The sequence below is a fragment of the Bos taurus genome, chromosome 13 (assembly GCF_002263795.3).
Source record: "Bos taurus isolate L1 Dominette 01449 registration number 42190680 breed Hereford chromosome 13, ARS-UCD2.0, whole genome shotgun sequence".
Taxonomy (NCBI): Eukaryota; Metazoa; Chordata; class Mammalia; order Artiodactyla; family Bovidae; genus Bos; species Bos taurus.
This window is the reverse complement of record NC_037340.1, coordinates 40,454,213-40,742,570: the sequence shown is the minus strand read 5'-3', so window position 1 is coordinate 40,742,570 and position 288,358 is coordinate 40,454,213. Positions and strand designations below refer to the sequence as shown.

Below are 288,358 nucleotides of genomic sequence, written 5' to 3'. Positions count from 1 at the left end.
ATGCGCTTGGAGACTGAGTTCGGGGTGATCTCCAAAATTACCTCCAGGGTCGGCTCTGGGTATCCCTTCCCCCTCCTCACCTGTGATCTCTCACGGTGGCAGTTTGGTCTTGATAAACCAAACGTTAAAGGCTACCCCAAAGATGAAAGTCTACGAGAGTGACGTGATGGCGGTGAGAGGGGCTGGAAGGAAGTGGAAAGCTGGGTGCTGGGTCAACCCCAGAATGCTCTTCCCTCCTCCTCCAGCTTTTAAACGTTTTTGAGACACGTATGAGATGAGATAAATGAGATAAATTTAAAATATGCTGTTTGTATCTTCATTTGTGGGTATTTATCTTTGTGTTTATTGACTGGAAATTTATTTCCAAGGATATAGCAGCTGGGCCTCAAAACAACTAAGAATGTGCCAAAGGTGGCCACAGACCTCTGCTCTGCCCAGGTTCCAGGATGGCTCCAAATACTCACGTTCAAGGAGAAGACCTTTGTCTCCGGTTTCCCAGGAGAAATGTGGCCAAGGGGTGAGGGTCATTTCTTGGGACACAGGGTATAAGTAAGCTTCCACCTGGAAATAACAAAACTTTATAAGAAAGAATCCAAGTTACTCAAAACCCACAGGGAGAGCAAAGATGGTTTTGATCTTCATGAGCTGATATTTGGAAATGAAGCAGATTGAGAAAAGAGTCACAACATGATCTGCCCAGGTCAGCTGAAATCCAAAGTCCTGATTCTCGAGTATCCTGTTGTTTCAGAGGGACCCTCACCTTGGCAAGGTGAGTTCTTGATATTGAAGAAGAGAAGTGATATGGGTACTGATTTAAGCTTCCACATTGTGCAGGGGGCTGTGTCTTTTACTGTGTTTGTAAACAAGGGTGGTGAGGTCACAAGTCAATTTTAGATGACAACTGTTCATCATTCTTTGAAAAAAAATAATTTTAATAATCATACCGCACATTTGTTTAGTATTTCCTATGCTCAGATACTGTTCCAAGTGGTTACTAGGTGTTCATTCATTCACTCCTTACTACAGCCCTGTGTGGGCTTCCCAGGTGGTGCTGGTGGTAAAGAGCCCACCTGCTAGTGCAGAAGACGTAAGAGATGCAGGTTCAATCCCTGGGTCAGAAAGACCCCCGGGAGGAGGGCATGGCAACCCTCTCCGGTATTTTTGCCTGGAGAATCCCATGGACAGAGGAGCCTGGCGGGCTACAGTCCATAGAATCTCAAAGAGCCGGACACAACCGAAGCAACGTAGCTTGCTTCACACACACACACATCCCTGTGTGGTTGGTACCTCTTAGTGCACCCAGTTTACAGATGGGAAAACCACATCGTGGGAATTTTAAACTACTCACCTGAAATTGCATAGTAAATGGTAGATGTTGGTTTCAAACCTAAGAGCTGGTATCTTAGTCTTCCTGCTCTACTAGCCACAAAAGAAGTGGCTTATCAGGTTATGCCAAATAAAAGGCAAATATTATCTTTTACAATGTGAAGTGTCAGAGAGGGATGCTCAGAAAAATCACCACCAGTACCGTCTATCAATCAAAAGTCTAACCTAAGTTGTTACAACTGTATCACATGAAGCATCATGCATGCTTCTTGGTGGGCTTACCTGGTAGCCCTGACAGTAAAGAATCTGCCTGCAACAAGCGAGACCTGGGTTCAATCCCTGGGTCAGGAAGATCCCCCTGGAGAAGAACATGGCAACCCACTCCAGTATTCTTACCTGAAGAATTCCATGGACAGAGGAGACTGGTGGGCTACAGTCCAAGGGGTCACAAAGAGTCGGACACGACTGAGCAAATAACGCTTACACTTTTCACGCGTCTTGGTGGACGGGTCCTCTAGGCCACACTGAAGGCACGAAGCAAACGTACATTTCACACCTTCAGGCCGGCTCACCTGAAACACTACTCCAGTCCTCCCCCTCCCCAACCCTGCCGCCTTCCATGGAGGAGGGAGCGTGGGGACCAGAAAGGATCCATTTGTCATCAGCAGCTCAGTGTCCTGATTGGCTCCAGACAAAACCAATCTAAACTAACACAAGGGCCGTTCTAATGAAAGCAAATCTCAAAGCAGGCAAAAGTTCTTTTAATGCAATTATTCTGGAGGATAGTTGTGGATAAGCGTGGGTTACAGTGATGCTACCAGAAGGAACATGCATTCTTTACATGAGTCTGGAGTCTCTGGGAGGAATTTAATCAGCCCTGGCTGTGGCTAAGTGGGTTTTCCTGCAGGTGATCCTGGAGATCAGCTGCAGCATTGCTGTCAGGGAGTCAGAACGGGAGGGGCCATGTCCAAGGCAGGCTCCCAGCCCCGGGACCACCACCTGAGGGCCCCTCACCCTCTGGATGAGGAGAGCCCAGGCAGGGAAAACCCCACAGACCCCTGCTGAAGAAGGAACCGCTGGAGTTTGCAAGGCATTGAAGTCTGGGACTCAGTGTCCTAGAGGACGAGGCAGGATGGGAATGACAAAGGAGAGGCAGATAGAGGAGGAAAGAGGTGGGGGGAGAGGTTGCCTGCCACCTCCTTCAGAGGGTCCAACAAACATTAACTAGATTTCCACTTGTTGTCCTCTAAAATGTTTTATTTCTCCCAGAGTAGCAGCTCTGAATGTCAGGAGGAAAGCAGTATCATTGAATTAATTCATATCATGGACAGAACACCTACCACTGAGAGGACTCCAGTTCTCTCAAGACCCTGCCCTGGGCTGGCACTCCAGCCCCTGAGTTCCTACCTCTCTTCAAAGGCTTCTTCCCACCTTATCAGCCCAGATTTCACTCTATGTGGACTATGAAAAACAAACAGGGACTTCCCTGGTGGTCCAGTGGCTCCGTGCTCTGAATGCAGGGGACCTAGGTTCAATCCCTGGTCAGGGAACTAAATCCCACATGCCACAACTAAGACTCGGCATAGCCAAATAAATAAACAAATATTTTAAAACAAACGAATGCAAAGTAACAAAACAAACCAAGCCAAACAAAAACAAATATGTAGGTATAGAGTATAGAGCAGTGGCTCCCAGGGCGGGGGGGGATAGATGTGCACGAGGGCGAAATGAATAAAGGGGGTCAACTGCGTGGTGATGGACAGAAACTAAAAGTTTGATGGAGAGTGCCTTAGAATGTATCGTTGTTGCTGTTTAGTCACTAAGTCATGTTGGACTCTTTGCGACCCCATGGACTATATAGCCCACCAGGCTCCTCTGTCCATGGGATTTCCCAGGCAAGAATACTGGAGTGGGTTGCCATTCCCTTCTCCAGGGGATCTTCCTGATCCAGGGATTGAAACCGCATCTATAGAAGCACAAATGTAATGTATACATGTAAAACATATAAGCCAGGGTTTCCTCAACAATAAAAAAGACACATTGTAAGTGTATGACTTGATGAATTTCTATGAGGTGAACACATCAATGAAACCAGTATCCAATCAACAAAGGGAACATTCCCAGCATCCCTGCAAGCTCCCTGGGCCCTATCAGTCACTACCCACCAAGGGTGCCCACTATCTTGACCTCTAACAGCAAAGATTAGTCTTGCCCAGTTTTGTACTTTATATAAATAGAATTCTATGGTATGTATTTTCCTGTGTCTGGTTTCTTCCACTCAAGATTATAACTGTGGGGGATTCCCTGATGATCCAGTGATTAGGACTCCATGCTTTCACTGCAGGGTGCACAGGTTTGATTTAAAAAAAAAAGATTGTAATTGTGAACTTCATCTACATAGTTACACGTGGTTGTGGTTCATCAGTTCCACTCAGCTCCAGACATTCACCCAGCAGCTGATACTATCACCTCCCTTCTAAATGCAACACCTGTGTAAGGCTGCTCTCAGCAGCAGTGCTGGTAAGAACAATCGTGGTGCTCACCAGCAGGACCCTGGACAGCTCCTTAAAATGGACTATTACACCGCTTTAAAAAATAAGAATGAAGAGGCTCCCTGTGAATTAACATGGAAAATCTGTAGAACACACAATGAAGTGTAAAAATGCAAGTTGAAGGACACCACAGAAGGAAGATGTAATATTTGTTTGAATTTATATATCAGGTCATCACTAACACCATGGACATGAGTTTGAGCAAACGCCAGCAGATGGTGAGGGACAGGGAAGCCTGGCATGCTGCAGTCCAGGGGGTCACAAAGAGTTGGGCATGACTGAGAGACTGAACAAATATATCAGGTCCACACAAGACACAAATAACTGTACTGGATGGTGGGGAGGAAAATGTGGGGACTGGGAAAGGGGAGATGAGCAGAGAATGTTCACTAAATATTCCTTTTGGTAAATGACCCCCATTGATTTAGGAGGGGCAATGTTTATGAGGTAGGTGATATTTTCTGTTAAGAAAATAAAGTCCCCAATTTTTCCAACAAGATTACATCTCACACAAATAAACACTTCTGCTCCAGAAAGGAAAGAAGGAATGGAGAAAGAAAGAGAGATGGAGAAAGCAGGTCAGGGACAGCGTAGGAGCAAAGGGGTCAGAGGGAGAGATGGAGGGAGAAAGGATAAAAGGAAAAATAAATGAGCAAGACCCAGAAATGAGTCCTTGCTCAGCCTCTGGAGCGGCCATCCACATCCTGAGTACAGAGTAAGTTCTTGAAACAGGGACTATGTTGAAGACTGATAAAGCTACTATGAAAGCCTGTCCTTTTTTTTTTTTTTTTTGCATGCTTAGTCACTCAGTCATGTCCAAGTCTTTGCAACCCTTTGGACTGTAACCTGCTAGGCTCCTCTGCCCTTGGGATTCTCCAGGCAAGAATACTGGGGTCTGTTGCCATTTTCCTTCTGTAGGGACTCTTCCCAACCCAGGGATTGAACCTGAGTCTACTGTGCCTCTTGCTTTGCTTGCAGATTCTTTACCCACTGAGCCATCGGGGAAGCCCCACTAGGAAAGCACTGGCCTCACAAACCCCTCCATTGGTAATGGCAGGGCAAACACAGAGATGCCATTTGCCAAGTGGCCAAAAAGGAAAAAGAAAAGGAATTTTCATTCATACTCCCTATTCCACCATCTGAAATTCATCCTCGCAGTCTCTGAGTGTAAGTCGTGTTGGCTCTGAGATGACTGTGCTGTCTAATGCTGTCTGAGCCCAAAAGAGGTGCCTTGAGAGTATTTGTTGCTGCTGCTTCAGAGGCTCAGAGCAATATGGAAACATAACAACCAAGAGTAGGTTTGTCTGGGAAGGACAGAAAATTCCAAATGACAGTAGCTTATATCAGATACAGATTTCTTTTTCTCCCTCATGAAATAAATCTGGAGGCAGACAGTACATGATGGCAGGGCTGCTCTGCACAGTCCTTGGGAGCCCAGGCTCTCTGGAGCTCTCTGTCCTTCTGTCCCTATAATGACCCTAGACCTCATGATCCAAGATGGCTGCTGGAAGGCCATCCATCACATCCATGTTCTAGGCCCACTGACAAAGTAAGGAACAGAGAAAGAGGTGCATCTGCTCTTGAAGAGACCTCACACAACACTTTTACTTTCAACTCATTGGCCCAAACCAAGTCATATGGCCATGCCCATCTGGGAAGTTGAAAAACATCACCTTTCAGTGGATCACATATTTGTCCTAAGTAAAACTGAACTTCTATTATAAAGGGGGAAGGAAAGAAGAGGTCAGTGGTTGGTAGGTAAACAGCAGCCGTCTGCAGAAGTCAACATATATGAAGAGTTTACAACAATTTTATCCTCAACACGTATTTATCAATACTAATAGAATTAGTTATATATATATTTTTAAAAAAAAACCTCTTTATGACAGCTCTGTTTGGAAAAGATGCTTATAATTGTTTTGCTCTTAAACTGATTCTGTGGAGTTGAAGCCAGGGAATTGTCTTCATAACAGTACTGATAACAGTGAAGCTCAGTATCAGCAAAACCCTTATATCCCTCTACTGTCAAAGGCTCACGCAGGGAAATGTAGCTTTGAGATTAAGGTAATACTGTTTTGGTCATGACTATGGCTTTAGCTGGTGGCACTCGTGGTAAAGTAGCACTCTTGGTAAAGAACCCGCCTGCCAATGCAGGAGATGTAAGAGACAGAGGTTCAATCCCTGGGTTGGGAAGACCCCCTGGAGGAGGGCATGACAACCCACTGCAGTATTCTTGCCTGGAGAATCCCACGGACAGAAGAACCTGGCGGGCTGCAGTCCATAGAGTTACACAGAGTCAGACAAGACTGAAGCGGCTTAGCATGCACCCATGCATGATTTTAACTAGAACCCATTTTCTCCTGTGACTCATATGGTAGTTGAACGAAAGCCTAAATCAAGAGTTTCTGATGCTTTTCTCTGGGAGGCAGCCCTTGGTTAGAGTTAGCTGTGGTTTACTTTCCAGTAGCAGTTATTTATGATTCTTCCTATTTATGTTATTCCTCTTCTAAACTCTACTATTTAAGCAAATTTACTTTCAACTCTCAACTGAGTTCACCAAAGACAAGTAATCCTTCTGCAACTGGCAGGGCTGAAGATTAAGCCACCCCGGGCGATTCAGCGTACCCCAAGGTTCAGCTGGTGTGCTGCAGTTTACATTAATGACAGGCATTTAGCAAGGTTCTGCAGCTTACACGCCTCTCTGAAGGGGGATTTGTAGCCTTCATTAGCATCCTGTACCCGGCTAGGAAGCTGTGGCATACGCCGCCGCCAGGCTGTGTCACAGTATTATGAGATTAGGGCTGCAAACTTCACCCTTCTGCTACCAGTGGAACCCTCTAGTACTTGGCCTCTGAGAGCAGCTGTGCCAGTTTTTTTGAAGGCAAAGCCAGAGAGGGTGCCAAGAAGGAAGCGCAAACAACCAGGGTTGATTAACACGGTTATGAAATTTGAAAATGGGTTTTGAATCGGAACCCTAAATGGGTACAAATGAACATGACTTTCAGGATGTCCAATCTGGTGTTTCTAAAAGGAGACTGCAAGTATGGTAGCAATATCTGTTAACTCTTACTGTGTAATAAATGTTCTCAGGGAAGTCTTAGTGGCATAAATAAGCACTCATTTAGCTCACAAATCTGCATCAACCAATCTAGCCTGGGTGTGGCTAGATGACTCAGCTGCCCACAGGACTCTCATTCTCCCCCCAGGGACTGGCAAGTTAGCCTAGGCAGTTCCTTCTCCTGATGATGGCGGATGCAAAAGAGTAAGAGCTCACGAGTGCTGTCCACGAGTTTGCTTGTGTCACGTCTCCTGACATCCCATTGGCCAAATCAAGTCATCTGCCCAGAGCCAAGACACATGGAAGTACGTCCTGCCCTGCAGAGTTATATGGTGAAGAGCACGGAAACAAAAGGGGATAAAGAAAGGAATATAATGTACCAGAGAGGACAAAGAGACTGGAAAAGACACACCTGATTAATGACAAAGAAAGGAAATGAAAAGTGAAGTCCCGCATTTTTTAAAAAATTACTGATAGAATACCAGCAGCTATATTTAGGACCTAGAAGGTCATGTAATGTACAGCTGGAACTTCGTTAATTTAGAGTCATCTAAACCAGTGGTTCTTAGCATTTTTTGGGTCTGGATTCTTCTTACACATGTGTAACAACATATAACATTTTGTAAGCCTTCTGGGGACTATCTGAAAACCATCTGTAAGCTCCTGGACATCCATAAGCCTCAGTTAAAATTGCGTTTTTAACCAGATCAAACCAGTCAATCCTAAAGGAAATCAGTCCTGAATATTCATTGGAAGGACTGATGCTGAAGTTGAAACTCCAATACTTTGGCCACATGATGCAAAGAACAGACTCATTAGAAAAGACCCTGATACTGGGAAAGATTGAAAGCAGGAGGAGAAAGGGACAACAGAAGATGAGATGGTTGGATGGCATCACCAACTCGATGGACATGAGTTTGGGTAAACCCCGGGAATTGGTGATGAACAGGGAGGCCTGGTGTGCTGCAGTCCATGGGGTCACAAAGAGTCAGACACGACTGAGGGACTGGACTGAACTGATTCAAAATTGTGTTTTAAGTCGTTTGTTAAGGAAACCATCTCTTGTGACAGGTGGGCAAACTGAATTACATTCTTTCTTTATGCTTCAGAGAGATCTTTCAGCTGGTGTAAAATAGGTGCACTTGTTTGGATTTGCTTTAAAGCCTCCAGAGGCGTTCCTTCACAGGGTGTGAAATCCCACCCATTCCTGTGGGCCTCAGGGCCTCCGAGAGCTGATACCTGCCCACCTCACAGCCTCACCTTCATCTCCTGTCCTCCCTACATCCAGCCACACAGCCTTCCATCCTATCTCCTGCACCTGCCAAGTCTGAGGCCTGTGCAGTTGATGTTCCCTCTGCCTGGATCACGTGTTTCCTGCAGATCCACACTAAATGAAGCGCTCCCTTGCTTCATTTAAGATGCTGAAGAGTCTGTCTCTAAATGCTTCATTTAAAGTGCCATCTCTCCATCACTCCTGCCTTATTTATAAGTCTAGTCGTTCGTTCTCTCTCCATCTGGGGGTCAGATGACCAGAGGGCAGAGCCTTTATCCTGTTTCCCATGCATTCTTGGCATCCAGCAGCAAGCCTGAGATAGCAAGGACCCAGTTGGCATTAAATGAGTAATTTGATCTATTACCCTGTAAGTTACACATCCACAGAGAAACCAAGAGAAAACATGCCCGAATACATTCCACAACCAAACTGTAAGAGAGAGAGTTAATAGACTTGTTCTTATGAAGAAAGTGGAACCCTCCCTACTAGTCTTCTGGATGGTTTTCCTTTAAGAATTTCAAAGTTTAATATCAAAGAAAATAATGACAATTCATTAAATCAAACTATTAGCTGTAGCTGACTAGCCCTCTCAAGGATTCTACAGGGTTTTTATTGAGTGATAGACTTGCTGGTACAAATGGGAATGTTGTCTGAATAAAGGTTTAGGGTATCAACTTGTAACTGACAGACCAAGGGGCATGCTGATCCCCTTATGGGAGGGTCCCATACGGCTCCATTTCTTGTATGGTTTTCTTCTGGATTATCAATTTGAAATTTGGAGCAAATTATGAAACACCAAATAGACATGATGAGTTGGCTGTGAGGAGGTTAGAATCTGTCCTCAGCAGTGATTTATGGGAGCTCTGACTTCAGAGGTTAACAAAGATTTGCTTTGGGTTTATGTGCCGTTTTCCAAAGTCATTCTGAGCTGAGAGATGAATATGCAGCCCTCTCTGCTGGCGCCTTTTATGGGTCGGTGCAGCTGGGTGAAAATCAGCTACAAAGGAGATCCTGGTGTTATCATTAATGGTGACTTTGTGTAACAGATGTTGTCTACATATTAGAGGAGGCTGCTTAATTTGTCTCTTGCAAACATGAAGCCTCTTAAAACTATTATGTACTAAACATTGTCGGGAAAATTCCATTCTTTTGTAACACAGTCCTCCTTCAGGAAGAGCAGCAGTTGAGAATTACAAGAATAAAAGCGAGACTCAAATGAAGGAATACTGCGCCATTACATTTGTGTTCATTGTGATTAGGGCAGAGAGAGACCAAGGGGGGAAGAAAGGCATTATAGCATTGCCAAAGGAGAATACGTGTATTAAAAACAAAAGTCTAAATGAATAGGTCCTGGGCAAATGATGACAAATTAGGGCAGAAATGGGGTTTTGCCTCCTGCCATTTGCAGGGAGGCATGGCCATTGACTTCGCTAGCTAAGGACAGAGTCATGACAAATACCTAGAAATCTTGCGCACAAATGGCAGGAAAGTGACTTCATCTCTCTCACCATCTGGTCAGCTGAGCCTGTCCTTCAGGCAGAAGAGTACCCTCTTGTTAGGTACATTAAGCCCCAACTCTCCACACTGCCCACCATGCACGCACGTGGGCACTGTTGTGATGGTCCTGTACCAAACTTCTCCACCTTTTCTTCTCTCTGCAGATATGCACAAATTCCACTTTGATTTGGGGGCTTCTCTGGGGGACGTATCATGCATATCATCAAACAAGTTGCTTTTACTCTTTTCTCAGTAAATAAAAGGAGACTTTCATGAGACCAACAAAAGAAGGTTGTAGATGGTAGACTTATAATATATACTGATTCAACCACTTTGGAAAGAAATTTGGCAATTTTATCAAGAACCAAAAAGACTTCAGTTTATAAAGCTATTGAACCACTGTCATATACCTGAAACTAATGTAATATTGTAAATCACTATACTTCAGTAAAAACAAAAACAAAAAGACTTCAAACATTGTGCCCCAAAACTTCACTTCTGGGAATCTAATTTTAAATAATTTAAAATAATAAAAAGACATGTCTCAAAAATACATTTTACCACAGCAAAAGTGGTGTTTTTATAATATTAAAATTGGAAGCAAGTCTAAATCCTTACATTAGGTTATATTTAATAAATTACACTAAATTACCCAACAAAATATTTTTCAGCAATTACAATTATGGCCATCAAAATTAATAACATGGAAATATTTATGCTAGATGTTAAATTAATTAAAAATTGACAGCCTTGTAAAATGTGAATACAAAAAAGACTCTAGGGAAATATACCATTAAGATAAACACTTTTGTAAAACCAAGAAAGATATAGAAAGGAAGCAGGGTGCAATCTTAAGAGTAATTATTTTCCTCAACAAGCAGCAGCTAGTATCTATCTTAGAAACAGCTTTCTGCATGTTGAACTACTTTACTGTCGTTCCTGGCAACCCTTCTCCCAGTGGCCATAATTTCAGATTGTTTGTTAGACCATAAGTGTAAACAAAGGAGTAAATGTTTGTATTAACACTAGTTTCAGCACTAAAAACAGCATTTGTTTCTTCTTTTGACTTGGAGGGGAGCGTGTAGAAGTCCCTCCCTCCTATTCCCAAGGAAAACATCCAAGAGTCTCAGAATAAAGGCTTTCCTGATGGTTCATCAGTAAAAAATCTGCCGGCAATGCAGCAGACACGTGTTTGATTCCCGGATCGGGAAGATGCCCTGAAGAAGGGTATGGGAACTCACTCCAGTATTCCTGCCAGGAAAAGTCCCAAGGACTGAGGAGCTGCAAAGAGTCGGACACCACTGAGTGACTGAGCACACAGGAGAGTTGAGGCAGTAAACTGTCTTTCATGGTTTCATCTAATTTATTCCTCAGAATAATGATTTCAGGGTGTGTAATTGCACTATCCACTCAATAATAAGGACCTTTCCACTTTGCAATCCCTTTCAGCATTCTAAATAGAGAGGTTGGTTGGTTGAAGAGATTAATAAGACTTTCAGAGGATTTCCCTGGCAACACAGTGGCTAAAAACCTGACTATCAATGCAGGATACATAGGTTCGATCCCTGGTCTGAGAAGATCCCACATGCCTCAGAGCCACTAAGCCCGTTAGCCACAGCTGCTGGGCCTGCACTTGAAAACCCATGCAACAAGAAGCCACCGCAAGGAGAGGCCCGTGCACCACAAGGGGGAGTGGCCCCGCTCACTGCTACTAGAGGAAGCCTGAGCATCAAGACCAGCACAGCCAAAAATAAAGACAGACATGATTTAAAAGAGGGGGAAAAAGGGCCTCCAGGACTGCTCACTCTTAGAGGGGCAATACAAAAACACCTGACACCCATGGGCCCTAACCGTCACCATGGCTGCAAGGAGCGCCAGTGACAGAGTATCTGTGGGCTCAGAGATGACAAGCCTCTGAGTCAAACATAACCTTCTAGAATTATAAAGTAGCTTACTTCTTGCTGTTGTTGCCAGTGTTGGGTGCTGTAAATAGCTTAGCTGAGAGATGTATTTGTTTTATAATAACCTCCCCCACCTCAGAAATCAGAGCCTAGTTTAAAACGAACGAACAAAACCTGCATCAGCAACAGACTAAGTAGAAATTAAATACAGCCCAGAGTGTAGGTGGGCAGAAGCCAGCTGGAGAAGCTCTCCTCCAGAAAGCACATGTCTGAAGGTCCTCTTCTATGTCCAGCACAGAGCTGGCCTCTGGCTGCTTCAAAAGCATTAGAATCACTCCCTGCCCTCGAGCTCCTTAAAATCTGGGGGAGGGGTGTGATACATGAGTCACTGATGATGAAATCGTCCCTGCTCATAGGTCACGGACAGAAATTGTTTTTTCTCCAGCCTCTGCTTCCAACCAGGCTGCATCAGATGCCCCTATTCTGGTCCTTAATGTCTTCAGTCCATCACAAAACTTCCCTAGTCCAGCCACCGTGGAAAACAGTATGAAGGTTCTTCAAAAAACTAAAAATAGAACCACCATATGATCCAAAGTCTCACTCTGGGTATATATCCAAGGGAAATGATAACAGGATATAGAAAAGATATCTGCACTCCCATGTTTATTGCCGCTTTATTCACAATAGCCAAGATATGGAAACGACTGAAGTGTCTGTCAACAGACAAATAAAGAAGATGAATAAAACAGATGAATAAAGAAGACGGGATACACATATGTGTGTGTGCGTGCTAGGTCGCTTCAGTGGTGCCTGACTCTTTGCGACCCTGTAGACTGTAGCCCATAAGGCTTTCTTGTCCATGGAATTCTCCAGGCAAGAACACTGGAGTGGGTTGTCATGCCCTCCTCCAGGGGATCTTCCCAACCCAGGGATCAAGCCTGCACCTCTGATGTCTTCTTCATTGGCAGGCAGGTTCTTTACCACCGATGCTACCTGGGAAGTTCTGATAATATGTACAATGGAATATTATTCATTAATGAAAAAGAAGAATACGCTGCCATTTGCAAACACATGGATGCATGTTGAGGGCATTATGTTAAGTGAGTTAAGTCAGGCTGAGAAAGACAAATATTGTATGATCTCCCTTATATGTGGAGATCTTATAAAGATCTAAATTTTTGGAATCTAAAAAAGCCAAACTTATAGGAACAGAGTAGAATGGTGCTACCAGGAGCTGAAGGTGGTGTGGGGGAATTCAGGAGATGTGGTTCAAAGACACAAACTTCCAAATATAAGAAGAATAACTTCTGGGACACAGTAGTATAATTATCAGTTCATTTCAGCTCATTTCAGTTGCTCATTCATGTCCAACACTTTGCAACCCATGCACTGCAGCACACCAGGCCTCCCTGTCCATCACCAACTCCCAGAGTTTACTCAAACTCATGTCCATCAAGTCGGTGATGCCATCCAACCATCTCATCCTCTGTCATCCCCTTCTCCTGCCTTTAGTCTTTCCCAGCATCAGGGTCCTTTCCAATGATTTAGCATTCTTCAGGGCTGCTAAGAAGCTAGATCTTAAATGTTCTCTCCCCACAAAAAATGATAATTATGTAATGTGATGGAGATGTTTAGTTGAAGCTACAATGGCAATCATGTTACAATATATAAATGGATGAAATCAATGCATCTTGCACCTTAAATTTACACAACATTCTATGTCAATTATATCTCAATTGAAAAAAAAACCTTACCCAGTTGCTTCTGATTATTAAACTCAGTACATATAATTCTATTGAAATTTCATTGTCCATGACAATTTCAGTTTTTGTATATTTGGCATTTGGTAAAATGCAAATATAATGTGCTGTATTTCTAATAAACCAAATCACGACACTTGCTGCTATGACAACAATAATGATAATACTGCAGCGAACAACCCTGTATTTCTGACTGAATTTTGGATAATTTGTCAGTAATCCTACTCTGGGTTCACATTGCCAAATCCTTTTCCAGATTATTTGTACCAATTCACTTCCCACCAGCCATTATGAAAGCCCCAATCTTAAGTGAAGCTGCTCAGTCTTGTGAGACTCTGCAATCCCATGGACTGTAGCTTACCAGGTTCTTCCGTCCATGGAATTTTCTAGATAAGAGTACTGGAGTGGGTTGCCATTTCCTTCTCCAGGGGAACTTCCTGACCTGGGGATGGAAACTGGGTCTTCCACATGGCAGGCAGACGCTTTACCCTCTGAGCCACCAGGGAAGCCCCAATCTTAATTGAAGCCTCAATAACATCACTGATTTTCAATCTTTCATAATTTCATCAGCAAAATGGTATCTCATGGCTGTTTTGATTGACATTTCATTACAGATGAGTCTGAATTTTTTCACAAATTTATTTTTTACTTTTATTTTTTCATATTATCTATTCTTGTTCTTTAGCCATGAATTTATCAAGATTCTAATGTATGAACTTTTTATAATTTAAAGTCATATTTGAAAGTCATATTTTTTCATACATTTTGCTTACTTTTAGTATTTTATCATTTCTTAAGCATAGAGATAAAAATTTATAAACTCAAAAATACTGATATTTTCCCTTGTGATTTTTCATTATGTTTAGCAAATGGTCTTTTCTTCTAGTGATCAGTTACATATTTATCGATTTTTTTCAAATACTATTACTTAATTTTCTTAAATATTTAATTCTAAATTTATCTGAAATTTATACATAAAGTTTTGGCAGAGAAGGAGAATCTATATTTTCCTTTGCTATTTCTGCAAATAGCTTGTCAACTTTTTCAAACCACATATTGAATTATTCTTTTTATACCTATTGATCCATGATGCTTCTCTTATCAAATGTTGTTTTCAAGTACAATTACAATCATGTAGCTAGCTGTTCTGCTACACTCATCTATTTGAATGCCTTAACCACTCTGTTTCAAATAGCATAGCTTTAACACACGCTTTTATATGGGATCTCCAATCATTGGCTTGACAATATCTGCCTTTTTATCTCTTTCAGATAAAACTTTAGTGTTACTTCCTCAAGATCCTGAAAAACAGACCTTAAATCACCTTAAATAAATGATCTAATTTAAGAAGAATTAAATTTCATTACTCATGGCCATTAACCATCCTTCTCAGAAACAGTGTCATTTATTTGAAGCTTTCTTTATATTTCCTTTTCATTACTGAGATTTCTTGTTAAGATTAGAGATTTATTTTTAAAATTAAGTACACTAATCCCATTATCTGCAATATTTTCAAATTAGATGTTATGTAAGTAGGCTTGAAGCTTTAAAGGGTAAAATGATTTTTTCCTGGTTGGCTTGCATGTATGTGCTTCCATATTAATTTTAATAATGTAAACCTCTAATCATCTTTTGGGTTCTATCTATACAGGCAAAATATAGTAAAGAAGCAAACTGAAAACCAAAAGAAAATTTGCATGGATATTTCAGATAAAAGGGAAGGAAAGGAGAGTGCAGCTTATTTCAACTGGATCATTGGTACAGGTCTTGACTTAACTTTCCATACATAGACAAAGCTTATTCAAAGATACACTACTGGAAATCCCCTGGGGTTCAGTGGTTAGGACTCCAGGCTTTCATTGCCATGGCCTGCATTAAATCCCTATTCAGGGAACTAAGATCCTGCAAGGCAAGCCGTGTGGCAAAAAATAGAAAAAAAGATAGACTATTTAACTTTGCAGTGATTTGTCTAGCTTAATATTCATGCATCTGTGTAGAATGTTATTTAATACAAAGTTAAATGTTCCAAGTGCTTGTTGAACATAACTTTTCTTCTGATGGCCTTCAGATCAGATTAGATCAGTCGCTCAGTCATGTCCAACTCTTTGCGACCCCATGAATCGCAGCACACCAGGCCTCCCTGTCCATCACCAACTCCCGGAGTTCACTCAGACTCACGTACATCGAATCAGTGATGCCATCCAGCCATCTCATCCTGTCTTCCCCTTCTCCTCCTGCCCCCAATCCCTCCCAGCATGAGGGTCTTTTCCAATGAGTCAACTCCTCGCATGAGGTTGCCAAAGTACTGGAGTTTCAGCTTTAGCATCATTCCTTCCAAAGAAATCTCAGGGCTGATCTCCTTCAGAATGGACTGGTTGGATCTCCTTGCAGTCCAAGGGACTCTCAAGAGTCTTCTCCAACACCACAGTTCAAAAGCATCAATTCTTCGGCGCTCAGCCTTCTTCGCAGTCCAACTCTCACATCCATACATGACCACAGGAAAAACCATAGCCTTGACTAGACGAACCTTTGTTGGCAAAGTAATGTCTCTGCTTTTGAATATGCTATCTAGGTTGGTCATAACTTTCCTTCCAAGGAGTAAGTGTCTTTTAATTTCATGGCTGCAGTCACCATCTGCACTGATTTTGGAGCCCAGAAAAATAGTCTGACACTGTTTCCACTGTTTCCCCATCTATTTGCCATGAAGTGGTGGGACCGGATGCCATGATCTTCATTTTCTGAATGTTGAGTTTTAAGCCAACTTTTTCACTCTCCTCTTTCACTTTCATCAAGAGGCTTTTGAGTTCCTCTTCACTTTCTGCCATAAGGGTGGTGTCATCTGCATATGTGAGGTTATTGATATTTCTCCCGGCAATCTTGATTCCAGCTTGTGCTTCTTCCAGCCCAGCGTTTCTCATGATGTACTCTGCATAGAAGTTAAATAAGCAGGGTGACAATATACAGCCTTGACGTACTCCTTTTCCTATTTGGAACCAGTCTGTTGTTCCATGTCCAGTTCTAACTGTTGCTTCCTGACCTGCATACAGATTTCTCAAGAGGCAGGTCAGGTGGTCTGGTATTCCCATCTCTTTCAGAATTTCCCACAGTTTATTGTGATCTACACAGTCAAAGGCTTTGGCATAGTCAATAAAGCAGAAATAGATGTTTTTCTGGAACTCTCTTGCTTTTTCCATGATCCAGCGGATGTTGGCAATTTGATCTCTCGTTCCTCTGCCTTTTCTAAAAGGCAGGAAGTTCACGGTTCACATATTGCTGAAGCCTGGCTTGGAGAATTTTGAGCATTACTTTACTAGCGTGTGAGATGAGTGCAATTGTGTGGTAGTTTGAGCATTCTTTGGCATTGCCTTTCTTTGGGATTGGAATGAAAACTGACCTTTTCCAGCCCTGTGGCCACTGCTGAGTGTTCCAAATTTGCTGGCATATTGAGTGCAGCACTTTCACAGCATCATCTTTCAGGATTTGGAATAGCTCAACTGGAATTCCATCACCTCCACTAGCTTTGTTCATAGTGATGCTTTCTAAGGCCCACTTGACTTCATATTCCAGGATGTCTGGCTCTAGGTCAGTTATCACACCATCGTGATTATCTGGGTTGTGAAGATCTTTTTTGTACAGTTCTTCTGTGTATTCTTGCCATCTCTTCTTAATATCTTCTGCTTCTGTTAGGTCCATACCATTTCTGTCCTTTATCGAGCCCATCTTTGCATGAAATGTTCCTTTGGTATCTCTGATTTTCTTGAAGAGATCCCTAGTCTTTCCCATTCTGTTGTTTTCCTCTATTTCTTTGCATTGATCACTGAAGAAGGCTTTCTTATCTCTTCTTGCTATTCTTTGAAACTCCGCATTCAGATGTTTATATCTTTCCTTTTCTCCTTTGCTTTTCGCTTCTCTTCTTTTCATAGCTATTTGTAAGGTCTCCCCAGACAGCCATTTTGCTTTTTTGCATTTCTTTTCTTTGGGAATGGTCTTGATCCCTGTTTCCTGTACAATGTCATGAACCTCATTCCATAGTTCATCAGGCAGTCTATCTATCAGATCTAGGCCCTTAAATCTATTTCTCACTTCCACTGTATAATCAATGGCTTTAGGTTCCTGAAAATAATTCCTATACCACAAAGTTTCAAAAAACATTTGGGTTTTACCTTATTTGAGCTGAGACAAGTCTGAGTTAATTGGACTCTCTAATATTAAAGCCACTGAAGAACACATTTCCTCCAAAATACAGGGGTCCATGAGGAAATATAACATTATATTATATGCTTGCCATTACTACTCTGTATTCATAGTCCCCCCAAATAATTTTGCTTCAGGGAAGCAAATCCCCCCAGGGAAGCCCCTCAAACATTTTTTAACTTGAGAGAATACAATAATGTTTTTTTATATATCAGAAAACTTCCATTCTTCACATAGAAGAAACTGCTTTCCAAATGCAGGACACTTTCCATTTTGCTAAAGATGATGGCACATAAGAGAAAGTGTTTTATAGAGAACACTGGTTTTTCATTCCACATGTTCGTAAGTTTGTGTAACTTAATATACATGGAGTTTAACTGCTGCAGGACCATGCTCCCACACGTCTCTTAATCTGCACTTGAATTTTCTACCTAGAGTCACAGCAATCGCAACTCTTTCTTCAGTACTTGATTGTGGGGAGTGACTTTTGAGGGTTTTTAACAGTTTGCTTAAGTTTCCACTTCAGACATACCTCGAAAGACGTCTGTATCAACTTTGCCCGCTTCCCTGTGATGTTTTTTGAAGGACATTCACAAGTCTTGATCACATCTCTGCTCCAGAGGTGGCTGAACATCAAGGTCCTTGACCTAAACTCAGGAGATCTGGATGCTGCCCCATAGGGGTGAGTCCAATTATGGTATTTTTTTATCCAGAAAGCTAAGCAATTCTCTCGAAGAATTTTAAAGAGTCCAAGACACAAAGGTCTTCTTGTGAAGGCAGCCCTCCAACCACATTGAAATTCCAAGTCATCTTTCTATATTGGCCATACTGCTAATACCGTTTTGAGTATGACTAGTTCTTTGAATTTCCCCTTGATGAAAGTCTATTAGTTCATTTTCTTCACTGCACCATCACCTTAGAGTCTACAGCAACCACGCCCTCTAGAAAAATTTCTTCCCAATAAATAGTAGTGTTTGGTAGATGGCCAGGGCAAGTTCCATGCATGAGGCAGGGCTCCCAAAGCTGGTGCTCTGGGACAACCCAAAGGGATAGGGTGGGGAGGGAAGTGAGGGGGGGTTCACGATGGAGGGGCACACATGTATAGCTGTGACCAATTCATGTTGATGTATGGCAAAAACCATCACAATATTGTAAAGTAATTATCCTCCAATTAAAATAAATTTTTAAGTACACATAATAGGCAAGGGTATAGAGTATGCATGCTATCTTAAGGCCAGGAAACAATTCTCTAATAATAGCATCTTCCTGATAGGATAATAGCCTGGCTTAAATGAATCGATTCATATAGCAATACTAACCACAGGGCCTGATATGTCTTGAAGAATATTAATAGGTTTTTGTTTTATTCTACATAAATGTTTTTGAAGCAGCTGGGAATATTAAATAGTCAAAAGTCATTTCCTCAAATGACCTTATAACTACAAGTCAATCTATATACAATTCCAGAATGAAAACATCTTTTGAGACCTCTTTCTCACTCAATGTCATCATCATCAAAACCATCAACAAGACTCACAGACATCTGTGCTATGTTTCCTGTGTGTCAGGCCCTATGGTTAGTATTTATATGGATTAATTCATTTAAGCCACACTATTATCCTTTCAGGAAGATGCTAGTATTTCCATTTTGCAGATGGGAGAAAGGTTGAGCTCTTGGCTGCACTTCTGGCAGGTAGGAAGCTGGAAGTGGGACATAAGTCCAGGCCAGTGAATATCTGAGTCCTCAGTCTTCATCACACATATGCTGGCCAGCTTTCTGTCCTAGAGGTTCAGTGAGCAGCGAAGCTTTGAATCTCCCTTTCCTCTGCCCCCTCTCTTCAATTACTCAAGGCCAATGGAGTGTAACCTGGCTCTCAAATCTCCATCCTCCCCTTGCTGGGCTCACCCTAGCTCTCAACACATCTCTTGCACAGCTGCTATTGCCTCCTGCCTCAGTGTCCCCTGACTTGAATTAATCCTCTGCATGGGCACAAAGCAAGGATGCAGTCAGCCCAGGTTCCGCTTAACAAAGGCAGAGATGTGATGTGTCACTCCTCGCTGATGACAGAATCAGGTTTCAGGCCCCGAGGATGCCCTTCGGAGCTGTGTGTTCAGGTTCCAACCCACCTTTCCTGATGGATTTTCCGCCACTCCTCCTGCCAGCTTCAGGTCTAGTGACCCGAAATTACCAATAATCACCCAGACGGGCTGGGGACTTCCCTGACTCCATGCTTTTGCTTAAATCCGTCCCTCTGTTTGGAATGTCCTTTTCCTCTCTCCTACCTCTAACCCCCAGTTTCTGCTAATCAAAGCCTATACCTTCCTCAAGGCCCTGCTCAGGTGCAGAGCCAGCCTTGACTCCTTGAGTTGGGAGGACATGCTCTCACAGAACTGTTTACATAAGCGCACCCCCCATTCCTTTTTTCACAGTTCAGAAATGTAAAACACTTAGAAAGCCCCAAACTTCATTTGATAACTTCCATGCAGACTTTTTTTGGTGGCCTCACCCAATCTGAGCTGACATGAGACTGTCATTTATAGTCAGTGTGAAATGTTACCTTTTTCTTTAGAAATGTTGGCTTCACTTTAGAAATAGAAACTGGGGTGATTACCACGTGCTGCCCCAGATTCTGCTGGGAGTGGTACATAATACATGGTCTATGCACCACGTTGCCCTGTGTTCTGAACTCCATAGCACCTCTGGCCTCAGTGATTTCAGATGATGGATCGCAGACCTGTACTTAGTGCTCGCCACAGTGTTTGGGATTAACAGTAGTTGTTACTACTCATCCTGCCAGCCACCTGCAGTTCCTCTTAACAGAACCAAGGACATGTGTGGCTGACGTCACCACATCCCTCATGTCCCCAGTGAAGGGCATCAGGAATGAGTCCCTGAACCTCCTGATGCAGCACCACCACCACCTCACCTTTTTTTCCCTTCTGGTTTCACACTGCTGAGTTCCCACACCAGTCTAGGACCAGCTTCTTCAATCTGCATCTTCATCCCACTCCTCCTTTAGACTCGATGGCTTAAATTACCCCCTGTTATTCCCTATGTTACTTACTGAGTCTTTTCATTCCATCTCTAAGAAAATTCATGTCTGCCCACCTTCTTTCTAAAAACATTTATCCACACTGATATAAATAAGTTAATAGGAGCTCTTCTTTATAGTAATAAACCAACCAATAAATGCAGAAGGAATACATTTTTTTAGGGGAAAAAAAACACATTTTATAACCATCATAGTAATAACTGATTCAGGCAAAAGTCATCAATGAGGGGCTTCTCTGGTAATCCAGTGGCAAAGAATCCCCCTGTCAATGCTGGGGACATGGATTCCATCCTTGGTCCACGATGTTTTCACGTGGCGAGGGGCAGCTACTGAATCCACCCCCTAAAGCCTGTGCTAACAACAAGAGAACAGCAACGAGCAGCCCACACGTGGCAACAAAGATTAACCCCCCGCTCGCTGCAACTAGAGAACGCCCCGGCGCAGCAAGGAAGACCCAGCACAGCCAAAAATAAATAAATAAATATATTTTTAAAATATCATCAGTTCTGTTCAGTTCAGTCGCTCAGTCATGTCTGACTCTTTGAGACTTCATGAACCGCAGCACACCAGGCCTCCCTATCCATCACCAATTCCCGGAGTTTACCCAAACTCATGTCCATTGAGTCAGTGATGCCATCTAACCATCTCATCCTCTGTCATCCCCTTCTCCTCCTGCCTTCAATCTCTCCCAACATCAGGGTCTTTTCAAATGAGTCAGCTCATCGCATCAGGTGGCCAAAATATTGGAGTTTCAGCTTCAACATCAATCCTTCCAATGAACATCCAGGACTGATTTCCTTTAGGATGGACTGGTTGGATCTCCTTGCAGTCCAAGGGACTCTCAAGAGTCTTCTCCAACACCACAGTTCAAAAGCATCAATTCTTCAGAGCTCAGCTTTCTTCATCGTCCAACTCTCACATCCATACATGGCTACTGGAAAAACCATAGCCTTGACTAGATGGACCTTTGTTGACAAAGTAATGTCTTGCTATTTAATATGCTGTCTTAGTTGGTCATAACTTTCCTTCCAAGGAGTAAGCGTCTTTTAATTTCATGGCTGCAATCACCATCTGCAGTGATTTTGGGGCTCAAAAAAATAAAGTAAGCCACTGTTTCCACTCTTTCCCCATCTATTTGCCATGAAGTGATGGGACCAGATGACATGATCTTAGTTTTCTGAATGTTGAGCTTTAAGCCAACTTTTTCACTCTCCTCTTTCACTATCAAGAGGCTCTTTAGTTCTTCACTTTCTGCCATAAGGATGGTGTCATCTGCATATCTGAAGTTACTGATATTTCTCCCAGCAATCTTGATTCCAGCTTGTGCTTCCTCCAGCCCAGTGTTTCTCATGATGTACTCTGCATATAAGTTAAATAAGCAGGGTGACAATATACAGCCTTGATATACTCCTTTTCCTATTTGGAATCAGTCTGTTGTTCCATGTCCAGTTCTAACTGTTGCTTCCTGACCTGCATACAGGTTTCTCAAGAGGCAGGTCAGGTGGTCTGGTATTCCCATCTCTTTCAGAATTTCCCACAGTTTATTGTGATCCACACAGTCAAAGGCTTTGGCATAGTCAATAAAGCATAAGTGAAGTGAAGTGAAGTCTCTCAGTCGTGTCTGACTCTTTGCGACCCCATGGACTGTATGGAGCCTGCCAGGCTCCTCCATCCATGGGATTTTCTAGGCAAGAGTACTGGAGTGGGTTGCCAATAAAGCCGATGTTTTACTGGAACTCTCTTGCTTTGTCTATGATCCAGCGGATGTTGGCAATTTGATCTCTGGTTCCTCTGCCTTTTCTAAAACCAGCTTGAACATCAGGAAGTTCACGGTTCACATTGCTGAAGCCTGGCTTGGAGAATTTTGAGCATTTCTTTACTAGCGTGTGAGACAAATGCAATTGTGCAGTGGTTTGAACATTCTTTGGCATTGCCTTTCTTTGGGATTGGAATGAAAACTGACCTTTTCCAGTCCTGTGGCCACTGCTGAGTTTTTCAAATTTGCTGACATATTGAGTGCAGCACTTTCACAGCATCATCTTTTAGGATTTGAAATAGCTCAACTGGAATTCCATCACCTCCACTAGCTTTGTTTGTAGTGATATTTCCTAAGGCCCACTTGACTTCACATTCCAGGATATCTGGCTCTAGGTGAGTGATCACACCACCATAATTATCTGGGTCATGAAGATCTTTTTTGCATAGTTCTTCTGTGTATTCTTGCCACCTCTTCTTAATATCTTCTGCTTTTGTTAGGTCCGTATCATTTCTGTCCTTTATTGAGCCCATCTCAGTGAATACTAAACACTAATGGTAGGTGATTGTCTAATGAGGAGTAGGATACTTACATAGTCTCAAAGTATCTTTTCATAAATTACTGATTTTAAAAGGAAAATAGCTTCACAGTGGAGAAACGTGGCAGACCCTGCATTATCAAGTGATCAAAGATTCTGTCCCTGATAAGGAAATAAGGCAACATCATGTGCCTCCTGATAGGATGTCGTGAGAAAACACATCGCTTCTGGGGCCATCCTAAAAAAATTAGAAAGCTTAATCGAGTCTTGAGGAAGCATAATCAAATCCACACTGAATGACATTCTATACAATAACCAGTCCATACTCTTCAAAAGTGTCAATGTCATGCAAGATAAGGAAAGCTCTTAAGAACTGTTTCATTTCAAGGAAACCAAAGAGATATGACAACTCAGTGAAATACACAATCCCAGCTTGGATCCAAATGAAGAAAAAATAACTACAACAGGACTTCTTAGATATAGTTACTGAAATTTGAATACAGAATGTATGAAATTATTATTCTGGTCACTTTACTATTGTAATGGAAAGTAATGTCCTTATTCATAAGAAATCTACATTGAAATGTCATCTACTCCCACTGCTTCCTCCTAAGCAGTTAATCCAGCCCTGGCTCTCTCCCAAATTTCAGAACCACGTTACCAATGGTCTATGAGCTTCTCATGGATGTTCCAGACTTTACCAAATTGAATTTATTATCTCTCTCTTCAAACCTTCTTCTGCAGCCCACGTCTCAGTCACTAACATTCCTAAGCATTTCGTCTCACTTGGAACGGCAAGGTGGCTGTAACTTCTCTTTCCCTTCCTCTCTTGGGTCCCTCATTCTCTCTTCTCCTATGGCCACTTACAGCAGCTAGGCTTGGCCACCTGGACACCTGATGGAGCAGCTGGTTGTGGCCCAGATCCCTTAGCATGAGAGTCAAAGCACTTCCCAGTTCAAGTCAGCCTCCCTTCCAGCTTTACCTGCTCCCACCTCTACAGCCTCCTTCTCCAGCTACACTCGGCCTCTCACTGGAACCAGGCACATCACATCGTCTCGTTCCTTCACCCCTCTTCTCATGCTGTTTTTTCTTCTCTTCCCTAATCTTCCACCTGAGGATCCTACTCACCTGCCAAGGAAAAGCCAGTTTCAATACCAGCTCCATTACAAAGCCTTCCTCTATCCTTCCCAGTTTGGTTGAACCAGATTTAATTCTCCGAGCTCCCACAGCACTTGATTAGATGCTTGTTTTAGTGCCATCTGCAAACTAAAGTGTTGCTGATTAGTGGTATACGTATCTGTCCATCCACATTCTAAACTCCCAGGAGACAAGGCTACATGTAATTCACTTTTGGTTTCCAGTAACTCCCAAGCACACGGTAGGCTCCCCACCAGTGTTGGCATGGACTCTCATGCCTGTTTGCGGCAATGATGGTAGCTGCCCTGAGAACATTTCTAACAAACGTCCTTGGATCTTACTTTGAAGCACCTTTGTTGGGAGCTTGTTAGTCAATTAATAACAGCTCGTCACTCCTTTCTCTGCTCCTCATTTTGGCTCCAGGCATAATCCTTGGCTTCCACTCCAGCTCCTACCCCTGCCCTGAATATCAGTCAGGCTGATGGTCCACATGTCCTGATGTCCCATCTCCCTCTTTCCTGCCTTATTCTCTGGAACCTGAGCTTCAGGAAGAGGTGGGATTATAATTTGACTGGAAGGATGCATAGAAGTAACCATGCAATTCTCTTCAGAGACTGTCACTGTGTTCTTTTGTCCCCATAACCTAGCCCCTGCCAGGTGAGCTGTGTTCTGCTTTGGGTCACTCTGGGTTAAACAGACATTGACTTTAAGCTCCCAGCGAGACCCCACATAGCATCTGGTAGAAACCCTTCAACAAGCAGATAAGAAAATTCAGACTCAGAGAGAGAAACAGACTCGGCTAAGGTCATCTAGGCAGTTGCCAGCAGTCTTTTGAGGGCATAGCTTTCCCCAATTTGCACCTGGGAAGAGGTTTACCTACCATCACTCGTGATTATGAAACAGTTTTCCCATAAAAGGCCATTTCACAGCACTGGCTTATCTTATTTAATACCAGGCAGTCATGTTCCAGTGTTTGATTGCTGAATATATTATATTTCTCTATGTTTGCTAAGTAGGTTTTCATGTATTGTAAATAACATGCATGGACAAAGTCTCACAGATGGGAACTGACTAAATATTGGTCCTTATTTTGCCAGATAATTGTAAAATAATAACCACCTGGGAAAAAAATCAGATATAGTTTTCTATGCCATATTGTCTTCAATAACACTGGATTTGATTAACATGGGGAAAAAAACCAAAGCTGAAATGAGAAAAATAAAGAGGGTTATTTACATCCTGCTTTGTTTGTGTGTCCTCAAAGAAGCTTTAATGCAGCACAATTTCAATGATTGTCAGAAAATTGGTAGTTCTCAGCAGCACCTAAGATTCTCCATTGACCTGATTGTTCCTAGGATTCATTATAAAAGAAAGATAAGGATAATTTTCCTGGAATTGTTGTCAAGCGTCTGATTGTATAAGCAACTACAATTTTCAGGTGTTTTCTGAGCCTAAAAGTACAACAAGCAGAAAGCAGCGATTAAGAAGAAATCCACAAAACCGTGTTATATTCAGACCGCCTCATGTATGTCTGTATCTGTTTTTTCTTTAGAATTCAAAAATCAAAGAAGGCAGAAACGATTTATTTTCAGTTTCACTGATATTTATTTTATTTTTTTTGGGGGGGGAATAGCTAGCTTTTTATATAAATCTACCTTTCCTGTACCTTACTTAAATGTTTTTTGTACTTGGCATGTACTAATTGCTTTTATCAAAAATGAAAATCTTCTAAACAATGCCTGAGCCATTTCCAAACCAAAATGTCTTTGCCAGTACTTGAGTACATTCAGTTACAAATGAGAGTTTAATGATGCCCAGTATGAGTTTAATTACCCAACTGTTGGTGTGATGACTTGTCTTCCTCACTCTTCAGTAAGTGCCATTAAGCATCAATATTAACAAACATTTTGGTTTGGCTTCCTCCAGACAGCGAAGTCCTGAGCTGAGGATTTTAGCGCAAGTGGTTTATTGGGGGGTGACCCCCGGAAGCACGTCTGGGAGTGGGAAAGTGATAGAGAAAAGAAGGAAGTAAAAAGAGGGTGTACTACTGAGTAGGTCACCACTATGGGCCTCTGGGCTCAGTGCCGCTGGGGACGTCTGGAATGCAATGTGGAACGTGCCTCACCCTTGTTCCCCTTGGAGATTTTCATACTAACCACCCCTAGCTGGGTAGCTTGAGGGCAGCTGGGGCAGGGCGGCATTAACTTTGCAGTATTTTTGTCCTGTGCTAAGTCGATTCAGTCATGTTTGACTCTTTGTGACCACATATTCTGTAGCCCTCCAGGCTCCTCTGTCCATGGGATTCTCCAAGCAAGAATACTGGAGTGGGTTGCCATGCCCTCCTCCAGGGGATCTTCCTGACCCAGGGATGGAATCTGCATCTCTTATGTCTCCAGGATTGGCAAGCAGATTCTTTACCACTAGCACCACCTGGGAAGCCCCATTTATTTTGTCCTGAGGACAAATAAAACCTTCAGCAAAGAAGTCAAGATGCTGGTGTTTGCAGCCATAGTGTCAACATACACAGGAATGGTACAAGTGCAAAGGACATCTGGGCAGGGCACCCACAGCTGAGCTGTAATAGTTTATGCCTATTAAGAAACATCAATGGATGTGTATTGAATAGGTAATACACACATGGTTAAACCTTTTTTTTTAAACCTTAACCATTTATTTTTCTTGAAGTATAGCTGATTTACAATATTGTGTTACTTTCAGGTGTACAGCATAGTGATTTGCCTTTTTTTGTTTTGTTTTGGAGGTTATATTCCATCATAGGTTATTACAAGATATTGGGTATAATTCCCTGTGCTATAGAGTAAATCTTTATTGCTTATCTACCCTATGCCTGTTTTTCATCATCACTGCATCACCTACCAGACAGTGTGCCATGTGGTAGGTGCTCAATGTGAAAGAAAGGAAGGATGGAAGGAAGGAAGGAAAAAGAGGGAGGGAGGGAGAAATAAATTGCCCTGCTAAATGTATATCCAATCTAAGTGTCACAATGAAACTGAATAATTGATGGATGGGCTGGAGAATCCCATGGACACAGGAGCCTGGTGGGCTACAGTCCATGGGGTCACAAAGAGTAGGACACGACTGAACGACTAACACTTTTTTCCTCAGCTGGAATGCTCATGGATGAGGCCACATCCTTCTCAGGGTATCCCACTGGAGGCAAACAGTGTCGATCTGTCCCTTATTGGTGGACAGATGGCCAAGGCACTACCTGATTTCTCCGTTTTCCTTCACTGAAATAAACCTGGGTTTGTTTTTCACCTTCTAAGTGATAAGCAATCTGTGAGGTGATACGTTAAGATCCTACAAACATACTCCTCCTCATCAAAATTTCCCCTAGAGTTGGTACCCTTTGGTGATTCTTGTCTAACCCTATGTTTACTGTAACAGTTGAAAAACGATGAGGCTGGCAGTGGTGAGTGGCAACCAGAAGGAAAGCTCCCGGAAGAGTCAGGCAGAATCTCAGTAACAGGACTTCTAGGAGTCGGGGGCTTCTGTTTCTGTACATCCATCCATTCAGAGTCATAGAGGACCAAGGGCTGTGGGACAAAGCCACGCTACTTCCCTGGAGCACAGGGCACTGGAGAAAGCTGCCACAGCTCAGTCACAGTCTGAGAGCTGCACATGCCGGTCAGCCACTTCCCCTGGGCTGGGTCTCAGGAGGAGGACAGAGGCCAAGCTATGGCAAGCATCCCCCACTCTGCTTCAGGACATTGAACTGGAACACAGTTGACCTTGTCCAAATGTAAGTAAAGGATACACAAATCCACGTGGAGCTTATGAAGAAATACCATGAAGAGAGGGAAAGAAAACTGCTTCTAAATGACCCAGAGGAAGATTCTTTCTCTGGGAATGATGTAATTCAGTATACAGGGGAAAGAAAAAAAAGGCTTTTAGTAATATTTTGTTGCTGTGCAAGAATCTATTACCTGTAGAGATGGTAGCAGAAATGTGTAAGGAAATAATAGGCTGAAATAAAAAGGCAACAGAAAAAGATGAAAAGACAGTGAAATAAAGTTTTAATAATGGCTGTCACTTATGGAGTATTTACTATATGCCAGGCACAGTGTACACATTATCTGACTACTGCTAAAAAATAATCTCTACTCTAAAAGACAGAGAGTTCGATAAGTGAAGTAACTTGCTCAAGGTCAAGCGGTTGTAAATATCAGAGTAGTGATCTGAACCCAGGTTTGTCTGTCTGACTCTAATGCCATGATATACAGGCTAACCAAAGGATAACTGCAAATAAATTATTAGAATTATATATTCAGCAAATTTGTTGGATTTCTATATAGCTGTATTTCCATAATGAACAATCACTAGAAAATAAAAAATTTTGAATACTCCTTAAATAATACATTAAAAAATCATTTTCCTAGAAATAAACCTAACAAAATATGTGCAAAAATCTTTACAAAATAAACTACTAAACATTGAGAAACCTAAACAAATGGAGAGATATATTTATGAACCGGAAAACTTATAACAAATAAGTCAAGCTTTCTCTCCATTTAGTAGGCTGTCTTTTCTTTTTGTTTATGATATCCTTTGCTATGCAAAAGTATTTTATTCTGATGTAGTTCCACTTGTTTACTTTTTATTTTGTTGCATTTCTTTTGGAACCAGTTCTAAAATAGTATCACCAAGACCAATGTCAAGAAGTTTACTGCCTGTGTGTTTTCTTCTTGAGGTCTTTTATATTTTAGATTATTTATTTTAAATTTAACAGTTGTAACAGAGTTCTCCAGATGAAGAGAACCACTGGGATATATATAGAGAGGAGATATATATATATATATATATAGAGAGAGAGAGAGAGAGAGAGAGAGAGAGAGAGAGAAGTTTATTTAAGGAATTGGCTCACAAGATTGTGGGGCTGGCAAGTTTGAAATCTGTGGAGCAGGCGGCAGGCAGGCTGCAGACCCAGGGAAGAGTTGATGCTGCAGCCCTGAGCCGGAGTACAGTCTGGAGGCAATATTTTTCTTCTGAGGACTTCAGTCTTTTCTCCTAAGGCTATCAATTGACTGAAAGAGGCTCACGCACATTAAAAAGAGTAAAATGCTTAATAAAAGTCTACTGATTTAAATGCTAATCATATCTATTAAATAAAAAAATACCCTCTCCACAGGTATTTGACTGGAGTTTGACCAAACGATTGGTAACAATGGCTTCACCAAGTTAACACATGAAATTGACCATTACACCAGTGGAGTTTTAGAATTTTAGAATAAAAGAGGATAGAATTAGTATGGATTCTATATACTAGAAACATACAAACACCATGGTACTCCTAACCCCAGCCTCTCCAAGTGCTTTACTATGCCATGCAATCACAAACTGAAATATGATTCACGATCAAGAGAAATATGTGATTATTTACTAATACAGCAGTCCCTGAAAAAGGCTTCATGATTTATTAAGGACTCTTAAAAGGCAATAGGAACATTCTAATGGTGAGTGAGATAATATTAAATATTGCCATAGTATCTTATGGATTTAGGCATAAACTAGAACATCAAATAGTAATATTTGAAGATTATTATATTGTATTAAAGTTTTACATTTTAGACACCTTTTCTTGGAAGGTATTTCTGATTACACCTTTACAGCATTATTTCATTATAATATTAGTAGTATGCCTATTTTCATAGGCAACAAGACATAGTTATCCTTCAATAATTGGTGTGTAGTTATGCTGAATGTAATTTTCAGGGAAGATTATAATGGTTACGTTGGTCATGTTATAGTGTAACTGCTGTAAGGATTGTATTGTACTTGCTCAAATATTTCTGAGTTCAGAGCTTAGTGATTTAATTCCATTTGACTAAAGAAACAAATCTAATCCATGTTAATGTTGACAGCACAATCTCTTTGTATTTTACTATCAAGTTTCTGGTTTATAGGGAGCAAACATCACTCTTTTGACTGGAAGATTTTTGTTCCATTTTAAGGGAAAATATACTCACCGTTTTCCAGGAAAACTGGACCAAGGACCCTTCCTATTTTTAGTTTTTGAGGTTTCTGTACTAACATTTTCTATATTTGTTAAATATGCCTGGTAAAAAATCCCTCACCTCGATGAACTTGATCTAAGTGTAAAATTCCTGTTGATCTCTCATAAATCTCCAGAATTCCCACAAGCAGAAATGTGGAATTTAAAGGATTTATGCAGTGAAAGGCACTTGAGTAATACCTCAAAAAAAAGCAAACTATTTGTACATACAATAAAAACCTAAGTTGGAAGCATGGATCAAAGGATTAAAGAAGATACAGTAGTATAAAAACAAAAGGAGAAGATACAAACTCTAAAAACAACTGCAAATGGAATTCATGACAAGCTTTCACAGAAGGCAAAAATTAATTACATAGCATAGCATTAAATAGTGGGGAAAAAAAGAGTAATATTTGGTTTTTCAGTTTTCCAAACCAATCATGTGGGCCTTGAAAATTAGTATTGGACATAAAGCCCAATTTACCTCAGAACTAAATGTTCACAAACACATACATAACTAATCAAAATCAAAGAACCACTGAAATCAAATGGCCATTTATATTATCAACAGAAGCAAGAGTATCTAAGAAATAGATACTCCATGATGTCAGTGTGTAGTGTTGAAAGTGCTTACCAAGAAAGCAGAAAATCTAAAAAGCAAATTGTCAAGGGCAGTAATGGCTGTCTAAAGAGACAGAATGAAATTACTGACAATGATGAAGTGATTTCAGGAGGAAATGAGAAAATCATATATCAACAAATAGAATTTTTACAAAAGAAAATAGTTTATCCAAGCTTTGATACTCAGCATACTAGAAATAAATGCATTGCTGACATCTGATTCATAGGATATTAGTAACTAAATCACCAAGTAATGGAAAAACTCAGGGCTGAGGCATTATCATCAGAGGAGTATAAGGTCATGTACATCAGTGTGGCTAAGGAAGTCATTTATTAATAAAATCTGTTTCAACATGAATATCTGGGCCATCAAGGAACCTGAGGTTAGATGTGATGAACACCCACAATGTGATTATCTGGAGTTCCAGACACATATTTTTAGCTTTCTAAAGGTGTTTGGCTTGTTGGCTATCTCCAGCTATCAGTAACTACAGAAAACACCTGAGTATGAACTAGAATTCTGTAGGGGTGAACTCTTGAATACACAAAGGTGCTCTCATCTTTCAGCACTTCCAGGAACCTAAGGATATGTAAATATAACTGTTCAGAGATTGGTGCTTACAATAAGGATTGTGCCTTCTATCAGCTTTTAAGCCACTCCCCTCCCTCTGCTGAGGCTTAAACCACTGCAGACGGTGACTGCAGCCATGAAATTAAAAGATGCTTGATCCTTGGAAGAAAAGCAATGACAAACCTAAACAGCATATTAAAAAGCAGAGACATTACTATGCCTACAAAGGTCCGTATAGTCAAAGTTATGGTTTTTCCAGTAGTCAAGTATAGATGTGAGAGCTGGACAATAAAAAAAGCTGAGCACCAAAGAATCGATGACTTCGAACTGTGGTACTGGAAAAAACTCTTGAGAGTCCCTTGGACTGCAAGGAGATCTAACCAGTCAATCCTAAAGGAAATAGACCTGAATACTCATTGGAAGGACTGAAGCTGAAGCTGAAGCTCCAATACTTTGGCCACCTGATGAGAAGAGTTGACTCACTGGAAAAGACCCTGATGCTAGGAAAGATTGAAGTCAGGAGGAGAAGGGGATAACAGTGGATGAGATGGTTGGATGGCATCACTGACTCAAAGGACATGAGTTTGAGCAAACTCCGAGATATGGTGAAGGGCAGGGAAGCCTGGCATGCTACAGTCCATGGGAGCACAAAGAGTAGAGAATGAACAACAACCACCTCCCTCTGACACCAGAGAAAGACTCGAATCAGGCAAGGCCCCTGCCCACATGTGGGAACCCTCTTCCCAACCACACCCCAGCCATGATAAACATGTGTCTCCTTTCTTTACACTCTGGAGCCATTCTGGACCTCCTTGACTACCTGGCCTTGCCCTCCCTAGAGACCTCCTATTAAGGACATAATTAAACTTTTCATACCCTCTTCATGTGTGTGTGCCTCCAACAGTCTTAACAACTGAGACAAATTTTAAGAGAGTGTCCATTCTGTTTCTCAGAGTGGCTGCATTGGTGTTGTTCAGTTGCTTAGTCATATCTGACTCTTTGTGAACCCATGGACTACAGCATGCCAGGCTTCCCTGTCCTTCACCACCTCCTGGAGTTTGCTCAAACTCATGTCCATTGAGTTGGTGATACCATCCAACCATCTCATCTGATAGGGTGAGAAGGGGACAATAGAGGATGAAATGGTTGGTTGCAACAGTAATTAATAACACATTGCTTAGCCAGGTTTCTTTCCCCTTATACAGAAAACTCTAGGCCAACTGGTTAGTGGTCTAAAATTATAAAGTTAGTACATATTTGGTCAAGGCTGGAAACAAAACATTCAGTTCAGTTCAGTTCAGTCACTCAGTCGTGTCCAACTCTTTGCGACCCCATGAATTGCAGCATGCCAGGCCTCCTGTCTATCACAAATTCCTGGAGTTCACTCAGACTCACGTCCATCGAGTCAGTGATGCCATCCAGCCATCTCATCCTCTGTCGTCCCCTTCTCCTCCTGCCCCCAATCCCTCCCAGCATCAGAGTCTTTTCCAATGAGTCAACTCTTCGCATGAGGTGGCCAAAGTACTGGAGTTTCAGCTTTAGCATCATTCCTTCCAAAGAAATCCCAGGGCTGATCTCCTTCAGAATGGACTGGTTGGATCTCCTTGCAGTCCAAGGGACTCTCAAGAGTCTTCTCCAACACCACAGTTCAAAAGCATCAATTCTTCGGTGCTCAGCCTTCTTCACAGTCCAACTCTCACATCCATACTTGACCACAGGAAAAACCATAGCCTTGACTAGATGAACCTTTGTTGGCAAAGTAATGTCTCTGCTTTTCAATATGCTATCTAGGTTGGGCATAACTTTTCTTCCAAGGAGTAAGCGTCTTTTAATTTCATGGCTGCAGTCACCATCTGCACTGATTTTGGAGCCCAAAAAAATAAAGTCTGACACTGTTTCCACTGTTTCCCCATCTATTTCCCATGAAGTGATGGGACCAGATGCCATGATCTTCATCTTCTGAATGTTGAGTTTTAGACCAACTTTTTCACTCTCCTCTTTCACTTTCATCAAGAGGCTTTTTAGTTCCTCTTTACTTTCTGCCATAAGGGTGGTGTCATCTGCATATCTGAGGTTATTGATATTTCTCCCGGCAATCTTGATTCCAGCTTGTGCTTCTTCCAGCCCAGCGTTTCTCATGATGTACTCTGCATAGAAGTTAAATAAGCAGGGTGGCAATATACAGTCTTGACGTACTCCTTTTCTACTGGGAACCAGTCTGTTGTTCCATGTCCAGTTCTAACTGTTGCTTCCTGACCTGCATACAGGTTTCTCAAGAGGCAAGTCAGGTGGTCTGGTATTCCCATCTCTTTCAGAATTTCCCACAGTTTATTGTGATCCACACAGTCAAAGGCTTTGGTATAGTCAATAAAGCAGAAATAGATGTTTTTCTGGAACTCTCTTGCTTTTCCCATAATCCAGCAGATGTTGGCAATTTGGTCTTTGGTTCCTCTGCCTTTTCTAAAACCAGCTTGAACATCTGGAAGTTCACGGTTCACATATTGCTGAAGCCTGGCTTGGAGAATTTTGAGCATTACTTTACTAGCGTGTGAGATGAGTGCAATTGTGCAGTAGTTTGAGCGTTCTTTGGCATTGCCTTTCTTTGGGATTGGAATTAGTTCAACTTAATAACAAGAGAATCATAGGTTCTACCTTTCATTTACTTATGAAGCATTTGGGATGCTTGTATTAACTTTGTAGACACAATCAATGTCATTAAACTAAGCTCTTGGTTCTACTCAACTTCTCTGGAGCTCAGGAGAGTCTATTTCAAAAGACCTGTCAAGAAGTGACTTTACACTCCCCACCTCCATTCAGCCTGGGAAATTATGCCACAATATTCTTTCCTTTAACAAAACAGCTTCTCCATGCTTAAAAGATTTTTTAAAATCATTAATGGCAATGCATGCATGAATGTTAAGTCACTTCAATCACATTCGACTCTTTTCAACCCTATGGACAATAGCCCGCCAGGCTCCTCTGTCCATGGGATTCTCCTGGCAAAAAATACTGGAGTGGGTTGTTGTGCCCTTCTCCAGGAGATCTTCTGACCCGAGGATCAAATCGAGTCCCCTAAGTCTCCTGCATTGACAGGCAAGGTTTTTTACTACTAGCGCCACCTGTGAAGCACCATTAATGGCAATAAATACAATTACATATTTTATAATCTTTGCATAGGAAATGAGTGAAAAATGAGAAGCCACAAAAGAAAATACTGGCACAGTTGGCTGTATACAAATTTAAAGTCCATTTAGCAAAAGACACTGGAATCAAAATTAAAGACAAACAAACTAGGGGAAATACCTGCAATACACACACAAGACAAAGATATAAAGAACTCTTACAAATCAAAACAAAAAAGATGAACACTATAGTAGAAAAAAAACTGTTGTTGTTTAGTTGCTTAGTCGTGACCGACTCATTGTGATCCTGGCTCCCTATCCATGGGATTTCCCAGGTAAGAATACTGGAGTGGATTGCCATTTCCTTCTCCGGGATGAAAAAAAGATATGAACAGGCAATTGACTATTACATATATGAAATGATAACCAACCCCATTAATAAGCAAAGACATGCAAACTGAAACAATAAAATACTCTGCCCTAATATAGGTACGATCTGAGACAGATGAAAAAGAATGATGAAGCTAATTCTGGGAACAGTGACCCTTTGGTACTGCTGAGGAGATTGTTAATGGTGCTATTTCTAAAGGGTGGTGTGTATCAACATATAAATGTTATTAGCTCCACCTCTAAGGATACACCCTAAGTCAGTCATCATCCAGGGGCACTGACGTGTACATACAGGGATGTTCAAGGGAGTATTATTCACAACATCTGAAAATTGGGGCAATGTGAACATCGGTCACTGAGGCTCTGGAGAAGCAAACCATGCTGTAATTATAGACTGCCATTCCATGCAGCCTACAACATGAAAAATGCCATACACACGAGGTGAATAAAGAAGACTGCAGTCTGTAAGGTGTCTATCACCCCATGTATGTTTGCTTTTTTTTTTTTTTTAACACATAACATAATCTAGAAGACTACACACATTTTAAAATGGCTGACTCTGGGGGGTCATGTCCTGGAAAGGACAAGAGATGGCGTGACTGAGGCCCTGGGATCATTTTCACACAGGCACCTTCCTGGGAGACTGAAGTTTGAAAAGCGAAATGGAGTGATGAAGGCTGCAGATAAAAATCAGTTGCTTCACCTCCAGCCCTGGAAGACTGCTGGTCCAAGTCCTGAGCCATTAGGGCAGAGGAAGGTGCCGCCCACCAACAGCAGCCCAGCAAACAAGGAACCAGGAGCACGGGAAGGGTGGGCGGCTGAGTCAGGAGGCTTAGCTGCATTTTCACTGACCACCACCCAGCTAGTTATTCCTGGCTATGCTGCCCTCAAGAAAAGGGAGATGAACGGGTCTGTTGTAGCTCTGGGGGGTACGGGGCTGGGAGCTGGGGATGCTGCAAAGTGCTAAAGAGCACCGTGATCTGCCTGAGGCTGGCTTAATCAGTGGGCTCTGCTCTCAGCAGAGGGGATGGTGAGGAAGACTACCCACTTTATCAGGGAAGGGGGAAATATGTTGAGAAAAGGGCAATGGCTTGCTTCTGGGGACATGTCGGGGCAGAGTCCCTTCGGAGGCTTGCTGTGAGCTGCCGACTGGAAGAGAAAGAGACAGGCTTTGGCAAGCAGGAAACAGCACAGTTTAGTGGAGGCAACCGAGTGCCACTCACTGAAGGGGCAGTGAATGTCATTATCTGCAAGCCTAGCTGCAACATTCTGGAACCTGGTGCTCAGCTGTGTGCATGGAGCCGTGTGGAAGGCCCCTACAGTCTGTGAGTGACCTTGCTCGTCCAGTGTCAAGGCAGAGGGGCATGTTTGCAAAGCTACAGAAAGCCCACTCAATGGCAGTTATAGAACAAGAGCCATTGAGGAAAACCCTTCCTCTCTCATTCCTCTCTTCAATAGACATGGGGTCCCAGGAGTGAGGACGAACTTAGACCCAAGACCCGGGAGGTGTATGGAGCATGGCTTTGAGTGGCTGGTGCTCTATCCTTTGCTTCTGTACCCACACCACCCCCAAAAACAGAGATAAAATCTACCTAAAGCTAAATATGGACTTGGAGAGAGAGTACTTCAGAAACAAAATACCTGATGAAATACAGCTCTTGTCAAGAAACCAAAGAAGTCTTGCTTTGAACGTAGGCAGGGGAGAAGCTAGGGCCTTCACATCTTGATGCAAGCACTGCAGTTCAAATTCAGGCCAGAAAGACGGAGTGAGACAAAAACAAAGTGACTGGAGTTCAAAGAAAGAAACAGTTCTACCCTCTTTGTAATGTTTTACTCCTGAATACTTTTAACATTGAAACAGATTTTCTAGAAACTAGAAAGTAATTATGGAACCAAAGACATATCTTAACCACATTAATGAATTTAAAACCTTTGAGATTTATACTCATGTAGATCAATAAAACAGAACTGAGAGCTCAGAAATTTTAGATATACACATATGTGGTGAATTAATTTTCAACAAAAACAGAAAGGCCATTCAACAAATGGTCTTCAAATAACTGGATATCCACTTGCGAAAGAAAGGAACAGAGACAGGAAGGAGGGAAGGAGGAAGGAGAGAGAGGGGAAGAAAGGGGAAGGAAGAAGGAAATAAATAATTAGATCCACACTTCCTATATTCTCACAAAAGTATCATAGACCTAAAAGCAAAATCTAAATCTTTATAAGGCCACAGTTGATCTTTTTTTGGTTAATGGAAATAGTCAGTATTTTTATTGTAGTGGTGATTACGTGACTACCTGACTACATGCGTTTGTCAAACCTCACAGAATTGAACACTAAAAGGGTGAATTTTAAGGTATCTTAATTATGCCTTAATTTAAAAAGTTTTATAATTACGACTGCTAAGAGAGGATCACTTTATGTAAAATCTATCAACTCTGCCACTAACTATCAAAAGTGACTTGGGCAAAGCCCTAAATTTTCTGGGCTCAACTCTTCAGGAAATACACTGGTTCCTGAAACATATAAATATGTTTACAAACATATCTGGGGTTGATTAGAGAAGAAAAAAACTGTATATAAATTATACAAAATTCAGAAACATCATTATTTCAAAATGATCTTTCTCAGCCCTTGAAAACAACATTTAAAAGATTTGCTTTATTTTTCAACATTTGGGAACATGATTGTTTCTTTAAAATAAAACAGTAAGTAGTAAAACAACCAACCAAGGTCTTTCTCTCCTTTGTCATTAACAATAAAGCTTTTAGTACAAAGGCAATACAAAATAGCTATATTGCACATAAGCTTTGTATTTTCAGCAAGCTTGCTACACGCAGCAGTTTACAGTGGAGTTTGGCAGTTTAGCAATGGAGATCACCTTTAAGACATCCTGAGCTTATCTCTTCTCTGCACATGCTGCTGCTGCTGCTAAGTTGCTTCCGTCGTGTCCGACTCTGTGTGACCCCATAGATGGCAGCCCACCAGGCTCCGCCATCCTTGGGATTCTCCAGGCAAGAACACTGGAGTGGGTTGCCATTTCCTTCTCCAATGCAGGAAAGTGAAAAGTGAAAGTGAAGTCGCTCAGTCGTGTCCGACTCTTAGCCACCCCATGGACTGCAGCCTACCAGGCTCCTCCGTCCTTGGGATTTTCCAGGCAAGAGTACTGGAGTGGGTTGCCATTGACCTCCTGCAAAAGGGGAAAGTCACTTCATAGGAGCTTGTGCACACTTTCTCTGTCCTCTGCCTCACAGGTAACATGAGCAATATCACCACAGCCCAGCACTGCTGGGTTCCATGCCTAACCCTTAGCAGCAAAGCTGGAATGGGGTTTAGAGCACTGAACATCAGCATCCTCTGCGCCATCACCATTAAAAGTGTGTAAATGGATTGAAACTCTAGTTAGACAAAACTTTGGAAGAGAAGTGGACTTCTCCCCTTTTAAAGGACAGTGTCTGAGAAACAAAGACTCTCCCCATTGGAAGTTACATAGTGCCCCCTCTCATCCAAGATAGTTTATCTTTTATCATCAGCACCTGAAGAGTTGTCATTTAACTTCTGCTTTTACCTACTCACCTGGGGGAACAGAAAAAATTTAGTGGCATCCCCAAATCAATTCACAATTAGGAATGGATTTTAAAATTAGTAAACTGCCACCTATATGCCCAACATTGTTGAATAATTTTCCCAGACTTTTATGTTGAATTAAGATCTGCCTACACACATAAAATTTCCACCAATAGATCTTAAAATTTTTTTTAATTGAGGTATAGTTGATTAGCAATATCATATTAACCAAATAGATCTTTTGATGCTACTGATAACAAATCCAATCTCCCTTTTATAACTCTCTAAGTATTTTAAGACAGCTTTAATTTTATACTAAGCTTTTTTAATGTAAGACGGTAATTTTCACAACAAAAAATAAAAATTTTAAACAAATACACAAAATTCTACTAATAAACTATTTAGTGGCTACTAAGTGCTCAGCACATTTCACCTCTAAAAGTAAAGAGCTTAGAAGTCATCATTCTCTTTTTTACAACAAGCAAAATCTGGACAAACTGAAATATCAGTGGCCTTTCTTAGACCCATTAGAGAACTGAGGACGCAAGGCTATCTGGTACCTTGAAACCTGGCAAGATGAGAGAGCCCTGGGAGTCGCAGCTGAGATCTGTCTAGCTGGAGTAGAAGTGCAGGAGCCATAGGCTGGTAGGGGCACACAAATAGCAATGTGGTGAATCGCTGGAGGCTGAGGGTAGAATAACGTAAGAGTGAGAGTCTCGTCGGGTGCTCAGCCTTAGACGGGTCCACACTTCTGTGGGTTTTACCGCCAAGAACCCCAGGTTCTGATGATAAAAAGCCAAGAAAGATCCCCCAGGGTTATGGTAGCGGGAGGGGAGAGTAGCCATTGTGAAATGCACCCAGACCGTTGCCCTACAAATGCCCATTCTCCAAGGGCAAGGACTTTGCTGGAGACTTCTCTGACCTGGGGGAAGGGCCTTTCTCCAGTCCCAGCCCTCTCTAGCTTTTTTGCCTCTCTACAGGCAGGGGAGAACTAAAACAACTTGTGAAGGTCACATCCAGGGACACAGCCCCACTGAAAGACTGAGATTTAATCATAAGATTATAGAACACTTCCCCCCACCCCATGACTGACCACCACATCATAACTATTATGGTATAATAACAGTGGGATTGCAGTTGAAAGAGCTTTGAGACACAGGCTCTATTTAAGAAAGTCCTTAATGAGGCCCTAAAACAACAGGAGTGACAAAAAGTAAGGACACTGGAGAAATATGTCCTACAACTGCAGAAAACATTAAACACAGCACAACTCCTAACCAGATTATCGTTAAAATGGAAACAGAAAAAAAAAGGCCAAGGTAGCAACACTTGTATCACACAAAACAGACTAAGAAGAAGATATAACAATTGTAAATATATATGCACCCAACATAGGAGCACCTAAACACATAAAGCAAATATCAACAGATATAAAGGGAAAAATTGACAGTAGCAGAATATTAGTACAGGACTTTAACACTTCATTTACATCAATGGACAGATCATTCAAATGGAAATCAATAAGGAGATACTGGCCTTATAGACTGTATGGACTTAAAAGATATATATAGAAAATTCCATCTAAATGCAGCAGAATACAAATTGTTTTCAAGTGTACATGGAACATTCTCTAGGATAGATCACATGCTAGACCACCAAATGAGCCTCAGTAAATGTGAAAAATTGAAATCACATCAAGCATATTTTTGACCACAACACTATGAGACAAGAAATCAGGTACAAGAAAAAAATTTAAAAAACACAAATACGTGGAGGTTAAACAATAGGCTACTAAACAACCAATGTATCACTGAATAAATCAAAGAGGAAACTTTTTAAAAATCTGAAATAAATGAAAACACAATGATCCCAAAATCTATAGTACACACCAAAAGAAGTTCTAAGAGATTAACTTTTAGTGACACAAGTCTACTTCAGAAATAAGAAAAATCTCAAACAAACAATCTAACTGTACACCTAAAGAAACTAGAAAAACAACAAACAAAAACCAAAGTTAGCAGGAGGAAAGAACTCATGAAAATCAAAGCAGAAATAAATGAAGTAGAGACTAAAAAATAATAGAAAAGATCAGCAAAATTAAGCTGGGTCTTTGAAAAGATAAAACAAACTTGATAAATCTTTAGCCAGATATATCAAGAAGAAAAGAGAGAGGGCTCAAATCAATAAATTCAGAAATGAAAAAGGAGAAGTTACAACTGACAGCACATAAATACAACAAATCATCAGATATTACTAAAGGACAGCCATATGCCAACAGAATGGACACCGTAAAAGAAGTGGACAAATTCCTACAAATGTACAATTCCCCAGGACTGAACCAGGAAGAAATAGAAAAGTAAGCACCTATCCTTCTCAAACTAATCCCAAAAATTTCAGGGGAAAGAATGCTTCTTAACTAATCCCGTGAGACCAGCATCACCTTGACACCAAAACCAGACAAAGATACTGCACACATAAAAAAACGACAGGCCAATATGACTGATAAGTACAGGTGCAAAAATCCTCAACAAAATGTTAACAAACTGAATACAACAATACATTAAAAAGATTATGAACACAAAGATCAATGGAACAAAATTAGTTCAGTTCAGTCTCTCAGTTGTGTCCGACTCTTTGCGATCCCGTGGACTGCAGCACGCCAGGCCTCCCTGTCCATCATCAACTCCCAGAGTTTACTCAAACTCATGTCCACTGAGTAGGTGATGGCATCCAACCATCTCATCATCAGTCGTCCCATTCTCCTCCTGCCTTCAATCTTTCCCAGCTTCAGGGCCTTTTCAGATGAGTCAGTTCTTTGCATCAGGTGGCCAAAGTATTGGAGTTTCAGCTTCAGTATCAGTCTTTCCAATGAATATTCAGGATTGATTTCCTTTAGGATGGACTGGTTTGATCTCCTTGCAGTCCAAGAGACTCTCAAGAGTCTTCTCCAACACCACAGTTCAAAAGCATCAATTCTTCGACGCTCAGCCTTCTTCACAGTCCAACTCTCACATCCATACATGACTGCTGGAAAAACTATATAGCTTGACTAGACGGACCTTTGTTGGCAAAGTAATGTCTCTCCTCTTTAATATGCTGTCTGCTGCTGCTGCTGCTGCTGCTGTGTCGCTTCAGTCGTGTCCGACTCTGTGCAACCCCGTAGACGGCAGCCCACCAGGCCTCCCGTCCCTGGGATTCTCCAGGCAAGAACACTGGAGTGGGTTGCCATTTCCTTCTCCAATGCATGAACATGGAAAGTGGAAAGTGAAAGTGAAGCCGCTCTGTCGTGTCCGACTCTATCGACCCCATGGACTGCAGCCAACCAGGCTCCTCCGTCCATGGGATTTTCTAGGCAAAAGTACTGGAGTGGGGTAATATGCTGTCTAGGTTGTTCATAACTGTTCTTCCAAGGAGCAAGTGTCTTTTAATTTCATGATTGCAGTCACCATTTGCAATGATTCTGGAGCCCCCCAAAATAAAGTCTCTCTCTGTTTCCACTGTTTCCCCATCTATTTGCCATGAAGTGATGCAACCAGAATACAGATCCCATAAGTAAACCCACACACTTATGTTCATTTCCTCTACAACAGATGAGGCAAGAATATATAATGGAAAAAAGACAGTTTCTTCAAAAAGTGGCGCTTGGCAAACTGGATAGCTACATGTAAAAGAATGAAATTAGAACACTTCCGCACACCACACACAAAAATAAACCCAAAATGGATTGAAGACCTATACGTAAGACCAGATACTATACAACTTCTAGAGGAAAATATAGGCAGAACATTCTTTGATATAAAGAGTAGTAATATCTTTATGAAACCATCTGCTAAAGTAATGGAATAAAAAAATAAACAAATGGGACCTAATTAAAAGGTTTTGCACACAAAATAAAAAGGGAACATACAGAATGGGAGAAAATACTTGCAAATGATGCAACTGACAAAGGGTTAATCTCCAAAATATACAAACAGCTCATACAGCTCAAAATCAAAAAAACAAAAATCCCAATCAAAAAGGGGTAGACGACCTAAACCTTTTTCCAAATAAGACATACAAATAGTCAAAAGGCACATGGAAACATATTCAACATCAGTAATTTTTCACACAGTTGTGTCCGACTCTTGCAACCCCATGGACTATATAGTCCATGGAATCTCCAGGCCAGAATACTGGAGTGGGTAGCCATTCCCTTCTCCAGGGGATCTTTCCAACCCAGGGATGGAACCCAGGTCTCCTGCATTGTAGGCAGATTCTTTACCAGCTGAGTCACCAGAGAAGGCCAAGAATACTGGAGTGGTTAACCTATCCCTTCTCCAGCAGAGCTTCCCAACCCAGGAATTGAACTGAGGTCTCCTGCATTGCAGGTGGATTCTTTACCAACTGAGCTACCACGGAAGCCCCAACTATTAATACTGGAGAAATGCAAATCAAAAGTACAATGAGGTATCACCTCACACCAGTCAGAATGGACATTACCAGAATCTCTACAAACAATAAACCATTGGAGAGGGTGTGGAGAGAAAGGAACCTTCCTACACTGTTGGGGGGAATGTAAATTGGTACAGCTACTATGGGGAACAGTATGGACATTCCTTAAAAAACTAAAAATAGAGCTACCATATGATCCTACAATCCTACGCCAAGGCACATATCCAGAAAAACCATAATTTGAAAAGGTATGTGAACCCATGTTCACTGCAGCACTATATACAACCGCCAAGACCTGAAGGCAACTTAAATGTCCATCGACAGATGAATGGATAAAGACGACGTGGTATATTTATACCATGGAACATTACTCATCCATAAAAGAGAAGGAAACAATGCTGTTTGCAGCAACATGGATGGACCCAGAGGGTACCGTGCTAACTGAAGTAAGTCAGAGAATAAGAAATACCATATTATATCACCCATATGTAGAATCTTTTAAAAAACAATACAAATGGATTTATATACAGAACACACATAGACACACAGACCTAGAAAACAAACTTGTTACCAAAGGGGAAAGGTTGGGGAGGGACAAATTAGGAGTTTGGGATTAACATGTATACATTACTATACATAACACAGATGACCAACAAGGACCCACTCTGCAGCACAGGAAACTATGTAAATATTTTATAATAGCCTATAAGGGAAAAGAACCTGAAAAAACATATCTATGTATTTAAAAGTAACTGAATTACTTTAACTTCTGAAACAAACATAACATTGTAAATGAACAATACTTCAATTAAAAAAATTTTTTAAGTACTTTCTTTATGCCTGAAGAGTCATGCTTTCTCCAAAGCGGGGATAATGTTATTCAACATTTTGGCTATAGAATGTCATGGGACAAGAGAAGAACTGAAGAAGAGATGTCAGGAGATGGTGAGAATACTCAGCCCTTAAAGGCATAAATCTCTCCACAAGCCCATATCCGTTATTATATTAATGTTACTTCTCATCTATCTCCTTTGACATATTGTGGGTTGCCAACCTCTACAATACTACATGGTATTTCAGGAAATATGTCTTTCTGTTGTTCTCAGAAAGAAAGCAGTGAGTGAGAGTAAAATAAAGGAAGCAAGAAATAAAGCAAATATTCTAGGGAACAGCTATGATCAGTGATTTCATCTACTATTTAAACCTATTTAAGCTACCCTTCACATTTTTACAGCTGGGAAAACTGAGTTCAGAAAGTTTTAGTAAAATTTGCCATCTAGTTTTACAGTTCAATAGAGTAGGAATCAACTGAAGTCTAATTCTAAAGCATGATTGCTTTTTACTATGCCATATTCCTCTCATAGAAAACTTACAAGAATGAAAATATGAATATATCAGAGCCCTAAGCTAAAATTTCTAGCTTGAATATTTATTTAAGCATGGTTATTTCTGAATGTTATTTCAAAGGACTTTCCCTTTGCACTCTATGTATGTCTTGGTTAATTTTCTTTCCTTCTTTTGGTTTTTTAAATGAGCAATAGTAACTTAGTAAATAGAAGACTATTAAGGAAATACTAAGTTACATATGTAAAACTGAACTAGACTGATTAAAAAACGCACTTTTAAATAATCATCCAGTGTTGGTGAGAGACAAAAAGTTACATCGCACATGGCTGCCATGTAAACTGTACAGGTTTTTGGGAGGGTAATTTGGCAACTTCTTCCACAATGTATAATAAACTTATCCTTCCATCAATTTTACATCTAGAAATCCATCCTGAGGAATTATTTGTACCAGTACACACAGATCTGCACGTACTCACCACAGCACTGTTTGTAATAGTAAGAAACAAGTGGAAAGGGAGAGGGAGGGATAGAGAGAAGAGGAGCGGAAGAAAGTACACTCGTTAACATGAGACCCATGAAATAAAATACAGTAAAACTATCATGGACCATTAATAATTAGAAAGAGAACACCTACACGCACTGCCATTAAAGCACATATTTGTACTGATGAGGAACGTATGTAAAAGTACTGATTTGCAAGCTGATATACAATACAGTTAAGTGAAGAAATCAGAATATATATGTAATGATGCCATTATGTTTTTTAACTGTGAATTCATAAGTTATAGATACATAAAGAAATAGAACTACAGAATATACGTGTATTCATACACACCTAGAAAAACATACCCAGAAAACCCTCCATAGTGATTACTTCTGGAGATAGTTGTGGACTGCATATTTGGAAAAATGACTTTCACTTTCAACTTGGCTGAGGTTGACCAACATTATCTGTAAAAGCACCAGCAAGTAAATATTTTAGACAAGTGGGCCATATGGTCTCTGTTGCAACTACTGTACTCAACTCTGCCACTGATAAAGGTATGCTGCTCTGTTCAATAAAATTTTATTTATGAACACTGAAATTTAAACTTTATACAATTTTAATGTTGAGTTTCAAGGCAGCTTTTTCACTCTCCTCTTTCATCCTCAAGAAGCTCTTTAGTCCCGCTTCACTTTTCACAATTACAGTCGCATCATCTGCGTATCTGAGGTTGTTGATATTTCTCCCAGAAATCTTGACTCCAGCTTGTGTTCCATCCACCCCAGCATTTCACATGATCTTCTCTACATATATTAATAATATTAAATAAGCAAATTATGTATTAATTAATACATAGCCTTGTTATACTCCTTTCCCAATTTGGAACCAGTCCATTGTTCCATGTCTAGTTCTAACTGTTGCTTCTTGACCTGTATACAGGTTTCTCAGGAGACAGGTAAGGTGGTCTGGTATTCCCATCTCTCTCTTTTTTTTTTTTAACTTTTATTTTATTTTTAAACTTTACAATATTGTATTAGTTTTGCCAAACATCGAAACGAATCCGCCACAGGTATACCCGAGTTCCCCATCCTGAACCCTCCTCCCTCCTCCCTCCCCTACCCTCCCTCTGGGTCGTCCCAGTGCACCAGCCCCAAGCATCGAGTACCGTGCATCGAACCTGGACTGGCGACTCGTTTCATACATGATATTATACATGTTTCAATGCTATTCTCCCAAATCTCCCCACCCTCTCCCTCTCCCACAGAGTCCATAAGACTGATCTATACATCGGTGTCTCTTTTGCTGTCTCGTACACAGGGTTATTGTTACCATCTTTCTAAATTCCATATATATGTGTTAGTATACTGTATTGGTGTTTTTCTTTCTGGCTTACTTCACTCTGTATAATAGGTTCCAGTTTTATCCATCTCATTAGAACTGATTCAAATGTATTCTTTTTCATCTCTTTTAAGAATTTTCCACAGTTTGTTGTGATCCACATAGTCAAAGGCTTCAGCATAGTCAACGAAGCAGCAGTTTCTCTGGAACTCCCTTGCTTTCTCTATGATTCAAAGAATGCTGGCAATTTGGTTTCTGGCTTCTCTGCCTCTTCAAAACCCAGCTTGTGTATCTGGAAGTTCTCAGTTCATGTACTACTGAAGCCAAGCTTTAAGGATTTTGGGCATAACCTTGCTAGCATGTGAAATGAGCACAAGTATACGGTAGTTTGAACATTCTTTGGCATTGCCCTCTTTGGGGATTGGAATGAAAACTGACTTTTTCCAGTCCTGTGACCACTGCTGATCTTTTCAAATTTGCTGACATACTGAGTGCAGCACTTTAACAGCATCATCATTTAGGATTTTGAATAGTTCAGCTGGAATTCTGTCACCTCCACTAGATTTGTTCATACTAGAGGGTAATGTGCTAAGTGAAATAAGTCAGAAAAAGACAAGTACTGTGTGAGCATTTACATTTATTCATTTACATGTGGCATCTAAAAAAAAAAAAAGAATCAACACAGCAAAATATATAAACAGAGAACAAACATGTTTTCCAGAGTTAAGGGGAGAAATGGCAGGAAAAAAAATAGGTGAGGGAGATTAAGAGGTATAAACTTCCAATGGCAAAATAAGTGAGTCGTGAATATGAAATGTACCATGTGGAGAATACAGTCAATAACTATGTAATGTCTTTGTGTGTATTAAATAATATATCAAAGCTAGACTTATTAATTGGAGAAAGCAATGGCAACTCACTCCAGTACTCTTGCCTGGAAAATCCCATGGACGGAGGAGCCTGGTAGGCTGCAGTCCACAGGGTCACAAACAGTTGGACACGATTGAGTGACTTCACTTTCACTTTTCACTTTCATGCATTGGAGAAGGAAATGGCAACCCACTCCAGTGTTCTTGCCTGGAGAATCCCAGGGACGGGGTAGCCTGGTGGGCTTCCGTCTATGGGGTCTCACAGAGTTGGACACGACTGAAGTGACTTAGCAGCAGCAGCAGCAGACTTATTAATCAGCTTGAAATGTATAAAAATATCAAATCACTATGTCATGTAACAGGAACTAACATAGTGATGTAGGTAAATTATACTTCAAAAACAAACTCAGAAAAAGAGATTGGATTTGTGCTTTAGCCTGGTGGCTCAGAGGTTAAAGCGTCCACGTGCAATGCGGGAGACCCAGGTTTGATCCCTGGGTTGGGAAGATCCCCTGGAGAAGGAAATGGCAACCTACTCCAGTATTCTTGCCTGGAGAATCCCATGGATGGAGGAGCCTTGTAGGCTACAGTCTACAGGATAGCAAAGAGTCGGACACGACTGAGCTACTTCACTTTCTTGTATACCTTAAATTTATACAGTGCTGTATGCCAATTATATCTCAATATAACTGGAAAAAGTATTTTTTTCACTTGAATCACTATCAATGTTGATCACATTTTAAGCTCCCTTCTACTATAACAATCAAATGAGATAAGCACCTACAGTTCACGCATGTATAAAGCATATTAATAAAAGATGATTGTTAGTGGGTTATAGGATTTTAGCCTTATCTCCACCTTACAAGGTTTCCCTGTTAGCTCAGCTGATAAAGAATCTGCCAGCAACAAGTAGGATATGTTCTAAAAAGTTCATTAGTAAGTCAATTGTTTAGAACCTGGCATGTATACATGTGTGTATACACATATATGTATACATAAGCATATGTTCATACATACATAAAACCTAAAATGATAAAGTAATACACATATATGTACATATAATTTTAAAGTGCCACAGGACTGGAAAAGGTCAGTTTTCATTCCAATCCCAAAGAAAGGCAATGCCAAAGAATGCTCAAACTACCACACAATTGCACTCGTCTCACACACTAGTAAAGCAATGCTCAAAATTCTCCAAGTCAGGCTTCAGCAATACATGAACTGTGAACTTCCAGATGTTCAAGCTGGTTTTAGAAAAGGCAGAGGAACGAGAGATCAAATTGCCAACATCCGCTGGATCATCAAAAATGCAAGAGAGTTCCAGAAAAACATCTATTTCTGCTTTGTTGACTATGCCAAAGCCTTTGACTGTGTGGATCACAATAAACTATGGAAAATTCTGAAAGAGATGGGAATACCAGGCCACCTGACCTGCCTCTTGAGAAATCTGTATGCAGGTCAGGAAGCAACAGTTAGAACTGGACATGGAACAACAGACTGGTTCCAAATAGGAAAAGGAGTACGTCAAGGCTGTATATTGTCACCCTGCTTATTTAACTTATATGCAGAGTGCATCATGAGAAATGCCGAGCTGGATGAAGCACAAGCTGGCATCAAGATTGCCGGGAGAAATATCAATAACCTCAGATATGCAGATGACACCACCCTTATGACAGAAAGTGAAGAAGAACTAAAGAGCCTCTCAATGAAAGTGAAAGAGGAGAGTGAAAAAGTTGGCTTAAAGTTCAAAATTCAGAAAACTAAGATCATGGTATCCGGTCCCATCACTTCATGGCAAATAGATGGGGAAACAGTGGAAACAGTGTGAGACTTTATTTTGGGGGGCTCCAAAATCACTGCAGATGGTGACTGCAGCCATGAAATTAAAAGACGCTTACTCCTTGGAAGGAAAGTTATGACCAAACTAGACAGCATATTAAAGAGCAGAGACATTACTTTGCCAACAAAGGTCCATTTAGTCAAAGCTATGGTTTTTCCAGTAGTCATGCATGAATGTGAGCTGGACTGTAAAGAAAGCTGAGTGCTGAAGAACTGATGCTTTTGAACTTGTGTTCGAGAAGATTCTTGAGAGTCCCTTGGACTGCAAGGAGGTTCAACCAGTCCATCTGAAAGGAGATCAGTCCTGAATGTTCATTGGAAGGACTGATGTTGAAGCTGAAACCTCAGTATTTTGGCCACCAGATGTGAAGAGCTGACTCATTTGAAAAGACCCTGATTCTGGGAAAGATTGAAGGCAGGAGGAGAAGGGGATGACAGAGGACGAGATGGTTGGATGGCATCACCGACACAATGGACATGGGTTTGAGTAAACTCCGGGAGTTGGTGATGGACAGGGAGGCCTGGCATGCTGCGGTTCATGGGGTCGCAAATAGTCAGACACGACTGTCTGTCTGAACTGAACTGAACCATTTCAAGATCAGGATAAGGATGACAAAAATAAGTTTCCCCTTTCTGGTACCAGACAGGTTCCATTTCCAATTTTCTAAAGCACTCAGGGCACTCTTGATAATCACTTGATAAATAGTAATCACTTGATAAATTCTTGGGTAATAACTGTGTATGTTCATTATAGATGTTTTTGTTCTGGGGAATTTTTCTGTGAAAAGGAGAGACACAGTATGATAATATGATTAATATAATACCTTCTTATATTTAGAGGGCTTTATGGGAGGAAACCAAACTTACAATGTGGCATCAAAGTATTGAACTGGACTGATACCTGCAAGTTAAGAGGGTCATAGCCTCAGTATAAGAACTTTGTAGTAGGGAAAGCATAACAATGTTGTGGTTTTTATGAGGTCTTCTTTGAAAGGTGTGGAGTTTATTCCTTGGCCATCAGAAGGTTACACATCTAGACCAGGCTGCTTACTTTGCACCCACACCTTGGAGTTACCTTAGTTGAGCTGGTGTTGAGGTCTCAAATTGTTGACGAATAGCCACTATAACAAGCTAACTTCAGGAAATAACTCCATCTGCTAGAGAACTATTAATAATTTTATATTCAGTGTTTCCTATGTGAAGCCCCCATGAGGAATTTCTTTCAGAGCACAGTATTAGGAAGTCCTTCTTTTCCTGAGGAATCAGAGGAGGGGGGTTGCTCTACCACCCCCCCTCCCCCAAAAAAGTTTAACTGGCTTTTCAGCTTACAACCAAGACTGAGGCTCAACTATAGGAACTCAATAGGCTTTATGACCCATAGAGTTGATGCTTCTTTCAGCCACATCTTAGCTTCTTACTTTCATGAGTATTTATCTATATTCTTTTATTGCCTATGTACTTAAATGGAAGTACATATGGAATACTGAATAGGTAAAAGATTCTCCATTTCTCCTTTTGAAACAGGTATAGAACAGACACTCTGATTTGATCATTTAAGATTCATGACCAAATCATCTCTTTATGCCACATAAATATTTTTTTTCAAGAGCTGAGCACTTAAACAACACTTATACCTACTAAATCTGGGTTTTATGTGAAAATGATTTCAGAGGGCACTGGAAACCCCAGGTTTCTTTTCGATCCTCTGGTGTCTTTAGAAAGCAATTCCTAAAGCACCATTTCCATCACCCTTTTAATCTCTGCAAATTGTTCATAAGAGCTGCATCAGGCAGACAGACGGTCATCAATTATGTTCATAGTGACAGCTCAATCATATATGCACTACCACAGATTATTCTAAAGAAACACTGCATTTAAGAGAATTAACTCCAGAAGAAATCTTCATACATACCAGACTATTTACAGAAAACTAAAACTTCGTATGTGAAATAGTTCTCTTTCAGATCTTTGAGAGTATTTTATATGTTTATAATGGTAAGTACATAAAACACAAAACAATGACCACATTTTCCATCATCTAACTCCTAGAATGACTTATGCACAACATTCAAGCATAAACTACGCTTCACAGATCAACATTTATTTATCCCATTAAAAAGTGAACAATTAAAAATTCTAAATTTCTTTTACTTTGTAATTAAAAACAATCTTTTACTCACTAAAATTTGCCATTTTCCTATAGTTAAGATAGTTTTGTTAGCTTTTTAAACTATTTTGCATGTACACATATGCTTTTTATTTTGGAAGAGATGATTTACTCCGTGAGAGAATTACTTATTTTTAAAGACTTGTTGTATACCAATGTTGCTTTCATTCAGGCTGTATTGATTTTCTCAAGTAATTCTTATGTGGCGTTTTTGGCCAAATTCCAACAGCTCTTGTCTCGTGATACTTGTTTCCAGTATTACCTCTGTAATTCCCTACATAGTTACAAGATCAAATTTAGGACTAATTTTCAAATACTTAATAAACACTAGTTTTACTGAAGAGTCACCTCACTGTTAGTTTACTTTACAAACTGGGTATTTTGAGTCAATATTTAGTAATTATCAAGTTCATCTGACAGGTTTGTTATAATTTAAGACTCATTTTACTAGATTTAAAAAAAAAATTTTTTTAAAGAAAACCTTACAAGGCAACTTTCATCAATTAGTTCTCTTCATGCCACTCAGTGTCTATATAAAGCACATTAATAAAGAGTATTTCATATCAAGCTTTGTAAATTATTGAACCAGAAACTAAATTGCTTAAAATGTCCAAAAACTGATTTTGATTTATGACATGAACACCAGACTATTGCATCAAGTACAATTCTCAACCTAGAATGCAGAGACCTCCACAACATTTGTAGTACACAGAACAAACACAACAAAATTGGGCAACATTTTCTAATTATATTACTGTCATAGTTGTTTTTCTTTTAAAATATACATCTTGTTGTTTAGTCGCTCAGTCCTGTCCGACTCTTTACAACCCCTTGAACTGCAGACCGCCAGGCTTCCCTGTCCTTCACTATCTACCAGAGTTTGCTCAAATTCAATTCATGCCCAAAAAGTATACACAGTAAAACTTTGTTAATAAATGTGACACATAGTTTATCAAAATACCCCAAACTGAAGTTTCTTTTTCAAGTAAGTGACAATAAGAAATAACCCCAGTACCTGACTCAGGTGGAAAGACAAATACGTTCCTTGATAATCACAAATTAATTTGTAAACATTAAAAGATACATCTTTAATGGGACTTGTAGGACAGAAAGAGACTTTACAGTAAATTCAATGAACCTCTTAGATTTGGAAAAATTAAGTGCACATGAGAATAAAAGTTATAAAATTGTATTTTTTAAAAAGTTGTATGTAATCCCTCAGGTTATGTGTAGAGATATAGTGCAAACTTAGACTAGCTTCTCACATAAAATAATAAATAGAAATACAATTTTGCTTAAAATTCAAATAATTCTTTCTTCCTATTAAAGAACAATTCAATTACATTCCAAGACATGTAAAAATGTCAGATAATGTTCAATAAAAATGCTATTTTAAAGTTTAAACATTCTGTGTAAGCAAAATATACAAGTAAACTTGTTGCCGCAATAAGGAATATAATTCCATATTGCCTGCCCTTGTTTCCCATATCATGTATTTAATACTTACTCTAAAAATAATTTTTAAAACACAGAAAAATTTAAATTTCTAGCCAAAGCTTGTAATCCTAGGGTAGGAGAATTGTGCCCTAGTGGTCAATTTTCATATTTTTGAAAACTGACTAATATTTTTACACCTCTGATGTAGCATAACCTTATTCTCTACCTAGACTGTAAAAGTTAGTATTACAATTTGACACTAAAAGGGAAGACTTCGTTTTTGTGTGTGTGTGTGTGTTTTTAGGAATCATTTAATTGGTCTCATTATTAGGATTCTAACAACAATCACATCTTTAACACCTACTACTCTTTCTCACATTGTACTAATAACCACTTCAATTTAAAATATATTCATTGATCAGAAAAATATTTTCAATCTAAAAATCTGATGATCAGGCAACACTGACTCAAATTTTTGTTTTAATAGAGGAGTTAAACTGCAAGAAATTTGCATTTGTGAAGAAATTATGAAAGAATGAGGTGTGGGGGGAGGTGGTTCAAGTTCTCTAACTTCTTCTTTTTGTCCTCCCAAGGAGAGTCTCAGCCCTGGGCCCTAGCTGCATTTCAGGGCATCAGGGAGAGCAGAACGGAGGGTTAAGACAAGGAACCCTGGTGGGGAAGCACGAGGGTTGAGGGTGGGGTAGAAATAACAGAGTCATTCTGTTAATAACAAAGGGTAAAATTAACACAAGAGACTCATAATAATTGAAATGAACATCTAAAACAAAGAGTCTTTTAGGAGGAATAAAAAGAGATCAAATTTCAGAAATTGGTGAAATTCATAAACATTTACAATTTTTAAAACTTTGTGTTTCATATCTATAGCAATTTTGTTTCCTCTTTATAATCTCAATTTTGCTACAAAATATTAGTATCCTGACATATTCTTTTTGTTCCTTCCCTACTGCAAAGGCGATATTTTAAAGGCACTTCCAAAGAGTAAGAATTTTATTAACAACTATTTTAAACTAGTCACAAATGTGGCAAGTGTCTCATTTCTAAAAGGCATGGATCTTGAATATTAAGCAGAAAGTTGTATTTTCAAACATTATTTTCCCATATAAGTAAATTCAGGACACATTAGATATCTACTTGCTACCTTAGAAAAACAACATTGCCCTTTAAGTAACTGACTGGTTTTGCAAGGTCTCTCAGGCCTCTTTCTCTGAGCTTCTGTTTGACAACAGCAAATCCCCTATTTGGGTAAGGCTCCTACCTCAGGACTGTTTTGCCAAATAATTGTGGCCCTAAGGTTAACTAATACATGAGAAATTTTCAATGAATACCACATTTTTGTCAGAAAGCCAAGAGATTCTATTAAATCTTTTTGTTTAGGTAATTTTTCTATGTCTGCCACAGTCCCAATTATTAAGTTTTCAGTGGTGTGGTATACAAACGTACAAAAACCTAAGCTATGAAAAAACTAAGGTATCAAACCACATGCCACCTCCCGTGTGTAAAATGGCAGCATGTTTCAAGATGTATAGACTCACCCAGAAGAATCAGGTAACCGTGCCTCTGAGGGGAAAGAAGAAGGCTGGAGGATGGGGAGGCAGGGCCATCTCTTTTCACCGTGTTCTCTTTGGTAGTATTTGTTGTTGTTGTTTTTTGCTGAGTGCCAGCATTGTTTTTAAGATAAGAAAAAAACCAACAGGAAAACATTTCTCAGAAATATATTTCCTGTGAAATCCAGTTTGGTCAACAGTATTTAACAATCTACTGAGTATTAATTTCCATACATAATTTAGGCAGACAATAATATGATGAAATGAATTTGATAAAAACCTTTAATGGAGTATCAATTGGATTATTCTAATTTGCATCTGTATATACACATCCTCCAGAATACATGTTTTCAGAATCATCTGCACACTTCCAGTGTTTTCAGCACGAAGATATGCAATTTCTGGAACGAGACCCAGACAATTGAGAGGAAGAACTGTTGAAGATTGTGGATATTTTCCATAACTGTTTACCTCTAGTAAAGGAGTACTAATTAGGGTATCAAGTTCCCAAGCAGTCAGAAAGTGACAGTCTGCAGAGAGCCTCCAGACACGATAAGGTGCTTTCTTTATTCAAAGGTGTGAGCTTTCCAGATGTCATTGAACTTGTAGCAGGAGCCACTACAGTTGAAAAACAAAATAAGCAACAACTTGTAGTTCAACCATCCGAGCAAACTGCTAAAGTTTATAAAAATATTACATGAGATGAAATGTATAGCCTGAAAACAGAGCAAATAATAACTGTCTGGAAAAAACTAATGATAAGTACTTTTGCAGCTTGGATAACTAACCAATACAAAGACTATGATAATAGGTTTCATTTTTGAAACATGTTTGAACTTTAAAAGTAAAACATAATGGTTCACAAATGACTTTTTCTGTCCATGGATGTTAAAACAACTATTTTTACTTACCCTGTTATCTTTGAGGAAAGTTTGAAATGAAAGACTATTATTTTTTATTTAATTGGATCAAGTAAACAATACATTTTGAATTAAACCAAAACTTAAAAACCAAAGTGCAGTTTTCAAGATTCCAGCAACTACTTAAATACATACATAAATGCTTCTCTGTAATTCATTAATTAAAAAAAAATTAAGTAAGCAATTCAACTGCAGGTAAGGATGAAGACCCAGCCCAAATGTTTCAAGCACAGGAAAGACCTGTAAAAGTGGCATGGTGTTAAAATTGTACCAATACTAATATTGCTAATAACTGACATCTGCAAATAATCATGGTACCTTGTCTTTTGTTCTTTCAGTATTTTAAAATACTAATACTCTACACACTTGCCCGGTTGACACTTTTTTCTCATAGGTAAATATGGGTCCCTTCTCCCCCATCCCCCCACCCATAGATTCTTTGCAAAACTCACTGAAATGAACAAAACAATGATTAAAACAATAAAAGCAAACCCATGGAAAACATTCCAATCAAAGTGCTGAAACCAAACAAGGAATAGGTAACTGTTCTTACCTTCAAGATGTGTATATTAGATTTTATGTTCTAATAGGTTAAACTGGAATTGTCTTCTTACATCCTGTTCTTCTTCTGTTTTAAACAATAAAATCTTGCTTAAGAAAGCATTCTCCCTGTTTTTCTTTCTCCTGCCCCAGTCTCCAGGAAACCTTAAAAACTGCATCTTCGTTTCCCTGGGTGTTTTAAGTGAAGGACTTTTCAATTTTTAGTCAATATGCTTCACAGACTTTGTCATATTCTTTGTCATGTTCAGCATTCATAGAAAAGTTCACAATGTCTAAGTTCTTCTATGCTATGCAGGTAAATTTACAAATCAAAAGCTGACAAATGTTTTTTTTTTTTAATCATTTATCTACAGTTGAGTATCTTTCAAGCGAAAGTACCACTCTCACCTGATTTCTGTATCCATTTCACATTTTTAAGCGGATTATATTTTTTGAACAGTAAAAAGGCCCATTTCGAATAGCTAGAAATTTTGGACTTTGGGTTTTGTTTTGTTTTGTTTTTGATTACTGTAGTGATAGGCCAGTAAACCCCAAGTTGGATATTTTCACTCGGGGGAGGTGGGGTGCGGGAGGAAAACAAAAGGGAAAGAAACCTGTACAGAACTTTACAGGTGCGAGCTGAACAGGAAACATTAGAACACATAAAAACCTAACCTCTTTCCCTTATCTAACCTCTATCCCCACAGAGCAGAAACAGAATACTTACAAATTAGCATCCGTGTATTTGTGTCTCTGTGTGTTTTCTCTTCTTTGGATTTGGATACTTTGAGCTAATTTGAAAGTGCCCGGTTGGTTGCCCACAAAATGATGCTTGAGAGTCTAAAGACGCATAAATTAGAAACCCTACAAAGGGAGAGGACGGTCATTGTACCTCATCTCTTTATGCGCTCTTACGGTGGGACCCAAGAGCTTTTTTTCTTTTTTTTTTTTTTAACACTTTAGATGATGGAGCAAGTGAGAGGCTGATAGCTGGAGAGGACTAGGCGAAACCGCCATCCGCTCTCAACTTAGCACCATTCTGTCCACCTCCCCCCCAACTCCAAATACACTGGACTTTGCTACTAAATCACTTTAGGAAACTGGGGTCTGATGGGCAGAGGCGCGGAGTCCTTCACATCCAGCCTCGACGCCAGCCTCAGAGTTCCTGTTTCTGATGCTCCAGGGCTAGGGTAACAGGAAGTCTGGATGGAAGCAGGAAGGATGGAGAAAGCGAAGGGAGTGATCCTTTCAAGAAACATCCAACTGCCCCCTTTACCTTTTTGCCTCCTCTATGGGGAGTGGGGGTGGAGTGGGGGTGTTGGCGAGGGAAAAAAGATGTCAAGGACCATTGTTTGCTCGTTTGGGATGTTGCTCCGCCCCCCGAGTCTGTCGTAAACCCGGCGCCGGACTAAAATAAACCCCAGATCCCGCAGCTCGGGGGGCTCGCCGCGCCGCCGACTCCTGGTCACAGGCGCAGCCGCCGCGGCCGAGGTGGCGGCGACCCGCGCGCGCCCCGGGCCCCCCTACCTGGCCGCCCGCCGAGCCATGTCGTTGAGCCCCAAGCACACGACGCCCTTCTCCGTGTCCGACATCCTGAGCCCCATCGAGGAGACCTACAAGAAGTTCGGCGGCGCCATGGACGGCACGCCGCCCGGCCTGGGGGCACCCCTGGGGGCCGCCTACCGCGCGCCGCCGCCCGGGCCCTCCTCGCAGGCGGCGGCCGCGGCGGGCATGCAGCCCCCGCACGCCATGGCGGGCCACAACGCGGCGGCGGCGGCAGCGGCGGCGGCGGCAGCGGCGGCGGCCGCCACCTACCACATGCCGCCCGGCGTCTCGCAGTTCCCGCACGGCGCCGTGGGCGGCTACTGCAACGGCGGCCTGGGCAACGTGGGCGAGCTGCCCGCCTACACAGACGGCGTGCGGGGCGGCGCGGCCGCCGCGGCCACCGGCTGGTACGGCGCCAACCCGGACCCGCGCTACTCGTCAAGTGAGCGGGGCGAGGAGCGCGGGACTGAGGGCCGAGGACGGCGCGGGCGTTCCCCGCCGCAGCCCGGGGCGCGGGGAGCGCTTGGGAATCCGGCCGAGGGTGCGCGGGGCGTCCTGGGGCCCTGAGACACTGAGCGCGCGGGGCGTCCTGGGACCCTGGGGCCCTGAAACACTGAGCGCGCGGGGCGTCCTGGGACCCAACCGGCCCCGCCGGCGTCGCGGCCGCCGCGGTGTGAAGAGAGCGGGGCGGCGGCTGCTGACTGGTCTTCCCCTTGGGCCCCTCCCCAGTCTCCAGGTTCATGGGGCCGTCGGCGGGCGTGAACGTAGCCGGCATGGGGTCGCTGACGGGCATCGCGGACGCGGCCAAGTCGCTGGCGCCCCTGCACGCTGCAGCGGCGCCGCGGAGGAAGCGCCGCGTGCTGTTCTCGCAGGCGCAGGTGTACGAGCTGGAGCGGCGCTTCAAGCAGCAGAAGTACCTGTCGGCGCCCGAGCGCGAGCATCTGGCCAGCATGATCCACCTGACGCCCACTCAGGTGAAGATCTGGTTCCAGAACCACCGCTACAAGATGAAGCGCCAGGCCAAGGACAAAGCGGCGCAGCAGCTGCAGCAGGAGGCCGTCCTGGGCCCGCCGCCGCCTCCGTCGCCGCGCCGCGTGGCCGTGCCCGTGCTGGTCAAGGACGGCAAGCCCTGCCAGAACGGCGCGGCCACGCCGACGCCCCAGGCCGGCCCGCAGCCCCCCGCGCCGACGCCGGAGCTGGAGGAGCTGTCGCCCAGCCCGCCTGCTCTGCACGGGGCGGGGGCAGGCCTGGCGGGGCTGGACGCGGCGGCGGCGGGGGACTACGGCGGCAGCGCGCTGGGCGCCAACCTGCTCTACGGCCGGACGTGGTGACGGCGCGGCTGGCCGGGGGTCCCGCCGCCGCCCGAGGGTCTGCTCGCGCCGACGGCGGGGCAGCTGCTTGCGAGAGAACGGACGGATCGCGGAGAGGGGCGGGCGCCGGGCCTCCGCTGCGGGTGGGGACGCGACAAGCCCCAGGATCGAATCCTGAGATCGCGCCGGCCAGGAGGCTTTGAGGTGATTTCCTCCTTCCGGAGGTTCCTAAATTGTGTAAAAAGCCGGCCGAGTCCACATCCACCACCACGTTCCTAACCAAAGCTCTCGGAGTTTTAAACGTTGGAGACTTAGGTGGTGTTTGTAGCTCTAAAAGTCAACCCAGCTTTAACAAGGTTTTCTTCTTGAAGTGGAACTTACCTTGGGAGATTAATTTTCGAAACCCCCCCCTCACCGCTCCCCCCGCCCCCGCTTAAGTGCAATTTCATTAATGTTTGATGGAAAGTAAATTGAATTGTAGCTCAAGATGGATCATGCACATAGCAACATTACTGCAGAGGAGTTATTGCCATTTAGAGAAATGGAATAAACGTAATCAAAATATTGCTTATACGAATTGATATAGCTTTTTAAACTTAATGCTGTTTTTAAATGTTTTGATCATGATTTGGCAATGAGTGTTTGTATATTATCCTAAAAGAGGCTTTTCCTCCTAAGATGCAGCTCATCAAAAGAAAGGATTGTAAGCTACTTTTTATATGGAAACTGGTCTCCCAAAATCAACGGACAAAATAAATTATACCCTATTCTACAGACATGTTATTTACTCTTTCTAAGGTATTTGATTATCTGAATTAAAGTACCTTGATAAAACACTAGAACAAGTAAGCAAAATTGCTAAGACAGACATCAATTAATCTATTTTTCAAAGCATGTCAAGGAAGAAAATAAGGTGACTTATTGAATGGTAATCAGTGTGTAAAGAATCAGTAAAATATTATTTTCTCATATTTAGAAGTTAATAGGGGTTACACACCGATTTTGTTGGTGTTTTCTTGTACAAATAATGTACTCTTTAATATGCTGATTTATATTTCCTATGTTTCAAAAGGATATTTAAATATAACTTAAAAGAATTCAAGAACTTTTTTTTGGTAAATGTCAAATGATCATTTCTTTTTCACTACGTTGTATAGGCTTTTTTTTTTTTTATACTAGTTGGCATGATGTGACAACACAGCTCAGTTTATTCATGATTTAAAGAACTGGTAGTAGATTAAAAATGCTAAAAGAAGGCTGGAGAAAGTGAGTTCATAAAATGAAGAAAAATTAAAGACATAACATGGATAATGCATGTTTTACAAATGACCAAAACATTTCCCAGAGACCCTAAACCTCTTCTACATTTTTGAAATTTTAGAATTATAGTTTGAAGTGAAACATTTTATTTCATTTCATTGCTTGGGTATTTTTCTGAACTGTGCAAAGTGTTTTTAAAAGTTGCACTTTCTCTATATTTTCTACAGTAAACAGTAATAATAATTAAAAACTCCAGTTCCTTTCACAAAGAGAAAAAAAACACTACAGAAGCAAGTGAATCAATCTTTATCAAGGGTCTGTGAATGCATTTTTGTAAACTGACAACTGATTTTTAACACATTTTACATAAAGAAAATTTGAGCAGAAAAAATATGAAAATGATGCAGTACACTTTCAGAAAATTCTCCCAGTTTGAGTTTTTGCATACTAATAAAATTGATTTTCAAAATGCTAGCCAGGCTAGCATAACTATTACCGATGTGCCAGGTTTAAAAATGCTTCTTTATATTGATTCCTTCAATTTCTGAAATTCTACTTCTAGAAAACATGTTACAAAAGTTCACATGGTTTGTAATTTTTTTTTTTTTTTTACAGCCCAATACTTAACAAAACCAGTAGCTTATGGAGTAAGGGTTCCGAGTAGCATATTTAAAGAAAATAAATCTTCATGCACAGTTTTTCCCTTGATAATTTCTGGAACAAAAAAATCCCTTAGACTAAGTGAACTATCAATCAAAAAGACCATTAAGAAGAAACAGCCTTCTTTATACAATATTTTCTGAAAGTGTATTTGGTACAGGCATATCTTTCTCCTTTCAGCGTTCCTTTAAATAGTAAGGGACTCAAGCCAGAGGTAATTGCCGCAGAGAGCTTAACATTCTGCACCCAGAAATGTACTGAGTTTATGTGTGCACATCCAGAAATTAGGATAAGGTTTGCTTTTGAAACATTAAAATAGAAAATGTTTATACTGTAGAATTCCACATTCTGATTAATGTGAAACAAAAGCTTTTTTTGCTTCTTTTGCAATTAGTGCTTTGCAGATCTTTTATAAAAACACAAACAGCCAGACTAGGTGAAACTCATTAACTGAAGAGGAGGATAAGTGTCTTCACAACCAAGAGAGAGGTTGGCGCAGGGTTTAAGTGGGAACAAAGCCCCTCCAAAGTTTAGCAGAGGCCACAGCAAAACTCAGTTTGAGAAATGCTAACTGAGGATGTCACAGTTTCCTAAAGGTTTTTGGGGTTTTACAACACTCTAACCTATTTTTTCCCAGTTGAGGCACAGAAACCAAAATCCAGAATCCAAGTTGCAGAGAGGAACGGCGGAGATTGCAGGTACTTTTCTGAAATCTGTGTTGGGATGTAAATTGAAGTAGTGTGTGTGTGTGTGTGTGTAAATTGAAGTTGTGCGTGTGTGTGTGTGCGCGCGCGCGCGCGCACGCCCAATGTTGAAAGATACAGGAAGGGTGTTTTGTACATGGAAGAGGGGGTGTAACCCAGTTGTCTTCTGTTTGAGGCTTTGCTTAGAACTAAAACCTAACAGTCAAAACAAGTAAGTCAATCAGACTTTTATCAACACAGATGTTGTGTCCAAACTCCATTCTGCTATTGACTGTTTACTTTCAATTTAAAGCAAATCAGAGACACAATCCTGTTCACTAAATGCAAGCACCTTCCAAAGACTTGCTTTGTTAGCTGCATTTCGCAATGATGACTTTTAGAAAGACTTAAATTTGTGAACTATAATCACATAAAGACCCATGACTGGATTTTAAGATATGAATTTGTGCATAAGATAATGCACAGTGTAATGGTGATAAAAGTTTCAGATGTAGTTGAGAATATGAATGATACCGCCCAACTCTTTAATGTTAACATTAATATGTGGATAAAACTCTGTATGTTAATTACTCAAGTCCAGTTTTTAAAAATACTGCTACTTGCCATGCTCAAATCCAATGAAACAGGGCACTAGGATACATTTTATTAAAAATGAATTAAATAAGTAGACTTTTGCTGCTAGTGAAAATGGGTGAGCATCTGGAGAAGATTCAAAGAAGACGAAGTCAGGAGTCACTCCAGTAAGTATTGAGATCACTTTGTGATTTTAGGATCACTTTTATGTCATTATTTTTTGAGCACGGAGATTTGGAAGCTTCTGAGAGAGGTGTTTTGGTTTCCTTTGTTTTTGCTTTAGAATGTTGGAATGAAATGCCTTTTCAGTTTCTAAATTTCCATGTAACCTCTTTCAGTAGTTGCTTAGGTGATTTCTAATAAACGTTTAATCACAATGTTACCTAAGTTTAAGTTGTGCAAACTGTTTTGCGGTAGTAAATGGTTCCATTCCCATTTCACACACACTAATTAAAGCCTGTTACCTCTGGCCCTCGTGCCATACATGCGGTATCAGATAACTAGCAATGCAGATGTTCACCTCACCCTGAGTGGAGAAGAAATCCGCCGAGAATGGGCCGCTTGCTAGTTAAATTAGTTTTGGCACTCGCGGGCCGAAGGCTAGCGAATCTGCTCCAGGCAGCCGCGGAGCTGGACGAGCCGGATGCAGACCACGCCCGGGACCGCGCCGCTTGCTAACCCGGCTTCCAGGTTACGTCGGAGAACGACTACATTCTGATTTCCAAGCCAAGCGAAATTCACTTACCTTCAGGCTTAGAACTGAAAAAAAACAGCAGCCTCGGAGAAGACCCTTTCCGCTGCCTCCTTCCAGGGCCGATGATCGCATCCATGCGGGGACCCAAGGAACCCAGGTGATGATGCCGCCGACGCGCGCCCCCCTGAGCCGCCCGCCCGGCTGTGGCTCGGGGTCAGCCTGCAGGTCACCTCCCCACCTGCTTCCCCGACACCGCGCGGCCGGACAGCGCTCCGGGATGGACGGATGGCCGTGTGCTGCCCTCGACCTTACCCTGAAGACAGACGCTCACCACCGGCTCTCAGCGCCGCGATAAAGTCGGGCTGTCCCCAGGTTCTTAAATGCTTAAAAACCTTCAACATGAGACCTTGAAAACCTTGGCCCTATTCAAGCATAGTAAGGTGGAGTAAACTACACAAAATCGATCCTTTGGCTTTTACTCCGGAGTGTGGAGAGGGCTAGTTACAGCTTTAAACGCGCCACTGAAAGTTCTAAAAAGCCTTTGTTGAAATAACGGGGACTTTTTCTGAAAGATTCAAACGTGGGGACAAGTTGTAAAGAGATGTCAGAGTAAGGAGAGAGAAGGAAGCAAGGGCTCACCACCTGCTATAGGAAAGCTAGGGGCTTAGTTTTCCCATCAGGCTTTTGCTTAGATAGATGTCTTTGAAACACTTAAAAACATTTTCAAACTTAATGTTTTCATTAGTTATGTGCAATGGTGCAAAAAACCAAGTCAAAATTACTTTAGATATGCTCATGAAAACTTAAAAAACTAGACCAAAATTAATGATCTGAGAAATCTAGGTCCTGTAGAAGCATGGCTATAGGGTACTTATTGAAGCTGTATACCCTAAGACGTGTACATGGGCTCCTTCTGCATATGCAATACTTGATTCAGGTGTTACACATTTTTAATACTCAGCAGATAAACAGCATCATTCCTTCATTCTATTGTGATGGTAATATATAATGGTTAATTCCCAGCAGAGACTCTTTATTTCAACAATAAAGAACTCTGCTCTATTCACCCATCATCAGCAATGAACTCAATAGCTTCAAAATACCTTCCTATCCAAGGTTAAGGTGGGATTTTTCCTGAAGAGATTTAAGATTAACAAGTTGCCTTTGTTGAATATTAAAGCAAAAATGTCCAAAGTCAGAAAGACAGAAATCTGATTTTACAATCTGAGGCTAGAATGGAAAAGGGGACAAATCTTCATACATGTGTCTAAATCTGTTGTGGAAAGCGAAAAACACATATGGAAGTGCTTGTGTGTGACCTGTAAGCATACATTTAAGGAATGAGTGTACTTACTAGCAAGGAAAAAATGAGTACAAATTGGAATCTATTGTGAAATAATGCAAAAATATACCAAGGAGCATAGGCAATTTAGCTAGGAATTAAACTTTTCAGGTTTTCTTTTTTAAATCCTTTATTTATTCATCTCTGGCTGCACTGGATCTTCATTGCTGCGCTCTGGGTTTCTCCAGTTGTGGTGTGCGGGTTTTCCTTGTTGTTGAGCACAGGCTCTAGGGCAAGTGGCCTTCAGTAGTTGCAGTGCTGGGGCGTAGTTGCCCCATGGCATGTGGAATCTTCTTGGACTGGGAATTGCACTGGCTGGCAGATTCTTAATCACTGGACCACTAAGGGAAGTCCAAAACTTTTCAAGTTTTCTTCTTTCTGTTCTTCCATTGTGGTTTTTTTTTTTTTTTTTTTTTCAACTAAAGTATAACTGACCTACAACACTGCATTAGTTCCAGGGGCATAGACTGATTCCAGATTTCTATACATTACAAAATGATCACCACAATAAATCTAGTTACCATCTGTCACCATACAAAAATAATATTATATTCTCCATGCTGTAAATTTCATCCTATGACTCATTTATTTTGTAACTAGAAGTTTGTTTATACCACAGTCTTCCTCACCTCTCTCTCATCACCACCCCCTGAACTTTTCTCAAAGATTTTTCTCAAACTTTGAGAATTCTCCAAGATTTAAAACAAATCTTTAAAACTACAGCACAAATATGCATGAAATTTGTAAAATGTAGATAATCTCATGAAGATTTTATAACTTGCCAAATTAGTAGTGGAAAGGCATACGTGAGTCGGATGGGTTGTCTTTCTGACCATATCCTCTTAAAATCTACTTCTTCATTGATTTTCTTTTGACATCTAATTGTAGAAAATTCTGATATAGTGGTAAAAAAAAAAAAAAACAACCATACACTTGCCAAGATTTTCAAAGTTTAAATACTGTAAAAGAAAAACAACAAAAGAGACCAGAGTTCTAAGTTTTGCATTGTTTTTTACTAAAGTCCAGAAATTTCCATATGACAAGTACATCAATGAAATGTTCCCAAAGAAATACTGAACAATATACACTCTAGTTAGCTGAGGGTTCCAGCTCAAGAGTTCATACTTAATTCTTGTGCATTAAAAATCAGCATGGATCTTAGATGATCTAGAATACACTGTGTTTTGAAATCCACAGCTGGTTTGATTTTTAACCATAATGAAAAACCAGTATTCCTATTCCATCAAATGTGTTTTACAAGCAATAATAAATTCAGATCCACTGTATTATGCAACACACATCTTTGGAAAGCAACATAAAACAGTGAGATCGGATCAGTAGAAATATACAGTTAAAAGAAATACACAAAGTACTGTAGTTTTATTAAAAACTACTACTTGAGAAAGAAATCTTTCCACAAATAGCATAAAACTGTAGAATGATGAAAGGATCTGGGAAAGCTTTACAAAAGCCTAATTCCAACTGTATCTTCCTGAGGGTGGTGGCAAAGGGTATTTCCTTCCTTCTCTGGGATATCCCTGAAGGAAAAAAAAAAAAGCAAAAGTTTACTTTGTGGATTAACACTCCTGCAAAGAAATTAATCTTACTTCTCAATGGAAAAACATACCAAAAAGAAAGGGACTATTTCTTATAGGTATATCACATGGATGGTCTCCATAAACACGTGTATTTGGTTTTCAGCCTTTTCCAAAGCTGCACGTGAGTGGAAATTAGCATAAATGCTATCACTGACAACTAACCAAATCAGCCTTAACAAGAACCTAAGAAATTCCTTAAAATGTACACAAATGAAGGACAGTTAAGTGTCTTGTGTAAAACACTTGTCAGTCTCGCCCACCACCAGCCCCTCCCCCAGCCCCCATGGTGTTTCAGGCCACATTGTGGGAAGGTGCCCATGTCATCCTCAGACATATTAGACTAGGAAAGCCATTTTGCTTAACCAAGGAAGGAGCTTGCTGCCTCAGCTGAAGCCCTTAGGCGTTTTTGTTTGTTTAGCTATAAATAATAGTAGACCACATTAGGTTATTACATAATCAATTATAGCGAACTTTCAAAACATTTCCTAGTATGCTTCCAAACACCATTTAGGTACAACCTAAAGATGAATGTGATGTGTCTGCCATCACAACTCCTCGTTTCTAGGGAGGATTCTAAAATGGACCCCTTTCCCCATACTGGCTCAGAGCACTTTACTAGTTCTCCACTAAAAATATACTGAAAGTATAGTTTTACTGGTTTTAACAGTGAGCTTCTACAATTTAACAGTGCTTCAAAATTCTACTTGAAAAAGAAATCTTTGCAGAAAAAAGGCTGAAAAAGAAATGTATTTCCAAAAGGTCCTAAATGATTTAGATCTCCTGAGTGAATAACAATTAGACCTCCTGGAACAGCAGAAAGCTCCTCTAAAGGGAGGGTCTCCCCTAAAGAAGGCAGGAGAGCCATTGAACTGGGGTCAGAAGTTAACAGGCACCCCCAGCTCTGCTGCTGAACAGCAGATATGAGGTTTTAACTCCTGACTTGGAAAATGAGGGGACTGGACTCAAATTTCTCCAGAGCAACTTCTAGTTGCAGGTACACCTTCCTTTCACCTTGACTCTAGCAGCATAAAGTCTCAATCTAAAGAACCTGCTGATATCATCTGTAGAGATTCTGGGCAGACAGTATGTAAAGTAATATTATACATCTAAAGAACTGTTAACAAAATTCTCTCAAAGGACAACTAAGATGATTATTTTCTTATAAAGTGAACTGAGACTTTTAAGAGTACACCAAAAAAAGTGTGAAGAAAAGATTTTTCTTAGCTGGCAAGAGATTCTTCTCAGTTGTCAGAAGAAAGGGACACATGGCAAGAACGTGAGTTAGAAAATTAATACTTGAAGCACTGCAAAAGGCTGAGGTAACACAAGGTAAGCAATTTAATAACCACTTCACATCAGCAACTCCACGAATACTACACACTCTGAATCACTGCATTCAGACCCTGCTCTCTGGCAAGCACTGGATTAAGGAGCATGTAAATACTGGCCAGGGTGTCAAATGGCTGAGGCACAGACTGAGGCAAACAGACCTCAGGCTTAAATGTTGCTATAAATGGATGTATTATAAAGAGAAGGAAATAAAGCTTCCTCTTACTGAATCTGTCTAGGAATTACTATACTCATTCAATGTATGTTTAAATTTAGTTTAAAAAAGTGGGAAATTAGGAGAGATTTCATTCCATGAAGACACAACAGATAAATCAAGACAGAAAACTCCTAAGGGGAATAAAAGTAACAGCTGAAAAGGTGAGAGATTACTTTCGGCTTCTATAAAATTACCATTCATTTTGAGAGATCCAGTTTCTAATACAACAAAAAGCAACATTATAAAGAGAAACAATATGTTTTGGTGCTGGACCATATTTGTGCTAAATATTGGACTGCTGTGATTAAAGGGGCTTTTGGTCTGAAAATTCTTCAGCATCTTCAAAGTACAACCTATTTAGTGAGGCAGATACTCACCCCATAAACATTTTTAATGAGAGATCCAGGGGAAACTGAGCTACTCTTAACAGTACTTACACAGAGATATTTTAAAACAACCAACCAACCATTGAGTCCCAAGAGGTACGGTTAGGACAAAGTGAGCAGTAAGCTTTCCACCCCAAAGCCCACACCACATCCATCACCTGTCTCCCTCCACGATCGTCACGTCTGGGTGGATACCCGCCCGGCCCAGCCAGCATCTGGTACTGGTTTGGCTGGAAGGCTGCATTTTGGGTTTGGAGCATCCGGTTCCATGGTAGCAGAGGTTCGGCCCCAACACCTCTGTGGAAAAGCATCACATTTACATTAAAGGTCAAAAATCTGGCAGGTACCATTTCCAAATTTGGGACAATCCAGTGCGCCTGGATTTGTCATATGGAATATATAGGACCAGAGTGGCCTTCAGGTCCCTCACAGCGAGTGTAGTGTAACATACTTCATGAAATATCAGCATCTGTTTAAAACTCAGTTGAATCAGAAAGATCTGACTTAAAAAAAAAAATTGTTCATCTTCAATTGTAAAGTTTCCTTTTTAGTCACTAAAGTTTTGGACCCAAGATCACCAAGCTGGCTACATTTTAAGATGCTATCCAAAGAGTAAACATGCACGAGACAAGAGAATGAAGCTTTATTTTTTAAAATGTCCAGGCTCGTTCTTCGAGTCCATTCTTTCTAGTTAATTGCATGCTGCAAATGAATTCTTACTGCTGAGTATTTTGAATCTAGGGTAGGGGACTTGGCTGTTTTTTCCCATCCATTATTCTGCTCAATATGTCAGAAGGTCTGATCAGGAGGAAACCTTTTCAAGTTCTATTGATGCGGCTTTCAATTGACCATGGTGACCTAGCAACATGAGCACTAATTGGCATGGACTGACTGGCATTTGGTGTACAGTTTACATGGGAACACAGATTCAAAAGCTATTATAACCCAGTTTGCTGGCCCGGATTACTGGTCAAAAGAAATGTTTTAATTGTTTTCAAGTGCCTATTTTAACTCTGCAGATACAAAACAACAGGTATGAAGTATTAAATCATAACAATTTAAAGCTGTCACATAAACAGTGTAGCAAAGATTTACCCTCTAAAGGCAATCACCCTGTATGACACAGCTTTCTTGAGGTATTTTCCTCAACTTCCATTTTATTCAACAGTCACTACCAAGAATAAACAGTAGCAAAATTCCCTAGTGTACTTCAGCAGTAGAAGCTTTGGGGGGTGTTACAGACACTGAGAGGAATTATAAGAAAACCTGAAATTTGCTAAAGCACTGAGTAGCTGGTATTAGCTATGACCACATCAGCATATGAATCTCACTGCCTAGGTCTTAGCAGGGAAAGCCCAAAGCTGGGCTCACCGGGTAATGCATTCTTCTCACAGCTATTCAAGCCTGAATCCATCCTCTCCACCCCCACTCTCCTTCCTTCACTTGGAGCTTGCCCTTTAAAAAAAACAAACAAAACCAGCAAAGATAACTATTTTTGTGTGATGTCTCCAAGAAGTGCTCTCTAAAGAATCCTAGAAAGGCCAGTGCTATTCTTCACAGTTAGTGGTGGGACCAGAACTCTAATAATATAATCTGCTGTGAGTCGAAATAAACTGAAAAATCTGTACCTCAGAAAGAATATGCATATATTCGGGGCTTTTACTTATTTCTGAATTCACTAATACAAATATATTTCAGTGAGAATGGCTCAACTGTCAAGCAGGAACGGCTCTGTATGCAGAGAAGACACGGTCTCTTCCAGTCTCTGCAGGACTGAGCAGTTAAGGTTCATGCTGTGACCAAGGAGGCTCGTGAAAATTGGGCCATTAATGCAAAACCCGCTTGTTTTACGTACAGCTCACATGCTGTTTATGAGCTGTGATCATGTTTTCTCCACAGTTTTACAACAGTAAAACTAAGTCAACTGAGTTTCAGGAAAATCAGCTGGCATGGCTAAAATACATTATAAATGCACTTCTCCATTATTTTATGACCTAAAGAAAGGAACAAGGCCACAATGTAGGAGCACAAAGTTCTCCTTTTGGTTTAAAACGATTACCTGAAATGGGTTTTGACAAAAATATTTATAAAAATAATAATCAAATAGTTACAAAAATAATTAATTAAATGGAAAGAGCCATGTAAGAGGGACTTGTATGAACTACCCTCTTCTGCTTGATAGTGGCAGAAAGGCCTTTATTTTACCTAAGTTTATCATATTTCTATACTAATTATATCAGTTTGCAAATACTTTTACAAACTGAAATCTGCCCTGGAAAATACATTCTAAATCTGAGATGGAAGTGCTGAGGCTGACACACATTTTTTTTAATGAGTAGCTAATGATTGAAGCAACTTATTTGAGGCATTCCGCACCATGGATGGCAAAAATATTCTTAAGTTTCTGAATTACTGTTTTGGAAAGTAGCTGGCAGTATGACATAACTATATACTACTCATTGTTTTAATTTATTTTAAATTTATTTTAAAATATTTTAAATTTATAAATACACACACACACACACACACACACACATATATATGTATATAACAAATCAGCTTTTAAAAATCTACGACTGAGCTTAGTACCTATTAAGTTAAAAAACTAAATGGCCACTTTGGATAAGATATGGCCAGAAAAGAGACTCCCCACTGGCAAGGACACAGACAACAGGGCAGCACCCAGGGGAGGAGGAGGCACGAGCTGGACCTGGACCTCGATCACCATCATGATGACGGCTAGGTTGTCCTTTTGAGGGGAGGCAAAGGTGGGAGCAGGGTGTTCCTGTTGTAATTTAAGTGAAATGAACATATGAATTATAAATACTATCTCAAAGTAGGAATTAATTCAATAAACAGTGTAGTTTATGTTTAAAAAAAAAAGTACACTTAAAAAATTTTCTCCTCTAATAGGGTTCTCAACCAAACACTTAACAGTGCAGTGGAAAAGTACTGAACTAATGATCAGTGAAACCTGGTTCTAGCAAGAATTCTACTTACCAGTTGTGACATCTCAGCAAAGGCAAAGTGAGTTTGTATTTTCTCCTCTATGTCATGTAAGGTCAGAAAGGTTAGACTGACACAGGCTACAGAAATGAGTGATGTATCTGCTGAAAGGCTGGCTAATGGAGAAGTTTAGGAGGCTAAATTCAAACTTTGTTTTCTTTAAGAATAAACAGTGTGTTTCTTAAATGACCGCGCTCTAAGACATAAGAAAGAATTCTATTAAGCTCACACGTAACTTCTGCCTTATGGCACGGTTTTAGTTTCTGACTGAAAGTAAACCAAAACTCCAACAGAACACACCTCACATCTGCTGGGTTCACAGAGTCAATCAGGAAGATACCAACTTGACTAGGGCACAGATCATAGATCAAAGAAAACCCCACGGATGTCAGGACATAAGTGACGATCTTAGGGGGGCTTAATGTGGAGAGGGAAGGAAAGCTGCAGAACTGAAGAAAGGGTGCCTCAGAAGGGGAAGGACTTCTCTGAAGTCCCTGTGGCTTCACGGGACAGGATGCTCAGAGCAGTTTTCTGATGAGTTTTGCTCGGGTGAAAAGTTTCTTGGTAAAGAACGGTATGGAAGAGAGACCTCAGATAAGCTACTGAACTGTGGGCTTCAGTTTCCTCATATGTAAAAGTAACAATATCTACTTCAAAGGGGTGACAGGAGGAATAAATGAATTCATGTTTCTCTGGTGATTATTAATATTGGTGAGTATTTAATAACAAGGGAAAAAGCAAGCAACAAAGTGGGGAAACCAAATCTTAAACATCAAACGTGACAAACGTTCTGCAGAAGACGGTCATCTAAGGTTAGATCAGTGTGAATGTGATAATATGTATTTAGAAAAATTCACCCCTCACTCATTTAGTGACGATGGTGCCACTCTGAGGGTGCTGAAGTGGCACATACCATGTGCCCTGAGCACTCACACTGAAAGCAGAACATAAACACAGGCAAGAGCAGCTGTTCTAAATTAAAATGCAGCTTGCACTAAGTAGCTGATACTATTAATAAACAATCGAATAACATAATTTCTTTTATCTTCTTGAAGAAAATAATGAAATGAGGTTTTGGAGTCTCTAAAAAAAGAACTTTCTTAAAGGGGGTAGAGGTTATAACCCTGTTCAAATAACAACACTTCATTCATTTCGGATGTGAACAGATCAGACTGCTAAAACGGCAAAGGAGAGGCGAACAAAACAGATTAGGACTGGGAAGGCAAAGAAGGAAGCTGTGCTAGGAGGAGGCTTAAACTCGTCTCAGCATCTACCGATGCGGGCAAGACCAGCATGAGACGACAGACTTTAAAGCTACCCTTAAAAATTATTCTTCAGATGTTAATATAATTATTCATAACACGCCTGGCTGCCTTGTCGTGCAGAGACCACCTGACTTAGGCGCGCACAACTTATCAATGAAAGAACACATGTCAAACATCCCTTGTTATTAAACCATGTCACATTCTTCCTCGTCCGTGGTACTTATTAGACTGCAGATCCCATAATCCTCTTCTGAGTCCCTTCTGCGTTTAATTCAGTTCAGTCTTAAGTAGTTGAAGAAACTGTTTTCAGTGGCAACTAATAACCACTGACCTACAGTGACACTGCACCACAATAAGCTTGTCAACCCTGAAAAAGTTGTACCAAAGAAGCTGATTAGGACTTCAAGAGGTCTGCAGCAAGGATCAATGGTGGGTCTGTACTGACACTGTGTTGCCGGCAAAGAAATGATAAAAGTGGAACCCCATTAGTTATGCCTCATTAAGCTGCACAACTCTTCTAAAAAGAAATTTGTTTAGCCTGACCAAAACCTAATAACAATTTTAAGCTCTCTGTGTTGCATTTTTCAGGGCACCTCAAAAGCATCAATAAAGTAAAGGCTAGGAACCAAGAAAAGCAGGAAACTATATAAATATGAATCTTTTGCTTCAACGTGTTAACCATGTATTTTCCTAAAGAACAGGCCCAAAAGAAATTCTTTAGAGGGGAGAAAGTACATTTCATACTACAGAGAAAGCCCAAACCTCAAATGCTGGTGTGAAAAATTAGTGAAAACTCATGTCTGCATTACCTGTCAAATCTTTGCTGCTGGAAAAGGGGAGGGGGACCTCGCCAGGAGTCCTGAGGCCTCACATCTGGAAGATAAACAGGAAAGGATTAAACAGCAGATTTTTTTTTTTTGGAAAAGTAATTATTACTCAGCTACCCACATATATTATAATTAACAATTCTTGGGAAAAATTGAGACTGAATATACTAACTAGCATAATTACACACCATGGAAAAGTGAAAAGATATGAAATCAACAAAGTCAACAAATTTGTCTGTAAAATTATTTCTCCTTTGATAAGAAAACATAGCTTTTAGTTTGAGAAGCCTTTCTCATTAAACTCACGTTTCTCCCTCCCTTGCTGTGTGTGTACGTGTGTGTGCAAAGACATATGTATGTATTTTACATTCATATTTTAAATGCTGTGCAAAACAATGGTATTTTGGCTTTATCCATAAACAAAAACTGAACAAATAAGTAACTTTAATAGAAAGCCTAAAATCTGCCCCTTAAACATGTCAACTTGAAAGCACCCTGACTTTCTGAGCGATGCCAACAGGACGCAGACAGCAGTCTCTCCAAAACAGGCCAGAGGATGTGCTCACAAGGGATCGCCTACTTTCCTGCTGTTTTCTGACAGTCAAACCTCTTCCCCTAACATGAAGCGAAGCCGGGAACACTGAACGAATGACAAGCAACAGGTAAGTGGCTGCCGGCCCTCTGTGTAAATGGGCTGCAGGGCACCCCCAGCGCGGCCCACAGTTGGTATCAACTGTCCGCCGCTCTGGCCCCCACTCTCGGCCACCTTCTGGCAGGGTCTGAGTGTGACCAGCTGTTCCAGGAGTTGTCTAATGAGGTCTCCGTGTGAGGACAGTAAGGCCTCCAGACTCCCAAGGCCCAAGGACAACAAGGCTTACCATAATGTATTCAAGCTCACATTTTAATGGAAACACAAACTAGAAACATGCTTTTCAAAATTACTTTCTTAAAGGAAAGAAGAAATGAAAGCTTATCTCTGGTTAGCAACCAAAAAGATGCAATCTGGATTTACTTGAGGAGAAAAAGAAAGAGAAGTAGAACGGTGTTTTAAAACCTCCTGCCAAGGAGAATCAGGAACAAGTAAAGGCACCTGGCTGCTCACAAGGGTTCCAGCAGGAAGCACCTGGCTGTTTCCGCTCTGGAAGCAACATGGCCAAGGTGCTGGCCCAAAGAAAGCCTCCGAGGTGGACAAACCAGCCTAGGGGAGCCACCCAGTCCCAGGCCAATGGCACGTGCATGAGTGAGGCCCTCACCTCAATCACTCCCAAGCAGAATGCCATTCCAAACTGAAAGAGGGATGGCATTTCCAATCAATCTGAATTATGCCTCCCTGTCATCTCTTTAAAACCAAACTGTTGTTTAGTTGCTCAGTTGTGTCCGACCCTTTGTGACCCTATGGACTATAGCCCACCAGCTCCTCTGTCCATGGGATTCTCCAGGTAAGAACACTGGAGTGGGTTGCCATTTCCTTCTCCAGGGGATCTTCCCAACCCAGGGATTGAACCTGCATCTCCTGCACTGGCAGAGGGATTCTTTACCACTGAGCCACCCGGGAAGCCCTAAAAACCAAATTAGTAGCAGCCAAACCGAGAACAATGCTGATGACCTTTCTCTGTGGTCATTTAATATTCAGACCTGAATGGAAACTCAAGAAGTTCATCACCACACAATTCACAGGAAGCAAGGCCAGGAACCCTAGTCCGGCCCGGGCCGGAGTAATGTCTGAATCACTATGCACCATCAGGAAATCTAAATCAGAGGAGGTAAAACCAGAACTTCTTACAAGACAGCAATCATTTCACCTGTGTGGTTTATTTCTATAGAGAAATCTAAAATACACATACCCCAAAACACTATGATTTTCAATGAATTACGAAAAAGGAATCTACCAACAGTAAAACCAACACTTGGGCCACTTTTTCTAATCATTACTTTATTAAACTTGTAGTCCATAACTATTCAGATATTGTACCAAACTTAAGTTTGTGAAAACTGGTAAAATGTTCCCAGAAGCATTATAGTTTAGCGTCTTATTTATACAAAGTTAGCTAATATGAGAAACATCACCATGGAACAACTAAGCCCAAGGGCCACAACTATAAGCCTGTGCTTGACAGCCTGGGAACCACAACTACTGAAGCTCAACTGTGCTCTGCAACGAGAGAAGCCATCGCAGTGAGAAGCTCACACAGCAAGGAAGAATCAGTACAGCCAAAAAATGAATTAATAATTTAAAAAAAGATCAAAAGAAATACAGTAAATTTCATTCGGACCCCTGTCTAACTCTGTACTTTACACGTTCCAAAATCACTGTGGTCAGCCCAGAAACAGGCCTCCTTTTTAACAGACTTAATTCTGCGATTTGGGTTGCATGGTGTCTCTTTATATACGGTGTCATGGCAGAGTACGCACTCTCCATGGGACTGCCCCCTAATACGAAGAAAACTGAATGAAGATAATAAAAAAAAAACAGTCACATTAAGAAAAGCCTTCAGAAATGTTTATTCTAAGGTTTTATGAAAAGTAAAGGTAGGGGAAAAAAGCAGGTGTATTTCCTCCCAGGAACACTGTAAGTAGAGGCAAAGTCTTCAACATTCTAGAATATGCACTACATCTGAATATGCCACATTGTTAGATTAAGCACACCAATATTTCTAAGGAGAACTGGAATGTAAAGTTCACTGGGCACAAATGTTTTCTTCGGAGAGGCAGAGCCCTTCTCAGTAGTCTAACTGTATCCCTATAAGTGCCCAGGAAAGCAGCCGGAGTTCCTACCCCACCAACTCTGGTATGCCAGGTGCTTTCCTCTGTTTCTCGTTCACTATTTCTTACCACCAAGACAATCTTCTTTCCAAACTCAGCACATGCAAAAACTATCGTTTTTTGTTAAAAACCTAAGCAAATTTTATACGACTTTTAAAAATTCTATCACATGACTATTAAAATACCTCTTGCTCTCAAAGAAGAAAACTAAAGAGGATTGACAAACTTCAAGGCTACCTTTAAACAAATCTCTTCATGTGATTCTGAACAATATATATGGCACGTAAGTGTTCATAAAGCAGAAATACTTCCTGGCTGAGAAGTAATGAAATAGAATGCAAAACAAACTTATTATCATTCATTTGTATGGCTCTAACAGAAGATCCATTAGAGAGGGAGAGAAAAAATTCTGAGATACTGAATTGCACTTCAGAAAGGTAGAAGCACAAGAGAGAAAAAAATGAGAGCTAATTTTTTCCCATGATCTTTAAAAACACATCCGTTTTCTAGAGCTCTCCGGCCACAGAAACCAAGGCTTTACCAACAGTTCCTCAAGTGACAATTTACCTAATCAGCGTGGCAATCACAGAAAAGATTTCATGTTTACTGATTGCCACGAATCAAAAATCACTTTTCAAATGCAGATAACTGACAAGTTTACGGACTGAAATGAAGAGAAATGACATGCCATGTTCTCCAGGCTGCAGAAGCGAATGCTTTATTCATGCCGAGCACTCAGGGCTGCACTTGACTCCCAACAGTCCCCGGACAATCACCCATCAGCCAAAAACTGACACATCAAAGACAAATCAAAGACCGACAGAGAGACGCCTGCAGCAGACACTTGACAGAAACTGGCTCTGTGACCAGTGGCTCTCCTTGATGGAACTCAGCACCACATGAAGAAACAGCTGTGATACTACAAATATTTTAAAAGACTGACTAACCAGTTTAGATCTCAATTTTACTACAACTATTTCTAACCAAAACTTAAAGTTCAAAATTCTATAGAGAGGAACGCTATATAGAGGATCATTTATCACTTAATACTTTCATAGCACGCACCATGTGCCAGGTACTGGTTCAAGTACTTAATAACTTAAACTCATTCACCATGGAATTTTGTGAGATGGGTGTTCTCTGTACCATTTCAGAAATGAAGAAACGCTGAGTACTGATCAGAGCCTGCCTGAGGTCACAGGCTGTCAAGGGGTGGAGGGGAAGCCAGGACCACGCCCACCACACCGTGCCCCGCCACGGTCCACATGCACTCGCGCTGTTGGCTGAGGTGAGTCTCACGTTATTTTATGTCAGAAGCACCAGGAGAGCTGCCTCCTCAACCAGAGACTCAGAAGCTCAGGATCTCCAGGAGGCAAGACTGGGGATCTGCACATTACTTTCAATATTTTCAGTTTAGAATACACACATCTAATTAAAATAGGAGGGGAAACAAGCACACTTCACACATGCACTCTGGGAGTGAGCGTCTTGACAACACAGACTCATGGGGAGAAAATAAGAAAAGATCTTATCACTGGTCTTCTTAAAAGGATATCTCCACCCTAAAACATTTGGTATTCAAAAAAGATATGAAAGTGTAAATGTAAAGGATCAGATACAAATCAGATAGGAAATATAGAGAGACATACAGATGGATGGACGGATGGATGGATGGATGGACGGACAGACTGGTTGGCATACATGCAGGGATTAGGTCTGTCTGCATAAACAGAAACTGAGAGGTCACAAGTGGCCATGAGATAAATATGCCATAAAGATCTTAATGACAGTTAACTTAAAAAACAAAAGAAAGAAGGAAAGCCAAATCTTATGTTGAGCTGTGTGTGAAGAGTATGGGTGAAAACTTCACAGGACATGGGATTTCCTTTCCTGACCGCTGCAGCATTTGTCTGTGCTTATTGTACAAGTGTGGCCACAGATGAGTGCAGACTTTCACCTCTCTCCCTAACCAGAACCACCACCAAGCCTTTCCACAACCGATCTGTGGTTCTAGAAATGAGATGTAACTGTGTACTTTTCTCCTTTAAAAAGCTTCAAAAAGCTCTTGCAAAAAAAGAAACTCACACAAACCACTGAATTCTTTGAAGGATTAAGACATGACAACAATCTCACAGTAACCCTTACTAGAGAAATAAAAATGTAGGAAACACTTTTTAACTTGTTTTATGAGCCCAGAATGTGTGAAGCTGTAAACTTGTCTCTCAAATCATAGATATGAATCAATATCCCACAAAATGCTAACACACACACACACACACACACACACAGATAAATCAACATTAATCTCATTCCAGTAATGCCAGGTTAGTGTAATAGTCAAAAATCAGTTTGTGTCATTCACCACGTAACAGAAGAAGAAAAAATAAAAAACAAAGAAACAAACATTATCACCTCAAGAAATGGAGGAAAAGCAGTTGATAAAATCCAACATCCACGAGAAACAAGGAATAGAAGGAAACTCCTCCAACCTAACAAAGGTTATCTATACATTAAGATTTTTAAGTTGTTAAAATATAAATTAAAAATTTACCCAAAAATTAAATTATAGCCAATATCATATTTAATGGTGAAATATAATAAGTCTTGCCCTGAAGACTGGGAATGAAACAAGGATGCCCAGCATCACCACTTATGTTCAATCACACTAGAGGTCCTAGGTGGTGGAATAAAGCAAAAAAAACCAAAGGCATTAAGATCAGAAAATGAATACATAAATCTATCACTACTCACAGATGACATGAATGAAAAGGGCAAAATCCAAAAGAACATACAGACAAGACTTCAGAGTAAATGAATTTTAGTGACACTGTCAGTCAATATTCAAAAATCAACTCTCTCTCTCTATATATACAAGCAAGCAACTGGAAAATGATGTTTATAAGTCACCAGGCAGGGAGGGCCACCTGTTTCTTGCTCAAAGTGAATCCCTACTCTACAAAGCCTATTTCCTATTTTTAATTTTTATTTTAAAAATTTTATTTATCTTATTTTGGCTGCACCAGGTCTTTGTGGCAGGATGTGGGATCTTCCATCTTCTTTGGGGTATGTGGGATGTTTAGTTGCAACATGTGCGATCTAGTTCCCTGACCAGGACTCGAACCAGGCCCACTTATACAGATTCTCATTTGGGTCTGTGATGCCCTGTTAAGAACTAATGACCTGGGTAATACTTCCCAAGTGTGTTGCATATCACAGGTGATATAAAAGATGGTTTATTGGAGGTCCATGAAAAAGCCTGTTATCATCATGGTTGTATTCACTTTGATGTATATTTGAAAAAAATACATCAAGGACATCAAACCCAGAATGCATTGATCGATGATGGAAGGAAGCTGCTTAACACGGAGCCCGTGCTTTCTTTCACCTGTGCTATTCAAACTTGTTTTCTCAAACCTCAGACTCTCTACTCGACACACTGACCTCCAAAATTCCCCACAATCACAACCGTAGTCTTGAGAATGACTGACTAAACCAAGACACAGTGATAGATGGATTACACCTGGGTCTAGCATTTGCATCTTATTTTGTTCTCCTCTTGGGAAGCCGTGATACCAGCAGATAGAAGTAAACAGCCAAGAGCCACAGAAGAAAGGCACTGACGAGGAGCGTGTGAGTGAAGAGTGGGCTCTAACTAGCCGCCGGAGGTGCCCTCACCCACTGGTGAGCTCCCGGGGCACAGACAGCTCTTTCAAACTGATTAGATGCTTCAGTTGTATGTGGTACATCCTGATACATACTCCACATACAGACATAAATGGAAATGCTAAGAAACACTATTTGCTCAATTTTGGGGGGAAAGTAGCTAAAGAAACTACCGTACCAAGGAGCTCTCCACAGCCTATTAAACGCCACACCCTCTGTGCTTCCTTCACTGAACAGAAGAGAACCGTTCAAGTCCACAGACTTTACAATGGAGGCAAGAACGCTCCATTCACTATCATTAAGATTCACAGAGAAACATACAGACAGACGGAACACAGTGAAAACAGAACCCTGAGAGCAGGAGACTGTCAGAACTCCTTTCTTACAGGGCTTCAGGTTAAAAATGCTCTTGTAAATAAATTAGCATGAAATAATACTAAATACATGGCATAAATATTTCCCAACAATCATTACTTTAATCTGGTTCTTTGACAGGTGTAACTTTGATTTTAAAAGAGTTCTAAGGGTTCTCTGCAATAGAGTAACCCCTCCTGCTTTTTCTAAATTTAATGTTTCTTTGAAACATTCAGAAGAAAATTTAAATGATATGACACTTGGACTTAACAAAAATGTCAGCATCCTGGCCACACTGTATCTTCCCCTGCCACCCGGGGGCTGACTGGTTGGGAAGCAATCGGACAACCAGGAATGGAGATGCAAAGTCTTCATGAAGAAAAGTGGCTTTGAGATGGCCTGTACATGGCCTGTATTTTCTAGAAAATTGAGCACAGCCATGGAGCGCAAACGTAACATTAAATGGGGATACGAACTAAAATGAAGGCAATTATGTTGTTAGGTCCACCCTTTTAGCAATGCAGATCAGAAACCACCCTTTGTCGCAGTACTTAATCTAGGAGGTAGAACCCATTATGGGAAACATACTTGACATGAGCTTTGGAATCTGGGCTTGTCCTCGCAAGAGTGGCCGGTACATGTTCCCCTGGAAAGCTGCAGGTGGTGGTGCAGCGTTGCTGTAGACACCAGTTCCGGAGGAGCCTCTCGGCATAACGTGGCTGTGAAAGGACCCCCCAGCCAAAAAACAAGTTAGACACAGACACACCCATCACTATTATAATAAAACAAATCCTGGCAGCCATCTCGTCACTACTAGACCTGACCAAGACAAAGCGAAGTTGAAAGATTTATAATGAACAAAGTTCAAAACGTTACCTGATAATGAAGACAGCAAATGTTCATTTGTCACACCAAAGCTTCCTGATAATCATGTAACTATTTAGTACTTTATGCAAAAAAATCATTTCAGTCTATTTCTCTTTTTCTGCATTCTATTTACTTTTTCCCTCAAAGACCTATGCTGTGGCTGTCACTATACAGTTGACCCTTGAACAACACAGGTCCACTTATACGTGGAGTGTCTTCAACAGTAAACACCAGAGTCCTCCACAATCCATGGCTGTAGATGTTCAGTGAGTGAGCGTCCCTAATCCCACAGTCGTTCAGGGTTCACCTGTATATACTGCTACTCTATGTTTTACTATTTTCAGTTTATTGCATCAAACATTTCCATATACCTTTCATAGTCTTCCTAAGTGTAATGTGTATTAAGTATTACAGAATACTTACATGTTAGTGTCTCATACATTACTAAACCTGTCCACTCATTTAGTACTATTTAGTACTAGTAGTATAGACAGCAATGCCTAGAGACATGGGTGTATTACTAGGCTCCTTTAAAATATTTTCTCAGGATAAATTCTAAGAAGTAGGAATCTGAATCAAAAGTTCAGAGGATCCTCAGAACTTAACACCCTACTTAGAGATACTTCTACGTTGCTTTCCAAAGTGGCTGAAATAATGCAAAAAAGAAATCTAGAGAGTATTTTAGACTTGCATTTTTTTTTTTTTTTTTTACTATTAAATGAAGACTTTCAAGCAACCTGCCAAATACCTCACATTTATACAGTGGTTTAGAAACTATCCCAAGCAGTTAATCCCCCCAACTTCACGAGGCTGGTGTGATTATAACCTCCATTTCACACACAGGAAACAGAGGCAGAGAGAGGTTCTGTAACTTTAACAAGAATATCCAGTGGTAGACAAAGTGTCTGATCCAGACACTCAGGACTCAAAGCCCATGATGCCACTGTCCCTTACTAGTCACCACATAAAGTACATGCTACTGATGGTAACCTACTGCCTAAAGCCCACTTTGAATCTTAAAGCTTTCCTATGAATTGGAAATATCTATTTATGAGTTACCAACATCGATTCACAGATGATAACTCATTAATACATGCCCTAGCACTTTGCTCTTTTTATCTCAGCTTTATGTGTTTCTGCTTCAAAGCTCCCTCTTTTATAGCCAAGAAAAAAGAAAATTTGAAGCTAATGAAAGCAAAGAATAAAAAACAAATTCACAGCAGAGGAGATACAAAAGGCCAGCAGACACTTTGAGAGGCTTGACCTCACTAACACGCCAGGAGATACACTCAGGCATCACGGACGCCTCAACACACGGGCACAAGCCCAGGAGCTGGCGGCTCCTCATAGAGGGACTGTGACACCCAGAGGTTAACTCAGTCACAACTCTCTTGAGAGTAAAGAGCATGTTTCATTCTTTTGAAATAACGGTCAGAGACAGCAAGATCTCTTGAGAGAAAATAATGGAATTCTCAGGCAACACAAAACAATAGATAAACCAAAGACACAGAATTGAATTTAAAAAATGAAGAAAAGCAGAAAAGCATCAAAGTCATTAAAATAGCTGCAGAACAGTTATATTTAATGATCTCGAATATCTGTGGTGTAAGTGCTGAAAATGCTCCATGGAAGATTCCGAACAATCAAAATACACAGACAGAAAAACCTACCACTCACCCCAAAGCCCTGAAGGCTGCAGGATCCAGGTGGACAGGCCGCCGGTCCCGGTTAAAGCCAAGCTGGGGCTTCCACTGCCGTCCGTTGCTGGATTTCTCCCAGTCACTAGGTTTCAGGACCGGTGCGGGTTTTCTAACCATTTGAAAATACAATATTTAGTTACAGGGATGGACTTCACTTACACAAAATAAACTTTAAGAGTTTATATTTTCTAACTTGTACAGTTGTTACCTTGCTCCCGGAAGCATGACAGCTTTAAAAATGTAATCTTCAGCAAACTGTGGGTCTTTAAAATTGATACTAGAAGAGAACAAGAAACAATTTAATGATTTCACTAGATTAGCCTGCTTCACTACCATGTAAATTCAGGTACTTGTGACCTTGGTTCTATTTTTAAAGTTTTTTTATTTTTCTTTTTTTTGGCTGTTCTGCATGGCTTGCAGATCTCTGTTCCCCATCCAGGGACTGAACTCGAGCCATAGCAGTAAAAGCCTGGAAATCTAACCACTACACCACCAGGGAACTAGATACTGTGGCTCTTTAAACAGAATGACTACAATTCAGAAGTCTTCTCCCAAAATTATCTGAGTCAGCAGATTCTGCCAAACTGCCAAATGGCTATACATCTGTCTCACGAAACTGCCACTAATCCCCAGGATGGCCCTCATGTAACTTTATATGTAAAGTCATCCTCCACCTAACTGTAGGTGATCGCAGAGAAAGAACAACAGACACAGCCCAACTCTTGAGAAACTCCGGTATGATACCAAATACTGGTACAAGAGGTTTGCGACAACAAAAATAAAAACCACCTTTCCTTTTGTTCAGTCCATGGCAAAGACCCTCCCTCGAACATCTTCAAGATCAGAGCTTGTTACAAGAAACAGTAGAAACATTTGCAAAATCAAAAACAATGAACAGATAATCCACAGGGGAAAAAACACAAAGCCTCCCTGTTGGAAGCCCCATATCCTGCTTGACTAATGTGTTTCTGTGAGAATGTAAACAGTCACAACTTGAAACGATGTGATGGCTGAATATACAGACTTTTAATAAGTTGGGCCAAACTGCCTTTTTGAGTGTGGGGGGGCGGTGTGTGTCTGTGTCTGTGTGTGTGTGTCTCACCCAAAGCACCCAAGTCTTCCTTCTGACAAAGCAATGTCTCTTCTAGGACTCTGGATATGCACCTAGTTTATATCTAAGGATGCTCATAACATCAGGATTCATAATGCTGAAAAACTGTAAAACCTAAGTATATGGGCGAATAGTGGACTGGTTAAAGAAACTATGGTTCTTTCTAAAAATGGTATCCTCAGAGACTTCCCTGGTGGTCCAGTGGTTAAGAATCTGTCTGCCAATGCTGGGGATGTGGGTTCCATCCCTGGTCCAGGAAGACCCCACATGTCAGAGGCAACTAAGCCTGTGCACCACAACTGCTGAGCCCACACGCCCTAAAGCCTGTGCTCTGCAGCAAGAGAAGCCACCTCAATGAGATGCCTGTGCAGCTAAACCAGAGAGCAGCCGCTGCTCAGCACAACTAGAGAAAGCCCACATGCAGCAAGGAAGACCCAGGGCATCCAAAAATAAATTTTCAATTTTTTAAAAATAATAAATAAATAGAAATGGTATCCTCAATTGGCATTTCTTAAAATTTAACAAAATACTTAATGACAAGGGGGAAATACAGGCAACAGACTAGACACACGTTCACCAGAAGGTTATTTGTACAGACAACCATTTCCAGCCATTTCCTTTCCTTCTCTGTGCTTTTTTATATTCTCCAAAGATCCTCTGAAGATTACAGATTACAGTTGCAATCAGTGAAAAAGGGTTTTATTGAACTGGTTGACATTTTAGATAGCTAACTTTTTTTCTCTTCAAATAATGCCACTTAAAATAATTAGGGCCCATCTGTTATAGAGAAATTTTTGTTAACTGTATATTTTAAGTACAAAAAAATGGTTCCATTTATAATAAAGATGCTATAAGCTCAAGAACAGCTGAACAGCACTTCATTGACTCAATCTGTTCCTCTTATAAACTCACTCTTCACCATGACTGTTTTTATCTCAGATGTTCTCTACTCCAGGTGGCTTAAGGCAAGGCCAGGCATACTAGGCAATGTGAAAGGTTTAAGAGGGTGAGAGACAAGGTGGTAGGTAGGTATGTGGATTTGTTGGGGCTTTCTAGACACAAAGTAAACAGAGAAAATTGGTAATAAAGCAAGGCCTGCAACTAAAGGATCTCAGAGCAGTTCTCTTAGTGTCAGCAGCCTTTTCGGCAGTTTACCGAACAAATTTTCAGCATGCCTGCTGTATACATGGTCTCAAGGTGGGCGCAGAGGCACAAACAGTGCCCAACCATGGGGCCTGCCTCCTCTTCTAACAGGAGAGACAGACTGGAAAAGTGTAACAGTTTAGTAAGGAAGAAAGTGGAAAAGGCCACAACAGGCACAAGAAAGATGCTATCAAAGCCTGTCACTTGCCTTCCACATAGGACCTTGTGAGTGTGGGCTAAATGCACGCGTATGTGACGTAGGGGGTCTTCACGGAGGGACCAATCTGGAGAGCAAGGAGGAGGCGTCCCTGCGGAGCTGTGGGGACCCAGATACAGAGCACGGCTCCACCAAACTATGGCAGGAACCAAAGGTCTCCAAGGGGTGGCCATGGTTAAGAAAGATGAGAGAAGATTCAGTGGGAAGGTAGGTGGGATTTGGGAAAAAAATCAGCTGGGAGAGCACTACAGTAATCCAGGAGAAGAAAATACAAATAGGCTCACTGGGAAAAGCCAGATGTGAGAAATAACTGGAAAGAAAGACGGTTCCAGAGCAGTGGTATCAGTACACAGAGTCATATACCATAAGAAGTTGAAGTTCCTAAGTCTGGGCAACAGGGGAACAAGAGGTGAGAGAAAGGTGGAGAGATGGGCAAGGAGGTGTGCGTGGGTGAAGGACACAGCAGCCAGTGTGGACATGGAGCCCGGGTGACACAGAGGGTGGCACCTGCTCCTCCAGATGGGAAGAAAACTGAGAATCAAACAGAAGTTTTATATATTTACAGTTAACGAAGAGTTACTGTAAAAATACCAGGCCTAAGCAAGTTACAATGGTGGAAGAAGAAAAGGACGAGAGAAATTCTGGGAGATGACTCAGCTCTACTCACAGTTAAACTACTACTATGTGGAAAGATTTATGGAATCAGAATTGAAAGAAATTCCTAGGTCACAGTTGACTGTATTCTCTAAGAGTCCTTCCATGAATTTAAGACACTTCAATAACTTCTAAAATATATTTCCTCAACAACACAGGTAAGACCTAATGTGATGGGAACAGGAGGTGAGGGAAAGTCCACTAAAGTGGACTCAAGGAGACAATTTCTCAAATACGGACTCCAACACCAGATGAGCGCAAACAGAGAAGGGGGAAATGCCAGGAGTCAACGTAGACAGGAATAACTGGCAGGGGGCACTGGAGGCTGCACGTTCAGATTTTTTGTTTGTAAAGCAAGAACAACACTGAGATACAGAAGAAGCCCTGAAACAAACACCCAAAAAGCTAAAGTAAACTGCATCGGTCTCAACATGACCCCTCAGAGAAAAGACTGAAAATGACCTCATAAGAAAAGAGTTACTTTTGGTCTTTCAGGCATCTCCAGGAAATAAACTCAATTTTATTATGAAGTTACATTCAATATACACCTGAATATCCAGCTGAATTTGAGATTTCTTTTATAAATTTAATAATCTTGTGAAAACAATGGATACCAAATAACACTAAAGGAAATTTCAGGCTCAGAAATCACCATCACCATCATAATTATACAAACCAAACTCCAGGATTTGTCAACTCTGGAACTCTTACTTGGGCAAGTCTCTGTCCTAATTAGAAAGTTAAGTAGAACTCACTATTTCTAGGGGGCTGCGAAGGAACACCCTTGAAACACACTGAGAAACTAAGGAGCACAGCAAACGTGCCAATCCGGAGAGGACTGGTGGCAGTAACCGGCCTGAAGGGCTGCTGCAAGCCAGGGACCCAGGGGTTAAACACAGAGTCCACACTGGCTCTGCCGGAATCAGACTGTTTGTGGCGGACACAGGAATCTAGCTTATGATTCTGAATCCCACCTTTAACAAAAGAGCCAAAAGACAAAGAGCCAGGGCAGATTATATGCCAAGATAAACAAAAACTGTGGGTAAAGATAAAGGGTAAAGCAACCATATGCCAATACAAATTAATTTAAAAAATGATCCACCGGAAATTTAAGAATGGGGGTGGTGAGAGATGAAGACAATTAATCTAGCAAGATTTTTCAAATTCACAAAGGATTTCTATAAGTGAAAGCCCTCCTAGAATGGCAGCTGCTATCTAAATCCATTAAAGATAGGAAAATAAACATGCGTATACTTCACAATGAGAAATCTAAATAAAATCCAAAATAGTCCCTGAGAGTGAGAGAAATAATAACATGTGGGAAAACAGTATTCAGGAACAGCTTTTACAAAATCCTCGAGTTACTTGAACATTTGCCCTGTTCTCATCTAAAGAGGGAGGGAAACAACAACATAAGCCTTGCCATCAAGACTAGGAGTTCATACAACAGTTACACAGATGCGTAGCGAGGTTGCTGATTTTTATTCTAAAGAGCCGTATTGTATTTTACATACTTGGCAGAAAATGGTCACCATTGAGGAAATGAAGTAGGAGTTTTCCACGGAGCAGAAATTAGCCCTTTAAAAGTTTGTAACTGTTGATAAAAAAAAAATTCCACAAATTCCTTCTATCTCATCTTAACCAAAATAAAGTATATTGACAGCTCTGTTTCTGAACTCTACAGGGCCACGAACATAAATACAGTTTATATTACGTTACAATACCGTGAGGCCATGGGGCCTCCAGGGTGCAGAGGTCTGTTTGAACCTACATAGCACACAACTCCTGGAAACTCCTACTTTCTATCTCCCACCTCTCTAATCCAGGAAGAATTAGAGGTTGTTAGGGGAAACCAGAAAGCAGAGAAGTAAGCTTGTTAAGTCAGTAACCTTAACAATATACATAATTTAAAGTCAAGAGGCTCTACTCTACTTGGAGGTCTGTAACACAGGGACTCTCCAAATATCAAAGACTTGATGGAATAATAATTACCATTTCCCTGTGAATCACAGGTCTTCTTACACTTATTTGCAAGTTCAGAGCTGTACTCTGGGCAAATGTCAGAAATTTGGGGAAACTTACCTGATCACAGCATTGTGTGTCAGATCCTTTAACACAGGAATAGGAGAACATACTACTCTAAAAAGAAACAAAAGAACCATCCCTTTGTAAGTTGTAACCTTTGGGAAAAGTGGAAACAAAATGTTGCTATGTTTCTTAGGCTTTGAGAGAGAGAAATCACTAAACCAATAAAAACAATATAATCATAGCTAACTTTTAAAAAGGGCCCTGTTTGTATTTTCACTAATAGAAAACAATTACGAACAAGGGCTTATATCAGAATTTGTAAAGAATTCTGGTATAAGAATTCTTTATATTCTATAAACCAAAAAGGGGGCAGTGGGGGAACAGATAACTGAATAGAAAAATACAACAGGTATTTCATAAATAAGGAACACCAAACAGTTGAGAGACAGGTACACAACAAGGTACACAACATCCTGACACTTTAATAAGATTATGAAAGTAATTTTGACCTTGTGGATCGCCTCAAGAGCTGGGCTCTGACCCCAAGAGTCCAAGGGTTTTATGTTGTTTTGTTTTCTCACTACTTTCTTATTATTTCTAGAAAATGAAACATTTAGGCAACAAAGTAGAAATGCTAACTAAACATCCTCCCACCCCCTCAATTATATACAACGATGCTTACTGATTTGGAAGAACAGCTTCCTCATCCAAAGAAAACTTCCCTTGGATCCCATGACACAGTTCAGGTGGTACATCCACTGACTGTGGGGAAAAAAAAACAACCCAGTCCTGATTATACAGGTAAAAGAATGGGAAGCAGGAACTCAAACATGTTTGTTCACCAGTGGTTTACAGGCCTACCATCCTTAACACCCCAAAGGTAGAACCCATGCAAGTTCCCATCAACAGATGAGTGGACTAATGAAATGTAGTGTATACACAAATGAAGTATTATCCAGCCATAAAAGAAAGAAACACTGACGTAAGATGGCTAAACCTTGAAAATTCTGCTAAACGAAGTGGGAGGACAAATACTGTATGATGTGACCTAGGGGAGGTGTTAAAATTAGGCGACTCCATAAAATCAGCATGTAGCAGAGGTTGTGAGAGGCTGGGGGCAGGGAAGGATGCAGAGGAGTGTTTAATGCTGTCTGGCAGGTACAGAGTTTCTGATCAGGAAGATTCACAACTTTGTAAATGGTCTTAATGCCGCAAAATTACACACTTAAAAATGCTCCGAATGGTAAATTAGGTTTATATTTGGCCAAAATTGTAAAAATGCATTCCTGATTAAATAATCAAATGAATGTACTGTCAAGCAACGCATCATGATGGAAAAGAAACCATACCTCTGTGGAACCTGTCTTGTACAGCTCTAAAATGAAGTCATGCAGTGGGTGATGTTTCCCAACAAATAAGACGTCGCCTCCAAGACTGTTTCTTCTGGCTGGGGGGAATGCAGGACAAGATCAAAGTTATATCCGCAAGACCAGTTTTTATTATGAGACCAAAATTAGAAGATGCATCTAAATTTTTAAAGCTTTATTATAGGGACTTCCCTGGTGGACCAGTGGTTAAGAATCCAGTTGTTGCCAGTGCAGGGTGCGGGTTCGATCCCTGGTCAGGGAACCAGCATCCCCAGAGGCCGCAGGGGAACTAAGCCTGAGCGCCACAGCTAGAGGGCCCAAGCGCTACAGCAAAAGATCCCACATAATGCAACCAAGACCCTACGAAGCCAAATAAATAAATGAATGCTTTTTTAAAAACTTAATTATAGAGTTTGTGAGAAAATAACAAGAAGAGGCCTAAATTTAGGTGATGTGCTTCTGCAGAAGAAACAAAACTTTGAAGATAAGGTTTCAAAAATCAATTATTATCAAAAAAAAATTTAATCTCAAAAAAACTTTAAAAATCAATGACTATTAGGAAAAGTCACTAAAAGATACCTGCATATAGAATTGCAAGATTTTATTTATGTAGAACTCAATTTCTTATAAGATATGAACATTCCCCAAGAAAATACAAATTGTATCATCTAAGAACAAAAATTATCCTAAGGATGGCTGATAAATTATTTCTATAGGTTTGGTACACTTACATTAAATTTTCCAGTTGAACCCAACCTTGCAATTTCCTAATATTTTAACTATCAGTATAATGACAAAAATCCCACTTGTGAAAAATAACATTTCAAGTTAACAATCTGAGAGTAAATGCCTACAACTCATCTTAACCTTCAAGCAAAATTATAATCTGGGAGGTGGGGGAAGATGAAGGGAAGAAGGGAGATGGAGGAAATCAAACACTTATAACTTAAAAACTTTCAATTTAATTTACTATTAAATTACTACTCAATGTACAGATAGTATTAATTTTAAGAAACTAATTTTTGTTACAAAGAAGTAAAATCAATGATTTATGCCTCCTTTATGAAAACTTTGACAAATGAAAAAAAAAGGTCTAATTAATTCTATAAGCAAACGTGAAGCCTGTGTCACAGACTGTGCTGCCCGGTGGGCACGGCCTTACTCTCTTCAGGGGTGAGGTCTGGGTACACCTCTTCCAGGGCAGCACGCAGTCTCCGCTCGTCCACAAATGGCAGCAGAGCCACACCTGGGGACACAAAAGCACACCAAGCGCCCAAGTGTGAGAGTCACCTAAATAGCAACTGATCCAAGTGGACATTTCTAGTAGAGTATTTCCACAAACATAAAAACATCCTGGAATTGAACTATATATATAGCCAAAATTCAAATGCAGAAGGAAAAAACTTCCAATTTTCCATTCTTAAAACAACTCATATGGAAAACCATCTTTGATCTTAACTCTGTGATAATAAAAATTTTAAGTTAAAATAACACTTAAGATAGCAGCCTGTTCTCATCTTCCTTATGAGATGGCCTTGGGCAAGTTAGTCAATTCCCCAAAGGGCTTGGGTTTATCCATTCATCATTCTAGAACGTTGGATTCTTTTATAAAACAAGATAATTCAACAAAAGTATTTAGAAGTTCTATCACATTTTAAAACCTAATAATTAACTTACACAAAAATTTTAGAGATTTGTTTGCTTAAATAACTTGGGGATGGTAGAAGAGATGTTAATTTTCAGGCTGAAAATTGTCCTCTGGAGTGTTAAAAATTAAGGTCATTGTTTTAGCTAGACCTGTGTGCATCATCTTCAAAGAAGCACACCAGTAAATGCAGGATCCATTACTAGAAAAACATATGAAGCTTCTGAAGCATAGTAAGCTATGGACGTGAGTTTGAGTGAACTCTGGGAGATGGTGATGGACAGGGAGGCCTGGCGTGCTGCGATTCATGGGGTTGAAGAAAGTCGGACACGACTGAGTGACTGAACTAAAACTAAACTAAAGTTATGCTGCCTATAGTATAAATAGTATCTTTGCCAAATAAAAAACTTAAATAGCAAAGAGAAATGCTAAATGAAACTAAAAAGTTTTGAAACTGCCATTCAAAACTGCTGCATTTATGACTGTTCCCTTTAAAATGATTAGAAGTGGAAAGTTTCCAAAGTTGTCATTAATGATTTAGCTGCCGTATTTTCAAAGTTAAGAAATGTGTTCAATTGTACTACCTACTAAGGAGAATACATATTTTTTTTTTTTTAAGTTAAAAAGAAACTAAGTTCTAGTGTGAATTTCATAGGGCAAAACAGCTGATAAACACTTCGATGGAAGAAAACCTCAAGAGTTGTTTGAGTTTAGTTAGTCTACACACACAAATTACCATGAAAAGCTAAAACACTACCTGGCTTTCATTTTCCACCTACTAGATTCAGGATCTAAACAAATTATGAGAGACTTTCCCACAATATCAACTCCAGAAGCAAATAGTAAGCAATTTGCAGTGCTGATGACAGCAATATGGTTAATAAGTAACAAACAAGCCCTACAGGCCAGTGGAAAAAAGAACACTTTGCACCCAGGTATGAAGATGGTGGTGCTTGAGAATGAAATGATAGTAAAAACGACAGCAGTGGTGACTTTTTCCTGAGCACTTATATCCAATGGCTCGTTTAATCGTCTCAATAGCCCAGAGGCAGTCCAAATGGTGGTAGTATTTAGGTAAAAACAGTGGTCACACTTTCCAGGTTCTGGTCTTCTGACACTGTGTGACTCTGATCAAATAACTTATATTCTCTGTTCATATAAAAAACACACTTGAAATATCTGTTTTATTATTACATATAGTATTTGTATGGTCAATAAATGTTGGAAATATACCCAGATAAGTTTTATCTTCTATCATTTTCAGTTCAGTTCAGTCGCTCAGTCGTGTCCGACTCTTTGCAACCCCATGAATCGCAGCACGCCAGGCCTCCCTGTCCATCACCAACTCCCGGAGTTCACCCAGACTCACGTCCATCGAGTCAGTGATGCCATCCAGCCATCTCATCCTCTGTCGTCCCCTTCTTCTCCTCCCCCCAATCCCTCCCAGCATCAGAGTCTTTTCCAATGAGTCAACTCTTCACATGAGGTGGCCAAAGTACTGGAGTTTCAGCTTCAGCATCATTCCTTCCAAAGAAATCCCAGGGCTGATCTTCAGAATGGACTGGTTGGATTTCCTTGCAGTCCAAGGGACTCTCAAGAGTCTTCTCCAACACCACAGTCCAAAAGCATCAATTCTTCGGCGCTCAGCCTTCTTCACAGTCCAACTCTCACATCCATACATGACCACAGGAAAAACCATAGCCTTGACTAGACGAAGTAATGCCTCTGCTTTTGAATATGCTAGATGTACTCAATTTAGGCAAGAACTTAACTAAGTATTATCATTACCTTCCGTAAGTTTTAAACACATGTATGGAGAAAAAAACTATACCTCCTAATAGTAGTAAGTTTTACCTCAAGAAAGGTATATTCTTGGTACAGAGTCTACTAAGTGAAAATATTTATATAAGATATAAAAATATTAAAGGTCTGAGTTAAACCCATGCTGGGACTGCCCGGGTGATGCAGTGGTAAAGAATCTGCCTGCTGATGCAGAAATGGGTTCGATCCCTGGGTTGGGAAGATCTCCTGGAGAAGGAAGGCAACCTACTCCAGTGTTCTTGCCAGGAGAATCCCATGGACAGAGGGAGCCTGGCGGGCTACAGTCCAGGGGGGGTCCCAAAGAGTCGGACATGACTGAGCATGCACGCATGCAAACCCACCCTAAAATTCATTTGGACTCTCAAGGGACTCAAAACAATCTTGACAAAGAAAAATAAGTTAGAGGACTCCAATCTTCTGATTTCAAAACTTACTGCAAAGGTACAGTAATTAAAACAGTATACGGTACTGGCATCAGACAGACTTACTGACCAATAGAACAGACGGCCCAGGAATAAACCCCCACAAGGCCACTGAGTGGGGAAAAAGCAGTCTTGTCAGCAACCAGCACTGGGAAAATGGATATCCACGCGCAAAAGAAAGAAGGTGGACCCTTACATTACACCATGTACAAAAATTAACTCAAAATGGCTCAAATGTCCTAAATGTAAAGAGCCAGAATTATCAAGCTTTTAGAAGAAAACATACAGAGGAAACTTCAATGACACGGGGCCAGGCAGTGATTTCTTAAGACACCAAAAGTAAAGGCAGGAACAACAAAACACTCCAACTAAAACTGAACTTCACCAAAATTAAGAATTTCTGTGCATCAGAGGACACTATCAACAGAGGGAAAAAGAAAACACACAGAATGGGAGAAAATATATGCAAATCATGTATTTGATAAAAGATTAGAGACTGGAACATACAAAAGACATCCACCATACAGTACCAAAAACCCAAGTCAAAAATGGGCCAAGGACTTGAACAGACAATTTTCCAAAAAAGATACAGGAATAGCTAATGAGCACATGAAAACAATGATCAATAACACTAATCACTAGGAAAATGAAAATAAAAACCACAATGAGACACCGTTTCACACCCATCCAGATGGCTACTATCAAAGGGAACAGAAAGCTACTATCAGTAAGGATGTGGAGAAGCTGTAACTAATGCACACTGCCTGACCTTTCCTCTGGGTAATTTATACTACAGTGGTAGCAGGTTGTCTGCATGTGTATGTATTTACTTACTCATTTAACACACACTCACATAAATACTCATATTTTTATTTACTACTTCCTATTCTCCTGTCTCCTCTCCCTGTTACTCCTCCACAAAGCATCTTCAAAAGCAACCTAAATCCCAATTCATATGTGTAACACAATATGCCCACAGAGCACTACACTTGCATAGCCCCAAGCAATGAACTGCATTTCGCACTACCATTCTGTTTCAAGTTAATACGAAATTCCAGTTACTGCGTAAGTCAACTCTAAAATCTCATAAAATAATTATTTCAATTGGTAAATTATTACTTATTCCCCTTTGTTCCACAATTCTCTCTGAGTTATTTTATTGATCTTCTGCACCACAGAGAATAATCAAGGAAAAGGTGTGAAAAATGGTAGTACTAAACACACTTATCATTTTAGAACAATAATGGTGGAAGGAGAGGTTAAAATGACTTGTTGAAAGGGATTTTGATGGGAAACAACAGCTGGCTTACTGTGTTTGAGACTTTCTTGTGTTCTACTGTTATTACACATTTTTTGAATGCTAAATTATCACCTTAAATTTAATACTAATTTTTACTGCCCTTACTTCTACAAAGTCCGTGAACAGAAGAAATGAGAAAATAATATATAGATAAATAATAAACTTTAAGTGATGATCAATGTTAAACATTTAAACTAAATGTCTAATATATTTTTCAAAAGAGTGTAAGTAAATCTCCACATGGATACCCTTGTGTTTCTATTAATACATCACCAAGCAACTTCATAAGGCATCAATGACTAACAGGAGCCAAGTCCCAGGCTCCATTAGTTAATTCAAAGGAGATGAAAGATAAAATGATTAATCTGTCTCAACCTGATTTACTATTTATCATAATGTGACTATTAAAATTACATTAATCATGGCTAATCCCAGTTTGGATGGCAAAACATAGAAAATTCTTTCATTCCATAAGTCATGTCCAGTTCAGTTCAGTCACTCAGTTGTGTCTGACTCTTTGTGACCCCATGGACTGCAGCACGCCAGGCTTCCTGGTTCATCACCCACTTCCAAGCTTGCTCAAACTCATGTCCACTGAGTAGATGATGCCATCCAAGCATCTCATCCCTTGTCGTCCCCTTCTCCTCCTGCCTTCAATCTTTCCCAGCATCAGGGTCTTTCCCAATGAGTCAGTTCTTCGCATCAGGTGGCCTTCAGCATCAGTCCTTCCAATGAATATTCAGGACTGATTTCCTTCAGTATCGACTGGTTTGATTTTCATGCAGTCCAAGGGATTCTCAAGAGTATTCTCCAATACCACAGTTCAAAAGCATCAATTCTTCAGTGCTCAGCTTTCTTTATGGTCCAACTCTCACATCCATTCGTGACTAGTAGAAAAACCATAGCTTTGACTTTTGTTGGCAAAGACCTTTGTTGGCAAAAACCTTTGTTGGCAAAGTAACGTCTCTGCTTTTTAATATGCTGTCTAGGTTTGTCATAGCTTTTCTTCCAAGGAGCAACTGTCTTTTAATTTCATGTAGTCACCATCTACAGTGATGGTGTAGCCCAGCACTGGAGCACAAGACAATAAAGTCTCTCATTGTTTCCATTGTTTCCCCATCTATTTGCCATGAAGTGATGGGACCAGATGCTATGATCTTCATTTTCTGAATGTTGAATTTTAAGCCAGCCTTTTCACTCTCCCCTTTTACTTTCACTCTCTTTTCACTATTTCACTTTTCACTCTCCTCCTTCACTAAAGAGGCTCTTTAACTCCTCTTCGCTTTCTGCCATAAGGGTGGTGTCATCTGCGTATATGAGGTTATTGGTATTTCTCCCAGGAATCTTGATTCCAGCTTGTGCTTCATCCAGCCCAGGATTTTGCATGATGTACTCTGCACGTAAGTTAAATAAGCAAGGTGACAATATAAAGACTTGATGTACTCCTTTCTCAGTTTCGAACTAACTGTTGTTCCATCTGGCTGTAACTGTTGCTTCCTGACCTGCATAAGGATTTCTCAAGAGGCAGGTAAGGTGGACTGGTATTCCCATCCCCTGAAAAATTTTCCACAGTTTGTTGTGATCCACACAGTCAAAGGCTTTTAGCGTAGTCAATGAAGAAGCAGCAGATGTTTTTCTGGAAAAAGTCATGTTAGTACACAGTTTTATCAGAAAGAGAAAATTATTTTAACAAAAAGGAATACTGTCTAAATTTTACCTTGCCATGCATACCTCTTCCCATTCAAATCAATAGCAAAATCTTCAGGGTAGAAGTCAATTATACTAGAATCCTATAGCAGGGAGACAAATACAGATTCACAAAATGAAGTCACACATTTCTGTTATGAAAAATTTGATATAAAACTTTTGATCACACTATCATGCATGATAAGAAAACAAGCTTTCCTTTTAAAATAGTATTCTTTAAATTGCAGGTCCAGGGAGAAAAAAATCAACAATTTTAAAAGATAAAAATAAAAGATATTAACACAGAAGAATTTTAGAGTGGATATCTGTGGATCCAGTGTAGAGTGAAGAATTCACAGAGAACCCTGTTTCCCAGCTGTGCCTCACTCCTCCTCACATACAAGATAAGCTAGGAGGGGATTCCAGCTGTGCCAGTCTTAGGTCTGGCAGCCACCACAAAGGCCCGGAACAAACAAAAATAAGGGCTTACAGGTAGGCGGAGAACAAAATAACTGTTTTAAGAATTTCTTCAAAATACAAATGCATTTTATTTACTAAATAGGGTACTGATAGCCAAGAAAAGCAGAAAAAAATAATAATAAAGTTGTGAAAAAATACAGAAGAACTCAAATATTTGCACTGTTTCTGTACTTCAGTCTTTTAACTATGAAATGCAAATGCAACTGTGACTCATGTTAGTAAAGTGTATGACAAAAACCCAGGTACACACTCAAAACACCAAGACTCATGGCAAATATATCTCAGAATATATCGGATACATCATATTGAATTTAACATTAATACAGTAACATGTTGATAATATAGAATAATTTAAATTTGGCTAATTTTGTGAACAACTCCAAAGATTTACTCTCTCAAGCCAGACAGCAAAGTTTCTATATCATAAGAAAAAAAACAAACCACCAATAACACCAATCAAGAAAAATTCTTAAATTTACTATTTAATATTAAGAAGTTTACTTAGTTATTAGCAGGTTGAAGAAATAGAATGCACCTGTTATTTTGCAAAATAATAAACGTGTCTAAGACTTGGCAGGGGCGGGTAGGGAGAGACTCACTGGATCACTCATGAGCTTCCGCCATGATGGAGGTAGAAAGTTACCACTAGCAGCTGGAAAAACCCCCATAAGTTGTTCCAGTGGTTTAAACTATTAAAAACAAAACAAACAAAAAACTTTAACATATGACACACAATTTTGATCTATGCCAAAATTCTATAAATTTTATGGCTCTAAATAGCTCAGCTTACCGGTTTGGTACCCTTCTCAAAATCAGAAGGCATGTCTGCAATCCCTTCAAAGTCTGAAGCGAATGGTGCATAATGGAATGGGTAATACCACTTCCAGGACGCACAGCCCTGGAATCATTCAAAACAGCAAAGCCACAAATCTATGTTAATGATATACACAGAAAACCAAAAAATATTAGGCTATTAATCTATAATATTCTATTTATAAAACATATGATTTCTAGTAGATAGTCCATGTATTAATTTTTCCATGAGTTCTAAAAGTTATTTTGATTCAATTTGAACCTTTCACTTCATATCAATGGCCCCTTTATTTAAAAAAATACTGCAAAACACCTTTAAAATCAGTACTTAATACCAAATTTTATATTGACAAACACAATTTGGTGAAATTTTTGTCCTTCAAATGCGTTTGGTGGCATTTCTTTACAACTCTAGAGCTTCCAGTTAAAATGAAGAACAAAAGTGTAGCTGACACTGAGCCTACAGATGGAGAAGGGACATCACCATGATTGACAGCAAAACCAGCAAAAGCTTCATTTGAGAATTCCCTAGATTTTCAGTGAGAACTTTCTTTTTCTTATAAAAATATTCAATGATATGTATTTTGACAATGTGCCTGGGGAATTAATCTTTGTAGAAGTAAAACACTATATTAAAAAATTCTATAGTTAATACTTAACACATTAAATTACTTTCTACTTACTAACTTCAGATTACAACAAACTGAACTTGCTTCATTCTACAAACACAAAACCAGATACTAACTATGAGTTACAACCCCCATGTCTACCTAACCTCTCACCAATCTGACATCCCAATTACCAAAGGCTTTAAGTCAAACTTCAATAACATCATTACTTTACATGGAAGAAATGGTATCATTCAAATTCCTTTCCAATTCTTACTAGTATTTTCCAGGCTTTCTCTTTTGTTCTGTAATTTAGTGACTATCTAATAGTTGCTCAGTTATTTTTTTTCTTCCAATTCATTTAGTGACTACCTATTAGTTATTCAGTTGTTTTTTTATTCCAATTAAAAAAAAACACTAAACTGTAGTCATTTGCAAGACAAAGCATACTCAACAACACTCCTTTATGTTGAAATTCTTTAACAACAAAAATGAGCTCTGTGTATACATTAATGGGCTTTATAAACAAATATTAGGCTCAATAATACACATTATTACAAAAATTATCTTTCTAAAATTATCAGCTAGAAATTTAGAGGAAAATATCCTTTGTACCTGGTAATAATATCGTAGAACCCAGCAGAGTCCTTCAACGTAAGACTGAACAACTTTACGTCTGAATTTCTCATCTGCTGCATCAACATCAAATTTGTTCTTGTAGTATCGCTGTTTCCAACCAGCTTCCCATAACCTAAAAAACCAGGCAAGATCAGTTTATCCTGATTTAATATGGTAAGTGTACACCTATTTATCACCCCAATCAACTTACATCTAATGTCCAGGTGAAATGTAAATGAGTTCAACAGTAACGCTAGCAAACACAGTTCATTTAACTATTTTCTAAAACCTCCACTTTCACAGGATTTATTACCAACTTAAAGATATTTAAACATCAAAAATTCAAAACACTGATTCCAATAAGATCATTCTAAAACTACATTTTAAAAAAGGATCATCACTTATGCTAAAGTAGATACGTAACAGGGCTTCCTGGGTAGCTCAGCTGGTAAAGAATCCACCTGCAATGCAGGAGACCCTGGTTTGATTCCTGGATCAGGACATTCCCCTGGAGAAGAGATAGGCTACCCACTCCAGTATTCTTGCCTGGAGAATCCCTGTGGACAGAGGAGCTGGTGGGCTACAATCCATGGGGTCACAGAGAGTTAGACATGACTGAGTGACTAAGCACAGATACATAACACTTGTTTGCTTGAAATTTTATACTATTTTATATGCTTTTGGACCGTGAAGTAATTCTAAAACTACATTTTAAGATTCAAATACTGAATATATTTTTATATAGTTCAAGTTCCTCAGTTTATTAGGATATATCTAAACTGTACGAAACAAGTCAATTAAACTACTTTGGAAAAAAAAGATTTGCTATGGGTAATTCTTTTAAAGGTAAAACACAATTTATAAAAGAGTAAAAACCAGGCAGAAACTTGGTATAGCTAATCTATACTCTGCATGCTTGGGCATCTTAAAGTTAAGAGTTAAAGGGAAGGACATGCATGCACACGTACATATGTATATTTGCATGTTCTGGTAAAACTTAGAAGCAGGCCAATCAATTCACTAAGTTATCATTAATTACTAAACATACAATGAGAAGAACCACAAAGTACTGATTTCTCATTCTCTGAGAGATTAAAACATTTTCTTGATAGAACACAAAGAAGCCAAAATAATTTTCTTTTCATCAGGACAGATCTCAAGATGCCTCTATAGTAAGGCCACTTTCTACCACGTGCCAGACCTTACAAAGTAATTGCAGTCATGTTTCAGAATACAGGTAAACCCTTTCCAAAGTTCCCTTTACACTACTTGGCTTGTGCAAAAGACCTCCATCAATGCCTGTTTTCCCTAAGTGAAAGAAGTGAAGAGACAATTTCATTTTTTTTTAAAAAGGCAAAAGTAGGAATCTTGTTTAGCACATTTGTTTTCAGGGTGCACCCCAGGAGTGGGATGCCCTGCCAGCTGCCAGCTCCTTCCTCAGGAACCACACTCAGCGTCTGAGCATCAGTCGTCAGAGCTGTGAGCTGTGTCTGTGAGCAGCTGGGCCTGATCTCCATTTATTTTGTGCAGCAAGATGCGACCTGGGGTAACTGGTTCTTCACTATATGCCATTCTAGCTATGAAAGGTTTCATAACTACACAAAGGATTCACAGAACACCAATCTGGAGAAATATCTCTATTCATGATGTAGATCACCATTATACAAAAGACAGTAAGAAAATAAATGCTAAGAATCCCAAGCATTTCTTGATAGAAGCATTTCCATCATGATTATTCCCAGCACCAAAATTAAACAATAAAACACTAAATAAATCAAGTTTACTATTAAGCTAGCATTAATTAGTTTACTATTAAACTAGCCAGATCATGATGACTTCTTAGTAAAACAAAAAACACTCAAAGAGGAAAATCCATTGTCATAGAAGCAGAGGACAAAAACTCAGGTAAGGTAAAAGTACGATGACACGTCATCACAGACTGCAGTACCTGACATCAAAGGTTGTTTGGAAAATGCAGAACCACACGACATTTGTGAGGTTTCTAATCATAAACACAAACGCACCATCCATAACCTATATAAGAAGCATGAGCTGCTTTTGTGCATGCTTTTGGACCACTATTGTTCACTTAACTTTGGACTACCTATTATTTTGCTAAATTATTAATGAGTTACATTTATTGAGACTGTTGGCCTTTTGTACTTGGGAGTCTAGGATTCAAGCTTAGATTTAATTATAAAAGAGGTTATTAATCTCTGATCTGGACAAATGAAAGAATCAAAGTTTCCCATCATAAATGTTAAGTGTACAGTTAAAGGGAAACTCCTTTGTCATGAAATAGAACTGTGCATATACAAATTTGTGGTTTTTAAAAATATACATATTTCTTAACCAAACGATTTCTGCATATTTCATCCTGAGGAAGAAACTTTTCAACTGAGAAGATTAAAGCAAACTATATCAAGTATCCAAGTGTTACTGAACTTTCTGGGTTAAGCAGCTTGAAAATTTAATCCCCACACAGTCACATTCAGATCACATAGTCAGAGCTAAACACCTCATGCCTAGCCTATCTAGCGCCTGGTCTCAGAGGGAAAGTGGCTTGGAGGATGAGAACCTGCACGCATACTAATCTAGATACTTAGGTTTAACAGCTATAGCTTACACATCTCACTGGAATTTACTGACTATCCTAACCCTCCACATTAATTACTGCTGGATAAAAAGATCACAGGCAAGCAACTGAAAGCACTGCTTCTCTGAGCTAAATAGCATTAATTAGACCACCTCTATTTCAGCAATTTGCTAACAAAGTGCTACCAAAAAATGGCCTCACCTGACGTTATCCTCTGGCTCAGGTTCACTGTCACTGTCGTCCGCTTTCCGTTTAATTCCTCCTCTCGGAGATGGGGAGCCGTCAGAAGTGAAACTCGTATTAGGAGAGACTGAAGGACTCTGCAGACAATTATGACATTACAGAGGAAGGATTTAATTATTCATTTCACAAAAGAAGCTACATCCCACTGCTTCTACCACCATGCTTCATGGTAATACCTTATTTAAAGCTGTTATTTTTTAAACCTGTTAAATGGATATGGTGAATATATTTAGAAAGCATAAAGACTGATTTTGGCCTATTGTACTTCTCCCCAAAAAGAGTAATATGGTACCAAGTTTCCTATGCTTAAATGAATTTGAACGTTCTTAGGGCAAAAACTGCTTGAAAAGAAAAACTGAATTTTATAGATTTTTAAAATTATTATCTAAATATTTCTTTTCTTTGCTGATTCCCTGATCTTACAAATTCACAATCACTTTCTACTAATCAAACAGCAGAACTGTAAAAGGGGGAAAAGATAAATATATAAATTAACTATAAAATAGCCAAGCAGATGAAAATGAATTTAAATGGTACGTGTTCAACCTAGCATAGTATAACCACTCTGGAAAGCAACAGTTTAGTAATAAGACTCAGCCAGGTAACTATTAAATTATTAAATATTTTACATACACTGCTTTAAAATTCAATGTACAAATAAAAATCTATTGGTCATCTTAGAAAAATATACATTAGTATTTCAAAGACTTGGATACCAGTTTAAATTCAGTGTTCTCTTCTCTATGTACCTAACTCAGTGAGGATAGGCACACCCTATCCTTTAAACTAAAAATTAAAATCTTCTGCAACTTTAGTTTTAAGTGACCAAAAACATATGCAGCAGAAAAGGTTTTCATAGTAAAGGTTTTGTTCTATTAGTGAAAATCTATTAGATATTTTGAATAAATTGAACTTTTTAAATTGAGAAGTTCAAGAGGCTATTTTGATGAAACTGTAAAATCTGAGCATAAAGGCAGTTCAAACCATAGGCTAAGAAAGTCTGTTACAACAAAGCAAAATTCTGTTTCACATGGTGTTTATAACCCTTTCTTTTAAAAATGTAGAGCATCAACTTTACTCATGATACTGTATGGCCAGGTGTCACAGGTTACAGAGTTTAGACCTAATGCCTCCCTGATGTTAAGAAAACAGCACTCCATCATCAACATGGTGTTGCCAGTCACGTTCAGTCCATTCTGTGGGGACAGTAGCCACTGTGCTCTTCAATGACAAATATCAGTTTCTTTTGTCCTACTCAAGAGTCTCACTGCAATCCCTTTCACTGACCCTCTGCAGCTCACTGTTAATGGTGCAAGAAATAAGACAAGAAAACAAAGAGCAAAAAGAACAGATACATGTATATATGTACAGCTGAATCTAACTGGAAACCAACACACTGTTAACCAACTATACTTCAATATAAAATAAAAATAATACTAAAATAAATAAATAAATAAAAATAAAAATAACAAACCCACAACAGTAAGGCAAGCTTCTTCTCTTGGAAGATGCAAAACCTTGTTTCTTCAATTTCAAATCTAAGGTCCTAAAACTTCTCATTGTGAGTTAATGGGAATATAAATTCAGTCTCTTGACATGGCAAAAATTCCACATGTAGGATTGCCCTATAATAAAGAACTTGAACATCAACAGGATAACTAAAAGGAATAATAAAACTTAAATATCCAAAGTTACACAATTTCCTTGAATTCACCATAGTAAAAAGTTATATATCTTTTTTCCCTGTACAGAACTCTCTCTCTCTCAGGCCTGCTAGACTGAAATAAGCAATAGCTTCGATCATCTGCTGTCTGTCTGCGTTAGCTCATGGTCTCTTCCCTCATCCCTGCTTGCTGTCCGCCATGTGCCCCAGGCTCTTGGGTCTTCTGTCAATACAACAGAAAGCTAATGGGCAGAGTAGAGACTTGCCGGCTGAGATGGTCCGCTCCTGCAGTCTGGATTACAAAGTTCAAACAAAGAGGGCTATCACAAGGCAAATCCATTTAGTTCCTGAGTTTACAAACAGGCAGCAACTAGAATTTCGGTAGTGAGAGCTACCTTAAAATAGATACTTGGATCTATTCCATGACTGAATCAGAGAGCGAGACTTTAGGCAGTAATGAGCACCTGTACTTAACAGACTGAGGAATACCATTCTGCAAAATGCCCACAACTGATCCCTGGAAGAAAGGGGAAATTAGGTAGCAAAACCCTCCCTCCTCTCTTGCCCCAGCTATGAGACATGTGAATATCCCCTCACGCTTCCATCACCATCACCATCGTGCCTTGGGGAGGAGCTGGAAGCACTGAGGCCCATGTTCATTACAGAAACACTGCAGCCACTAAGCCATCTTATTTACATGCATTTTCGTTCCCTTCACATCATTTAGGTATTTTCATATTTCATATTCACATTTAGATCATTTCATATTAATAAAGATAGATTTAACAGAAATAAAAATATCCCAAGGCAAAAGACATTGAAAAAAGCTGTAAAACAAAAAACACCTCCAGGCTACATGATCAAATTCACACACAACTACAAGGGGCACCTGGTAAGCCACCAGCCTTTCAGGCTACATGAAGAGTGAGTCCCTTACCAAGTTATTCTGCATCCTCATCTCATAAGCCGCTTGTCTTGGATTACTGGCCACTTGAGATCCTGGTGAGCTTCTTGAACCAAGGGCATGAGGGGTTAATATTCCACCAGGAGAGAAAGATGGTTGATCTCTCTAAAATAAATGAAGACAAACGAATGTAGAAATTAAAATGAAACCACAACACAACTGGATGACAGGGAAAAAAAGAGGGCAATGGAAAGAGACCCCACTACAAGAATGGAAAAGATGGGATGTTCTGTTGACGTTCAGGGTTGTTTACCCTTTGATATGATGGTAACTCACCCTGTAAACAGTCTGTAATAGCAACTCTGCTCTAAAAGTACATATAATTCATTGTTCTGGTACATACATGGGAAGTTTGAGAATAGCCATCATCACATTCAGTTCCACTCTATGGAACTATTCAAGTCTCAGGCTGTTCTCTTACTTATAATTTCGCTACACGTTCGAGACATAATTCTAGTCAAATAAAAATAACAAATAACATTAACATTTTACCTTAATGGTTAAAAAAAAAAAAGTCAAGCCTTTGATTTCTACTTAGGAAATACAGCTTTTATTCACTCTTCACCTTGCTAGAATTTAACTCTTTATTGCCAGAGCTATGACAACAGCTATAATAGATGACAGCTGTGACTGACAGATGTTTTAAAAACAAATACTGACTGAAAGAAAATAATCATACATAGTATGAACTATGATGGATAGAATAAATAAGCTGCAAGGATATACTGCAAGACCACAGGGAACACAGCCAACATTTTATAATAACTGTAAATAGATTATAACCTTTAAAAACTGTGAATCATTATGCTGAAACTTACATAATATTATATATCAACTATGAATGAGTGAGTGAAAGTCACCTAGTCGTGTCCAACTCTTTGTGACCCCATGGACTATACAGTCCATGGAATTCTCCAGGCCAGAATACTGGAGTGGATAAGCCTTTCCCTTCTTCAGTTATCAACTATACTTCAATTTAAAAAATTAATAAAAGAAAAAAGAAAGCAGTAACCAAACAGGCTTCTCCCCAGATCTAAGTGGTTTGGAACTAATTCAGCAATAAATTACTCTTCTCCTTTCTAGGTTCCTGAAATTGCTCAAACCCAATAAAATCTGAAAATAAAAGGCAGTCCCTCAACTCCGTTGAGTTTAAAATCTAGGAAGGACAACAAGAATCACCAGAGGTAAAGGAAAGGCCTGCTCAACCCAGGCACCAGCCAGGCAGCAAGGGAAGCCATGGAGAAGGCGAAGTGTGCACAGATGGGAGAAGGAACCTCTGGAGGAGGCAACGGAGGCCAGGCTAAAACAGCCTGGCTTGTTTAGAGGATGTTGAGAGGACAGGAAGGGAGGAGCTGGCGGCCGGCGCTCTGCAAGCCAGACTGAGAATGGACTCTGAGGGTGACTAAGAAGTCACTGCTGATTTCTGAGCAGAGAAACAACAAAACTCCAGGTAGCCATCCTATTATGTGGGCTTCCCAGGTGGCACAGCAGTTAAGGGTCCACTTGCCAAGCAGGAGATGTGAGTTAGATCCCTGGGTCAAGAAGATCCCCTGGAGAAAGGAAAGGCAACCCACTCCAGCACTCTTGCCTGGAAAATCCCATGGCAAGAGGAGCCTGGTGGTTACAATCCACAGAGTTGCAAAAAAAAATAGGATGCGACTGAGCATGCATGCCTTCTATTCTAGGAAGATTAACCTGACAAAATTAAAGACAGAGCATAGTGACTTCAAGAGACACCAAAGGTTGACTGCTTTTATTACAAAAACAATAATAATAACTGATCATTGTAAAAAACTCAAATAACTAAGTACCACCTGCCCATCAAGTATTTCCCTTCAGACTTGAGACAGAGCTTAGATAGGACTCCTTTAAAATCAATACCAGGCAGGAAGGCAGTTGGGTGGGTACCATGTCTCTAACCAGATCCTACTGGGTAAAGAATAAAAAGCTACTGTCATGAACACATTCCTCCCAAATTGTAAACTTATACCACTGCCAGTCTTATGAATTAAAACTCACCTTCATTCTCTTTCTTTTTTCTTTCTGTCGTCTTCTAAAACTGTCCTAAAAGTATAAAATCCACATATTCTGTCAAATAATTACACAAAAATGTAAGAGTTAAACATTACCAGGAATGATTTGAGAGACAATTAAAGTTTTAAAGGAAGACCCCAGAAACCTAGGTACATAATGAAACTAGGCAATAGACTGCATGTTCAAAGTGCCGCTTATCAGAACTGCACATGGCTAGAGGGCATTCTGAATTGGGTTTATATACAATTTAAATGGTTCCTCTTAATTTTTTTGCGGATAGTTTTTAATATCATTTCAGGGAAAAATGTAAGAGTCATGACAAAGACCCTTGGTTTTACCCTGGAGTGAACAGGCTGTCAGTATAGAGAAGATACACATAAGAAAACAATTCTTTAAGTTGTAGCTGAATATAGTTCATAATCAAGATGAAAATTTTAAAAATTCAATAAGACAATTTAATAATGAGCCTCTATTACCTACAAAGGGCTGGACAGTCCCTACCCTATCACATGTGTGGCACAAGTGATAAAGAGAACAGTGGGGCTCTAGGAAAACACTACCACTCAGATGCTCCCCTCAATGACTACCACCAAATAGACCCAATGAGAGAAGGAAGAAAAGACAGATGACTGCACTGCTTATTCTGGGCCAGTTTAACTCACAGGAAAGGGTCCAATCTGCCTTGATTCTTCCCTCCACTCATTTTTGAAATCCAGCCATGGTTTCAACTAGACAGGATTTAGGGCTGACCTTGCTCCCCACTAACTGAGTCATTCAAAGGCGTCCTTCCCCAGAAAGCACCCCTCCCATGCCCATGCCTGAGTGTTCAGGCACTGAAACGACAGCGAAGGTGCCCACAGCAGGTACTATAATGACCATCACCCTCCTCTTGGCACTTCCACCCTCCAAGGCAGTACTGCCACTCCAAGAGAACACTTAACAAGATGGGAGGTTAGCACTTTCTGCCAGGAGGGGCTGAATGCCAGATACATGCTGACTGACCACTTAAAACCTCCTAAGATCCGAACACTGCCAATTTCCCTAACCACACTCTGCTTACACAGTTAATGAGCCGTCTCTTATCTGGCCGTGACTCCTCCTTCTGAAACCACGCTCTTCACCTCGCTGCCAGGACACCACACTCACCTGTTCTTTCACTCCTGCTGCTGCCTTCACTCGGCCCTCCTTCCACCCTCTGAAAGCCGCTGCTCCCCTGGGCCCATCACCTGGACCTCCCCACTTCTCTGCTCTCCTAACAATAATCACCTAGTCTCATGAGTCTCCAACCAGAGCCTCTGCCAACTCAACACCCCCACCTACGTGTCTCAACCCTGACATGTCCAAAACAGAATCGCCACCCCCATCTCTCCATCTCCCAGTCTTCTCTTCACAGCTACTCAGACCAGACCATTTTTCGGTTGTTCAGAAAAAAGTGCCTTGGAGTCATGCTTGATACCTTTCCTTCTCTCACACCTAGGATTTAATCCATCAGCCGATCCCACTGGTTCTAGCTTCAAAACCTATCTCAAATCCAACCATCTATTACCACCTTCACTGCCACCATGCTGGCTCCCTTAGCATACTGCAGAGGAGCCTCTTAATTGGGCTTGATGCTTCTGTCTCTGCCTCCACACAGCAGCTCGAGTTAATGTTTCCTAGTTCGTGTCAGACTTTGTCACTTCTATGCTTCAGTGATGCAGACTGAGAGCTGAAGTCCTGCTAATGATCGAGAGGGTTCTACTACATCCACCACCTTTCTGACCTCTTCTCCTATTCCCTTCCCTTTGCATCCTCTGCTCCCACACGGGCTCCTCGCTGTTCTCAACATCCCATACGTGCTCCAGACCAGAGCCTTTTGGTGGGTGATTCCGTCCGTCTGCAGTGCTCTTCCTGAAAACATCTGCATGGTCCACTCCCTGACATCAGCAAGGCCTTCTCCAGCCACCTTTCCTAGGGCTGTGACCTCCCCAGACACTTCGTCCCCTGCTTTAACTTCCTTCACGGCACGTGTCACTCTCTCACACCCTGCATACTACACTTCAGCTTTGTGTTAATTATCCATCTCCCCCAGAAGAATGTCAGCTCCACGAGCTAAGAAGTTCCATCTATTTTTTATTTTGTTTTTTTGTTGTATCACTAACCCTCAGAATATGAATACTATCAGGCACATTGTAAACAGGAAATGTGTGCTGAATAAATGAACATTTGCAAGATAAAAGGCAAAGATTAAAGCTCATAAAATAAAAAAGACATTTCTGACCTAACTGTTCTATTTTAATAACAAGTATCGATAGACTCCCATTCTACTATTTTGCTCTTTTTAAGGGCGGCAGCCACATAAGCAGATCAAATCTACCTGGACAAGACCTTACTGATACTTCATCTTTTGTGTGTTATGAATTTCTTTGGAAATCTGTCAAAAGCCATGGACACACGTTCCTGGAAATTATATACACTCAGATACTTTTATGTTGAGTTTCTGAGGGTTCATAAGTCTGTCCAATACAATGCCCAACCATGCCAAAAAACATCGTAACAAGTCATGGACACCAACAAAGACCCAAAGCTGTCAAATGCCCTCTCTGCCAGGCCAGCCAGAAACCACATGATATACTGAAGTCTGAAGCACTTTGGTTTCTATCAAATCCTACACATCCCAGTCTAATGCCAAATACCATCAATATTTAACACTACAGAGTCCGCTAAAGTCACAGAAAAAGACTTTTCTAAGATGAGATTTTATACCAAGTAATACAAAATGTGTGTAGTTTATTTCTTCAGCATAAAGAGCAGCAGCTCAAGTGGAGCCACTGTGACGGCTGAAGACTCGTTAAAATGGCTGTTCTGGTAGGTGTTTCACACTTCAGAGTGAGTTATTTCTGCTATTTGAATCTTACATGTGACAATTACCAAGTACCAAAGGCTTTGAAAAAATGCCTACAGGCCACTCACTGTTATACAAAATGGTACCCAAGATTCTAAAGAAGAGGCCATTAGCTACAGTAGCAAAGCTGAGGAAAACACAAAATCTTATCAGATACAATAACATGTTTTAATCTTTGAGGAGATCAGGAAGTTATGTATCAATATTATGTTGCCATCTGCTCATAAAGATCTATAGGACTAAGAAGCTGAAGGGTCTCCTCTGCTTCCTTTCTGCTCCTCTCACCCACTGTCGGCCTCCCTCCAGCCCACTCTGCCTCCAGGCTGCGGCCCCTCCCTCTAGCTTGAGGACCAGGGGCCCATCCATCCCACTCTGACAACCTCAGGCAGCACCAACAGCTTCGCCTCTCTCCAGGGGCTTCCTCCCCCGGCCTTACCTTCTCCTGAAACCTCTACACTCCCAGAGACCCCTGATGGAAAGCACTTTCCCTCTTTATAAACTCCCAGAGATGTCAAGTTTCTGCTCAAGATAGGAGCCATATCCTATCTGCTCACGGTTCTCAAATCTCCTTCTGAAGGATTTCTGACCTGAGCTCCACATGGATCCATCTGACTGGTTCATAGACTTCTCCTCTCAGGTGTCCTGTGGCCCCTCAATTGCAGCACCTCCAAAACGAAACTCATTTCGACCTTATCTCCACCCCATCTACTCCACCTGCAGGGCTCACTGCCTGGGTGAATGGCACCAGCAAACTTCCCACTGCCCATGCTAAGACTCACCCTATCCCACATAAATAATTCCAAAATGCTCTGCGACTTTATTTCCTTCTTTTATGCCCACATTTCTTACACCAGCTGCAACCCTCTACCTTGGCCAATGCAGTCAATCCATCCCAGATCCCCTACATTCCGCCACCAGAGTACGGAGTTGCAAAGTCCAGAGCATACACAGTGCCTATAAAACACGGCAGCCAGGAGTTCAATTCCAGAATTCTTCTAGCTTTGGAACCCTCATTTCACAGCCCATTGATTAGGCAGGTATTTGGATTTATATCTTACTTGAGATTAAAAAGAGAGAAGGTACAATGCAACTCACACAGGGTGCAATACATAATTCCACACAGCAAGCATCACAGCCTTTATAAAATCATCAAAGCACTGACCACTCGTGATTACACTGGTATTTGATACACTACATTGATTTAACAGCGCACTCAGAGAGGTTAAAAGGACAATCACAGGATCATCACAGCCTATGAGAGACAGGAGCAATTGAGCTACTGCAAGAGAAACACTTTACCTCATCATCCTTTCTTTTTTTAAAAATGCTATCCTCAACTTCACCAACTGCTAACATGATCATCTGTACTCTCTGCAGATTGACATAACCACTTTCTGTAAGGTAACCCTGTAAGTGATAAAATACATGTAAAATGACCTTCTTACAAAAGCAAACACTTCTGTTTTGAAATTATTCAAGAGTGAACTTACCCCGGTTTTGTGTACCACATTTTTGTATATGTTAACCAAGCGGTCGATGGCACCTTCCCTGCCACCAGGAAACAAACATCAAGCATTAGGACCAGACTGCACTGAAAGGCCAGAGGGCTAAACAGGAGCTTGAGCACACAAGCTCACACACACATACCTAATCTCTAAGGATGGCAGGTGAGGAAGGAAGTCGTTTCCCACAAAGAAGCACATGAAGACCCAGTCATCAATGCTCCTCTCGACATCAAACGTGAACGGCAGGCTGGCCATGGTGAGCTCTCTTTCCAAATACTGCGACCAAAAAGGAATGCTGTCACTAAAGCCATCAAATAGCAGTTGGCTTATTATTGGTGCACCCATGCCAACGGTCACCGCCACATACCTCACGGAGAACACTGAGACGAATGAAGATAAACTCTCCTTCTGCACAAGGAAGGCTGTCTGCCAGTTCATCGTGCTGTAAGAAAGGGGGGAAGACTCAATTTATCTACTCTGAATCTTGGAACTTCCTTCATCCAAACAAATAGCACAGCTTCTTCTAAAGCAAGACCCATTTTAATATTACAAGTATTAAGTAAGAGCAGAATTTACCAAACCATTTTAAAAATAAAAATTACCCACAATTTCAATCACACCTAGACCAGGGGCTGAGCGCTCAGACGCACAGTCGTGTCTGAGTCTTTTGCGACCCCATGGGACTTACTAGGCTCCTCTGTCCATGGGATTTCCCAGGCAAGAACACTGCAGTGGATTGCCATTTCCTCCTCTAAGGGACCCTCCCGACCCAGGGACTGAACCCGCGTCTCCTGCGGGTCTACACTGGCAGGCAGGTTCTTTATTATTGAGACACTGACTGAGCACACACATGTTTTTAACAGAGGGCGAGACACTAACTATTTCAGCCTGCGGAGGGAGACATGTATAGTTTCTGTTGCATATTCTTTCATGTTTTATTTTTACAACCCTTTAAAAACAAAAGACCCTCTAAACTCATAGGTCAAACCTGGAAAGCTATAGTTTGCCAAACACTGACCTACACCCAACCAATATTAACATTTTAATGTACATGCCTCACCCTTCTCTGTGAATATGTATACTTTTTACCAGTTTCCACTCAACACATCTTTTAAAGAGGTACCATATTCTTAGACACCCTTTAAAAGGATATAAATGGTTAAATGGATATAACCAAGGGAACTCATAATAGGGAGAAACTAGGAGTTACTCAAAGGTATCAAGAAGTTTAATGGACTTTATTTACAGTTCAAACAAATCATGCACAATGGGCATCATTACCTATGAGACCTCAGCCTTGTGCAGATGTAAGCTGTGCTAGGAAAGCGGGGAGGAGAAAGAATCTGACTGCGTGCAAGGTTGTGAATGTGTGTTTAAGGAGTTTGGAAAGATACATCTCTGTGAGGGGTAACAGAGCAAATAGATGAAAAATCAAATCAACCAGTCTTCTTTTTATCCATTTTTAAAATGAGGCATTTATATACTTAATGCCATTGAACTGCACATTTAAACATGGCTAAAAAGTGGTAATTTGTTATGTATGTTTGATAACAAAAATAAAACTGAAAAATATTAAATGAGGCTACTACCATCCTGAAATTCTTACCTTTCCCTTCTTTTCTCTCGGCAAACCCTCACAGTCCTTGACATCATGTCCAAATTGATTACAAAGACCACAGGGTTTGGGTTTGTTCGGTTTGAATTCTTCTCTGATAATGGTAAAGTTGGGCTCATGTGTAGCAAGGCCAAGCATAATGAGATCAGCTATCAGTCAACAAGAACAAAACACCAAACAGTGAGCATTTCCGGAAGACCCTTACTGTAACCAAAGGCAAGATATTATCGTAACACAAGACAGCAAGGCAAAGAAAAGCCCCAAGGATCACACAGAGAGCAAAGCTGAAAAGCCTAAAACTTCCTAGTGGCCAAGAACAGGACCTCCAGAAACATGGGCTTAGAGTGTAACTACCACTCAGAAGTCAACACTTGGCAACTTTCCATTTTAAAAATATGTGTGACCATATTAAAAAGTTGAAAAAAAAAAAATCAAGATAGGTGATTATTAAACACAGATTAAATGACTCCACCCTAGTTCTCTCTCAAACATAAAATAAGCATGGCATTTTAGAATTTCCAGGCAGCCATGAATAATTCATTACTACACACCAAACCATGGACTCGCTACTGTTTAACCCAAAGAGATTCAGATCCCAAAGAAGAAACTTACCATCTGCTCCACATAAGCAGTGATGAGTGTTTGGGTCATGGTTAGGCTGGGCTAGAGAGATGGGAAATATATATTTATGTAAATAGATTTCATACTACAGGAATATCACATTTTACCAAACATTTTCTACACAATGGCTTGTCTTTTTTTTTTAATAGAACATATAATCAACTATTTATGTATGAATTTTACCTCTTTGTCTTCTAATGTAATCCATGATTTTATGTTCCCCTTCACCAGGAGCACTAGCATCAGATAAAATAACCTACAAAAAACAGTTTAAACATTTTTAGCTCATTCCCATTTTTCAAGCTCAAAAATCAACAGAACTGAACATTTTAAAATAAACTGGGATAATTCTATTAAAACAGTGTTACTAATTGGAAATTTTTCTTAATAAGGTGTGTGTTAGACATCAAAATTATTTCACTAGTTAACTGACTACTTGAAATAGAAAAAATGAAATGTTTGGGTCAAACTTAGCCATTAGAAAAACAGATCAGTTCACAAGTTTCTACTCTTCACTGCTACTCAAGTATACAGCACCGAGCCATACAAGCCCTGAGAGTAATTGGTAAGAGATACCCATTAAATACAGAGTACCACATCTAATTAACAGGGAAATGGGCTTATGAACCCAAGATTATATAAACATTTTGCTTAAATTTTACTTAAACACTCAGGAGCACACAGCCATTCTTTAAAGGCAGCCCCAGGGCTTTTTATCTTGCTGTATTTTAATTTCTAACAACAGAAATTACTTTCATATATATGTATTTTAAATCATGAGTCCCATCTTATAGCTTCACGGTGACGGTAAGAGGACAAAATTGGCACTGAGAGAAAATTCGGCTGCCGGTCACTGGACCACGCAAGGTACCCCATCTCTAATAACCCTAGAAGCTTCTCGTTCCTCTAACATCAATCAGCATTTCATGGAGGGAGAAAAAGACAAATAATATCAGTCCTATCAAAGGACATGACTTTGATATGACTCAAATTGTCACCCTCATCTTTTTGAAGTACCAAAATGTGAAACTTACTGTCAAATTTTTCCACCCAGGGTCATTATTTAAACGATCAGCTATGTAATAGCGAAGGCATTTAGCAAGATTGTCCATGAACTCAGTTCCCTAAAATGATAGAAAAAAATAAATTAACCTATCATTTAAGAGTTAGCAATAGCTAGCAAAGTATGAGACTACTTACTGGTGTAATACAGTTGCTGTCAAATCTTTCTTTTATTTCTTCTGGAGGAAGATAGCCACCTAGAGAAGAAGGGGCAATGCTTTGTTCTCCCCATAAACAGTGAGGTAAGTTACTCAATATTAGACCAGAACAACAAAAACAGAAAGTTGAAATATAAAGAAAGAGAAGTGTTGTCACCTGAGGAACAATGTTCCCCCTTTTCGAGGAAAATAAGATTCCTCCCCTCAAATTACATGAAGCTGCTTTAACATGACTGTCAAACAAGACATGGTACACGGAAGATACTCTATCGTTATGTAAAAATGACATTCTTCCTAATGACCTGGCATACACGCATGCGTGTGCACACACACACAGGGTAGAAGCTCTAATCCCAGTAACAGTTCTTAAGATGAAGGGGCCCAAGAAAAAACTAAAAAGCCAAGTTTATCACAGCTTTATATCACTTAGAGCGATTTAGAAATTCTATTTTTTCCTCTGTATCACTGAAAAGCCTTTTCTTGAGCTTCTAACATCTTCAAGAAAAAAAGACATCTTTAGAAGCAAAGACAACCTGTTATAAATACAAACAGTAATCAGAATATTAATTACAAGCTGTTAAAATATGTATGTACTTGCACACTTCCAGCAAATTAAAAAACATGAAATGCACAGTAACTACAAGTCTCAGACGACTACACTACGCCTCTTTTTCCACCTGCCAGACACAACATCCTGAACCAATAATGGTGGCTCTCCTGGTCTATCACGTTGCCTCAGGTAACACAACAGCAAACGAGTCACCCTGCAGGCACCGCACTTCACCCCGCCTCACCCACAGGGATCTTGGGAGAAGCGGTCCCAGGGGCTCAGCACCCTGGTCTCCCTCCTCTCTGAGTCGCAGCCAACTCCTGCCTCGACCCATCAGGCCTTAGACGGACTGCAAAGACGACCCCATTCGACCCCACAAGCCCCTTCCTGAACTGAGGGAGCCCTGGGCACAGTGAGTGTGCACGATCCCAGTACAGCCTGGAAACATGGTGCCATCATCCCAGGCCTCTGCATACAGACCTGAGTGCTACGGAGAAGCAGCAAGCAAGCCACCAAGACTGATGGGAGGAAAACGCTTACAGTAGTGCGGCTTCCTAACAGCCCCCACAGCAAAAGGCAATAAGAAGCACTCAATGTATTTCTAGTTTACAGACAGATGAAACTGAACCGAAGGGCTGCACTCGCCCTGACAGAAGTTGACAATTTGCTCTCCCTACTTAATTCCTTCCTTTTGTCCACAAGTTTCCCTGGTGGCTCAGCTGGTAAAGAATCTGCCTGCAGTGTGGGAGACCTGGGTTCAATCCCTGGTTGGGAAGATCCCCTGGAGAAGGGAAAGGCTACTCTCTCCAGTATTCTGGCCTGGAGAATTCCAGGGACTGTAGAGTCCATGGGTTCGCAAGAGCTGGACACGACTGAGAGACTTTCACTTCCCTTTTACTACAGAGTTCAGAAACGAAAAAGCTTATTAAAGGAATAAACTATTCTATTAACTACTTTTCCTCAACAGTGAACATAAACTTCTCCTGGATATCCTGGGATCTTGATTAAATTAAAACCCTGCCTACTTGTAAGGAGAAGGCACCAGCCCTGCCCCCTCCACACAGTTCGTGTAACACATCTAAGCCCAAGGTGCATGCTCTTTACCTTTCGCCAGGATCTCTTCCCTGACTCGCTGCTTCTCTATCTCTGCTTCCATGCCTTCTTTGGATGCTCGGAACCTCCTTGAACGCTGCTGGTTCATTTTAGCACGCGGTGCCTGAAAATGGGTATTTCATATTCACATACTATTTCAAACATTTATAACTATATTTGTACATTATTTTGAACCAGCTACTCTGATAAAATAGCGCACTCAAATGGAAAAGCTAAGTAATACGTCCAAACAATCCTTTTACCACATACAGTAGAACCTGAGGGCTTAAATTTGGACCAAAACCCTTAAACGCAGTGCAGTCAGGTGAACGAGTGACGTGTCAATAAAGGACAACCCCTCTATAAGGCCACAGCACTGAGGGCCGCACAGCACAAGGGCGGGCCCAGGACAGTTCCATTAGGCTACAATACTTTCAGGCACCCCAGATGGAAAGCTCGCTTTACTCAGAGACTCAGCACACAGAGAGGGAGTAGTTGCCACAGAGCCAGGATCAGGAATACCTTCTCTGAGCCCACACCTAAAAGGAAGAAAGGTCTCTAAATGGGATTCACAAGACCATAATTATCACGCTGTCTCTATAATAAAGCACAGCGGGTAGAAAGAGAACACTTTATCTTATATCACTCTAACCAAATGTAACTTCAATCACTGAGTAAGTGTGAATGAAGTGAACTGAACTGCAAGGTTTTGTAATTACTGAACTGGGTTTGGAAGGGACTCTCAAGCCTCCTGTCTGCATAAAGTAAGCTATTTCATATTCTCTTTAAACAGTTCCCTTTCCTGTAAAATGAGACCACCTAATCTAACTCTTTCAAGTGCTATGATCTACATTTATATTTTTAACATAAACAAAAAAAAAGGGTTACAGACAAGAATGGGTACATATCTATAAACATTCAAATGTGCACATAACTTATCCTTGACCCAGCAGAAAAACACAGTGGAGTACAGTGAAAGGGATTCTGCAAGAAACTTAGCTAACGTGAGCTGTAATCTGCTCCAAGAAAGACATACTCCCGTTCCCTTTACTTTTTTTTACTATACTTTACTTGTAGCTTAAGTTTTTAGGCAGCTAAGATTCTTTCCTTGAATAAATAGAAAAGTTAATCTTCTCGAACCCAAAGCTTTCTGGATTTTCAAAATTATTTCATTCATTACTTTTAACTCTTCAAAAATAAATAAATAAATAAATGGGACAAACACCCGCTCCTCTCTGTTGCCTCACTGCCATGTAGCACTGCCCACTCCACGCCCCAATGCCCTGCATGCGCTGCTGATGCTCAGGAAGACCCTGGGTAACTCACCGTACCCATCTACCCCTGCCTCTGCCCCTGCAGTGGCAGCCACCAACACCCCCAGGACCTCATGGGCTCTGGCACAAAACAGGCACACTCACAAAACACAGCTGAATGAGAGGCTGAAAGGTGAGGCTTTCTTTCTCAAACTCATTATCGTCAACCATTCTTCACTTAGCTGACTTTCATTCCAGACACTGGGAACACAGCAAAAACAAACACAGGGGAACTGATTTTAAGTCATTCAGCACTTACCACTCCATCTATTGCCATGTAGAGAAGCCGTCTTGGTCTGACAATATTGAAGAGTCTGTCAATGTACTCAAAGATTGCAACCATCATTTCATCCTCGTTTTTTGGTGCTGGTCTACAATGACAAGCAAATAGTGTAATATCATATAGCACTCCTCCGTGACTTGTGCTATCAGCGACAAAAATGGGTTACGTACTTGTCTTCAGGATGCGTACAGGGGTGGATGATTCCATTCATATCCAAATACAGATTATCAAACTCCACATCATTGGGGTTAGGCTTACTGGCATCGACAGGAATCTTTACACCATTGCATTCTTTTGGCTATGAGGAAGTGATAATTAATAGTAGTTTGGTTTGACTGTTCAAGTCTGAAATTGACATATCCTAGGCTCAGTATGAACCTGTGCTTCATTTCTGAATTGGAAATAAAATACTTTTAGTCATCTTTAAGTTACAAGATAGGCTATTTTTACTCCTTAAAGCTTCCAGCACAAGTTACTCTTGACTACGTGGGGGATAGTGACCAAATTCCCAAGTCATTCGGCTGTGCAAGAGACAGACCAGGGAGTCTTTCCAGAATTCTCTTCCTTACCGCCCATTTCAACTTAACCTGAAAGATGCCTCTCCATGCCACATGTTCTCACTCCTGCTACCAGCATCAGGCATCACTTCTCACCCAAAAGATCGGCCTCTGGATGGACTGCCCCACTTCCAGGCTCTCTCTTCTCCAGCCCACCCTCTATGCTGTCAGTTTTCTTTTAAGTACAAACGTGGCTGTGTCTTCTCTTGCCTACATCTTCCAGTGCCACCACAGCACGTGCAGATCCACGAGCCTGGCCCTTACCAGCCCTCGGTCCTGCCACAACGCTGCTCAGGCCACCCCACCTCCCCTGTTCCCAGAAGATGCTCTTCCATCTCTCAACGCCTCTGTTCCTCCTTCTCCCTCCTGACCAACACTCCTTCCTGACATCTTATTCATTTTCCAAAGTCTAGACTCAGATCGAATGCCACCGTGTTATCACACCTTGAACACATCCCCCCAACGAATTAACTGCTCCTCTTCTATGTCCTCACAATTCTTCTTATTCTGTGTTTTTCTACTTGGTTTGCCATTCTAACCCCCAACTACACTGCAAGTTCTTCAAAAGGTAAGGACTGTGCTACACTCACTCCTGGAGGCTCTCAACTGTATTTTTGTGGTAAAGCATTATCTTTCTTTCTGCCAGAGCTTTAGCAAATGATAAGAGCTAGGTTTTTATTCTTAATAATAGTAAAGGTACTTTAAAAATAACACATGCAAAGTATCATTTTTAAAAAAATTGTGAACTTAAAAACCCATTATATACATGCTACCTCATGGATGAACCTCAAAAACATTCTGCTAAATAAAAGCCAGTCACAAAAGACCACAAAAGATCCTATTTACATGATTCAGAACAGACAAATCTTTAGAAAGAAACAGATTAGCTTCAATCTGCAGTGGGGGCGGAAAGGAAGGGAGGAGATAGGAAGTGACAGAAAATGGTTACAACATTTCTTTTGGAAATGAGGAAACTGTTCTAAAATTAAGTAATGGTGCTGGCTATACCACTGCATTCATACTAAAAGCACTGAACCGTATCATTTTAAGGGTGAATTATATGGTACATATTGCAATGAAGCTATTTTAAAAAGATATAAAGACAAAAGGTCAACTTAATGAGAAAAAAAACAGGGCCCACAGAAAGGATTGATGAAACCGTAGTACAACCATATACTGCAATGTCTGACAAAAGTACATTCCAAACGTACAAAAGTAACAATAAGTACAAATGTTACAAAAGTAACATCCAGCTGGATGGTCACAAATATCTTAAGCCAAAAAAGGAGATGAAGAAAAACACATCCTGTATACCACTTACAGGAAATTATAAATGATCAAAACAGTGCTAGGCACTGTTCAGGGATGAACAGAAACCACAGAGAAGAGCAGATGAAGGATGAACACCAATCTCAGGACAGTGGTGATCCTCGAGAGAGAAGGAATGAGATTGGGCTTCAATTTGCATTTCTAATCGGAAGAACTGGGTGTCAAAGAAAGAGGCTATCAGAGTTCTGTGCAGACACCCTGTGAATCAGGAAAGAGGGGCTTGATCAGAAGCAGTGAACCAGAAGGAAAGCAAGTCAATTTTTGAGGTCTATCAGAGAAGATCGTCTGATGACTCTCAAACAAAAACAAGCTCTATAAAGGCAGGAGGCTGTGCCGCTCCACTTGCTCTACACTCAAGGTCCATACCTCCCTTCCTCCTGAACCAACCAGACACCACACTCAGGACAATCCAGACCCACTTTCTCTATGATTCCCAAGAAGTCAGACAGTTAAGTATTTTTGACTTGTTGACCTATGACCTCAGTTGCAACGACTCATTTCTGCCTTTATAAAATTAAAGCACCCCTAAACAATATGGACATGAATGAGTATAGGTGTGTTCCAATAAAGTTTTATTTACAAAAACAGTATAGACCGCTGGCTTGCTATATTGCAGCTTTTCAACAAATGCTGAGTGTAGCTGATGAGTTTCCACTTCCCCTGCCTAGAAAGCAGAGCCTAGGGAAGGTGTAGGCGGGTCCTGATTTTGAGAAAAGAGCGCCAGGCATTCCCAACAAGAAAGACACACATTTTCCTCTTGGGAGTTCTAAGGATATCTTCAACACATTAATTACATAACCCTAGAGTTTCTTTCTTCAGGAGAAGATTCTCAACAAAGGAACTTACTCTTCAAGAGGCTGGCCATTAACTACAATGTGAGTGTATCTGCTGCTGGATTCGAGAGATTCTTAATCAAAGAGTAGCTACACGGACAGCTACTCTGAACACGAAAACCAATTCATCTCAAATAGCTTTTCATTATCTTTGGGGGTTTCCAGTAATAAACTGAGCACACATCGCAGCCTTTCCTTTCTATCCCCGGACCACGTAAAAGACTAAAAACATCCCACCACAACTACAGAGCTGTGCTGGAAAACCAAGAGAAGAACCGTCGGTGACTGGTAAATCACAGGGGACGCCCAAAACGTGGAAAACTAGTAGATCTGATCAGAGGACGTGCCTCGAACATGCAGATGTGGGAGAATCTGAGGGCTCCAGGCCCACAGGGGGCTCACGTAAGAGCCTCTGGAGGATCCAGAAGCAGCAACAGCAGGAACAGTCCAGCTGGTCAAACTTAGCACTCTCCCCTCCGCTCACCGTCTCAGGCCCCATGAGGACCAGGCACCTTGAGACCGTTATTCTCAAAGGACAAGGGTGCTTGCGGAGGAAGGGCAGTCAGCACCCTGGCTGATGGAAGGCTGGCTATCAGGGCAGTCCTACCCCGTGGGAAGCCCACTTCTCCACGGCCCACGGCACGAGGGGAGAAAGAACTATCTGTATCCCAGACAAGCAGCTGAGAGATCACCCTGTTTCTGCACAAGCTGATAAAGAAGGTATGTGAAAAAGTAAATATGGTCCACACACAAATAGTGACTCTGTATAAAAATACACTCCACAGTTTTTAATGCAAAACCCCTAAAATAAACTCCACACCAACCTGCTGTTCTAGTCGATATACAACTTTCTGGCTCTTCACATGTAAGGTAGAAACCCCAACTATCAGTAATATTTAAGTAAATGCATTTTTTTGTGTAAGCCTGCACACATTTCACAGCAGCATAACGAACCCACCTGCAACGCAGGAGACACAGAAGATGGGGGTTTGATCCCTGGGTTGGGAAGATGCCCTGAAGGAGGGCATGGCAACCCACTTCAGTTTTTGGTCTGCAGAATCTCATGCACCAAGGAGACTGGTGGGCTACAGTCCTAAGCATCACAAAGAGTTGGACACGACTGAGCAACTAAGGGTACAGCACACGCAGACACAGAAAAATCAGGACTCATGCCTGAGGTTCTGCTGCAGTAAGAGCTCCCTCCATTTAATGAAAGGGAAGTGAAATGGCTCAGTCATGTCCGACTCTTTGCGACCCCATGGACTATAAAGTCCATGGAATTCTTCAGGCCAGAATACTGGAGTGAGTAGCTGTTCCCTTCTCCAGGGGATCTTCCCAAACCAGGGATAGAATCCAGGTCTCCCACATGGCAGGCAGATTCTTTACCAGCTGAGCCACAAGAGAAGCCCAAGAATACTGAAGTGGGTAGCCTACCCCTTCTCCAGGGGATCTTCCCAACCCAGGGATCCAACCCAGGTCTCCTGCATTACAGGCAGATTCTTTACCAGCTGAGCCCCAAGGGAAGCCCAAGAATACTGGAGTGGGTAGCCTATACTTTCTCCAACGGATCTTTCCGACCCAGGAATTGAACTGGGGTCTCCTGCATTGCAGGTGGATTCTTGATAGATAATATATTGTAGAACTTGGTTTTAGATTTCCCTTAAAGCAGCTCAGAACTTACAAAAAAAAAAAAAGCAGCTCAGAAAAGACTTACAAAACACAGGTGATATTTTGGGGAGAAAGGGTCACAAGGCTACTGAAAAATTTAAATTACAGTATTCTTGTTAAAATTTCAGGCCATAAATTTTGATGTAGTTGCCAAATAGAAAAGCTTCATATTTTTAGTGATTAGTATTTTTTCACGTAGTATGTCAGCTCTCCATTTTTATATGGTGTCAGTCAACAAGGACTACTAATTACCACCACCGTTTACAGAATACTTAAAATGGGACAGGCACTGTTCTCAGGGCTTTTACTCGTGGATTATTTCCCTCTCTTTTCACAACAACCCTGTGAGGTATAGAGCATCTCACTTACTAATGAGAACACAAATGCTCAGAGGGGTTAAGTGGCTTTCCAATGTCATACTTCTGTCAAGTTCAGAGACCAGGATTGAACTCAGTCATCTGAATTCAGAGCTGGTACCTTAAGCCGTATGTCAGGCTGATTAATTGCAATTTCACTAGATTCAGCATGAACTCAACACCTGTAACGGGCATCAAGGACCACAGCCAGAACTACAGGGGACACATAGCGTGCTGACGTGTGAACCTGATCTTCACTTGCCCAGAGGGCACACTGGTGAGGAGAGCTGCCACATGACAGCATGAGGACTTCTGCTCACCTGCTCTCCAGCTGAACTAGTGAGAATCTTTTGAAAAAGACAAAAGCCTTTGGAAACAGTCTGGAGGCAAAGAGCAATCTAGTCAAGAAAACCTTTGAAAATTCAGAACTCACTTCATTTGTGACAGAACGTGGAGAAATTCACACCCAAGGGCATTCTCAAGAACTGTGTAAGTTGTGGCGAAAAGGGACCAAGAAAAGAATCAGGGACCTAAGGAAGATACAGCTTAGACCACAGACTGGCTAGTCTGTGGGACAGAAGTGGCGTTTAAGATAGTTGGGAGGAGCCGCCCTCCAACTGGGGTTAGAACAGATACCAGACATTAATCTCAGAGGCGAAGCCTTGCAGGTGTCACTGCATTAGTCTATAACAGACTTCTGTGGAACGCTCAACAGACTATATACATTCTCGACTTCGTGTGCAACATTCTCTGGGATAGACCAATCGCCGGGCCATGAAACAAGCCTCAATAAATTTACAAGCATGAAAGTAATACAAAGCATGTTCTTCAACCACAACAAAGTAAATAAAATTCGAGCTCAATAACTGGAGAAAAGTTGGCAAATCTGTAAACATGGGAAATTTAACAACACACTCACAAACAATCAAGAAGAAATCAGAAGGGAAATCAGAAAATGATTTAAGATGAATGAAAAACAGGATACGACATATGAAAACTAACATTGTAAAGCCCAAAAGCAGTGTTCAGAGGAAAATTTATAGCTGTAAATGTTTGTATTAAGAAAGATCCCAAGTCAATTACCTAACCTTCCAACTTGACACTGGAAGAGCAAAATAAATCCAAAGCAAGCAGAAGGAAGAAAACAAATATGAGAGAAAATGACACAGAGAATAAAAAGGACAATTTTCTAAAAAAATCTATGAAACTAGACTTCCCTGGTGGCACAGTGGATACCCCACCTGCCAGTGCAGGGGACCCGAGTTCGAGCCCTTATCCCAGAAGATCCCACGTGCCACAGAGCAACTAAGCCTGTGCGCCACAACTACTGAGCCTCTGCTCCAGAACCTGTGAGCCGCAAGTCTGAGCCCTTGTGCTGCAACTACTGAAGCCCATGTGCCAAGAGCCCAAGCTCTGCACCAGCAGAAGCCACTACACGAGGCCCACACACCACAACTCGACAACGCCCTCACGCAGCATCAAGACCCAGTGCAGCCACAAGCAAATAAATAATCTATGAAACCAAAAGGCGGTTGTTTTACAAGATCAACAAAATTGACAAGTCTGACCAAGAAAGAAAAAAACAAGGTGGGAAACCTAGATTTCACTGCAGGCAAACAGCATAATTCTATACGACGCAATGCTACTGAGAACTAGACACAAAATTATCTCCACTTTTACTTGGATATATAAACTACCAAAATTAACTTATCAATCAATGCAAGGCACTATTCGAAGCTGTTAACTTGGATTTACTGACTCAATCCACACAACCAACTTCTGTGGCGCACATACAACTGGTCATCTTTATTCACGAATTCCAATTTGCGAACTCATCTGCTCACTAAAATTTTATTATACCCCAAATTAATATTGTTGCAGTCTCGAGGTCATTCACAAACACAAGCAGAATGGAAAAATTTGAGTCCACCGACACACACACTCCCAACTGATGTTAAACAAGGCAGCACTCTGCCCTATGTCAGCTCTCATACAGAAATGACCAGAGCATAGACTGTAGGAATGGGGTTGTGAAATACAAGAAACTCCAGTTTGCTTATAAATATGGCATATAAAGGTTTCCAAAAATCCTGAAAAAAAAAATAATAAATTGATACATGCTGAACAAGGATGAATCCTAAAAACATTATGTGAAATGAAAACGTGAAATACACCAGACACGAAATAATATATGATTCCACTTACATTAGTACTTAGAATAGGCAAATTCATAAGACAGAAAGTAGGTGGCAGGGGAAGCAGAGAATTGTTTAGGTGAGTACAGAATTTCTATTTGGAATGATAAAAAAATTCTAGAAATGAGTAGCAGTAATTTGGCAAATTGACTCCCACGTATATAAAAAAATAGTACACCATGACCAGGTGGGGTTTATTTACCTGAAATACCAGACTCATGTTAACATTTAAAAATCAATGTGATTCACCATTTAAAAAAACAAAAAAAAAAACTAAAAAAGAGAAAGCATAGCATAAAGTGTAATTTTATAACAGTATAATTTTAAAAACTCTTAAGAAAATAAGAAAAATCTCAGTGACCTTGGCTTTGACAAAGATTTCTTAAACATAACACAAAAAGCAGTAATATAGAGAAAAAAGAAAGCAGGCTTTACTAAAATTAAAAACTTTTGCTCTTTTTTGCATGAAAAAGGAAATCACAGATTAAAAGAAAATATTTACCAAAAAAATCAATATGTAAAAAACTCTAATTCAGTAAGACAAACCATCCAACTTAATAATGGGCAAAAGGGACTTCCCTGGTAGGACTCTGCTTTCACTGCTGTGTGTCTGGGTTCAATACCTGGTTGGGGAACTAAGATTCCTCAAGTCTCATAAAAGGAAAAAAAAAAAAAAAAAAAAAGTCCTTACTCTTAAAAAAGGGGGGAAGGGGAGATCTGAACAGATACCCAACTCAAGAAGATATATGGAAGGCAAATAAGCACCTAAAGAGATGCTCAGCATCATCTGTCATCAGGGAAATGCAAATTGAACTCACACTGCAGTACCACTGCACTAGAATGGCTAGAACCAGAAAGACTAACCACACTCAGTGCTGACAAGGAAGAGCAACAACCAGACCTCTCATACACTGCTGTTGGCAGTAAAACAGTACAGCCTCTTTATTAAACAGTCTGGCTAGTTTTTTCTTTTTAAATAATCAAACACCAGCATACAATGCAAGCACTTCTCTAAAGAAATGAAAGCATTATGTCCACACAGAGATCTGTATGCCAATGTTCACAGTTTTTCTTAATAGCCACAAACTGGAAATAATCCAAATGTTCACCAATCAGGTGAATGAAAACCAATCCAATGAATGAAAATCAAAATGTAATATATGCACAACACAGAATACAATTCTAAAATAAGAAACTATTGATACAAGTAGCAACATGGAAGACTTTCAAAATAATTACTCTGAATGAAAGTAACCAAGTTAACTGAGTCAGGTTTTTTAAAAAAGTACCTATTGTATAATTCCATTTATATAAAATTTTAGAAAATGAAAACATCGATAGAAATAAATTAGTGGTTGACCAAAGATGGGCAGCAGGAAGGGGCTGGGGGAACAAAAAAGGAGCAGAAGGAATGTCTCAGAGGTGATGTTCATTACCTTGATTGTGGTGTTGAGTCCATGGATAGACACATGTCAAAATGTATAAAATTGTACACTTTAAAAAAGTGCAGTTTGTTCTAGGTCAATTACACCTCGGGGGAGGAGAGAGAAAAGAAAAATAAATCAACTAGAAGGACCAGTATTCAGAGTTCAGAGAACAAAGTAAAAGGAAAACGGGAAAAAAATAAAAAAGCATTCCCCATAACTACAGAACACAAGCCTCCAGACTCACAGTCAGCCAAGCACTGATGAAAAGAAATTAGAATCTTAAAAAAAAAAAAAAAATCTGTAATACACAGTCACACAAGCTTATATTATCAAGGATAAAGCTCTTTTTAAAATTCAGAAAGAAAAACCGATCAACTACAAAAGAGTGAAAGCAAAGGAACACAGAAATTAAGAGCATGGGCTTCCTGGCTGACACAGGCTCTGACATGCAAAACCACATGACCATGAGTACATTACTTAAGCCGCCTGTGCTTCAGTTTTCTCACCTGTAATAAGAAGCAAGAGGAAGAGGAGAAGCAATAGTTACGTGGTTGTTATGGGGATTTAATAAATTCATCTGTGAAATGCCTGCTGCTCCTAAGTCGCACCAGTCGTGTCTGACTGTGCAACCCCACAGACGGCAGCCCAACAGGCTCCTCTGTCCCTGGGATTCTCCAGGCAAGAATACTGGAGTGCGTTGCCATTTCCTTCTCCAATGCATGAAAGTGAAAGGTGAAAGTGAAGTCGCTCGGTTTTGTCCGACTCTTAGCGACCCCATGGACTGCAGCCTAACAGGCTCCTCCTAACAGGATTCTCCTGGCAAGAGTACTGGAGTGGGGTGCCATTGCCTTCTCTGGTGAAATGCCTAGTACCTACTATATACTGCATTTAAGTGTTAGCTAAATAAATAAACTGCATTAACATTCAACTTTTCATCAACAATTTTGGATGACAAAAATCAAAAGAACAATGCTTTCCAAGTTCTGAGGGAAAGCAATTTTCAAACTCAACCTCTGCCTAGCTAATGATTACTCATGTTTACGAGGAAGAATGGACTTAGAAAACTCACATACTACAACAGCACTTCTTAAGAACTCAAGTAAGAACAAAAACCAAGAAAAATGATTAAAAAACAGTACCTCCAACTGCAGAAATTTTTAAAAATATCAAGAAGCAGCTTTTCAGCTAGGCTACATAACCAGGTGCCACAGCAGCAGAAATACAGACTTCAAGCAGTCTCCAATTAGAAAGAGGACTTGATAGAATATCTGATATAAGAGTCTGGATGGGGAACCATGTACAGTGGAAAACATGCAACAGGCAAAAAGACAAACGTAGCAGAAAAGAGAATCCTAGTACACAACCTAGATCTACATAGTGACAATAATCACCAACACTACTTGATTCTTCAGCTTTTAAAACAAACTTGTATAGCCAAAGCCCTGACAATTTAATCCTGGATGCCAACAAGGCAAAAAGCACAGCTGACAAGCTTGGTATGAGGAGTAAGGACAGCAGGGGTTTAGAAAAGTTAATACCTAACCTCAGCATGTGAAGGGTCAAGGGGTACTCTGTATAGGAGAGGAAAAAGAAAAAAAAAATATATTACTTAACGCTATAGTTTATCAGTAGAAGAATAAAGGCACTGATTGGGGGGGTGGGGTGGGGTGGGGGGCGGGGGCCTGTACAAGTGACTGCTCCTAACACAGCTACAATTCCACAGATACATCCAGAAGCAATACATCAAACATAACCATGACACTCAGAGACAGAACCAAAAATAAGTTTAAAGCAGTTATCCCTGCAGAGCAGAAAGGAGGTAAGATATAAAGTTAAGAAAAGTTTTAAACGCAAAGGACATGAGCATTGTTTCCACAGTTTCTCTTTGAGAAAAACACAGGCGGTACTGGAAATTTCATCAGAACCATCAGTTTCGGTTTCTCCTCGGACAGGAACTAAGCAAGGTCAAGATCTCACACAGAATGATGAATGAAGTCTGAAGACCCATCTACCTGTCCAAAACAAACAAAAACTAAACAAACCTTTGCCACCCCCCCCCAAAAAAAAACCCTCACTAGCCTAAGCAGAAAGTTCCCAGTGTCGGCTGGGCACTTCGTTCAAAAGCAGGGCATCGTGTGTCCCTGAACCTCCCCGATCTGGAAACTGAAAGCACGGGTACCAAATCGAAACCGGACGGAGAAACCTGGAAACGACCAATAAGAAACGCCAAGAAACCAACAGCAAGAGGCATAGCACCGATCGAGCGCGCCCAGGAACCCTGAAAATGTCAAAGACAGGCTTAGCCCAACAGTCAGACAACGAGGGAGGGGCCCCTTCGCGGACTTGAGTGCTGTCCGAGACCTTCCCGAGGCGCTGCTCTCCCCGCGCGACCCCTAACACGACACCGACGGACTGCCTCTCCCCGAGCCGAAAGCCTCTCAGGTCGGCCGCCCCGGGAGGAGACAAAGCCGTGGGCGGGGTCTGCCGCCCGGGAACCCGCGGGCAGCGCAGGGGCGGCTCTCGCGCCGCCCGAGCCGCTCCCGGGCCGGGAGTGCGAGCGCCCGCGCCCCCGACGCGCGTCGACCCGCGGCGACCGGGGAGGCAGCGGGCGCGGGCCCCGCGGGCGGGCGGCGGGCCCCCCGGGGACCGCGGCCTGCACGCGCGCCGGGGCAGGGGCGTGCTCTAGGCGTCGGCGTGGCGGCCGCTTGGCGCCCCCTCACCTTCTCTTCCACGCAGTTGACAATGATGGACGGGTACTTGCGGCTGAGCCAGCGGAAGAAGGCCGGGACTCCCATGGCGGCGGCGCAGCAGCGGGCGGCGGCCCGGCCAGCGAACGCGCGGTAACCACAGAGACGAGCCGCGGCGGGCACCGGCGCTTCCGCCCACGTGCGCCCGGCGACCGGAACTTAGGTCACGGCGCCGCCGCGGAAGAGACCAGGAAGGAGGTGCCGGCCGGGTGGGGCGGGGCCGGAAAGGGGCGGGGCTAGTGAGCGGGTGGCCCGGAGCAGTGACCCGCGTGGCTCGTCGTCCTCGGCCGCACGGGACTCGGAGCTTCCCCGGCAACCGGCGACCCTCGGGCGGGAACCCTGCGTACCAGGCTGCTCCAGGGGAACCTTGGCGGACTGGTTTCCTCCTTCTCACCCACCTCGATTCATGTAGAATCTAAGCATCCACACGCACTCGTTACTTCTGCTTCCTGCTTTCTCCCGATTTTATGCCACAGCATGAATCTGGGTTAGCAACCGTTTTTTTTTTTTTTTTTTTTTTTTAAGTATTTTGCACTGATGACGGCTGGTTTGCGTAAACAACTCACTTATCACTGGTTATAAAATGCAATGTAGCATGTAATTCAACCTTCCAGCTACATTTATGAGTGTAAAATAATTGCTGGTGTCACTCTCCAGCACTTATTTGCAAGTTTACACTGTGCTAAAGCATTGGCAAAGGCATTATCAATGGCACCCCACTCCAGTACTCTTGCCTGGAAAATCCCATGGATGGAGGAGCCTGGTAGGCTGCAGTCCATGGGGTCGCTGAGGGTGGGACACAACTGAGCGACTTCCCTTTCACTTTTCACTTTCATGCATTGGAGAAGGAAATGGTAACCCACTCCGGTGTTCTTGCCTGGAGAATCCCAGGGACGGGGGAGCCTGGTGGGCTGCCGTCTATGGGGTCGCACAGAGTCGGACACGACTGAAGCGACTTAGCGGCAGCAGCAGCAAGGCATTATCAAATTTGATCGTCACTGGGCCTTCTGAGGGTGCTTTCATCATCTTCCTGTAACAGACGAGAGGCCGCGATAGAGGGGGCTTAAGTCTCTTGCTTATTCACACTGCTTCTGTTTCAGTCCAAGTAAAGATCATTTAATACTCTGTCCTTGCACTAAGAGGATACTTATATCCTTTGTTTTCTGATGGCTTTAAATACATTTTTTTTTTCAACATATAAGAAGGGAGGCATGGAAGAGGAGGAATGTATGTCCATTTGCTCAAGTCTGGAAGTCTGTCTCCCTGGAATGCCCTCCTGCCTTGACAAATCACACTCAATCCTAAAGGCTCACCTCAAGAGGTCTCTGGGGAAGTGTTTCTCCCTGCCACCTGGCAGTATTCATTGCCCCCTTCTCTGTGGTCTGATGCCACTTTGTTTAAACCACTGGTGTAGAAATTAAAGAAATGGTTAGCCCATATTTTACCTAAGAACAGTCAAAACCTGGAACCTAAGAACATAATTACCGGGAATTGTGTCTGTGGTGAAGTCCCTCGTTTCTCCTACAAAGAGCCCTTCCTCAAGTATTTGACTTCCCTGGGCAGTGCTATGTTCTCATAGGCACACATGTCCAGTAGGCATTTGGTATGGGGATGGTTAGCTGGGAAAGCTGAGTCCCTGAGAGTCCTTGCCCAGTGTTTTTCAACTTCAAGCCATAAGGAAGGTGAGGCAGTACCTCCCAGATGGTTGAGGCTGAAAGATCACAATGGGATTTCTTGCCGGTCTGCAATGAGAGAACCAGATTTAGTCCCTGGTTGCAGTGGGTTTCGAGTACAGCTAAATCCCTCTTCCTGCAGTTTGGTTGGTAAACCTGTTCTTTATTTCCACGTGCCAATAAATGATCCTTTTGCCCTAAGCTGTTTGGAGCTAAGTTCCTCTCCTTTGCATAGGAAAGAGTCTTTGTGCCAGCTCAAATCCTACGTGTTTCCACTTCCCCTCTTCTCCATAAATTTTTCCCAGCACAGAGCCCAAGGCTCCTGCCAGTTCTCATCTTCCATAGCTCTCCTTGACTTCTAACGTGTGGTATTGCATCTTACATTTTCCTTATCTCATCTGTAAATATTCTCTTTCTTCTAATATATCAGGACAAGCTACGCTTTGCTGGGATAATAAATAATGGCTGAAATCTCATCAGCTGACCAAAAGTGTGGTTGAGCTCCCTCCAGGGCTGTTTGTCCTCCACATGGTGACTCAGGGATCCAGCTGTTTTCATCCTGAGGTTCTGTTAGCTCAACATGTGACCACCACAGCCACTACCAAAGGAAGGCAGGGCAAGAGGGCTGCCCTGAATGTTCTGAAGGGCTAGGCTTGATGGTGGCTTACATAATTTCTACTTACATTCATTTGACCAAATTCCAATCACTTGGCTCCCAGCTGAAGACAAGATTGGGAAATATTGTGGGGAAATATTTCCCAATCTCATCTTTTGGAGTACTCAATAAATAGAAAAAGGAAACAGGATGGGGGAACACAGCATTGTCTCTGCCACACTCCTTAGTTAAGCCGCAAATCAAATTATTAAATATCTATTTAAAGTCCACAGCCTTTGCTGCCTATGTGGGCACCATTAGCAAAATAAATCATTGTCTTGCTACCATCACCTGTCTTATCCATCACTAGCAAGGACAAAGTACAGCCACGGCATATGAAATAAGTGAAGTAATTAAGTCACATTTTGACCAATAATAAACAAGCCTCATACCACAAGTCTTATTAAATATCCCAAATGAACTGCACAGACAATTGCTACAGACATTTTAAAAAGATACAGATCTAGTCATCTAAAGGGGTAGTCAGAGATGATAGGGAGGAAATAGATTGACAAGGAGTCTTGAAATCTCAGTGAGATTGGGTTGGAAATGAGATGTGTGTGGAAGAAGACATTGTAAGTTCCCTGGAGGCAGGGATGTGTCTTTATTGATTTTGTGATGAGCATCCAGTAGATTGTTAATATTTTCATGGTATTGAATTTTGAGAGCGGTAGTTCTCAAAATGTGGTTAAGGGATCCCTAAGATCCCAGAGATTCATTCAGTGGGTCCATGATGTTAAAACTTTTTATGATAATATTAAGATGTGATTTGGGGGAGTTCCCTGGTGGTCGAATGGGTAGAACTCCAAGCTTCCAATGCAGAGGACATGGGTTCAACACCTGGCTGAGGAACTAAGATCCCACATGCTGCACAGCCAAAAAAATGTGTGATTTTCTGTCTTCACTTTCATTCTCCAAGTGTATAAAGTATATAATGGAAATTTCTAGAGGCTATGTGATGGGATCTCTCAACGAATTGCCAATCAGAAACAGCTGTGGCAACCCAGTTGTCTTCTGTTAAGTCAGACACTGAAGAATTTCAAAAAATATAAAACAGTGCCAATCTCCTCACTAATCTGGGTTTGGGAAAAATAGTTGTTTTCATAAGCATGTTACTTCTGTTAGCATGTTAAGGGCTTCTTGTTATTTTTAAATGAATTAATAATTATTTATTTTAGCATTTTAAATATTTCTAAAATTTTCTCAGGTTTGATTTCAAACATGGTAAATATTGACAGGTATAATTACCTGAACAAAACCTCTTTGGGGTGCTGGATAATTTGTAAGAGTATAAAGGAGTCCCAAGGCCAAACACTTTGAGAACCTCTATCTTAAGACATAAGAAATGGAAATAGAATCAACAAATTTCTGCTCTTAGAACCCAATCCAAAGCTACTTTTTCAGATTTCTAGGATTTTGATATATTGAGATCTTACGCAATAGGCAATCATCATCACCAAGTGTAATTCACGGGTACAAATGAACATGACGTTGGTGAAAGCATGTGTGCTCCTATGCAGTCCTGTCCTGGCTGAACTTCAGAATGCAGCTCAGAAATGTAGATAACTGAAAGATGCATTTGTAAGGCCTCCATCTGTACACATTGATGAATGTATTCAGAAAGATTATTTCCTTCTCAACTTTCTCCATCTGTGCTCACACCTTAAGTTAACCAAAGACATTAAACAATGAGCATCGTACCCCAAAGTGTTGAGAAAGGGAAACTGTAATGAAATGATGTTAGGGTTAAATTGCATTAAGTGGCCTACATTTCTGTGGCCATTTTAGAGCCTTTTTTCATGCCTCATCTCTCAATTTCTCCAACCACAAAAATCTCTCTTTTTTTTTCAAGGCCTTGTATCCCTCAGATGCTTTTAGAATTGATGCTGTATGTTTGTAAGTGTGACACGTTGTGACTGACATTTTCGCAAAGTTTGGCTGGCTATACATAGTTTGGTTTCAAAGAACAGGATTTGACCAAAACCACAAATCTAAATCATACTTATTATTACATGGGTTTCAGTGACAAATCCCATGCTCTAAAACATAACCCCAAACAGTCAAAGTCCGCTAGAATGTGATTTGCTTATAAAGCAGGTACTAGACGTTCTCGGTCAGCACCGTGAAAGGCTCCTGCTACATTTCACCCCATAATATGACATTTCAGAAGATCCTGGCAGATTTCTGTTTAAGGCCACAGGTTATATTGTCTCCTAAAGCAAAAGACAGGACACTGACAGAAGGCACATGTTTCAAGGAGTCAAATGGTAATAATTCCCTTTGGGTGTGTAAGTGGAGAGACTGGAGGGAAACAGCCTCGTTTCAAGGATAATAAAGCGTGAAGCACTCAGAAGTATTGAAGGTACAACCTCAACCCTACAAGCTGATAAGCAGGCCTAGACTTTTATTTATAGTGACATGAGTGACATTTATCTGCCTTTCATTGGAACATCTAATCCACTTGTCAAGGTGTGTCTTAAGCGGACACCTGATTTCTGGCCAGAGTTGGCAGGCTTCGAATACAAATGTGACTGCCCTGGCTGAAATTCAGGATTGAAAAAAAAAAAATGATGGAGATATGAAATCATCAGGGAAATACATCAACTTGATTTCAGTTTGCTGCAGAGACAACATCGCCTGAATAGGGTATTGGCTTTGTGGTAGAAATTATCGTCAGTCAATTAAAGTAGAAACAGAGATGAATTACCGAAGGGTTCACAAACCTCAGTATCTCTTGTTGTTTAGTCACTGAGTTATGTCCAACTCTTTTGCAACCCCGTGGACTGTAGCCTGCCAGGCTTCTCTGTCCATGGGATTTTCCAGGCAAGAATACTGGAGTGAGTTGCCATTTCCTTCTCCAGGGGATCTTCCCAACCCAGGGATCAAACCCACATCTCTTACATTGGCAGGCAGGTTCTTTACCTGGGAAGCCCCAGTATCTCCCTACTTAGCCCTTAAGTTCAATCGTAACAGAATTGTAGCTGTCTCTTCCTTATGCCAAATTATTAACAGAGTCCAGTTTTAGGAAGTGAAAACCAACATGAATCAAGAACGTACACAAATACTGCCTGACTTCTCTGGAGGCACTGAGGGGGATCCAGACAGTGGTTCCCTCTTCAGGGCCTGGCAGTAGAAGATGATGTAAAGTGTAACCACATTTCAAATTAAGTAGCAATAAGCAACTGAAAGAGCAGTACAAGAAGAAGAAAAAAAAAAAGCCATAGTTACCTCCAAACAAATTAAACAAACAGGACTTACTGTAAGAGTTCAGAAGAGAGAAAGAGGAAAAGGCTGGTGTGGGCAGGAGCTCAAGTAAGACTTCATGGGAAGCAGGACTGGAAGGAATCTTGAAGGATGAGCCAGTAGGTAAGATCTTCACTAGAACGACATGCATTAATTAACTGCAGGGATCCCATCCCCTCAACACATAAACACACACACACACACACACACACACACACACACACACAGGCATTCTTGGCTCCTTTCTGTCCACGTGGTTCCTTGGCCATGCCACCTGGCACCCCCCGACCTCCCCACGCTGCTGTCCATGGTGCTACAGAGCAGGGCCTCTATGTCACAGGCTACACCTCACCTTCAGGCTAAAGGACAACCACGTTAGGAAAGTCTGTGCTGTTTCCTTTGCCCTAAGTAGTGCTGTGCCCAAATATAGTTCTGTTTTCTTTTTTTTAAACCAACTTCATTTCGCTTTAATTTACATACATTGAAATGCATCCGTTTCAAGTGTACACTTCAATGAATTTTGACCAGTGTATATACTTGTGAAACCACCACTACAACTGGGACATAGAATAATTCCATTGCCCCACACACACACAAAGTTCCCTGTGCTCCTGTGCATGGGGTGGCAACTCCTCCCCTCACCCCTGGCCTCAGGCAACAATTAATCTGCATTTTGTCCCAGTAGAATAGTTTTTCTAGTGTGTGCTTGTGTGCTCATTCGTGTCTGACTCTTTGCGGCCCCATGGATTGTAACCTGCCAGTCTCCCCTGTCCATGGAATTCTCCAGGCAAGAATACTGGAGTGGGTTACCATTTCCTCCTCCAGGGGATCCTTTTGACCCAGGGATCAAACCTGTGTCTTCTACATTGGCAGGCAGGTTCTTTACCACTAGCACCACCTGGCAAGTTTTTTGTTTGTTTTCTAGATTTTCCTATAAATGAAACCTACCATTTGTAGTCTTTTGTCTGATGTCTTTTCCTCAGCGTAATGGTTTTGAAACATCCATATTCTGTGAATCAATCCTTTGTTAATTGCTATGTCTATGTCCCACAATTTCTTGGATCTTCACCTCTTGGTGGATATTTGAGTTGTTTTCAGCTTTTTGGAATAGAGCTTCTGTGGACACCCATGTACAAATTTTTTGTGTTTGCAAATACACTTTTCATTTCTTTAGAGAAAATACTAGGAATAAGAATTGCTGGTAACATATATGGCTTCCCTGGTGGCTCAGACAGTAAAGAATCCACCTGCCATGTGGGAGACCTGAGTTCAATCCTTGGATTGGGAAGATTCCCTAGAGGAGGGCATGGCAACCCGCTCAAGTATTCTTGCCTACAGAATCCGCATGGACAGAGGAGCCTGGTGGCCTACAGTCCACCGGGTCGCAAAGAGTCGGACGCAACCGAGCAACATTTATGTTATATATGTTTGATGATTATAGGCATGGCCTCTATGAGCATTCTTGTCATTGTCTAAAACCTTAGGAGGCTCTCTGATTTCTATGAGTGGAATTCATACTCCTTAGACTAGCATCTTTGGCCCTCTGCCATCTGCTTTTCATTATTTTGCTTTTCCACCTCGCTAGTATACTTATACTTCACTCACTCACACACAATTGAACTTGCTTGTCCACAACTGAGCCAAATATAAGTGGCAGTGCTTCCAGGACTACACATGGATTTCCTCCTCTTTCTGCCTCGTTGTCTGCGACCACATACCTACCAAAGGTTTAAGTCCTAACTTAGATGTGTGACTTATGTACATTCTTAAGACAAATTTCACAGATATCATGAATCTTGCAATTTTGTTTGTCTCTAAACATTCCAAGCATGTTTGTAAGATTTCAGAAATCCTCTTTTTGAAGGGTGGGGAGTACAGAAGGCATTCTCTTCACAGATTCAGTCTTCAGGCATTTAGTGAGCATCTACTATGAGCAAGGCATAGTAGTAGATACATTTGTAGAGTCTCCGTAGGATGGGTGTGGGTCACTGCAGCAGTCTAAAAAGGGCAAGTAGCAGACAGCTCCAAGGGAGCATGAAGTGACCACATGGGCTGATACAATTTTATCTGAAGCACAAACAAGAAAACTGGAATGTACAGTTCATAATGATTACAAAGAGGAAGAAAAAGAAAGGGTTTATCTCACCCTGTCTCACTCAACTGTTTTCTCTTGTCATCTTAAAAAATACACAGTGCAAGAGTTGCAAGTTAAGTTTGGTTTGAGGCAAAATGAGGACTGTAGCCTGGGAGACAGCGTTTCAGATAGCTCTGAGAAACTGCTCCAAAGAGGCAAGGGGGAAGGTCAGTACATATGTGATTTTGGCGAAGGTAGAGTACATGCAATTAAGCACGTTATTTTTTACAGAAGGTTCTGATGGTCATGAGGAGCAGCTGTCACCATGAAGAATTTCATGCTTTTCTAGATAAAGAAGATGTAAAAACTGGGCTCATAAAATTGGCCCCTGAAAATATCTAACTATCTGGAGATGTGTTCTATCAGTTCCCCAACCCCCACCCCAAGCACAGAGGGTCTCATTACTGCTCTCCACCCTGAACTCCTTTCAGGGGGTGTCGAAGATCAGCAGCACATGCTTTAATCCTGTAGAGGTAGATGGTAAGTGCCAATTCATAGTTGACACTCTTGCCAATTTGTCATTAACACCCTTCAAGATGGGCTTCCCTGGTGGCTCAGCTGGTAAAGAATCTGCCTGCGATGTGGGAGACCTGGGTTCGATCCCTGGATTGGGAAGATGCCCTGGAGAAGGAATGGCTACCCACTCCAGAGAATTCTCCAGTATTCTAGCCTGGAGAATTCCATGGACTGTATAGTCCATGGGGTCACGAGGAGTCAGCCACAACTCAGTGACTTTCACTTTCACTCTTCAAGGTAAACCTAATTATGAAGATGAAAATAAGGATGGCCGGGAGAAGAATTGTGCATTTAAAAATATTACCAGTGGCCCACTTTGCTAAATTTGCTAAAACCATGCCAATTTGAAGGAGAAAGTCCATTGGTGTAGAAAGCATGCAAGCACCATTTCTCATTTCTTGTATTTTTTAAAAAACTAATTCCCACTGTTCTGCAAATCCTCGTTTTCTTTTCTGAAATGAATCTTCTACCTGGACTAGTGCACGTCTTTGTCTTAGAATATGTTACTCAAATAGAATCACTCAAGAAACTTGAATAAGAACTAAGACAGAATTGGACACTTGTGTAATGCAGAAATGAGTCATGACTCAAATTCTAGTTGCACAATGTGGGAACTAGTCCAGCACCATGAGAGAGTGCCTCAAATTAATTAGTGCTTTCAGAAAGTTAACAAAGGTAAGAACCTGAAAGCTTTTCTGTGTGTGAATGGCAGTCACGTGTTTCTATCACGGGATCACTTACTTAAGGAGAACTGGCTTAGAAACCTCTGTCTTTTACAGTGAGCATTTTAGCTGATGTCTGGGAAAAACAGGCTTTTATGATACCAAAGACTGGAAATATTTTTCATGCAGCTGATCCCATGACCCAAGGTGAATCAAATAAAGCTCCAAAGAATATGTTTCCCTCTGTCTAGTACCCAGAGATCCCACAGCATGTGAGCCTGACTTTTACTGTCCAGTCCATAGTCTCCTCCTGAAATCTCATTCGTTTTTGCCCAGCCAATCAGCACTGTCAGGCTCCAGATGCTACGGCCCTAAAAGATGCTTCATTGGAGAGAGGAATAAGACATGTGGAGCTTTAAGTTTACATAGTGACCCAAGTCACTGGCCTGACTCTAGACCTACCGCTGTGTGGCCTTGAATAAGCCTCTCGCCTCCTTGGGACCTCACTGTCCTCACTTGTAAAGCCACTTGCTACACCCAGTCACCTCTGAGGATACTTCTGGCTCTAACCATCCAGTATTAGACACCCCTTCCTTGTCCAAATGCCTGTGGCATTTGTGATCTTCACTGAATACGCTGACATACACAGCTTGTTGCCACTTGTTTTCAGCTGAATGGGGCTTCCCTCCCCAATGACTGCGGTCATTCAGTGCTTTTGGTGACATTTGATAGATCTTGACTGCACAGCTTTGTGTCAGCCTCTTTTGCAGGTGCTGGGTGTTTATCAAAAATGACCTGTTCTCCTAGATTCTACAGTCTTGCTTGGGGTAGGGAGCAACTAAGTGAAGAAACAACATGTAATTGGGTTGTGATAAGTGCTATGGAGTAAAATAAAACAGGGCCTAGGGATAGAGCATGAGAGTGGGGTGTGGGCTCTATTTTAGTGTCAAGAAAAGCTATTTTCCATACTTTAAAATTGGAGTGTGCACATGTGTGCTAAGTTGCTTCAGTCATGTCTGACTTTGTGCAACCCTGTGGATGGTAGACTGACAGGCTCCTCTGTCCATGGGATTCTCCAGGCAAGAATACTGGAGTGGGTTGCCTCGCTCTCCTCCAGGAGATCTTCCCAACCCAGGGATGAAGCCTGTGATTCTTAACGTCTCCTGCACTGGCAGGGGAGTTGTTTATCACTAGCACCACCCGGGAAGCCCTAACATTGGGTTATAATTAACATATATGCTTCTGACACCGGTTTCAGTGTGTAATTGCAATTCTCCATCAAGCAATTCTCTGACACCAGCTGGGTGTCCTACAATTCACCTAGATTCTGACACTGTCTACCCCAAGACAGCATCAGACCATGTTCATGCAAGTTCGTGTGTTCGATGCACAGTGAGGCCAAACAGAAAGGTCAGAGTTTGGAGCAGAGCAAGTTTTACTGCCGGGCCATGTAAGGAGACAAGGTAGTTCTCGCCCTGAAAAACCTCTAGTTTCCAAAAGAGTTTCGGGAAAGCATTTTTAGGACCAGGGAAGGGAGTGGTGTCACAGGTCTGAGGTCAGCTTGTGCAGTTATCTGACTGGCTGATGCTGAGGCAGAAGGATGGGATCACAGGGATTCAGAGTGTCTCAGTCCTCAGGCTCCAGGAGGCTTGGGGCTCTGTGCTCTCGGTCTTCAAGTAGTCAACATCTTCCATTTGTTGGAGACTGGGAGGCTTTTACATCTTTAAAACAACTCAGGAAATTTGCATCCAATATTGTTATCTAGATAGTTTGTGTGTGTGTTAGTCACTCAGTCGTGTCCCACTCTTTGCGACCCCATAGACTGCAGCCCACTGGGCTCCTCTGTCCATGGGATTTTCCAGGAAAGCATACTGGAGTGGGTTGCCATTTCCTTCTCCAGGGGATCTTCCTGACCCAAGGATCAAACCCGGGTCTCCTGTACTGCAGGCGTATTCTTTACCAACTGAGCTACGAGAGGAGCTAAAGCAGAGGATGGGGGTGGGGGGAGACATGTCCCTCCCCCAACCCAGGAAGGCCCCAAGGGGTACTTCTTGGTTACAATTTCTGCCCCTCCACCTTTCTTTGGTATTCCTGTCAACTACAAATTGGCACTTGCCATCTACTTATCTATTTGGTGGCTATGGTTTTTCCAGTGGTCATGTATGGATGTGAGAGTTGGACTGTGAAGAAAGCTGAGTGCCGAAGAATTGATACTTTTGAACTGTGGTATTGGAGAGGACTCTTGAGAGTCCCTTGGACTGCAAGGAGATCCAACCAGACCATTCTAAAGAAGATCAGCCCTGGGTGTTCTTTGGAAGGAATGATGCTAAAGCTGAAACTCCAGTACTTTGGCCACCTCATGTGAAGAGTTGAGTCTTTGGAAAAGACTCTGATGCTGGGAGGGATTGGGGGCAGGAGGAAAAGGGGACGACAGAGGATGAGATGGCTGGATGGTATCACCGACTCAATGGACGTGGGTTTGAGTGAACTCTAGGAGTTGGTGATGGACAGGGAGGCCTGGCGTGCTTCGATTCATGGGGTTGCAAAGAGTTGGACATGACTGAGCGACTGAACTGAACTGAACTGAACTGACAGGCTAAAGTGGGAATCTGGGAGGCAGGCACCTCTGCAATTAATGAGCACATTTAAAACTCCCCAACCTGCAGACGCCACAGACAGGAAACATTTCCAGGAGACACCCAACCAGAGGACCAATGCCACCACCAGTTTCACGTGGGGATGGGGGTTCTAGACTTCTGACTGTTTTCAGGCATGGGGGTCTCCACCCTGGAGAAGGAGGAGATGGACAGTGAGACTATCCCCCAGCAACTGCTTTCAAACCTGGGCCACCCACAGAGTCCCCCATGAAAATGGCTGAAAAGCAAAGGAAATGACAAGGACTTTGAGATTATCCGCAGACCTAAGCTAAACAAGAGAACTTTCCAGCTATTTCTTGGGACTCCCTTCCAGACGAGCTACTCTTAGGAATCTTTTCCTGTCTGTGCCTCCCTGAACTCCTGAAAGTCTCCAGTGTTTGTTAAAAGACAGCATTATCTAGAGTTTGATGAGTCTCTCTGGCAGACTGTGGACCTCACGGGCAGAAACCTCTACCCAGATGTGGTTGGTCGGCTTCTGTCCTGATGGGTAGTTGCCTTCTGCTGCCCGTGATCATTTATGGACCAATTGTTAGTTGAATATTTCAGCCCTTTTTGTCTACAGCACCTGGACCTATCGAACTTAGTGATTGACGTGTTTACCCTCCACGGCCTTCTGTCTCACTGCTCCAAGTTGCAGAATCTCAGCCTGGAAGGCCTCCGGCTTTCTGATCCCATTGTTGATAATCTTGCTAAGAAAACAAATTTACTGCAACTCAACCTTTCTGGGCATTCTGGATTCTCTGAATCTGCCCTGAAGATTTTGCTGAGCAGCTGTTCCAGATTGGATGAGCTGAGCTGAAACTCTCTTGGTGCTTTGACTTCACTGAAAAGCACCTATAGGTGGCTATTGCACACGGTGTCGGAAGAAGGTAATGGCACTCCACTCCAGTACTCTTGCCTGGAAAATCCCATGGACAGAGGAGCCTGGTAGGCTGCAGTCCATGGGGTCGCATAGAGTTGGACATGACTGAGCAACTTCACTTTCACTTTTCACTTTCATGCATTGGAGAAGGAAATGGCAACCCACTCCAGTGTTCTTGCCTGGAGAATCCCAGGGATGGGGGAACCTGGTGGGCTTCCACCTATGGGGTCGCACAGAGTTGGACACGACTGAAGCGACTTAGTAGCAGCAGCAGCAGCAGCATACGTGTCGGAGACCATCATCCAGTTGAATCTCAGCAGGTACCAAAGGAATCTGCAGAGATCAGATGTCTCTGCCTCAGTTGGGAAGATGTCCCAATCTTGTCCACCTATACTTAAGTGATAGTGTTATGCTGAAAAGTGACTGCTTTCTAGATATTTACCAACTCAGCTACCTCCAACATAGCACTCAGTCAGTGCTATGACATAATACCTGAAACTTTACTTGAACTTAGAGAAATTCCCACACTAAAAACACTACAGGTCTTTGGAATCATGCTGGATGGTAACCCTCAACTGTTAAAGGAAGCCCTCCCTCATCTACAGATTAATTGCCCCCATTTCACCACCATCGCCAGGCTGACCATTGGCAACAAGAACCAAGGGATATGGGGCATCAAATGCTGACTGTCCCTGGAGAAGCCCAGTTGTCTATGATGAATCTGTTGTAAGATGGTGTCTCCTCTTTTCTTTGAACAGGAAAAGTAGGCAGGAACCCCAACTGTGGAGAGCTCAGCTATTTTTATTCTTGATTTTCTGTTGCCTTCCTTCTACAAGTATATTAGAGAACCATTGGAGAGACAAAACTGTGAAGTGTTGCTTTTTAGAAATGATTATGAAAGCTTTTATCACTGCTGCTGCTGCTGCTGCTAAGTCGCTTCAGTCGTGTCCGACTCTGTGCGACCCCATAGACGGCAGCCCACCAGGCTCCCCCGTTCCTGGGATTCTCACTGCTATACCCTTAGAAGCCTAAGTTCTATGCTTTTTGAAATTTTAGGGAGAGTGAACCTTTAATTTCAAGATACCTTAAATAGCAAAATTTGAACCACATTTTCCAAGTGCCCTTCTCAGAAAATCTATTTAGAATCAGGCTTAAAAATTACCACCAGCAAATCATTTTCATAGCCTATATGGCAACTGAACTTTCTTCTATTTAATTTTTCAGCACTGCTTTATTGTAAGACATAGGTTGCAAAAAATAATAAGCTATTTGTATTGTAAGCTGAACAGAATGAGAATCAGAGTAGATTTGCAGCAATATCTTCTGAGGATAGCAAGAAAAATAGACATCTCAACTGTGCCTTTAGATTTGAAATCAGGTTGATGGAAACAAATAGCCCCAGGTCATTCACCTTAAAACCTAAATAAAGGAAGAAATGATAAGCCAACCAGAGGTGTAGAACTGGTATAGAATTTAAAGGCTCAAGAGACAGTTTTCTATGACAAGTTAACCTGGGGGATCCTCTAATGCCCATTAATGAAGTCCCGTTTATGTACAGTTGGGAAGGTCCCCTGGAGGAGGAAATGGCAACCCACTCCAATATTTTTGCCTAGAGAATCCCATGGACAGAGAAGCCTGGTGGGTTATAGTCCATGGGGTTGCAAAGAGTCAGACATGACTGAGGGACTAATACTTATCTACTTATCTACCTCTACAAAGATTAAATCATGTCCTGCTGCAGCTGCTGACCTTCAACACCCCATGAAAGGAATTCAGGGTGGAGAACAGAAATGAGGCCCTCAGTCCTGGGGGCGGGTGAGGACTGGCAGGACATGTCTTCAGGCAGATATTTCCAGGAGCTGATTTTAGAAGCCCAATTCTTGTATCTCCCCATATCTAGAAAAAGCACTGAAATCGTCCATGGTGAAGATGGTTCCCTACGACTAGCAAAGGCTTCACGAGACTAGGAGAAATCTTCTGGAAAAACATATACTTGATGGTATGTGCTTCCCCCTTCACCAAAGGTCACATTTTTACTGACCTTCCCCCCAACCTCTTGAGAGCATTTTCTCAGCGCATTTTGCCTCAAGTAAAACTTAGTTTGTTATTCTCACATTGTGCATTTTTTAACAGCCTTTTAAAATTATTATTAGACATTGATTTACTTATTTGGTTGCCCCAGGATCTTTAGTTACAGCATGCAAACTCTTAGTGCAGTATGTGGGATCCCGTTCCCTGATTAGTGATTGAACCTGGGCCCTCTGCAGTGGGAGCACAGAGTCTTAGCCACTGGACCATCAGGGAAGTCCCTGTGCATTTTTAAAAAGTTTTTAAAAGTTGACACTCCTCAATCTTGAGAAGAGCAAGTTTTGGACAAGAAAAGGAATGAAGGGTCTCTGTGGAGGTACAGTCCCTGTTGGGTTACAGTCCCACAGGTTGAGGGCTCAGTCCTCCAAGACTGTCCTCCTCTGAGACCTCAGAGACCACCTGAAGGCCTGGCCATAACCTGTGCTTCTAACCCAGGGGCTGTAGATCAGAAGTGCCCATGACCTCCTCCTCAGGAGGTCATTAATTTGCTAGGGTGGCTCACAGAACTCAGAGACACATTTTACTTACTAGCTTATCAGTTCAGTTCAGTTCAGTCGCTCAATCATGTCTGACTCTTTGCGACCCCAAGGACTGCAGCACGCCAGGCCTCCCTGTCCATCACCAACTCCAACCAACTTTTCTCAAACTCATGTCCACTGAGTCAGTGATGCCATCCAGCCATCTCATCCTCTCTCATTCCCTTCTTCTCCTGCCTTCAATCTTTCCCAGCATCAGGGTCGTTTCCAAGGAGTCAGTTCTTCACATCAGGTGGCCAAAGTATTGGAGTTTCAATTTCAGCATCAGTCCTTCCAATGAATATTCAGGACTGATTTCCTTTAGGATGGACAGGTTGGATCTCCTTGCAGTCCAAGGGACTCTCAAGAGTCTTCTCCAACACTACAGTTCAAAAGCATCAATTCTTTGGTGCTCAGCTTTCTTTACTATCTTATCAGTTTGTTATAAAAGGACCTCACCTATGAACAGGCAGATGGAAGAGATTCATGGGGCTAGTGGGTGAGAAGGGCATGGAGCTTTCCTGTTCTGGGGTCCACCATTCCCTCCAATTCAATATGTTCATCAACTTGGACCCTCTCCGAACTTACACTTTGGGCTTTTCTGCAGGCTTCATCTGGTGGGCATGATGGATCACTGACTCCATTTCCAGGCCCTCTCTCCTCCCCTGAAACCAGAGGGTGGAACTGAAATTCCCAACCATCCAATCAAGGCTGGTTCTCCAGCCTCATTAACCTCACAAAAGAAATCTCTACTCGCTCTCAGAACTTGGAAAATTCCCTGAGTTTCAGGAGCTCTGTGCCAGGAACTGGGAAACCAAGACCATATATATATATATATATATATATATATATATTTCTTATGATAAGTCATAATATCACAACCAACCATATGGTGAACAGTTCTTAAATAGTCAGTGAACTTTGACAATTGTGCAGATGCATGGTAAAGTTAAAACAGGTCTGAACCTGCTGTAGCATGTTCTCATCATTTCCCTCCTTTGAATTTGACTGGCCTGACTGACTTGATCCCAATGCAGAATGTGGCAGAAGGGATAGTAAGTATGTGACTCCTGAAGTCAGGTTGCTGCTGCTGCTGCTGCTGCTAAGATGCTTCAGTGGTCTCCGACTCTGTGCAACCCCATAGACGGCAGCCCACCAGGCTCCCCAGTCCCTGGGATTCTCCAGGCAAGAACACTGGAGTAGGTTGCCATTTCCTTCTCCAATGCATGAAAGTGAAAAGTGAAAGTGAAGTCGCTTAGTTGGGCCCGACTCTTAGCGACCCCATGGACTGCAGCCTACCAGGCTCCTCCATCCATGGGAATTTGCAGGCAAGAGTACTGGAATGGGGTGCCATTGCCTTTCCGAAGCCAGGTTAGACAAGGCAATACAGCTTCCAGTCTGAAGGGAAAGCGTCTCTTGCTCTCTCTCAATTCATCCACCAGGTTATGAGGATGCCAAGAAATCACATGGAGAGGCCAGGTGTTGCCATTCTGGCCAACAGCTCCCGCTGAGGTCCCGGCCTGGGGATGTTGGTTTTCTCCTTGTCAAGTTGCGTGTGCTAGGCGAGGAGGTGCAGAATCCAAGCAGGACTTAGGGAAGCCCAGGCAGAGACAGCCTCATCAGGAAAGCATTGGAGGCCAGGTCAGAGCGCTGGTGGACAGGGATAAGAGGCAAGGGGCCTCTCCCCAGCCTGTGGTCTGCTTCTTACGGGCCAGGGATCATCCCTCACCCCGCCTCTCCCCCTCCATGAGAATATAGCTAGGTCAGAGTCCCTGCCTATAATCACCAGAATGGAGAAAGATGGCCATGACCCCAAAAGGCAGCTATAATAATATGTGACATCTATTTAAAATCTCAGCAGCTTTCTGCTGCCCTGAAGAAGGAGCTTGTTGGGTTTGGCAAATGGATGCAGCATTAGGCTGGAGGGGTCAAGTAAGGCCACAGACCAGTTTTGCAGTTGACAGCCAGTGTGCTACTCTAGACTCACGTGGGCCAATGTCATCTCCCCTGTTCCGACAAGAGAGGCTTGGCGTGACTTGGAATCTAGGTTCTGCAGGAAGTGATAAAGCAAGGTGCTGTGATGACTGCTTTTCTGACCGGGGCAGCACTGGCCACATAAACATCCACACGCTCCTCATTTGATGATGAGCTCAGGCCAAGATGGGCCTCCAAGGGGAAAGCTTTGAGTCTCCTTTTGCTCGCTCCGAGCAGGGTTTGAGAGTCCTACTGGGTTGAGAGTCTCTTCAAATATCTCAAGTTTGCCCAGGGGGAATGATGTCAACCTTCCGTTTTTAATCAGCAGTTCTTCCCCTGAGGCCACAGAGAAGATGGGATGCAATCTGTCCCTACCCAGTTCTCGCAGAGCTGCTTCTGTAGGAAGAAACAGGGAAGACATTCGATTTCCCAGGTCATTGTATTGCCCGTGGGGTCCCTGCAATATTCTGTTTCTGGAGATTTCCTGGGGGAGAGGGTTGGAGGTGGGAGCTGGCTAAACCAGGGTCCTGGTCCTTTCCGTCTACGCAGAGGACTCTTGGAAAGGCACTACACCTTAAGGATTCAGGTCACAAATAAACCTTCGAAAGTCCTTGTAAACATTTGTTAAATATTCATTTATTAGAATAAAACAGACTCTCCCATGTGACATGAGGGCAACATTATGTGTGGAGCCCTGTATCAAGGTCACAGGACAAAAATCTCTGGAACTGACCAAGCCCCATGGCAACTGTTGCCATGAGCCTCTGGATCTAAACCTGCCAGTTGCCTGATCCCATGTTAGGTAAAATACCCACCCTGCTACCACTCTATAGCATTCTAACCAATCACCTAATGCCACCATTCCAGTAGGAATTTTCTCTGTCTTGAGGCTATAAAAACTGGCTACTCGCCCGCATCAGAGATGGCAATGGTAACCCACTCCAGTACTCTTGCCTGGAAACTCCCATGGATGGAGGAGCCTGGTAGGCTGCAGTCCATGGGGTCGCTAAGAGTCGGGCCCAACTAAGCGACTTCACTTTCACTTTTCACTTTCATGCATTGGAGAAGGAAATGGCAACCTACTCCAGTGTTCTTGCCTGGAGAATCCCAGGGACGGGGGAGCCTGGTGGGCTGCTGTCTATGGGGTTGCACAGAGTCGGAAACGATTAGAGAGACTTAGCAGCAGCAGCAACAGCAGTAGCCCACGTAAGAGGTCAGCTCTCCCTTGAACCAGTCTGCTGTTCTAACAGTGTCTTCCACTCTAATAAACTTTATTTTTCTCTTATTTTGCCTCATGTCTGGAAATTCTTCTCCAACCTGCAGATGGGCCATGACAATAAGTGCCCCAGGAACCTTCAGAATCCTTCCGCACAATACCAAGAAATTTGTGTGGGACCTCCCAGATGGGCCAGTGGTTAAGAATCTGCCTTGTGATGCAGGGGATGTGGGTTCAATCCTTGGTGGGGAAACTAAGATCCCACATGCCGTAGCTAAGTCCAGGAGCCACAACTACTGAGCTTTCGAGTTCTGAAGCTCGTGAGCCATAAATAGAGGGTCTGTGAGCAGCAACCAAAGATCCCACATGACAAAACTAAGACCTGATGCAGCCAAATAAATAAATAAGTAAAAGTAAAACAAAGAAAAATGAAGAAGAAACTTGTGAAGTTATTCAACTTCGGGCAAGATAATGTGCAAACTGAGAATTATTATTACTGTGCATATACCTGTTTCTTCACGTGAAAACTCAAAATGTTCGTTTGGGTTTTCCTGTAAGTTCTTATGGAAAAAAAAAAACACCTGAATGATCTTTTGGGCCAATCCAATATATTAATAATCGTTCCTCTCCCACATTCTCCCAAGAGGACTTGCTGAGGTTTAAGGTCACCGTGGGGTTAAAATGGGAGACTCAGGAGCCTAACATGAGCTCTCTTCACATAAGAAAATTCTAATTGCTCACAGGTAAAAATGGTTACCTGTTCAGGTAACACCTCCCCTGGCACACTCATGCCCAGAACTACTAAGCCCCCAGTAGTCCACTTGTCAAACTCCTATTAGTCCTCTGAGACTCACTCCAAAAGTAACCTCCTGATTGAATCCATGCACAGAGGTCTATCCTGTCCTTAACATGTTTCCACAGAAAAGTGAAAGTGAAAGCTGCTCAGTCATGTCCGACTCTTTTCAACCCCATGGACTATACAGTCCAAGGAATTCTTCTGGCCAAAATACTGGAGTGGGTAGCTGTTCCCTTCTCCAGGGGATCTTCCCAACCCAGGGATCGAACCCAGATCTCCCGCATTGCAGGCTGATTTTTTACCAGCGAAGCCACCAGGAAACAGCAAGTAATAACACTATTGCATGCATGCATGTTCAGTTGCTTCAGTCACGTCTGACTCTTTGCAACCCTGTGGACTGTAGCCTGCCAGGCCCCTCTGCCCATGGGATTCTTTAGGCAAGAATACTGGAGTGGGTTGCCATGCCCTCCTCCAGGGGATTTTCCTGACCCAGGGATCAAACCCGTGTCTCTTATGCTTCCTGCATTGGCAGGTGGGTTCTTTACCACTAGTGCCACCTGGAAAGCCCAATAATACCATTAGCTAGTATTTATTGCATGCCTTTATTAAGTGAGTGACTGAATAAATCATTACTTCTTATATTATTGCCAAGGTGTCTATGAGAAATGTTTGAGCTTGGAGATTGGATGCTGGCATCTCTGAAAAGGAGAAAGAACTGGTCCTTGGCAAGAATTGGGACCAGGATGGAAGACTGACAGCATTCCCGTGACTCTGGAGAGAGTGAGGTGGTCTGCTTTCAGCTGATTTCATACCGTTGCCATAAGTATGCTCACAAGTGCTAGGAAGCCTGGCAACAGGACCCTGCAAATGCCACTTGGTAAACTTGTTGTTGTTGTTCAGTCATTAAGTTGTGTCCAGTTCTTTGTGACTTCATGGACTGCAGCACGCCAGGCTTCTCTGTCCTGCACTAACTCTTGGAGTTTGCTCAAATTCTTGTCTACTGAGTTGGTGATGCTATCTAACCATCCCGTATCCTGCTGCCCACTTCTCCTTTTGCCCTCAATCTTCCCCAGCATCAGAGTCTTTTCCAGTGAGTCAAGTCTTTGCATGAGGTGGCTGAAGTACTAGAGCATCAGCTTTTAGCATCAGTCTTTCCAGTGAATATTCAGGGTTGATATCCTTTGGAATTGACTGGTTTGATCTCCTTGAAGTCCAAGGGACTCTCAGTAAACCTCCATGGTTATTAACCAGCAGGATGCTGCAGAGTGCCTTCCTAGCTCTTGTCTCTAGCACGTTCCCTCGATCGGGAAGCATCCGGCTTTAAATTTGGGAAGACAGGAGATGGCAGACGTCCTGTCCATCAGCATCAGCTGTCGCTGTCCTTTGAGCTGCCAACGTGACAGCTGGGGAAGAGAGGGTTCAAGTTGACTGGCAGAATGTTTTACAACAAATGAGTTTGCACGTAATAATAGTATAATAAATAAGTCTCTAGAGGCACCCGGTTATTGCTTGCATTCCAAAAGTGAGATATGGCCTTACCAGAAGCTCACAGAGCCATCTGTCACCAAATATTAGTCTTGGTGTCAAAGGCTGGACCGGCCTGAGGAAATGGAAAACATCAGTGGAGGCAGGCAAATGGCGGCACCGTGTCTTTCAAAAAAGATTTAAAGGGAGCTACCTCCAGGAGCCAGAGATTTCCAGATGATTTTGAAATAAATATATAAAACCCACTACCCAAAGCGGTTAGACTTGGGGTCTTGGGTGATGAATACTAATGAGCTTTCTCGTTGGATGAGTTTAGTTTCTGTCACTCCGCATCTGTTCTTGAGTAATCTCATCCTTATCTGCTTGGATTTGGGGCTGGAATTACTGAGATCTCCTTTAATGTGTTTTTGCCAGTTTGATGCATCAAAATCTGATTGTCCCCAAAGCACTCTGCTGATGACACAACCGCTGGTGACAGGAGCACTGAAAGTGGGTGAAAGCTTAAGAACTGGATAAAAGCTGTTAGGATTTGTAGTTGTTTGCTTTCCTCATTTTTTTTTTTTTTTTTGGTTGAGGAAAGGAAGGAGGGAACTCACGAGCTGACCAGACAGAGAACTGGGCATAAACAACCCCACCCGTCAACAGCACAACCCTCAGACCACGTGGCAACTGGGAAAGCCTGGGGTAGGGGAGCCCAAGAGGCACCTGGGTGGTTGGGAAAGGAAACGCATTAGAGGAGCAATTCACTGAGATGAGAAGTTCCAGGACATGGGCCTTTCAGAAGATCTTCATAAGGTCTTCAGCCTGGACTGGCCCTGACAGAGTCTCATCCTGGAGGATATGTGATGTCCCATTGCCATCGGGACCCTGCAGAGGACTCTACTGGGAGTTACAGGCATGGGTCCCTAGGGACAGAGTTCAAGCAAGGTCAACTTTTGTGGTTCCAAGTCACAGAATTTGCCTCTGCTCAGGTTTCTCTGTTTCGAACAATCCTGCCCCAGGCTTCCTGGACCAGGGCTGGTGGGCACTGACAGCACAGATGGCAGAGTGGTCCCCACCTCCAACCAGGCCCCTGAGGGCACCTCGCTAAACAACCCCCTCCAGACTCCTTGGACTAGAGTTCTGCTGTGATTTCAGGAGCCCCTACTGATCAGACGGACCTGTGTGAGACTTGGAGACTGGTTTGTTCTGGTGGCAGGAATGGGAGTTATTGCATTTGTTGTTCAGTTGCTCAGTTGTGTCTGATTCTTTGGGACCCCATGAACTGTAGCATACCAGGCTTCCCTGTCCTTCACTATCTCCTGGAGCTTGCTCAAACTCATGTCCATTGAGTTGGTGATGCCATCCAACCATCTTATCCTCTGTCATTCCCTTCTCCTCGTGTCCTCAATCTTTCCCAGAATCAGGGTCTTTTCCAATGAGTCGGCTCTTTGCATCAGGTGGCCAAAGTATTGGAGCTTCAGCCTCAGCATCAGTCCCTCCAATGAATATTCAGGATTGATTTCTTTTAGGAATGACTGGTTGGATCTCCTTGCAGTCCAAGGGACCCTCAAGAGTCTTCTCCAACACTACCATGCAAAAGCATCAGTTCTTTGGAGCTCAGCCTTCTCAGTTATTGCATAAAGGGGCCAGAATCCCAGCTGCACATGATAAAAAGAGTTCTGGAGACAGATGGTGGCGATGGTTGCATAAGGTGAATGTGCTTAAAGCCACTGAGCCATATACTTGAAAACAGGTAAGGTGGTAAATTTCACATTACGTGAATTTTACCATGATTTTAAAAATTTCATTTTTATTTTTGACCTTGTGGCTTGTGGGATCTTAGGTCCCTGACCATGGATAGAATCTGGGATCCTGACAGTGAAAACTTGGAGTCTCAATCACTCCAGGGACCACTAGGGAACTTTTAAAAAAAAACAGTTTTTTTAACTAAAAAAAAATCCACCATGGGAGAGGAGTTTCAGGGGGAATGGATACATATATATGTACTGAGTCCCTTTGCTGTTCACCTGAAACTATCGCAACATTGTTAATCAGTTCTATCCCAATGCAAAATAAAAAGTTTTAAAAAATTCCATTCTTACGCACACATAAAAAGGAAACTATGAACTAATTCAGAAAGTTAACACTGTTTTAAAAGTCCTACACATATAGAACCCATCCTTGTAAATCACATAGATCACGCTTAGATTCAGAGTCGCTGATACTGAGGTTTGTCAGCATTGCTGCACTCTGCACCCTGAGGAGCAAGCCTGGGCAGCATTTAAGGCCGCTCCATCATCCCCAGGACACTCACGCAGGGGCCTGCTGCCCATTCTGCAAGTGCCGACGTCAGCAACACCCGCGCCCTGACTCCTGACTGGCCAGCACGGCACAGCCTGGTCTCAGTTCAATTCAGTTCAGTTCAGTCTCTCAGTCGTGTCCAACTCTTTGCAACCCCGTGAATCGCAGCACGCCAGGCCTCCCTGTCTATCACCAACTCCCGGAGTTCACTCAGACTCACATCCATCGAGTGAGTGATGCCATCCAGCCATCTCATCCTCTGTTGTCCCCTTCTCCTCCTGCCCCCAATCCCTCCCAGCATCAGAGTCTTTTCCAATGAGTCAACTCTTCGCACAAGGTGGCCCAAGTCTCAGAGCTGTTTAAACGAGGTGAAAAGTATGTGTCGGAAGCGATGAAATCTTTTTCTTGACTTTTATTAGCTGGACTGGGTGAGCCTAAAATGAGGCTGCCAAAATGCTTCCTCCAAAAGGAAATCTTGTCCCCTGTTTAAAACCCTTCTATGGCTTCTGAACGTTGACTGAAAGAATAAAGTCCAAACCCCTCTGCATGAGATACAAATCTCTTCACGACCGTTTCTTTAAAAAACGATGAATTATTTTTAGCATGCAAACATGTAGAGAATAGCATAGCATAGATGTCACGGGGCCACACTCAGATTGGATGAGTATTTGACAAAAGTTGGCACTTAGCCACATTTGCCTAGCACACTTGGTTTTTAAACTGAAAGAAGCTGTTCTGAGTGCATCATCTCTGTACGTACGGCTCGCCCTGCTGTCCTCTTTCCAGGGCCGGTCACTCTGCAGGATCTGATTATGTCTCTTCTGCCCACGTTTTACATTTTCACTTCATCTGAATGCCCCCTCCTTCCCTGCAAATGATACAGTGAATTGTTCTGTGTCTTTCACTTTAACGTGGGTTTTACTCACAGTTTAAATCTTTCAGCAACATGTGCTTCTCATTGTTTTCCTGGCAGTGGGCACTAATGTGCCCCAATTTTTGCCATTTCAAACAACAGAACAATTAACATTTTGATCGTGTCTCTTTGTGTTTACAACAGAGTTTCTGCACAGAGACTTTCTTACTAGAAATATAATTAAGCCACAGACGAGAGCTATGTATGTAACTGAAAATGTTCTAGTAGCCACATTAAAAAAAAGATACAAACAAATTGATAACATTAATCTTACTAACGTATTTTTGTTTAATATACCATTTCAACATATAACCAATATGTTAGTGAAACACCCTATAGTATTTCTTTCATACAAAGTCTTCAAATCCGATATGAATTTCTTGGTTTAGATGAGCCACATTTCAAGCTCTCAGGGGTCACAAGAAGCTGGTGATGAGTGTACGGACAATGTGACTGTCAAGTATATATTTAGAGATGGAACTGAAATGGAATAGGATCCCATGGTTCTCTACCCGCCCCTCCCCCCCCCCACCGCCCATGCCCTCTGCTGCTTTTTGTCTATGGAAATATTTAGCCAAAGAATAAGTTTAATCAGAGAAGTGAGAACATGCAGAAACAAAGGAAAGATAATATTAGTTTAGTCATTAAGCATAAATAAGGACCTTCAGTTCCTTCTCAAGGGCTATAGATAATATTCTGGGCCATATTCTGTGAGCTGTCTGGTAGATACTGAAACCCCCACCAGATGGAGAAGTTCACTACATGATGAGCAGACTATCGCCATGACATTTGTTGTTATTACTCAGTTGGTAAGTTGTGTCCAGCTCTTTGTGACTCCATGGACTGTAGCCCACCAGAATCCTCTGTCCATGGGATTTTTCAGGCAAGGAAACTGAAGTGGGTTGCCATTTCCTGCTCTAGGGGATCTTTCCAGACCAGGGATTGAACCCAGGTCTCCATTTTTTACCACTGAGCCACCTGGGAAGCCCCAGCCATGACACGAGCTGCCACAATTCCAAGAATTGGCCTCAAGAAATGGAAACAAACTGACCCTGGAAATGAAGATTAATTGTACTTAAAATAATCAAGATGATGCTGGTCAGATCACCAATGACCAATTTCAAGAGCTGACTGTGCTGTTTCTACATGCAGCCCCTCCGTCCATCTATAAAAGCTCTTGTACACTGATAGTCAGGGGAGGGAGTCAGCCTTTGGACTGATGTCTGCCCTCCCTCCAAGCGGCCAGCATCTGAACACCTGAAATAAAGCAAACTTTCCTTTCCACCAACCTTGCCTCTTTCATTGCTTTTTGAGAAGTGAGCAGCCAGACCCCACTTCCGGTTACAGAACCATAGCATCACAGGTTATGACACCATCTGCAATGGTGCTTGATATAAATGTGCTCTTCAAAGTGCGTGCAAGTTCTTTCCTGGTGCCCTTCCTGACGCTCAGAGGGATCTGCCTGCCATCCTTGCCTTGTCCTCTGGGTATAGAAAGCTGCCTTGTTGTACTCTCCTTTTGCTGTTTGCTTTTCTGGTAAGTTTGAGTACCTTTTCATGTTTACTGCCCATGTAGGTTACTCTTCCTATGACTCGCTCATTCTAATCCTTTGTTCATCTTTCTGTGTCACATTTTTCTTGTTGATGTGTAGTTCTTTATGTGTTTTAGCTGCAGAGCTCTGACGGACTCACATCCTGCAAATGTCACTTTCTAGTCCATGGTTTGCCTTTGCATCTTGTTGGTGTCGTTCTCATACAGAACATTCTAGTTTCAATGTAATATTTATTAATATTTTTCTTTATGAGTTTGTGCATTTTCTATGTGTGTTAAGAAATTCTTCCTTGCTTGGAAGTCATAAAGACACTTGCCTATTATTTTTTTATTTAAGAGTTTTAAAGTCTTCGTTTTCACTTTAGTTCTTTATTCTAGTTGGAATTTCCTCTGTGTTAAGTGTGATGTATAAATTTTACCCCCTTACACCCATTAGGATGGCTGCTATAAAACATACCAGAAAATAACAAGTGTTGGTGAAATTCAAACCCTTATGCACAGTTGGTGGGAATGTATTTAAAATGGTGCAGCCACTGTGGAAAATAGGATGGCAGATCCTCAAGAAATTAAAAACAGAATTACATGATCTAGCAATTCTGCTTCAGGGGACATACCCAAAAGAATGGAAAGCAGGGAAAGAGGTCATTTTTATGTTCATAAAAATAAGTGAATAAGAACCTTATTCACAATAAGTAAAACATGGATGCAACCCAGGTGTCCACTGATGGATGAACAGAGAAACAAAATACGGCACACACCTACAATGGAATATTGTTGTTGTTTAGTCACTCAGTCATGTCCAACACTTTTGGGACTCCATAGATCATAGTCTGACAGGCTTCTCTGTCCATAGGATGTCCCAAGCCAGTATACTGGAGTGGGTTGCTACTTCCTTCTCCAGAAGATCTTCCTGACCCAGGGATCCAACCCATGTCGCCTTCATTGGCAGGCAGATTCTTTCCCACTGTACCACCTGGGAAATTGTATGATGGTATATTATTCAGTCTTAAGAAAGGAAATTCTGATGTGTGCTCAACATGAAGGAAGCTTAAGGACATTATACTGAATGAAATAAACCAGTCACAAGAAGGCACCCTTATGTGAGGTTCTTAGACTAGTCAAAATCATAGAGGCAGAAAGTAGAAGGATGGGTGTCAGGGCTGGGGGGAGTGGAGGGCAGAGAGTTATTGTGCGATGGGAACAGGTTTCAGCTTTACAAGATGAGATGAGTTGTGGAAATAGTTTATTTAAAAATGAAAAATATTTTTATCTTTAAATAAAAAGACAATTGGCACACTATTATGAATGTATGTGATACTAATGAACTGTACATTTAAAACATGGTTAAGACGGCAAATCTTATGTACATTTAGCCAGCTAAAAAAATAGAAAAAATGTACTAAGGAAAATGGTGTCAAATGTACCCTGAATGCGTAAGTGAATAAATGAGAGAATGAATGAATGAATGGTAGGGGAGAAATAAGGCAGTGAGGGAAGGATAGAAGATGCCAGGTATTAAGAGATGGCAGTGGAAGGACAGCCAGAAGCTTCGACCTCAGTCTTTGCTGAACAGGAGCAAGGCCACATCCTGAGCTGGGGGAGGGTGAGGCTCGAGGAGCGGGTGTGGGGCTGCTCCCTTCAGAAACTGACAAAGGGTCATTACAGATGCTGCTATCCGCTGAGAGATAATTGAAGCAAAATAAATACTTTATGATTGAAGCATAACACACTTAATTTTGTGTTTTGCCATGTGGATTACCAACTGGTCCAGCATCATTCACTGAAAAGTCTGTTACCACCTCATTGGTTTCTGAAACATCTGTCTGTACCCAGATCTCATGCCTGGGTTTTTTTCTGGGGCCTCTATGGCAACCCACTCCAGTATTCCTACCTGGAAAATTCCATGGACAGAGGAGCCTGGCGGGCTACAGTCCATGGGGTCGCAAAAAGAGTGGCCACGACTGAGCAACTGAGCAACATTCTGCTCCAAGTTTCCAGCCCTGAGCCTGGAACACAGACCTAATGATGATCTTGATAATAAATCTTGATGTTTGCTATGGTAAGATCTTCTCTTTATTATGCAGAACTGTTGGCCATTTTGAACCTTTAAATTCCTTCCAAGCTTAATGACCAGCTTGTCAACTTCTTGGAAATGACCTGTTGGGATTTTGATTGAAATGGCATTGACTTCTGGGATTAATCTGGACAGAACTTGTACTTTTGAAAATAGAATCTTCTCATCCATAAATGTGTAGTTCTCTACTGTCAATAGATGTTTAAATTTCGTCTTTCACTGATGGCTTAAAAACTTGAAGATTTTTCACATGTAATTTTTGATTACTGTAAATGGCATCTTTAAAAAATATTTTCAAACTGGCTTTCTGGGTGTATCACTATACTGTTGATTTTTTTTTAACCTTAAAAAAAATGTATTATTTATTTGGCTGTGTTGAGTCTCAGTCGCTAAACAGCGTTTTCGTTGAGTCATGCAGAATCTTTCATTGTGGCACATGGGTTCAGTTGCTCTGCAGCTTGTGGGATTGTAGTTCCCTGACCAGTAATCGAACCCATGTCCCTTGTATTGCAAGGCAGATTCTTTACCAGTGGATCACCAGGAAAGTCCCTATACTGTTAATTGTTGAAATTGCTTTTATCTCAAAACTCTCACTGGTTTTAATGCTCTTCTCCAGCGTCTGGATCTTCTTTGGAGACAACCTTGGCATCAATCACCCACACTTTGTAGCCTCCCCCCTTGCTCCCACAGTCTGTAGCCCCTCTTCCTCTCGGGCGCCCCTCCAGCCTTCATCCTTGCCACACACGTCCTGCACTGGTTTCACGTGAGGACCGTTTCATTTGCACCAGTTCTCTTATGCCTCTGGGCCTTGCTGGGGTCATTTCTCTGCCTGGAGTGTTCTTGCTCCTCCAGGCCCCGCCTGTCCTGTGCTAATGTCACCTCCCACGTGAAAGTTCCCCAACTCAGCCGCAGGAGGAATAGTGTTTTCGCTGCTCAGAGCTTCAGGGACAAAGGATCTACCAAAGGGGCTGTACACAATGTGCTGAGCTTCAGGCTTTTTCACCCTTGTTGGAGTGAGGGCGCCCGAGGTCAGTGACTGTATCAGATCCAGCCCTGTGCTCCCAAAGACTAGTCCCCCAGAGTCTGACACACAGGAAGTGTCAGGATACGCAGCTTGATCAAGCTGTATCCGAACTTCACTTGGTAGAGCTGGGAGGGTGGTCACCCCAGATCTAGAGTTGAATTCTCAACACTGTGGGTTCCCAGGATTGATTTCATCATATTAACCAAGCTCACAAAGTTTGTTTCTTTGACTAGGGTGAAATAAGAGATTGTGAAATATGTATTGATCTCTGCCCCTGGTTTCTGACACAGAGCTCCTAAAACCCCTGGAATTCCTTGGGCAAAGAAGTGGTTTTTTTTTTTTTCCTAATGAGGTGGCTCTGGGGTGGGGGTGGGGGTTCCTGGAGTGCTGCAGGAGAGGGAGCTGGACACTGAAAACACAAAGCCATGATTAGAAGCTTGAAACTATCAGCTCCAGGCTCCCCCTCTTTGCAGAGTGAAGAGGGGCTAGAGGTGTGTTGTTTTTTTAATTGAAGTATAACTGATTTACAATGTTGTGTTTATTTCTCCTGTACAACAAAATTATTCAGTTATACATACATACATTCTTTTTTGTATCCTTTTCCATTATGGTTTATCACAGGATATTGACTATAGCTCCCTGTGCTCTACAGCAGACCTTGTTGCTTATCCATTCTCTGTGTAATAGTTTGCATCTGCTAATCCCAGCCTCCCACTCCATGCCTCTCCCAATCCCCTCCCCCTTGGCAACCACAAGTCTCTTCTCTATGTCTGTGAGTCTGTTTCATAGGCAGGTTCATTTGTATCATATTTTAGATTCCACATGAAAGTGATATGGTGTTTGTCTTTCTCTTACTTCACTTAGTATGATAATCTCTAGGTCCATCCATGTTGATGCAAATGACTCTACTTCGTTCTTTTTTATGGCTGAGTGGTATTCTATTGTATATATGTACCACATCTTCTTTACCCGTTCATCTGTCAATGGACAATCAGGTTGTTGGAAGTGGAGTTAATAATCAATCATGCCTACATGATGAGGCTGCCGTAAAATCACCGAAGATTCACAGCGCTTCTGGGTTGCTCAGCACGTGGCGGTGCCGGGAGGGGACTGCACCCAGTGGGGACGTGGGAGCTCCGTGCCCTTTCCCCAGATCCCACCCTGCACATCTTTGCACCTGGATGGTCTCCGCTGTACTTGATCATATTTCATGATAAACTGCTAAATGTAAGAAAGGGTTACACTGGGTCTTGTGAGCCATTCTGACAGATTATCAGACTCAAGTTGTGGGGACCTCAATTTACAGAGCAATCAGATGGAGATTTTGGGAATCTGGGGCCCTACAACCTCTGATTGGCATCTGAGGTAGGGGTTAGCCTTGTGGGACTGAGCCAGGAAACTGGGGTCTGCACTAACTCCAGATACTACCAGAATGGAACAGAGTTGTAGGACCTGCAGCCAGTGTCAGAGCTCGGGCTGATGTAGGGGGGAAGAACGCCGACGCCTGGGGCCAGTCTTCTGAGTGCGGCAGTTGTTAGAGAGCAAAAGAAAACACAGGTTGTTAACTTAGGCTGTGATTCTGCTCTTACCTGGGAAACAAGACAAGCTGTGGGCCCAGTGCACGGCCTCCCTGGGAGCTTAACCCCGGCAGAGACCCCAAAATAGGTTAGCAAGTTGTTGGTGAGCAGAGCGCCCCCTCTTCGTATATTTTCAAAAGTCAGTTATCTTCTTTCCCCTAAAGAGTATTTGAAAAGGGAAATTCATACCACTTCTTTTTAAACCAGGGTCACTGGAGATAAATACAAAGTAACTGAAAATAAAATGCATTAATTTTCGATGGAAAATTCTGCCTGGTAATGGCATTGGGCCCCAGGCCTTCCCTACCACTACTGAATGTAAGATACACTCATGTTGAAGTCCAGCACCACCCGAGGCTTTGCTCGGGACCAGCATCAGTGCTCACATGTGTGGCCTCTAGTAGAAGCTATGCAGAGGCAGGACTCTGTATGTTCCATCAGCACGCCTGACAATATCTAGGAAGCATCCTGGCTGAAGGGCTTGTTTTATTTTTTTAGTGGGTGTAAGCAAGCTGTTTAAACTTGGTAAAATCTAGAATTAAAATTAAAAGTGTTTACAAGAGTTTTTAAAGGGTTTTATATGCATAGAAAAACTCTAGAAGCAATTACCCAAACGTCAATAATGTTGACCACTGGACTTGTGTGTATGTGGACTAAGTTTAGATTTTTAGAGAAGCTGCAAAGATCACAGAGTTCTTATGTACCTTTCACTCAGGTTCAGTTTCCTCTACTGGTACATTCCTCTAATCCCACATTTTAAAAAATATTCATTATTTATTTATTTGGCTGCCCTGGGTCTTAGTTGTGGCATGTGGGCTAGTTTTCCGACTATGGATGGAACCTGGACTCCGTTTGGGGGGCTTGGATTCCTAGCCACTGGACCACCCTGGAAGCCCCTAATTTCACATTTCTGTGGTGCGTTTGTCAGAACTAAGAAACCAACACCAGGCATCACTATCAGCTAAGCTGTGCTGTGAAGTTGCTCAGTCGTGTCCGACTCTGCGACACCATGGACTGTAGCCTGCCAGACTTCTCCTTCCATGGGATTTTCCAGGCAAAAATACTGGAGTGGGTTGCCATATCCTTCTCCAGGGGATCTTCCCAACCCAGAGATCAAACCTGGGTCTCCTGCATTGCAGGCAGACTCTTTACTGATTGAGCCACCAGGGATCCCTATTTTATCAACTAAACTCCAGACTTGATTTGGATTTCACCAAATTTTCCATTAATGTCCACTCTTTTTGTTCAAGGATCCAATCCAGGGTCCCACATTTCACTGAGATGTCATATCTCCTTTGTCTCCTCTGGCCTGTGACCGTTTCTATGTTCGTCTTTATGATCTTGACTGTGTTTTTCTGTTGTTAGTGCTTTTGTTATCTTGACTAATTCAAGTCACAAGGGTTTTTACCCATGTTTCCTCTTCAGAATTTGATAGTTCAGCTCTTACATTGGGTCTTTGACCCATTTTGGGTTACTGTTTGTACACAGTGTGAGGTAGAGATCCAACTTCATCTCTTCGCATTAGACTGTCCAGTTGTCTCAGCATCATTTGTTGAAAATACCAGTTCGTTCCCCACTGAATGGTCTTGGCAACATTACTGAAAATCAACTGATCATAAATTTGACAGTTTATGACTGGATCATCAATTCCGGATTATATGTGAATCAGTATTTCTCGCAGTACCACACGGTCTTAACTGTCTGCGTGTTAAGTTGCTCAGTCATGTCTGACTCTGGGACTGTAGCCTGCCCCCAAGGACTGTAGCCCACTAGGCTCCTCTGTCCATGGAATTCTCCAGGCAAGAATACTGGAGTGGGTTGCCATTCCCTTCTCCAGGGGATTTCCCTGACCAAGGGATCCATCCCAGATCTCCTGCATTGCAGGCAGATGCTTTACCATCTGAGCTACTACACCATCTTTACTTACCCTATCTTCACTTACTGCAGCATTTAAGTAAGTTTCAAAACTGCAAAGTGCGAGTCCTCCAACTTTTTCAAGACTGACTTGGTTATTTTGGGTCCCCTGAATTTTGTTATGAATTTTAGAATTAGCCTGTCAACTTCTACAAAGAAACCAACTGGGTTTTGATGGGCACTGTATTCATCACTGTGCTTTTTGATAACGCTTCAAAACAAATATGCCACTTTATATTTACATCATGAAATTCCACTGGAATAACAATATGGTCCCTAAGATTGTTAGGGACCAACTTCTCATGTTAAACAACTAGAAAACTTAAAAGGGCACAATGATTTTGGACATTACATCTGAACACAGGGACTTAGCTTGTTTGGAAACTTTATTTCTAACAGATATTGCAGCTTATAAGTCATAAAAATCACCAAAATCATTGGTGGATGTGTTATGGTGTCCTGGGACGTAGAGCAGCTTCGATTTCTGAGTTACTCTCATCAGACTCGCTCCAGAAGGCTGGAAGAGAAAACCAGAGAGCAGCTCAGCATCTCTACAGTCTGATTAGCTCGACTTCACCAACCCAGCCCACAAAGGGCTTCCTGGGGACCCCATGTGGTGCACGTGAGCAGACGTGCCTAGAGCACAGGCCAGGATCCCTGGCAAACTCACACCTGCAAGTTAAAACGGTGTGGTCCCTGGCCACGGGAGAAGCCTCCGGGTCCTTCCCAGGGAGAAGCCTCCTGTTCTCTGTAGAGGCCACGGGTCCTTCCAGGGAGACTTTCGGGCCGTGAGCACAGGCAGGCTCTCCACCCCCTCATATCTCCCTTAAAGGTGCAGATGACACCACACATCACAAACCACCCTTTTTGTTAAAACACAAAATGACAGTCTGGTCTCCAACTGTTTCTCTTACCTTTAGACTTTAAATTGGTAGTTAGCTTCCCTTCATTTTCATGCCTGTAAAATAAAGAAATAGAACCTAAATTTTGAAAAAAAGACTAATAGTTTTACATGGGTAAGTGAGGAAAGAGGCACTTGTTACTCACTGAGAGGCCAAGAAGTTTATATTTACTCCCCAAGTTTTAAAAGCAGAAAGCAAATGTCAGGGTCCCCTTGGCCCAGAGGCACCTACTGATTGATGCTCTCTGGTGGAAGGGTCCCAGGAGCCTTGGTCTCCCGCTCGCTGGGAAGGCAGGAGGCAGGCCCAGGGGCACACAAGCAGGCACAACTCATCACTGCCAGCCCAGCTGGAAGTAGATGACCCAGGAGCAGCGAGAAGTAAGCCAAGAGGTTACAAAACTTACCTCCATCAAGCCCGTGATACCAACACTCAACCGTTTAACAAGGAGTTCACAATAAACTCTGTGTGCTTAATTAAGGACACTGACTCTGGGTGGAGAAAACTCAAGTGTCCTGTCACCTGTGTTCAGGTTTCCGTGTGTCACATACATGAAAATGTGAAGGTCCAAGGATGCATCTGACGCTGGCTGACATGCTTACTGAAGCCGTTGGCCCGAGCAGGTGGCTCTGTAAGAGGTGGTGCCCACCTCCATCACCTTCTCCATCCCAATTGTCATGCATGTGAGAGTCATCTCTGGGAGCACCATCCAAGCTTTTAATTACACTTAAATTCTTTAAGGTTTGTAGTAAATGGTCAGTTCAGTTCAGTCGCTCAGTCGTGTCCAACTCTTTGCGACCCCCAAAATCACAGCATGCCAGGCCTCCCTGTCCATCACCAACTCCCGGAGTTCACTCAGACTCATGTTCACCGAGTCAGTGATCCCATCCAGCCATCTCATCCTCTGTCGTCCCCTTTTTCTCCTGCCCCCAATCCCTCCCAGCATCAGAGTCTTTTCCAATGAGTCAACTCTTTGCGTGAGGTGGCCAAAGTACTGGAGTTTCAGCTTTAGCATCATTCCTTCCAAAGAAATCCCAGGGCTGATCTCCTTCAGAATGGACTGGTTGGATCTCCTTGCAGTCCAAGGGACCCTCAAGAGTCTTTTCCAACACCACAGTTCAAAAGCATCGATTCTTCGGCACTCAGCCTTCTTCACAGTCCAACTCTCACATCCATACATGACCGCTGGAAAAACCATAGCCTTGACTAGACGAACCTTTGTTGGCAAAGTAATGTCTCTGCTTTTGAATATGCTATCTAGGTTGGGCATAACTTTTCTTCCAAGGAGTAAGCGTCTTTTAATTTCATGGCTGCAATCACCATCTGCAGTGATTTTGGAGCCCCAAAAAATAAAGTCTCACACTGTTTCCACTGTTTCCCCATCTATTTCCCATGAAGTGATGGGACCAGATGCCATGATCTTCGTTTTCTGAATGTTGTTTTAAGCCAACTTTTTCACTCTCCTCTTTCACCTTCATCAAGAGGCTTTTTAATTCCTCTTCACTTTCTGCCATAAGGGTGGTGTCATCTGCATATCTGAGGTTATTGATATTTCTCCCGGCAATCTTGATTCCAGCTTGTGCTTCTTCCAGCCCAGCATTTCACATGATGTACTCTGCATAGAAGTTAAATAAGCAGGGTGACAATATACAGCCCTGATGTACTCCTTTTCCTATTTGGAACCAGTCTGTTGTTCCATGTCTAGTTCTAACTGTTGCTTCCTGACCTGCATATAGGTTTCTCAAGAGGCAGATCAGATGGTCTGGTATTCCCATCTCTTTCAGAATTTTCCACAGTTTATTGTGATCCACACAATCAAAGGCTTTGGCATAGTCAATAAAGCAGAAATAGATGTTTTTCTGGAACTCTCTTGCTTTTTTGGTGCTCCAGCGGATGTTGGTAATTTGATCTCTGGTTCCTCTGCCTTTTCTAAAACCAGCTTGAACATCTGGAAGTTCACGGTCCACGTACGGCTGAAGCCTGGCTTGGAGAATTTTGAGCATTACTTTACTAGCGTGTGAGATGAATGCAATTGTGCAGTAGTTTGAACATTCTTTGGCATTGCCTTTCTTTGGGATTGGGAGGAAAACTGACCTTTTCCAGTCCTGTGGCCACTGCTGAGTTTTCCAAATTTGCTGGCATATTGAATGCAGCACTTTCACAGCATCATCTTTCAGGATTTGAAATAGCTCAACTGGAATTCTATCACCTCCACTAGCTTTGTTCATAGTGATGCTTTCTAAGGCCCACTTGACTTCACATTCCAGGATGTCTGGCTCTAGGTGAATGATCACACCATCATGATTATCTGCGTTGTGTAGATCTTTTTTGTACAGTTCTTCTGTGTATTCTTGCCACCTCTTCTTAATATCTTCTGCTTCTGTTAGGTCCATACCATTTCTGTCCTTTATCGAGCCCATCTTTGCATGAAATATTCCCTTGGTATCTCTGATTTTCTTGAAGAGATCCCTAGTCTTTCCCATTCTGTTGTTTTCCTCTATTTCTTTGCATTGATCGCTGAAGAAGGCTTTCTTATCTCTTCTTGCTATTCTTTGGAACTCTGCATTCAGATGTTTATATCTTTCCTTTTCTCGTTTGCTTTTTCCTTCTCTTCTTTTCACAGCTATTTGTAAGGCCTCCCCAGACAGCCATTTTGCTTTTTTGCATTTCTTTTCCATGGGGATGGTCTTGATCCTTGACTCCTGTACAATGTCACGAACCTCAGTCCATAGTTCATCAGGCACTCTGTCTAGTAAACGGTCAAGGGGATATTAAAAAAGAAATAGTTGCTTGTGTATGGCTTGACATTCCGATGTTTTTCTCATGTTTCTGTTGAAGTTTTCACTCGAGTTTATATTTGGAGATTATTCCATGAAGGCAGATTCTGGCCTTTAGCTGGGAAGAGGGCTGAGAAAGGGCGAGGACCATTGTGCAGCAGTGACTCCAGAAACCCTGGGGACTCACCTCTGTTCCTTTGGGCTAACCTAGGACTTGAAAATCTGCCTTCTGCCACAGCTGCCATAATTTACATTTTTTTTTTCCAGAAAAGAAGCTCCATGAAGGTATAATTTTCTAGGCTCAACATCTTTCAATGTTCCCTTTAAACTTGGTACCTGTTTCTTTGTTTTGAGATATAGCCGATGTATAGTATTATATGTTACATGTATACAACACAGTGATTCACAATTTTGAAAGGTTATATTCATTTATAGTTATTATAAAATGTTGGCTATATTCCCTGTGTTGTACAATAAAACCCGTACCTCTTAATCTCCTCCCCTAGCACACCCCACTGGTAACCACTAGTTTGTTCATTGTATCTTGAAAATTTTTTATTGGAGTATAGTTGATTTAGAATATTGTACCAGTTTCTGTTGTATAGCAAGGTGAATCAGTTATACACATACCTCTACTCTTTTTATTTATTTAAAAATATTTATTTTTTGGCTGTGCTGGGTCTTACTGGCAGCACGTGAGATCTCCAATCTTCGCTGTGGTATGCGAGTTCTTAGTTGCGGCACGTGGACTCTTAGTTGAGGTAGGTGGGATCTAGTTCCCTGGCCAGGTATTAACCCTGGGCCCCTGGCACTGGAAGCACAAAGTCTTACCTGCTGGACCACCAGGGAAGTTCCTAACCACCCTCTTTTAGATTCTTTTCCCACATAGGTCGTTAGCAGATTATCGAGTAGAGCTCCCTGTGCTACACAGGACGTCCTTGATAGCGTTCTCTGTGTCTATGAGCCCGTTTTTTTATTACAAGCACTGGTTTATTGTATTTTTTTTTAGATTCTACATTAAGGGATATCATACAACATTTGTCTTTCTTTCTTTGACTTACTTCTCTTAGTGTAAAATCCTTCAAGTCCACCCGTGTTGATGTAAATGACAAAATTTCATCCTTTTGTGGCTGAGCAGGGTTTCGCTGTACACATGGACCACATCTTCTTTATCCACTCATCTGCTGGTGGGCCCCCAGGTTGCTTCCGTATCTTGGCAACATCAGGGTGCATGTATCATTTCAAATAGTATTTTCATTTCTTTCAGATATATACCCAAGAGTGGAATTGCTGAGTTATATGATAGCTCTTTATATTATATATGATAGTTATCATATGGTTATATGATAGTGTTCTTGCCTGGAGAATCCCATAGACGGAGGAGCCTGGTAGGCTGCAGTCCATGGGGTCGCTGAGGGTCGGACATAACTGAGTGACTTCACTTTCACTTTTTACTTTCATGCATTGGAGAAGGAAATGGCAACCCACTCTAGTGTTCTTGCCTGGAGAATCCCAGGGACGGGGGAGCCTGGTGGGCTGCCATCTATGGGGTCACACAGAGTCGGACACGACTGAAGTGACTTAGCAGCAGCAGCATGATAGCTCTATTTTTAGTTTTTTTGAGAAACCTCCTTCCATACTGTTTTCTACAGTGGCTGCACCAATTTACATTCCCACCAATGTATGAAGTGTTACTTTTTTTCTACAGTCTCACAAATATTTGTTATTTGTGGTCTTTTATAAGGATGGCCATTCTGACCTCATTGTGGTTTTGATCTGCATTTCTCTAACAATTAGCAATTTGAAGCATCTTTCTGTGTTCTTGTTGGTCATCTCCATGTCCCTGAAAAAAAAAATGTCTATTTGGGTCTTCTGCCCATTTTTTAATAGGGGTTTTTTTTTAATTTAGTTGTATGAGCTCTTTATTTTCGATATTAACCCCTTATCAGTCATATCATTAGCAAATATTTCCACCTGGTCTGTATGTAGGCTGTCTTTTGGTTTGTCAATGGTTTCCTCTTCTGTGCAAAAGTTTTTAAGTCTAATTAGGTCCCATTAATTTTTTTTTTAGGTTCCATTTATTTTTGCTTTTATTTCCTTTAGAAGACAGATCCAAAAAAAATATTGTTGCGGGTTGTGTCTACTATTTATCCAGCTCCCACTTCACGAGGACACGGGGCTCACTCTGGGGCAGGGGTCAGCAGATATAACAATGCTATAAAGATGCAGAGAGAGACTAATTTGCCAGTTGATATTCAAATAATTAGAGCCACCTGGCTGGCAGGGGGCTGGCAGGAGCACTACAGGGAGGACTGAGAGAACAGGTGGATAATGGGGTAGGTGGTAGTGTGGCTGCAAGATCCCAGGGAAGCAAGGCACCCCCTGGACTCTACTGGGGCAGCTGGAAGGGATTTCCAGGCCAGGGCAAGACAAGGGCACAGAGGCAGGTAAGCACACGCCAGGTCCTTACCACGTGGCCCCTGCTCTGAGCTCCACATGCATGTCCAGAGCTCACTGGCTGGCTCAACTTGGCTGCCTCTGAAGCATCTCATGGCCAGCATGCCAGCCAGCATGTCCACCCACAACCAAACTCATGCTTCTTCACCAAACCTGGGCCCTTTTCCTGTCTTGGCCAACGGCACCCCAAGCCTTGATTCCCTCCCAACCCTTCGCAACTCCTCTGTTCTCCCACACCCAATCAGTCATTAGGTCCTACCAAGCTTACCTCCCTGCACTTCCCAAATCCTCACTAGTCCCCTATCTGCTGGCACCGCTACAATCTGGTCGGCCAAAGTAGCATCTCTACCTGCCTTTTAACAGCCCCCTAACTGGTGACACCACATCCACCTTGTTCCCTCCAGCCCACTTTCCACTTGGCAGTAAGAGTGAGCTTTTGAAACACAACTCTGATTACTCTGTCTCCCTGCTGAAAATGAAAATTCTTCAATGCCTTCCCACTGCTTTTGGCAAAAGAAGCCTGAACAGCACCTCCAAGGTTGATGTCTAGACTTCATTGGGCTTCCTGCTATAGCCTCCCCATCCCCTCCACCCCATCCTCCATCCCCAAGTCTTCATCAAATTTGCTCTTTCACAGCCATTTCTGTTACACACTGACATGTGACTGCCCTTAGGCTGTCAGCTCCATGAGAACATCCACTGTACCTGTTTCGGTGCCTGGTACCCAGTGTCCCGCCCTTAGCAGGTGCTCAGCAATACATGCAGAAGGAACAGGTGAGCCTCAGTAATCACAGGGCCTTGCTTAAAGGCACTTACTTGATCAACATTTGATGTTAGATTATTTAATCTGCATGTTTCTATTTTTATCTGAGTTCAGATCAGGTTGTTCAAGTGTCTACCCAGAAACATATTTCAAAACTAAACATCCGTGTTCACCAAGGAAGGTGGAAGATGCTCCTGGGTGTTTCCGACACCATTCTCACCCCTGCTGCTGCTGCTGCTTAGTCGTGACCGACTCTGTGTGACCCCACGGACTGCAGTCCACCAGGCTCCTCTGTCCATGGGATTTTCCAGGCAAGAGTACTGGAGTGGGGTGCCATTGCCTTCTCCATCTCACCCCTTAGGAGCAAGTATTTTTCCCTTTGGGAAGCCATCCCTGCAAGTCGATGTGACACTGCAATGCAAGGTTGGTTTTCATTACATGTGATTTGCAGGGTCAATATTTCTTTCTCTGGGTCACATCTAACATCTAAAGCTAAGTCAAGGCCAGTGGGGATGGTGTGAGAAATCTCCTGGGTGTAGACAGAGCCATCTTGTGCACCTATTACCGTAAGGTACCGTAAGAGAAAAACCCAAACCAAATACACTTCTGAAAGCATAAGAATACAAGAGTTCAGGTTACAGGCCATGGGCTAGGTCCCTGTGTTCCATCAGATGTAACGCATCTGGACCCCGATGGCCTGAACTTCCCCGATGGTGTGGCTGTCACACCTCCGGTTTGTGCGGCAGAGGCAGCAAAGGTGAGCTGTGGAGGGTAAACAGCGCAGGTGTGTGGTCTCTGTCAACTACTCAACTCTGGCTACAGCACGAAGACAGCCACGGGCAGTATGTGAACTAGTGGATGTGGCTGTGTTCTGATCAAACTTGATGTAGAGACGCTGAAACTTGAATTTCATATAACTTTCAGGTGTCAGGCAACATTATTCTTCTCTGGATTTTTTCCCAACTGTTAAAAAATGTAAAAGCTCTCTCAGCCTGCAGGCTGCACCCAGAACCAGACAGAGGCCCAGGGCTGGGTCCACTGAGGCCTTCATGAAGCAGGGCCATCACCTCACGCCTAGGCAGTAAACCAGGGAGTCCGCCCTCCCCGGCCCCATGGGTAACTCCTGCAGTCCAAGAGGGCAGGGTTTGTGGGTTCTTCTTTTTCCCCTAGAAGTTCACCATTGGACTGGAGGTCCTATTTCCAAACAGAGCTCTTTCAGGTCAAACACCAGGATAGCTGATTAGACTAAGGTGTGGCCGCGCCCCACCGGTCGCATTCCAACAGGACAGTGTCCCGGCAGGGTGGAACCTCCCCTTCCGCACAGGGAGCACCGTGTGCCCACCTGTCAACATTCCACCACTCAGGCTTCATCGCACGTCTTCCCTCTGTCTGTCCATCAAGCCATCTCAGTTTCCCATGTTATACATTCCCTTGCTGTTGATAAGGGATTAGGACACACGATTGGGACAACTCTCATCAAAATCACTTTTGTTCTCAGCCCTGCTACATGTAAGAAGTTAAGGTTGGCCAGGGTCTTAAACAGCAGGTCTTATTCTAAGCACAGCATCTCGTGAGCACCTAGGATGTGATCCTGCTGACACGGGTAACTAGAGAAAACAGCTGAAATTGACAGTGTCGACTGTTCACGTTAATATGAACAAAAGCTAATAATATTGCTAGAAATAGTCTACATAGTTAACATGAAAGTGAAAGTCGCTCAGTCCTGTCTGACTCTGCGACCCTGTGGACTATACAGTCCATGGAATTCTCCAGGTCAGAATACTGGAGTGGGCAGACTTTCCCTTCTCAGGGGATCTTCCCAACCCAGGGATCGAACCTACGTCTCCCACATTGCAGGCAGATTCTTTACCAGCTGAGTCACCAGAGTCAATATAGGTACAAAATGAGGTGGCAAGGACATCTGTAAGGATTCAGGTTTGTGGGGCCAGCAAATAGAGACGAAGGGAGACCTGAAAAACTCATGGGTTCCTACAGTGTGTTAGTTGCTCAGTCGTGTCCGACTCTTTGCGACCCCATGGATTTGTCCACGGGATTCTCCAGGCAAGAGTACTGGAGTGGGTTGCCATTTCCTTCTCCAAGGGATCTTCCCAACCCAGGGATCAAACCTGGGTCTCCCACGATGCAGGCAGATTCTTTACCATCTGAGCCATCGGGGAAGTTCTACGGCTCATTAAGTCACAGCAGCGACGCGCTGTGCTTATGAAGGAGTGTCAGGGCTGTCAGGTGAGCACAGGGTCCTGGGAGGCAGGCCCAGGCTTGGCGGGGTGGGGCGGGGATGGTGCAGGCCCCAGGAGCTCCTCAGAGCTGGGGGGGTTCTAATATTAGTAACACACTGACTCTCAACCTCATGGTCAGTATCATATTTTTGAAAGAAAAATGTATGTATAGCCCATTAACAAACATACCCAAGTTACTGTGGCTTTGAGGCCACGTCCATCAAGTGTGGCAGTGAGACTCCGAGGGTCCTGCCAAGAACTTGGCCTCTGGTGCTGGGGACAATGAGGAAGGGCCCCCCGTGGGAAGAGTCCTTGCAGTTCTAGGGTCTGATCAAAAGCCAGCAAAGAATAACTGACTTATGAGAAGACGTGGTCTCTAGACTCTGAATTCTGTAACTTCTAATGATCTTGATCACCGGCTAAAATCAGTTATTAAAATGTCTCACATAGCGTCTTCATCTAGAATTTTCCTCCAGACATATTTCTGGAAAAATATAAGGCAAAAAGACAATTCAGAAACAAAAAAAATTTTGCAATCAGCATGCCAACAAACCACTGTGAATCCTTGATTTTAAATTTTCGAGGTCTACTGAAGGCGGAAAGCTTTAATTAGACAAAGTCTGAGCGCCCCCTGATGGTCAACCAGGGGCCCTGCAGCAGATGCCATTTTTAGGGGTCAATTTCTTTACTCCTTCCCTTCAGCCAATCAAGCAAAGACTGTTCTTTCAGGCCATGGCGGGGTCGGGGTGGGGGTAAAGTAGGCGGGCTTATGACAAGAAACATGTGGAATCTTTAGGAAGCTGCTACTTTGGTAGAATTTAAGAAGAATGTAGATTTGCTAAGCCAGAGACACGGGGCTTTTACCCTAGAACCTCAAGGCCATCCAGGAAAACCTCGTGTTTATTATTCTGGACTACGGGTTCCTTGTGATCTTCAGATCATCCCAGGGGAAGTGGCCCCAGGGCCAGGCAAGCAGAGCCAGGACGGCCCCACTGGAGCACGGCTGCTGCCTGGCGCCCTCCACCGGCCGCTTCCGGGGCCGCAAGGCTGGCCCTGAAAGCCACCCACAGCGGGCCCTGCCAGGGTGGGGCGGCCGGGTGACTTCTGCTACCTTTTCCCCAGGCAATTATGTTACAAGCACACTTCCTTTTCTTTCGGTAAAGGTTATCTTGATCCAGGCAGTAAACTGCAGTTAACGTGGTAGGCGGTTAAAATACTCTCTTCGGTTGAATACATGGATCCGGGAGAGTGGAAACGGCTTCCTGGGGAAGGTGGGGAGAGACAATGTTTGCGGAGGAGAGGAAGCTCCGGCATGCACCCCTGAACAAAAGGGGACGAGTGGTCTTTACTCGGAGAACAGCTTCCTATTAGGACTCACTCCTTCGTACATTATGCCTTTCATCCCCACTCAACCACAAAATGATTTTGCTCAAGCAAATACAATGGGAGAAAAGATTTACACTGAAAGAATCTTTAATAATAAACTGTTGCCGATCTGCCTACTTGCCCGTGATTTATAATACAATAAACATCGGATTCTATTACGGCTCAGGCACTGAAGCCGAGGCTCGGGAAAACGGAATATGAAAGCACTGGGACCCCACCACCATCACAATGAAATGAGCAGGGATAAATGTGCTAAGAGTATCTCTTTGCATCTTTTATAGCTGGTGTGTATTAATCTGTAACGCTTATTAAGAAAGTCATTGCTATGCAAAGCAGCGCCCAATCCCTTTCTCTGGCTTTTCAACAGAGCGCACTGTTTAGCCAATAGGACGGACCCTCTGGCCCTCATTCTGCATTCATCACAGGCAACATTTGCACAATGTATCTCTCAAAGGCGGCTGAAAGGAAGGCCTTAATACTCATGTAAACAACTGCAAACCAATTACTTAATGAATCAGGCCCACACATAATGAGGTGCAGACAAAGAGCTATAAATGCATTTTTGCGCCCAAGCCGCTGCTTTAAAGTAAAATCCCTCAGCTGTAGTTTGGGCTTAACTAGCACATCATAATTATTGTCTCTAGGACATCAGAGGAAGCCATTTTTTTTTTAAAGGTCCAGCAAGGTCTTTTTTTTTTTTTTTTTTTGAGGTTGCTCATCAGCTCACTGACAAAATAGAGCAAAGAAGAATTTTTAAAAGTGCTACAGCAGCACTGCGCTGTTATGTTTATTCTCGAGTACTGGGTTTCGAGACCACTTGTAAAAGCAATAAAGCACGAGGAATGACTGCAGTAAGTGGGGTCCTTAAATGTAAGCCTCTAAGAAATTTCAGTGAGTCCAGGCACAAAGAGCGAGCCTGGGGAGGCATATGAACACCAAACCCAGCACAAGAACCAACCGTGACCAACCGTGAGCCAAACCCACACACTTCAAGCCCAGAACTTTCATCACTGGATTATTATCAAGTGTGGAGAACCAAGGGTTCTTGAAGGGCTCTTTTTTTTTTTTTCCTCCTTAAAGAGGATGATGTGATTACTTGTAACTTAGGAAATAAATTCCATGCAGAAATGACAGTAATAACAAAAGGCCCCTGCCTCAAACTGAAGGGAAAAGAAGTTTGATTTTATAATGAAATACTGATGCGAGCTGTGAAATGTCAAACGATCAGACTGAGAAAATGTTCTACAGAATCTGACTGCTTTCTGAATGTGTTTAAACATTGCCCAAAGTAGGGAATATATAAGAAAAATTTAAGAAGAATTGTTTTTTTTTAGGACCTCTAAAACAAACACTTCTAACAATCTTTAAAAACTAAAGGGATGTATTATTAAGCCAAATGGTGACATTAATCCCTAAAAACTGCCTGTAGAATTTATTATCTTTTAAAATTTCTTTCAGGAGACCTAGAACTTGAATTTATAGTAAAATCATAAAAATATACTTTAAAACTCTTCTTATCCCATAATTCATTATCTCTCACTTCCTTCAAAAACATAGATAAAAACACAGGTATTAAAAATAAGTTTCTAAAAATTAAGAGTGATTCCCTAAAATTGAACATATCAAGTTTCTAAAATCAAGAACTTAATTTCAGAAGATCAACCTCATTTAAATATATTCCAGGTCCTAAAAATACTGTAGAGTTTTCAAAACATAAATGAAAATGATTTTTTTTTCACTGTAAAAATACTACATTTCTAAACAAGTAAAGTTAATCTTATGGAATGTCAGAAATGTAAAGTTTCTGTTTTAAAATTTCACTAGGGCAAGTAATTTTTCAAATGTAACGTAATCATCTATAGGACATCTTTTAACCCCTTAAAATGTTGTTGCAAAGGCAATTGTATGTCGTTTTAAAAGATATTTAGCTCAAAGCGAAAACGTAGGTATGTCATCAGACAACTGCTTCTACTCCTACCCATAAACTCTTCCTCAGTGACTCAATGCCACTGCACAATCAGTATTTTATGTTGATTGCAAATCTAGCACACAACTGGCTTATCACTGCTCCAAAAACTACAGTTTTAAACTACAGTTTAAAAAATGTGAAAAGATAAATTCTCACGTTTGAAAATAAGCAAGAAAACATCAGAAAGGGAAATAATAGTCCAGCCCAAATACTTGGTAAAAAAAGAGGAATACAAAAACAAATATCCAACAATTGCTTGTATATATACCCGCTGTCTCCGAAAGAAGAAACAGGCCACTTTATTTAAGGCCCTGCGTTCTCTCTCTGCCCTCTCCTGACGCCCTCCATTGTGTGGTTTCTAAGCAGCCCTACTGCGAGCAGCTGTAGACGCTAATTTGTGGTTCACTGAGGTGTCAATGGAGTCTTAAACCAAGGAAACAACAGCTGCAAAACAATACTTGGCTCTGGGGCAAATATTTTCAAAGGTAGACTAAAGTTTCAACTGTCACTTCAGATAAACAAAACCCAAACCATAATGTTCCATCAAGTCACCCAACAAAATCACTTGCAGCAAGAGTTTCACCCTGGGTGGACTGACATTTCTCGTCTTGCTGGCACGATTCAGAAAGGCTCCACGACTTTACCTTGACAAAGGACTCCCTTCGCTGGATGAAAAACTCGCTTCCGAAGCGATTTTGTGAGTTGTCTTTGTCTTGAATGTCCCGCTGCCGGTTTTCAAACCTGAGAGGAGCAAGCACAAACGTGGAGAGTGAGTGTGGCCGCTGCGGTGGATGAAGAAGCCCTAACATGTTAAACAAATGTCAACAGAGAAAGAGCTGTTCACAGAATGCAAGGCGGGGAATGACAGGGAAGGAGTTCCCCTGATAACCTGCTATCACAGGTGGTTTCCTGTGATACTGACACAGAGTGAGTAGAAAGCGAAGCCACTCAAACAGCACCATTTGAAATGACCACGAGGCATGTGTGAGCAGAGTCTCCACAGTGGCCCTAAGCTCTGGACGATTCGTGTTGTTGTAACACTTGGGCAGCGACAGATCACTGAGACAGCGAGAGCTGGGAACCAGTCTCGTGCGTTAACTGGTATTCTAGATGACAGTGCCTGCCCACCCACCTTTAAGCCCTTCTGCCAGACCCTGCACTTTTCCTTCTTGCAGAGGAGAATAAACCTCTACTGAGAACACGAGATGGCTGGATGGCATCACTGACTCGATGGACGTGACTCTGGGTGAACTCCGGGAGTTGGTGATGGACAGGGAGGCCTGGCGTGCCATGGGGTCGCAAAGAGTCGGACATGACTGAGCGACTGAACTGAACTGAACTGAGAACCACTGAGGCCACTCCTTAACTATCCTGAAAAGGCTAATGGGGAACCCACACCGTCCAGCCCTTTCCCTGGAGCTGGCCGGGGTGATCCCTGACCTCTGCCTCCTGGGTGCCCTCAGCCTTGGATGCTTCTACTACCAGTTTGAGCCTGGCAGTCACCTAAGATTGTGGCTATAGGGTGCATGAGCACCTCCTCAAAAGGCGTGTGTTGTTTTCCTAACCTGTAACCTGTGTGTCTGCTCGTAACCTCTGAGGCAAAGCAGTTCTCTTAACAAAGTGCCCATGTTCAGCCCCTAGACGGTCTGCACCTGCTTAAATGAACCGGGTCTTTTCAGACAGGAGAACAAAGTGGCTTCTTGTAGAGACGGGTGTACTGACCGACACGTGACACGTCCACGATTCAATCTGTGGTGGCTCTGAGATCGGCGCGCATGCCCAGCACTGCCTGGGACCATGTCTGACATTCCCCCCGAAATGTCTGTTTGATAAAGACATCCTTGGGACAACCGGGAAATTTGAACATGGACTGGGAATTATGTGATGCTAAGAAATCATTCTTACAGGTGAAGTTCCAGTAGGCTGGTTTATATAAAAATTAGAGGGAATTCCCTGACAGTCCAGTGGTTAGGACCCCGTGCTTTCACTACCAAGGGCCCGAGTTTGATCCCTGGTCAGGAAACTAACATCCCATGAGCCATGCAGCTCGTACCCACCCCTAGCCCCCCAAATTATAAAGTCGTTAAAGTACACTTCCTTCTGCTATTAATCCATTACCTTCACAATAGGAGCTGGAGTAACTTATATTAAAAAATAAAATGTAATAAAGTAGAAACCACTGAAAAATAATAAAAATACAATAAAACATGTAAGAAAATTAAGTGAAAGTTGCTCAGTTGTGTCTGACTTTTTGCGACCCCATGAACTATACAGTCCATGGAATTCTCCAGGCCAGGATACTGGAGTGGGTAGCCTTTCCCTTCAAGAAAACTAAGGAAGACTACAATTAAAACAAAAATCCTGGATTGAAGGAACTACATTTAAGCTTAAAAATTGAGCTTTTATTGGGGTTCAGTCTTTTTACTTAAAGGAGCTCAAATCCCCCAACATTCAAACAAGGGAGACAGCCTGGATGACACACCCCACCACTGGTTAACAAACTGGAAGGTGTGAGAAGAGAGGGAGTTTGGGGTGTCTCTGATGGCACTGTCATGACACGCCAGGCAGACTCCAAGGGTCCGTAGGCTGTTGGCAGCACACATCCTGGAAGGAAGCCACTTCCAAACGCCTGCTATTCAGGACGGAGCCCTGGCTTATCCTAAGGTGGTGACAGCCTGTTACAAAGCAAACTCCAGAGAGCACACCCCTCCCTGCACAAGCCCGAGTGGTGGCTTTGGGCTCCCAGTGTCGCTTTGCTCACCTGGCGGCTGTGACGTGGGGGCTGTGGCCTCTTGGAATCCATCTCCGGCCTGGTGCGTGCTGCCCTGGAGGGCAGACTGCTTCAGCCTCTGGTAGGCTTTCGTTTCTACAGGTGAGAAAAAGGCACAGATAACAGGACACCCACAGGCATGAGAATGAAGTTGGACCCTTACCTTACATCACACACAGAAATCAACTCAGAAAAGATTAAAGACTTGAATGTAAGACCTAAAACTACTCAGCTCCGAGAAGGTAGGAGAAGAGCTCCAGAATTTGGCAGTGATTTCTTGGATACAGCACCAAAAGCACAGTCAACAAAATACAGACAAACAGGAAACAACCCACAGACCCTTTGGTCCTCTAAGTGGGGAAGACTGCTGGGAAAAGCACTATAGAGAAGTCCCGTGAAGGACCTGAGTGATGCAGGCTTTCCCGCTGCCTCAGGTCTCAAGGCCTCGTGGGTGAAGTGGAGAAAGGAGACTTAAGAGTTTCAGCAGTGACACAGCAAAACGGCCCCCATGCTCCCCACAGGGCCACAAACTACGGGGGTTGCCATGGGCTGCATTCCTGCTCCTGCTGGTTGTTTAAGAACTGAACCACGAGGCCCTTGTTACTGGTTAAAAATTACCGAAAGGAGAAAAAACATAACTTACCTACTCAGAATCACTCGAGATAAAAAACAATCATTTAAAATGAGCATCCTATTTTGGAGTAGTAAATGCTATCTAATTTAAAAAAGTACAGATCAGGGATTCTATTTTGAAAATAATAAATTCTAAGGAAACTTTTTAAAAAATAAAAACATTGCTGGGTTGTGAAATCAGTGCACACTGGAACGTGTATTCTGAAAACTTTACTAAAGAAAACAGCAGACGCAGCACATGCAGAAGGGGAAAGTAAGTAAGTGTGTGTGTGTGTGTGTGTGTGTGTGTGTATAGAAGTGACCTGGCCCATTGTCCCAGGGCAACTCAGACAGGAGTGCATCGTAATACTCTGATTGATTCTAACGTTCTTGTCACTTCAGAGTCCCTGTAAGGCAACCTGGGGCACGGGTAAGGTGTTAACGAAGTCAAAGGTGGGGTGTCTGATTTCTGAACAGGTAAAGAATCACTGTAAATGAGATGAACATGCAGTTGTGAAGATCAACCAAAAAGTTTTTCAGCTTTTATGATACAAGTCCAGACTTTAATGACCATGTGCTATTTCTGCATTCATTTAAACTTATTTGGGCATGGCAAAGAGAGCAAAGATGGAAAGAATTTTTTTTAAAGAGAAAGAAAGAAGAAGGAAGAAAGAGAAGAGAGCAGCCTCTGGGTGAACAAAGGCCCCTGGTGGCTGGAGCTGGAAGCTGGGCTCGTCTGTCTACCGTCTGAAGGGAATCGTTTCACTCCAGCGAGCCGGCTCTCAGGTTTCTCAGAAATCAAGAACACATGTTATTTATCTTCCAGAGAGAATTTTTGTGCAAAACTTCATGTTACTTGTTGCGAGGTGATTTCAGACTGGCGGGTGGGGTGGGGATTAAGCATTCTGTCCAAATATGAGACAGAATGGATCTCCTTGCTTGCCTGAGCCTGGGAGGGAGGGCTGGGCAGTGAGCAGCCTCGGTGCAGGGACCATCCTAGCGCCTGGAAATCAGGGGCCATGGTCACACGCCCCACATCTCCCTCGGGTGCTTGCTGCCTGTCCTACGGGGAGGACTCCAGAATCTCTCCCTGAGCTGTGTCCACTGTCCACATACAGTGGTTTGAAGGGAGAAAGCTAACGTTTCCCACCCATTCAGCCTGAGCCTGCCTCCTTCCTAACCCAGCTCCTCCTTGGCATTTGATCCTTAGACCTCCTGGGGTCCTTCTCCGAGCAGAGTCACTGGTGGCCCCTGGACAGTTTTTATCTGGGATGTGGCAGCCTGGACCTGAGTAATACAGGGTTGGCAAAGCTAGCTGAGGGCCTCCGGGGGCACTGCCTGCCCTTACTTCTGGTGAAAGCTTCTGTAAATGGTTTCAGGGCAGAGGGAGATTTAAAGGTGAAAGGATTAGCTGCACTCACTGGAGGAACAGACACTAACTGAGGCAGGACCAGCGCCCCCAAAGCAGCTGGAGGGGCTGGAGCAGCGCTCAGGACGCCAGTCCTTCTCCCCTCACTCTTTAGTCAGAAGAGCTGCATAAAACAGCAGCCCAAGCACTGAGAGATGACCCAGAAAGGAAAAACAGAATCAAGGTTTGGTTTTAAAAAAAATGACCAGGAGAGGCTGAAGGCTATGCAGCCTGTAGAAATAAAGGCTGAGAAGTTTCAGCACCTGGATCACAGATTCTGCCACAGACAGCAAGGACGGGGCAGGGTATACGTGCAGATTCTTGGGGGCCGGGCAGGACCACACATGTGACTCTGGCCAGACAACGGAGGAGGGAGGTTGGGTCCTGTGGCTGCAGGGCAGCAAGGGGACAGGAGGGGATTTGCGTCCTGTCTTGGGGGGGCAGACAGCTGTCTTGTGGCCACAGACGACAGCTTCCAGGTGAGAAAATGGGCCTAGTCTTGCCAGATTTCTGCCTTAAGAAAATTAAAACACTGCCCAGGCCACTTAGAACATACCTGCAACCCTGAAACCAGAGGGCAGGGAGAGTTTCTTTGTTCACTGAATGAGGCACAAGCACCCCTAGAGACAAACCTCAGCCATGGGACACAAGCTGGATGTCAGGGCCAGCTTTCCCTGCTGAAGGACCCAGCAGAGCCCACAACACAGCAGCAGGGAGGCTGCAGCAGTCCCCTGGGAATTTCGAAGGAGCTGCCCATATCAAACAAACCAGATTTCAGAATCCTTGGAAGCAAGAGGACAATTTTTGCTAGTGGTGCTCAAACAATTCAGACCCTCTTCTGGAAGAGCCTAGAAGACCTGGCCAGGATTTAAACATAATAAGGCAAAGCTACAGACTTGAATTTGTGGCAATCCAAGTCCAGATTTTTCTGGAAGAAGGCAGTGAAGAATCAATCAGTTGAAGGCTGCACACTGCAGCCGTGCATATTCAGTTATTAAATGAATGAGTGAGCAGATGCAGGAAAGGGAATAAAGCTGGAGGTTCCAGCTGGCCTGTTATGAATAAGGTTGCGACAAGGGTCGCAAAGACAAAGGTGCAAAGACCTGAGACCTGAGTCTTCACCACTGCACGGACCCTGTAAGCCTACAAATTTGAGGACTGGGTGGCCCCTTAAGGCTTCACTTTGTAGCCTGTGACTCCCAACTCCACAGAGATACTTCTTCCCGTCAGTAATATCAAACTCTCAAAAAATATTGAGTAGTGCAAACAGTTATATAAAACAACTATTTCTAAAAACACAATATGCTCGGATACACACAGAAATAGCATACATGCAAGCACAAACGTGCAGCTGTGAGTTGCTCAGTCAGGCTTCTCTCATATACTCAAAGTTGTGTTGAGATGGGGAGTTTCAAAAGTAGAAAATATTGCAGCTTAAAATACAAAATAAGGCAAGGGGTCCAGGGGGTTAATATCTATCCCTGGCTATCAATTCCAGGCTGATGACACAAGATAAAATTATTTTTCCCTACTTGGTCACACAAGCTGGCTGAACCCAATCATCTATCTTCTTGCAAAGTGGTGAAGGATCCCTGAGATTGTTTTCTTTTTCCTTTTTGATATTCATTTTGTGTCTAGAAAATGGGAACCAAGAAAGAAAATGAAAATGTGCTGAATAAAGGGAGGCAGGAGAGAGATGGCGCTGAGGAAGAGAGAAAAAGCCCCAACTTCTTATCTTTCGTTCTCTTTTATATGCAAATGTACACCTGCTAAAATACTTTTAAATCTACAAATAAAAAGAAAAGGAAAATATCTGATGAACAAGTGCCTTTAACAACCCATTACAAGAGCCAGATAAACACTTGGTCCCCCAGCCTCTGAGGGGTGTCTCCAAGGCAGAGGGTCGGCCTGGCTTTCCAGGAAATCCCTGGTGAAGAAAGAGCTGGGTCCAGAGAGGGAATAACAAAAGGAGATGCGAACAATGCTATTAGCTCAGCGAGAAGAGCGACCTTGAACCGAGAAAGAACCGGGCATCTCTGAGCCAGGGAGGATAATTGCGATTCCTGCAGGAAGCATGCAGAAATTCTAAACTTAAATTCAAAAAATATTTTATGTCCCTGGGTTTCCCAGTGCTGTTGCTTTTCATGTGTTTCTGCATCCAGGCCGACTTTTTATTCACATAGCGCTAGATGCAGCAAACCCAGCTGTTTTTGCTAAATAAGACAAAAATTGTGGGATGGAATACTAAAATTAATTCTAAAGGTAAACATTATTACTGAAAACCCAGAAATCACTTGTCTAGTAATCTCAAATTAAAACAAGAAAATATTAAGGATAAGGGTGCTTTCACAATTCTGAAAATACAGAAAACTCATCTATATTTAAGGATTAAAAAAAACAACAGAACACCACCTGTCTATGTGAACGTAAGGTACACAGGTTGGCTCCATAACCAAAATCACTTGTCCTATGTAGACTGCCACGCCGCCAGCAGTCCTGGGCCAGGGGACCTCTCAACCCGGGCTTCTTCTCTGTTCTCGCACGAGATGGCTGATGCTCAGAGAAGGGAAAAGCTCCTCCTTCCAACCAGTTGCCTACAGATGCTTCAGAAAAGAGGTGTTTCCATCACATCCTGAATTTCTATGGGACAATTCAATGGTTACACCTGAAAATAAGTGCCAGGCTGGTAACTGACCTTTAGTGAATGTTTAAAAACCGAACTGAAACCGTTTTGCTGATGCTACTTCACACAATAATTCATAATCACAGTGCCAGCCACGTAACACTGCTCAGTCACGGGAGGTGAATTTTCAACTCTTGAGGTCATGGAATATTTAACTTTTGAGTCATTTTGATCAGGAAGTTATATCTTACTGGCATAATTAATAGTCCTTAAAAACAATATTTTTAGTCATTTGCACTCAGTGATTTATAAGATGAGAAGAGTTGGAATGAAGACTCTTTATTATCCTAATATCATGATATTATAATATCAGCATTATCATCATCTAGAGTTGGGCCAGGAGCGATCATGTAGGTGATGACCCAGAGGCGACAATGTAAACTAGGATGAAGTCCCTCCCCTGCCAGGCTGAATAGTGCTCCTCCCAAATTCACATCCACCCAGTACCTCAGAAGGGGACCTGCTCTGTGAACAGCATCTGTGCCGATGCACTCGGTGAAGTATCTCAGGATGAACTCATCCTGGATTCACTCTGGACACTGACTCTGCTGACTGGGAGGGCACTTCCCACTGGGAAGAGGACACAGAAGCCCAGACACAGAGACGGCAGTGACACGAGGCTGGAGGCAGAGACCGGGGTTGTGCCATCACAGACCTGAGGCTGCAGCAGGCCTGGAAGGATGCTCCCGGCGCCTTCACAGGGCACTGCTGCCACTTTGATTTTGGACTTCTAGCACCCACAGCTGTGAGAGCAAACAGGTCTGTGGTTCTCAGTCTGTGATGCTTTGTCACAGCAGCCTTTGGAAAGTCACACCCTCCCTGAGCCCTGACTGCATCGAAGCATCTAGAGCCTGACCTCCCCCTCTTTCCACTGGGGTCTCTTGCATAAAAGAAGTGTGGTTCACAGGATAACCTACAAGGAGGGTTCAGCTCTGAGGCTCCCTGCTCCATGGTTCTCAGGCTTAGGGAGTTGCCTGGTGTGTTACATACAGACTGATGCCTGGGCTCACACCTGGAGGTCCTGGGGTACCCAGTTCAGGATGTGGCTGGTGCACGGGTTGGTCCACGTGGGATTCTGCTGGCAGCCTCTGAGCAGAATTTCTCAGGCACTTCTGAGTTCATTCTTGGGAATGTATCCGCTTAGGAGCTCTTCCAGAAGGTGCCCTCCATTCCTCCACAGCCACAGTAAATGGGTGCTGCCAGCCTGCAGCATATGAAGTGAGGAGTTCTCTGCTTTCATGAGCAGCAGGCCCCATGGTGAAGCCATGGCAGCCTGACTCCTACCACAGACACAGGGCCACCTGGGCAGGGCCAGGGCCAACCCAGCAGCAGACAGTGCTTTCCTGGCTGCCCCAGGCATGGCATCTGGACCTGACTAGGCATCTCCAGGACAGAACAGGTGCGGTGCAGACTCAAGACAGGCTCCGGAGTGCAAGCGCTTTGCCATTCGCCTTCACAGTCCTGTCGTCACTGCAGTTTTCTCTCCCAGGATATCCCAGGATAGATCCAGTCTCCTGTGACGATGTGGCCATCGTCCATTTCCAGCCTTCTCCCATTCTGTGGTAAAGCTCGAGCAATGATGCTTGGGGAAGCCCTGCCCAGTGTCTGACAGCACCCTTCAAACCTAGGCTGACCTCCCACAGAGCTTCTAAAGGGACGGACCACAGACTGACCTGGAATATTTCAGCTTGCCAAAGAATATCAGTGAGAAATGGCACAGTCAGGCAACCACTTTCAACACAGCTTGACCAAGAGAATTGGTGTCAAAAGAATGAGAGGCTGAATGGACATTCTTAGAGGCTTAATCCTCTTGAGATAAAAGCTGAGAGCCCTTTTCACATGGAGCTTAAGGAGATGAGTTTTGCCAGGATGGGCACGTGGGTGGGAAAAGTACTGGTGGAGTGACTGATGGAAAGAGACGGTGTGATGGCCTGAATCAACAAGCACTTAAAGGAACTCCTTTACATTCTCATTTTCATTCATTTATTTGACAAAATGAGTGCCCACTGTGTGCCAGATATTGTGTCAGGGGCTCTGTTTTCTCTGACACTTAGCATAAGCTGCATCATTTACTAAATTAAAAGTCACCAAATTCTCAAGGTAAATTGAGTATAAATACCACTAAAATTACCAATGGGGGAAACTTCCCTTTGGGGGTGCGAGTGGTTCAGAGGAAGACTTTCTTCATCTAGACAAGCATGGCTTCATTCCTGGCCTAAGTGCTCCAGGGAGATACTTCCCTGATGGTCCTGTACTTCTTGTGGTCTCAGGCTCACCTAGGGGTACAGGCTAACCCTGCTTTACAAGGGCCACCCCGGGACTGTCTGCACTCAGAAATCCTCGCAAGTTGCCCACCTCTCCAGGCTTTGTTCTTCATCGCTCTCAAGAGCATCCTTTCAGGGCTCATCTTTTGTTAAGTTACAAGCTGGTATTTTAACTGATCCAGACGCCCTGAGGCAGGTGCCTCTCTTATACAACAAGAGAGGCTGGCTGGTGAGATGGATGGACTTTTGGGCTTAAATACTTAAGTCTGAGTGGCTATATGGCCCTGGGCTCCAAAATCACTACAGATGGTGACTGCAGCCATGAAATTAAAAGATGCTTACTCCTTGGAAGGAAAGTTATGACCAACCTAGATAGAATATTCAAAGGCAGAGACATTACTTTGCCAACAAAGGTTCGTCTAGTCAAGGCTATGGTTTTTCCTGTGGTCATGTACGGATGTGAGAGTTGGATCGTGAAGAAGGCTGAGCGCCGAAGAATTGATGCTTTTGAACTGTGGTGTTGGAGAAGACTCCTGAGAGTCCCTTGGACTGCAAGGAGATCCAACCAGTCCATTCTGAAGGAGATCAGCCCTAGGATTTCTTTGGAAGGAATGATACTAAAGCTGAAACTCCAGTACTTTGGCCACCTCATGCGAAGAGTTGACTCATTGGAAAAGACTCTGATGCTGGGAGGGATTGGGGGCAGGAGGAGAAGGGGACGACAGAGGATGAGATGGCTGGATGGCATCACTGACTCGATGGACGTGAGTCTGAGTGAACTCCGGGAGTTGGTGATGGACAGGGAGGCCTGGCGTGCTGTGATTCATGGGGTCGAAAAGAGTCGGACACGACTGAGCGACTGATCTGATCTGATCTGATGGCCCTGAAAAGGACTCTCAATCTTTCCAAGTTTGCTGGGCCATCTGGAGAACTGTCTGTGTTCCTCCAGGGTTGCTATGACGGTTAGAGATGTTAGAGGCTTAGGAGGGTGAGGACCCAGTCTCTGGCTGTCTCTGGCCATCCCTGGATTCAGCCGAAGTAGAGGTGTGACATATATGCAGATTATATACTATTCTTGTATAAAGAAACCCACACACTCATAGATAATCCCCTTAACCTTTGATTTCAACCTGGAATCTTTAAGGTGAACAACTATACTAATGAAAGGGGTGGACTGTGTTAGCAAGCAGATCAAAGGTTCGCTCTTGTTCATCCGTGGTTCACGGATGGATGTCTCTTCCAAGTCCTCAGCAGGTGCCTGTGCTATGTGAGCAGCCAAGGGTCTGTGTTCTCTGGGTGCAGCTCTGTACCAGCTCCTAGCTCCCCAGGGGAGCTGCCTGGCCCCCACCACGAGGCACCCACCACACACCATACAGGAACATGGGGCCCTCACCAGCGAGGTCGCCAGGAGCCCTTGCAGCTGCCGTTTGGGCCTCTTCTTGGACGGTTTCTTCATGAATATAATGAGAAGTTCCCAAAGTCCGTGAAGCTCTCTTCAAGATTCCTCTCTGATGAGGTAATGTCCTTTGGATTCAAATCTTCATTTGCCTTCTGATGTGGAAACTTCTGGCAGAAATGGATTCAGTGGGAGATGCTGTCCATGAGGACCCGTGTCAGCGCAGGGCTGGGCGGTTGCGAGTAGCTACTGTATCTCCAGGAAAGCGAGCTGCTGTCAGGATCCCAGGCCGGAGGTGCCCGGGTGCCCCTCTGGGACCATCTCATGGTTACTCCCTTTGTGGCACCGTGCAAGCCCTCCCACTTCTCCCCTCTGGGTTTCACACGTGAGGTTCCTTTTAACTAGATGCACAGGGATGAAAATGGTACGGCCAGTGGGGCCGGTGCAGAAGACCAACATAAGATGCACACAAAGATCGACGTAAACCACAGCTGACGTGGGCTGCGTGTCCAGTACAGGCTTAGTGCCTTTACACTCCCGACCTCACCTCACACACCATCTGGCTGGGCAGGAGGTCTGCTTTCCCAGGTCAGAGGCTCAGTGGGTGAAGAAACAGAACAGGAAGTAAAGAGCTGGTGACAGCAATGGCTGATGCCAAAGACTACCACATTTTCTTAACCCTCCGAGGGCAGCCTTGAAAATGTTCCTTTTCTTTGGAATATTCTAGAAGGACTGCAGCCTGTACAGATGGGGAAGCCTCAACAGAACTATTACAAAGGGGGAGGATTCTGTCTTAATTCATACACCTGCCTTACTTTGTTGCTGCTCAGTCTGACTCTTTGTGACTCTGTGGACTGCAGCATGCCAGGCCTCCCTGTCCCTCACTATCTCCTGCAGTTTGCTCAAGTTCATGTCCATTGTGCCAGCGATGTTATCTAACCATCTTAACCTCTGTCACCCCCTTCTTCTTTTGCCTTTAATCTTTCCAAGCACTAGGGTTTTTTTCAGTGAGTTGGCTCTTCGCATCAGGTGGCCAAAGTACGGGAGCTTCAGCTTCACTATCAGTCCTTCCAATGCCTTACTTTACCAAAGGCCAATCTCCAAATAATCATGGCAAGACACAAACATTAATGAAGAGATCAAGATCAAGAACTCAGAGATCAAAGCAGCTGTAACGATAGATACAACCACAGCAGAGCAGAGCTGAGGCGCCCAAGGCCTCTGGCAGGCACGTGCTGGGAGCTGCCAAGGAGGGGGTGGTGGTGGCTGGGGCAGAACCACGATGTTCCCACTAAGAAGATGCTTTGGACAGCTTTTTCACATTTTCCTGGTTATGTTATGTCTATTTCTTTGGCCTATAATAGGCACAAAGAAATTTTTTTTTTTTTTTTTTTAGCTGCCAACTAGTGACAGATCTGGAGAAGGCAATGGCAACCCACTCCAGTACTCTTGCCTGGAAAATCCCATGGACGGAGGAACCTGGTAGGCTGCAGTCCATGGGGTCGCAAAGAGTTGGACACGACTGAGCAACTTCACTTTCACTTTTCACTTTCATGCATTGGAGAAGGAAATGGCAACCCACTCCAGTGTTCTTGCCTGGAGAATCCCAGGGACGGGGGAGCCTGGTGGGCTGCAGTCCATGGGGTGGCACAGTCGGACACGACTGAAGTGATTTAGCAGCAGCAGCAGTGACAGATCAATGACAGATTGTTGGAATTATAATTTAATTAAAAAAAATCTTCACGGAAAATAACCTGTATTACTTTGAGGCACATCATACCTCTTCTTGCGTGAAGAGAAGAAAGATTTGAACCACTGATACTTAACTACCTCCTCTCTTACTAGGAAATTCTGAGATATACAGAGGACACACTGGAAGTTACGGGGGTGGGGCTAAGTGACACGGGTGATGGGGTGAAAGGGCGCAGACTTCTGGTTATAAAGTCAGTAAGTCCCGGGGACTGAATGCACAGCGAGGGGACTAGAGCTAACACCGCAGGACTGTCTACCTAAACACTGATGAGATAGGAAACCTTAAAAGTTCTCAGTAAAAGAAAGAAAACCTGTAACTACATGTGGTGACGGACACTAGCGAGGCTGACTGTGCCCAACATCCTGCAGTGTCTACGCACAGTGACTCATCACGCTGCCACCTGACACGGTATAATGTCCCATGCCAGCTCGCCCTAAGTTAAAAAGTCCTCTGGGAAAATCACACCTGTACTAATGTGGGAATACCGACTCACCACAGGGGGGTCTGGAAAGAGTGCTGAGCAGACAGGGATCGATAGGAGACAAGGGGACTTCCTGGTTCCCCAGGGTTCCCCAACAAGCCCTTGTGATTTGAACTGAAGCAAATTCAGAGGTCGTTAGATATCCTGTACTCAAAGGCAGATACAAAAGAAAAGCACCCAAATGACCTTCTGGATGTCTGTAGTTTGGGAACATCTACACTTTTATTAATTTTACTAATAAAAAAACAAACAGGGGACTCTATCAGAGTTTTCTCAAAATGAAGAATAAAAATCCAATAAACATACCACTGGGAAAATATTTCAAGGAAAAGAAAACCTCTGTATTTTGGAGTGAAATATTATCTGATGCAGAACATATACAATAATTGCTCCACTATAAACTCCTTTTTCAAAATCGGAGTTCATTGCAGACACATGGGTTCAGAATTCATCATCAGGCCATGAATCGTACTGCCATAAAAGAAACTGTTCTCTTTGCTGATAAACAACAAAACTAACTCATATGCAGATGCATGCCTCAGTATCTCGGTGCAATGGTGTATTTACTTGTATAAATATTTAAAGTCAGACCTTTGAATTTATAATGAAGTAGCACACCACTTTACAAAATAAGGTACTAGTAAATTTAGATGTATGACAAATAGAATTCTGATCAGAATACTAATTGCTGCTGTTGATATTCTAAAACTAAAAAAAGTAATGACATTCAGATTTCATCTAAACAAGCCGAATACATGAGCAGAAACCTTAACATATCTTAACGAAACCTTATTGCTAAAATTTGTAATTGATCAGATGGGCTTTGTAACTGAGACACAAGCAAGCTTCCTGTCTGGCACATTTTTTCCTGCTCTTTTTTTTTTTTTTTTTTAATAATGATACAGTCAATTATTATAAGAAAGAATAGAGGAAATCAGACACATCTGTAGTTGGCCATATAATGACTGGTGTCCCCATGGGGACTTGCCTTTACACACAGAGGCAGGCGCTGAAAGGCTCATGGGGGTGGGACACGCTCAAGCACAAATGTGCAACAATTCTGAAGGACTCAGCAGACCTGAGTATTTTCCACCTCTGTTTGTGTTAACCTAAGGTCACCACTCCGGGAGTTGGTGATGGACAGGGAGGCCTGGCGTGCTGCGATTCATGGGGTCGCAAAGAGTCGGACACAACTAAGCGACTGATCTGATCTGATCTGAAGGTCACCACACTCTCAGGTTGGAGCTCCTGCTCCAGCACATGGTCACTGAATCTGCCTGCTCTTGGCGGAGTCCATGAACACAAACCTAAACTGTTCTGCTTACAGAAGAAAGTAAAATCCCAGGTCCTCAGGCAGCCGTCAACTTACCTGTGATGGGCATCCTCGCTGCCATGCTTTCTTCTGTGCTCTCTTCTCTGCTCTCGTCTTCTAAAAATGGAACAAGTGATAATAACAATGTATTTCAAGGTTATACTGACAGAACCGGCCTTTGTTTGGTTTTTTAGTTGCGATTCCTTTTAACTGCACTGCTCCCTACCTTTTCTTTTTGGTTAGTTTGTTTCTTGTCTGAAATACACTGTGCCTAGAAGAAAGCCTATTCAAAAGCTAAGATATCTCTATGCTGCTTTCATGCAAAATAGTTTAGCCTGACATTGATCATATTTGGGTGGGGCTTAACATACGTGGGCCTCAGGTATAGCACATGTCATCAACTTCTGACCTCATCCCAGGCAGCTCACGTCCCGGACAGCTGACAGTGGTTTCCTGACACATCTTACCAGTAACACTAAAATAATCACCATTTCTAGAGACTAAAAATTGGTAATAAAATTGGGGGGGGTCATAAATTCATGGATTCCTAATCATTTGTTTAGACTTTTATAAGGCTGTATTATAATTTAAAAGAATATTTATTGATTATGAGTAAATTCTATTAAGTGATATAAAAAACTTCAAAGTACTTCATGGAATTCATTTTAATGGAATCATCTCCATCTTTACGGGATGATCAAAAAAGTACCTAATGTCAGGTGTTAATTCTGTTAATATTTCATAGCTTTATAAAAACTAGTTCCATTGGAAATTTAGCAGAACTGAAGACCTACAATTAGGTTTCCCATTCTTCTTGGATTTCAGGTATTTTCCTGAAGTGGAAGGTGGTATAAAACGAGTAACGTATCACACATACTGAATCACAGGCATTGCTTAGCAGCTTTATTTTATGGGCACACTTTGAGAAAGAGGGTGGCACGCTGATTCTGAGTGCAGTTCTGCTGTGGATGAACCCTTAACAATAGCTACCTTGTTCCCTTGTAGTAACACCTTTGGGCCACAGAGTGGGTTTTCCATTCCTTATTCCACTTTCATCACTAGGAGTAGATGGCAAACTACAAGATGACTTGCTGCTGTGAACAGCCAACCTGTTGTCATGCTCTTCTGCGAGATCTTTTTTCAATAACGCAGTTGCCTATAGGGTTTAAAAGCACGCACAAAAAATTAACAAACTGTGGTCACACTCCCCTTGGTCTCAGAGATCAGCCTTCAAATGTTATTTTACGTCAAGCTTTACTTGAGATTTGTCTCCTGACATTTAAACTACATGAAAATGTCAACTCCTCCAGCTCAACTCCAGAAAAATAAATGACCCAATCAAAAAATGGGCCAAAGAACTAAATAGACATTTCTCCAAAGAAGACATACAGATGGCTAACAAACACATGAAAGGATGCTCAACATCACTCATTATCAGAGAAATGCAAATCAACACCACTATGAGGTACCATTTCACACCAGTCAGAATGGCTGTGATCCAAAAGTCTACAAATAATAAATGTTGGAGAGGGTGTGGAGGAAAGGGAACCCTCTTACACTGTTGGTGGGAATGCAAACTAGTACAGCCACTATGGAGAACAGTGTGGAGATTCCTTAAAAAACTGGAAATAGAACTGCCTTATGATCCAGCAATCCCACTGCTGGGCATACACACTGAGGAAACCAGAAGGGAAAGAGACACGTGTACCCCAATGTTCATCGCAGCACTGTTTATAATAGCCAGGACATGGAAGCAACCTAGATGTCCATCAGCAGATGAATGGATAAGAAAGCTGGAGTATTACTCAGCCATTAAAAAGAATACATTTGAATCAGTTCTAATGAGGTGGATGAAACTGGAGCCTATTATACAGAGTGAAGTAAGCCAGAAGGAAAAACACCAATACAGTATACTAACGCATATATATGGAATTTAGAAAGATGATAACAATAACCCTGTGTACGAGACAGCAAAAGTGACGCTGATGTATGGAACAGTCTTATGGACTCTGTGGGAGAGGGAGAGGGTGGGAAGATTTGGGAGAATGGCATTGAAACATGTAAAATATCATGTATGAAACGAGATGCCAGTCCAGGTTCAATGCACGATACTGGATGCTTGGGGCTAGTGCACTGGGACGACCCAGAGGGATGGTATGGGGAGGGAGGAGGGAGGAGGGTTCAGGATGGGGAGCACATGTATACCTGTGATGGATTCATTTTGATATTTGGCAAAACTAATACAATTATGTAAAGTTTAAAAATAAAATAAAATTTAAAAAAAGAAAATGTCTTCAAGATAAAGTAACACTAGGCTATTTTCCAGCAGAATTTAATTCTTCACGATAATTTACACTCACAAGGAGATGTTTTCTGTGGACTGTAGTGTGGTATCTTTTTACTTGGGAAGGATGTGTGTGAGCCATGACTAACTCTGTTAACCCAGGTGGTACATCCCAGATCCATTCTCTCATGGCCTGAATTCTGTCTTTCAGGCACGTGAGACAGAATTGGTTTGGCTTGAGGAGATTTGGAAAAATGTGACCTTACAGTATCCTCATTCTTCAAATGACCCCTGAACTTTCTCCAAAAGGAGGACGGTGGAAGGACTTAGGGGCTGAGGAGGGTACACTGAAGCAAAGAGAGACCTGACCTCGCTGGAAACCATAACCTTCAGTCAAGGATACGGATACTCTGCACTTTGCCACCAAGTCGGCCAGGGAGCTCAGGAAACTCAGTGGCCATGCAGCCTGTCTGCTTCCTCCAGGCACAGAACGGTCTTACCTGTGCCACTCCAAGTGTCCTGGGCAGGGAGGTGGGTGGAGATCTGATCACAGCCAATGTGAGACATAGAGAAAATGTGGCAATTAACAGGATAGGTTAATAGCTGTGACACTTCACATCTGGGTCAGCATTCTTCTCTTAAGAATTAAAAATACACTGGTGACCAGAGCTGAACAATCAACACAATGTCACCGTCTGGCTGCCAAGGCACATGTCTCCCTCTCCCCCATTTGGAGTGGAAGACTGCTTAGTGGTGCCGACCTCTCCCTGGGACATGATGGCAGCAGTAAACCTACCGTGTGGGGAATGGACCTGAGACCCTGCAAGTGAATGTGAAGGGGAGCTGGGCACAGCCTCTCCGGCCATCTTCTATCCAAGCGTGAAGTGGTAACAAGGTTAGTGTCAAGTGAACAAAGGGGAAGATTCTACTCTTTGCTTGTCATCGTGAAAGGACATGACACTTTGACAGGGAGAATCATTGAGGCGGAAGCTCAACGACTCAGCCTGGTGAGTTTGGCCAAGGCCACTGTTATTGGCCTGGACATCCCAGCAAGGTGCTTGCCTTTGGCTTTCCCCTCATTTCGAGATCTCCACCCATCCTGATCTAATCGAATCTGTTCCTGTAGAGAGCGGGAGCCTCCTCTGTGCACCCAATAATCCTGGCTATTTGGAAAGCATTTCCAAAGATGAACAAAAAGAATTGGCCTAGTCTCTGCAGTTAAAGCTGTAATTTCCTTTTCCTGATATTTAAAATAATCCAAACATTATGACAGGGCCTCAAATATGTATTTCTTATTTGTATTATCATGAGACTTACCTGGTGGCTCAGATGGTAAAGCGTCTGCCTACAATGCAGGAGACCTGGGTTCAACCCCTGGGTCGGGAAGATGCCATGGAGAAGGAAATGGAAACCCACTCCAGTACTCTTGACTGGAAGATCCCATGGACAGAGGAGCCCGGTAGGTTACAGTGCATGGGGTCGCAAAGAGTCAGACACGACTGAGCGACTTCACCTAAAGCACCTTTGTATTATCTCATACAATAGCTGTAAGTGATAATTTCTTAGCATGACTTCACAATAGCCACCGTCTGAACCCATGGTTTAAGAATAAAGTTGTTAAAAGCCTGTTGAGGGTTTCTACACTTTCTACTGTGCAATGTGCAAACAGAGGAGACTGTCCTGGATGGTCAGTGACTCAGACAACTTCTCACTAGTCCCTGGTGATGACACATAAGCTATCTGTTTTACACGTCCCTTTCCTACAAGAACTTCTTTTGTTTCAACTGGGTTCCACCTGGGCTTCAAAAGAACATAGACTAAAGTATTATAGCTACAAACGTCTTTCTAACAACCCCTTGTAAGCTTGGTGAGAGTACCACCAATGCCATCATCTCTACCTGGAGCCCTTTTTTAAAATTTTTACCATGGTAAGTGTTGGGCATTCTACAGGTTTCATTTATTTTGTATATTTTATCCCATTTATCGTTACCTACTTAATACTCATATCTCTGGGATTTCTCTTAGCTTTTTGATAGGAACATTAAAGATAATTCTAGAGGTAACTCCTCAGAGATAAGTACTTTATATCTATACGGGTTTTGATGGATGGTCAAATCACAGCATGAGAATGGTTGATCTGATTCTGCTGGACCATGAGGCCAACAGAGAGGGCAGCAAATCTGCCCAGTGGGTCATCTGCAGAGGAATTCACAAGATAAGTCCCTCACAGGGAAGGAATCATGACAAGTTGGGATAGAAACAAAAGTCAGCCTCAGCTAAGGATGGGTCAGAAGGTCCATTCAAAGGATCAGTCAAAAACAACTTATGCAGAATCATAAAGAACACCTGTGATACCTACTCAAGATGTGTGCAGATCTTTGAAAGGGTGCATTTCTAAGAAGGCCCCAGACGGAAGGAGTTTGCAGAGTGACGCTGACAACATGAACCCATACCTGCAAAGGAACCAAATCCCAGAGCAAGCTGCCATGCATGTGCCACCTGGGACTGAAGGGCTCTGCAAAGTGGGACCTTCTATCTGAAAAATTCACCAAAGATGGACCTTCTGATGGTGTTTATGAATGGCCCATGCTTGGGTTCCATCTGATCCGTTAGGCAATAAAGGCTTTTTCTCCTCTCATACATTTGGAGCCAGTCTGGTACAGTGAGGAGGGGTGGGGTGGGGGGCTGGATACTGTTTCATGGTTTTCAGCAGTCTGCAGCCTAAGTCAATATCAACAAACTAGTTCCTCAATGTTCTAACCTTCCCAGGAGCCAGGAGAAAGCACTTAGAAATTCAATGCCAAAGTATACACTATCTGCAGGATGAGTGAGGAAGACATCTCCATATTTCAGATCTCATGGAACATAAACCATCCTATGAATTACATTCAGCAGGACACCTAGAGTTAACTGCCTCGATTTCTCTAGGATTTTCTTAAAGTTCAGTTTAAATGCAGATCTTTCTAAGTCTAGAACCCTAAAAGTCACCTAGGCTAACTCTAAATTTATATCCCCAAACTTAGCAATTGTGATATTCAAATGCAGAAATTGATAAATGAAGATATTAATGGAAGAGGCTTGTATCCAAACACCATTAAGAAAAGTGAGGGATGAAAATCAAACTGCTCAAACTATTATAGCAAATAGAAAAAATTTATATAGAGAGTTCTCAAAAGTCAGCAAGAAAAAATATGACTAACCTGATAGAAAAATGAACAAAGAACGTGAACTGGCAAATTTTATAAAAGAAAAAATACAAAAGGCTAACAAACAGGGAGAGGAAAGAGTTTGATCTCAGTTGTAATATAAAGGTCAGTTCAGTTCAGTCGCTCAGTTGTGTCCAACTCTTTGTGACCGCATGGACTATAGCACGCCAGGCCTCCCTGTCTATCACCAACTCCCAGAGTTTACTCAAACTCATGTCCATTGAGTCAGTGATGCCATCCAACCATGTCATCCTCTGTCATCCCCATCTCCTCCCACTATCAATCTTTCCTAGCATCAGGGTCTTTTCAAATGAGTCAGCTCTTCACATCAGGTAGCCAAAGTATTGGAGTTTCAGCTTCAACATCAGTCCTTCCAATGAACACCTAGGACTGATAAATATCCTTTAGGATGGACTGGTTGGATCTCCTAGCTGTCCAAGGGACTCTCAAGACTCTTCTCCAACACCACAGTTCAAAAGCATCAATTCTTCAGTGCTGAGCTTCCTTTAGAGTCCAACTCTCACATCCATACATGACTATGGGAAAAACCATAGCTTTGACTAGATAGACCTGTGTTGGCAAAGTAATGTGTCTGCTTTTTAATATGCTGTCTAGGTTGGGCATAGCTTTTCTTCCAAGGAGCAAGTGTCTTTTAATTTCATGGCTGCAGTCACCATCTGCAGTGATTTTGGAGCCCCCCAAAATAAAGTTTGTCACTGTTTCCACTGTTTCCCCATCTATTTGCTATGAAGAGATAGGACCAGATGCCATGATCTTAGTTTTCTGAATGTTGAGTTTTAAGCCAACTTTTCCACTCTCCTCTTTCACTTTCATCAACAAAATGATGAAAGATCACTAAAGAGTGATGAGCTCTTTAGTTTCTCTTTGGTTTCTGCCATATGGGTGGTGTCATCTGCATATCTGAGGTTATTGATATTTCTCCCGGCAATCTTGATGCCAGCTTGTGCTTTATCCATCCCAGCATTTCTCATGATGTACTCTGCATATAAGTTAAATAAGCAGGGTGACAATATACAGCCTTGATGGACTCCTTTCCCACTTTGGAACCAGTCTGTTGTTCCATGTCCAGTTCTAATTGTTGCTTCTTGACCTGCATACAGGTTTCTCAGGAGGCAGGTAGGGTGGTCTGGTATACCAATCTCTTGAAGAATTTCCCACAGTTTGTTGTGATCCACACAAAGGCTTTGACATAGTCAATAAAGCAGAAATAGATGTTTTTTTGGAACTCTCTTGCTTTTTCAATGATCCAACGGATGTTAGCAATTGGATCTCTGATTCCTCTTCCTTTTCTAAATCCAGCTTGAACATCTGGAAGTTCACGGTTTAAGTACTGTTGAAGCCTGACTTGGAGAATTTTGAGCATTACTTTGCTAGCGTGTGAGATGAGTGCAATTGTATAGTAGTTTGAGCATTCTTTGGCATTGCCTTTCTTTGGGATTGGGATGAAAACTAACCTTTTCCAGTCCTGTGGCCACTGCTGAGTTTTCCAAATTTGCTGGCATATTGAGTGCAGCACTTTCACAGCATCATCTTTCAGGATTTGAAATAGCTCAACTGGAATTCCATCACCTCCACTAGCTTTGTTCATAGTTATGCTTTCCTAAGGCCCACTTGACTTCACATTCCAGGATGTCTGGCTCTAGGTTGGTGATCACACCATTGTGATTATCTGGGTCGTGAAGATTTTTTTTTATAGTTCTTTTATGTATTCTTGCCACCTCTTCTTAGTATCTTCTGCTTCTATTAGGTTCATACCATTTCTGTCCTTTATTGTGCTCATCTCTGCATGAAAAGTTCCCTTGGTATCTCTAATTTTCTTGAAGAGATCTCTAGTCTTTCCCAATCTATTGTTTTCCTCTATTTCTTTGCATTGATTGCTGAGGAAGGCTTTCTTACCTCTCCTTGCTATTCTTTGGAACTCTGCATTCAAATGGGTATATCTTTCCTTTTCTCCTTTGCATTTTGCTTCTCTTATTTTCATAGCTATTTGTAAGGCCTCCTCAGACAACCATTTTGCCTTTTTGCATTTCTTTTTCTTGGGGATGGTATTGATCACTGCCTCCTGTACAACGTCACGAACCTCCATCCATAGTTCTTTAGGCACTCTGCCTATAAAATCTAATCCCTTGAATCTATTTGTCACTGCATTTGTGTCAAATGAACACACAAAAAAATTGGCTGTCATCTGCACTTCTGAATTTGGTGTTCAAAAAAGGTTGATGGTATCCGGTTTCATAAACAGTGCAGAGAACTGATATTTTCATCCATTCCTGGTAAGCGATGACCCTGTCAGGGTGAGTTCTGGCAGTGCAGAGCAGAAACCTGGGAGATGCACAGACCTAAGATCTCTGACCTAAGAGATCTACATCTAGGAACTCATTCTCAGGAAACAGCATGAGAATCTGTAAAAAAATTGAGCTCTCAAATATTCTTTGAAACTTTTTCACTAGAGAAGAAATTTAAAACAACTTAAAATGTTCAATACCAGGAGCCTGGTTAAAGAGACAGTGGAAGGGCCACACAGGGGTCTCTCTCTGCGCAACGGTCAGAAAGGATGGAGAGCATGTGATGGTGTGAAAGGAGGTTTCCCTGTGACATGGTGTGGGGGCAGGTCACGGAGGCCATCCACACACAGCACAACCCATGTTGGTCAATATATTAAAGACCACACATCTCAGTGTCAACAAAGTTCTATACAGAGAGCTGGGGAACAGGCAGTTGTCTTGTCTTCTTTCTGTTTACCTTAATATTTCAAGTTTGTTTTTTTCCTGCTATGTTTTTCAGAAAAAGAAAACATATGTTAGCTCTACAAGAATACGGTTTCTGCAATGGGTGGTACAGAGAGAAAATGAATGTGAAAACACTTAATAAAATAAAAAACCTTCATATGGAAATCAATGTTATTAATGCAGATACAGAAGAGCAAGAGAATGAAAAACCAGGGATGTTGACAGCATGGCTATTCCCCTCATACACAGATTTAACTGACCCTTCCTCAAGAACCTTGCAGACCAGAAGTAATTGTTCAGTGTCCAAACGGAAGTACAAGTGTCATCACTGAAGCTGTATGTGGGTTATAGGAGAGGAAGGAGACGGTATCAAAGTAGCAATGAGAAGAAAGGGGACGTATTCACACGAGCCAGTGAACGAGTAGTCAAGAGAGGAGGATGGCACCCCAGGTCACCATTTAGGGAGGGGGTGGGTACTCCCAAGGCTGATTCCACATGCTCTGTGAACGACACCGGTGGGCTGGGCTGCTTTGCCTGTGGACGCTTCCCTGGGTGTAAGTAGGCACCACTTAGGAGAAAAGCAGTATTAATGTACTTGGTATTTTAATGAAGCACCCAACTCATTTTTTTTTTTTCCACATAGAGTAATTACAGATTTTCCTGATTTAAAAGCATGCAGCTCAATTATGTAATTGCCTAATAGGTTATGCGGGTGCTGTGGATCTTATCTAGTCTCAGGGGGACATAATCCGAGTTTCGGCGGCTTTAATGATGTATTTACTCAAGAGACGGGATTGACTCCAGCTGACGGCGAGGGACCCACAGGTAAACATCATTTACATGTGGCTGTTTAATTAGCCATTTACCCAAGAGATCAAAGTAAATATTTCTCAGCTTCATTAGACTCTTAATCAAATGATTTCTACTAGAGCTTTCTTAAATTTTGAAAATCTCTTACTTAAAAATTTTTTATCTACAGAGAAATATTTAACCGTATTATTTACTAAATATATATATGGTCTATACAGGACAACAACTCAAAGACACTTGACTGTGCTGATTTGTGACTGTCATGGTCCTACAGCCCAGAAAAGCATTCTGTCCTCACATCTGCCAGGCTTGTCCTGCCCATGTCACTCAGGTGGCTGAGTCTTTAGGGCTGTGCTTTTTTTCAGTCACAACCTATTTAGAAACTGCCTGCTTGCTTCTATTTATAAGGATGGGTTTTGTCATTTATTTATTGGTAATTTTTATGGTTGTCACTAGATGGTGATTTAAAAAGGAACAAAATACCTACTAGGGGAGGTAGAAGGTTATTTGACTAATGAGCTATCAATTGGGCACCCCTCTTCCTATTAATTATGGAGTTATTATTTGAAAAATTATGAGTGAACTGGTTGTCTGGAACTTGGAATATGTTTTCTAATATAAACATCACCTTAAAAAAAAAAGACAAGGAGATGGTAAATGGCAATACTGTAGACCAATGCTTATTTTGCCCTTGATGTGACTGAGATATGATGTATCTGCAGTGAGTATGAATGGAGAACAATGCTGTTACAAAACAGAACTAAATACAATGGATAATAAAACCTGAAAACAAAATCCTTATTAGGATCTACATTTATCAACAGATATGAAAAAGAATCTAAAAAGCAATGGTTCTGTTCTTCCTAAAGAACACAGTTCTTTCTTTAAGAACATTTACACGGACAATGCCATACCACAAACAAGACAAAACTGAGGGTTACTGAGTCACATGCAGCGCAGTCAAATGAAAATGTGCTCAGGAAGGATGTGCACAAGGTTACCTTTGAAAAGGGCAGGATCTGTGAGGGGCACCCAGGGGCTGTATCTCTACCTGCAATAATCCACTCCAGAAGGAGAATGGGGAGAAAGGAGACGAGGAGAGAGAGAAGAGCAAGGGTAGGAGCAGAGGCAGGAGCAGAGGAGAGAGGGGAGGGCAAAGGGGTGGGGAACTGCAGAGTGCAGGGGTAACACACATGCAGACGTGGGTCGGTGGCTTCACTGTGCCGCTCCATGTGTGTATGTGTGAAATGCTTTTTAAAAAGTCCTTCTACTCTTTTCTAATTAGAGGACTGGGGGAGGGGGTGTTGGGCAGGGCTGAAGGTGCTCTGAAAGGCTGGAGGGCAACACAGAGGCTCTGGACAGGGCTGCAAAACAGGCTGTGGCTTTGGGACAGAGGGGCAAGGACTGCCTCCAGAGGGGGCTCCTATGGAATCCTGAACTTTGTGCATAATCAAAATAAAGAAGTATTAAAGCCAGAAAACTCTATGTTATATAGAGAGTTAAGCATGTATAAGGGTGAAAACATACTTGGAGGGAATTCCCTGGTGGCCCAGTGTTTGGGACTCCATTCTCTCACTGCCTTGGGCCTGAGCTGGATCCCTGGTTAGGGATCAGATCCACTAGCCAGATGGGCTGCTCTGGACCTGAGTTTCTGCCCTCCAGCCCCACCCACTGCACCTCCCTGGGAACTGGCTCCATGACTCTGCTCCAGCATGACCTGCTCTACCTGTGCAAGTGCTCAGTCCACTCCCGACTGTCCCGCTGAACCACGGCTGGGTGCATCCTTGGCTGTCCCCCTCCCAGTCCACAGGGACTAAATTCCCTGAGGCCCCTCCTGCAGCTCAGCTCAAGGGACTCTGTGGCTCTCAAACTCTGCTGAACCCATGAACACCTCTCCTGAGCCGGGCCAGACCCTGTACAACTTCTGTTCCCTGTCCCCAGGTGTAGTCTGCTCCTCAGCCACAACAATGGCTCTGTTTCCTGGGAAAGTGTGCACTTTCTTGACCTGTTCTTTGGCCCCTAAGTCCGTCACCCACCCCCTCAGAGCCTGCTGAAATCCTGCCTGGCTTTTCAGAGTCACCTTCGCATGCCCCTTGGCTCCCTCAGACATCAGGTCTGCCCTCCTTGCTTCTCCAGATGCCTGGCTCCCCTTCTGGAGGGTCTAAGCCCTCTGCCATGTTCCCACTGCAGACACCCACTCTGCCATCCCCCAGAGAAGGGGCTGCATGGGATTTCTCTCTCTCCCCCTCATAGATCTGGGCTGCTGCCTAATCCACAGAAGTGGACAAATACATATTTGCTGAGTTGACAAAAATGACCACACAGTATGTTTAAAGGATGGTGTAGAGAAAGAAAACCAGAATTCTCCAAGAGGCTCCTGAGCTCCCTGGACAAATGTTGCGGTAGGTATGTTTAAATAGGTTACCTACAGGCCCTGAGTTAACTAACCTTCTGTAAGAAAGGACCTGAAATGTATACACAAAACACTATGCAAAAGGTTTGAGATCAAAGTTCATCCAACCAACCACAAAAGCTCACTTACAATTTACATTTTTCAAATATGTTAATCATTGTTAAGGATGTTAACTATTTTCTCAAATGACTAACTTGTACAATTTGAAACTTATTTTAAAGAATAAAAAGTATTAACCTTTGTCCTCTGGTCCAGTTTGCTGACCAGGAAAACTCCAGACAGCTTCGCTACTTCCTCTTCTTGGACAAAAGTATCATGTCCTTTCAGGGCAGCAATATGTTGACCCGATCGTGTCCTTAATAAGCCTGAGGCTGGTGTTTGTTCAAACCTATGAAACACAATTAGGAGTCCATTAGACATGTGCAATGCTGGGTGACTTATGAGTCCTATATTGTTAAAGGTCCCCACAATCATGATAGCAGAAGACAGATTACACAGAAAAGTCTGGAACCTAATATAATCTGGGATAAGGGGATTTCCAGAGTTCAGGTTTCTTTTTGGGGGGTAACTTTGATTTTGTTTTAGTTACAATATCATTGATAGATGAGAATTCTCAACTCTGTCTGCACCCTGGGACCACCCGGGGGGTTTTGCATCATCTAGGTACTTCATGCCACTGCTTCAGAGTTCAGGAAAACTAGTCTGCTGGTGGGGAACCCAGCAAATTGAGACTTTCTTTAAGACTCTCAGAGCGATTCTGACGTGTGGCCACTGTTTCTAACTAGTGCAGAGGTGGTCAGGCTCCTCTTAAATGTAAAGCAAACAACAGTTCATATCTCCACTTCAATTAGTTTATTCTTATTATACTCGTGCAGTGCTTTCATTATTTTTTTTAATAAGTTACTATTAGGAAAAAGTCCAACAGAAGCCTATATTGCTGCCTATAATATAGTATTTAGATATTAAACGGAAGAAAAATGTGCTATATTTCAGGCCGGGGACAGGAAACACATCAGATGAGCTTGGAGCACCTTGTCCCAGGAAGGGAGGAAGCTCTCGGACCCTGAGTTGTGTGAACAGGCCTCAGGGGTTCTGCCAAAGAGGCACCCACTGGCCAAAGACGAGACAGTGTGAGAGCCAAAAGAACGATGACTAACATGGACTGGAACGCGGTGCATGTATAAAAATACATGAGTTCATTTAAAAGATAAATAATAAAAAACCTTTGGATTCAGCCTTGAAAAGGAAGGAAATCTTTGTCACATACTACAACACAGATGTACTACAACATGACATTCTACTCCATTATATAAGCCAGTCACAAAAAAACAGTGTGATTCCACTTACATAAGATGCCGAGAACAGTCAAATGCAGAGGCAGAGTAGAGTGGTGGCTGCCAGGGGCTAGGGGAAGGAGGATTGGCGACTTGTTTAATGGGGACAGAGCTCCAGTTCTGTAAGACGACAAAGCTCTAGAGATCTGATGCACAAAAATGTGAATGTACTTAATGCTACTGTACACTTAAAATGGTTAAGGTGGTAAATTTTATGTTTATGTGTGTTTTTACCACTAAAGTATCAACAAACCAACCTTTGGATACTGCTAGAGAAACAACCTGTTACTCCGGAAACTGGTTAAAGAAAGGGATGGAGTCAAGCATTTGTCCTGCCTTTGTGGTCAACAACAAAAAACACAAATTAAAAAAAAAAAAATTCAGAGTTACCAAGTAGTTGATGGGAAAAGTTTTTTCAATTAATAGATGCAAAGAAAGGGCTGCATTAGAAAAGTCACTGTTCTCTAAGTCCAAATTAATGAATGCACCTAGGAAATGATCAGAATGTTGAGGAAACGGCATGATGGAAGCTTTGAATCAGAGGCACCCGTCTGCCAGTGCCCAAGTCCTCAGCCCAGTCCTGGGAGCACACGCGAAGGGACACAGTCACGTGCTGCCTGAGGCGGTGAAGAGAGAAGGCCCAGCACTGCCTGTGAGGGCGTTCTGCCAGAATTACCTGCCTGGAATATAATTCTGGAACCTGATCCAACCAGCAGTTTACAGTTTACATTTGGATCCTGATTCAAAGACTGCAAATGTAGACAGACTGCTTTTGAGAACACCAAAGCAAACTGACAAGGACTAGGTAACAAAGAATTGTCTTAAGTGGTCAAGTATTAAATATTTGTACGTTAGAGATGTATTTGTGAGAGGAAAAAATGTTGTCTGTCTTAAACTACTGAAGAAAAAGTGTGGGTGAGGGAAAGATAAAAAAAAAAACTAGCAAGATGTTGACAACTGTGGGTCTGGGAGAGGGTACGTGGGACTTCATTATATTCACGCCTACTTCTGTAGATGTTTAAACATGTCAAAGTGAAAGTCAAGTTGCTCAGTCGTGTCCAACCCCCCTTTTCTACCCCATGGACTGTAGCCTATCAGGCTTCTCTGTCCATGGGATTTTCCAGGTAAGAGTACCAGAGTGGGTTGCCATTTCCTTCTCCAAAACATGCCAAAGTATATACTAAAAATCTGTGTACTAATATGTGCAACTTACTTGGAAATGCATAAAAATAACAGATTGGAATTGATGGATGGATGGATGGAAAACAGATTTGGGAGTGTAATAAAATGTCAGTGGTAGAAACTGGGTGGTAGGTATGTTGGCATTACAGTTTTTCTCACTTTTCTGTATGTTTCAAAATTTTCATAATAAAATGGGGAAAAAGTCTAGGTGTAATTCAGAACCTTTGAAAATAAATCTTAATTGTTATAAGATTTGGCCTGATCTAACCCCTGCTTTTCCCCAAGACTTGAATAAAGTGGGATGCACCACTGGAATCCTTGAACTTATTTAAAAACTTCCCCAGATGATTCCAAGGTTCCTGGCCAGTCTGGTAGGAAGGCCCTTGAGCAACTTGTCTCTCCTGGTGACATCGAGACCTCACCAACGTCACAAAGCTTCCAAGTCCTCTGTTCTGTTCTATGTCAATGAGTTACCCTTTGCATCTGCATCTGGGTTTACAGTGATTTCCCTCCTAGGAAAACGCACACATGGGCCAAGGTCAAATTCTAGTCCAGTCATCAAGTATATTTCTCATAATGAGTAAAATCAATTGTTTCTATCTAGAAAGCATGTTTAGTTAGGTTGAATTCAACTTGAAAACAAGTTTAAGGAGGATGAGTTAGTTGGGATGCACTGACTTATCAGACACCAGCCTCTCTCGGGACTGAGACACATGGTTTCTGCAGAAGCAAAGCCAAGGGCAAGACTCTGGTCACTAACACCTATTCCAACTGTAACCATCCTTTGTGTCCTGGCATGAAAGCACTAGCTGAGGTTTCCTGTAATTATTACACTTGCTTCATAAAAGGAGAAAACCCACAGGCTCAAAAAGCAAATGAACTTCTGGAGGAGAAACAGCATCAGAATCTGTGACTTCTGAGTGGCTAAGCCAACACCTGGCAACCAGGAAGGTTTGGGCCATGGTGGACACTGCGTGGAGTCCTGCCCCTGGTTCTACACAAACAGACAGAATTAGAACACCTACGGAGCAGTTCAGAGGACTTAAAGGAGTTTTTTCCTCTCTTGTCCACTTCACTTTGCAAAGTTTCTAGTATCAATGTCACATAGGAAAAAAAAAAAAAAAAAAAGCATGATGTCAGCTCAATTATATACTCCTCTAATTAAAAATAGATTTTAAAGTCTATAATGAATTTCATACACTTATAATGGTTTCCAATGAGAAAACTGCAATTTAAGCAAAGGTATCAGCATTTCCTAACTACAACTGATTTACAACAGATGGGTAATCTGACCAAAATCTTAAATGCAGACAAAATAATAAATATCTTGAATTTTATTCTGAACATAAGCAGAATAAAATAGATTCTACATATACTCCAAATCCTATAAACCTGACAATTCTTCAGCATTAGTTTGAGAGCACAGTGGGGTGAATGTATCTGAAAGGAGCAATGGACAGAGACAATTAATTGCACCTGGAAAAGACATAAACTCATGGGTAGTCTCATTACGGTTTCTATAGAAGACAAAGTGATTAATCACTTTTATGTTAAAATACATTTTCCAGGAGGCAATAAAGAACAATTTTTTTAAAATAGACTGCCTCAAATGACATGCATCATATTTTAAAAACTCATAATTGTCTAAAATGACAACTTACTAGTAACAGTAAGCCTTTCACATGAAGGTCTTACAACATTTAATCCCAGGTATAACAAAAATCAGTAATAACAATAATAATGATGATAGGAATGGTTTTGTCCTTTTTCTTTGAAGAGGCTTCATTTTGTGATAGAGAATTCAGAAATCTATCTTTCCAATCTATGCTGTGGACCAGGTGTCCCATTTTCTGGATTGAATGGAAGCAAAGAGACGGATGTTGCTTGCCAAGGTTTGGTCAGGGGCACAAGCAGGGCCATGGCCACACAAAACATGGCTCTGTTTACAGGCTTTCAGGAGTCCATACGATGTTAGAGCCTTCCCATTCTGCCCAGCTGACATCAATGTCACTAACAACTGAGAAACAGAAGTAGATGATTCTCTTCAAATTTGTGTTTCTGGAAGGACCAGCTGGCAGCTTCGGTCTAAGGGCTGTCCCTGGCAGACAGGAATACCCCATTTAGGGAAATACCTAGCAATACCTTGCCTGTAATGCAGGAGACCTGGGTTCAATCCCTGGGTTGCAAATATCTGGAGGAGAGCATGGCAACCCACTCCAGTATTCCTGCCTGGAGAATTCCATGGACAGAGGAGCCTGGTGGGCTACAGTCCACGGGGTTGCAAAGAGCTGGACACGACTGAGTGACTAAGCACAGCACAGCACTAGGAATACCTCCTGAGCGCTGAGGGCACAGGAGGTGGTGAACATGCAGAGGGCAGGGGAGCATGATGCCAGGATTAAGACCTGTTAGGAAGAACTGGCAGCTAAGACCTGACTGCCTGTCTCTCAGAGGTCAGATAGACACCTGGGACTTTTTCTGAGGCTAGCGAGGGAGCCAGTGGCAATCAGTGTGCAAGGAACAGCATCCTCAGTCATGACACGGGGTAATTCTGATTATAACAGACCACAACAGTGACTTCAGGAACCATTCCTGACTTCTTTATCTGGCTTTAAAAAATGACTGTGGCAGAGACACAGTTCCGAAGGCTCCAGATATTAATTTTAAAATTTGTGTTGGTCATAAAGAAAGATCATTTCTTCTTGGAAAGCTGATTTATACATAACTGTAGATCAATAGTCATGGAAAATGCAACCTCTCATAATGGGAAAGGACGCTCTATTTATGCATGTTGAGAAACTGTAACAAACGCGGGCCGAGTCGATGGAGATGGCATATCTTATCACCACGCCACAGTCTGGCAGCCCAGGTTAAGAGAGTCACATGATGAATCACCTAGTCTAACAACTCAGTCCACAGAGAGAATTATAAATGCATATGTGCCTTCATGCGACATACCACCACTGTGGTTTATGCCAAACAGTATATCAACACACACAGAAGACGGTGAGAAAGAAGTGGCGGGTCCAGCGAAGAGCCTTGCTGCACACAATCACCAAATGGCCAGAGAGACTCCTCTCTAGCCAGCTTCTCCCACCCTTGTAAAGGGCATTTTAAGACTGCCTTTATCTTCACTTTGCATGATAAAAACATGAAAGAGGATTTCCATGCATTGCCCTTCACTGCTGTAAGCTGAAAAGCTACTGACCAGGATGGGCAGGTCCCACATTCTCTGTAGTGTGGAGATCACAGCAAGATTCAGAAGTGGATGTAAACACGTTCCGTTCAGCACTGGTGACCCTCACTCTGCAGTCTGTGGGATGTAGTCCTGTGATCAGCCACATTTTCTTGGGACAAGGTCCTTTTAGAGACCATTACCCGGACGGCTCCTCACGCCCTGATGGGACCCGATACACAATGGATTTATGCCGAATTCCACTCTGAAAACCACGTTATCCTGCCTGTTTATATACTTATACAAAAGAGTCTGCATGACACACAGAAAAGACAGTAGACGCCAGATGTAAGACAACCAGACCTGAAAGCCATCTCACTCTCCCGGCCAGACAAGGCCCTTTCAGGTGGGCTGACCACACCTGAGCAGCCGTTTGTTCTCAGCTGGAAAACGGTGGGGACAGACTTCAGTGAGGGGACTTCACTTCAGTCAGTCCCCCAAATAAAAATCAGGGTAAGGACACTGGTAACATTCATGCACCCATGAATTAGGCACCTACCAGGGGCAGCACTGGAGAAACCACTACACATATTATCTATCTGTAATGCTGGCCCTGACAAGCCACCCAGAGTGCCGAGAAGGTGCATGGATAGATTTCTGACTGATTCAGAAAGAACCATGACTCATGTGTGCCAACCACCCTGCAAACAATTAACCCCGCTTGCTCACGCCCACTTTTGAGCCACTGAAGACACATGGTTGGAGCAGCGCTCTCACACTTGAGGGAGCAGAGGTAAGCATCCGTTCAAGCCCAGATGGCAGGGCCCCACCTCTAGACCCCTGGTTCAGTGGATCTGGGGTGGGACCCAAGAACATGCGTTTCTAACAAGCTTCCAGGATTTGTTGATGCTGTTGGTATAGGAACCATATTCATCAGAGGCCTGCATCACCAGCATGACCTTGGAAACGCAGGGACCCATCTGGGGTTTGGATTTGGCAAGGACACCTGTCCAGCAGGAGGTTCTGCTGGACTACCACCTGGGTGTTCACCAAGTTATGTGAACATGCGAGACTGAGCTTACCCGTGTTCCCTCCCCACTTAAAATGTTGCTATGGGCAGGGGTTCAGCAGATACATGCGCAGGCACTGAGCAAGATATAAGAGCAGGAATTGAGCAGATGTATCCAATTAACAATTAGAAACAAATACATTCACAAAGAAGTAGATGGTGAGGCCACAGTTAAATCGATGCTCCGGGTGCCCAGCACAGAGCTGACTGTGTACAGCAGTGTTTTTCCACCCTTATCTGGGAACGAGAAGGGCCTATCCACCACAGCAGCAACTTGAGGACTGTCATACCTGACTTGCTCTTTGTCACTGCCACCCCTGGGGCAGAGTTGCGAGAGCTGGTGAAGGACAGCGGTTCTGTAGGCATCAGGGCCTTCTCGTAGGATGTCACTGTGGTTACAGAGCCTATAAAATAAAACAGGTGCCGCAGGAGATGTTTATTTGAGCCCAGACGGTCAGCTTCTAGAATCTATGGTGGCTCTTCGTGGTTTATTGAAATATATCTGTAATATAATCTAAACATAAAGATGCAGCAACTACACTGTCTCTTGACAAAGATATAAAATGGGGTGGTTTGAAAAACTTGTCTGTGAGAAGGTGGCTGTTTTAAATCCATCAGAGGAAGTGGCTTTTAACCCTTTGCAGACTTCAGTGAGGTTCACATCCACAGCTGTGCAATCTCACTGCACATCCCACCTCACTGATAAGAATGCCAGATAATCGGAACAGCTGAAAAGACTAATTTCACATTGTCAATCATAACAAAGTTAGATCTCCACTCACATGAAATTTACTTAAATTGTCACTGCTAAGAAATTGAAAACTGCTGGCTGAAGTAGAGGTTATGTCCTCTATTTCTGAATGCAGAAAAAAATGACTATTATTTCTCCATTCAGATCCCACTGCAATGAAATTTTCTTTATTTTTAGAAAGAACAGGAGGGAGTGGAAAGAGGGATTTAGCCCTTGTCATCTATTTGCAGTCCACAGGGACACTGGTGGAGTGTTAATTGTTCTAGGTTAGGTCTGTCAGGGTCACAACAGTCTCCAAAGAGCTTGGTTAGTAAATTCCTTAAAAAAAAAAACAAAAAAAAAAACACTGCATGACTCTAAAAAGTCATGGGAGAAGATATCAAAGACAAAATACTTCTCCTTTAGAGAAACTGATCATATATGTAGCTGGCAATATACAACACATTCCCCAAGAGGAAAACGAAGCAACTTATAAAGCAATGTTCATAGCAAAGTATTACTAATTTGTAATCAGTCTAAAGGTTGGGAGAGATCTAATGGTTGGGCTAAGTTACTCGATCCATTCGATGGCCATGTGCCTGATGATACAAGGATGAAAAAGACCTGCTCCACCTGTACACTGGAGGCTCCCCCCACCCCCCGCCCCACCCTAAGCAGGCCTTTACCCTGGGCAGGAAATAGAAACAGGTCCCCAGATTCAAGCCTTGTTCTGGACTCTGGGCCCCTCTGCTGGCACCCCCAGCTCCAGGCCAAGTCCCAGCTCTTGTCTAAACCCTGAGCCTGTGGCCCATGTCATGTTGGGTCCCCCCTGCCTGCCCTCGGCTGCCCCAAACCTCCTTGCCCGTGGGATGTGCATGCAGTACCTATGTCTACCAGCTTTTTCGAAGGCAAACTCTGGGTCCCGATTCTCCCTAGAAGGCTGTATCTTGTCATCAACCAATTCACAGAGTGAGACCTGCCCTTAAGAAGATGAAGATAAGCCAATTTCAGAGCAGTAATGATACGTAGAGGGAAGGATGGTCAGGAAGGTGGGGCAGGGCCCTGTGCCAGGCAGGATGCAGACAGAGGGAGACCATAGCTGAAGCCAGGTGGCAGCAAGGCAAAGGCGAGGGAAAGCCAGGCTAAGAGGGGGTGGGACCCAGCAAGGAGATAAGCTGGCTGGGGTGGTGACTGGACAGTAACAGGAAATAAGATTCAATATAAAACTATGGCAAAGAAACAGCGATAAACGTCGTGGGTTTTTGAGTCATGGCTGGTTTCCTGGCAGCTGTAGCTGTGGACGGGGTTGGTGAGGGAGAGACGGGCCAGGGGACCGACCCTCTGCTCTGGGTGGCAGGGACGAGCTCGCAGATGTGAGTGTGGTGGTGGGCGGCAGACAGGGAGGACCCACACACCCACCGCTGGTGGGGTGAGGATGCTAAAGGCTGGGCACGTGTCAACCTTAAAGGGCTGGTCACCCCAGGCTCCCATGGCAGAGTGTCTCAGTGAGGCTAGATCTTTCCAGTTTTTAAGAGAAGCTGGAAATTCACCATTGCTAGTTTTATTTTTATAGGACATCTCTCAGATTTTAACATGGTACAACTATTCAGAAGAATGTTAAAAACTGTGCTTGATCCAGCTTAGATGGCCTCTAGACTCACTTTCCGACCAGGGGGACCAGGGCTGAGCCCCGAGCAAGGGATGTGGCTTCTGTATCCTTGCAAACCCAAGTACAGCAGGGGAGCTTGGCAGACGGCTCATGCTGCTGTGCCAAGGTGGAATGTGGCAGTGCCCCCCAGGGACAAGTATCTTACCTCTGCCACTTTTAGGAATGATGAGAAGAGAAAGCCGATCAGTGGGGTCTAGTTACTGTTATAAACTCCTTACGGACAATGCTCCCCGACTCCAGCATCCTCCCCCCATCTCCATCCCAAGTACCACCATGGCAGGGCCAGTGAGCAATCATACGCCAAATGCCTTCCCTCTTTAGCAGTCTGCTGAGTCCAGATGTCAGGCCTGCTCAGACCAACTGCCCCCACACTTGTCTGGCAGTGTCTCCAACTGCCTCCTTCACAGGGATCTTTCTCATCCCTGAGTTCCTCCAGCATGAAGCAGATAGCACCCCACCCTGTGCTGTCCTCCAGCTATGCCCCATCTGACAAGTCTTCCCCACATGACTAAGAGGCCTGTTGAGAACAGCAAGGGTACTTGGGATTTCACAGGATGCTGACGACACTCTTAAGGACACTGTGTGCTGAATGACAGGACAAGATTTAAACCCACATGACATAATTCATGACATGTGTGCTGTTACAGTCTGTTTTTACACGGTGGTGTCACACCGGCCCAGGGCTTCCAGGGCTCAGCAAGGAATGATCTACAAGATGGTCAGTGAGAGCCACCAGCACTGTCCCCACGGAGCCATGGCCCACCCTAGATTAACTCCTAACCTTATGTGCTGAAAGATGAGTGGCTCTGAGTTGAGGATTTCTAATACTTATCTCCCCATGTGACAGACTTTAATTTGCAAAATATCCATCAACACTTGCCTGCAAACAACTTAAATAATTCACACAATGTACAGAGTTAAAAGACGATGTGTGATGAAAATACCATTTTCAAATTCAAGAGCTCAATTTCTTCCCTGTCTTCTATTTGCATTCCTACCAGAACACTTCAGCTAGAAGAGCATTGGCCTGACAGCCCGTCTCTCTCCTGAGGAGAGGGTGTCCGGGCACCAAGGCACTGGGCCCCTACCATCCGTTTGCTTTCTGTGAGGTCCAGCAAGAGGACAAACCTGCTTGAGGACAAGCAACTGCTAGTAACACAAATGGCTGCTTTAACATAATTTTATTTTATCCAGTAATACTTAAGCACGCAATAAATTATGTTTTGGCTAAATTTAAACTAATTACTTTCTGAGAAAGCTTCATTTTCAGTCACACAGAATTCAGGACATTATTTACAAGAAAGCAACTTCATGCCAGGCTAATGTGAGCAGTCAAGGTAGAGTCTTTTTTTAAAAAGAAATAAAGGGAGAAAAGATGCTTTTTCTTTCAGTATCACAAACTGAGAATTACTTCTTGGCAAACAGAAAATAAATTTCTCCTTGACTCCAGCACATGACTTTCCCATCTGCCCTGGTTGTCATCTTCGGGGCACTTGGTGAGCACGCGCTTCAGCTGCAGTGATGGGAGCCTGACTTTGGGGTTTCATTTTCTCCGGGAGACACAGTCTTTGCATAGTGTGCGCCCAGACTCCAGACAGGGACGAGTGTGCTTACACAATTTACACAACACAGTGTTACTTGTTGAAAGTTTTATGGATGATGTTTACTGTCTCTTTAAGGAAATGGAAGAATCAGAAGGCAGTTGGTTCTATCCAGAACGAAGTTTTAGGGAGGAAACTATTTCAGAAAGAGCAACAACACCAAGGCATCACACACAGAGGCGGCGGTGAGACGTGAGTATGTAATGGAGAAATAACCCACACACATGAGGGTGGGAAGAAGGCAACACGGCCTGCTAGTCTCCATCGGATTCCAGAGCTTGCAGAATCCTCGCCTGGAAACTCACAGCTTTGGTAGGTCATACTTTCCTTTTGAAACATAAGGTGACTTTGATCTTTTCACTAAGAACATATGGTCTGGATAGACTAGATTATTTTAAAACCATCATTCCATCAGATCCTAGGTCTGTTTTTCTCCATTTAATGCCCAAGGAAATTTATTGATTACAATGAACAACACTGAAAAATCCTAAGACCCATGAGGTTCCTGAGTTTAAACAGAAGTAACAGAATGCATTCACGCACCTCATGTTCTGAACCCACAACTGACTGAGCGACTGATCTGATCTGATCGGGTTGGCCAAAAAGTTTGGTCGGTTTTGCTGCAATCTGTAAGGAAAAACCAAAATGGACTTTTTGGCCAAACCCAATGTAACTAATGAACCAAAGCCCAATCAAGGTTAGTCAAAACCGAAGTAGCTAATTCAATCTGTGTCGCTTACACATCCTCCTGAAGCAATTCAGCACCTTCGCCAGTAAGAGAAAACCTCCCGTGATGCCCACCCACAGGTGTATACACACACACACACACACACACACACCCACCCCACTGAGCAGCAGAGAGGCCCGGAGAAGCCCTACCTCCATAAAGATGCAAATTAAGATTTAAACAGGCTAACAATCGGCCGGAGCTAATCCTTTTACAGAGGTGTGAATGGCTATTGAGAACTGAATTCCGGCTGCCAGCTTTTGTTGAGTGGTCCTACAGACACATCTCACGCAGCAGCAGTGCCAAGCCACTGACTCTGAGGATGACTGATAAAACAGTTTCATCAGGCAAGCATCATTTGTTTGCTCTGATACCAATTTCCTGACCATCCATCCAAAGGCGTGCATGTAAGCAGACTGAGGCAGCAGCGCCTTGGGAGCAGGAACGAGGAGCAGCCGGAACAGCTGGGGGTACGGCCCTGGAGGAGTCTGGACGCGAGGGGGCGGTGCGGGGGTGCGGGGGTTTGTTAGCCACACAAAACGGTGGTAGAAAGGACAAACATGTACATAGTTAAACAGTACTTTTCTTTTCACGGCCTGTCTCAAGAAACCTATGTTTCAGGGGCTACTTCAGCCCCCATTGTGCAGCACCCTGGGTGGTCCCTTCCTGGGGGCCACTTAAAGGCGCACAAAGTCTGGAGGGAGGGAGGAGGAGCCGCAGCACAAAGGCCGGGGCCGGGGTGGGGGGCAGGGGTCTGCGGTGCTGCGGGCCAGGGGTCACGAACAAGGCTCCTCTCTTCACCCGGGAAACAAGGCTCCTTGTCTTCACCTGGAGGCCGGGTGATGGCGCTGACAGCTGGGACCCCGGCACCCGCGCCTGTGAGGCGGCTCTTTCTTTAAAGCAGCAGAGGCCTGACAAGCAAAACCTTTGCCTTTCTCTCTCACTGGCCTCCAAACAGACATTCTTATTTGGCCCCACTTCAGTTTTCAGAACTACTGCCTCTCCAAGACTACCTGTTTTCTTAAGTTCCTTAATGAGATTCTGGAAGGCTTGATTTATAATAGGTGTTCTTTCACCCTTCAACAGAAAGAACCAGTCTGAACCGAGAACCCAGTTCTTAGTAGCCAAGAATTTTTGTGGGTCCCAAATTTCACAGCCAGGTGGATAAAAATCAGCCCTGCCTGATGGGGGTGGGCAGTGAAAGCTGAAAACGTTTGCTCCCAGGGTGTCTGTTACATCCCTGACATGTCACCAGGGGGGTGTCTCCCTTAGGGTGCTGGCTGCGCTCTCCAATCAGAGGTGCATGCAACAGGTCTGCAGAGCCTGGCTTGAAATCCCTGCTGCAAAAATGAACATGCAGCAGCTGCTGCTGCTGCTGCTAAGTCACTTAAGTCATGTCCAACTCCGTGCGACTTCATAGACAGCAGCCCACCAGGCTCTCCTGTCCCTGGGATTCTCCAGGCAAGAGTACTGGAGTGGGTTGCCATTGCCTTCTCCGATGAACATGCAGGGTGAATGACTTATCAGACTACTTGATGCATTTGCAAAACTTAATACCATCAGGCCACATATTTTGGAAAATTTTTAAAAAATATAATACTATGAACACAGTAAAGAATTTTTATTAGACATTATCATTACTGGTTCTATAATTAAACGCTAGAGCCTCTTGATGAAAGTGAAAGAGGCGAGTGAAACAGCTGGCTTAAAACTCAACATTCAGAAAACTAAGATCATGGCATTCGGCCCCATAACTTTGTTAGGTAGTTAGAATAGGGAAAAGGAGTCCAAAATGGCGGTGGCTAAAAGACAAGGAAGGGAAAAGCCCGCAAAAATAGAACAGGACAGTCAAAGGAAGGTCCGAGGACCTGAGTGAGGACTTCAGGTAGAACAGCACTCCTGACTAAGCCCAATTTGCATAGAGCAGGCCCAGGGGGAAGGAAAAAACATAAAAAGAGGAGCCAAAGGGCTCTCGCTCTCTCTCTCCCGCGTGCTGGGGTGCTCTCCTCTTCATGTCTTTGGATCGACATGCCCTCACACCTCGAAGATGGATTTTCCTGCTGTCTTCTAACTAAAATAGAGGGGTAACACTGATTTTTCTAAGAGCTATAACACGGTCCATTCGAGACCTGAGAGCTATAACACAGTCTGTCCAAGACCCGAGAGCTGTGACACGCCGAGGGGGCTTTAATGTCCATCACCCCAAATCTTTGTTGTGACAAGACAGAACCAAAGAGCATACACTCGCCTGACAACTTCATGGCAAATAGATGGGGAAACAATGCAAAGAGTGACAGACTTTACTTTGGGGGGCTCCAAAATCACTGCAGATGGTGAATGCAGCCATGAAATTAAAAGACGCTTGCTCCTTGGAAGAAAAGCTATGCCCAACCTAGACAGCATATTAAAAAGCAGAGACATTACTTTGCCAACAAAGGTCCATCTACTCAAAGCTATGGTTTTTCCAGTAGTCATATATATGGATGTGAGAACTGGACTGTTAAGAAAGTTGAGTGCTGAAGAATTGATGCTTTTGAACTGTGGTGTTAGAGAAGACTCTTGAGAGTCCCTTGGACTGCAAGGAGATTAAACCAGTCAATCCTAAAGGACATCATCCCTGAATATTCATTGGAAGGACTGATGCTGAAGCTTAAACTATAATACTTTGCTTACCTGATGCAAAGAACTGACTCATTTGAAAAGACCCTGATGCTGGGAAAGATTGAAAGTGGGAGGAGCAGGGGACGACAGAGGATGAGATGGTTGGATGGAGTCACCAACATGATGAACATGAGTTTGAGTAAGCTCTGGGAGTTGGTGATGGACAGGGAAGCCTGGTATGCTGCAGTCCATGGGGTCGCAAAGAGTCGGACACGACTGAACAACTGAACTGAACTGAGTGGGTGCTTTTGGTAAAGGGGCATCTTACTGTCAGGGTAGAACCAACTTTGCTGCAGCATAATGACTGATGGAGGACCCTAAACCAAACATCAGACTTTCGCTGTGCTATTACACATCTGTCTCCATATGTTTGCATGCACTGGGGCGTGTGTGTGCATGCATGTGTGTGTGCATCTGTAGAAGAGACTAGGAGGCTCAGGTTGGGCTGGCACAGTTCCAGCACATGAGGAAGACCAGAAGGCATGATGGGTGGTGGACGAGCTCACTGAGGCTCAGGCAGTGGTCAGACCCTGAAATAACTTAGTATATAAGTCACTTCTCCAGGACAGGTGATGTTCTTACGATGCCAATTATGTTTGATGAATGGAAGTCCCATCCAGGGCAGTCAGTGATCCAGGTCCACCTCAGTGATGACACTGAAATGGGAGAAGCAGCACCCAGGGAGGGACCAGCATGAAGGGACTGAACACTTGGCTGTTGATGCTTGCCCCCTCCTGCAGGAGTCCAGTAAAAATTGAGCAGAGCACCATGGGAAAGACTGTGCCTGCTTGCTACCTGCCCTTGAAATACTGTATTGCAATGAAAAAATCAAATCACTTTACTATTCAAATGCTCAATCATCCAAGAAGCTTCTAAAATAATCCCAAAGACAAAAAGAAGAAACAGGAAAGGAGATGATACCAAATTATCATTGTGAATGAACAAATGAATTAACTGTGGAAGAAAGGCCGGCAGGATGTGAGCAAGGAAACAGTCCATGCTAACTGGCCCTCTTGGGTAGATGCTGGGAATTAGGTGAAACGGCATCTCCTGTCAGTGCTGGGCTTTGGAGGATGTCAGACAAGCACATCCCTAATTCGGAGTAACTGCATCTTTCAAAACAGTGGAAACCAATTTCAAGTATGCTCATGACTGTTACTGTTTTAGTCGTATACTGAGTTGTATCCAACTCTTTTGCAACCCCATGGACTGTAGCCCACCAGGCTCCCCTGTCCATGAGATTGTCCAGGCAAGAATACTGGAGTGGGTGCCACTCCCTTCTCTAGGGGATCCTCCCAAACCCGCGTTTGGATTGAACCCGCGTCTCCTGCACTGCAGGCGGGTTCTTTAATGGTGAGCCACCAGGGAAGCCCATGCTCATGATGACACATGTAATTGTGCTCCAACAAGCACGGTCAGCACGTGTTCTCAAGATCCGTACTTCAGCTGAACAGTAAGGACTGTCAGTGCCATGAGCCAGTACCATAAGAAATTCGTTTAGAGTCTAGAAAGCAGTGTTTTTCACTGTTTGGGGATTCCCTGGTGACTCAGACCGTAAAGCATCTGCCCGCAATGCAGGAGACCTGGGTTCAATCCCTGGGTTGGGAAGATCCCCTGGAGAAGGAAATGGCAGCCCACTCCAGTACTCTTGCCTAGAAAATTCCATGGATGGAGGAGCCTGGTGGGCTACAGTCCATGGGGTCGCAAAGAGTCGGACACGGCTGAGCGACCTCACTTTCCTTTCACTTTCAGTGTTTAAGGTGGCAGGACACCTGGAGTTCTCAGAACTTTGTGCAGAACACCAACGTGCTGATGTACTTCGTTTCATCACACAAATCAGAAAAAGTTTTATGAGTGGACGATGAATATACATGTACAATATAACAATCACACATCCATGATAAAAACCCAACCCATCAAAGCTAACAAGATCAGCGGCTTCCTACAGATTTGTCCTTACTCACTCGATGTTCTCACGCATTTTTTCATGCTCTAGTAGGCAAGCCACAGCAGGGACCGAAGTTTTAGAAAAAAGCAAGTTCTCAAAATCACAAAGATTCATTTTCCTACAGACCTGGAGAAGAGTTTTTTTTTTTTTTTTTACTCACTGCAGGGTAATTCTAGTAGAACACATCTGAGCATCACTGTGATGGAGGAAATGAGTCTAGAATTGCTTGAAGCAGCAGATTCAGACACATTCAGTCCATCAAAATGAGAAGCAAATTAAAACAGATTTACATTGATGAGGGAGAGCAGTGAGAAAAAGTGAGAGTCAGTTGGACACCATGGAGGACGGGGTTCAGGACTCCTCCCCACTGGGTTCAGATTCTCCTGGAGGTTAAGTTAACAGAGTGAGTCGCCCAACAAGGACTCAAACGGTGAGATCAAGTGTGAAAGTACAAGAACACATATCTTGGATGTTTTAAAAGCTCACTTCCTGCTTCATTTTGGGTTTTCGGCTGTCTTACATGCATGCACTCCCCATGATGCCCCCCACCCCCCAAGGGAAAGCCTCTCATTCAGGTCCTCAGCTCCAATGTCCCTTCTCTAATCCCACCTTCACAGTGATTTGTTTTCTTTCAGAAGCCTGTCACCGTGGCTCAAAGACTGTTCTTCAGAGGTGAGAAATATCAGTTAGGGGGACTGTGAAAGGGGAGCCGAGCCGGGAGGAGCTGAAGAGGAGGAAGAAAACAGCGGCAAGATGGAGAGGAGCCAAGTGTTGACGCGTTCCACCCGACGACTGGAGACAGGTCCCAGTTTTGTCCCAAGGACCCTTCCCCACCATCACCCACCCACCTTGAGAGGGGCTCACAGTGAAGCGCAGGGTTTGGTGGGAGCCAGTGGGCATTGCCTTGGCCCAGGGACACTCAGGGTGTGGCTACACAGTGTGGTCAGAGCCAAGGAGGCAGAAGCCCCACTGCTGGGCCCAGGTGTGAGCACCTCCAAGTCACTGGGGGGCACTGCCCGAGCTGGGCAGCCCACCTGAAAGGGGGTTCCTGGTTCACTTCGGGGTTCCTGGTTCACTTCAGGGTGAGGAAAAGGGACTGCAGTGGGTGTGGGGCCATCTGCCCTGAGGACACTCTGGGCGTGAGCTCTGAGTGGAGCTGAACTGAGAGGATCAGAGCAGCAAAAGGGATCTTTCCACTTGGAGTGTGGAGGGGGAAGAAGGAAGTGACCAGAGACAGTAAGAGGCCACCTGTCAAGATGATGGGAGAGCAACAGGAGGGGGAGCTCTGGGGCCACTAAACAAGGCAGGCGCCCCCTGCCCTACTCCAAGAAGACAGAGATGTTCATCACTGTGGTACATATTAGCATGTCAAGTTTACAGAACAGCCTAAGCTGATCCCTCGGAGAAGGCAATGGCACCCCACTCCAGTACTCTTGCCTGGAAAATCCCATGGATGGAGGAGCATGGTGGGCTGCAGTCCATGGGGTCACTCAGAGTGGGACACGACTAAGCGACTTCACTTTCACTTTTTACTTTCATGCATTGGAGAGGGAAATGGCAACCCACTCCAGTGTTCTTGCCTGGAGAATCCCAGGGATGGGGGAGCCTATCGGGCTGCCATCTATGGGGTTGCACAGAGTCGGACACGAGTGAAGCGACTTAGCAGCAGCAGCAAGCTGATCCCTAACGAGACATTAAAGATTCCAGGTAAGCCAAGCTGCAGCGTGAGATGTGAGAGTTGGAATATAAAGGAAGCTGAGCACTGAAGAACTAATGCTTTTGAACTGTGGTGTTGGAGAAGACTCTTGAGAGTCCCTTGGACTGCAGGGAGATCCAATCAGTCCATCCTAAAGGAAATCAGTGCTGAATATTCACTGGAAAGACTGACGCTAAAGCTGAAACTCTATTACTTTGGCCACCTGATACAAAGAGCTGACTCATTGGAAAACACCCTGATGCTGGGAAAGATTGAAAGCAGGACGAGAGGATGAGATGGCTGGATGGCATCACCAACTCAATGGACACGAGTCTGAGAAACCTCCAGGAGTTAGTGATGGACAGGGAGGCCTGGCGTGCTGCAGTCCATGGGGTCGCAAAGAGTCGGACACGACTGAGTGACTGAACTGAACTGAAGGTGCAGGGTGGTGAGACACCACTGTCCCACCCCAGACGACACCCTTGGAGCTGCCCAGGCTGGGGCTCAATCCTGTCCCCCCAGAACAGGGCTGAAATGTGACTCCTCAGTTCTCCTCTGCCTTCCCCCGCTGCAGGTGAACCTTGGTCCAGCTGCTCACACACCCTGGCTTCAATGAACCCCACAAGGTTTCAGACGAGGGTTTTCCTTTATGATACATTTTCTACTCTAATTCTCTTGGTTCTGGAAGGGATCCCATTTTGGGGGGAAAACTTATCACATCCATTTGGATGATTATCTTCTGGCTGAACCCTGAGTTCTGGGGGTTCACTGTGATCTTATGTGCTGATGCAAAGCGCAAGCTATGCTTACTCTGCACCATACCCACCACTTCTCAATGAAAAGGACCAGGAAAAATAAAACGCCCATTTTATCAGGATGCGGATTCTTTGATGCTAGAAATTAAATCTAACAAATGGCCAAGAATCAGAAGTGGGAGAGACAGAAGCCAAGTTCATTTCTAACTTAAGAAAAAAAAAAGGCTGGCCCACTGCTGCATGTTATACGAAAGTCTATGTTAAGAGGGTAAATTCGAAGCAGTCTCATTACAAGGAGAATTTTTTTCTATTTCTTAATTCTGATGGATGTTCTTTAAACTTACTGTGGTAATTATTTTGTGATGTGTATAAGTCAAATCACTATGTTGCACACCTTATATTTATACAGTGGTGTATATCAAGTATATTTCAAAAAAGCTGGAAGGAAGAGAAAAAGGCTGGCCATTTCTGTCTCACTTCATGGACGTCCCTGATTCTTGACTTCTGAATCCCTCGTATCAGATTACCACAAGCTAATTAGTTATCAGATGCCAACATATGCCAGCCACTGTGCCAGGTGCTTGTGCCAAAATGTGAATCTGATGAGGGTGATAAATGAGAACTGAGAAGTCAAGCTCGGTAAGTCAATAGTCATACCTGCCAGATGACAGCTGCAAAATGTCACTGCTCTGCAATTCTTCCTGCAATTTCACAGCACATTTTGAGCAAGGTGAGATCAAGAGAACATTTCAAACCAAACAATTCCTGATTTGTTTCCTGTGACGGGCAGGGCTAGCCCGAGAAATAAGGCAACAGGTTTGTATTCTGGGTAACTGTCCAGCCTGAAATGTTTACAAAACACAATCACAGCCTGAAATCACATCTTCTACGTGTCAGCAGACAATCATGAGCTTGGAAGGCTTTCTAGAAATCACACTCAGGAAAACAGCAAAGTATTGTGTACAATCTAAAGGGACGAATTGTTAACAGGCTTGAGCAGGCTTGTCACAAGGGGAGAAACATGATATACAAGGGAGAAAGCCGTCCCAGGAATAGATTGAAAAGGTAAAGAGCAAACCAAATGAGAAAGGACTGGGACAAAACTATGCACTTCATCATGACAAAGGAAAGGGACCAAACGAGATCCGGTTTCTTAGGTTTTCAGGAAGGAAGAAGCGGCCAAGCAGAAGTGATTATGAGGGAGACGGGAGCAGGGGACACAGTGAAGAAGGGAGGGGCAGGCTTGGGTGCTGACATTGTTTATGGACTGGGTGGGGGACCAGGTAGTCACCTGTGATAATTAACCGAGCAGTATGCTCAAGATTCAGAGAAGGCAATGGCACCCCACTCCAGTACTCTTGCCTGGAAAATCCCATGGGCAGAGGAGCCTGGTAGGCTGAAGTCCATGGGGTCGCTCAGAGTGGGACACAACTGAGTGACTTCACTTTCACTTTTCACTTTCATGCACTGGAGAAGGAAATGGCAACCCACTCCAGTGTTCTTGCCTGGAGAATCCCAGGGATGGGGGAGCCTAGAGGGCTGCCATCTATGGGGTCGCACAGAGTCGGACACGACTGAAGCAACTTAGCAGCAGCAGCGACAGCATGCTCAAGATTTGTTTGCTTTTCTGCATGCATGCTATACTTCAAGAATAACACTTATCTTTAAAAAGTATATACAAGAAGGACTTCAGCCTCATTTAGTGCCATCAAGGTAATGCAGGCTAATCCTCGCATTAAGAAAAATACATATATATATATGTGTGTGTGTGTGTGTGTGTGTGTGTATATAAAGTATGTCTTTGATAGCATTAGAGAGACAAAGTAGGAAGGAACTACAGGATCAAACTTTAGAGAAAAAGGAAATTCTAGGAAAGAACTACAAGATCAAAATTTGGAGAAAAAGGAAATTCAGAGAGATGACCCTAATGTTTGCAGCACCTTTTCTTTGAAGGGCACGTGCCAATGTTTGAAAAGGTAGCTGATGTAGTGGGGTCATCTTTGGATAACCCTAGAGAGCAAGAGAATAAAAACAGAAGTCCAGGTCCACCAAGGGGAACCCTAATAAATGATTCATACTTGGAACTGGACACTTGGGGCTACTTCCTACAGATAAGGGTGAAACAGACATAGTCTGGCCCTCAGAGGGACCAAAGCCTGGCTTCAACCCATCTCACTCCTCAGACCTGGGTGAATGTGACCCAGGACTGCTTCTGCCCGAGGTGCTGCCAGGAGCAAATGTAAATCTTCTTTAGGTTTCTTCCTGAAGCTCATGTATTTTATATATATAAAAGTCATTCCAAAAAAGAGCAGAGAAAAAAGGGGACATAATTATTGACATAAGCAGGATTTCTAAAATACAAATTTATGCCCACAAATTTGAAAACTTAGAAAAATGGATCTCTTTCTAGTATACTACATATTTTCAAAATTGACTCAAAAATATATGAAAACCTGAACATACAGATGAGCATTTAAGAATCAGAATAAATAATCAAACAAAAATGGAGAGAACTTTCATCAGCAGACCTGTTCTGCTGGTGAAAGCAGCTCTCCCGCTGTAGCCTTTCAAGTGCCCCTCTGTCTCCCCTACCCTGGCTCCACTCCAGGTCCCCACCTCTTCTGACTGAGGCCAGCAGCCTATGATGAGACGGCTGGCAGAGGTGGGACACTGGGTTGAGGCTGGCCAATGGACAGTTTTTTCAATGTCTGTTCACACGCCAGGTGACAGTGGCTGTAATTACTGCCTACTTTGCTGACAATCGGGTCTCGGGATTCCTGTCCTCTTGAAAACCTGGTTATGAACTTTAAAAAATTTAAACCAAAATAAAGATAAGAAAAGCCTAAGCTATGTCAGATCAAAACAGGTGAGCTAACAGGAGAGGCACAGGCAAGACTGGAGAATGAAATGCCAGGTAGAACTTGAAGGGGACACACTGCCCACCCCACCCCACCCTGGCACTGGGCTATTTTTTCCATAAGTGTAACGCAGGACCTTTCTTTGAGGAAAAATGCCAGAATACGTGGAGTGGCGAGAAAAAAGCTCAGGGGAGCACCTGAATTGAGGGGCAGAGGTCATGTCCAGGAAAAACAAGGCATAATGAAGACAAACGAGCAACACAGAGCAGATATCTGAAGGTCTTATCATGCTGGAAGGAACAACATGCTTCCAGTGCCTCTTAAGTAAACTCTGGGCCAATGTGAAAGTTGTAACAGTTGTAAACCATTACTCCAGGCAACATGACTCCAGCAGCAAGTCTTTTCTCAGTTGTAAGAACTTCCTTCTTACACTTAACTTTTGAGAGGGGCAAAATTAAAATCATTGGATGAGACTCCACCTATATGACTGCATTTTTCTGACCCTGAGGAACCGAGGCTTTCATTTGACTTAGCGTAAAAGGCAGCATTACATTTTGCTTTCAGGCATGCTCCATGGGGAGAAAGAACAAAGCAACTTTACAAGTACTTCGTTCAAGCTGGAAGAAAGGCATATAGCACTGCACCAGCTTATACGAGGCTGGGAAGCACCAAAATCAATATGGACAGAGCCAAAGGTCAAAACGCTGATGCTTGGTTTTCTTTTTCTAATTAAAGAATCTATTTGCTTCTTGAGCGTCCTCATTCAACCTGAAGAAATATTATGCCTGATGACACTCCAGTTATGCAGGCAGTGGAGAGAGTTATCAGCAGACAGTTATGAGTGCAGACTCTGGACCCAGACAGCTGAGTTCAAAGCACGCTGACCCTGAACATAACCTCACTGTGTCTCCGTTTCCACCTCTGTAAGATGGTGATGACAACAGGAATAAATATACTGTTATAAATAAAGCTCTTACAACAGTGCCTGGCACAGAGTTGATGCTACTAAAGGGAACATCATCATACTGGTTGTGGTTTATATGTTCGAGCACAGAAACTGGGAGCATGAGTCTGGCATCTGCCAGTCAGTCTGGACGTAAGCTGCACCTCCAGCCAGCTGTGTGACCTGGGCAGGTTGTTAATCTCTCTAAACCCTACGTGAAACACTCTATTTGGCATCTGCAGCACAAGCTTGGCCCTCAGTTCTCCACACTCTTCACTGCAGACTCTCCCCAGACACCTTTTCTGGTTCCTTCTGAGCTTCCTGACACTGAATGTGGAGCTAGTCCTTGAGCTGCTTTCCTATGCATGTTTATTTCCTAATGTTCCTCTTGGGGCCCATGGGGCTTTAAAATGCATTTACACTATGATGCTTTAGTAGAGTTGCAGGATATAAAGTCTACAGGCAAAAATTAGTTGCATTTCTATATAATGAACAATCTAAAAGGGAAATTAAGAAAATAATCCCATTTACAATAGCATCAAAAAGGACAAAACACTTACAAATAAACTTAACCAACGAAGCTAAAGACTTGTACATTGAAAACTATAAAACACTATTGAAAGAAATTAAACACCAATAAATGGAAAGACAACTCATGTTCACGTATTAGAAGACTAATATTGTTATAATGTATATGCTACCCCATATGATTGACAGATCCAATGTAATTCCTCAACCTCCCAGCATCATTTTTTTTTTTTTTTACAAAAAAAGCAAACAATCCTAAAATTCATATGGACCCACAAAGGACTCTGAGTAACCAAAATAACATTGAGAAAAAAGAACAAAGCAGGAGAACACATGTTCTCATTTTAAAACATACTATAAAGCTACAGAAATCAAAACAGCATGGTACTGGCATAAATACAGACATATAGACAAATGGAACAGAATAAATCAATGCATATATAGCCACTCTTATCTGGACAAAAGTGTCAAGATAGGGAAAATACACAATGGGGAAAAGTCAATCTCTTCTTCAGGTGGTGCTGGAAAACTGGATAGCTATAGACAAAAAAAAAAAAACCTGGATCCTTATATTATACCAAATATGAACTCAAAATGGATTAGAGACTTAAATGTAAGACCTGAAACTACAGAACTCCTAGAAGAAAACACAGGGGGAAAGCAGCTCGACACTGGTCTTAGCGAAGATTTCTTGGTTATGACACCAAAACCACAGGCAATGAAAACAAAACCAGACAAGCAGGACTATTTCAAACTGAAAATATTCTATACAGCAAAGGAAACCAGCAACAAAATAAAAAGGCAATCTAGTGAATGGGAGAAAATAATTGCAAATCATATGGCTGACTGGGGTCAATATCCAAAACATATAAAGAACCCATACAACTTAATAGCAAAAAATCCAAGCTTCTGATTAAAAAAATGGGTGGAAGATCTGAATGGGCATCCTTCCAAAGAAAATAAGTACAGCCAACAAGTACGTGAAAAGGTGCTCAACATCACTGATCATTAGGGAAATGCAAATCAAAACCACAATCAGGTATCTTCTTACACCTGTAAGAACTGCTATCATTAAAAAGACAAGAAATAATAAGTGCCAGCAAGGATATAAAGGAAAGGGAATCCTCTGTGCACTGTTGGTTTGAATACAAACTGTTGCAGCTGCTATGGAAAACAGTATGGGAGTTCCTCAAAAAATTAAAAATAGAACTACCATATGACCCAGGAATTTCAATTCTGAGTATTTATCTGAAGGAAATGAAAACACTAACTTAAAAAGATATATACACCCCCATGTACACTGAAGCATTATTTACAACAGCCAAAATACAGAAGAAACTTAAGTGTCCACTGATGAATGAATGGATAAAGAAATTGTGGTATATATTTACAATGGAATATTATTCAACAACAAAAAGGAAATCCTGCAATTTGTGACAACATGGATGAACTTTGAGGGCATTATGCTAAATAAAATAAGTCAGTCAGGGAAAGACAAATGTTGTATGATCTTACTTACATATAGAATCTAAAAAAAAAACCCTGAATTTTATAGATACAGAGAACAGACTGGGAGTCTAGTGGTTGCCAGAGGCGGGCAAAGGGTGGGAGGAGGCCAAATGGATGGAGGCAGTAAAATGCACAAACTTCTAGTTACAAAACAAGTTCTGGGGGTGTAATGTAGAGCATGATGACAACAGTTAGGAATACTGTATATATGAAAGTTGCTGAGAGAGTAAATCCTTACAATTCTCACAATAAGAAAAAAATTTTAACTATGTGTGGTGATGGATCTTACTAGCCTTACTGCGATGATCATTTCCAATGCACAGAAATGTCAAATCACTACTCTGTACACCTGAAACTAATGGAAGGCTATGTGTCAATTGTATCTCAATTAAAAAACATAGAAATATCTTCAAATGAAGGAAAATGAGCCTCCCAAAAGTTAACTTTTCATCAATATGCTGGAACAAGTGGATATCCAGTGCAAAAAAAGAAAAAATAACTTAAACACAGACATTATACCTTTCACAAAAATTTACTCAAAATGGTTCATAGTTCTAAATGTAAAACACCAAACTATAAAACTCCTAAGAGATAATATAAGAGAAAACCTAGATGACCTTGAGTATGGAAAGGCCTTTTCCATACCCAAAGATATGGATCCATGAAAGAAGTAATTGACAAGCTGGACTTTATTAAAATGAAAAATTTATATTCTGCAAAAGATAATGTCAAGAGAATGAGAAGACAACTTATACACCAAGAAAAAATATTTGCAGGAAAAGAAATATTTGATAAAGGACTGTTATCCAAAATATACAGAGAACTCTCAAAATTCAACAGTAAGAAAATACAGCAACTCAATTAAAAGTGAGCCAAAGACTTTAAGAGAGATCTCACCAAAGATGATGTACGTACAGCAAATAAGTATATGGAAAGATGTCCCACATCATATGTCACCAGGGAAATGCAAATTAAGACAATAATGATGGGGATTCCCTGACGGTCCAGTGGTTACGCCTCTGAGCTTCCATCGCAGGAGGCACTGGTACCATTCCTAGTCCAGGAACTAAGATCCCACATGATGCGTAGCATGGCCAATAAACAAACAATAAACAAAAGTGACACAACAATAAGACGCCACTGCACACCTACGAGAATGCCCCAGATTCAGAACACTGATGACACCAAATGCTAGTGACGACGGGCAGTGGCAAGAACTGCCACTCAATGCAAAATGCTACAGCCATTCTGGTAGACAGTTTGGAAGTCTCTTAAAAAAACTTACAAAAGTAATGGGAATACTAGAAGAAACAGAGAACGGAGCAGAAGAAATATCTGAAGAAATAATGGCTGAGAATTTTCCAAATAAACCAAACCACAGATCCTGGAAGCTCAGAGAACACCAAGCAGGACAAACACCCAAAACAGCACACCAAGGAACATCATAAAAATCCTTAATGTGTATGCATGCAACAACAGAGCATCAAAATACATAAGCAGAAATTGGTAGAACTGCAAGGAAGAATAGATAAGCCCACTATTACAGTTATGTATTTTAACACACCTCCATCAGTAACTGATACATCCAGCAGGTAAAGAGTCAGCAAGGATATAGCTGAAGTGGAGAGCACCATTAATTAACCTGATCTAACTTACATGTACAGGATACCTCATCCAGTAACAGTAAGATACACATTCTTCTCAAGCTCGCATGGAACATTTGCCAAGACAAACCACATTGTGGGTCATAAAACATACCTCAACAAAGTTTAAAGAACAAAAATCATAAAAAGTATGCTCTCAGATCAAAAGAAAATAACAAAGATTATAGGAAATCTAAAAGTGTTTGGAGATTAAATAGCACATTTCTAGATAACAAATGAATCAAAGAAGTCTTAAAAGAAATTTTAAAATATCTTGAATGAAAATACAACTTACCAAAATTTATGAGATGGAGTGAAATCAGTGCCTATGGAGAAATTTATAACACTGAATAGATGTTTTAGAAAAGAGGGAAGATCTAAAATAAATAAGCTAAGCTTCCACCCTAGGGAACGAGAAAAAAAGAACAAATTAAATCCAAAGCAAGCAGGAGAAATCACAAAATTTAGAGGAGAAATCAATGAAATTGAAAACAAGAAAGAAAATCAACAAAACAAAAAGCTGGTCCTTAAAAAAATTGGATACACCTCTAGCTACTTTATCTGCAAGACTCTTCCTCTCCATCGTATGCCAGCCTGATCACAGGAGGGCGCTCCACCACCCTCACTGTCCTGTCCACACTGCAGGTACCGGGATCACACAGAGGCACACCAGTGGGCAGGAATATCAGGGGCCATCTCAGAATTCTGGCTAGCTCGTGGGTAAGTCATCCTGAAGACACTGTTTCTCCTAAATCAAGTGATTCACCATATTACCCTTCTCTCAAAATAGCCTTCAACTGCTCTGCAGAACATAGAGATGAACTATATGTACATTAACTGCGCACTGAAGGCCTTTCTCAACCATGGTGACATTCCAAACCTTCACTCTGACAGCTGCTCCCAGACAAGCCTTCAGCCAGGCCCTCTTCCTGCCCCCCAGCCCCACCCCTTGTGTTCTCTGTACCTGCACTCTTTCTTCAGACCCATTCCACCCCTTACCCTCCTCCTCTGTACTCAAAGCCTGGACATCCTTCAAGATGCTGTATCAACACCTGTATAAAACCTGTTCCGACCCTTTGGACTCACACCGAGCTTATCTCTATTTGAATTTGTCTTAAAGTACTGTGGTGGGTTACAAAAATTGACCATAAACTTCTCATTGCAGGGTACACACCCTTTGCAATGCAACTCTGCCACTCATCTCAACAAGAGATGGGCTGTCTTTATCTACCTCTTGACTCTGCGCTGGACCCTGTGGGTGTCTTTAGACAATGGGACGTTAGCAAACAGGATGCAAGCAGATACTTAAAGAGCATCTGTGCACTGGACTTCTCTCCTGCTGTCTTGAGAACCCCACTACCTCTCCCAGGGTGACTGAGGCTGAACTAATCCCCCCAAATAAGGGACAAGTGGCCAAGTTATCCCTGTAGCCCCAAATGACACAGGGTCAACCACCTGTCACATGACAAATAACGAATATCTAGTGTTCAAAGTCCTAGAGCTTTGGGCCAAACTTTGTAGCGAACTGCTCACTCCTTAAGAAAATACAAGATTCAAGGTCCTCCTTTTTAACATTTCTTTTACCCAGCTTCATTCTAGTAAGTGCGCTTGTGAGAAAGGTTAATTACAGCTTGTAATTACAGCTCAGGTGCAGGAATCACAGCATGGGGCTCTACGTCTGGGTCTGGAGGTGTCCGTAAGAGAAGGCAGAGAAGCTCCTAAAGGTGGAAGCAAACCCAGGGTCCATCAACAGGTGAGTAGATAAACAGAATGTGGTTTATCCATACACTGGAATACAATTCAGCCATAAGAATAAAAGAAAGTTCTGAGACATGCTGCAGCGTGGACCCACGGGGAAACCAAAAAACTTGTGTGACTTGCTTTCTTGCGAGACTCATTTCATTGTGTCTCTACAGTATCTCCGAGACATGCCTGAAGTCATCATCATCAATCTCAGCAAATGGGAGGGTCCAGTTTCCTGTTCAATTCTTGCTGTCTTCCTTTGTCCCACCTCTTCACCTTTGTTAACTAAAATTCATTCTAGTAACTTTTCTCAGGCCCCCAAAAGATACTAAAGTAAACTGAGAAGCTCTGGCATTAGGGCGGTATTCTGTAAATATGAAGCCACAGGCTCAGATTAATAAATAACCCTCTGAGCAAAGGAGAAGAGCAAAGGCTGGAGAGAAAGGAAGAGAATGTAGGGTCTCGAGAGATGTGGGAAGTCTGCGAGTTAACAAGAACTACTTAAAACCACTGTAAGGAAAAAAGTAAAACCACTGTCAATCTATGCTTGAGGAGGACTTTCACCACAGATCAACAGACTCAGATTTAGTAACATGGACACAGAAAACCAGCATCACCAACTGATCTTTCATTCTGGGGGCATTCTATTAAGATAAACCTTCAAAAATTCCTCAAATGCTTGCTGCTGCTGCTGCTATGTCCCTTCAGTTGTGTCTGACTCTGCGCGACCCCACAGACGGCAGCCCACCAGGCTCCCCCATCCCTGGGATTCTCCAGGCAAGAACACTAGAGTGGGTTGCCATTTCCTTCTCCAATGCATGAAAATGAAAAGGGAAGTCGCTCAGTTGTGTCCGACTCTTAGCGACCCCATGGACTGCAGCCTACCAGGCTCCTCTGTCCATGGGATTTTCCAGGCAAGAGTACTGGAGTGGGTTGCCATTGCCTTCTCCAACTCAAATGCTTAGTTTCCAACAATTTTTGGTAAAATATACTCCAAAATTTCAAGAAGATGGTTTTAGGGTCACAAGAAACAGTCATTCATATAGAATAGGAGATAGAACATCCTTAATTCTACAGTCATACTCAACCTATTCATTTCAAAAAAGGACTGAGTCCTGAGTAAGTCCACTACTCCTCCTACCAAAATACCAACTTGTGCAAGAACTGCTATAAAAAGAAGGCAAATACCACCTGAAATAGAAACATTCTCTTCTTAGTAATAAAGTTTCTAATGATGTAGTACATAATAACCCATACCTCCTCAATGAGAGGCAAGTACCATTACTAGAAAAACCCCATTGGGCTTGCCTCTGCTATAAAGCAAATCTCCCAAGGATGGGCACCACAATGGTTCTTCCATCTACAGCACAAGTACTTTATACTTAAGTGCTCTTAATAAATATTTCTTAAACATCAGTTTGAAGTCCATTAGACTATAAACTTTTCATTCTAAATTGGTAATGAGTGGTAAGAGGCAGTATATTAAAAGCTACACTGGTAGTTTAAAGAAAACATAACACCCTCATGTGCAAGAAATCCACTTGGCTTTTCACTGTTGCTGGGAATGCTGGAGAGCGAGTGATGGCATCACAGTGTCACATGTTCCAAGGTGGGATGGGGGCAGGGAGGCTGTATGGAGGGTTGGCCCCCCGCCTAGGTGTCAATCTTACACCCCTGGCCTTGGTGTCCTCATTTTATTTTTTAGGCCGCTCTGTGTGGCATGGGGATCTTGGTTCCCTGACCAGCAACTGAGCTCAAGCCCTGGGAACTCAAGCCCCCTGCCTTGGGAGCATGGAGTCTTAGCCACTGCACTGTCAGGGAAGCCCTAGTGTCCCATCTTAGATGGTGAGCTCTACTCTGCGTTGTTTACTGAGGTTCCTTGTACCCCTAAGATATTTGATGCTATTAGTGCTACCCTTATTGCAGAACTGATTCTCAACATGTTGTTTCTATGTTTCCTACAACTCCACTACCTCCAATCAACAGCAAACCTGGGTTTCTTGCATTGCAGGTGGATTTCTTTACCGTCTGAGCCACCAGGGGAGCTCGTGGAAAAAAAAAATGAATTTTTTTGACTTGAACTTTTATGACTTGGATTTTATAAGTGCTCAAAATATATAACATTGACACTCCTCTTGAACCTTAAAGTCTCCAATGTCCTCACATTTACACTGAGAAAAGGAAAGCTGCCTTACATATACACTTATTAAAACTTATTAATGCATATTTAATTGTATCACAAAAATGACACAAGGGAAAGGGATAGAAGGATTAAGCAAATTAATTAGATACAAAGTTCTCAGTCTCAAAACTTAAATTCCCAAAAGTTTAAGTGTTTGTCACCTGTGTTACTACAAGTCCAAAACGACTGGTTTTCTAAAAGAATGGTGGGTAAGAAGTGGAGGGAATTACTTATGAATTAACCAGGGATTCTTTAGATATCATTATTAACTGCCAGTCACCATGATTTCAATGATACTCAGAGTTTTAAAGCTACTTCATTAAAAAAAAAAAAGAAACTAGTCCTTATCCAAAAGACTATTTATGAGAATTAAGGGACTTACACACTTACAGCTGAGTGTTCAATAATATACTCCCAGTGGAATGGTCTCTAAAAATATCTATAATTAAAACTGAACAGTGAAAAAAAATGAATGACTTACTCCTTTGCTGGCAAGTTAGTGAAGGACTCATTTGGTGAATCAGGAGTGCTTGGGGCTTGCAAAATACAGTTAGGTTTTCCGGTGGATGGGGCATCTCTTTCTTGCTCAGAGTGGATTACATTTAAGGTCTCTGTTCCATCTTCTTGCTCCATTGTGTCTCCCAGATTTGTCTGTAGTTCTGGACTCTTTAAAATCAGATCGTCTTCACTTACAGAAACTGTGAGGTCACTGCTACTGCTCAAACTCTCCTCCTCCTGCTCTTCCTGCTTTTTTCTGAAGGGCTCCTGTGACTGTGAGTCCTCACAAGGAAGGTGATCTGTAACAGGGAATATGAACAGATGGCCAATCACTGACTTCAGGGAGCTGGGAGAGGTAAGATGCTCTACCTCTCAGAGCAGAACTACTCATCAGCTAGGAACATGCAGAAACAATCCACAAGTAACTGTGGTGTTTTTTTAAAGCACATTAAAAATATTTTTAAAATATCACAGTGGGTTTAAAAATCAGAGAATTTGTTTGCAAAGGTACTTCTATGGACATATTTAAGAATGCATTAGAACGGAATTCATTGGCACAGTCACTACTTTGTTTTGGGACAGATACGACAAGACGGTATTTTGTATTTTTAACACACACACCACCCAGAAAAACTAAATACTGACAAAAATCAGCAAACCGTCTTAGCCTCTCACCCCACCTGAGGAAGCTTTCCTGGCAGGGGGCTTCTCTTGAGGACACTCGTTTTCAGATGCACAGGATTCTGAGCCTGACAGCGGAGAGACTGGCGGTCTGGCTCTTTCTTCCTCGACTTCAATATGCTCCCGTGTCAGTATTTCTCCCTCTGATCCCTCTGATCTCCTGGAACTGTCACACTTTAAATCAGTGGTTCTGTTCTCTGGACTTAATCTCTCCCATAACGGGGAATGGAGTTCGGCCGACTTTTTGCCTTCAGATAAATTACTCTTGCTCTGACATGCGTTGCTTCCTATCTCGAAGCAATGAGTTTGTTCCTCCTCAGACAATGCGCTGGCTGTGACTGGCGTTTTCTCACCAATCTGAAGAGATGTCTTTCCATCTATTTTGTCAGACTTATTTAAGCACTGTGTGTCACCAGGAGTTTGTACTACACGGCTGCCTGTCACATCACTGCTCTGGGCTGTCTGCTGGTGTGAATGTGGGTCAGGAATTGAAAAGTTCTTTGTGGGTTGGGGAGATTTCCGCTCTGTAGTGAAATCTCCAATGCCTGAGACAGCTGACATTTGGCGGCCCATAAAGATGGTTGCTGGTTGATACAATCCTCTTGACATGGCTGTCCCTGAGTTAATTTCTGCCCGCATTACAACCTGCAGCCCCAAACGACATGAATAAGAGTTAAACATGCTGTCTGTGAACAGTGAGGTTATTTAGGTTGTTTTCAGGAACAAAATGAGGTAAGGAAGCATGACCAATGAAATCAACACCTACCATGTTTTATAAAACTCATTGTGTTTTGTTGTTGTTCAGTCGCTATAGTCAAAGCTATGGTTCTCCCAGTAGTTATATATGGATGTGGGAGTTGGACTGTAAAGAAGGTTACTATACATTAATAATGAAATATCAGAAAAGGAAATTAACTGTCTCATTCATAACTACATAAAAATACCTAGGAATAAATATAACCAAGGAAGTGAAAGATTTCATGTTGAAAACTATAAAACAGTAGTGAAAAACACTGGAAAAGACACAAATTAGTGGAAAAATAGTCTGTGCTCATGGATTGGAAGAATTAATATTGTTAAAAGGGCCATAATCGCCAAAGCAATCTACAGATTCAATGTGATCCTTATCAAAACTCCAGCGGAATTTTTCACAGAATCAGAGCAATCTTAAAATTTCTGTGAAAACACAAATGACCCAAATAGCCAAAGCAATCTTGAGAAATAAGAGCAAAGCTAGCAGCATCATGCTGTTTTATTTTGAAATATATTACAAAGCTACAGTAATGAAAACAGTATGGTACTGCCATTAAAAAAAAAAAAAAAACAGACACATAGATCAATGGAACAGAACAGAGACCACAGAAACAAACCCATACATGTGGTCATTTACAACAAAGGAGCCAAGAATATACAATGGAAAGAGGACAGTCTCGTCAACAAAGTTGTTGAGAAAACTAGACAGCCACATGAAAAAAAATGAACCTAGATCATTAGCTAATACCATACACAAAAATTAACTCAAAATGAATTAGACTTGAATGTTTTACAAAACCATAAAACTCTCAGAAGCAAACACAGATGGTAAGCTCTTTAATCTAAGTCCATGGCAATGATTTTTGAATCTGACACCAAAAGCAAACATAACAAAAGCAGAAACAAACAAGAGAGACTACTTCAAACTAAAAAGCTTCTGAACAGCAAGGAAAACCATCACCAAAAAGGAAAACTATCGAATGGGAGGGAATATTTGCAAATGATATATTGATGAAAGTGAAAGTCACTCAATCGTGTCTGATGCTTTGTGACCCCTTGAACTATATAGTCCATGGAATTCTCTAGGCCAGAATACTGGAGTGGGTAGCCATTGCCTTCTCTAGAGGATTTTCCAAACCCAGGGATAGAACCCAGGTCTCCTGCATTGCAGCTGGATTTTTTTACCAGCTGAAACAACAGGAAGTCTTGATATATTGATAAAGGGCCAATATCCAAAATGTATAAAGAACTCATACAACTCAAGAGCAAAAAAAATGGGCAGAAAAGTCTGAATAGACATTTTTCCAAAGAAGACATACAAAGGGCCAAAAAGCATAGGAAAACATGTTCAACTTCACTAATAATCAGGGAAAAGGAAATGAAAACCACAGTTAGATATCACCTCACACATGTTAAAATGGCTATTACTAAAAACAAGAAATAGCAAGTATTGGTGAGGATGTGGAGAAAAGGAAACCCCTGTGTACTGTTGCTGGGAAGGTAACTGGTGCAGCTACTAGGAAAACAGTATGGAGACACCTCAAAAGTTGACCTAGCAATTCCAATAAAACAAAGGCACTATCTTGAAAAGATATCTGCACCCCCATGTACACTGCAACATTACTCACAATAGCCAAGATACAGAAGCAACCTAAGAGTCCAATAACGGCTGAACGGGTCAAGAAGTGGTACAAATACACAATGGCATATTATTGAGCTGTAAAAAAGAAGGAAATCCTGCTATTTGTAACAATGTGAAAAAAATCTGAGGCATTATGCTAAGCGAAATAAGTCATACAAATACTGTATAATCTCTCTTACATGTGTGCATGCTCTTTGCAACCCTATGGACTGTAGTCCGACAGGCTCCTCTGTCCATGGGATTCTCCAGACAAGAATACTGGAGTGGGTTGCCATGCCTTCCTCCAGGGGATCTTCCCGACCCAGGGATCAAACCTGCATCTCCTGTGTGACAGGAAGATTTTTTTTTTTTTTTTTAATTTTACCACTGAGCCACCTGGGAAGCCCAATCTCTCTTACATTTGGATTAAAAAAACAAAAACAAAAACAAATACAAACCAAGTTCACAGATACACAGAACAGACTGATGGTTGCCAGAGGTGGAAGAGTGGGGAACAGAAGAAATGGGTGAAATTTTTTTTTTTAGTTTAAATAAACTGAAAGCATATGGAGAAAGTTATAGCAAAGCAAATGAATATAACTGAAAAGACTTATTAGTGAACAGAAGGTAACTTTTAAAACCAGGGGTTCGTCTTTACTGAGGGAAGGGGGAAAGGCCACACTGCTGGAGACAGCAGCAAATTTAGAAGTACTGTAACAATGTCTCAGCTAATAATCACCAACTACAGTTTTTAAAGCAGGTGGACCCTGACCGTTATTGCACTTTGAAAAATATATTTATGTTATTCTGCATGTTTTGCAGAATGTGGCAGTAATCTTTATTTTTCTTATTATTTTTCCCCACAGATAAGGAAATTAGTATCATGATGAATGCAGAATAGAAAAATGGAGCTGTCAGACCTAATTTCCATCTTTTCACACAGTACTATTACTGCTCTTAGTTTCTACGTAAACAAGTCCTTAAGTCCCAGTGAGACTTCCCCAAATCCCTTAATAAAAATTTACATATAACAATCCTGAAGGAATTCTTTCACTTTATTATATGTCAGACTGCATTGTGTCCTTCCCTAAATTCTTATGTTCAAGTCCTAACCTCCAGTATGACTGTATGTGGAGATAGAACTTAGAAGGAGGTAATAAAGGTTAAATGAGGTCTATCAATCAAGTAGACTGCTGTGCTTAGGAACAGACCAGAGATATCTCTCTCTCCACACACATGCACAGAGAAAAGGACACACAAGAACAGAGAGAGAGGATAGTCTGCAACTCAGAGCTCGCACCAGAAATCACCCCAGCTGGCACCTAGATCTCAGATGTCCAGCCCGTGACAAAATAGATTTGTTTTTCTAGCTACGCAGTCTGGGCTGTTTTGTTATGGCAGTCCAGGCAGACTGAGACTCCATGACAATGTGATTTTTAACTTTTCATTTTGCCACTGGGGTAGATGAGAGACTCAACCAAATTTTCACAACTGTAGCCAAAAGGAGACATTTCTGGCCAATAAATCCAATAGAAGTTGGAACTACCAAAATTTCAAAATGGGTCCATTAAATTCAGGCTTTAAAGGTACATCTTGTAAGTTTTTTGGTACTGACATCATGCTAAAATCATCTAATACATGTTGTTACCACCAGGTGGCTTTCCTTTCCTTTTCCTAATTGGTAGGTACCTCTGGCCTCAGTACCACAGTAAGTGGTGTGACGTCAGGACTCCTCAGCACGGCCACCCCAGGGGAACAGGAAGATGGCTGACTACAGCGACAGAAGGATCAGTGGACATGTGCCAAGCACTTACCAGGTGTCAAGCCAACTTCCATTGGTTACTTTTTAAACCCTTGAAATGACCATTTTTGTTATACCCACTCCAGGAAGACTTAGCAAGGGCAGACAATTTGCTCTTGGTCACAGGATTCAAACCCAGATACAAGGACTCCATTGCCCATCCGTTACGCCACAGCACTCAAAACTGAGTTAAACTCAAACTGGGTTACACAATAACACAAGAATTCCTCATAATGAAATCTGAAGTGTATGTCTAATTTCTCACTCCACTTCAACCAGTACAGAATCCCATCTCACCTGATCCAACTGGACTAGTCCAGCAGCAAGGGAGACCATTTCAGTCTCTCCTATGCTTAGCTGAAAATGCATCTAAATGGATACCTGAAATATTTTGCACCACGAGACAAGGCTGCTTTTATTCGACCAGGGATTTCTCCTAACTTTTGAAGAGCTTTCACCCAGACTACCTTAGAAGGCAGTGGCAGCAAGATAGCTAATAAGATGGACACGGTCTGAGTTTGAACTTGGGCTCCTGCAAGCAGTGCAGCCTTTGGCAAGTCAACCAACTTCTCTGAGCCTTCCTCTATAATGAGGGTAACAACAGTATCTACTTCCAGAACTGTCGACAGGATTAAATGAGTTGATGAATATAAAGTACTTACTGAAGGCCTTGGTAAAATAGATGTGCAGTGACTGTTCCCTGTTCTTACTATTAGGATTAGAAGCAGAAATAACAACCTGCACAGCCATTTTCCATGTGACCCTGGCAGGGAAGTTTCCAACAGTAGAAGTGGAACTCCTCAACCAGCCCTGTGATGAAATTCTCTCGTCCTTTACATTCTTCAGCCCTGGTAGGGTATAATTTTTCTGTGAAGTATCCAGTTCACTTCTGCTTTTAGGGGCATATATTTTACAGTATAACAGTTTAGAAACTTCAGAAACCCCACCTCAAAGTTTATGCTCTCATTCACAAATGCCATCTCCATATGGTACATATGTTTTGGGAACATATGTTTCGATGTGTTTTTAGGTACATGTCCTAGTCACTGTTGATACATAATAAAACTGGGCAAGGAGAAGAACATGCCTAGAGACCAATGGTATTAGAGTCTACCCCAAAGTGAAAAATGACCATGTATAATAGAGCAGGATGACTATATGATAGTAAAATTTGTGAGGATTCAAACTGAGACCTGAACTTTGTCTTTCCTGCTAATTAACAACAATGAGAGTTTACTAAGTGGATTAATACTAGAAACAAGTGTGGGGGATGAACAGACCAATGATTACTGAAGAGAACACATGACTCTGAAGAGCAGCCACCGGAGGCATGGACACACTGGGTGCCCTTTTATAAAACCGAGCCAAAGTTCCACCCTGAAAAAATAGACAACTACTATCTGATCATTCTTAGTAGAGCATCCAAGTTACTGCTTTTGGTTGAAAGGTGCACAATCACTTTTTAAAGATATCCTTCTGTAACTCAGAATTATCATGAGTTTGAAAGCTCCTCTCCCCTTCATTGGTGTTTTCCATCTCAATGGCCACCCCAACTCAGGGTCTCTGGTTCATTCCTTGCGTCTGAACAAAGCCTGGTTTCCTCGCTCCATGAGCTCCTTCCCCCAGGGCACCCACACCACACTACCAGGCCTGCCTTCCCCCACCTCTGATGGAACTGCTCTGCGCCCCAGCGCTTCCTCCACCTGCCCCACTGTGCACGTGCACGCACAATGATTCAGGGCGGGGGCGGGGGGGGGATGTCAATCACTGAGCGTGGGACGGAGTTCCACGATGGTCCTTTCCAAGCTCATCTTCTCCCACTTCCTGTAAGAACATTGGCCCTTAGCCAGGCTGACGGCTGCCCACCAGGCTTCCAGCTTCCACTCCCTCATTCACAACATTTCCAAACTGGAGAATATCTATCACATCCCCAGGGACTGGCACCTGCCCCACCCTTCATGTCAGCTCACACGGTACCTCCTCCCCAGGCCGCAGAGGATGCACTGCAGAGGAAGTGAACCCTCTTTCTCCATGGAGCTGGCCCTCAGCACACACTATCCTGGGCCTGGGAAAGAATAGCACTTTGTGGAGAACACCTGGAGGGCAAGCATCATGGCATTCCTAGAGGGACCTCTGCTTCTCAAACAGAGCACTCGCTCAACAATGATCCACTGAATTCAACCACGGGGCTAAGGCCAGTCCCTGGAGACCAGTGCTCCAGGCACAGAGACTAACTCATATGATGCTGAAAGAAGAGGTGCACAGGTTTCCAATGAAAGATAAAACACACCCCCAAATGATAAGGAATTGTTCTAGTTTAGTATTTAGTAAGTATTAACTACTTTGGAAACAATGACAGACTTTATTTTTTTGGACTCCAAAATCACTGCAGATGGTGACTGCAGCCATGAAATTAAAAGATGCTTGCTCCTTGGAAGAAAAGTTATGACCAACCTAGACAGCATATTAAAAGGCAGAGATATTACTTTGCCAACAAAGGTCTGTCTAGTCAAAGATACGGTTTTCCCAGTAGTCATGTATGGATGTGAGAGTGGGACTATGAAGAAAGTAGAACACTGAAGAATTGATGCTTTTGAACTGTGGTGTTGGAGAAGACTCTTGAGAGTTCCTTGGACTGCAAGGAGATCCAACCAGTCCATCCTAAAGGAAATCATCCCTGAATGTTCATATGAAGAACTGAAGCTGAAGCTGAAATTCTAATACTTTGGCTACCTGATACGAAGAACTGACTCATTGGAAAAGACCCTGATGGTGGGAAAGACTGACGACAGAAGGAGAAGGGGACGACAGAGGATGAGATGTTTGGATGGCATCACCAACTCAATGGACATGAGTTTGAGTAGGCTCCAGGAGTTGGTGATGGACAGGGAAGCCTGGCATGCTGCAGTCCATGGCATCGCAAAGAGTCAGACATGACTGAGCGACTGAACTGAACTGAACTGACTGAACTACTTTGGGATTTTGCTGTAATGCTTTACCTTTTAATTGATGGAACATCAATGGGAAATTGAAAAAAGGAAACTTATATATGTCTCAAAGTGTTACCTAATTGATTCTTACATATGCAAACAGACAAAGCTTTTAAGGTGGTAACACTTTTCAGTAAAAAGCAAACACTTCTAATTATTCTGTGTAACATGTTAGGGGGTTGGCCGCTATATGTCTCTTGCCCTAATGTTAAATATGACTGAAAAGGAAACTGTATAACTATACATAAGGTAAGGAATCAGTTGTACCAATAGAAAAAAAAAAATCTCCCGTTTTACTTAAGTACCATTGACACTGCCATACTAACAACGTGACTATCAGGAACAGCACAGAAAGAACAAACTGGATCATAGATTTAAAAACATGTCAATTATTTCGCGACCAAATGTCAAACAGAAAGACTGCCTGAATGGCTCAGAAGTCTATCACATCACACCACATTTGGTGTACATCTAATGGCAAAGAAGTCATTTATCATTAAAGGCCTTTTCATATAGGTCAAGGTTGCTGGGGCTTGGTGTTTTGTATCCTACAGTTTAAAGAATGCTCTAAATTCTAGGTTTTTTAACTTTTTAATCTTTAGGAAAGAAAACTAAAACTTTCTATAAACTCAGATTAATGCCTGCTAATGCACAGAAAAAAAAGAAAAACTAAAACCTTGCTCCTACTATAAAAACAAAATAGTGTGGCCTCTGTTTCTTTTCTGATAAGAGTCTTAAATACCAAACAGTTAACTGCATAATAACATTTACTGGCAGCCAGGCAGCCTGCTTAGCAGATATATAAAGCAGGTAAAAGGAGAAAAAGTTAATTTCTTGGCTGAATGATTCCATCGGTAGCTATAGGGCAAACCTGAAAGTCTTTTAGTAAAGTAGCAGTTGATTCTTCTATCAATCTGTAGCACACATACTCTTCCAAGGAAAGCATTAAATATGAAAATCATATCCCGTTATCATCTGTTTCCAGCTTTCAGCCCAGGAAGCTTTTCTTAATGAATGCTGCAGCCTAAGGAGCAAGCACGCTGTTGGCTTCTCTGAATAATGGAGTGATGCTCCCGGTTTTGCTTATTACAATATCGACTTGCTGAGGGGGTTTCACACATAGTCACAAGTGACTACTCTTGCCAGCATGCTCCAAGTTATTACAAGATGTTTTTAGACATTTCATCTAAAAGAGCTTTACTGCTTTTAGTGAAGAAAACATCTATGGTCTTGAACAGAATCATTTATATGGAGATAGGGAGGAGGATTAGAAGCCTGCATTACGGCAGATACATAGCAGAATTTATTTAAGTATTCCTTGCCGTTCTTTTTTGTCTGCTGCTGAGATATGCAATCCTTTCTTTCCACTTTATCTATGAAAAGGTTAAAATGTACAAAATTATGTATACAAAGAAAAGCAGCAAAATGCCCATTTTGTTTACCGCTCATTTAAAACATTTCTGGAATGAAGAAAAAAGCAGCTACAAAGCATTATAAAAACACAATTTCATCTGCTGACAACACTGAGGTTTTCTTTGGGCTCTATCTCTTTTGCAGCCACAGTGACTGCCTTTCGGCAAGTTTAATTGAATTATACACTAAAGCCATACTCTATAAGCAAATGTCTTTAAACAATCACTTAGAGTGTAATCAAAAAGATCTTTGTAACAAGATGATCTTATTTAAAACAATATCTTAAAAGATGAACACTCCAAAAATCCTCTGTTAACAGAAAGTTTATCATTTTAACTTACTACCTTTTCTTTGTCTTCATCTTTCAGTTCACCTTTTTTCCCCAGGCTATCTTTTGAGAGTAGCTGCATCTTCTTAATTTGAGTCTCAAATTCAATCTAAAAATAAACAAAGTTTGATTTTGTGGAGGATATTATTACAACCAACACCTGTCCATATTTTTCAGTCTTTACAACATACAAGGAACAGTGAAGAGACAGTAGAAGCTGATACAGCTGAGAAATTTAGCTTATCTTAGAAACCACACAATTTCACAAACAACACATATCAAGAGCTGAATTCTGTAAAATGTTATATATTTTAAATAAAATAGCATTGATGGAAGTTTTACTTAGCCTTTCATCAATTCAGGAAATAAAACCTTGATGATATTAAGCTACATGAAAATCCAGTTATTTTATCTTGAAAGTAACACATTAGATGATGTTCTCTGAAAAGTTCTGTCCTTAAAAAGGGAAAAGAAAGCAATCCTACTGATTTCTTATCTGAATGATATCTACACAGTATCCCGGTCCTATTCATCACAGCCACTGAAGGTATTATTTGCTAGACCATCAACTGGAAACACATGCCATTTCTCAGGGATACACATGCACTGTGGACCTCTGTGATCAGCACCGCAGCCATCAGGTTTATTCTGGCCCTAATAACGTAGAGATGTCAGTGTCACTGTCACGCTCCAACTGATGAAAATGACTCCATTATGAAGTGACTTTTCCTTAAAAGCAAGGCATAAAAAGCTTTGTTCAAAGTATAATAAAACTTTGATTCATATGTTAGTAATTAAAGCTTTAAAAAGCCCTTGACTATGGTCATCACAGATAATTTTCCATCACAGAACACTTTCCAAATGAGGCAGTGATGCTCTGCAATTAGAAACACACCTATAAGATAATAAAATTAGAAAACTGTTTTCTCAGTTCTCAGTCTAAATACAAAATGGGCCCAAGTTTTTGTTTTGACACTCAAAAAGTGAACAGACAATAATAACCAAAATTGACTTGTCTCCCTCAAAATATCTTAAAACGTATTACATGATGCCCCATTTTTAGTAAAGTTAAGCAGGGACTTCTTTTTTCTCTATCACAGTGCTATTAACACAATAGATGGCAGTAATGTTATAAAGAGATACCTAATTAAATCAAAGTTTCATAAGGCCAGTAAAAATGACAAAATAAGCCAAGAAAAGATAAAGAAATAAGGCAATTAAGAAAATCCAGTTTACTTCTTTCTGTTCTATATCTACTCTTTTGAACTCAACAGATATTTAATTTTTAAGCCCAAGAGCTTTAAGCAGGCATCCTCTACAAATGCCAAGAGAAAATATCTTTAAAAAGAGATGAGAGGTGGTTTACAAAATAAACACCAAAAATAAAGAGGTTTATTAAATAATAAGTCTTAAGCAAAAACTCTTTCTTCCTATGGCTTACAAATGTTTTCTTATGCTCAAGGATTTCAAGGGGAGGAGACACAGGACCAGATGGGGACTTGCTCCCCCACCCTGGGGACCTTCCCTGAGCCCTGTCATGCCAGCCCCGTGCCTGGCACTTGAATGAAGGAGGCTAAAGTGGAGGCTGGCAATGCTCCTCATACGACCCCAGAAGCTTTCTGGGTGCTCCTAGGTTCCAGCGACCCTGTCTCTGTGCTGAAGGCTCCTCAGCCCTTGGGGAGGCTGCTCTGCCCACAAGAGCACATGGGTAATGAAACCTCACCCTCTGTACCCCTCCTCCATCAGCCCTCAACCAGTGATGCTTGGCAGCCGGGAGCTGCATCTCCCAAATGCTCTGAACCACCCGGTGGAGCGTCCCTGTGGGATTAATCTCCATGTGCCGACTGGAGCTGACTCAACACCCCGTTTCGGTCACCTGTTCTTCCTTGTCTCAGCTACCCACCTGCAGCATCCTTGCACTTCCCATGAAAGCCACTTACAGCCAGACCCTGTCTCAGGATCAGCTTCAGAGAAAAACCAAACAGACAAGACCAAAGGACACCTGAGGAAAATGCTAATGACAAGCTGCCACGGTGGGGAGTGGGGGTTGGGGGAGAGGATGAAGTGGGCAGGAGGGGTGGGGCATGTCTTCACAGCACCGCTGATTCTCTGGTTTACATTCATGAACGGAGGCTTAAGCACTCTACCTGAATGCTGAGAGGGGACAACCTGAAGGGCTGTAGTCAAGACTATTAGTTGAGCACAGCCAACCTCCAAACCTTGATTTCTAAGTACCCCTCTGCACTCAAAGGGGTACAGAGCTGCACTGTGAACTATACTCACAGCTCCTCACATAAGAGCCTAATTCCAGGTCTGAGGCAGGGAAGCAGAAGGTAAACCTGGAACATCCTGTCAAAAGGACAGGAAAATGTGAAGAGCAAAAGAATAATTACAGTAACTGGTAATGTAATGATGAAATAAAAATTCACAAGCCCACAGTGAATTGTGGGAGGGAGAAGGAGGAGGAAAGGAAGGTCTTCTTCATGAAATGCCAGCTAATAAAGGTATTGATAGAAGATAAGATCAAATCAGAAACATTTCACAACTTCCACTATAACTGATTCAGGCACCATTAATGGATCCTAAAACCACTAGGCAAAAGGCTGCTGAGAAACAAGGTATTCCCAAGATGCCAAGCCACCACTCTGCAGATTATTTACTAATTTTCAAAGCAGAGAAAGGTACCTTACGATAGAGAGACCTAGAGACTGCCGTATTAACCAAGACATCAAACTCAGCCTCGCTCAAGCAGGACCACCCGACATCATAGCTCATATACCTTCTGACTGGATACATCAGGGTGTATATAACTTCAGCCATGACTATTTAAATTTAACTAACACCAAAACTCAGTCCTCAGTGTCCCAAGCTACATTTTAAGTGCTCAACAACCGTGTATGGCTAGTGGCAACTGTATCAGACAGCATCTATAGGGAGAAGGTTCCCATCGCCACAAAGCTCTACTGGGAGGTGCTAGTCTAGGCTGAATTTCTAGTTCACAAGAAATACAGGGAACACTACACAAGTTAAATGACACCACAAAGAAATAACAAGTCAAATTCAGAATGTAAGTCATCCTAGAAACAACTGGCCTGCCTTCTTCAAAAAGTCAGTATCATTTGGGGGAAAAAAAAAAGGAAGAGGGGTAGGAGACCAAATCAGATTAACAGATTAAAATAGAACACAATAACAAATATAACATGTGAGCCCTGGTTGGCTCTTGGTCTGGAAAAACAGACTTTTGAAGAGAACTGCAGAAACTAAAATATCAACTGAATATTAAATATTATGGAATCATTAGTAATCTTCTTAGATGTGATAATGGTATGATTATGGAGAAGACTGTCCTTGTTTTTAGAGAATCCACACTTAAGTATTTAGGGGAGAAATGTCATGGTTTCTGCAGCTTAAAATAAATACACATACAGAGACACAGGCCAAGCAAATATAGCAAAATATTTATAACTGTTATAAATATTTATATTTATATCTGGATAGATTACAAGATGTCAGTCCATTTAGGTTGCTATAATAAAACAGTACTGGTTGGGCAGCTCATAAACAATTGGAATTGTTGATGAGTTGTGGAGGCTGGAAGCCAAGATCAAGGTGGCCTTCTGGAGAGAGCCCCAATCCTGGTTCAGGGCTACCATCTTCTCACTGTGTCCTCAGGTGGAAGGGGCCAGGAGTGCCCTGGAGCCTCTGTTATGAGGCACTAATCCCATTCATGAGAGCCCCACCCTTGTGACTTAAGCACCTCTCAAAGGCCCCACCCACTAATAATACACTTTTGTGGGGTTAGGATTTCAACATATGAATTTGGGCAGGCTTACACAAACGTTCAGACCATAGCACGAATGTTTATTATAATAATTATTTTCATGTATATTTAAAACTTCTATAATACAAGGCTAGGGGGAAAGTTCCGGAGAAGGCAATGGCACCCCACTCCAGTACTCTTGCCTGGAAAATCCCATGGACAGAGGAGCCTGGTAGGCTGCAGTCCATGGGGTTGCTGAGGGTCAGACATGACTGAGCAACTTCACTTTCACTTTTCACTTTCATGCATTGGAGAAGGAAATGGCAACCCACTCCAGTGTTCTTGCCTGGAGAATCCCAGGGACGGGGGAGCCTGGTGGGCTGCCGTCTATGGGGTCGCACAGAGTTGGACACGACTGAAGTGACTTAGCAGCAGTAGCAGAGGGAAAGTTCAAGAGGGAAAAAAAGGAATGCTGAAGCCAACTTCTCCTGTAACCGGTGAGCAGATGGGTTAAGTCAGGTAAAAGCCCTGAGCAGCACAAATAGAAATGAAGCCTCGCCCTCCACGTTTGGCACAGTTTGTCAAGCAGCCTAAGGGAGTGGGGAGCCAGGGTGAGAGATGGCAGGGAAGGGGAAGCTATTCTGACTCTCAGAGTCGATGGGCATGAGGACCAACTCCTTGGACCAGTTCTCCCCCTCAGTTTCCTCCTGACACCTGGCCTGCCCAGAACAGAGGGGCCCACACCAGAGAAAAAGAACCCTCTGAAGAAGGAGGCAGTCTCTGCAAGGTATCCTGATGATGCCAAGAGATACCAGGTACCGGGTGAGGGGCCAGGTATGGCTGGTGGCCATGCCTGTTTAAGTTAACCACTTATATAGTATAACAAAGCACAGATATTCCAGTAAGTCAACTAAAACAGAAATCTGAGAACATGCAATTTCAACCTGTCTGATCAAAATGTGGCCATATGGTAATAAATTCCTGGAAAAAACTGACAGTTAATCTTCTGGATAAACAACCTAACGTTAGTGACTGTCACAGATCTGAAACTTATTCTCGCCAGTCCCAATCTTAGCAAAAAAAGACAAGAAAACAAAAACATAAACAAAAAACAGTACAAAACACCACCTTCAGTTCTTGCAGCTTCTCTAAACTTGCAGTAATGTTAGCTTGGATCCGCTCGAACTGCTTTAAATATTCTTGGTTTCGAATACGAGCATTCTTTTCTGATTCACATATTTCCTTCAGGTACTTCTTTAGTTTTATATACTTCAGCTTAGCTCTAGAAGAGTAAAAGCAGATTTTTAAACAATGGAGTTAGACTTGGACAAATCTAAGGATTTGCTTTAACAAAACTGTTAATGAGACAGTGTATTCTAAGATATTTTACCCAAATGCTGCAGCCCAAAGGACAGAATGTATATGCATCTTTAGAGAGGAAATTAATGCAACATCACTGAGGTATCACCTCTAGGCATAACTCTCCTGAGAAATGGACACAAGACCACATTACACCATTCACACATATTTACATGGATTTCTTTCTCAAAATTAAGTGTGGTGTCAAGAGCAGGGTCTATGTGGCCCTGTGCAGGTAAACAGCCCATTACATTCTTTTATGTGACAGCTTCAAAACTACCTGTTCATGCTGCTGCTGCTAAGTTACTTCAATCGTGTCCGACTCTGTGCGACCCCATAGACAGCAGCCCACCAGGCTCCGCCATCCCTGGGGTTCTCCAGGCAAGAACACTGGAGTGGGTTGCCATTTCCTTCTCCAATGCATGAAAGTGAAAAGGGAAAGTGAAGTCTCTCAGTCGTGTCCGACTCTTCACGACCCCATGGACTGCAGCCCACCAGGCTCCTCCATCCATGGGATTTTCCAGGCAAGAGTACTGGAGTGGGTTGCCATTGCCTTCTCCTACCTGCTCATATAGAAACAGAATCAAACTATACACTATAACCCATAAACATTTTAAAAAATTTAGAAATTTAAAGTGCTCCAAAAGGTCTCATTTAGATATTTTAAATTTTTGTTAGAAACTGCAATAATGCACTGTATTATGAAAATATTTTATAATAGCAAATGGATTGTAACTCTGCTCAAATTGTGAAGAAACGTTTCAGTTCAGTTCAGTTACTCAGTTGTGTCCGACTCTTTGCGACCCCATGGACTGCAACACACTAGGCCTCCCTGTCCAACACCAACTCCCAGAGCCTACTCAAACTCATGTTCATCAAATCCACCCAACCATCTCATCCTCTGTTGTCCCCTTCTCCTCCTGCCTTTGATCTTTCTCAGCATCAGGGTCTTTTCCAATGAGTCAGTTCTTTGCATCAGGTGGCCAAAGTATTGGAGTCTCAGCTTCAGAATCAGTCCTTCTAGTAAATATTCAGGACTGATTTCCTGATGGACTGGTTGGATCTCCATGCAGTCCAAGGGACTCTCAAGAGTCTTCTCCAACACCACAATTCAAAAGCATCAATTCTTCAGCATTCAACTTTCTTAACAGTCCAACTCTCACATCCATACCTATGACTACTGGAAAAACCATAGTTTTGACTAGATGGACCTTTGTTGGCAAAGTAGTGTTTCTGCTTTTTAATATACTGTCTAGGTTGGTCGTAGCTTTTCTTCCAAGGAGCAAGCGTCTTTTAATTTCATGGCTGCAGTCACCATCTGCAGTGATTTTGGAGCTCCCCAAAATAAAGAAATGTTTGGAAACTCCAAAATGAAATACCACATAACCCTGCCTAATATTTTGTTGAAAGGTCAGCTATAATAATTATGCCTTAATCACTCACAGATGCACCATGTTTAAATTGTGACCCAAAAGATAAGACTACAATGTATCTTATTTTTAAGATATTTAAGCAAAATAGATTCCTGAAATTATACAGATACCAAATAATGAAAATATAATAATTTTTAAAATCTATTTTAATCAAATTTATTCTTATACTTGATAGTGATTATATGAAATTACAGTGTTTACTTGAAACATTTACACATCAAAAATAAGGAATAATAACAGGACTACAACTATGGTATTTGTAACATATATTAGGGTTAAATTTTGATTGTTGTTTAGTCACTAAGTCATGTCCGACTCTTTGCAACCCCATGGACTGTAGTCTGCCAGGCTCCTCTGTCCATAGGATTTTCCAGTCAAGAATCCTGGAGTGGGTTGCCATTTCTTTCTCCATGGTATCTTCCCGATCCAGGGATCAAACCCAGGTCTCCTGCACTGCAGGCAGATTCTTTACCATCTGAGCCAGGCAAACTGGTCTTAAAATTTTCTGCTGTCATATCTTACCTGCATACATCAGACTGATGATATTCATAAAGTTTCCTTTCCAGGTCCAATCTCTTCTTTTCGCTATAATAAAGAAGTATTTCATGAATAAATTACACTGGTCAGTAACAGGCAGTCAAATTTAGAACATGATCTCCTTTTTGAAAATGCTTCTCTGGTCTGAAGTGAAAAGAAAGTGAAAGTCGCTCAGTCATGTCTGACTCTTTGCGACCCCATGGACTATAGCCTCCCAGGTGCCTCTGTCTATGGAATTCTCCAGGCAAGAATATTCGAATGGATAGCCGTTCCCTTCTCCAGGGGATCTTCCCAACCCAGGGGTCGAACCCAGGTATCCCGCATTGCAGGCGGATTCTTTATTGTTTGAGCCACCAAGGAAGCCCAAGAATACTGGAGCCTATCCCCTCTCCAGGGGATCTTCCTGACCAGCTGAGCTACTAGGGAAACCCTCTCTGGTTTAAGAAGCAGAAAATGCCAGCTGCATGTGAAACTCAAGACACAAAAGAACTTAGCAGTCACTAGGCAAGTCAAAAAGCAGAAAGGACACCAGTATGAAGCAAAAAGAACAAGCTTTTCGAAATAAATGTGGAAATGCAGTGAGAAAAGCCTGGAAAGCAGGTTCATTCACTCCGCAAGTGTTATTTCTTGAGTGCCTTCATGAGCCAGGCTCTGCTCTAGTCCTGGAGATTGACTTGGTGAATGAGCCAACTAAGGCTCCTACCCTAAACCAGTGACATTCAAGAGGTAAGGACAGACAATACACAAGATAAACATGTAAAATACAACATGGCCAGCATCTCTGAGAGCTACAAGGATTCCGCCAGGTCTAGACACGAGGCTACCCTAAAACCATCCTGGACTGCAGGTTGGGGGCTCATTCTGTTTTCCACCAGATGATCCTGGGCAGGACCTCATGGCTGAGTCAGGAAGGGGTTTCTGAGAAGCAGACCTGGCCTCATTCACGTTTAGGGGAGACCAGGTCCCTGACACCATGACTGTGATCTGGGGGTGTTTCCCTGTATAACCTGTAAACACCATCATGATCGGTCACTGACTGCCATTCCCAGGAACTATGCCACGCAGGCTTCTGAGCTTTCTGATGAGTGCTGGCAGGAAGCTGGAGGACAGAGCGGGCATGCCCACCTGCACACCTGGTCTGGTGAGAAGCAGGGGAAACTGGGCAGCAGAAACGGTGGCAGTGGCCAAAACCCAGGGGCTGGAGAGGAAAACCACTGGACAGGAGGCCATTCCAGCCTCAAAAAGAGCCCTGGGGAGGTTCAGCCGCAGACTCTGCTCCATGACCACCAGAGTAACAGCTTCAACTGAAGCCATGCTGCTAATTTAAGCTAACATTAACTAAGGGTGAAAAAGAAATCGTATAATGTCTTAAAAAAAAAAAAAAGACTGTGAATCAAAGACAAGGATTCCGGCAAAGGAAGGGTTCAGTGGCTCCCTGTGGGAAAGGGCTGAGGCATGGTCACTTGGGAGCCCTTGATTGTTAGTTTCTATTTTCCTTCAGTCATTTTTTTCCCTTAAAACCCCCAAAGGTTATACTGTTAGCTTTATTATAAGTAAATTTCTCTGCTCAGTGTAATCTAGAATGAAAACCACTGTTTAGCCAAAATTCTTTTAAAGGGAAAATGGTGTCCAAAACCCAAACACCTAATCTCTGCTTGTGGAACACAACCCATTCCTTAGCTGGGAAGTGCCTATGTTTAAAAAAGAAAAAAAACTTGTAGAATCACCAGTTTTAAACTAGTAGCTTCAAACAGATCTTTACTTTCTCATTACTAAGAGTGAACTTGAAGTAAATATGGCATAACGGCTTCCATGTTAGAGATTTTTATTCCCTAAGATTTCACAATCAGTATGATAACAAGGAGTGGCTGACTGGACAGTGTAAGCAATTTAACACTAAATGACGAGGGCAGAGGGTCCTTAAACATGGCTATGACTTTTGTCCCTGATGTCCTTCTTCAGGCCTATTGTGCTCCTGCCAGTAAAGCGTGATCATTGTCTGTTTGCAAGGAACCATCAGATGGACCCAGCTGGAGGGTTATCCTCTGGGATGAGAGGTGTAGCCTATGAAACTGCGAGGAACACGAAAGACAGGTCAAGACAGGGGAATGTGTCCAGACTGGGAGAGGCTGGAGAGACATGTTAACACAGGTTCACAGGTGGAATCCTGGACCAGGAAAAAAAAGGTGTTAAGACAGCTGCTGAAATTTGATTGGAGTTTGTGGACTGGTATATGGATGTTAGTTTCCTGACAAGAAGGGTTATTTGGTAACCGTGTCAGGGGCATCACATACCTGCCCTTTTCAAATGGTTTGGACAAGTCTCGTGCTCTTAGACAGGCAGACAGACAAATAGAAAGGGGGAAAGAAAATGAAATAAAAAGTTAAGAGTTGAGAGATCTGGGTGAGGGGAATACTAGAAGTCTTTGTCCTATTTACCTGCAACTTTTCTGTAAGCTTGGCCTTGTTTTAAAATAATTTTAAAAATTCACCCCTCACATGGAAAAGGACCACAGTCTTTATGGAAATCCATCAGCTCTCAAACAACCAGTTCTTTTCAATAAAGAATGTAAAACTTCCTCATTTCTACTCTATCTTCACTACACACAGACATCCACTGGTCACACTTCTCTACTCTAACACTTCAAAAACTGAAAAATCACAGTCAAACACCTCTTGGCCTTCTAATTCCAGACAAAATGATGCTGATCTCATTACCTCTTCCTCACAGGCTCATTTTTCTGAACACATCCACACGGCAGCACTCCAACACTGACTTTCCTATCTGTTCTTCTCAATCTAAGACTTAAGATATTTACCCCAACAAAAAAGCCAGAGAAAGGCTTATTGGGAGGATCATCTTGCAATTTCTGCACCTTAAATCTCTATTTCAAAATCTTTAAATACCCAGCCCTGGGATGTATATTCACAGGTCCAAGTTTGCATCACCTCATCCTAGACCTGACCTTTTGAAGTTTTACACACCTGGGTGGTCCTCAAAGCATAGCCACCAGCTTTAGTTTTCTCCTTATAAGCCACTTGTTACTCTGTTTTTGTCTCAATACCATCTTCAGCTTTACTCAACAAATATCGCAGCATCAATTTCTGGACTATTATGGTATCTCACTCTGAATCAATACCGGCACTGAAAAAACTGGGGTTGGTTAATAGCCTTTCAAAGGGATGTTTTTATATGATTTTAAGAGTCGATTCCACATTCATGTTGCTACCATGCTTGTGGCACTAGATACATTGTAACAAATCACTGCATCAAGCTCTTTTAGATTCAGTGACTGGCCTTCATCACAATGAGGAGAAAACACCAGAAAACACCTTAAACAAAAAGGAAAAAATTCAGAATATAAAATTACATCTATATGTGACAACAGCTAAGACAATGTGGGTTAAAAATATACCACTTACGAAGTGGACTGCCAGGAGTTGGTGATGGACAGGGAGGCCTGGCATGCTACAGTCCACGGAGTCGCAAAGAGTCGGACACGACTAAGCAACTGACCTGAACTAAACACTGCGATGGCCCACCTCTTAAGAGAACTGAGAAAAGACAAGTTGTTTTTCTCTTTCATTCCCAGGACATTTCCAGACTGACAAACCAGCTGTGACTACCTGCGGTTGCAGACATCAAAACAGCTCCAGTTTTAGGAGACAAAGGTCCTTACAGTCACTGGGATTGATCAAACAAACAGGTACATCCAAACACTGAAATAGGATATAGACAATAATATTCATTGCTCATTGCTTTGCAAAACTAACAGCTTTCAACTTTCTTTTACTTTAAGGCTCACTGCTCTCAGTTCAGTTCAGCTGCTCAGTCGTGTCTCACTCTTTGCGATCCCATGGACTGCAATATGCCAGGCCTCCCTGTCCATCGCCAACTCCCAGAGTTTACTCAAACTCATGTCCACTGAGTCAGTGATGCCATCCAAACATCTCAATCTCTGTCGTCCCCTTCTCCCACCTTCAATCTTTCCCAGCATCAGGTCTTTTCAAATCAGTCAGTTCTTCGCATCAGGTGGCCAAAGTATTGGGGTTTCAGCTTCAGCATCGGTCCTTCCAATGAATATTCAGGACTGATCTCCTTTAGGATTGACTGGTTGGATCTCCTTGCAGTCCAAGGGACTCTCAAGAGTCTTCTCCAACACCACAGTTCAAAAGCATCAATTTTTCAGTGCTCAGCTTTCTTTATAGACCAACTCTCACATCCATACATGACTACTGGAAAAACCATACCTTTGACTAGACACACCTTTGTTGGCAAAGTAATGTCTCCGCTTTTTAATATACTGTCTAGGTTGGTCATAACTTTCCTTCCAAGGAGCAAGCATCTTTTAATTTCATGGCTGCAGTCACCATCTGCAGTGATCTTGGAGCCCAAAAAAATAAAGTCTGACACTGTTTCCACTGTTTCCCCTTCTATTTGCCATGAAGTGATGGGACCAGATGCCATGATCTTAGTTTTCTTAACGTTGAGCTTTAAGCCAACTTTTTCATTCTCCTCTTTCACTTTCATCAAGAGGCTCTTTAGTTCTTCTTCACTTTCTGCCATAAGGGTGGTGTCATCTGCATATGTGAGTTATTGATATTTCTACCAGCAATCTTGATTCCAGCTTGTGCTTCTTCCAGCCCAGCGTCTCTCATGATGTACTCTGCATATAAGTTAAATAAGCAGGCTGACAATATACAGCCTTGACATACTCCTTTACCAGTTTGGGACCAGTCTGTTGTTCCATATCCAGTTCTAACTGTTGCTTCCTGACGTGCATACAGATTTCTCAGGAGGCAGGTCAGGTGGTTTGGTATTCCCATCTCTTGAAGAATTTTCCAGTTTGTTGTGGTCCACACAGTCAAAGGCTTTGGCATGGTCAATAAAGCAGATGTTTTTCTGGAACTCGCTTTTTCGATGATCTGATAGATATTGGCAATTTGATCTCTGGTTCCTCTGCCTTTTCTAAATCCAGCTTGAACATCTGGAAGTTCACAGTTCATGTACTGTTGAAACCTGGCTTGCAGAATTTTGAGCATTACTTTACTAGCACGTGAGATGAGTGCAATTGTGTGGTAGTTTGAGCATTCTTTGGTATTGCCTTTCTTTGGGACTAGAATGAAAATCAGCCTTTTCCAGTCCTGTGTCAACTGCTGAGTTTTCCAAATTTGCTGGCATATTGAGCGCAGCACTTCTACAGCATCATCTTTTAGGATTTGAAATAGCTCAACTGGAATTCCATCACCTCTACTCGCTTTGCTCGTAGTGATACTTCCTAAGGCCCACTTAACTTCGAATTCCAGGATGTCTGGCTCTAGGTTGGTGATCACACCATTGTGGTTATCTGGGTCATGAAGATCTTTTTTGTATAGTTCTTCTGTGTATTCTTGCCACCTCTTCTTAATATCTTTTGCTTCTGTTAGACAAAACAGAATCTCACTGCTCTACTAGACAAAAAAAAAAATCTCTGGCCTTACTTTACCTCAAAGCCCCTATCTCTGGTGATGAACATGTCAGAGAAGCTGAATGACCAGCTCAAGGTCACATAACTGTTCATGGACTAGAAGCTTGGTTTCTACATTTCTCTTGCAGTTTTCTCTGCATCCAAAGTTATTTGCCTCTGTGTTTATTACCTATGCATTAGAGTTAGTTAGGGACTTTTTAAAATGAAAAATGAATACACACAGTAACAGATTTGTACTGACTCAAAAATGAAAAAAAATCTCCCAAGGCAGAACCATGAATAAGCTATAAAGCATGACTCAGATTCTTCATATAATTTCAACAGCCTCACCTTGCTTAACAGTGCAACCATTAAGTATTAAACATAAAGTGAGTAATAATCATTACACAGTTATCATACCATAAGGACTATAAATGGCCAGGTGTTCTGAGCACAGGAAACAAAAATGATAACTCACAATTAACTTCGTTTTTGTTTTTTTAATGCTATCATTCAAACTAGTAACATTTTAAAATTAGAACCTGGGTTAAGGGGAACTTCCCTGGTGGTCCAATGGTTAAGACTCTGCACTTCTAATGCAGGGGTTGCGGGTTTGATCCCTGGTCCAGGAACTAAGATCCCACATGCCACATGGTAAGACCAAAAAATTAAAATAAAAATAAAATTAGAACATGGGTTAAGAGATACAAATAACTCAAGGCCTGTGGTAAGGAAGCCACTCTTTTAACAGAATAGAGTCAACGAGCCCTTTAAGTGTATGATGCACAGAGCAATGTTTTGTCCCTTAATTATCAGGTGTGTGCATTTAATACCATTTTTGAAATATCATGATGCCAGTTTTCCTGATTGACCAGAAAATGGTCACTATTTAGTGGTAAATGAGTGGCTACTCAGTTCTACATAACACATTCCCAACTCCTGGACACTAGCTGGTTGACTTTGGACACCAGCTGGGGGACACTAGCTGGCTGACACTTCTACTCATTCAATAAACATGTATCCAGTCCCTCTGCCATTTCAGGTACTCTAACATGAGCCGAAGGTCCAGCTCTATATGGCTCCTGTCCTCTTGGAATTCTCAGTATAGGCAGGATAATGCACCTGATGCATTACCTAGAAGTCTTGAAGAATGCACATATGTCAGGAATTGGTTGATTCATACTTGGCACAGGGAAGGCACTACAAGAACTGAATTTTTTTTAAGTTGGAGGAGAGGTGAGTGGGTGGGTGGGTGTGCAGTGGTATGTCAGAAAGAAAACAAGACGTAGAAAGATTAAGAGTTAAACAAAATAAATAATAATAAATTAAAAGGTGAGGAAGATTAAGGAAGCCTGTTGCAGATGCTCTATAAATAATCTGATAGGAATTAAATTTAGCATAGGATGAATACAATTCCTTTTCAAAACCAGTAACTTCTGCCTTTACCTTACATGTAACTATTGTCATTTCAGAATCATCACTGCGTGCAGCACCCCTCTTCAGTAAAATGACTCTGTAACTTTTAAACACTCATTAAAAGTGCTATTTATCAAAAGATCCAAAATTCTATTTCCTTTCTTGTTGACTAATGAGATTTCCAACTCCAATTAACTTAGCAGCTAAATAATAGCTTCAACAACCAATCTTTTATGTAGATATTTGTAGTAAATTGCTTTGTAATTTTCTCTCTTTACAGTGATCAAGCGGTTTTCAGTGATTCTCATCTTTTCATGTCTTAATCAACGTATCACGAACCATCTTAAAGTTGGGACTTCTCCCGCTGGAAATCTGGCCCTGTAAAAGTCTCGTGCATTTAAACAGGGCGCATGTTTGACAAACACACGCACACACACACACACACTCTCCCGCCTGCGTTCCTGGGCTTGTCATCACCGAGGGAGCGCGGCTGTCAGGGCGTGATGACAACCTGAAGGGCCGGGGAGGGGAGTGTGGAAGGGGACCAGAGAAACTCACACGCTTTGATTAAGAGTGACAGGCAGGAGACTCCGGCTTTCACTCCTGGGCGCATCCAGGGACATTCCCGCCGGGGACCTCCCACGGGGGGGTGGAGGGCAGTGTCTCCGGTAAACTCCGTCCTCCGGGAGTTTGGGGGACAGGGCTGGTCTGGACTCCAGCCCAGGGGAACCGTGGTCGGGGGCGGGGCTCCCGTGGACCCTCGGGCCGGCTGACTCCCCGCCCCCGCCCCAGCTAGGCCGTACCTGTTCCGCAGCCCTTGCTGGAGGTGGGCCACCTGCTCATAGTAGTCGGGGCTCGGAAGCGCGGAAGCCCCGCGCGTCCCACCGCCGCGGCCGCTCCGCTCCGTCATGGGACGGTTGAGGTCCTGGTTGTCCCAGGCGACAGCCCCAACATGCACCGCGAGCCGACACGGCGCCCGGACGCCGCGCAGGGGGCGGGGCTCGGACCGTGGAGGGGCGGGGCAGACGGCCTCGGGGGCGGGACGCCGTTCAGAGGCGGGGCAGACGGCCAAGAGGGCCCGGGCGAGGAGCTGTGGAGGCCGGGGCACACGCCTCGGTGTCGGGACGCCCTGCAGGGGCGTGACAGACGGCCAAGAGGGGCGGGGCGCCCGGGAAGAGGGCGGGCCGAGTCTGCGTACGGATGGTGGAGAGGCGGGCTTGTAACTTGGTATCCAAGGCCTCACTGTACCACCCCTACCCAACCCCTGCCGCGAGACTGGGGCTTTCCTCTCCTCTAACCGTTCGGAGTTCTTGAGGGAGAGACCCTGGCCCTCCTTCGGGCGGGGCCCTTTTCTGAAGGCCAGGTCTGAAGATGACCCCTGATCCTCGCCCCTCCACGGTAAAGAGGATGGAGGCTGGGCTAGAGTAATCCCGTGATGGGTGTGTTTTGCGGGGGTGGGCATCAAACTGCTTTAATTTGACTAGGTGCATACACTCCTTCCCTCCCTTCTTCCCAGAATTTGCTGAGTGTTGGCATCCCTAAGGGCGCAGCGGGTAAAGAATCCGCCAGCCTTGCAGGGATCCAGATTCGATCCCTGGGTAAGGAAAATCCCCTGGAGAAGGGAATGGCTACCCCTTCCCACTTTCCTTTCCTGGGAAATCGCATGGACAGAGGAGCCTAGCAGGCTGTATAGTCCATGGGGTAGCAAAGGGTCAGATGGGACTGAGTAACTAATACTCTTTTTTCACTGAATGGCCTAGTGGCTTTCCCTACTTTTTTCAATTTAAGCCTGAATTTTGCAGTAAAGAGCTCATTTTCTGAGCCACTGCTGCTGCTGCTGCTGCTAAGTCGCTTCAGTCGTGTCCGACTCTGTGCGACCCCATAGACGGTAGCCCACCAGGCTCCCCCATCTCTGGAATTCTCCAGGCAAGAACACTGGAGTGGGTTGCCATGTCCTTCTCCAATGCATGAAAGTGAAAAGTGAAAGTGAAGTCGCTCAGTCGTGTCCCACCCTCAGCGACCCCATGGACTGCAGCCTACCAGGCTCCTCCTTCCATGGGATTTTCTAGGCAAAAGTACTGGAGTGGGGTGCCATTGTCAGCTGCAAACATAATCTGATATCCATGTATAGAGTCATCTCTTGTATTGTCGGAAAAGGGTGTTTGCTATGATCAGAATGTTCTTTTGACAAAACCCTGTAAGCCTTTGCCTGCTTCATTTTGCCACCCCAAAGCCAAACTTGCCTGTTATTCTAGATATCTCTTGACTTCGTACTTTTGCATTCCGATATTCTGTGATGAAAAGGAAATCTTTTTTTGGTGTTGGTTCTGGAAGGTGTTGTAGGTGTTCATAGAAGTGGTCAACTTTAGCTTCTTAGGCATCAGTGGTTGGGGCATAGACTTGGATTATTGTGTTGTTGAATGGTTTGCCTTGGAAATGAACTGAGACCATTCTGTCATTTTTGAAGTTGCATCCAAGTACTGCGTTTCCAACTGTTGTTGACTACGAGGGTCAACTGTTGTTGACTATGGACTTGTTGACTACTCCATGTCTTCTGAGGAATTCTTGCCCACAGTAGTCATCTGAAATAAATTTCTGTCCTTTTTATTGTGCTGATTCCTAAGATGTCAATGTTCACTCTTGCCATCTCCTGCTGACCACACCCAATTTACCTTGATTCATGAACCTAACATTCTAGGTTCCTATGCAATATTGTTCTTTACAGCATTGGGCTTTGCTTATCACCACCAGACACATCCATAACTGAGCGTCGTTTCTGCCTTGGCCTAGTCACTTCATTCTTCCTGGGGCTATTAGTAATTGTCATAGCTTTTTGCCTTTTCATACTGTTTACGTGGTTCTTGCAGCAAGAATACTGGAATGGGTTGTCATTTCCTCCTCCAGTGGACCATGTTTTGTCAGAACTCTTCACTATGACCCGTCTGCCTTGAGTGGCCCTGCATGGCATGGCTCATAGCTTCACTGAGTTACACAAGCCCCTTTGCCATGACACGGCTGTGATCCATGAAAGGGTTTGTTCCCATACCAGCACTTAAATGCAGAACAAAATATGAAAAAGACAAAATGCTCAGTCCTTAGCAACAGTGTTCAACCCTGACAGTAGAACCCTGTTACTTGAAAGTCTGTGCTGCCCCTCAGGCTGTGGCTAAGGCTGCAGGTTACATTAATGTTTGGTAAAGAGGGGAACTTGCTAGCAAGTTGCTTGCAAAGTTGACATTTCTGCACAGAGCTGGGTGGACAATACTTCATCTGGGACTCTGGAGCCTGCTGCTTCTTCCACTGTCCAGTTGTGTGACCACGCACAAATCACCTCTTCACGTTCAGGGTTCCTCATGTGTAAAACTGGGAGGCCGTTACTGCAGGATCTGCCGGTGTTGTTTCCATAATGATAAGATTCATTAGTGTGTATGAGTGTTTAGAAGGGGGCCCAGGACATAGGAAGAAGAATCCATTTTTATCATTATCATCATCACTCATTTGGGGGAAAACTTCCTGAAGAACAATAACCGTTCCCTAAAACCCACAGAAAAAAAGAAGCTGTAGAATTTCTTTAGTCTCTTATTCTTCACTTCTTTTGTGTTTTTTTTCTCAGCCATTAATTTCACTTACTTGTGTGACAGGTGTGACTTAAACTAGGAAATAAATCACCAACAGAAGAGATGGACCATTCAAAGGTCTGCAAGGAAACCCATAAAAGAGGGGATATATGTATACGTATAGCTGATTCACTTTTCTGTGCAGTAGAAACTAGCACAACATTGTAAAGCAATTATACTCCAATAAAATTTTAAAAATAAAATGATGGTGTTACTCAGCCTCCTTTTCACATATGTTAGGTCCAGAGCAAGAGGATGCATGGAGACCTTCATGCCATCTGTCCAAATATTAACCAATTATAAATCAAGATGACAAATTGTAGATAAAATATGTTCTCCTACCTTGTCCAAGGTGGCTTCATAAAAGGGAGAATTCCTGCAGGGTCTTTTAATCCTTAGAAAGGAGCTTAGGCCCCTTTGACCAGGAGATGTCAGGGTGGTGGACACCTGGAATATGTCCTAGAAGGGTGTGTGTATGTGTTTATGAGACCTCCAGGAAAGCATGTCCCCTGGCCCTGGGGCTTCCTCACCTTGGATGGAGTGGCATGAACAGACAAAGGCCAGAGCAGGCTCTGTAACATATAGAAGCCAGAGCAGGGGCCTTCTGCCTGAATCTAAGGGTAGTACTGAAGTTACTTTTATTTAGTTGTTAGAGCAAATCATTATACCAAGTTGATCCCATGGTAGTGAGCAAAGGTTTACCTTACAAATTTTACTGCAAACAATATTCTACTACAACCCTGGCAAAAAACAAATGCATGTTTGACAATACTCTATGTAGGTCCATCCCTACCAGTATTAGTTTTTCAAGGAAAAAAAAAATCCCCAAACAATATAATTAATTACTTTCAGCAAATACACAGAGTAAGCAGATTAAGCAGTCTTTTAGCATCCCAGATTTTTATTAGGCCATTTTAGGAGTCTAAATAAATACAATTAAACAGTTAATAGATAATTCAAAATCATTGTAATTTGCATTCTTGGGCTGATTTATTAATGACATATGACAAACCTAGGTGCGGGATCTGTTTATTAACAATAACACCTAGCAAATTAAATGAATATTTTTAGAGTATTTATGCTAAAATTATGCATTCTCAATGGTGACAGACCTTTAATATACCGTTCTTCACTTTGAATATTTAATTTTCTGGAGCACTCTCCTTTACTATTGCTCTTAAGTCCCTTTATATTAGGAGAGCTGATTTCTGTAAGCAGCTCTGCTCTTAGCTTATGTGGATGACAGGCCATCATGTCTTCCTTGATGGGCAAGGTTTCTTACAAGCCACAGAACGGCTTGTTGGAAAGCCACAGAATTTGTTAGTTGGAAATTAGTTGAGGAATGTAGCCTCAGGTTCTTGTTTTTCAGAGGAGGAGAAAGGTATGGGTTAGATAAGGGACTTGGCAAAGGTGATGCAATCAGTCACTTATGTAATATTAATGAGCTAGTTCCAAAGATGGTTCCCTAATAGTCCCATTAAGCAAACAGCAAAAAAAGCCACTCTCTAATCCTGCTAGTCATATGGATCTTAGAGTGACTCTTAGGAAGTTGCCGTTTTTGTAGCTCTGAAACAGTTGAATCAATGGATGGAAAATTGATTTCAGAAATATGCTGAAATTAACATTATACATTTTAAAATGTGAACACCATGCAAACATTTTAAAATTAAATTCTCTGTATTTGAGTCAATAACTGCTTGGACATTATATTAGTTTCCCAGGGCTACCATGATAGAGTACCACACACTGGGTGGCTTAAATAGCAGAAATTCATTGTGTCATAGTTCTGGAAGTCAGAAGTCTGAGATCAGAGTGTTGGCAGGAATGATTCCTTCTGAGAGCACTGAGGGAGAATCTATCCCATGCCACTCCTCTAGCTTCCATGGCTTGCTAGCCATCTTCTGCATTCCTTGGCTTGTGGATGCATCACTGAATCCCTGCCTTTATTTTCACATGGCATTCCCCCTGTGTGTATGTGTGTTTCCAAATTTCCCCTTTTATAAGGATACCAGTCATGTTGGATTAGGGGCTCACCTTCCTCCAGTATAACCTCATCTTCACTAATTATACCTGCAATGACTCTACTTTGAAAGAAAGTCACATTCTTAGATACTGGGAGTTGTGACTTCAACATATAAATTGGGGGCATGGTTAGACAATAAATGATTCAACCCATAACAGACATGAACACAAGAAAGTATCATTTTGCAATCACTGCACAGTCTGTAAGTAGAGATGACTCAAAAAATAGAAAGTGGGAGAAAGTCCACAGCATCACATATATGTGTGTGTGTGTGTATGTGTGTGTCTTTAGCCACTATATATATATTTATGTCTTTAGCCACTCCTGCCACTAAGTGCATACACCAGTGCAAACCCATGAGAGTCCTCATTTAAACCCCATGAGAGTCCTTTGAGTGCCTTGCAAGTTTAAGCAACTGGCCTAATATCACACTGCCACCATGTTCTTGGCCAGTTAGTGGTAGTGTCGAAATTCAAACACAGACTCTTTCAATTCCCAAGTCTATCCTTTCTTAGCCTCCATTCTATATGGCCTTGAAACTCACATTAGTTACTGATCTTTTTTTATTTTTCTTGAAAGAGATGTGTAAAGAATATACTATGTGACCAAGAAGAGTTTTTATATATACATAGTTTATTCTTTGGGAAAGCAGTATTCCTTGACATAGAATCGTTTCTTCTACATACTGTGATAGATCACTGTGTGGTTGCCATTGTGTTAATTTTCCTCCTTAGCCTTCAGAAAGACTACATTTCTCATTCTTTCTAGCAGTGCGTTGGGTCTATTTGACCCAATCTGGGCAATAAAACTGAGCAAAAGAGATGCAGCCACTTCCAGACCTGAAGATCCTGTACTATCTTCCCCACTTTTAACTAGGTGACCAGTTGGATGAAAAAAAGAGATCAGAGGCCCTGGAAGAAGAGTGAATGGCTATAAAGAGCATAGGACTATAACTTAGGCAAGAAGTAAACCTTTATTGTGTTGAGTCACTGATCTTTTGGGGTTGTTTGTTTCAGCAGCTAGCATTACTCATTCTAACCCATACACAAACATTCCATATGCAAGAATTACACAGATGCATCAAACTATCTTTCTGCAACATCCTCAATGAGAATTTATTGAGAGACCTTTGAGTGCTCTGCAAGTTTAAGCAACTGGCCTAACATCACACTACCACCATGTTCTTGGCCAGTTGTTGGTAGTGTCGAAATTATAAACTTGTGGTAGTGTCAAAAAATAAAAAAAGATCAGTAACTAAGATGAGTTTCAAGGCCATATAGAATACTGCTTTCCCAAACAGTAAACTATGTATATATGAAAACCCTTCTGGGTCACATAGTATATTCTTTACACATCTCTTTCAAGAAAAATAAAAAAAGATAAGTAACTAAGGTGAGTTTCAAGGCCGTATAGAATGGAGGCTAAGAAAGGAAAGACTTGGGAATTGAAGTGGCAGTGTGATGTTAGGCCAGTTGCTTAAACTTGCAGGGCACTCAAAGGACTCTCCGGAAGGAAAAGGAGATGGCAAAAGTAGAACTCTGAGATTCAGTGAGAGTCAATGTCTGAGGAGAGAGGCTTAGATAGCAAAGGCAAAGCTAGAGTGAATAAACATTTAGAGCAGCTCTGCCTATTGGGACCTTTGGCAATGATGGAAATGTTCTACTCTGTACTGTCCAGTATGGTAGCCACCAGCCACATGTGATTATTGAGCACATGAATGTAGCTAGTGCAAGCCTGGGACTGAAATTTGAATCTCATTTTATTTTAATTTGTTAAAATTAATATTTTAGGACCGTGTATCTGATGGCTTCTACACAGAACAATGAAGATCTAGAAATAAAGTAGAAAGATGGTCAAGCATGGTGGGGGAGAGGTGGAGGTCATAACTCATCAGGAAGTAGGAAGTAGAAGGAGAGATGCCATCCTTGGTGGTAGGTAATAGTGATCAAGAGGGGAAGTGTGGTCATTAATTTTATGCGTCAACTTGGTTAGGCCATCAGTTCAGTTCAGTTGCTCAGTCGTGTCCGACTCTTTGTGACCCCATGAATCGCAGCACACCAGGCCTCCCTGTCCATTACCAACTCCTGGAGTTTACCCAAACTCATGTCCATTGAGTTGGTAATGCCATCCAAACATCTCATCCTCTGTCATCCCCTTCTCCTTCTGCCCCCAATCCCTCCCAGAATCAGGGTCTTTTCCAATGAGTCAACTCTTCGAATGAGGTGGCCAAAGTATTGGAGTTTCAGCTTCAGCATCAGTCCTTCCAATGAACACCCAGGACTGATCTCCTTTAGGATGGACTAGTTGGGTCTCCTTGCAGTCCAGGGGGCTCTCAAGAGTCTTCTCCAACACCACAGTTCAAAAGCATCAATTCTTCGGTGCTCAGCTTTCTTCACAGTCCAACTCTCATATCCATACATGACCATACATAGCCTTGACTAGACGGACCTTTGTTGGCAAAGTAATGTCTCTGCTTTTTAATATGCAATCTAGGTTGGTCATAACTTTCCTTCCAAGGAGTAAGCGTCTTTTAATTTCATGGCTGCAGTCACCATCTGCAGTGATTTTGGAGCCCCAAAAAATAAAGTCTGACACTGTTTCCACTGTTTCCCCATCTATTTGCCATGAAGTGATGGAACCAGATGTCATGATCTTAGTTTTCTGAATGTTGAGCTTTAAGCCAACTTTTTCACTCTCCACTTTCACTTTCATCAAGAGGCTTTTTAGTTCCTCTTCACTTTCTGTCATAAGGGTGGTGTCATCTGCATATCTGCATATGGTTAGGCCATAATGCTCCTTATTTAGTCACATACCAGTCTAGATGTTGCTGTGCATGTATTTTTTAGATTTCAATCTGAGGATTTTGAGTAAAACAGACTGCTCTTCATAATGCAGGTGAAAGTGTTGGTTGCTCAGTCGTGCCTGATTCTTTGCGACCCCATGCACTGTAGCCTGCCAGGCTCCGCTGTCCATGGAGTTTTCCAGGGAAGAATACTAGAGTGGGTTGCCATTTCCTTCTCCATTAATGTGGGTGGGCCTCATCTAAATCAGTTGAAGGTCTTCAGAGAAAAGATTGAAGTCCCCAGAATAAAAAGGAATTCTGCTTCCAGACTACTTGTGTTCAGACTCAAGACTGCAACATTATCTTCTGTTGTTATGTCCAGTCTGCAGGCCTGCCCAATGGACTTAGCTCTTTCTGGTCCCAATAACTGCATAGGCCAATTCCTTAAAATATGTTAATCTCTCTCTCACTCTGTCTAGGTACAGATTTAAGTGCACCTTGGAGACATTGCAAGTTCATTTCCAGACAACCTCAATAAAGCAAGTATTGCAATAAAGCAAGTCAAACAAGTGTTTTGGTTTCCCAGTACATATGTTTACACTTTACTGGTCTATTAAGTGTGCAGCAGTATTGTATCTTAAAAAAATGCACATACCTTAATTAAAAATATCTTATTGCTAAAAAAAATGCTTGCCATCATCTGAGCCTTCAGTGAGTCATAATTTTTTTCAATAGTAACATGAAAGAACACTGACTGCAGATCACCATCAAAAATATAATAATTTAAAATTTTGAAATATTGAGAAAATTACTGAAATTTAACACAGAGACATAAAATAAGCAAGTACTACTAGAAAAATAGCATGCATAGACTTGCTTGGTGCCGGGTGCCACAAATCTTTGATTTGTGAAAAACCCAGTATCTGCAAAGTACAATAAAGTGAAGCACAGAACAATGAGGCATGTCTGTGTATCTATCTACCTATCTATCTATCATACTGGGTCTGTCTCTCTGGAAAAGCCTGACTAATTAACACAGCAATATATGAACTTAGGAAGAGCATTAGGTTCTAAGGCATTAGTAGTAGCTAATTTGAAAACAATAAGAATTGTGTTCAAATTCCAGTAAAGAAAACATAGATCTCATTTGACTTCATATCATGTCAAACAACAATTAATGTGTAAGTCTCTAAATTATGTAAATTCTATGGAAGCTAAATAACAACTGAAAAATAGAATAACAGAGTGACTGAATGGCTGTACTAGAGACTTGTCGCTTAAAGGAACTGGGCTCCCTCTGCCCCATAGCCCTTCTGAACCTAGAGTTTCCCTGAAATCCCTGAATTTGTGCTTCCATGAGGTTTCTAGGATCCTCCCATTGTTGACAAAGTAGTCATCAGAGGTGATAGATTTGGAATGACAAACCCTGCACCATAGGACTGAATGGTGGCTTGGTTCCACCTGGCTGAGGATTATCCGTATTCCTGGTTGTGCATGTGAACTATCTTTGAATCCTGAGAATCTCCTTAAAATTCATTTGGTGGATTTCATAATTGTATGCCACTTAGATGCACTTCTTGCCAAGGTTCAACAATACTCCTAACTACAAGGATTGGAAACAAAGGGATGCGCTGCTCTTAAAACTCAAGACAGGTTGAAACCAAAGGATTCTCCATAATAAATACCATTGAGTTTGATGACTATGTGATCGTGTTTACCAGGTGACGGGGCACTGGGTGTAGAATGCTCTACTCTTCATATTGTCTGCAATTATCCATGGCTTGTGTCTCTGTAGAAACGTCGGCTTTATTCATTCCTGGGGCATCTGGATGGTGACTGGCACCCAGAACACCCTCCCTGAGGCAATAAACACTTGCTATTGTGTCCTAGAAAAGACACAGAATACAGAGGCTGAGGGTTTGGGCTCCCCTCTGTGCTGTATACTATCACCTCCTCTTACAAGCTGTGTGACCTTAGGCAGCTTACTTAACCCTGCTGTACTTCAAATTCCTCATTTGCAAAATGGTGATAGTGACAGACTCTTGAGAGTCCCTTGGACTGCAAGAAGATCAAACCAGTCAATACTAAAGGAAATCAACCCTGAATATTCATTGGAAAGACTGATACTGAGGCTGAAACTCCAATAATTTGGCCACCTGATGCAAAGATACGGCTTAGCAACTAAACAACAACTGCTTCCTATCAGCTATGCAGCTCTGTGACATTTCTTAACATCTTAAATACTTCACTTTGCTGATTTAAAGTGAGAGTACTGAATTTTTATTTAATAAATTTTATAATTTAATAAATTTTATAATTTAATAAATAATAAGCTAATTTATAATGTAAAAATAGCCTAGAAGTAGACAATTAAAAATTAAATTCTACTTTAACTTTTATTGAGTAAATAATATATTATGTATTAAACAGTTTTACTTAATAAATAATAAGTTATTAATAAATATGTGTTTGATAAGTAATAAATTGTTTATCAGAAAATTCTGCTTAATAAATAATAAATTAATACATAGTTTTATTTATTAGGGCTTCCCTTAAATAATTTTTATTGATTTCTTTTATTTATATGTGTGGCAAGAGGGAAGTAACATTTGAGAAACTCTTAGAACAGGCTTGGCCCATAGAAGATATTCATTAAGCAATGGTCCCCACATCTCTTAGAGGACAAAGAGCATTCCTACTTTCCTAGGACTTTCCCATGTCACCAAAGTGGAATGGCGACTGCTTCAATTTTTTAGTGTGTGTGTGTGTGTGTGTGTGTGCGTGCGTGCACTGGTAAATAGCATCATACAATTCAAATGAACAGAGGCTCTTCCTAGCTGTTTACGTACACCATCCCCATTTTCCAGACGAGGAGTCTGAGGCACAGCAAGGGTAAGCCATCCAGCCAAGGCCACACAGCTCAAGAGAGGAGGTATGGTGCTTCAACCCGCATGAGACAGCACAGAGCCCAGGCTCTCAGACTCCGTCTTCCCTGGCTTCTCACAATGGCAAGTGTCTGTGGGTGCAGGGAAATAGGAGGGAATGGGCCGCTGCCCCTGAAGCAGAAGCTGGTATGGGTGTGTGGAGGTGTGACAGAGGCATTGCTTCTTCTTGGAATGGACTTTTTGGGGTTGGACTCAACTCGAATCTTGGTTTTTTTGGCTGGGCTAGGTCTTCATGGAGGCATGTGAACTCTCTAGCTGTAGCATGTGGGTTTAGTTGCCCAGTGCCATATGGGATCTTAGTTCCTCAACCAGGGATCGAAGCTGAGTCCCCTCCTTTGGAAGGTACATTCTTAACCACTCAAACAGTAGCGAAGTCCTTCAGCTAGTTAAATAATGCACAGTGAGTATTTTAAAGCAATGGTTCGCTACCATAAGTCAACTTTAAGTCTTCTTCAGAGAAAGAGAGATTGGCATCTATTTCTCTGGAATTCTTCAGCCCAGCTTTGGGACCAGAACCCAGCCCAGCGAACCATCCCAAAATACTGGCTGATGGGACAAAGTAGCCATTAAAAAAAACTGAGGTATATTAGCACAGGGAACTATATTCAGTATCCTGTGATAAACCATAATGGAAAAGAATATTAAAAAAATAATGCATAGGTGTATAACTGAGTCACCTTGCTGTACAGCAGAGATTGACACAACATTGTATTAACAAATCAACTCTACTTCAATAAGAAAAAATAGTTAAAAATAAAAATAAAAACCTCCCAAAAATTGAAGTATAGTTTACAGAAGATAAAATTCACTATTTGAAAGTGTACAGTTCAGTGGTGTTTAGCATATGCATCAAGTTGTGCAACCATCACACCTATCTAATTCTAGAACATTTATCACCCCCTAAAGATGCTTACTCCTTGGAAGGAAAGTTATGACCAACCTAGATAGCATATTCAAAAGCAGAGACATTACTTTGCCAACAAAGGTCCATCTAGTCGAGGCTATGGTTTCTCCAGTAGTCATGTATGGATGTGAGAGTTGGACTATAAAGAAAGCTGAGCACCAAAGAATTGATGCTTTTAAACTATGGTGTTGTCACCCTGCTTATTTAACTTCTATGCAGAGTACATCATGCCAAATGCCGGGCTGGATGAAGCACAGGCTGGAATCAAGATTGCCAGGAATAATATCAGTAACCTCAGATACACAGATGTTACCTCTTTCATGGAAGAAAGCAAAGAGGAACTAAAGAGCCTCTTGATGAAAGTGAAAGAGGAACGTGAAAAAGTTGGCTTAAAGCTCAACATTCAGAAAACTAAGATCATGACATCTGGTCCCATCACCTCATGGCAAATAGATGGGGAAACAATGAAAACACTGAGAGACCTTATTTTGGGGGACTCTAAAATCACTGCAGATGGTGACTGCAGCCATGAAAATAAAAGATGCTTGCTCCTTGGAAGAAAAGCTATGCCCAACCTAGACAGCATATTAAAAAGCAGAGACATTACTTTGCCAATAAAGGTCCATCTACTCAAAGCTATGGTTTTTCCAGTAGTCATGTATGGATGTGAGAGTTGGACTCTAAAGAAAGCTGAGCGCTGAAGAACTGATGCTTACTGTCGTGTTGGAGAAGACTCTTGAGAGTCCCTTGGACTGCAAGGAGATCGAAACAGTCAATCCTAAAGGAAATCATCCCTGAATATTCATTGGGAGGACTGATACTGAAGCTGAAACTCCAATACTTTGGCCATCTGATGAGAAGAACTGACTTACTGGAAAAGACCCTGATGCTGGGAAAGATTGAAGGCGGGAGGAGAAGGGGACAACAGAGGATGAGATGGTTGAATGGCATCACTGACTTGATGGACATGAGTTTGGGTAAGCTCCGGTAGTTGGTGATGGACAGGGAATCCTGGTGTGCTGCAGTCCATGGGGTCGTAAAGAGTCAAACATGACTGAACAACTGAACTGAATTGAGCCTTTTATCTGAAGAAGATATTATTTTCTCCGTGTGACTAGATGGTCAGTGTGGAAGCTGGCTTCTCTGGTGGCCCTGTATTAATTGCTCTGGCTCCCATAACAAAGTACCATAGACTGGGTGGCTTAAAGAACAGAACTTTCTTTTCCCACAGTTCTGGAGCCCAGAAGTCCGAGATCAAGGTTTGGGCAGAGCTGGTTTCTTCTGAAACCTGTTTCCTTGGCTCAGACGTGCCATAGTCTCCCTGTGTCTTCATGTGATTTTCCATCTGTGCACATGTGTATTCCAATCTCCTTTCTTATAAGGACACCTGTCATTTTGGATTAACCCCACCCACTCTAGTGACCTCGTTTTACCTCAATCAAGTTTTTTTTTTTAATCTAAATCAATTTTTTAAAATTTTTATTTATTTATTTTTGGCTGAACTAGGTCTTCATTGCTGCTCGGGCTTTTCTCTAGCTGTGGTGAGCAGGGCTACTCTCCAGTTGTATATGTGGGCTTCTCATCGAGGTGGCTTCCCAAGCACAGCTCTAGGGCACTCGGGCTTCAGCAGTCGCTGCACATGGGCTCATAAGTTGTGGTTCCTGGACTCTCAAGCATAGGCTCAGTAGTCGTGGTGCACCTGCTTAGTTGCCCCACAGTCTTTGGATCTTCCCGGACCAGGGGTCAAACCCGGGTCTACTGCCTTGGCAGGTGAATTCTTTACCACTGAGCCACGAGGGAGGCCCCTCAATCACCTCTTTAAAGACTCTGTCCCCAAACACAGTCACATTCTGAGGTACAAGGGCTTAGGGCTTTGACATGTGAATTTTAGAAGACACAATTCAGCCCATAACAGTCTCCATGTTCCTTTCCATCAGGAACTCACATATGTTTCTGTATTTCTTTCTCTAAATTGAAGTATAGTTGACTTATAATGCTGTGTTAGTTTCAGGTATACAGCAAAGTGATTCAACAATGGATACCTATATCCATTGTTTATTAGATTCTTTTACCATGTGGATTATTGCAGAATATTGAGTAGAGTCCCCTGTGCTATACAGTAGGTCCTTATTGATTATGTGTGTTATATATGGTTGTGTGTATCTGTTAATCTCAAACTCCTAATTTATCCCCTTGTCTCCTTTTCTCCTCTTTGGTAACTATAAGTTTTCCTATGTATATGAGTCTATTTCTATTTTATAATTAAATTCATTTATATATGTATTTTTAGATTTCACATATAAGTGATATCATGTGATATTTGTCTTTGTCTGACTTACTTCACTTAGTATGATAATCTCTAGGTCCATTCATGTTGCCGCAAATGGCAGTATTTTGTTCTTTTTAATGGCTGAGTAATATTCCATTGTATATATTTGCGTGTGTGTGTGTGTGTATACAATCTTCTTTATATATTCACCTGTCCATGGACATTTAGATTACCTCCATGTTCTGGGTATTGTAAACAGTGCTGCTATGAACATTGGGCCTGAAACTTTTCCAATTTGAGTTTTTGTCTTTTCTGGATATATGTCCAGGAGTTGAACTGCTGGATCATATGGCAACTATGTTTATATTTTTAAGGAATTTTCATACTATTCTCCACCTCCATTTCTATATCTCTAACTACTGTATCACTTAATATATTCTTTTCACATTTCTGCATCTTCTTTTTACGCTTAATATATATGTCTTAGAGATCTTTCTGTGTCATATCCATAGGACCATAGTTCTACCTCATTCTATATGCAGCCATATGGTACTGCATGAGAAGCAAATCCATCACTTCTTTCCTGCTTTTTTTAGTATACTATGCTATTGACAGTGGTGATATTTAATGTAGCACCTTCTGTTTACTTTCTAAAAATTGACTTAATAATGTTATGGGGATAGGCATCTTTCTGGAACCCCAGAACACCATCAAACTCCACACCCACCATTACCAATGGGTCAGATGGGTACACATGCCCTGCTTATGGAAACATGTACTCCAGGAGATGCTGCTGATACCTACTTCTGGGATTTTAAAAACTTGCATTATTAAGTCAAATGTCCAGATGTGCTCTACTGCCTTAAGCCTCCTCTCTCAGTTTTCATTCAGTTCAGTTCAGTCACTCAGTCTTGTCTGACTCTTTGCGACCCCATGAATCGAAGCACGCCAGGCCTCCCTGTCCATCACCAACTCCAGAGTTTACTCAAACCAATGTCCATCGAGTCGGTGATGCCATCCAGCCATCTCATTCTCTGTCGTCCCCTTCTCCTCCTGCCCCCAATCCCTCCCAGCATCAGAGTCTTTTCCAATGAGTCAACTCTTCGCATGAGGTGGCCAAAGTATTGGAGTTTCAGCTTTAGCAGAGTTTTTAAAAATACCCCTTACCACAACTATTCCATTACCTTAGAGAAATTTCCCTCCCTGGCTTTAGTGACCAGAACCTGAGCCCCTCATTCAGTTGTTATCTGTTTATGTTGCTGCTTGAAACCACATCCAGTCAGGCTCATACTTGGTAAAACCAGGCTTAGGAGGCAGGCAGACAGAGTCAGTGCTGCCCTGTCGGTGTCCAGCTAAATGCTTCTTGACATCGTGTTATCATTGTGTCAAGTGTATCACTCCATACCCGCTAGGACTAGAGATATAGTCTAGATTCAGAAGACTGGGTTCTAACTCTAGCTCTGCTTCTAACTTGCTTCATCATTTGTCAAATGACCTGCCTTGGTTCCATTCCCCAAAGCAGATCTCATGTGATGTTTTAGGGCACAAATAGCTAATTGAGGAGGTGATTCCTTGAAGTGATTGAGAAAGAGAGGATGTGACACAGAGGAGAGAAGAAGCCAGGTCTGTGTGCCTATATGAGCCAGTGACCACTGTGGGCACAATTCAGCAGGGACTCCTACGGGACTGTGTAGAAAAGAACGAAATCATGCTAATGGGGGGATATGGAGTTGCCATTGGGATGTTAGCTGCCTATTAGTTCCAATCTTCCATGAGCTCTTCCAAGCAGCCCCTGAACCAGAGAATGTCCTCAGGTAAAGAGATGCAGGATGCCTTTGGCTGGAGAGAAGCCATAAAGGTAAATTCCAGGGTGGACCAAGGGGAAATGGACTCTGACAGACTCTTCTATGTTTAAAAACAGCATATACATTAACTAAGAACTTAGCCTTTGGCTCTTAATGGAGAGTACTTCTTGATTGGTAAATAAATAAGGACTTTTCAAGCACTTACTTAGGGCCTAAAGAGTGCTTAGCACTTGGAGGCACAACACAAATTTCCATAGAGAGCTTAGAATATGCAGCAGGCACTGAGTATTTGCTCTTTAACACACATGATCCGTGGACCCTAAGATAATGTAGCAAGGTAGGCATTATTATCCTGAAGCTCAGAGAGATTGATCCTCTTGTCCTACAGCTGATAGAGAAATAGAGGTCCACCCATTGACATGTCATTAACATGACAAATACCCTCTCATCAGACTAAGGTTGTGTCTGATCTCTGGTTTCTACTGCCTCTCAACTAACAAGTGAGCTTTATTAAAATTGTTGAACAAAAGATCAGTAAACAAAAAATGATTGCATTTTCATATGCCAGCAACAAATAATAGGAAATAAAAAATTGAAAAAAATATTTTATAACAGCATAAAAATATAAAATACTTAGAGATAAATCTGACAATTGATGTGAAAGTTCTGTAGACTGAAGACTGTATATTTTTCCAGGAGACATTAAAGAAGATCTAAAGAAATGAAGAGAAATATGGGTCAGGAGGCTCAACAATTTTAAGATGTTAACTCTCCCCAAATTGATTAATAGATTCGGTGGAATCCCAATCAAAATTCCAGTGGGCTTTTTTTTAAAAAAATAGAAATTGACAAACTGATTCTAAAATTCATATGGAAGTGCAAAGGACCTAGAATAGCCAGAATAACTTTAAAAAGAAGAAAGTTGAAGTAGGGCTGATTTCAAGACTTATTACAGGGCTTATCATCCATGACTGTGCTCAGAAGGAAACTGTTCAACTGCCCTTCCATGGTCTGGGTGAAAGAACTTGGTGGATGCACAGAGGTTGGAGAGTGGGTGGGACTGGGCAGGAATACAGTCTCATCTGTGCATTCCCATGGGATTCAAATGAGATCATGTCTGCAAGAACAGTTTCGTGAATGGTGGTCTAGTCCTTAAGTCGTGTCCAACTCTTGTGACCCCACGAACTGAAGCCTGCCAGGCTCCTCTGTCCATGGGATTCTCCAGGCAAGAATACTGGAGTGGGTTGCCATTTCCTTCTCCAGGGGATCTTCCTGACCCAGGAATCAAACCCAAGTCTCCTGCATTGCAGGCAGATTGCTTACAGACAAGCTACTAGCTTTCGTGAATAAAAATACTCAAATGAATGGAAGGAATTCATTTTTCTCATTTCCAGTGGATCCATTCAAGAAAATACTTGTGTTTCAGTTTTTTTCCCACAAGTTTCCATGTACTCTTTGTCCTCCTGCTGTGTTTCAAAAGTAAGTCAATTGCCCAGTCCACCTGTCCACACCGTCAGGATCATTTCAGGTTATACTGAAGTCTCCAGTTTTAAAACCAAGTCTTCAGATTTTATTTTCAGCAGGCAGTTGCCAATGGCCCACTGTAGCTAGAAAGAGCTCCTGAAACAGAAGGTCAACTCTCACTCTGGACAATAATTGTCTCAATAGCAGAATATATAGGTAGGCATGAACTCTCTGGATAAAGATATTCAAGACAATTTTTTTCCTCTGTTGGCTTATTTAAAAAAAAAAAATTCACACCATATTATGGTGCATTTTTCTCTTTACTAGTTTTTTTAAGATTTATGAATTTCACCCAGCAGTGTGTGTGTGTGTGTGTGTTTGTGTGTGTTGAGTTTTTGATACCTATCTCTTTGTGTTCATAGGGTAGAAATGTTCAGACAACGTATTAACAGGAGAGAAAATATTTCAAGAAAGGTCTTGGATACATTTAATAATATCAATAATATTCTATGGTAAAGCATAACTGCAGGGTCAAGATGTATGTACATATTTGCTTACTAAATTGATCACAATTTCTGGTAGAAAAGGTGAAAAGCAATTTACCTGCTAAGGATTTTGAACATGCCCTGGGTTTGATATTTGTTTTCATATTTTTAAAAGGGAAATAATTTCATGTATCTAAGATTTGTTTAGAAAACTGCCAACTAAACTATATTCACAGCCTTTTCCTACAGAAGCTGGCCTTCTCTTGATACACACTTGCCTTAGCTGATGCTAACACAGTGGGAAGGACTTCATTTGGGAATTTCCTTTCTTTAAAAGACTAGTTTCAAACTGAAAAAATTTTAAATGCTGGTTGACAGATTCCTACCTACACCACCACCTCTAGAGGCAGGGGGGCGCTCTTTTGTTTCTTGTTCTGCGGTGTTTTTGATCCTGAATGCTGAGAACTAATTACCCTCCTTTGTGCCACTAGGCCAACTTTTTATGAGCCTTTTTTTTCTTTCATTGTATGGAATCAAATCATATGAACTCATTTAATTGGTTTATTTTTTTGAAAAAAAAATCCATCTAATAGAAGGAGGAAAACTAGAAAATAAAACCAGTTTCTAAAAACTTTAGCGTGAAACACATGGATTATTTTTAAAAAGAAAACCTCAAATTAAGGATTTAATTGAAAAAAATCCTTTATTTTCTTTTTTTCACAACTATAATCATGCAAAAGGCAAGAGAGTTTCTCCCCTTTGAGTTGGGGAGAAAGTTATTCTTTGAAATGACTTCAGGGATATGATTTCATCTGTATTTCAAACGCATTAATTTCAGACTGTCCACAGTAGGTAATGAAGATGCACAGATTCAGGTCAAATTCACCCTCCGGAAAAACTGCAAATTAAGATGCTGTTGATTGATAACGCCATCGGCTGTCTTAATCGCCGTGATCAAAATCCAAATAGTCAGGAAAGGGGCCCGGGAGGGTTGCGTTTGGGCTCTAAACAAACCCTCGACCAAACTCGGAAGCCCAGCCGGTGCTTTTCCAAACCTTTTTCCAGGCAAGAGACCCCACCAGCCTGCGTGGGGCTCGCAGTGTTTCTCGAGTGGTTCAACACCCTCCCCCGTCCCCCAAACGCAGACACACCCCGACCCCGCGAAAGGATCTCTAGGCTGGCAAAACACGCGGCGGCGTGTTGGGTCCCAATAACTTGCAGGATGATTAATGAGCGGCTTGATCATTTAATATCGCGTGTGATTAAATTATAAGGCGTGGGGGAGGGGAGTCTAGGCCGACGCCGCCGAGTGAGCGGGTCTCCGCTGAGCGCAAAGCCGCGCTCATCCTCGGCGTTGCGCCTGGCGAGGCTCGGCGAGAGGCTGGTCCGCGCCTTCCCAAGGTCAGTGGGTCTCGGGAGGGGAGCGCGGCGGGGCGGGGTTCGGGGGAGGGTGGCTCGGAGAGGGGAGGGGAGAGCGCGCCCCGGGCTGCCCAGGTCTGAGCCGGAGAGCTGGACAAGCGGCCGGCTCTTCCCCGGGCAAAGGCGCGGAGGGGCCGGAAAATGGCCCCAGGCAAGCGGAGATGTTTCTTACCTCCCGGCCTCCTCGGCCCCAGGGGCCTGGGGAGTCCCTGGGACTCCGCGACCACTGGGGAAAATGGGGGGTGGGGACTGACCCCGCGGGGTCTCTTCCTGCCCCCCCGCCCCCGCCCCCGGCTCCTGGGTTTGGGGAGGGTTTCCGTGCCGGCGGGGCAGTGGCGGACGACGGGTTGAGCCATCCAAGCCTCCTCTTCCCCCTGCCGATGCCCCTAGCGCCGTCCCGCGCGGTCGGGGCGGGGTGCGCACCCCTAGGTCCAGGCGCGTCCAGGAGAACAGACGGGCTTTCACGCTGCGCAGGAGCCCTCAGCTGCAGGAGACCCCCTCCAGGCTGACGAAAAAACGCAGGGCGCATCTCGGGGTTCCTGGCTTCATGTACTAGAGAGGAGGCAAGGAAATGCGATCTAAGCCCCTTCGAGGTTACTGGGGGCGGTGGGGGGGAGGGGCCTTGCTGTCACTCCCTTCATCTTAAAGGCCGGTGACCAGGCTCGGGCGTGGACATCCCTTCCTGCAGGGGAAATGGGAGCGCAGATTTGGAGGCGACAGGCCCGCGTTGACCTGCGCGGGGAAGGGGCCCGTTGTCCTCGCGCTGTCGCCGGCGCCCAGGCAGGGTCCTGCCCCGAGCCAGGCAGGCGCTGCTAGTGCTGCAGGCGGGCTGAGCGCCCGGAGGCTGCGCGGGGACCGCGGTCTCGGAGGGGGACCCGAGAGGCCACTGACAGGCATTGGAAGCGTGGCCTATCACTTCACGATCGCGTCGTGGGGGCTTCACGCTTAGCCGGGAGAGGCCCTCGAGAGGCGGGATGTGTGTCCCCAGGAGCCCCTCGGAAACTCCACCCCGGGCGGTACAGACGCTGAGCAGGAGAGCGAGGAGGAAGCGCCACGATCCGGCTCCGAAGGGCCCGGGCGTCCAGGTCGTGCCCGGGGCCTGGCCGGAGGACCGGTGCTGGCTGTATTTTCAGCCTGACGACGAATCCTGGAGGGGACGCCGCGGGCTGAACCCAGGCTCCCGCTTTCCTTCTGCCGGAGAGCCCCGAGATTGCGCCAGTAGTGACCGCCTGGTGTCCGGTGGCCTGGGCTCCAGGTGCGGTGGCAGAACCGCCTCCCATAAAGAGGGGGAGCTTCCTTGGCGTGGCTGCTCCGACTTGCGGAATTTCCATCCGGCCTCAGCTTCTCGGATACTCGGAGGCAGCGCCAAGAAAGGGAGGGAGTGATGAACAACCAAATGGACTTGTAAACAGAGATCACAGGACGGGATGGGTGAAAGGAAATACGTATTTGGTCTCAAAACACCCCCAAAGAATATTAAAACACAAAAACAGAAGAACAAAACTTCCGGGGTAGCTCAGCTAGTAAAGAATCCACCTGCAAGGCAGGAGACCCCGGCTCCATTCCTGGATCGGGAAATTCCCCTGGAGAAGGGGTAGGCTACCCACTCCAGCGTTCTTGGGTTTCCCTGATGGCTCAGACAGTAAAGAATCCGCCTGCAATACGGGAGACCTGGGTTCGATCCCTGGGTTGGAAAGATCCCCGGGAGGAGGGCGTGGCAACCTGCTCCAGGATTCTTGCTTGGAGAATCCCATGGACAGAGGAGCCTGGCGGGTTACAGTCCTTGGGGTTGCAGAGTCTGGCAGGACTGTAGGACTAAGCACAGCACAGCACAGAGCAGAAACAGTCCACAAATTGGTTCTGGTAGGCTCAGCTTGAAACGCCTCTATTAGCACAGGGTACCTACAATTCCTGGTTATCTGGGACACACCAAAAAAAAAAAATTCTTTAAGAAAAAAATTTCAAAGGGTGGGGTGGGGTGGGGTGGGGTGGAGGAATAGACCAGAAGCATTATCTCCTCCTTGGTCACGGGCATGGCACTGGAGGTGCCTTTCTCTGGGGTGGGACTGGTCCAGACTTGCACCCTCTCTCTTCAGACCCCCAGGCTCTACAGAGGAGGCTGCTGCCTTCGTAGGGCTGGTTTAATGAGTAAAAAAAGGCTCCTGCCTCTGAAAACGGGAGTCATTCCACAGAGAGGTGACCTCGGGTACCAGCAGCGTGAGCACTGGATTCCACAGAGAGGTGACCTCGGGTACCAGGAGCGTGAGCACTGGCACTCTACCCCAGGCACCCACCTGCTCCAAGCTCAGAAGTGGAGGTTGTGGGCTGCTCCTTGTCTCTTTTCATAAAATCACTCCTTAAATCTATTCCTCGTCCGTGCTTCTCTCAGACACATGCTGAACCCCTGCATCCGGCTGCCACCAAACACAGTGGCTGGACCCGCAGAGAACGGTTTAAAAGCTAGGGGCCAACTTTTTCCCCCAAAAGAGGCCACATGCCGAGTGAATAACGGGCACTTCCCGGACACCCACATCTTCCCCAGGTATTAAATTCGAGTTAAAGAAACCAGACTCAGAAGATCCTAGATGCAAGTGTGTCCTTGGAAAGAAGGACTCTGAATCCCCAATATTAATATTAACCTGGGGCGTGGGGTGGTTGGTGGTGGTGGTGAGGAGAGCCAAGCTAGGTTCTCCTTCGCAGATTATAGTCAATCTGTTGTCTGACTAAAGGCCGCCACGACACTGTGAGGGCGAGGGCAATCTCCAATTTCAAACGACTCCCCAAGGTTCGAGAGGAGGAAGTTACTTTTATTCTTTCATCCACAAGACCACTCGTGTCTAGTGATGTCGGCCACCTGCAAAATGACGTCTAAGTTGGTGGCGCACCGGGTGGCCGTTGTCGGTCCAGCGTGCCAGGACGGGAGTCCAGCGGTCTCTTCGCGGCCTCTCCGGGCCGAGTTTGCGCATTCATTTCACCCCTGGCTCTCCACCGTTTAGGCCAAGATCGGGTATAATGGGACACACTATCAGCAGACAATTACCCTTTCAGAGGATTCGCTTCTCCACACAGACACTGTTATTTGAGAAATAGGATCGTTTGATTTCATATTGCACTAAATAACACCCAGCCGGTTCAAATTGCCAGCTTCTTAAAAGCCGCCCATTGGAATAAATTGCGGCGGCCTCTTTTGCTTTTCAGGGCAGTATGTTGGGCGCCGGGCAGAACCCGTAGAAAGAACTATAGAGCCAGCCCAGAGCCATCGCTATTGGTGGCAACAGCTCTGCCACCTCGCAGGCAAAGGCATTCAATAGCCAACGGTCTCCGGCCTCCGCTCCCTCCGCCCGCCAACTTAGAGATGGTTCAACCTCTTAGCTTTGGAATTAAAATACGCAGCCCTAGAGGCGCGCAGAAAGCGCTTCGGGCCACGCGGCACTTTAGTGTCGAGCGGAGAAAGGTGGCAAAGGCGCACCGCCCAGATCTCTGTCCGCCCGGCCCGACGTGCTTGGAGAACGCCGGGGGTCTGGGGCTCCGCGGCTGATGTGCGCCCTTAGCTTCGCGAGTCTAGGGGTCCTGGCTGGAGTGTCGCTGCCGCCGCGCCCTGGCCTCTAGGGCGCCCTCCAGGCCTGCGGGCCGCGGCGCCTCTCTCTGTCCTCAGTTAGGAGCCTTGATTTTCGGGGTCCGACTGGGGACAGAAAGAAGAAGGGGCCTCACTTGGCTTCAGCGCGGCGTGGAGAGGGAGAGAGCGAGGACGAAGGGAAATGGGAGAAGGGGGCGAGATCCAGTTGGCTGCCCACGCACCGCCGCCGGAGACGTTTCATTAAGAATTGAGCTTTCTGAAGTTGGCCACGAGCTGCGGTTTAATTGACACTGTTCAACTGGGTGGCAATTGTTCAGCTTGTTGGGGGCGATCTGCCCCCACCCTTTTATATACAACAAGATTTGACTCCTCGTTGCTCGGTTCATTTGTGCCAAGGGACAGGGTGAATTTAATACGGCCGGGGCCTTGGAGAATCTATTGAAGTCTTTATACCTTTGTGTTAATGTACTTCACCGAAGGCCGAATTAGATTTCCCCGCACCCAGGTAAATTGGAGGCCGCATCATAGGATTGCCCAGAGACAGCGGTACACTGAGATCTGGGCCGTGAGCTGGAAGGACCCTTTCAAGGTGTCCTGAGATGGAGATGGAGTTAGTCTGGGCTTTTGGGGACTGGTGACCGGGGTGGGGTGTCGAACTCTTTCCCTTCCCTGGCGCAGGGAGGAGCCAGGAGCAGTGGGTTGTGGGCGTGCGTCTAGAGGGAAGGCTATGGGAGCCCAGAGAGTGGAAAGTAAGTGGAAACGCTGTAATTGGTGCAGACTTTAGCTCCGGAACCGACTGGGAGGTTGAGGGGAAAGTGTGGGCGCCCGAGTGTGCCGGCACCGGGCACTGGTCCTCGTCCTGCGAACCCTGAGTCTCCCTGCTCCTTAGCGCGTGACCCAGCCACCCATCTCCCCAGAAAATAAAAGCGCCTCCCCAAAGGCCCGAGTGTACCCAGCCCAGATCCCGGGCCGCGATTGGGCCGTGCGCCTCCCGACCAGCACTCGGGGCCTGGGAGGAGGCCGCGCAGAAGCTGCTTCCCACGCCGCCAGCTCTGGCCCTGCATGTGCGGATCCAAGGCAGGCACGGGGCTGCCCACCCGAGCCCAGGAAGAGCCCCCGGATCTGCTGCATTCAGGTCCCTCCCCCGAGCCCTCGCGTCCTCACTGCAGGCGGCACTCTGCCCTAGCTCCCCACCTCCTCCCTGAAGGAATGCAGCCAAGGAACCCTTTTCTCGGGGGGGAAAAAAAAATTGCTCAAACGAGACAGCTTTTCGAGTAAACAGGAACAAGGTGATGAAATTCATAACAGCCGGGAAACAGGTCTTGGCTGGCTCCCATCTTCGCTGTCCGCGGGAATGGAACCTCAGAGCCTCGCGGGGAACGGTCGCAGAACGGTCTGCGCCACTCGGACCCGGGGCCGGAGCCCTAGAGTTGGCGGAGGCTGCTGCCCGGCGGGCTGTGTCCCTGAGGCCCCCGCAGGGTACTCCCGGGACCAGGGGACCCGGGGACCGCGTGGGTGGGCCTTTCCCTCCGCGCGCACCTCTTTCTGACCCGAGCAAGGCAGCGCGGTTGACATCCAGCCCCGGGTGGGGATTACTGGAGTCCACCCTGTGCCGGCTTGGGGGCCCGGGGTAAGGTTGATGAGACCCCCGTCGTCGCGTGGCTCGCTTCGGCTCCGGCCTCGGGCGCTGGCCGCGGCTTGCGGGTCATCCCCTCGCTAGCCCTACCCGCCCCGGCCCGGTTCACGGCCGCAGTGCGGGGCCCCGCGCTCCCCTCCCTCGCGTGCTATCCCTCCACGTCGCCGAGTTTACCAGCGCGTTTTGTTCCCTTTCGGATTCCGGGCCGAGGGGCTGTCACCGTGCTCTCCTCCGACGGACGCTAATCAAGTAATTTCCCCATCCCAGCCCCATCAAATTGCTCTTTAGCTGTTGAACCGCGGAGTTTTGCTCGTCTTTTCACATGCTAATCACGCCCATTCAGCGGCTCTCGGTGGGGCTGTTTGTCGCGGGATAAATCTCCTTGTTTGCCGGCTGCATGATTAATTGATATTGTTGTCTGGCTTTTGTGGGGGCCGCGAGGAGCTGAAAGGCGGCGCGTCGTGACTGCGCCGGGGGGCCGCTGGAGACATCGTCGGGCCGCCGAGGTCCTGGCGAGGTCGAGCCGGGGCCGATGACATTATGCGCCCGATTTGCTTTTCCTTATTAGAAAGATGATGAAAGACTCAGAGACCCCAGGTTTACAACCCACCACTGGGGCGGAGAAGCCGCACAGAGCTGAAGCCGCAAGCGCAAACAAAGCCTGGGCGTTTGCTTAGTTCAGAGAGAAAAGTAAGCTCACTTCTCCACGCAGGAGACAATTAAATGCGTTTCGGCCCACCCGGGATTTCAGTAGGAGTTGGACGGGCGCGCTTCGCGTGGTGGTTTGGTTTTTCAAGCAAAGAATAAAATCTGATTTTGTTTGCTTTTGGTTAGTTGGTTGGTTTTGCTTGTCTGTTTATTTTTTGGTTGGGGGTTAGACACAGGTTAAAACCTTTACAAGATAAGTAAAAGGAAGCCGGAGCTCAGATGGAGACCTTGCAGCCCCCGGTCCACCGACGTAAAGGCGCTTCCATGTCTGACCCGGGTTTGCCAAGTGCGTGGGGGTCACGCGGAATCGCGCACCAGCGCTGAAACCGCAGAATCGCTAAGGTCCGCGTCCGGCTGCAGGCGCGTGTTTCATCTGCCAGCACCCGTCTCTACCCATGGCCGTGTTTCCCGCCATTCGCAGGTGTGCAGCCAAACCCACAAATTCCTGCGCCCTTCGCATCCCTCCCGTCCCTCTCCTCCGAGTCCTGAGATTTTATTCTCTACGGACAACCCTAAAAACTTGGAGATTCAATTAAATAATTCCAGTTACGCGGTGCTCCTACCGCCTGCTTATTGCAAATATTTCCTTTTTTCGAGTTCTTAAAAAAAAAAGCAAAGAGAAGAAAAGAAACTGTCGCCTTCGCTTTCACTGCGCGCAGGGTAATTGATAGGCGCCATCGGAGGTCAGAATTTGCATAAGAATTAAGAGCAGTAAATTAATTTAATATTCCATGCACATCTCCAATTATTCCTGGAGACCTTTGTCTCCGCGGCTGCCAGAGAGGGGATTCAGCTGGTCTTCAGCCAAACAACATCTGTGCGGTTAATAATTTGATAAACAGCTCATACAAATAGTTTCTGAATTATCTGGCAGTCCAGTGACTATTGTTTGGAAACGTTTTGGCAGAGTCTCCCTGCGTTCTCCGAGGGCTTCAGGCGTCTGCCCAGACAAATGTCTTATCTTTCAAACATCAGCAGAGGACAATGTGTAAAATAAGTCATTATCATTAAGTAATAACCCTGCCCCTTAAAAAAAAAAAAACAAAAACGCCTGGGTTGTCAGGGTGCCCGTAGGTCGTGTATTAAAGACCCTCAGATGGATAGACGTCCTGGGAAGGTGGACAGAGTGAAGGGAGGATGTGAGTGTTGGACTGGGGGGAGAGGAGGCTGTTGTGGTGGAGACTGTTTTCCTTTAATATTGGGATTGAAACTGAGCAATTGGATTTGTACATGGAAATATTTACAAGGCAGGGGAGAGTCATAGTGGGGAACCAGGAAGGTGGGTGGGAAGGGGACAAGTTTTCACCATATTGCTTCTTGTACCTTTCAATGGTCTCCTTATCTATGCATATTATTTATTCCAAAAATAAAATACATAAGCCACAAATTGAGTTATCACAGCAGGAGTGAGTTGATTCTACTGGACAAAGTCCTTACCTGACTTCTTTCCATTTCTCCTCCTGACCACACTGTCTTCTTCCTACCTTCATCCACATCCAATCCCACCCCACCCACCAACCAGTCTTCCACAAAGCACAAGCATGTCAGCCAAAACACTGAGTTGGCCCATAATTAAAAAACAAACAACAACAAAAAGAACACTTGCAGAATGATGCCATCTTATTGAAACAGACCTGAACTGACACATTGTCTCCGCTTCCCCTGTCTCTACACTAAAGATTTCATGGCTGTGATTATGTCCCTTTATCTTTCTGCCACCCATCACAGAGCCCTGTTCCTGATATAGGGTCTGGAAAGGAACCCTTTGATCTTGAATGGGACCCAGACAACTCTAATTTTTGCAAGCTGTGCATTGCAGCTCAATTTACTCCATGTCTGTCTATATCCTGGAATTGTTCTGCGCTGACCTCACTGTAACAGGGTGTTCGGCCAGGGTCCTTATCTCTGTCTATACGTTCCTACACGTTTGATGTATACACCGCACCCATTCAGTATTCTACTTTCTATTTCCTGCATTGCTGACCATATAAGTACTTGAAGCCACTGAAAACTACCCTAAAGTTCTGAGTTGGTGTCAAAGCAGTAATATGATAGAGCTTTGTTCTTGTACTCTAATGACCCTGGGGTAGCACTGAGCTTTAAACACAGGCAAGCCCTCCAGATTATAGGTCTAAATATACAACTTTACAATGAATACAGTGCTTGCCTGGGCTCAATGAAGGAATTACTTTCCAAGAAAACAAGTCATTGTGTCACAAGAATACAATAGCATTACTACCAAGTACCTTCATTTCTTCTTTTACCGTTTTCTTCTTGCATTTCATTAATTTTTTCCCCCTTAGAACTATAGACACCGCCAGGCCTTGCAGGCTTTTTATAAGCATACAAATCGGCTCTGTTATTTATGACTAGGGGGTCTCTGTCTGCATCTTTTTTATTAATTTCTGACTTTGATTCAGACTTCTCTAGTCAGCGGGGTGATTTGAAAACATTTCTTTTCTTAAATGGAACATTATCAATTCTTTGGGGAACCATTCTAATTTTAAACACCAACATATTCAGTTTCTTAATCTGTAGCTCTGATGTTACTCATTTTTATGCATCCAACCTATCCCCTTTGGCAGTAGTTCGTTTATGCCTGATATTTATCTTTTTTACATTTGTTTGACTATTTTTCAAAGCAGTATATAGGCAGAAACTGGCTATTAAAGAGGAAGGCAGGGAACTCTGATTATGTTTTAAACTCTCTAAGTAAAGCCACAGAACACTGACATTTTGAGAATTTTTTTTTTTTTTTTAACTAATGAGCCCTCTCCAGAAAAGCCGTCTGTATACCATTAAAGTTGATGAGTTTGGAAGGATTATCCTGATAAATGCTTGGCTTCTTGGTGATTAGACACATACTTTCAACACAAATGAGACTGGGGTTTGCATTTGGAGGGGCTTTTGCTGAGCATCATGGGAAATTTAGGGGGAAAAAAATCCAGAGTACCACCTGACTTTGTAGAGTTCAATGCAAAGGTAACTGCACCCATGTATTCTTGTACTGAAAATATTGGATGTACAGTAACAGGTGACAGTCAATAACTTAAACAACATGCACCCTGGTTATTTCCAACCTAACTGTTTTATATATATATATATATATATATATATATATGTTCTTAAGAGAAGTTAAAGAATGACTAAGGGGCAGATTACTGATTTAAAAACTCAGTGCTATCTCTATCAAGGATAAAAAGATTACTTTTTAAATTTGAGGGATAAGAACAGTGTGGAGCCATCAAACAAATTCTTTCAAGTCATTTGCTTCCACTGCCCTTAAAAAAAGAGACAATTTTTACATATATGATCCAAATCTAGTGAAAAACTGAATTTCAAAATATACAGGTTAGCATGTAAAAAATGTGAACAGCATTCACTTAGTCCCGTCTGCTCTCATTTTTCTTGTTTTAATATTTCAATGACCAGTGCTAGGTGTTGATGCTGGGTGGGCTGCAATGAGCTGATACTATGCTCAAGAGGAAAGAGTTTCACCACTTAGCTTGTGTGTGGATAATGGCAAACCAAGAACAAGTCTGAGTTCTTCAGTGATGACTGTAAAATGTCCCTGATCATCACAGATGTCAGCCAGCCCCACGGTTCTTTCTTTTTTCTCCCTAGCCTGGACTTGTGATACAACTGACAGTTTGAAAAACCTCACCTAACTCCAGGGGTGCTCTTCACATCACTGCCATTTCAGACTTATATGGATTTTAAAGACACTGTTATGCTGAATGGCAGGCAGTCAATTTCCTTGAGGAAGAGGGAGGACCATTGTTATTACTTTTAGAAATTTGGGGCGGGTAAATTGGGAGATTGGGATTGACATATACACACTACTATATATAAAAAAGATAATGAAGAGCAATCTACTGTATAGCACAGGGGACTCGACTCAGTGCTCTGTAATGATCTCTATGGGAAATAATCTAAAGAAGAGTAGATATTTGCATATGCATAACTGATTCACTTTGCTGCACACCTGAAACTAACACATTTAAATCAACTATACTCCAATAAAAATTAATTTTAAAAAACTTGTACTAAGGGCAAGCATGGACTAACAGTGAGGCTGGTTGTCTCTGCTTAGAAGAGAGGGTCACAGGCAGTAGAGACTGTGGGCCCTATGCCATTTGACTTGTCTTGAAAGTTCAATCTAATGTGGACTGAACTTGAGAGGGGTTCCAAAAGCTTATTCTGCTTTACTGACTCTGTGACACGGGGAGGTGGACCCTGCAGCATGTCAGACTCTTAAGCATAACATTTGAGACCAGCCACAGTAAGGGCTGGAATCAGTGTGGGGGCAGAAGGGAAAAAAAAAATGGAGGGCAGAGGCTTGTAGTTCTAGTTGTCCACTAACTAGCTGCAGGCACTTGGGCAATCACCCAATACCCTCATGTCAGAGATTCCTGTGTGCCACAAACCGCAAATTTATTCTTTTCTTGCTGGGCATATGGCTGCTCATCTGGACTACATTTCCCAGCCTCCCTTGCAGCTGCACTTGGCCCATGTGACTAAGTTCTCACCAATGGAAGGCAAGCGGAAGTGATGGGCATAGTCATCATCTCATACTTGCACCTTCCTGTTCTGTCCGGCTGGCTGGGAATGATGCTAATGGAAGCTACATATCGAGAGTGACCAAGCTCCGCCAATGGCCTGGGTTTATAAGATGACTTTGTAGAGCAGAGTGAGCTCTCTCACCCTGGACCATTACTTGGAAAGAAATAAATTTCTATTTTGTTTGAAAAACTGCATATTTTGGTTCACTTTGTTATAGCACTCACTCAGAGGAATCTGCATCCTGGCTTTATTTTTCCTAACTGTAAAATGAGAGTATCTTCATTTGGGTTTCTCCAAAGGCAAGCAGTTTACTGGGAGATGATCTCAGGAAATACTAGTAGGAAGCAGGGTTGAATGACAGGGAAGGAAAGACAACCCTTAGAGTATATTATAAACCAAGCTACCACTGTGGGCAACTGAGATTTAATTCTACCAAGGGAACTCTGGGACCCAGTGTAGAATACCTGCCTTAGAGTGAGTCCACCTGAGCTGAGATGTATGTATGTATCAACTCCCATCAGTCATTCATCACACAGGGTCTCTTTTCCCCAGCATTTCTGGCCTGTTGCACAGGCAGGTGGGGTTCAGGGGCCAAACAACAAAAAGACACACAAGTAATGAAATGCCTGTACTGGTGGCTGAATGTTGAGCTGGAGCACAATGAAGCATAAGGGCAGGGGTCTGCCGATGGGGCATCGACAGCGTCTGTTACAGAGGGCATTGATGAAGGGCCTAGAAGATCCTCCTCCCACATTAAAGTTACCCAGGCCCAGTTTCTGGATCTGCGTTCTCCTAATTGCTAATCTGAAATGGCTGCTTTAGCCAGATTGGTTTACTCAATTTAGGGTGCCCCCCAAACACTGTGCATTCATTCTCATTTTATTTGTGCTGTCTTCATATATGGAAAACAGCTCAGCACTGTGTCCTTCCCTTTTACCAAACTTTATCTGTTAGTTATTTATTAAAATAATTTTCTTGGCCGCACTGCACGGGCATGCAGAATCTTCATTCTCTGATCAGGGATCAAACCCATGCCTCCTGCATTGAAAGCAAGGAGTCTTAACCACTGAACCACCAATAGTAAATACAGAATGGATACAGAAGTCCCTGTATCCATTATTTATTGCTGCTTAACCAACCACCCCAAACTTAGGGGCTTAACACAACAGCAATTTTTTTTTTTTTTTTTCACAACTTTGTGAGTCAAGAATTCAGGCAGGGCTTGCTGGGCATGTCTCCATGAAATGCCAGCTGGGCTTATTCCCGTGGAATGACCCAGGTGTCCTCTATCTTCCAGGACTCTCTTCATATGGTCCCAAATTGTTCAGTAGCTCTGCCTGGACTTGCCCACAGCAGGCAGCTGGGCTCCCAGGGGAGGAGATGCAAGCTGCTCCTTGTAAGACCTGTGCACTGCAGGTCTACAGATGTTACTCCCATCTCATTCTGTTGGTTAAAGCAGTTCACATGGTATGTCCAGATTCAAGAAGGTGGGAGATAGGCTTCTCCTCTAGGGAGTGGGAGGAACTGACCTGGCCGCAACTGGATATGGTCTCCCCTGCCCTGCTCCCTCTTCTACTTACTCAGATCCCCAAGTCAGACTCCTGTCCTGCCTCACAGAGGAAGCCTTTCCCATCACGCTAGTCCACCCGGGTCTCCCAGCCCTCTCTGAACAACTAAAGGCACCTCTTGTTAGACACACTTTTTATTTTGTCCTTAATTGTTTACTGTCTTGTGAGACTTTGTCACTATTTCTCGTGGGCTCTTTGAGGACAGAGAAATCAGGTTAGAGTTCCAGTATAAAGTCCCAACTTTATAGTGTTGGAAGCACACAATGGGCTTTCAATGTGCATTTGTACAAAGACAAAGGGAGGACGGAGAAGTAGGGGCTGGATGAAGGCAGTGATGTGTACTTGATCATTAGCGCTCATTTCTAGTCGATTAATCTAGAGTCTTCAGCTGCTTATTCTGAAAACCTAATCATTCTGAATTCCTCCCAGCTTACAGGAGGTTTTGGTGACACAGACTGCAGGCAGAAATCACCAGGTCTGTAACTGGATGGGATCATGTGGAAGGTGCCTAGAAGACTTCCCTCCCTGGGAGGCAATATTTCCTGTGTCAAGATTCCCACCCCTCCACACCCCGCTCATTTTTAAAAAAATTATCCTTATTGGGCTGTACCGGGTCTTAGTTGGCGCACGCAGGATCTTTGATCTTCACTGAGGCATGAGGGATCTTCCAGTTGTGGCTCGTGGGATCTAGTTCCCTGACCAGGGATGGAACCCAGGCCTCCTGCATTGGGAATGTGGAGTCTGAGCCACTGGACCACCAGGGAAGCCCCAAGCATTGCTGTTGTCATTTAGTTATTAAGTTGTGTCCAACTCTTTGTTAACTCACAGATTGTAACCCGCCAGGTTCCTCTGTTTGTGGGATTTCCCAGGCAAGATATTGGAGTGTGTTGCCATTTCTTTCTCCAGGGGATCTTCTCGATCCAGGAATCGAGCCTGCTTTGCAGGCGGATTCTTTACCACTGAGCCACCAGGGAAGCATTGTCCTCTTGTAAAAATACAAGTATGACCTGTTGAAGATGGATGGGAAATAGTGGGAAGTGGGATGAAAATTTGAATCTCTGATGTCTTAGTGAAAAATATCTGATAAAATCAGTGTTTATTTTTCTGTTGCAGAAGAAGCTGGGGCAGCAGCATGAATGTGTTGGAAGATTGGAGGCCACTGATGCTGAAAAAAGGAGAAAAGAGGGAGGGAGCCTCCTGCAGACAAGTCACCTTGCTCATATCAGCCAGGCCAGGTGTGCGGGAGACATTCTGAATAATTCATCTTTCTGGGTATTCAAAAGTGGCTAGTGGTCTCATGGACAACTGAGAAAAATGGGAATATGAGTGGGAGGAAGATCCCAGAACCTGTGAACCTGGCTATGTGGACAACCCCTCCATTTCTGGGATCCAGTCTTCTACGATGTGACTGGACCCTTAGTCACTAGGTTTCCAAAGGCAGGGGAAGCCTGTGGGAAAACTGACTCAGGGTGTCTGCAGTAAGTGAAATAAATGTTGTGTGTTAGTTGGGCCTTTAGTAGAACCACTAATGGAAGATCAGCAGACCACCGGGATGGGTGGGCACCAGGGCTAAAAATTGATGAGACTCTCATGTTTGCTCCTATATGCAACCCCAAGTCACTTTTTAATTAAATGCTCTGAATTGCCTTTTTGGATCAAAACTTTCTCTGTTCTGTCAATTAAAGAAGGCTTGCTGCAGCCCACCTCATGGCTAAGGATATCAGATGTGTCTGCACATTATCATGCCTAGTAGTTTTTTGTGTGTTGATGTTGGAGGACATGCAGAAAATGTACTTTCATGGGCCTGGTGACTTTGTCGTGGACACTGGCTCTGGGACAGGCAGAGCAGTACAGCATGGACTTGGGTCACACCTAAGTTTCAGTTCTGCCTCTGTCATTAGCCTGGTGACCTTGGGACATTTGGAAACTTGAAATGTGGGAAAAGGTTTCCTCATCTGGGAAAATGGGAATAGCCACACCCAAGTCACAGGGTTGTTGTGAGTAATAAGTAAGTGTATGTTAAGTTTCTAGAACTTTCCCTGGCTCAAAGCTATAGTTAATAAATGACTTTTAAAGCAAGGTTTTTTTTGTGTTATTTACCATCTCATCATTCACCATGCCACATGTGCTGGCAGCCTGTGTCTGCATTTTCTGTTAACGATCAGAAAATGGTTAATGTGTAGGCATGTGTGATTCCTAAAGATGGGGGAGAAATTCAAAGGATCTAGGATTTCTGGTCATCCTGTTAATTGAAGGGAATATTTTGATGCCCATTTGGGGGATTCACAGAGAGGATGAGGGGTTAAAGCCATAACAGAAAGGAATTAGTTTTATGGTGGAAATAAGAAATGAGCTGGTTATGAAAATTAGTAGAAGCCCCTGGATGGAGCTGTTCCACCTGTCTAGAACATTTAACTCCCAGTCGCGCATTGACTGGTCACTCACACTGCTTCACTGTTACAACCTCTTCTAAGTGAGCAAAGAAACCCTTTCCTGGTGGATAACCCTGGTTATTAAGAGCCATCCTTTTCTGACATTCTCTGAATCCCAGCCACATTGAGATTTGCTCTTCAGATGGGAATGTGAAAGTGAAGTTGCTCAGCGGTGTCTGACTCTTTGCGACCCCATGGACTATAGCCTACGAGGCTCCTCTGTCCATGGGATTTTTCTGGCAACAGTACTGGAGTGGGTTGCCATTTCCTTCTCCAGGGGAACTTCCTGACCCAGGGATTGAACCTGGGTCTCCTGCCTTCCAGGCAGATGCTTTACCGTCTGAGCCACTAGGGAAGCCCCTTCAGATGGGAACCTTGGTAAACAGTCCTGTTTGTTCTGTCTTTATACTTTGACCAAATTCTTCCACATACAATCATGTTTCCAAAAATAAATCCAGAATAATCTTTCCCATCATCTTCTCTTCCATAGGCTATTTGTTGGTTGATGTCACTAGAGTTTGCAGTGTCCTTAAACACTTGGTGGAGCAAACATCTCTCCACTGACTCTTTAACTGAACTAAAGCACTCTGAACAAGGGGCTTTGTTCAGCCTTTTCAGTTAGTCATTTGTCAGGAAGCCTGGACCCAGCAGTTTCAGAAAGAATAAAGAGAACTTGGTAGCTTTACCAAACTCCTGTCCACAGATTTGAAAGGGGAGGGGGGGACATGTCTGTAGAAAATAAATTAAAAAAAAACAAATACCCTGGACTTCCCTGGTGGTCCAGTGATGAAGAATCCACTTTGCAATGCAGGGGACATGGGTTCCATCCCTGGTGAGGCAACTAAGATCCCACATGCTGCAGAGCAACTAAATTTGGACCTGGCAATGAAAGATCTTGTATTACTCAACGAAAATCCTGCATGCCTCATCCAAGACCTGACACAGCCAAATAAATAAGTATTAAATGAAACAAAACAACGACAGCAGCAAAAACACCACACACATCTGAGAAAAGGCTGGAAAGCAGTGAATTTAGAGATGTCACCTTTCTGAAGGCACTTGGATGCTTGAGTTTCATTTCCCTCATTGTCATCTGTGCCCCTTGACAAGCATATCTTCTTCCAGGAAATGTGAAGGCAAATTTCTTGGCATTTTCTTCACTATATTCCCCAGACTGGAAATCTCATTAAGGAGCCATTCCTGATGGAATGGATGGAGATGGAAACGAAATGGCCTCTCTGCTCACATTAGTATTTGCTTGAGATGGTCCAAATGTTTGTGGCAGTCATTAAATCTTCCCTCAGCAATACTCGGGTTTCCCAGGTGGCTCAGTGGTAAAGAATCTGCCTGCTAATATAGGAGATGTGGGTTCAATCCCTGGGTCGGGAAAATCCTCTGGAGAAGGAAATGGCAACCCACTCCAGTTTTCTTGCCTGGGAAATCCCATGGACAGAAGAGCCTGGTGGGCTACAGTCCACTGGGTCACAGAGAGTCAGACACAACTGAGCGACTAAACAACAACAAAGCATCGAGGATAAGGGATAAGCCATCTAGGAAAATGGAAATTAAGTTTGCATCACTGCATCCCCCTGTTCCAAATGAGGAATCCATCTCTAGTTTAGGGGGAGGAGGGAGGTTGCATGGTCTTCTTACTGAGTTTTTAATCGAGTTGCTATTCCCCTCTTTCGTTTATGGAGCCATAGAAATGTCTGTAATGAAAGATGACAGTGGCAATGTGCAGAGGTTGTGCCCAAAGAAAATATGACAGCTCTCTCATAGGGCCTGGATGGAAGCAGAGGGAGCTTAGTAACAAACCGCATCTCTCTCTGTCGTGCATACTGATTGCAAATCGTGTGGGCTATCCTCCACTCCGTAAGAAAAAGGTGTGTGTGTGCGTGTGTGTGTGTGTGTGTGTGTGTGTTAGAAAGAGAGAGAGAGGAAGAGAGAATTTCTCCCAGTTGATTATGAACCTCATGCATAGCAACCATTGGAGAAATGATGCTCAGGTTTCCTATAGCAGAGCGCGCATGCACACACATACACTCACTGTTATACACTGACAGGCTAATGGCTACTTTCCCAAAGAGTGGTTAGAAAGAAGTAGTAAATGGGACTGTGTTGATGCCGGGAGAAGACCCGGGCAAAGATCAAGATACCCCCAGCGTATCGGATAACACATAATTGGCGGGTCACAGCCAAATGAGTGTAGTCACGCATCGCCGGGCCGGCCTTTGCCGCTGATAAAGACACTTGTAAACAATTCAGTCCCAGAACATGGCAATAATATGTTGATCCGGCGTGTAATGAGGTGTCCCTGGAATCAATAAGCAGTCCTGGAGAGCAGGGAGCAGGGGCAGTGGCTGTCTTTTTGATGACCTTTCCTCACCGCCGAGGACCTCGGCTCCCCTGAAGAGGACTTTTCTCATTTTGCAGCGGCTCCAAGTGTCAGAACTTCCATTCGCAGCCAGCAAATGAACAGCCGGGCCCTGCATGCTAATGACGTCCAGGCTATTTTGCACCTTTTCATCCGCACATTATGCTCTTGACTCTGGAGAAGGTGGGAATTAGGCCGGACCCCGGTGTCAGACTGCCTGACGGCTCGGCTCCGGAAAACTGGTAATTGAAGCTGATGAGTGATGCGAGGGAGGCCTGAATTTGGAAATAAACAGTTTCAAGCACTGCATGTCATTTCTAGAGAGACTGCTGAGCGAATGGAAATGAGCTCCGTTTCTTGAATCTAATGCAGTTTCTCAGCAGGAAAAACACCGTCTTTTAGACAACAATGCCAGT

The 288,358-nt window shown here is 42.8% G+C and overlaps 3 protein-coding genes, 2 long non-coding RNA genes and 1 pseudogene across 12 annotated transcripts; 3 read left to right on the top strand and 3 right to left on the bottom strand.

Annotated features, from left to right (window-relative positions):
• Nucleotides 1-53,921: 53,921 nt before the first annotated feature.
• Nucleotides 53,922-56,790, bottom strand: LOC112449289 (uncharacterized). The gene is made up of 3 exons (XR_003037791.2): nucleotides 55,997-56,790; nucleotides 55,283-55,357; nucleotides 53,922-54,427 (listed from the first exon to the last, which is right to left on the bottom strand). It is a non-coding gene; the product is annotated as an uncharacterized lncRNA (long non-coding RNA).
• Nucleotides 56,791-56,799: 9 nt separating this feature from the next.
• On the top strand, nucleotides 56,800-59,056 carry NKX2-4 (NK2 homeobox 4). Its single transcript, XM_002707723.6, has 2 exons — nucleotides 56,800-57,256; nucleotides 57,544-59,056. The coding sequence occupies exons 1-2, from the start codon at nucleotides 56,815-56,817 to the stop codon at nucleotides 58,143-58,145; spliced, it is 1,044 nt and encodes a 347-aa protein (XP_002707769.3). The 5' UTR covers nucleotides 56,800-56,814; the 3' UTR covers nucleotides 58,146-59,056.
• Nucleotides 59,057-64,279: 5,223 nt separating this feature from the next.
• XRN2 (5'-3' exoribonuclease 2) lies at nucleotides 64,280-127,074 on the bottom strand. 4 transcript variants are annotated; one of them, XM_010811235.4, is made up of 31 exons: nucleotides 126,914-127,064; nucleotides 124,203-124,297; nucleotides 115,999-116,126; nucleotides 115,805-115,916; nucleotides 114,245-114,356; nucleotides 112,571-112,629; nucleotides 112,405-112,494; nucleotides 111,554-111,626; nucleotides 111,362-111,412; nucleotides 110,741-110,898; nucleotides 109,502-109,576; nucleotides 109,277-109,410; nucleotides 109,120-109,177; nucleotides 108,929-109,036; nucleotides 104,731-104,775; nucleotides 102,685-102,816; nucleotides 100,043-100,161; nucleotides 97,243-97,378; nucleotides 95,997-96,104; nucleotides 95,806-95,895; nucleotides 94,758-94,830; nucleotides 89,015-89,098; nucleotides 87,835-87,932; nucleotides 87,168-87,247; nucleotides 86,540-86,596; nucleotides 81,541-81,609; nucleotides 81,310-81,441; nucleotides 79,354-79,484; nucleotides 71,968-72,031; nucleotides 67,046-67,184; nucleotides 64,349-64,895 (listed from the first exon to the last, which is right to left on the bottom strand). In XM_010811235.4, the coding sequence occupies exons 3-31, from the start codon at nucleotides 116,037-116,039 to the stop codon at nucleotides 64,830-64,832; spliced, it is 2,694 nt and encodes an 897-aa protein (XP_010809537.1). In that variant the 5' UTR covers nucleotides 116,040-116,126; nucleotides 124,203-124,297; nucleotides 126,914-127,064; the 3' UTR covers nucleotides 64,349-64,829. The 4 variants fall into 4 exon arrangements, with proteins under 4 accessions (NP_001179401.1, XP_010809537.1, XP_010809536.1 ...); NM_001192472.1 differs by lacking the exon at nucleotides 124,203-124,297 and having other exon boundaries at nucleotides 64,280-64,895; nucleotides 126,914-127,074; XM_010811234.4 differs by lacking the exons at nucleotides 108,929-109,036; nucleotides 124,203-124,297.
• Nucleotides 127,075-127,151: 77 nt separating this feature from the next.
• Nucleotides 127,152-143,209, top strand: LOC132346902 (S-phase kinase-associated protein 2-like; annotated as a pseudogene).
• Nucleotides 143,210-159,120: 15,911 nt separating this feature from the next.
• On the bottom strand, nucleotides 159,121-252,332 carry KIZ (kizuna centrosomal protein). Of its 5 annotated transcripts, XM_059892557.1 has the most exons (15): nucleotides 252,175-252,332; nucleotides 244,495-244,557; nucleotides 242,309-242,462; nucleotides 237,437-237,529; nucleotides 228,514-229,159; nucleotides 227,817-228,132; nucleotides 204,433-204,546; nucleotides 197,620-197,770; nucleotides 186,910-187,075; nucleotides 185,977-186,036; nucleotides 174,002-174,106; nucleotides 171,885-171,981; nucleotides 164,188-164,271; nucleotides 159,667-159,710; nucleotides 159,121-159,269 (listed from the first exon to the last, which is right to left on the bottom strand). In XM_059892557.1, exons 1-15 carry the CDS (start codon nucleotides 252,279-252,281, stop codon nucleotides 159,202-159,204), a joined length of 2,268 nt encoding a protein of 755 aa, XP_059748540.1. In that variant the 5' UTR covers nucleotides 252,282-252,332; the 3' UTR covers nucleotides 159,121-159,201.
• An 18,626-nt stretch (nucleotides 252,333-270,958) lies between these two features.
• On the top strand, nucleotides 270,959-285,208 carry LOC134102856 (uncharacterized LCO134102856). The gene is made up of 2 exons (NR_190197.1): nucleotides 270,959-271,066; nucleotides 284,250-285,208. It is a non-coding gene; the product is annotated as an uncharacterized LCO134102856 (long non-coding RNA).
• Nucleotides 285,209-288,358: the final 3,150 nt, after the last annotated feature.

Coding starts and splice junctions, on each gene's coding strand:
- NKX2-4 (XM_002707723.6), top strand. CDS start 56,815: ATGTCGTTGAGCCCCAAGCACACGACGCCCTTCTCCGTGTCCGACATC. Junction 57,257..57,543: donor GGACCCGCGCTACTCGTCAA/GTGAGCGGGGCG, acceptor GCCCCTCCCCAG/TCTCCAGGTTCATGGGGCCG.
- KIZ (XM_059892557.1), bottom strand. CDS start 252,281: ATGACGGAGCGGAGCGGCCGCGGCGGTGGGACGCGCGGGGCTTCCGCG. Junction 244,558..252,174: donor CAGCAAGGGCTGCGGAACAG/GTACGGCCTAGC, acceptor TCTTTATTATAG/CGAAAAGAAGAGATTGGACC. Junction 159,711..164,187: donor CAGATCAAAACCACAATGAG/GTCAGAATGGCC, acceptor TTTATTTTACAG/GCATGAAAATGAAGGGAAGC.
- XRN2 (NM_001192472.1), bottom strand. CDS start 126,988: ATGGGAGTCCCGGCCTTCTTCCGCTGGCTCAGCCGCAAGTACCCGTCC. Junction 95,896..95,996: donor TTGAGAAGGGTACCAAACCG/GTAAGCTGAGCT, acceptor TGTTTTTAATAG/TTTAAACCACTGGAACAACT. Junction 87,248..87,834: donor ACAAGACAGGTTCCACAGAG/GTATGGTTTCTT, acceptor TTTTCCCCACAG/TCAGTGGATGTACCACCTGA.